This window comes from Canis lupus, chromosome 4, assembly GCF_003254725.2.
Source record: "Canis lupus dingo isolate Sandy chromosome 4, ASM325472v2, whole genome shotgun sequence".
In the NCBI taxonomy this organism is placed as follows: domain Eukaryota; kingdom Metazoa; phylum Chordata; class Mammalia; order Carnivora; family Canidae; genus Canis; species Canis lupus.
The window spans coordinates 20,124,977-20,367,690 of NC_064246.1; the positions used below are offsets into that span (position 1 = coordinate 20,124,977).

The window sequence follows — 242,714 nt, forward strand, 5'->3', positions numbered from 1 at the left end:
GGCAGGCGCCAAACCGCTGCGCCACCCAGGGATCCCCCTTGATCTATCTATAAACAAACATTGAATTTAGAAATCCTAAAATCTGCCTCGCAGCCCAAGAACCCTTCAGAAAAAAAAAAAAAAAAAAGACAATGACAAGAAAACCTTGACACTTCTTTTCCTGTCCGATATTCTTTGACCTTAAAAAAAAAAAAAAAAAGTGTTATGAGACAGGAGGGTGAACGGGAGGGGTAAGGGTCGAGAGGGGAGTCCAGCTCCAGTTTGGGTAAATCCAGCGCGCGTTTTGACTCTAGCTCAGTGGTGCAGGGTCCAGCAAAGGCAGAGAGAGTCCCTGCTTCACTCCCTGAGGTCTGTCCTGGGGAGACACTACTGCTCCGGGGGGCTGACCTGGCGGGGAGTGGCAGCGCGATCCGCGCCCGCACCGCTTTGTGCGCGCAGCCGCCGGGCCCTCCGCTCCCGGGTCTGCCCCCTGGGACAACCCCCTGCCCCGCCCCAGTCATGCAACTCTACCTGCCTCTCCTCTGCGGACCTTTGGGAAGCTGCCGCCCACCCCGGGGGCTCGGGCCCTGACCCTGCCAGGCCGCGGGTAGGTGTCCGCCCGGGGCCCACTCACGCTCCTCGCGCCCGCCGGGGCCCTGGGCTCCCGAGTTGTGGGGTCCCGCGCGAGGTGGAAAGTTTGCTCGAGGGCCGGTGCGGGCTTGGACCCGGGGCGCGCGCGCTGCCCTCCGCGCCGGAGCGGGCCAGCGGTGAGTTGGGGCCGGGGCAGAGGGCAGGGGTGCGGGGACCCTCACGCCGAGGCCGGAAGGGGGTGCGAGGGGCGGGCCTCGGCCGGGGCCGGGGTGAGGGCCGGAGCTGGGCGTCCGCGGGCCCTCGGGGGGCGCAGGGGTGGGCCCACTCCCCGCGGCGACCCCCTGCCCCTAGCCGCTCGGGGAGCTTTTGTTGCGGGTGGTAAACAATGCCCCCGGCGGGAGGACGCGGCCGCCTGCCCGGGAGGCCCAGTTCCAGCGCGGGATGGGGGGGCGGGGGCGGGGGCGGGGGTGCCGCGGGCTCGGACCCTGAGCGCCGCGGCAGCCCGGGCGGGGGGAGGGCGAGCGCGCCTTCGGGGTCCCTGGAGGTGCCGGCCGCCCGTGCGCCGCCCGGGAGAGTTGGAGGTCCGCTGCCTCAAGATGAGAAGCAGGGGTGAGGGCTGCGGGTGGGGAGCCCGTCCTGCCGCGGGAGCCAGCGCACCCCAAGGCGGGTTTTCTCCCTCCCCCGTGCTCGTGTAGGGGACGGATTCGTTGGGAAACGTTTGGCACTTCCCTCCCTGAGCACTTCGGGGAGGGGACTCCAAGGATGAAACTTTAGAATGGAGGTAGCGGGAGGGTCTGACCCGAGGTGACCTGGAGTTACACCGACCGGGGACGAAGGGAACAGGGAGTGGAACTCGTGTTCTGTCAAAATGGCTTTTTAAAACCTCTCGTGGGCGCCAGCAAGGTCGCCGAGAGCGCTGGCGTTGCGGTCGCGTCGGCTCGGCCCTACCCGCGGGCTCCAGGAGCCGGCCCGGGGCTGGGAGGTGCGCGCGCCGGGGGCTGCGGACCGCGCGGGGGCGGGAGTCCGGCCGGAGCCCGGGGCCGGGGCCGGGGCCGGGGCCGGGGCCGCAGGCGCTTCCCGCGCGGGGGGGTGGGGGGCAGGGGCCAGATCTCGGCCCCTCTCCTCGCCTCTCTCCTCCTTCCTCCCTCCCTCTCACCCGCACCCCCAACTGACCGAGCTTCTGGAAGGGCTCGTATACAGTCCATACAGTTGCACAAAGTGGTCGGGAAGTTGCCGGCCGGCCCCAGGAGTCTTTCCACTTCAACGGGGAACCCAAATGGCGCATTTCTGACCCGGTAAAAATGAATGCATTGCCAAGAGAACAAACTTTGCAGGAACTAGGAGACTTACCCCCGCCTCCAACTCGTCCTCTTCCCCAATTCACTGTTTTGCCCTGGTCACTCCTGTGCCACACTTCTCCTCCCCGGTTCCACTCTCCGGCACCAAATGGGCTGCACAACGCATGGTGATGGGCAGCTTATGAAGAAATAAAGTTTAAGCGCTTCGACACTCGAAGCGAGTTAAAGATAAGGTGCACAGTCCAGTGTCGGCGGGGTGCGCTGCGCGCCGCACCGGGCGGGTTGCAGGGCGGCGCTGTGGGGCAGCAGCCTCGGGTCGGCCCTGAACCGAAATGTGCTCACTTGCCCTTCTCCACCTCTGAACAGTATTTAGTAAAGTGGATTTAGTGAAATATAGACGACGGCTTCTTTAGGCCTCGGGATGCCAAACACCACACTCGTATGTATGTATGTATGTGTGTATGTACGTATTTGCTTGTTAACCAGTTAGGGCAAGAGTAATTTACTGCGTATCAGGAATCTATGACTACGGTTAAACTACAGTTACCGTAAACACAGGTAGGTACATAGATAAGGAGACATTTGGAGGTTAGTCCGCATAGTTTACAAGAACTAAAAGATTTCAGTACTGTGGCTTTGGGTGTGTTTCCTGATTTTCATAAGTTTTAGGTTACACTAGTTAAAACCTTCCCCCCCCCCCCCCCCCAATTAAGGGAACTTAAATAGAGGTTGCTGGTAAGCCTCAGCTAAACTTCAGAATCAAGATCTAGAGGAGTTATTAGCACATATTCTCCCTTTTTCTTTGCAAAGACTCCTAGCCCAGATTTACAACTCTTCAACCACCATTTACCATTTTAATGAGAGTTAACTATCACACTCAGCTCTGGTTTTCCAGAACTGATGGGTTGGAGGTTTGGATCACCACTGTTCCTGCTCTTTGTTTCTCTTGCCCCCTCCAATCTTCTTTATCTGGTTTGTTCATCCCCTCCCCCACTCTCTCTGCATCTATCTGTCCCTGCACACTTAACCCCTCCCTTTCTACCTTTAGTCTTAAGCATTTTGATCCCAGTTATCTTTCTTATATGCTACCTTTATTACTATAAATTTCTTCCCCTTACTCTGTCTTTTGCTCCCTTTCTCCCCTTTAGACATTTTCTTCCTTAGGCTTTTTATTATTCTCAACATATTTTATGTTTTTCTTGTTTTTGGAAGAGTCATTCTAGCTCCATTTTAACTTCTCCCTTCCTTTTTCTGTGGCCCTCTTAGGTCTTTTTTTTCCTTGCTCTCTGCAGGGCAGCAGGGGTGTTTTACATATGGAAGGAGCCTTTGACTAAATCTGCTGGCATTCTAGTGAGTTTCCCTGAACAGCCTTTCCTTGTGCAGAGGGCTCTCTCTCACACTTCCTGTGGTAGAAGACTATCTAGGAACTGCAAGCAGCCCACCCACCTCCTCTTCCTTTAGATGTAGAACTTACTAGTGGCTGGAGGAAACCAAGTCAGGTGGTGCCTTTTAAAAGAAAGGTTTTAAGTCTTGTATTTCTCAGCCAAGTGCAGTAGCCTTTAAATTCTAAAGAGCTGAATGGAGTGACCATGAAATCAGAGCTTCTTTTTCCTCTAGCCCTATGGATGAGAATATTCCCCACTTTTTTGGCCACTGCTTGTGGTGGGAAGGGTTGCAATATAATTTTATTTTATTTTTTTAAATTTTTATTTTTTTTTAATTTTTATTTATTTATGATAGTCACAGAGAGAGAGAGAGAGGCAGAGACACAGGCAGAGGGAGAAGCAGGCTCCATGCACCGGGAGCCCGACGTGGGACTCGATCCCGGGTCTCCAGGATCGCGCCCTGGGCCAAAGGCAGGCGCCAAACCGCTGCGCCACCCAGGGATCCCGCAATATAATTTTAAATTGACATGCGGGCTGTATGGTTACATCAGTTCATCCACTTCCTGCCCAGGGGACTTTGGGAGATCCAGAAGGAGGAGGGATGTAGGTGGGAGAGGATTTTCTGACGTGGTGCTGTCAACATTGTCCTTTACAGACAACTGATACAGTTTAGGAAGTCAGTTTTTATTTTCTAGGCAAGGGGGTGACTTCAATAATTATTTAAAAAGCCCGCTGGGAAAGATTGACTACCTAGTAGGCTTAAATAGTATTGACAAAGATACCGATCCTCTTTTGTTGACCAATTTGGTTAGGCAAGTTTAAATAACTTGTGAATAATTAGCAGATCCTTACAGAGGCAGTGCTTATCATATTCACCCTGGGGCCTGCTCCTCTGGGGTGGCCTGCTCCTGCCACTTCTGCCCTCCGTCTTTAGCTTTATATTCTTTACTTTAAGCTGGCATCATGTCTTTTTGTGTTTTGAATTATATGTTGGCCTCTTATCTCCTGGCCTATAATGTTTGGATCTCATGCTCTGTGTCGCAAGGACACTTTAGGACACATAATTTTATTTTCGATGTCCTCTGGTGAAAAGACTTGTTGACTAATGATTTTGCATCCCACAATGGTTGGGTTTTTGTTTGCTTGTTTCATTTTGTTTTTTCTTCCAGGAAAGTAACCCACAAAATAGTATCAATTAATTGCAGATAATTAGAGCCTGTGATATATGTGTAATAACAGGAACACTATTCTCTTATTTTCTGCTCTGAGCATGTTGTCCTATAGCTATCTCTATAGCACTCAGACTCTTGGATATATTCTAGGGTAGAATAAAACTGATTTTGAAAAACATTGAAATGGCAATATTCATCAGAAATGAAAATGGAAGTGGAATTAATTTTCAATTGTAAATATATCTTTTTGTATGACTTAAGTACTCTATAATAAATAACAGTAATAAAAAAAGAGGGAAATGGAGCATTTTATAATGTTTACAGATTAATGAGGAAAATAAATACCAGGAGATCTGTGAGGATAATTCCATATTTAAATATGGGCCTATTTAATAGAATGAACTACATTGTTTTTTTTTCCCACAAATTTCAAAAAAAGCTTGCTGCCTCTCTTCCCAGAGTTCAGCCCTGGGGATAACTTAGTTTATCACAAAAGAAGGTCACATTTCATCAGTGGAGCCAAGGGTGATAAAATTAGGATCTTGTGGGAGCCCTTATTTTGTTTCTGATTGTCTGTTTCTTTGGCTGGGTGGTACCCAGTGGTTTCTCCCCTGCAGTTGGGTTTTTCAGGGGTCATTGGCCTCTTTCACGATCTCATAAAAAGGCTGTTACCATTTAAAGAGGCCACATCTTCCCAATCCATGTTGCTCATACCTTTTCTATTTCCTTGGCAGGCTCTTTTTCAGGAGATAAGGTTTGAATGGTAAACATTATCTTAATTACAAGTCTGAATTTCTGAAGCACTTTAATTTAAAAATATAAAAGAATATATGAGACAGAGATCAACTTATAAACTACTTTCAAAGGCAGATCCCATGACACCTTCTGGCATATCCAGATTACTTGCCTACATATGTGAATTTTAATTTTCGTGGCTGATTGCAATACCTAGATTATATATGCTCCTAATAATTTTTTAGCAATGTAATCTTGATACAAGAGATAAAGCAAGCTTATACTGATATTGTTGAATTTCTAAACAATGGAAAGGATTGCTTTTTGCTATCTGAAAAAAAGAAACATCCTTATAAAGACTTTCTGGAGATTAGAATTGGAATGTCTTTTGTTTTCTAAAAATACTGGTACAAAGAGCAGTGGTCTTGGGAGAAAATATCCTAGAGTTTTTCACAGCCAAAAAGTTAGTGCAAGCCAGAAACTTTTTTTTTCTTTTTTTAAGAAAAGAGGGAAAGCAGTAAGCTTAGATGCCAAGAACTCAAATGATGTATTCTCTGGTCTAGTGTTTGTATTTAGCACAGATTTAGCAAACTTATTTTTCTTGCGGTTAATGTTATCACTAATGTCTGTTTAAAAAGTCTGTCTTAAAGGCACAATGCTTTGACTAAATGTTGTGTTCTGGGATTGTTTCTTATAGTGTGTGGCTTACAATGTGTTAGGTGATAACAGAAACAAAAGAACTAGATCTTATTTTGGAGGATATGGCAGACTGTGGGTTAAACTGGTTCTATAATAATGATACCCACCAACTAGCTTATTTTCTCTTATTATTCTTTGTATTTTGGAAGTATAAGTGGCCTTTATTTATTTATTTATTTAGGTTCCCATTTATTATTAAAAACCTATTCTATGCCAGCCCTCTGCTAAGTGTTTACACATGTCATTTCATTTTATTCTCATGGTAACCCAATGAGGTCAGTACTATTATGCTTCCTATTCTATTACACATAAGGAGACTGAAGTATAGAGAGACTGAGGAATTTATCAGAATCACATGGCTAGTAATGTTTCTGAGCTGGAAACTGAACCCGAGTCTGCCTACTTCCAAAGTCCTTCTTAATTTACCTTCCCCCACTCCCCCTCAACCTCAGATATCACTGGGAAGCCATTAGGCTTTCCCTGTAGGAGCTCAATGAAAGCTCAAAACAACCTCATTTCAGATGCAGAAACTTTGACTAGGTGAAATAGATTGTGGAAGGACATAGCTGGCGATCACAGATTCAAACTCCTAGCTTTCTGATGGGCACATCTCTAGCTACTAAACCAACCAGTATGTCCCAGGATTGCTTGGATCAGATCAGTACAACAAAAACAAATGCACAATTTGAGAATGATCAAGATCTGTCAAGTTTTTACTTTGCCAGGTAATAACATTATAAAATAAACCTATCCCTACCTTTTTACAAAAGAAAGGACTTTTACTACCTTTTTTTTAAGAAATGACATCTTTGGGCAGCCCTGGTGGCTCAGTGGTTTAGTGCCGCCTTCAGCCCAGGGTATGATCCTGGAGACCGGGGATCGAGTCCCACATCGGGCTTCCTTCATGGAGCCTGCTTCTCCCTCTGTCTGTGTCTCTGCCTCTCTCTCTCTCTCTGTGTCTCTCATGAATAAATAAATAAAATCTTTAAAAACAGAAATGACATCTTTTTAAAAAGGTTTTATTTATTATTTTTAAGATTTGTATTTATTTATTTGATAGAGAAAGCAAGAGAGCACAAGCAGGGGAAGAGGGAGAAGCAGGCTCCCCATTGAGCAGGGAGCTTGATGTGGGGCTCATCCCAGGGCCTCCCAGGGCTCTGGGATCATGACCCAAGCTGAAGGTAGATGCTTAACCGACTGAGCCACCCAGGCACCCCTATTTAATTATTACTTTAAAAAGATTTTATTTATTTGAGAGAGAGAGAGCATGAGTGGGGAATAGAGGGAGGGCTGAGGGAAAGGAAGAAGCAGACTCCCCGCTGACTATGGAGTCTGGATTTGGGGGAAGGGGAGCTTGATTCCAGGACCCTAGGACCCTGGAACCATGACCTGAACTGAGTTAACCAACTCAGCCTCCCAGGCACTCCTATTTATTTACTTAAGAGAGAAAGAGAGTGAGTGAGTGTAAGGAGGGGGGCAAGGGGGCAGAGGGAGAAGAGAGAGAATCCCAAGAAGATTCCCCCTGAACTCTGAGCCGGAAGTGGGGCCCTATCCCCTGAACTTGAGATCATGACTTAGCTGACTGGAGCGGAAATCAAGAGCTGGTTGTTCAACCTACTAAGCCACCCAGGCACCCCAAGGAAGGACATTTTAACGAGACAAAACTGGAAGGCATAATTTCAGAGTAATGAAGAGTTGTTTACATGAATAAATTCAACTTTATGAAAAACTTTTGATATGCTTATTTTTTCTGATTTTGCCACAGAATGCTGATCACTTGGTTGCGGATCAGTTTTCGGTAACTATTATACTACACCATGCTTTCTTACAAATCCAACAACCCGTCCACTGGTAAAGAATACTCACCCACTCAGTTGTACCGCTCTTGATTCCGTAATCTTTAGAGAATATATCGATATGTTGTGTATGGTGAGCTTTATTCTTGTTCATAGTTTGGTCTTATTCTGAGTTAGAGTAAGCAATCTGAGGAGACCAAAAGACCATTAATTATGGCTCTTCGTTCCCTTTCATTTTCTTTTTTCTTGCTTACTTTTCAAATAATAGTTGCTTGCCTAGTATGCTTTACTGTTCTAATTATCTCATTTTCTCTTTATTTCCAATTTCCTTGCCTAGGCATTCATCATGAGACTTTTGGGACCCTTGGTAGAAGGGATTTTAGAACCAGCAGTCTTTGGATTAAGTCGGGTGAAAGAGAAAAGAGGGACATCATTTCTGGGTGTGGGCAGTGCCCACCACAATGTCTTCCTTATACATAGTAGGTACTCAACAGATATTTGTTGGACCTGTGAGTCTTACTTGTAACCTAATCTATCAATACTAACTCCTCAGATTTATTGCTATTTTTGTGTGCGTGTGTAAAGCTCAGAATTTGTAGATTGTTAATTGAAATGTGGTATTAATATTATTGGATCTCCAAGTAGAGGTTCTTTTCTTATTTTTAAAGATTTAAAAAATTTATTTATTCACGAGAGACACAGAGAGAGAATCAGAGACCTAGGAGGAGAAAGGAAGGAGTCTCCTCACAGGGAGCCCAATGCGGGACTCAATCCCTGGACCTAGGATCATGCCCCTGAGCCAAAGATAGATGCTCAACCACTGAGCCACCCAGACATCCCCAAGTAGAGTTTCTTGAATTATATAAGCCTCCTCTTCCTCCAGTTTTACTAGCTTTACTGTCCAACACATGACCCCTCTATCTCTGTGGTGATGTGCTGAGGAAAGAGATTAGGAGATAATTTTTTAAGTATTCAAATTTGCAAAGATTGGGATTTGATCTTTAAACTACATGTTAACTACAACAGTTGTGGTTTCTAATATAGAATAACCCCCATGCTTATGCCATGAATAGAACTTCATCAACTAAATCCGTTGTCACAATAATTACAGCAGCTTAATTTGTGAATCCAGGGTTTAAAGGATACTTTATTATCTTTGTTTATCATATTTTTCTTTTGCAGTAAACATTCTCAGTGCTCTAATTGTGATTAATAATTGTTAGTAGATATTTCATTTCAAATGGGAGAATACACAGGAAAAAGACTCATTTTCCGATATTTTTTTGTTATTTCAGACCAGAATCCTGTGCCACTGAGTTCAACCATGGTGCATCCAGATTCTCCTCAGAATTGAGACTTTCCAAAGGCCCAATGACTCTGTTCCTTGTGCCCTTTCATTTTATCCTACTCCGTAGCTATGTCTCGATCCCGCCATGCAAGACCTTCCAGATTAGTCAGGAGGGAAGATCTAAACAGAAAGAAAAGCACCCAACTGAAGAAGACATGTAAGGCGGCCAACAAAAACGTGGCATCAGTCAAGACTGTGAGCCCTGGAAAATTAAAGCAATTAATTCATGAAAGAGATGTTAAGAAAAAAATTGAACCCAAACCACCTATGCCAGTCAGAAGCCTTCTAACAAGAGCTGGAGCAGCACGAATGAATTTGGATAGGACTGAGGTTCTTTTTCAGAACCCAGAATCCTTAACTTGCAATGGGTTTACAATGGCTCTCCGAAGCACCTCTCTTAGCAGGCGACTTTCCCAACCTCCAGTGATCATAGCCAAACCCAAGAAAGTTTCACCTCCTAAGAATTTAGAAAAGCAACATGAATGTGATTATAATGTGGTTACTGACATGGGAGTAAAACACGCAGAAAATGATTCAGTTCCAACGCAAGTTCCCCTAATCACTCCTGAAATAGAGAATCTAATTGGTGTACAAAATGCATCTTTAATTAAAGATGAGAGCCAAGAAATAGCCCAGTCTTGGTCCCAAAGGGTCGACGATTCCAAAATAAATATCTCCACTCACAGTGGTCCTGCAGGAGAGAGCCTTTCTGGGTCATCGGAAGGGACACGTGGTGGTGAAGGATTATTCTCTAAAGAGACATTGAATGATATCAGTGATTCCCCCAGAATGTTTGCTCAGGACACTCTGTGTGCTCCTTTGCTCCAAAGAGCAGCTCTCAAGGTTACTTATGAAGGAAATTCTAGCATTCAGTTAGAAGATTTGGGTTCACGAGTGGAATCTCTTAAGCTATCTGATTCTTACCCGGATCCTATCAAAAGTGAACGTGACTGCTACCCCACCTCCAGCTTTAATAAGATTATACCTGAATTGGACCTTAGAAACTGTTTGTCCATTGATGGGTCAATATATCCTACCTCATTAATAAAACTCCTCTTGGCAAGCTCAGAACAAGAAACCCTTGGTGCTAAACCAGATCATCGAGAGATACTCAAAGCTACTGCAGATCAGCAGGAAATTCCTGATACTACCCCTGTCATAGGACAGGCTTTTAGTGCTGTCCCACATCGATGGGAAATTCCTGGTGCTAACATAATTCATGGAGAGGCTCTGGATGAGACCCTAGACCCACCAGAGATGCCTGGTGCTGTTTCAGTCCAAGGAGAGGTCTTTGGTGCTATCCTAAATCAACAAATCCTTGGAATGGGTGGTGGTACTGCCTCAGACCCACCTATGTTTCTTCCTCCTCTAAACCCAATTGCTACCTATAATGTTCCCCCAGAATGGCCTGAGCCCCAGAGCACTGTTTCATATGGACTTGAGGTCCAGGGTGCTGTGCAGATTCTGCCTTTGGGCTCAGGTCACACACCTCAGCCACCATCAAACTCAGAGATAAGTTCGGTACCTCCAATAATGACTATTAGCAATATAGAAAATGAGAAGCAGGTTCATATAAGCTTTCTGCCAGCTAACATTCAGGGGATCACATTAGCCCCTGAGCGAGGACTCCTTCTCCATGCTTCACAGGGCATTACCCAACTCTCCCAGGCTGGTCCCAGCACACTGGAAGGAGAGAGCTCCCAGGTCAGCATGACCAGTGTGGTTGACATTAACACTAAAGTGGTGTCTAGGCCAGTGTCACTTGCCAGTACCCCCTCTTCTTCCTTTACAACTTTGCTACCTACTTTGGAAAAGAAGAAACGAAAGCGATGTGGGGTCTGTGAGCCCTGCCAGCAGAAGACCAATTGTGGTGAATGTACTTACTGCAAGAACAGAAAGAACAGCCATCAGATCTGTAAGAAGAGAAAATGTGAGGAGCTGAAAAAGAAACCATCAGTCATTGTGCCTTTGGAGGTGAGTAAACCCTCAAGGGTTTGGAGATGCCTGTGAAGCTCCATTGAGTGATCTGTGCGGAGACAAGTTGATTCAGAATTACATCCTTTTACTTTGGTAAAATTTTATATTATCTATAACAATTTGTGGATCTACCTGAAGCGTGTTGTGCAGTGATACATTAGCTTATTTTTAGAATTTGTCTCAGAAAACTAGAACATAAAGTTTTTCCATTATGGGATTTGATGGAGACAGGGAAATGGCATGAAATGTGGTTTTGCAAAGATTTCCACTCTGCCTTCTTTTGGCTAGTTGTGTGTCTTTTTTGAAAGTTACAGATTTAACTAAAATTTAAATTAAGAGGAACAAATTCATGAACTCCCTTGTAGCTTGAAGAACCAGTGAAATTAAACTTCTGTTCTTTTGAAAGGATAAAACTGGGACACCTGGGTGGCTCAGTGGTTGAGAGTCTGCCTTTGGCCCAGGGCATGATCTTGGGGTCCTGGGATCAAGTCCCACATCGGGCTTCCTGCATGAAGCCCGTATCTCTTCTCTGCCTGTATCTCTGCCTGTATCTCTGCCTCTCTCTCTCTCTGTCTCTCATGAATAAATAAGTAAAATCTTTACAAAAAAAAAAGGATAAAACGATATCCTTAATTTTGAAACTTTGCCTTGAAGCGATAAAGCTTTCTTCTCAACTTTTGGCAGGTGATTTTCACCTGCTCTACATATCTCATGTGGTTGTTAGGATCATCAGAAGTTCACAATCATTTGTAAACTCCAAAGTGATACATACATTAATTCTCATTATTACAGTTCTTTTTTTTTTTTTAAAGATTTTATTTATTTATTCATGAGAAACAGAGGGAAAGAGAGAGAGAGAGAGGCAGAGACATAAGCAGGCTCTATGCAGGGAGCCCGACGTGGGACTCGATCCTGGGACTCCAGGATCACGCCCCGGGCTGAAGGCAGGCGTTAAACCGCTGAGCCACCTGGGCTGCCCTCATTATTACAGTTCTTGAGCCTAGGTACTAGAAATATTAGTTGGCTTAGACTTTATTTAAAGGATTTTATGGAACTCGGTTAATACTTAAACTTATGTTTCAGACCTTTGAAACACATGCCAACTATGGTGTTCAGATTTTTAGGTCACTCATGCGAAGTTATGCTTATTTTGTGTCTGCTCTGAATACAGGTATAGTAGAATAGATTAATCTAAAAGTCTTGTGAACTTAAACTTAGTCATTCTTTTCTATTTCACTCTTAAATTATCTGTCCAAAAATGCTGATTTTCTATTTGACTGCCCCATTGCCAACGAGATCGAACCTTTGATCACCTTAATATTAATGGGCATTTGGGGTGTTTCTAAAATATTGTTATTACAAACCTTACTGCAATAAAAAATTTTTACTCCTCACTTCACACAAAGTGGCCACCAACTTAATGGTTTACAAACATACATCTAAAACACTAGCAGCAATATCTTGTAGCAGAGAGACCTCCCTTGTAAGTTCCTATTTGTAATATTGCCAAGCGGCATCATTGCTGAAAAGTACTCATGTTATCTAATAGGTAGAAACAAATTTGTTTTCTTTTTTCCTAAACCTGGTCCTTTTTTTGCATTACATATTTGGTTTAATTTACATCTACATGGTCACCCAAAATGGAAAATTCAGCCATCTTTCATGCCTTCCTCTCACTCTTCTTGATTTCTTATTCTGAAATCTGAGCACTCCTACCTCTCCATTTTCTTGGCCACTTCTATAGTTGAGGCCTTTATTCCTTATTGGGACACTTTCAGTGTTCTCTGTATTATCGGTAAGTATTTACTGTACTTCTATTCGGGGTTGTGCACTGGGGATGTAGTTGTAAGTATACCAGCTAGAAGAGAAGTCAGGATATTGAACAACCTCTTAAGCGCAGTTCAAGTTTTCTTTCTAAAGCCCTGATGATTCTCCTACTTAAATACATTTAGTGGGATCCCTGGGTGGCGCAGCGGTTTGGCGCCTGCCTTTGGCCCAGGGCGCGATCCTGGAGACCCGGGATCGAATCCCACGTCGGGCTCCCGGTGCATGGAGCCTGCTTCTCCCTCTGCCTATGTCTCTGCCTCTCTTTCTCTCTCTGTGACTATCATAAATAAATAAAAACTTAAAAAAAAAATACATTTAGTGCTCTTGTCTATGTGTGATATATCTCATTCAAAACAAAACAAAAATAGAGAAGAGGAGCACCTGGGTGGCTCAAGTGATTGAGCCTCTGCCTTTGGCTCAGGTCATGATCCCTGGATCCCAGAAGGAGTCCCGTATCAGGCTCCCTGCAGGGAGCCTGCTTCTCCCTCTGCCTATGTCTCTTCCTCTCTGTGTGTCTTTCATGAATAAATAAATAAAATTTTTAAAAAAATAGAGAAGAGCTTTTTGTGCCTTCCAAGTATATATAAAGCCTAGATTCTTTTTTTTTTTTTTTTTTTTGAGAGAGAGAGAGAGAGACCTAGAGAAAGGTGAGGGTAGTGGAGGAAGGGCAGAGAGAGAGAGAGAATCTCAAGCAAACCCCCTACTGAGCATGGAGCCTGACTTGGGGCTTGATCCCATGACTCTGAGATCATGATTGGAACCAAAATCAAGAGTCAGATGCTCAATAATCCACTGAGCCACCCAGGTGTCCCCCAAAAGATCACTTTTATCATTTACAAGGCTGATTCTGCAGAATATATTAGGTTGTCCTTATACTGAACTCTGGCATCAGATAGACCTACCCGTCCAAAAGTTCATGGAGAGGCAGAGGAGAACACAGGGAACACTACTCTGAAGGAAATTCATTCCAAGAGAGCAAAGAACAGTTTTATATTCTTGTTTCTGGTTTCTTTGCTTAATATTCATCAAAAATGTTGTTTATATAATCATTGTTAATACGTATATTGTTCCATTGTATGTTTATAACACAATACATTAGTCCATTCTACTGTTAATGTGCACATTATCATAAATGTCTTTTGGTGAATATATGTGTGCATTCTAGTGAGTAGATGCCTAGGAGTGGAATTGCTGGGTCATAGAATACGTATGTTTAGCTTTCAAGGGTATTACTCAGCAGCTGTGGTTGTTCCAATTAAGACTCTTCATCATTAGTATATGAGAGTTCTACCAGCCCCACGTCCTTCTGAAGTTATTTTCTGTTTTTTTTTTTTTTTTTTACTTGAATTGTTTTGTTGGATGTGTAGCAGCATGACTAGACTGGATTTTCTCAATGACTAATGGAATTGAGCTGCTTCTTATTTGCTTCTTAGTCATTTAGATATTATCTTTGTCTATTTTTAAATGGTTTTTACTGCCTTTTCATAGTTGGTTTATAAGAGTTCATAACATTTTATTGATTTTAATTCTTTGTTGAGGGCAGCCCCAGTGGCTCAGCGGTTTAGTGCCGCCTTCAGCCTGGGGTGTGATCCTGGAGACCTGGGGTCGAGTCCCGCCTCGGGCTCCCTGCATGGAGCCTGCTTCTCTCTCTGCCTCTCTTTCTCTCTCTCTCTCTCATTAATAAATAAATAAAATCTTTTTAAAAAAAGTTAATATATTTTTTCAATATTTTATTTATTTATTTGAGACACAGAAAGAGAGAGGGCACAAGCAGAGAGGAGGAGGGTCAGAAAGAGAAAAGGAGAAGCAGAGTTTCCACTGAGCAGGGAGTCAAATGAGGGACTCAATCCTAGGACCCCAAGGTCATGACCTGAGTCAAAGGCAGATGCTTAACCTACTGAGCCATCCAAGAGCCCCTAGAACATTGATATTTTCATTAATGTTTATGCTAAACAAATGTACATTTTCAAACAGAACTGTTAAAGTTTTTTTTTTCTAAAATATACTTAGCATATGCCATCTCTCAAGTTAACTACTGATGTCTGAGAGAAGTAAAAACAATTTTTTACTTGCCTTTTTAATCACAGATTACATTTTTGTCTCCCACAAAAACAGAATTTTAAAATTTGTTTGCCTAGGTGGTTAGATAGTCTTCCCAGAGAGATCTTTTGGCCAAGAGATAAAATGGTATTTTTCTGCCAAGTTTAGTTCAGCTTACTTTCTCTGTATTCAAAAATACAGATAATTAAAGCCACTAACTTTATGACTCATAGGCATCTAGGAATTTGCTCTTGGCTAGACATACCTCAAATATATTTGTAATTAAGCATTTTAAGATATATTTTATTTATTTTTTTTTAATTTTTATTTATTTTATGATAGTCACAGAGAGAGAGAGAGAGAGGCAGAGACACAGGCAGAGGGAGAAGCAGGCTCCATGCACCAGGAGCCCGGTGTGGGATTCGATCCCGGGTCTCCAGGATCGTGCCCTGGGCCAAAGGCAGGCGCCAAACCGCTGCGCCACCCAGGGATCCCTTAAGATATATTTTAAGTCATATAATATTATTTTCCTATTTATTGAGTAAGGTTAGAAGTGAAAATAAAGGAAGGGGTGCTTTTTAGAGATATATAGAGTAAGTTTAAAATCAGGCTACGCTTTTGCAAATAATTTGTAGTGTGTATAAAAAAAAAAACAAAACTGGGCAGCCCAGGTGGCTCAGCGGTTTAGCGCCACCCTCAGCCCAGGGCCTGATCCTGGAGACCTGGGATTGAGTCCCACGTCGGGCTCCCTGCATGGAGCCTGCTTTTCCCTCTGCCTGTGTTTCTGCCTCTCTCTCTCTCTCTCTGTGTGTCTCATGAATAAAATCTTAAAAAAAAAAGTAAACAAAATGCAGTTGTTTGTAGATATGTTTCTGAGGGCAACGTATTAAATTATATATCTGGAGATGCCTGGGTGGCTGCCCAGTGGTTGGGCAACTGCCTTGGGCTCAGGGTGTGATCCTGGAGTGCGGGATCGAGTCTTACATCGGGCTTGCTACATGAAATCTGCTTCTCCCTCTGCTTATGTCTCTGACTCTTTCTCTGTGTTTCTCATGAATAATTAAATAAAATCTTTTTTTTTTTAAAGAATTATGTATCTGTAGCTTAATGATTTGGGTATACTACATCACACATTTAATTAATCAAATGAGGACGGCCTGGGTGGCTCAGCGGTTTAGCACCGCCTTCAGCCCAGGGCATGATCCTGGAGACCTGGGATCGAGTCTCATGTCAGGCTCCCTGCATGGAGCCTGCTTCTCCCTCTGCCTGTGTCTCTGCCTCTCTCTCTTTTTCTGTGTCTCTTATTAATAAATAAATAAATAAATAAAATCTTTAAAAAAATTAATCAAATGGCTAAATGAGCAGTTGCTGAGTTGGTTGCCAAAGTGAAAACATCTATATTTACTCTAGTTAATGATTTTTTCCCAACATATTGAAGGTTATTTTTTATTATTATCACTATTAATTAATTAAAGATTTTATTTATTTGAGAAAGAGAGCACTAGCAGAGGAGAGAGGGAGAAGCAGGCTCCCTGCTGAGGAGGAAGCCCAACTTGGGGCTCTTTCCCAGGACCCCGGGATCATGACCCAAGCCAAAGGCACATGCTTAACTGACTGAGCCACCCAGGCACCCCTATTTTGTCTTTTTAAAAATTATTTATTTATTTTTGAGAGAGAGAGAGAGAACTCTCAAATGTGAGTGACAGAGGGGCTAAGGGAGCCAGGGAAAGAGTGAATCCCAGGCAGGCACCATGCCCATGCCCATGCCTATGCCCAGTGTGTGAGCCCAACATGGGGCTTTATCTCGTAACCCTGAGATCATGACCTGAGTTGAAACCAAGAGTCATATGCTTAATCGACTGAGCCACTCAGGCACCCCTCTTTTTTTTCAAGATTTTATTTTTTTGAATTTTAATTTTTTAATGATTTTATTTATTTATTCATGAGAGACACAGAGAGAGACAGGCAGAGACACAGGCAGAGGGAGAAGCAGGCTCCATGCAGGGAGCCTGATATGGGACTCGATTCCGTGTCTCCAGGATCATGCCCTGGACTGAAGGCAGCACTGAACTGCTCACCACCCGGGCTGCCCACAAGACTTTATTCTTAAGTAACTTCTATACCCAATGTGGGCTCAGGCTTACAACTCTGAGATCAAGAGTCACATACTCAAGGACGCCTGGGTGGCTCACCAGTTAAGTGTCTGCCTTGGGCTCAGCACGCCCTGGGGTCACAGGATCCAGTCCCATTTTGGGTCCCCTGCATGGAGCCTGCTTCTCCCTCTGCCTATGTCTCTGCCTCTCTCTGTGTGTCTCTCATGAAAATAAATAAAATCATTAAAAAAAAAAAATCACATGCTCTACTGACTGAGTCAGCCAGGCTCACCTGTTTGGTGAGATTAAATAACAGTGCACTAGAAAACACTGTTAAGTGTGCTATTGTTACCATGGTATCTTCTGAGCTATGCAAATTCTACCTGGAAAATAACAATATCTCCAAAGTCTGTGCTTGAAAAACTAAAAGTTCAGTAGTAGTGTACGATACTAATAGAACCACTGACTGTTCACTATTTTATGGATAGTGTGATAACAGTCTAGTTCCAGAGATATCATTTCAGAATTGGTTGACATACTTGTTTTTATTTTATTTTATCCATTTTAGTGGGAGTGGGGCAAGATAAGCCTCTCCTGGCCACTGCTTTATTTTAATTTTAATTTTAAAATTTATTTTAAAAGTATTATTTAGAGAAAGTGCATGTTCATGCACTTGCGTGTGCATAGATAGTGACAGAGAGAAAGGGATAGGGACAAGCAGATTCCACATTAAGCACGGAGCCAACTCGGTGCTCAATCCCATGACCCTGAAAGCATCACCTGAACAGAAATCAAGAATCAGACATTAACCAACTGAGCCACTCAGGCGCCCCTGGACACAGCTTTTTTAGTGTTTTTAAACAGTCAGATCTCATTTTGGTTTAGGTTGTGTATGTCATATGGAAGAAATTTTTGCTACCAACTCCTTCAATTGAGGGCAGATGTTATATGTCCTTAAATATGCCTTTAAGGAATCTCTTTGGATCACTACTGAGACTTCAGTAGCATGCCTCACCGCAGAGCTGACCATAGGGGGAAAAAGCCCTTTGGTGTCTAGGATCCTTGCATGTGTAAACTGCAAATATGTCAACAAAACCATGCTGACCTTGATTGATTCTGACCTATGATTGTTAATTTCTGGAATCTTGTCAATATGGTTCAGATCTTCCCTTGCCATTTTCTGTATATCATCTTATCCAAGAAGGAAAATGTGTGAAACTGGCTAACGCCTTTATCTAGTGTTAGCATGATCCAAATTATACTATTATATAATAATGAGAGCCACAGTATGATACATGTTTACATTGCCATAGAACTTAACTCCAGGGCAGCCCGGGGGCTCAGTGGTTTAGCGCCGCCTTCAACCCAGGGTGTGGTCTTGGAGACCCTGGATCAAGTCCCACGTCAGGCTCCCTGCATGGAGCCTGCTTCTCCCTCTGCCTATTTCTCTCAATGTCTCTAAATAAATAAATAATATCTAAACAACAACAACAAAAAGAACTCCATATCTCTTTTTGTTGGTCAACCTCTTGTTTGTTTTTGTTTGTTTTTAATTAGAGTAGTATTCAAGAGTTGATGGTTTCAAAGCTGCAACAGTCATTCTCCTTATAGTCAGTCATTGTTGCACTATGATGGATGTGGCACAGGTGTTACCAGGAAGGAAAGAAGACGAAATCTTATCTTTTTGCATTATTTTCATATTAAAATAAGATACAACTAGCAAATGAATCAAACTAATCAAAGCAATTCAGGTCATTACCTTGATTATGAGACTCAGTGCTTGAGTCATGAGTATCCAGAAAGTCTTGGCTAATTATCTTCATGTCTGCTATGAAAGAAACAAAAGAAAAGGGACGCCTAGGTGGCTCAGCGGTTGAGCGTCTGCCTTTGGCTCAGGGTGTGATCCTGGAGTCCTGGGATGGAGTCCCAGGTGAGGCTCCCTGCATGGAGCCTGCTTCTCCCTCTGCCTCTCTCTGTCTGTGTCTTGTGAATAAATAAATAAAATCTTAAAAAAAAAAAAAAAAGACAACAACAAGGAAATTTACCCTTTTCTGATTTAATTATTTCCTTTTTTTTTTTTTTTAAGATTATTTATTTATTTATTCATGAGAGAGAGGCAGAGGGAGGAGAAGCAGGCTCCATGCAGGGAGCCTGATGTGGGACTCGATTCCACGACTCCAGGATCACACCCTGAGCCAAAAGCAGACGCTCAACCGCTGAGCCAACTATGCATCCCCAGAGAGGGAATCTTATGCAGGCTGCATGCCCAGCATAGATCCTAACATAAAGTCCAATGTGGGGCTGGATCTCATGACCCTACCTAAAATCAAGTCAGACTTTTTTTTTTTTTTTAAGATTTTATTTATTTATTCATGAGAGACACAGAGAGAGGCAGAGGGAGGAGAAGCAAGCTCCATCCAGGGAGCCCCACCCCGGACTCCCAGGTCTCCAGGATCACGCCCTGGGCCTAAGGCGGCGCTAAACCGCTGAGCCACCCGGGCTGCCCTCAAGTCAGACTCTTAACGAGTTGAACTACCCAGGTGCCCCAGAGTCACAGTTTTTAAAAGAAAGTCACAGTGTTCTTCTACAGAAAGAAAAGTGATTAAAAGTGAGATTTGTTTATTTATTGTTATTTTTTAGAAGTGAGATGTTTAAATTACGTTAAAGCTCAAGCCTAGGATTTAGGCCGTACTAGCACATAATTAGTGCTCAATAAGTGTTTGGTGAATAAATGATTCAATGAATGAATGAAAAAATAAGAAATGTAAGGTTTCAGCATATTTCTCACATAGCAATGTATCTTTATTTTTTAAAGATTTTTTCTTTTTTTTTAAGATTTTATTTATTTATTCATGAGAGAGAGGGGGGCAGAGACACAGGCAGAGGGAGAAGCAGGCTCCATGCACCGGGAGCCCGACATGGGATTCGATCCCGGGTCTCCAGGATCGCGCCCTGGGCCAAAGGCAGGCGCCAAACCGCTGCACCACCCAGGGATCCCCCTTTTCCTTGTTTTTACATTTTCCCTTGTAATTAACATTTTGTAAAGATTTAAAAAGTATGCAAAAATACTTCTTTAGGGAAGCCTGGGTAGCTCAGTGGTTGAGCATCTGCCTTCCGCCCAGGGCGTGATCCTGGATTCCCCGGATGAGTCCCACATCAGGCTCTTGGCATGGAGCCTGCTTCTCCCTCTGCCTATGTCTCTGCCTCTCTCTCTGTGTGTCTCTCTCATGAATAAATAAATAAATTTTTTTAAAAAAATACTTTTTTAGGTAAATGAACATAACCTTACTAAATTATCTTTCAATTGTGGATGCTTCAGTTTCTTAATTTTTTGTATGGCAGTGAATGATTTTCAGGATAAATCTTGGTTTCCATTTCAGATTCTTTTCTTAAGATTTTATTTATTTATTCAGGAGAGACAGAGACAGAGAGAGAGAGAGGCAGAGACACAGGAAGAGGGAGAAGCAGGCTCCATGCAGGGAGCCTGATGTGGGACTCGATCCCAGTTCTCCAGGATCATGCCCTGGACTGAAGGCCACGCTAAACCGCTGAGCCACCCAGGGATCCCCAGATTACTTTCTTGACACAGAATCATTAGTCCTTTATTTCAAGCTAAAAGTTTTAGCATAACCAAAATATTTAGTATTTTTCTAATGAGTATGGCTTCTAAATCTTTTCCATTTTTAGAAACTTGAGGTCTGTATTTATAGTAAAGGTATTTTTTTTGGAAAATCATGTTTCTTTCCTTCTCTGAAAATTAGAAACTGAAGTTGGTGTTTTTGTAAAAAAAAAAAAAAAAAAAAAATTATCTGACAGAGAGAGAGAGAGAGAATGACCGACACCACAAGTAAGTAAAGTGGCAGGCAGAGGGAGAGGGAGATGCAGGCTCCCTGCTCAGCAGGGAGCCCAATGCAGGGCTCAATCCCAGGGCCTTGAGATTATGACCTCAGCCAAAGGCAGTTGCTTAACTGACTGAACCACCCAAGGCACCCTGAGAAACTGAAGTTTCTGTTACATTCTTTTTAGTTAACACATCTTAGTAGTCTTCTCAAAGATGGTGATTGAAGTAGCATTTCAGCATATCTCCTAACTAATGACTGACCAGATCAAATTAGGTAGTTGCTGAATCTTTTTTTAAAGATTTTATTTATTTATTCATGAGAGACACACAGAGATAGGCAGAGATAGGGGCAGAAGGAGAAGCAGGCTCCCTGTAGGGAGTCCAATGCTGGACTCAATCCCAGGACCCCAGGATCATGCCCTGAGCCAAAGGCAGGCACTCAACTGCTGAGCCACTTAGGAGTCCCTAAATAAATAAAATCTTAAAAAAAAAAAAAAAAAAAAGATTCCAACACTCATACAATATTTCAATGACCATAAAAATAGAACTTATATATTAGAGGGTTTTTTAAGATTTATTTATTTTAGAAAGGGTTCGAGGAAATGGAAAGAAACTGAAGTAGACTCCCTTCTCAGCGGATATCCCCATGGAGGGGGTTCTATCTCACAACCCTGAGATCTTGACTTGAGCTGAAATCAAGAGCCAGCCACTCAACTGAGTCACCCAGGCGCCCCTACATTAGAGATTTTTTTTTTCATTAGAGGTTTTTTTAATGTGGATGGTTTTTTTAATTTAATGTGGTTTTTTTTAATGTGGATGGATTCTGTGATCCCATTACCTCAAAATTTTATGTAACATGTATATATTTTTTATTCCAGTATAGTTAACATACTATAAGTGTTAACCTAAGTTTGCAACATACTGTTTTTATATGCATTTTTCTGGAGAGATGGTCTGTAGTTTTTATTAGATTTATTTATTTTTAAGATTTTATTTATTCATGAGAGAGACACACAGAGAGAGAAGCAGAGACACAGGCAGAGGGAGAAGCAGGCTCCATGTAGGGAGCCTGATGTGGGACTTGATCCTAGGTCTCCAGGATCACACCCTGGGCTGAAGGTGGCGCTAAACCGCTGAGTCACCTGGGCTGCCGTTTATTAGATTTAATAGAAATATAAGTCATGTCTCCAATTCCCCAAAAGAAAACCAAGTAAGAGAATCACACAACCCCCTTAAGATTTTGGAGGAATGAAACTGACAACTATTCCTATGGTTAAGGAAAAACCAGTTATACCGAGTTTTGATATTCCTTGATGTGGCCATCAGTGTGAGAATGGATCTATTTGTAACGTTGTGACAGACTTGGGGAATAGGGATGCCATGAGGAGCAGAAGTGATGTTGTTTATTATGGCCTGGCAGTGTGCCTGCTACATCCTAGATGCCTGCATGTGATGCTTGTTATACCTTTAAAGAGATTTGTTCATTCATTTCATTACTTCAGCCATTTCCCTCCTTCTACTTGATTCATGTTATTTAGAGAAATGTTATTGAAGTCCTCAGAAGTAGCAAGTACATACCATTTTGCAACATCTGCAAAAGCATTTTTCCTGCTGGAGGGTTAAGATGCCTTATGAATGAATTGGTTTCACTGTTCCCATGTGATAGAGAATTATAGTTGTGGTTTCCAGTGAGACGACAATTGTACAGTTATTTTCTTGCCTTTGTATAATGAGAGGGTTTTGGTGTTTCTGCTGTATTCTAGACATTTACACTGCACTGCTTGTTTTCATATCAGATTTCATATGCAACATCATTTTGTGGTGAGTTTTCTGTTAAAGAGCAAAACTAGGATCAAGGCAAGAGGAAATGGGAAGACAAGACAATGGAAGTCCACAGTTTATGCAAGGCATGAAATTTTGGAGAAGTCTATATAGTTTAGATTTAAAAGAAAATGTGTGTGTGTGTGTGTGTGTGTGTGTTCTATACTTGCAGTAGTAAATAACCTGTTTAGGAGTTAATACAAAATTGTAGAGAGATTGGTCTACTAGGCATCATAGAAATGAAAATATCTTCTTCATTCACCCACTTCCATTTTCTTTTTTTTTTTTAATTTATTTATTTATGATAGTCACAGAGCGAGAGAGAGGCAGAGACACAGGCAGAGGGAGAAGCAGGCTCCATGCACTGGGAGCCCGACGTGGGATTCGATCCCGGGTCTCCAGGATCGCACCCTGGGCCAAAGGCAGGCACCAAACTGCTGCGCCACCCAGGGATCCCACCCACTTCCATTTTCTAGTGTATTATGAGATGTTAAAACAAAAATCAATGAAACAAGGAAAATGAAATAATAGCGTTTCTTTATATCTTTTTTTTTTTTTAAGATTTTATTTATTTAGTCACAAGAGACACACACAGAGAGGCAGAGACACAGGCAGAGGGAGAAGCAGGCCTCCTGCAGGGAGCCCGATGTGGAACTCCACCCTGGGTCTCCAGGATCACGCCCTGGGCCGAAGGCAGGCTCTAAACCACGGAGCCACTCAGGGATCCCCAATTTTTATCTTTTTTTTGAAGAATTAATAGCTTAGGGAACTCTGTCTTCATTGCTCATTATTAGGTACATAAGATTTTGACAAAACTTAAACTTCTTTGATTTGAAACAGGAACTGGCAGAGGAAAGATATTAACATTTATTGAGGGTATACTATAGGCCAGACACTGTGCTAAAAAGCTTACTGTTACGGTATTCGATCCTGACAGTGATTGATGAAGTATAAGTGTTAGGTCACTAATTATGCAGATGGGGAAATAGAAACCCACTTTAAAAATTGTGTTTTAAAAATAAATAAATAAATAAATAAATAAATAAATAAATAAATAAAAATAAAAATAAAAAATAAAAATTGTGTTTAATTTCCCGTGGCTAGCAAGTAGTAGAGGCACTTTTTTTTTCACTGTATTAAAGGAGAATTAAATAATTCATTTTTTAAAACTGAGATAGACTTCACATAATAAAATTCACTCTTTTAAAAGTGCACAAGTTAGTAGTCTTTAATATGTTTACAAAGTTGTGCAACCATCACCACAGTCTAATTCTGGAACATTTTCATTATTCCAAAAGAAATCCTATGCCACTCAGCAGTCACTCCATTCTCCCCTCCCCCAGCTCCTGGCAACCACTAATCTGCTTTTTGTCTCTGGATTTGCCTATTCTGGACATTTCGTGTAAATGGAATGATACAGTATTTGGTCTTTTGTGTCTGGCTTCTGTCACTTAGCGTAATGCTTTCAAGGTTCACCCATGTTGTACCATATATCAGTACTTTGTTCTCTTTTATGGCTGAATAATATTTCACTGTAGGAATAAACCACATTTTGTATAAACATCCATCATTTGATGGACTTTTAGGTTGTTTCCAGTTTTTGCCTATTACTGGTAATGGCATTACGAACTTTGTGTACAGGTTTTTGTGTAGACATGTGTTTTCAGTTACTTTGTATATATTCCTAGATGCGGAATTGCTGGGTCAAATGGTAACTGTCTAAATTTAAGGAACTATCAAACGGGTTTCCAAAGTAGCCATACCATTTTGGACTCCAACCAATGATGCATGAGGGTTCTAATTTTTCCATATCCTCACCTCAACACTTGTTATTGTCTGACTTGTTGATTATTGCCATCCTTATGAGTGTAAAGTGGTATCTCATGATGATTTTCATTTGCCCTTTCTCTAGTGATTAAGGATGTCAAGCATCTTTTCATGTGCTTATTGACTATTTGTATATCTCCTATGAATACTTTGCAATTCTGTTTTAGTCCTTCTGGGCTGCTATACCAAAATACTACAGACTGGTTACTTATGAGTAACAGAAACCTATAGCTCAAAATTCTGGGGGCTGGGAAGTCCAAGGTCAAGGTACCAGCATGGTCAAATTCTGGTGAAGGGCCCTCTTCATGGTTCATAGTTGGTGCCTCCTCACGGTGTCCTCACATTGTGGAAGAGGCTAGGGATCTCTATGGAGCTTCTTTTATAAGGCACAGATCCTATTCATGACGGGTCCATTCTTATGATTTAAGCACTTCCCAAAGGTCCCATCTTCTATTACATTGGGCATTGGGATATCAACATAGATTTTGGGGGGACAGAAACCTTCAAACCATAGCAAAGTCCTTTGTCTATCTTTAAACTGGCTTATTTGTCTTCTGTCGAGTTGCAAGTGTTCTTTATCTGTTCTGCATGTTAGAGCCCAATCAGATAGATGATTTACACATGTTTCAGAGAGTTGTCTTTTCACTCTTGTGATAGGTCCTTTGAAACATAGAAATTTTTAATTTATTTTTTTTCTTTGCTGTGCTTAATCTCTTTATTTTGTCATTCACTTCTAAGTGAACTTTATTTTTTAAGATTTAAAAAAAGATTTTATTAAAAAAAAAAGATTTTATTTATTTATTCACGAGAGACACAGAAAGAGAGAGACAGAGAGAGACATAGGCAGAGGGAGACTCCATGCAGGGAGCCCTATGTGGGACTCAATCCTGGTACTCCAGGATCACGCCCTGAGCTGAAGACAAATGCGCTTAACTGCTGAGCCACCTGATGTCCCTATTTTTTAAGATTTTATTTATTTATTTGAGAGAGAGAGAGAGACCACAAGCAGGGGGAGCAGCAGGCAGAGGGAGAGGGAGAAGGAGGCTCCCAGCTGAGCAAGGAGCCCAATACAGGGCTCCATCCCAGAATCCTGAGATCATGACCTGAGCTAAAGGCAGTTGCTTAACTGACCAAGCCACCCAGGCACCCCTGAATTTTGTTTTGTAGAAATGGCACTGGCTTGACTGAAGAGGCTGGAGCTTTTTTCTTTTCCTTCATTTCTATGCAGTGCCTGGTATTTGGTAGCCGTCAAACAAATGGTGGTTTATTTTTATTTTTTAAAGATTTTATTTATTTATTCATAGAGACAGAGAGAGGCAGAGACACAACACAGGCAGAGGGAGAAGCAGGCTCCACGCAGGGAGCCCGACGTGGGACTCGATCCCAGGTCTCCAGGATCACACCCAGGGCTGCAGGCGGTGCCAAACTGCTGCGCCACTGGGGCTGCCCGCAAATGGTGGTTTAACTGAATGATACTAATCATAGATGTGGGACTGGTATGCAGTAAACATTGATATCTGAAGGGATTAATAACAACTATCATGTTTTGAGTACTTACTAAGTGCCCAATACTATTTTAAGCACTGACATAGTCATTCTCTGATTTAATCCTTACAACAATCCTATGAAATATGCATTCTTCCCTCAACATATAAAGGAAGACACTGAAACATAGAGAGGCCAAGTAACTTATCTAAGACCACATAGTTGATCTGGGATTAGAACACTTGGCTTAGATGGTATGTGCTCATTTTTACCACCATGTTCTTGAGCTAGGGCAACAATCAAAATGTGAAGAACCCAGAGGATGGAGAGGAGTGGGACCATGAGGTGGACTTGTGAATAGTCACCTTAAGGGAATATATGCTATCTTTCAGATTTTTGAAACTTTGAAGAAATGTTGTGTAAGAGTCTTACAGGTTCTTTTTGCAAAAGTAGAATTCCTTTTTGACCTGAATCAAATCTTAAAACTCTCTGAGTTTGCCAGTTCCACTGCTTCTATATTTTACTTTCAATGTTACATTTCTCTTTTACCATCTTTTTAGCTCTTATCCTCCATATATATATATATATATGGAGCTCTTATCCTCCATATGTATATATATATATATATAAAGATTTTATTTATTTATTCATGAGAGATACACAGAGAGAGAGAAAAGCAGAGACATAGTCAGAGGGAGAAGCAGGCTCCATGCATGGAGCCCGATGCGGGACTTGATCCCGGGACTTGATCCCGGGACTTAAGGATCACGATCTGCGCCAAAGGCAGGCACTAAACCACTGAACTACCCAGGGATCCCCTCCATTTCATATTTTTACTTAAAATATTTTTACTCTCCCTAGACCTCATTCCCCTCTGAGTCTTGGTATGGTAATTCTACACAATAATGGTAATTTTTTACTCTTCTCTACCTCCAAGCAGATGTTTTTATATTTTATGTAGCTTTTCTAGTTGTCTTTATCAGGATAGTAGATCCAAATTATCAATTCTATTATCAATGAACCGAAAGTTTCATATTCTTCTTAATAAATGTAAGATTATGATATGATGAAATTATGGCATTAGAACATCCCACTCTAGCAGAAATCTTATTAATACTAGATTTATCTGGGAGTAGTTCTAATTCTAATGCCTCAAAATAGTGTGCTTGAATATCTTGAGTCTTTAGATTAAATGAATTTTAATTGCTCATTACATTTTTTAAAAATTCCAATATAGTTAACATACAGTGCTAAATTATTTTCAGGTGTACAATATAGTGATTCAACAATTCTATATGTTACTCAGTGCTCATCATGATACATATACTCTTGATCTTCTTCACCTATTTACCTTCTCCCTACAACTTCCCCTCTGTGACCATCTATTTGTTCTTAATAGTTAGAGTCTGTTCTTTTGGCTTGTCTCTTTTTCTTTTACCTTTGTTTCTTAAATTCCACATATGAGTGAAATCGTATAGTATTTGTCTTTCTCTGACTGACTTATTTCACTTAGCATTATACTCTCTAGGTCCATCCATGTTGTTACAAATGGCAAGATTTTATTCCTTTCGATGGCTGAATAATATCTTTATTTATTCATCTATCAATGGATACTTGGGCTACTATCACAACTTGGCTATTAAATAATGCTGCAATAAACATTGGGATGCATATATCCTTTCAAATTAGTGTTTTCATATTCTCTGGGTAAATACACAGTAGTGGAATTACTGGATCATAGGGCAGTTCTAGTTTAAATTTTTTGAGGAATCTTCATACTGCGTTCTACCAGTGGCTGCACCAGTGTGCATTCCCACGAGCAGTCTGTGAGCATTCCTTTTTCTCTACATCCTTGCCAACAGTTGTTGTTTCTTTACCTTAAAGATTTAATTTAATTAATTTGAGGGAGAAGGGGAGAGGCGGGGATTAGGCAGGGGGCAGAGGGAGAGGGAGAAGCAGACGCCCTGATGAGCAGGGACCTCAATGTGGGGCTCAATCCCAGGACCTGAAAGCAGATGCTCAATGGACTGAGCCACACAGGCACCCCTATATCTTTTTTATTAGTGTTTTTTGTACACAGTTTTCTTACCTAGTGACAGCCATGGTTCTCTGTTGTTGCAGTGGATCCACCTGGAAGCCAAGTGCCATATGTCGTACTCTTCATAGTCATTTTAACATTTAACACTAATGTCAACATTTTCCTTCACTGAGTCTTTGGGAGGTTGACTTGCTCGAGGTTCCATATCTAATAGCATCATTGGGATTTGGACCCACCAGGGACATACTGATCTTGTTTAAAATAGTAATTTGATATTGTATAATATTTTAAAGTGGACAGGCCAAGAGGAAATAAAATTTTCTTCTCTCTCTCTTTTTTTAAGATTTTATTTTTAAGTAATCTCTACACTCAGTGTGGGGCTGGAACTCACAACACTGATATCAAGAGTCACATACTCCACCAACTGAACCAGCCAGGCACCCCAAAACTTTCTTTTCAAAACATCTAAAGTAATTGTTTTTTTATTACATGCATAGTTAGTGTTTAATGGAATTGTTGGGTATAGCAATCTTTCACCCCTCCCCACTGAAACTCACTAACACATCATTTATCATAATGAAATAGAAGTAGTTCTATAAAATACGGGTATATGTTCAGAAAGTTAGAGATTTAATTACAGCATCTGTGAATGCAGTTTGACTTATCTCAAATAATGTGATTTAAAGAACCAATGTTATGGGAAATTCACAGTTTATAAATGATAGTAAAACATTAAGAATCAGAGGTGCTTAGGTGGCTCAGTTAGTTGAGCATCAACTCTTGATTTTGGCTCAGGTCATGTTCTCAGGGTCCTGAGACTGAGCTCCTCATTGAGATGCTCCAGGCTCAGCATCTGCTTGAGATTCCTTCTCCCTCTCCCTCTGTTCTTTCCTATTTCTTGCATGCGTGCATGCTCTCTGAAATAAATAAATCTTTAAAAGAAAAGAAGAATCGTTTATTTTAAACAAGAGCTAATGTGCTTGTTGAATAAATATTTGGAAGTGAGGGAAATCAAACATTTTTGGGGGGCAAATTGCATTCTTCTAAAGAGCTTTTATTTATGAGAGACACAGAGAGAGAGGGAGAGACATAGGCAGAGGGAGAAGCAGGCTCCTTGCAGGGAGCCCGATGTGGGACTTGATCCCGGATCCCCGGATCACGACCTGAACCAAAGGCAGATGCTCAACCACTGAGCCACCTAGGTGTCCCCAAAATTGCATTTTCTTAACTAGGTATTAAGAGTGAATATCTGTGGGGGCTAGCCTGGCTAGCTCAGTCGTTAGAGCATTTCTAACGACTGAGCACTTCTTTCTTCTTTCTTCCTTCCTAGAGCATTTCTAACGACTGAGCATTTCTTTCTCCTTCCTTCCTTCCTTCCTTCCTTCCTTCCTTCCTTCCTTCCTTCCTTCCTTCCTTCCTTCCTTTCTTTCTTTTTCCTTTTTTTGGGTAAGATTTTATTTATTTATTTGACAGAAAGCAAGCAGCAGAGGGAGAAGGAGAAGCAGGCTTCCTGCTCAGCCCGATGTGAGACTTAATCCCAGGACCCTGGGATCACAACCTGAGCCAAAGGTAGATGCTTAACTGACTGAGCTATACAGGTGCCCCTAAAACATTCCACTCTTGATCTTGGGATTGTGAGTCTGAGTCCCACATTGACTGTAGAGATTACTTAAAATAAAGTCTTTACGGGTACCTGGGTGGCTCAGTTGGTTAAGTATCTGCCTTCAGCTCAGGGTTGGCTTGTGATTCCAGAGTCCTGGGATGGAGCCCCATGTCAGGCTTCCTGATCAGCAGGGAGTCTGCTTCTCCCTTTGCCCTCCTCCTTGCTTGTGTGCTCTTTCTCTCTCAATCTTAAATAAATAAATAAATGAAATCCTTAAGAAAATTCTTTAAAACTAACTAAATAAAATCCTTAAAGAGTGTATCTATGGAAACTCCATTATAATGTTTATGCTAAAACATTCCTAATAAAGATAGGCAAGTTTTTTACTTAAATCTGCAGTTAGCACAATTATAATCTTGAGCTCTATACCTGTTGATTTCTCTCTCTTTCTTTCTTTCTTTCTTTCTTTCTTTCTTTCTTTCCTTCTTTCTTTCTTTCTTTCTTCTTTCTTTTTCTTTCCTTTCTTTTCTTTCTTTTCTCTCTTTCTCTCTTTCTTTCTTTCTTTCTTCTTAAGATTTTATTTTTTCATGAGAGATACACAGAGAGAGGCAGAGACATAGGCAGAGGGAGAAGCAGCTTCCTGCAGGGAGCCTGATTCAAGACTCAATCCCAGGACCCTGGGATCACAACCTGAGCCAAAGACAGAGGCCCGACCACTGAGCTACCCAGGTGTCTCTCTCTCTCTCTCTCTTTTTTTTAAGATTTTTTTTATTTGAGAGAAAGAGAGTGCATGGGGAAGTGGAGGATGGGGAAGGGCAGAGGGAGAGGAACAGAATTTTAAGCAGACTCCCTGCTGAGCACAGAGCCAGGCAGGGGCCAATCTCAGTACCTGAAGATCATAACCTGAGCAAAATCAAGAGTTGGTCACTCAAGAGACTGAGCCACTCAGGTGCTCCTATACCTGTTAATTTCTAAGGTGAGCTGTGATGAAAATAATCTTTTTGTTTTTTGTTATGGCAAGTATATCCTTCTGACTTCACAAGGTATTTCTAAAGGGCTTTACAAAAGTTTTAAAAGATCCCCTTCAAACACAGAAATGGTAGCAAGGTAGAACTGTCTCTACTATGAAATTTGAGGACTATTTATTTTATTTTATTATTTATTTTTAAAGATTTTAGTTATTTATTCACGAGAGACACACACAGAGAGAGGCAGAGACACAGGCAGAGGGAGAAGCAGGCTCCATGCGGGGAGCCTGACATGGGACTCCATCCCGAGTCTCCAGGATCACACCCTGTGCTGAAGGCGGCGCTAAACCGCTGAGCCACCTGGGCTGCCCCTATTTTATTTTAAATAAGAGATACTGTGCCCTTTGAATAAGTATTTGGCTGTCAGGAAAATCAGACTTTGGAAGAAAATTTGACTTTAGGCATTCTATTATTAAAAATATTACAGACTCAATATTACAGGCAAGTTTTTTTTTTTTTTTTAATTCGTTCTGAAAAATATATTTCCTGTCTTCTCTCTAGCTGAGTTAGACTCCATGGAAAAAAGATCTCTTAAATCAGAGATCCAAAAGGTATTAAGAAGTGCCTCCAATATAGTGGGTATTCTCTATTCTATTCCTGGAATGAACAAAGGGTACCCCTTACTCCAAATATCAAAGGCATCTGTCTGGTACAGCTACTCAGCTGAAAGAATAACATTACCTGGCAACAAGTTTATGTCTCTATAGAATGTGTGAAACTGGCAAATGAGTTCAAATACTAAAGGAGTTAACCCTTCCTGGATAACTGATCTATCTTAACAAAAATTTTACATACATTCATTTCCAAAACATGCTTTTCTTTGATTAGGAGATTTAGTTATATCAAGGGTGTTTTCTACCTTAAAAACCAGGATTTTCAGATCTAAGATAAACCAATCGCCTCTCCTTAGTTTTTTCCTTGAGAAAGTTGCTAATATTTGTGATCTTCAATTTAACAAGAGCATCCTTGTTGGCTTTTGAAAGGACTAATTATGGAAACTTGAAGAATGGAACACAAAAAGCAGCATTTCAAACTGGAGTGGTAGGGAATTAAAAGCTGATTCCATCTCTTCATGTGCAAGCTCAGTGATCAGCCTTTTATATGAATTGTCCCCTTTGCCTCTTCATAACCATACTCTAGTGTGACTTTTCCTTAGCCAAAATACTACCTGTCCTTGCACATGCTCTTACCTTCATCTAGGACACATCCCTTTCTTCCCTTTCTCTAAATTTCACCAACTCCTGTTTATCCTCTGGGTTTCAGTGGACATGTCGCTTCCTCTGGGAAGCCTTCTCTGCCTTTCTTAGCATTCTGGGCTCATCTCCATTTTATACTGCATCATGATTGTCTGTGTCTCTCCTGAGTTGATAGGTTCAGGAGTGGCAGGCCCAGCACCATTTCTGCATATTGGAAGTCCCTAACATTTAAAAAAATATTTTATTTACTTATTTGAAAGAACTGAGCAAGCAAAAGAGAGCACTAGCAGGTGGAGAGGGAGAAGCAGACTCCCCATTGAGCAGGGAGCCCAATGTGGGTCTCAATCCCAAGACCCTGAGAATATGACCTGAGCCAAAGGCAGATCCTTAACTGACTGAGCCACCCAGGTGCCCTTGATGTCTCCAATATTTTTTAAGTTTTTGTATGCGTTTTTATTGTGATTTTTTTATTATTAAGTTGTTTAAAGGTTTAAGTGGGAACAGTGTTCTTGGATGTGAGGTCTTTTAAGGTTCAACAATTTTGATTTGGCTAAACGGGATAACTAGATCTAACTTTCTCAGAAATTAGTTGTGTGGGTGAAAAATGATTTGAGCTTCTCAGTGAAACAATAAATGCTTATAATTTTTTCTATTAGACTTAGTGAGACTATTAGGTTATCTAACAACTGAGGATACAGTGCTATCCAGTGTCAGTTCTGCAGCAGGAATGACAGGGAGAAGCCCAAAGACACAGAACTTCCTTTAAAAAAAAGGGGGGGGGGGAGGGATCCCTGGGTGGCGCAGCAATTTAGCGCCTGCCTTTGGCCCAGGGCGCGATCCTGGAGACCCGGGTTCGAATCCCACTCAGGCTCCCGGTGCATGGAGCCTGCTTCTCCCTCTGCCTATGTCTCTGCCTCTCTCTCTCTCTCTCTCTCTCACTGTGTGCCTATCATAAATATATAAAATTAAAAAAAATAAATAAAAAATAAAAAAAGGGGGGATATTATTGATTACAAAACACACAGGACAGAATGGCAAATAATAAGAAGCAAACTTCAATATATAATTCACAGAAGGGGACATTTTTCTAAATAGCAGCATTCTTTGTAATTTCTTTGTTTTGGCAAAAACCCATAGTTACTCTTACTGGATTTCTCTGTCCAAATTATGAATCTAGACTGTAATGCAGTAGGCTTGTTGATTTCAAGGTAGTACTGAGAACTGTTGAGAAATTGAGAGGTGATATTTCAGCCCCATTAGTCGCTGGCATTAACTCTGGTTCACTTCATTGTCAGCAGTTCTCACTCAGCAACTATTGGAGACCCATCGCTCACTTGTTCCTTAATTCTTGTTATTGAAGAGCAGTTATTTTTACCAGAAGCAAGCAGGATGGCTAGAGGGAATGGGGTAGTCATTAGGTAGACTTGGCCCCTTAGAAGGAAAAAGGGCTACTGCAGATAAGCCACAGGGAAGGAAGTGGGGGAGGGAAGCCAGGGAAAGGCTGCCTGAGGAGATCGGCCCCCTAGACCCAGACCATTATTGTTTACCCAATCACCCAGGAAGATCTCCTGTTAATTGAAAGTTTCTGTAGTCTCCTAAGAAATAAAACCAAACTAACTTTGAGATCTCCTTTAGAATTGTGAAAAAAATGAGCCATCTTTTTCTTAATGATTGAAAATTTATAAAATATGGTACTTGAAATATGTCTTTACCCAGGTGTCATAGGAAAAGCTATGACACCCCCCCCCCCCCCCCCAGCAATAGGGGAGAAGAGAAATATAGGAGGATTTCATGGGAGAAGAGAGTGTGACTAATACTGGAAGGATTTTGTTCTGGAGAAGTGTCAAGTTTGAGGAATCGTGATGACTTCTGAGATTACCTTAGAAGAAAACACCTGTTTTTGTAGGTCTAGTAAGCAGTGCTTGTAGGTCTAGTTTCTTGTGGATGCAGAGTGGCTTGTGCTTAGAAAGAGTAGAATGTGAAATTACTCATAAACTTATTTCTGAGGGCACAAAATTTATTTTTTAAAATCACACCTAACATAAGGTTCATTTAAATACCAGTCTTCTAGAAACCTGAGCCAATTCTCCTCTCTTCTAAAAATGAAGTGTGTGGTTTTGAAGACCTTTCAACCTTAAAGGTTATTAGGAGTTATAGCGAAAGCAGTGTAGATGGTTGGTTATACCTCTCCTCAAGTCCAGTTTTAACTTGCTGTATAAGGTAAATTAAGTAATTCTATCTCTTTAAGCCTTAGTTTACCTATGAAATAATGTAGTTAGGCTCAATTTTCTCTGATGTTCTTTTTTTAGTTCTATAATCATGCGATTTTCAAGAGAAAAGAGATCTCATTTTGTAATATTTGCAAGAACCTAATCTAGAACTATTACAAAATTAAATACATCTTATGCAACTTCATAATCATAATTCCTTGTGAGAAGAACAAATAGATCTAAGAGACAAAAACAAGTTCTGAATAAGTCGGACTATGGCACAGAGTTTCATAGTTTCTGATCTGCCATTCTTCCAACTGAATCTAGTTCTATGCACTTTGCCCTAAATAATAAGAGAATGGGAATGGCTCTCCAGCCCTCCAATTTCTCTGCTAGTAATGTCTGGTTATTTTCTCCATCAAAGCTCACCATCACCTAAGTCCTGAGCTGAGAGACCATCAAATCGCTAAGTATAGGATTTAGAGCAGATGGTCATAACAAATATAGGTTACCAATCTATTCTGTGTCCGAACAAGTGCAGATCTTCATGGTGTAGTATCAGTTGGATATTTTGAGCTAATGTTAGCTCTGGTCACTTGAATTAACCCTCATATTTAGCTGAGAAGAGCTGTGGCTTTATTTATTAATTCATTTTACAGAACAATGCACACAGACCTGCAATATTTGCTAGTTTGCCAAGTGCAGCGTTGTATGGCTTCATGAGTATCCCATGCAGTGAAAATGCCTATCAATGGGGCTTTTAAAAGTGGACTTCTCACTGACTTGGATACTCAGTACACCTAACAGTCTGAGCCTGATTTTATTTTATTTTATTTTGTTTTATTTTATTGAGACAAACATGGATCACACAGGTAATAGATGGATTTTAAATATATAATTATATATCCTGACCCACCTTACTAAATATTGAATGATCGAGCTGGGGAATATGTTGATGCCTTTTAAAAATTATATTCAGGTATTCAAGGGGGAGAAGTATAACATGTAATTGAAATGCAAGAAATGTAGGGCTACCCTTGCGTGCACTGCTGACGAGAGTGGAAAATGATATAGCCACTGTAGAAAGTTTAGTGATTCTTTAAATATTTAAACAGAATTATCATATGATACAGCAGTTCTTTTTCTAGATATATAGCAACAAGAATTGAAAGCAGGGACTCACATACTCGTACCCATGTTCACACCAGTATTACTCAAAATAGACAGAAGGTGGGAACAACCCAAATGTACTTCAACAGAAGAATAGATAAACAAATTTGTTGTTTATACACAGTGAAATACTATTGTTTTATTTTATTTATTTATTTATTTATTTAAAGATTTTATCTGTCCATTCATGAAAGACACAGAGGCAGAGACACAGGCAGAGGGAGAAGCAGGCTCCACGCAGGGAGACCAATGTGGGACTTGATCCTGGGACTCCAGGATCACGGCCTGAGCCAAAGGCAGACGCTCAACTGCTGAGCCACCCCCATGTGTCCCACTATTGAGTTTTAAAATGGAATGATATTCTGATACATCTTACATTGTTGATGAACCTTGAAAACATTATGCAAAGTGAAATAAGCCAGACACCGAAGGACACACATCATGCAATACTACTTATATGAGATATTAGAATAGGTGAATTTATAGACCCCAAAAGTAAAATAAAAAGTAGCAAGGACTGAGAGAAGGCAAATGAAAACTTATTGTTGAATGAATACAGAGTATCTGGGATAATGAAAAGGTGCTGAAAATGGAGAGTGAGAATCATTTCACCACATTGTGAACATACTTAATGCTATTAACCTATACACTTAAAAATGGTTAAAATAGGGGCACCTGGGTGGCTCAGTCCATTAAACATCTGCCTTGGGCTCACCTCCTGGGATCAGGCCCCACATGGGGAAAAAATCCCTGCTCAGCAGGGAGTCTACTTGTCCCTCTCTCTGCCCCTCCTGCTTGTACTCTCTCAAATAAACAAAATCTTTTTAAAAAATGGTTAAAGTGGCAGACTTTATGTTATCTTTATTTTATCTCACGCATGCACACACACATACACTTAAAAGAAAAAGAAGTACAGGGCCATTTTCAAGTCTCGCTGTATTATTAGGTCCTGTTTTTCCACCTCTTTCATGGTTTTACTTCATTCACCAGGGAGAGCTTCTCAGTGTGGGCTCAGTGTGCTTGAGGATGCCCTGATGGATGTGTTTAAGTCAGAATCCACTGATTTTGCTACAAGGAGGCTTGCTTTTTACATGTGTTAAAAATTTTGAGGGTGGGTAGGTGAGGGAGAGGTAGTTGAACGTGGGAAAACAGGGCATGTTGGACTTAACCATTCCAACAAGTAAGGCGTGCTTTTGTGGCCAACCGAAAGCCTAGGAATCCCGGGTGATGAAACACAGGCCTTCCGGCCCTCACTCTGTTCCTGATTTCTGGTTGTGGGAATCTGTTCTGAATCCAACTGCAAGTGGAAAACCCATCTTTGGCTGAGCAGCCAGGGAGGCCCTCCTGCCAATCCCCTAAATGTGTTGCTGAAACTTTGGCCCTGTGAGGATGGAGCTGAGGCTCTCTTCCCAAGATCTGTGCAGCTGTCAAGGTGGCTGTGATGGGACTGTGACCGGACTCTGCACTACATTTTGGCAGTGACCTTGAGACCTGCCAGCTCACAGCAGCTGTCCTGGTTCCTTCTCTACTGTCGCTGTTGCCAGGCCAGGGAGAGAGCTTAACTCTCTGGCTCTGGCATTCTCAGGGTCTGGCAAATCCCAACTGTGGTGCCCCGCTCTCCCAGTGCCTACCGCCCGCTGAGCGCGGTGGCAGCCCAGGTGCCTGAGTGTGGGTAGCTGCTTGTGCCACCTCTGGCTCAGCTCCCATTCCCGGGAAGTGGGTGGTTCCGTCTGACCATCAGCCGGGTAGGCAGACTGGCTCCGCCTGGGGACCTGTTTGGCAGCTCCACGGAAAGATGCTCTGAGACAGTTGATGATCTTGGGAGACAGAGAAGCCCATAAAGGTGCCCCTTTTTGTCTGAAAGGTGTGAACCCACCTTCTGGACCCGAGGGATTTCTTCAGGAAACGAAGGTCACCAGAAATGTCCAGAGCAAGAGAGAGAAATCTTTTCCTCTGCAGCCACTCAGAGTGGCAAGTGTATTTTGAAAACTCCTCCCCCTCTCCTTGTCCTCATCCTGTCCTTTTCCTTTTAAGTGGCTTCATTAGTGTTTTTTAATCCGCCTTTGTCATTGGACATTTATTGACAGAAATCAAATTGCTGTGTTTCTGGGCAAAGCGCCTGCTGCAAAGAGGTGTGGTTCCCGGGGAATGAGACACGCAGCCCAACAGCTGAGCCTACACTGTCCTCACATAACCTCCCTGCCTTAAATATCGCCAATATTTAGCCTTGCCTTATAAAGTAAAAATGCACAATACCTTCCAGAGTTTCAGCAAGCCCAAATGCCCCCCTCGGCTCGGTTATATCTCCTGTACGTTGGAGGCAGAGCCGCGCACCCCTCCCCCCGCGCAGACCTGCCCTCGGAGCCGCCAAGAGGTTACTAATCAGGGAGCCTCCGCCATCGATCCGATGGCGGAGACCTGGGGGATTTGTGTGCATTGTTTTTGCTGAAGCCTCCTGTGATTTCGGCGCGACCAGATCCTCTGCAGCGCACTCCATGTCGCAGCTTGTGGCTGCCTGTGTCCTGTGGTGAGAGCGGAGCCGCACAGGAGATCCTTTGTCTAGGAAGGCTAGCAGAGAAGATCACTTTGGAGTTGCTAAGCTCTGCATTGCCATTGGCTGCACTCTTTGTGGGGCTGTTTTTGCAAAAGGCATGCCCAGCACGTCTACAGTGCTGGCAGGCCAGGGCTGCCTTTAAACACCATGATAATAATACCAAAAAGCAGTTTGCAGAACTGTTCCACTGTAGAGGCTTCCTCTGCAGAAGCAAGCAAGATGGCTACCTCGTGGGCTTCGCTGTGAAGAATGCAGAGGCTAATTAAGACAGTCTTTAAGGGGAAAAAAGGGTATTTCCCTACTTCATCTTTATGCAAGGCTTTTTTTCAGTGACTTTTAAAGTATACATTTTACATGAGCTCTTTAGGTTCTGCCTAGCAAACATGTTGATAATTTTAAATGGTCTAAATAGTTTTATAGAGAAATAGCCAAAAAAAATTTTTTGGGGGGAGGTGGGAGCTAATTTTTTTTTTTCTTAAACGGAGGCTCATTTTGCAATTTGATTTTTTTTAGGTTATAAAAGAAAACAAGAGGCCCCAGAGGGAAAAGAAGCCCAAAGTTTTAAAGGTAATCAGCTATTGATTAAATCATATTTAATTTTTTTGCCATTTCATAGAGTATTTTTCTGTCACTTAGGAGTAAATTTGGAGTACAGTGGATGTGAATTCTCCCAGATTTTCAGTAGATAAATGAATTTTCACTCAACTGAAGTGTTTTTTTCTCTCTCTCCCTCTCTCTCTCTCTCTCTCTCTTTTTTTGATGTGCTGCATGATGTGCATATTAGCATCCTTTATTTTCAACTCTACACAAGTCTGCAGAAGGAAAAGTTTATATGCAAAGCGTTGTGAATAAAATTTGTTTTCTTGGTAGATCCCTTTGTAGCATCTGCCTTTGTGGTGTTGCACCAGTGTGTAAACTTATGCTCTTAAGGAGAGAGACACTATTTGAAGTTGACAGCTATGATCCATTGTGATTTTAATAGACCTTGCATTAGATACTATTTTAAAATGTGTGGTTTTGCTTTCCAAAGGAAAAGGTCCTTAGAGGTTTTAGTTCAATTTGAAATATGTAAGACATTGAGCTCAGCCAAATTATCATTGCTTAATCCCAAATTCTCATTGTATCATTTTTAATTTTGGCATTCAGAGAGCTGTAGGAATATGCATGTTTTCTTTATTTTCAGTAGTTTGCCTAATGAATATTTAGTAGTAACCTAATTTGGTTCTAAGCTAACAGTCTGGGTTATGAGCTTTGTACAGTATTTAGAAGGGTTAATTTAAAAGCATATGGCACCACTAAAAGTTCAAGGCTAGCTTTAGTTTAGCAAATGAGTGCTTATGTGTTAAACATTTCAAGTGGCCTATTGCTACTATAAATGTAAGCAACCTAGCAAGTAACCTTTTTAATTAAAAAAAGACATATTAAGCAATAAAATGTACTGGTCTTTAAAATTATATCATATATATATAATAATTAATATTATTTTAACCTAACCTTAGCTTTTCTTTTGCAAATAAAGTTTTAGCACTCAAAGAGGAACAACATGTTGAACTATGGATGTGGGAAATTTTTTTATCTCATTTGCTTCCCCAGTTGTGTACCTTGAAAATGTTATTGACATGGAGAACCAAACCTTGCATTGCTTTCAAATTTGTCTGACCACCTTGAGTTTCTGTTTCCTGTGTGTACACGGCGTTGCCATGTACACTTTAATCAACCAACAAGTATTTGTTTAATATTTACCACACAGTCATCAATGTTCTAGGCACTGTGAAATGAATGAAATTGCTTGGCACAAATTCTCATTGGGCCTGGACAAATAGAATACTGGTTGTTTTCAAGGTAAATTAACCCCTCCTATTTTGCTTCTGCAAAATAGTGACCCACCCACCCCCTTTTACTTCCTTCCCCTTCTCCAGCTATGGAATTGTATCATTAAAAAGCCCTGCTTTAATCATTCTTAACCTATTCTTAATACTTTCTGTGTTGGGTGTATCCATCTCAAGGTGTTTTGTCTTCAGATTTTCAAATAAGAAATCATTTTAGTGCTACTGTTAAAATGGCTCTCAAATTTGCCAGGGGTGGGGTGGGGGCATAGGAGAAAGAGGTCAATTGCATGGACACATTAATATAGAATAAATTTGGTAGCTAAATCATCATCTGCCTTTGCTAGGAAGTAGAATTGGGCTTTGGGAATACTATTTAATTCTATGTTTATTTTGTTAGTCTGTGGGTGTCCTGTCACCTGAAATAAATTTCAGAAGTAAATATACCGTGTGTTGCTTTTTTGAATTATGGCAATGGACTCTGACTTATTTTAAAATAAGTGCTTGTGGGTGGCTGAATTTCATGTGCCACAGCAAGCAGAATTGAATTGTTGCTCACCTTTCTCTATAGTTATCAATTGTACAAGAGTAGGGAAATGCCCTAAAAGGAAAAAATAATAATTTTCCCCCTGATGTTGGCATTTTAAAATATTTTCTTTAATTTTTTATTGGCTATAATGTATTTTGTTCTCCACAGTAGAAATGCTAAAATACTTTTCAGATTTAAGTTTGATATGTGTAAAATATATGGAATATTGTACAACCCTGAAGGAGATGTTAAGAAAACGAAATCCATTTTTGGGAAGGGAGGGCAGGGGGAAGAGTACAACTTTCGGTTTAAGGTTTTATGGATGAGGACTTAGTGGTCAGATGGCTGGTACCTGGGGGAGCAGAGATGGGAGTCTATAGGTTAAAATGTGGTCTCCTTTCATAATTCTCCCTTTGCATTTTGCATTATGCCAGAAATTTCGCTGCTTCCTTTGGCTCTGGCCTCCTAGATCTTCAGATCTCCTGGGTCCCTTGTTCTTTGTCAGGGTGGATGCTGAAGGTGTCCTGATTAAAGATTTTCATCTTCATCATCTGTGAAGAAGTAGTAGGACAGGTGAAGAGTCTGATTAGGGAAATTGGGTGCAGAATTGAATCTTGTGCCATCTTACTCTGAACCTGCTAACTAAATACTGAATCCAGTTGTGGGGCTGAAATTGCTTGGTATGTCTCATACCTCTCATTTTTAAGCAATGTATTATCTATACCAAGAACCTATATGTATTTTATTGTAGTTCAAAATTTAAAACTAAAAAAAAAAAAAAAAAAAAAAAAAAAAAAAAAAAAAAAACAAAATTTAAAACTGCAGATAGTGACCTCAAATCCCTGATAGGAGAGAGAATTCCCCTTCAGCTGAAATGACAGTTTTTGTCCAAAACACTCAAATGGCCAAATGGGAGTCAAATGATGGGGGCTGGGGAGTGGGCTCAGCATAAATTCCTGTCCCCACTGGTTCTGGAGGACCAGGTTCCTGTTCAAGTGCTATTGATTATTACTAGAGTTATTTTATATATACATGGCACCTTATTGGCTGTGCTGTAATTGTTTCCTTGACCCTTGAGTAAGGTAAAGGTGTGAAATAATTCCAGGCATTGATTCATAAAATTGGACTTGTGAATGGTATGATTTGGAACTCATTGTGGTAGAAACTTTTATGTAAATACTCTCTACTTGGTGTGTCAGGGTAAGAGGATATATTCCCTTAAGGGAATGTTGATTTTAAGGTAATACCACTTTGGGTAGGTCATCAATCATTGTCTTTGGAAAAAATCAGATTAACGGTCATTTGGGGACATTGAGGGGAATTTAATAAAGGAATTGTTTAAAAGCTATGGGCAGGGTTAAGGGAAAAACTAGGGATGGCAAAGCATCCCAGGACTAGTGACAGCAGAGATTTCTCACCACTCCTAGGCCTGAAGGGGCCAGGGAGTGGGAGCAGGAACCCAGAGAGAAAGAATAGTTGTAGTTGAAGAGACAGAGTAGGGGCTTTTGTTATGGCCTTTGGTAACAGGATGTTTCTGCAGAGACAAAGTTTTGGGGAACTGGGGATGGAAATAAATACCCTGCTCTCCAGTTTTCTGCTGCTTTCATTGGTGGATCCAATCAGAAGCCAAAAGGGGCCAGTCGGCCTCCTATGGGATGCAAGAGACCTAGAGGGCCAGATAGAACATATTCTCTCTCTCTTTTTTTAAAGATTTTATTTATTTATTCATGAGAGACACACAGAAAGAGGCAGAGACAAAGGCAGAGAGAGAAGCAGGCTCCCCATGGGGAGCCCGATGCGGGACTTGATCCTGGGACCCCAGGATCACCATCTGAGCCAAAGGCAGATGCTCAACCACTGAGCCACCGAGGCATCCCCAGATAGAACATATTCAGCATCACTAGTGACCACAGGGATGGGATGGTGGGGTTAAAAATAGTATCAGAATCATTATTATAAGAAGGTAACATCATGCAAGGCTGGGTGAAGTGTGTTTGAGAAACCCTATACTATATTTGGAACTTAGTTGTAAATCTAAAATCATGGGAACCCTGGGTGGCGCAGCAGTTTAGCGCCTGCCTTTGGCCCAGGGCGCGATCCTGGAGACCCGGGATCGAATCCCACATCGGGCTCCCCGTGCATGGAGCCTGTTTCTCCCTCTGCGTATGTCTCTGCCTCTCTCTCTCTCTGTGTGACTATCATAAATAAATAAAAATTTAAAAAATAAATCTAATATCATTTCAAAATAAAAAGTGTGGGTATCCCTGAGCAGGGATCATATTTATACATTCTGTAATTAGAGACACTCTTTCTAGGCCAGTAAAGGATATTTTCTAGCTATTTGGTTATAAAATATCATCAAAGTAGTGTTTGGAAGAACTGAATGAATAAATATAAAGAATGTCAGTGGATATTAAAGCAGGAAATGGTCTACAGATGATTTAGAAAAGAAAAAATGAAAGCTAAGTGATCTTCCTGCTAGCTTCTGCCCTGACAACCCTGCTCTTCACTGTTTCCTTCCTTCCTTGATGATGCTGATAAAGGAGAAGAACAAGTGGTACTGGGGCCTGATGGGGGGGACATAAGACATATATCTCACCAGGACAGAAGACACTTGCATACTTACATGGTTTTTTGAAATATGTTTTAAAAGGAGAATTAAATAATAAATAAATCATATTCATACATGATCTTGATTTGCATGACATAGGTGACATTCAGAATATTTAGTACCATCATTGCCTGGCACATAGTAAATGCTCAGTAAGCTCAGTTTCCTGAACAACAATCATTTACATTCAATAAATATATATTCTTTAGCATATACTAAATGTTCGAACTATATGGTATGCAAGACCAAAATGATTTCTGTCCTCATTGAGATTAACTTGCTTAGGAATGATAGGCAAAACAATTAAGAGACAAATGAATAAATTACAAATTGCTGTATATTGTTTGAAGGAAACAAAAAAGTGCCAAGCTGGGGAAATTTACTTCATATCTTTGAGAGCTGTTCCTTTGTATATGTTACAATTTAAAATTTTTAAAAATTGTTACATGTAATAGCTCTGACTTAAAACTACCAAATTAGATACAATTGAGTTACCTTGTTTATTTTTAAAACCCATTAAGCAAGAAGTGGAAGATTAAACAGTTACTAAACATTTTTCTCTGCACATTTTATCTACAACTTTGTTTCAGTTAAGAAAAGAAAGGGATCCCTGGGTGGCGCAGCGGTTTGGCGCCTGCCTTTGGCCCAGGGCGCGATCCTGGAGACCCGGGATCGAATCCCACATCGGGCTCCCGGTGCATGGAGCCTGCTTCTCCCTCTGCCTGTGTCTCTGCCTCTCTCTCTCTCTCTGTAACTATCATAAATAAATAAAAATTAAAAAAAAAACATTGGTAAAGTGATAAACTTTTAACTCTGGTTATAATGTAACATTCTATCATTCATAGTAACATGTTGCAAATTTCAGTGCTAGATCAAATACAGAGCTTGATCATTGTTCAGGAAAAGAAGCATACCATTTTTATAGTGTTTCATGGTCACATGCAGTGAATCCCAGACTTCTGAGTATAACCGACTAGTGGGGAAAAAATTCAGAGTGGGTAGTGAGAGTACCTAGAAAGCAATAACAACGCCTTCCCCGCCCCCCCCCCAAGAATTTATTTATTTATTTGAGAGGGAGAAAGACCATGTGAGAGAGCCAAGTGGTAGTGGAGAGGGAGAAGCAGGCTGCCTATCTAGCAGGGAGCCTGATGCGGGGCTCACCAGGACCCTGGGATCATGACCTGAGCCAAAGGCAACTGCTTAAGTGACTGAGCTCCCAGGTGCCCCACAATACCAACTTTATAAAACAGACAAACAAATAAATTCAAAGAAGATAATCTCAGAATACCAGAAGGTCATATAAATTTAATTATTTAGTTTTATGGTTCAACACATGGTCCTTATTTTCCTCATTATGTCATAAACTGGCAAAAATTGTCAAAGATCTGTGTTCATCCATCAGTGTTTATTCACATGATCAAAGGCACACATGGAGCTTCTGGTTTGCATACCCAGAAATTGTAATATCTCCTTTTGCCCAAAGATGATCAGACTGATTTCAGGGCTAGGTTCTCACTAAGCCAGCTCACACACAGTCAAAAATCATTCATTTATTATTGGAGCACGTACATTTCAGTGACTCAAGACCCATGTTCATTCTGCAATTTCTAGGAATGATCCCAGAGTATCAGTGAATAGAAGCCAAGTGGGGTGAATGGGCGTGAGGAAAATTTCATTCAAGCTACCCAAAAAAAAAAAAAAAAAAAAAAAAAAAGTGTTGAATTCTTCCTAGCTAAGAATATATACCTTTTGTCTTGAATACTTAATGATCATTTGATACTGTGTTTGTGTGTTCATAGTGTTGGACTAGAATGTATCCCTAAGAGCAGATAAAAAGAGCTAAATAAGAAATGTTAATAAATTTTTGTTGAAACCTTACTGGTATCTTAATTCATTTTCAAGTTTAATTAATTTAATAATGGAATGTCTTGTGCTGACTTCGGCAGCACATATAGTAAAATTGGAATAATAATGGAATGTCTTTCAGTGTCTAAAATATGTTATTAAAACAATTGTTTTAAAGATCTGATGACAAAATTTACCTGGCACAGTGGCCAATGAAATAGAATGAAGATTATAGAATTTTTAAAAAACTGTTCTGATGATTTCTTTTTTAAATACTGACTAACTCTTTGAATCTTTTTTGAACTAAAAGCAGGACTCTCTGCATGTGACAAATTTTAAGAGAAGAGATGCTATAGTTTTATCATCTATGATTAAAATTTACTGATGTCACATGAATTTGATTGAAGCACATGTTCTTTTCATGATTCTAAGGAACCAAATGTTAAACTAAACTTATAGGAACTTTTCAATTTTGTTTTAAATTTTTTAAGATTTTATTTATTTACTTGAGAGAGAGAGAGCACAAGCAGGGGCAGCGGCAGGGGCAGAGGGAGAGGGAGAAGCAGGCTGAGCAAGGAGCCTGACATAAGGTTCCATCCCAGGACCCTGAGATCATGACCTGAGCCAAAGGCAGACGCTTAACAGACTAAGCCAGCTAGGTGCCCAGAACTTTTTTATTTTAAATAACTAAATTATTTATTATATTGCACATGTGCTTAATTTTAAATATAGTACACAAACGCACCTACAGAAGATCACAGACTTGTTGTATAGTTAATTATTTAATACATGTAAAATGGTTAAGATAGCTTGGCATATAGTAATTTTTCAATCACTGTATTATTATATCTAAAGATGTATATGTTACTAAAAATATTAAGTGAACTTTTCAGAAAATGTGTATTTTCTTAGCAGTATATTCACTTAATTGCTCTATTTGAAAAATATAAACCTATATTCCAGAAACCCTTTTCTTTCCTTTTAAAAATTCCACTTCTGCTTTTTGTAATGAGGAATATCAGAAATAAGATTTTAAAGATTGAAAGTACTAAATTTTTCTCTTTTCCCTTTTATTTATAAATATCCTATAGGGGCACCTGGGTGACCTAGTTGGTTGGGCATCTGACTGTTCATTTTAGCCCAGGTCATGATCTCAGAGTCATGAGATTGGTCCCTACATCTGGCTTTGTGCTGGGCATGGATCCTACTTAAGTTTCTCTCCCATCTCCCTCTTAAATATATGTATATATTTATGTATGTGTATGTATGTATACACATATATAAAAAATAGAATCAACTATTCTATAATAAAGACTAGAATATGATGATATAATCTCACAATTAATGGTCAGTTTGAATTATAGAACTTTGTTACAAAGACAAAGGTAGATGGACATGAACATATCTGGAAGAGAATACAAGTTTTAGTATGTTTTCAGGTTATGTATATTAAATCTCATTTCTTCGAGATAAAAATCACATAATAAAGTTCTCACTAAATTATCAAAAAAAGGGGATGCCTGAGTGGCTCAGCAGTTGAGCGTCTGTCTTTGGCTCAGGGCATGATCCCGGGGTTCTGGGATCAAGTTCCGTATTGGGCTCCTTGTAAGGAGCCTGCTCTCCCTCTGTCTCTCATGAATGAGTAAATAAAATCTTAAAAAATAAATACATAAATTATCAAAAAAGTATCTTAAATATCTGAAGGCATTTTTTTTATCTTAGAAATATTTTCACTTAATATCCTATGTATTCATTTCACTTTAGAAAAAGAAAAAATTAACTATTTTTGAAATAAACAATGTTATTTTAGACAAAACTTCCTTCTGAAAAAATAGGAAAAATATATCTGAAATTTTCTAAGCATCTAAATTTTGATGTAAATATTTAATGTTTTTTTTATTATTTTTCATTTTTTATTTGAACCATGTCTCCTATGGTATCAGCAGTATCCAAAAGAAGATGCATGACCTTTAATGTCATAGTCCTGGGTTTAACCCTGTTTCTTCTATTTATTGTATGACCTAAAGAAGTTTAAGTGAACTCTGAGACCTATTTTCCTTATCTGTAAAACTGTAAAAGGGGAACAGTAACCAATCGATAGGGTTGTTTGGTAGCATGTATAATTTTTAATTTACTTAATTTATCTCATGTAGTATATATTCAATAAATGATAGCTTTTACCATCATCATTTTTGTTATGATTGTTAATATAAAATAAAATCCTTTGTAGAATATTGTGTTTAGATTTTGAGTTTTTAATATTCTTTAAACTAGATTGTAAACCTTTTATTTATTTAAAAAATATTTTATTTATTTATTTATTTATTTATTTATTTATTCAAGAGAGACACAGAAAGAGACAGAGACACAGGCAGAGGGAGGAGAAACAGGCTTCATGCAAGGAGCCCCATGTGGGACTTGATCCTGGGAATCTGGAATCACGCCCTGAGCCAAAGTCAGACGCTCAACCGCTGAGCCACCCAGGCAACCTAAACCTTTTATTTTAGAGCAGCAGTCAACTTTGTGTTCCGCATTGTGTCTTAATGTAATACCTACACCTACAATTCAATAAATGTTAGTTTAATGAATGATTGAATTGATACATGTGGCCTATTTGTCAGTTGGGTCAGAACTGTAGAAATTACTATACTGACATCTTGGTATGTAAGAGAAACTGTGTTTTCCCAAATCATCTGGCCAGACCTGAGTAGTCTGTGTAATGATGAATTGCTATGGAAATTAGGATACACGTGTAATAAATTTAATTTAATTTAATTTTTTCCTAATTTTTACTTGAAAAAAAAAAACTAAACCTACAGAAAAGTTGAAAGAATAATACATTAAACATCTATATTCTTTTATATGTGTGTATATATATATATTTATTTATTTATTTTTGCTGGACCATGTACCATTTTATCTGTAAATATTTCAGCATGCCTCTCATAAGAATATTCTATGTAACCACAATACAATTATTACACTAAAGAAGTTTAATATTAATTCAGTCTAATCTAAAATACTGTTCATTTAAACATTTTTTTCAATTGTCCTCCCTCTCCCCTAAAAATCCTTTCTAGTTGTTTTCCTCCTGATTTAGCATCCACTCTTAGATCACATCTTGCATTGCATAGTCTCTTTGATCTATTATCTGGTTTTCCTACCATTGTGTGCATGTGTATGTGTGTGTGTGTGTGTGTGTGTGTATCTTTCTTGACTGATGAGTTTGAACACTACTCGTCTTTTCTTACTTTTTTAATCTTCTTATTTGACAGTCAAGAAATCTGGGTAACTGGCAGTAAATTTCAGGTTTTGGGTAGATTGTCTAATCCACATTTAGCTGTTGGAGACTGTCCAGTGCTTCCTGGATTGGGTCCTAAATTTCTAATTAGGAGAGGTTAACAGATTGAAAAAAAAATGTAAGTGTAAACTCAGAGATTAAACTGATCTTCTGCATCTACATCTGGTGGTAATAGGGAATGGATGAGAAAGGGATACCTTGATTATTGGCTCACTGAAATAAATAAAAAATGAACTAGAGATATTTATAGTCATGGAGAAGGACTTAGAAAAGTAATATTGGTTGAAGTAAGGGTTTTGATGAACCGTACAAAAATCTGAAGTTTATTTGATTAAGGTAAATAGAAGCTATTTCAAAATGTTAATTTTATCACTCCACCCATGAAATCTAGTTTATGCCCTCACTTAATGGATGGTGTAAAATAACTGCACTGCTGGTTAGAACGTTTCATCAGAAATTTAATCCAGCTGTCCAGGGTTTATTTAAAGCCTCTGATATTTGATCTCTTCACTAAAACAAGTTAGGATCATCAGAAAGCTGAGTTACCTGGGCCACATTTTCTAAAGTCCTATGCATTATGACACACGATAGTTAATAGATGGCCTGAGAGGCTAACATTCTTCCATATAATTTCTAGTAAAAATTGACTGTGAAGATTAATTTAGTTTAATTTCTAACCATGGCCAGAAAGAAAAAAGACAACAATGTTTTCCAATTTGACTTTTCAGTCAGAATACTCAGTCAGATTCATAGGTCAAGCAGTGTAATGTGTTCAACTTTGAAATGAGAAAGCTTCTGGTCTTCCCCCTACTTTCTTGTGAATTTCATTAAAATTAAAAAAATTTTTAAAAATATTTCCAAACAACAGAAAAGCTATGAGTAGTACAAAATATTCCCAAACACCCCTCACTGAGTTTTCCCAAATGTTAATAATTTATCTTGTTTACTTTATCTTTCTTCATACACTAAAATGTGCATTTCTTACAAACAAAGGACCTCTTCTTGCATAATTATAGTACTAAGATCAGTCAGTAAATTAACATTGATATAATACTATCATTATTTAATCTATTGATCAGATCTCACCAATTGTCCTTAATAATGTAGTAATATCAAAAGATCATCTCAGATCATGCATTGCATTCAGTTGTTCTCTCTTCAATCTTTTTGTCATGTTAAAGGTAATATTTTATTATGCATAGTTTTATGACTACATATATCTCTTCCCTCAAAGTGAGACAAGCTGAAATTCAAAATTTTATATATCTATTAAAGAAATTGAAACTCTGAAAAACCCTTTCCTCAAAAAAATAGAGCTCATATAATTTTGTTATTTAATTTTTCTAAATAGTTAAGGTCAAAAACAAAATGTCATTTTTACAAGCATTTTTCTTGAGACAAAAAACAGAACACTAATACTTATTAGTATTAGGGGCCAGCATAATTTTTATATCAAATCATAAGAATATTACAGAAAGGAAAATTATAAGTTAATCTCTTTCTATATCTGAACACGCATGCATACGTGCGTATGGTCTAATGAAATATTTCAAATAAATTCCAGTAATATTTAAGGAAGATAATATATTATGATCAAGTGGGACCTATTACAGTAATGAAAGATTGGTCTAGTATTCAAATCAATAATTGCATCTTACCTCAGAAGAATAAAAGAACTCAAATGGTCATTTCAATAGATGCATGAGAGGCATCTGATAGATTCAGCCCATACTTAAAACTGTTTAAAAACATAGACAATTTTGAATAAAATGGAACAGTCTTAATTTGATATATTTTATTTAGAAAACACTTAAAGCAGGGATCCCTGGGTGGCGCAGCGGTTTGGCGCCTGCCTTTGGCCCAGGGCGCGATCCTGGAGACCCGGGATCGAATCCCACATCGGGCTCCCGGTGCATGGAGCCTGCTTCTCCCTCTGCCTGTGTCTCTGCCTCTCTCTCTCTCTCTGTGACTATCATGAATAAATAAATAAAATTAAAAAAAAAAAAAACACTTAAAGCAGCCATTTTTCTTAATGGTTATGTACTGAAAAATTATATCTTAAGACTGTGAAAGTTAAGAAGATATCTGCTAACACTAAGTATATTCAATACTATATTTGAGTTATAAGCCAGTACAATAAGCTAAGAGACAAAAGATACAGACATTATAAAAGGGTAAGTAAAACTGATGAATATGACATAACATACAGAAAATCCAAAAGAATCTACATATTATATTAAGAAGAAAAAAATCAATAAATTAACAACTTTTAAAAAATTAAACTTAAGCAGTTTATGTTTTTAAGCGCGCATATTTTATTTTTTTGAATTATTAAAAATTTAAATTCTATTAATTAACATATTATGTATTATTAATTTCAGAGGTAGAGGTCAGTAATTCATCAGTCTTGCATAATACCCATTGCTCATTAATTCACTTGCCCTCCCTAATGCCCATCCCCCAGTTACCCTATCCCCCAACCCCTTCCCCTCCAGGGACCCTCAATTTGTTTCCTATGATTAAGAGTCTCTATGGTTTTTCTCCCTGTCTGATGTTGTCTTGTTCTATTTTTTCCTCTTCCACTGTGATTTTCTGTTTTGTTTCTTAAATTCCACGTATGAGTGAGGTTGTATGATAAGTGTCTTTCTCTGATTGAGTTCTCTCTTTAATCTTGCCAATCCGATGTTTTCAAAGAATGCAGGTCAGTTATTTTTGTAGAATATCACTTGTTTTCATTTTATTCAATGTTTATTCTTGATTAGATTTAGATTATGCTTTTTTAACTCGAATGCCACGAAAGTGAGTTTGTGTTCTTCTCAGTGGATCATATTTGGAGGCACATCATACCAATTTGTTCCATTACTATGATCTTAACACTGACCACTTGATTACGGTAGTATCTGACAGGTAATAGTTTATTCTTACCTTTTGTAATTTATTATGTTGAGATACTCTAGGACTATGTCACTATTTTTTCTTCTCATTGATTTTTAGAATCCATTCATGATTCTTATCTGAATAAAATATTATTATGCCCTCCATTTTTAACCTAAACAATCTGTTTTATATTTTATTACCTTTAAGGCACCTTGACTTTTGGGAGTCATAGAAAAGTTGAACTTGGGATCCCTGGGTGGCGCAGAGGTTTGGCGCCTGCCTTTGGCCCAGGGCGTGATCCTGGAGACCCGGGATCGAATCCCACATCGGGCTCCCGGTGCATGGAGCCTGCTTCTCCCTCTGCCTGTGTCTCTGCGCCTCTCTCTCTCTCTGTGACTATCATAAATAAAAAAAAAAAAAAAAAAAAAAAGTTGAACTTAAAAATTTAAAGCACTAAAGATTGAATGAAAACAACTTTTACTAGTAACGAAAAATGCCTTTGGTTCTATTTAATGTCCTATTGTACATTGTAGGCAAATGGTTAATTTTGGTTGAGAATGTTGGATTCAGGCTACTATGTGGTAAAATGCAGGTATAGTATCTGGAATGTGGAGAAAAAGCAGATACCAGGATGATGAGACTAATAACTAGGCATAGAATTCCAAGGGAATGTGATGTAGACTTCATTCCTTCTTTATCTTGCCTTTTTTTATCTTGCTCTTTCCACCTCTTATCTTCCACACAACCCTATCTTACCAAGAAGTTAATACAAAAGAAAGAAGCCCAACTCAGAAATTCAATGGAGACAAAGTAAAGTAGACAATAATCAACCAGTGATAACCTACTCCCTCAATTGAGCACCAAGTAGCTTTAAAGAAAAGAAAAATGATTTGTTTATGAACCAGATCAGAAACAAATTACATTAAAGATTCTTCAGGATATAAAAAAAAAAAAAATAAAAAATAATAAAAAAAAAAGGGATCCCTGGGTGGCGCAGCGGTTTGGCGCCTGCCTTTGGCCCAGGGCGCGATCCTGGAGACCCGGGATCGAATCCCACATCGGGCTCCCGGTGCATGGAGCCTGCTTCTCCCTCGGCCTGTGTCTCTGCCTCTCTTTCTCTCTGTGACTATCATAAATAAATAAAAATTGAAAAAAAAAAATTCTTCAGGATATATACTAGAAACAAAACTCACAAAATTACCTCTGACTGAAGTTAGTAAGTTGTACTAATAGCAAAAGTATACTGCAATCCTATGTACAGTTAATGATCTGATGGAAACATCAAAGTGTAGTCAAAATTAATTATGTCAAATAAAAATGCAAAGGTCATTTATGATTTTAATCATATGTTGTATTTTCATATGTTGTAATCATGTGTTGTATTTTCAGATATAGTCTCTATACATACAACTCTATCTCCAGTTCCGTGTATGAATTATATTTATACATATGTATCAACTCATTTTTTAATAGTGATTATTATTATTTTTTATGGTGATTATTTTTTGAAATATATTTGATATGCTTTGAAATACTCAGGTCTTATATACACTATTCAACGAGTTTTGGGTTTTTTTTTAAAAGATGTTTTATTTATTTATTCACTAGAGACAGACACAGAGAGAGAGAGAGAGAGGCAGAGAGACACAGGCAGAGGGAAAAGCAGGCTCCATGCAGGAAGCCTGATGTGGAACTCGATCCTGGGACTCTGGGATTGCACCCTGAGTCCAAGGCAGACACTCAGCCATCAAGCCACCCAGGTGTCCCAACGAATTTTGATGAATACATAGAAAGACACCAATCATTTCTGTCAGCACAAGTTCTCTTGGGTCTCTTCCTAGCCAATATTACCCACCCCTCAGTCCAGCGAATACTGATCTGTTTTCTGTCCTCATAAGTTAGGTTTTGTTTTGTTTATTTATTTTTTTTTAATTTTTTTATTTATTTATGATAGTTACAGAGAGAAAGAGAGGCAGAGACACAGGCAGAGGGAGAAGCAGGCTCCATGCACCGGGAGCCCGATGTGGGATTCGATCCTGGGTCTCCAGGATCGTGCCCTGGGCCAAAGGCAGGCGCCAAACCGCTGCGCCACCCAGGGATCCCTGTTTTGTTTATTTACGTATGAAATTATAGAGAATAAATTGGCTTCTTTTTTTTTTAATTTTTATTTATTTATGATAGTCACAGAGAGAGAGAGGTGGAGACATAGGCAGAGGGAGAAGCAGGCTCCATGCACCAGGAGCCCGATATGGGATTCGATCCCGGGTCTCCAGGATCGCGCCCTGGGCCAAAGGCAGGCGCTAAACCGCTGCGCCACCCAGGGATCCCTAAATTGGCTTCTTTTACTCAGAATTAGGTAGGTAGATATGAACATCCTTAGTTTTGGGTTTTTGTTTTTGTTTTAAACAGCTTTTTTGAAAAAAAAAAAACAGCTTTATTGAGATATAATTCATATACCACACAATTCATTCATTTAAAGTGTATAATTCAGTGGCTTTTAGTATATTTACAGTTGTACATGGATTACCACAATCAATTTTAGAAGATTTTCATTATCCCAGAGAATTACCCTGTTCCCTTTAGCTGACACCTCCCAACCTCGTCATCCACTTCAGCTGTAGGCAACCAGTAATTTACTTTCTATCTCTATGGATTTGCCTGTTTAGACATTTCATATAATCATCGTGGCTGGTTTATTAGGTGTAATATTTTTTAAGGTTTATTATTATTGTAACATGTATCAATACTTAATTTCTTCCTTCATTCCTGAATAATATTACATTGTATGTATATAGCACATTTTATTTATCCAGTCACCGTTTTTTTTTTTTTTTAAGATTTTATTTATTTATTCATGAGAGACACACACACAGAGAGAGAGAGAGAGAGAGAGAGGCAGAGACACAGGCAGAGGGAAAAACAAGCTCCATGCAGGGAGCCCGACGTGGGACTCAATCCCGGGTCTCCAGGATCAGGTCCTGGACTGAAGGCTGAGCCACCCGGGCTGCCCATCCAGTCACCGTTTGATGGCCATTTGAGAAGTTTCCACTTTCTGGCTATTATGAATAATGCTGCTATGGTCATTCATATATAAGTTTTTGTGTGGGAGAAAAACTTTCATTTCTCTTGAGTACAGACCCATGGGTAGAATTGCTGAGCTATATGTTAACATAATGGTTAACTTTTAGAAAAATTGCCAAACTTCATGAAAGCAGCTGCACCATTTTACATTCTTACTAGAATTGTACGAAGAGATCCAATTTCTCAATATTTTGTCTGACATTCATTATTGTCTGTCCTTTTTTAATGTTAGCCCTCCTAGTGGGTAGGTGAAGTGGTGGTGTCTCACGTCGTTAATGATAGTAAGCATCTCTTTATATGCCTATTAGCCATTTGTGGGTCTTCTTTGGAGAACTATCTCTACATGTTCTTTTTTTTTTTTTTTTTTTTAATCTCTACATGTTCTAATGGGTTATTTGACTTTTATTGTTGACTTATAATCGAATATATGTATTCTACATTCAAGACCCTTATTAGCTGTATGATTGTAAATGTTTTCTCTCGATCTTAGGGTTCTTTTTTCTTTTTTCTTTTTTTAAGAATTTATTTATTTATTCATGAGAGACACACAGAGAGAGAGGCAGAAACATAGGCAGAGGGAGAGGCAGGCTCTCCGTGGGGAGACTCATCCCCTCGATCACTGACTCTGGGATCACACCCTGAGCTGAAGGCAGACATTCAACTGCTGAGCCACCCAGGCATCCTGGGTTATCTTTTTCTTGATGTGTCCTTTGAAGTACAATAGTTCTTAATTTTGATGATCAGTTTATCTATTTTTTTTTTTTTTTTTTTAAATTTTTTTTTTATTTATTTATGATAGGCACACAGTGAGAGAGAGAGAGGCAGAGACACAGGCAGAGGGAGAAGCAGGCTCCATACACCGGGAGCCTGACGTGGGATTTGATCCTGGGTCTCCAGGATCGCGCCCTGGGCCAAAGGCAGGCGCTAAACCGCTGCGCCACACAGGGATCCCAGTTTATCTATTTTTTATTGCTTGTTTGTTCTTTTGTTGTGATATCTAAGAAACCGTTGCCTAATCCAAGTTTACAAATATACATGTTTTCTTTGAAGAGATTTTGGTTTAGCTTTTACTTTAAAGTCTTTGATTCATTTTAATTCAATTTTTTTATATATATATGGTGTGATGCAGGGTCCCAACTTCATTCTTTTGCAACTGGATATCCAATTGTCCCAATACTATTTGTTGAAAAGATTGTTTCCCCATTGAATTGTCTCAGGACTCCTCATATTTTTGAATTTCATTCACGTTGTGTATATCAGTCCTTTGTTCCTTTTTTATCACTAAATAGTATTCCACTGTAAGAATATACCACACTTTGTTTATTCATCCTCTCACTGATGGACATTTTGATTATTTTCAGTTTGGGGCTTTTATGAAAAAAGCTGTTAATGGATATTCTTTTTTTTTTTTTAATGAACATTTTTATACAAGGGCTTTTTGATGGACATGTGTTTTCAGAGAGAGAGAAGCAGAGACACAGAAGGAGAAGCAGGCTCCATGTAGGAAGCCCGTTGTGGGACCGGATTCTGGGACCCCAGGATCACGCCCTGAGCTGAAGGCAGAAGCTCAACTGCTGAGCCACCCAGGTGCCCCTAAACACAGATTTTTAAAGGTGTATAATTCATTTGGGATGCCTCACCTAGGTGGCTCGGTGGTTGGACATCTGTCTTCGGCCTAGGGCGTGATCCTGGAGTCCCAGGATCCAGTCCCACACTGGGCTTCCTGCTTGGAGCCTGCTTTTCTCTCTGCCTGTGTCTCTGCCTTTCTCTGTATCTCTCATGAATAAATGAATAAAATCTTTTAAAAAATAAAGGTATATAATCCATCGTATAATACTGAATATGTAATAATAGTATGAAGAAAAAGAGTTAGCAGTGCAGTCCAGTGGGTTTTTAAAAATTATTAGTATTCTAAACATTGGTGGTGAATTTTGGTAACTACATAAAGGAAGCAGGACCTATCTTGTATTTTTGCCATTTGCTTTTAATCATTGTATTAAAATGTAGATAGAACATCCAAAAGAGGAATTGAAGTTCAGAATTTTTTTTTAAAGATTTTATGTATTTATTCATGCGAGACACACAGAGAGAGAGGCAGAAACAGAGGCACAGGGAGAAGTAGGCTCCATCCAGGGAGCCCGACATGGGACTCTATCCTGGGACTCCAGGATCACGCCCTGGGCCAAAGGCAGCCGCTAAATCACTGAGCCACCCAGGGATCCCCAAAGTTGAGAATTTCTGATGATAGTGTACAAAATTTTCCTCATAGTTGGCTTAAAAAGGATTCAAATTTCTGCTTGAGATATTATGGCAACCCATAATAATGATGGTACTTGGAAATAAGGGAACCCAAATCACATCAGTGATGTTTATGGTGTCATAGAGAATGAAAGAGTTGTCTGGAGGTTTAAAATAAATGAAAAACTTACTAAGTGGTCAACATCACAAAAGAAGGAATATAAACATTCAAGAAATAGTTTTTCAATGATCAACCTCTACAATACTTTGAAAATTTACATTAAGATTCTGTTTTTGTTTTTTACATGAATTTGGATAGGTAAAAGGACAAGATTAGTAAATAATGAAAAATTTGCATTAAAATAAGACACTTGGTAACTCTGAAAAAAGAAGTAAATTGGTACTATCTTTCTGGAGAGCAGTTTGGCTTAGAGTCTTAGAAGTAAGCATGTCTACTTTCAGTCTTAAGAGAAGGGAGATGTAACTGTATTTTTTCAGTGAAAAAAATAGGTTACAAAATGACATGCTATAGATCTCATTTTTCTTTTAAAAGTACAATCCAGGGATCCCTGGGTGGCGCAGCGGTTTGGCGCCTGCCTTTGGCCCAGGGCACGATCCTGGAGACCCAGGATCGAATCCCACGTCGGGCTCCCAGTGCATGGAGCCTGCTTCTGTCTCTGGCTCTCTCTCTCTCTGTGACTATCATAAATAAAAAAAAAAAAATTTAAAAATAAAAGTACAGTCCATCAAATATATTTATATACAGGAAAAGGGATCTCACAGACTACATATTAGTTTTCCCTGAGTAAATGATTTGGTGTCTTCTCATTTTCCCTATCTGCCAGTTTCTCCCTCCCCCGCCACAAAATGAAAATATAATAAAATCAAAGAAATTTTAATTAAAATAAAAAATGCAAACTTTTCCATTGTGATTAAAGAGCAGTGAGTAGCACTCAAAACATTGTAAAACTATTCCTTCTGTGTAAATTTCCAGTAAAGCCTTGAGGGTATTAAAAAACTCTTGGGGAGAAGAGAATGGGCTCTAAGCTATGACAAGTACATTTTTTTGACTTTTCATTTAAATGTCATTTCTAATTTGTAAGACTATTACAAAAATGGTACAAAGAGTTTATCAACATCCCCAAGTGTTTCATTTTTAAATTCCATTATAGTTAACATACAGTGTTCTATTAGATTCAGGTGTCTAATACAGTGATTCAGCAAATCTATACATGACCAAGTGCTAAATGTTATGGGTTCTTTTTAATCCCTATCACTTAACCCTCCCACCCCACTCACTTCCCCTCTGAAAACCAACAGTTTGTTCTCTATAGTTAAGAGGCTGTTCCATGGTTTGTCTCTCTCTCTTTTCCCCCCTTTGTTTATTTGTTTTCTTTCTTAAGTTCCACATGAGTGAAATAATATAGTGTTTGTCTTCCTCTGTTGATGTACTTCACACAGCATTATACTCTAGCTCCATCATGTTGCAAATGGAAAGATTTCATTCTTTTATAAGAGAAAATAGTATTCCATTGTATGTATGTATGTATTTATATAATATCCTCTGTATCCATTCATCATCAATCAATGGACACCTGTGCTGCTTCCATAATTTGGCTATTGTAAATAATGCTGCTACAAATTCAGGGGCACATGTATTCCCTGTGAATTGTGTTTTTGTGTTTTTTTTGGTAAATACCCAGTAGCACGATTGTTGGATTGTAGAATAGTTCTATTTTTTAATTTACTGTTTTCCGGTCTCTGTACCAGTTTGCATTCCTACCAATAGAACTACAGAGTTCCATTTTCTCCACATCCTCGCCAACACCTGTTGTATCATGTAGTCTTGGTTTTAGCCATTCTGACAGGTGTGAGATGGTATCTCGTTGAAATTTTGATTTGCATTTCTCTAATGATGAGTGATGTTGAGTAACATCACCAAATGATAATGTCTTACATACCCTGGATCAAAACAAAGGCATTAACATTTACAGAATATCATTTACTGTTCTGAAGACCTAATTCAAATTTGTCCAGGTTCCCCACTAATGTCCTTATTTGGGGGGCTTCAGGGTTCAATTTAAGATCTTTCATCATATTTAGTTGTCATATCTCCTTAGTCTCCAGAGTGTAATAGTGTTTCAGAGTCTTTTGTGGCATTGGGACTTTTGAAAAATCCCTTTCAGTTATTTTGTAGAATATTGCTTGTATTAGGTTGTGTGATGCTCCCTCGTGATTAAATTCAAGATATGCATTTTTGGCAAGAAGCCACAGAAGCTGTGTGCCTTTCTCAGTGTATCATATCAGGTCTCATGTCTGAATTAACTTTGATCTCTTGGCTTAAGTGTCTGTCAGGATTCTTCTCTGTAAAATTACTGTTTCCCTTTGTAGTTAAAAAGTATCTTATGGGGAGATACTTGGACACTATGTTTTATAGGGGAGTGAGTGGTGAAGGGAGAAGGAGAAAGAGAATCTTAAGCAGGCTCCACACCCAGTGGGAGCCAACACAGAGCTCGATCTCACAATCCTGAGATCATGACCTGAGCCAATATCAAGAGTTGGATGCTTAACTGACTGAGCCAGGCACCCAGGCACCTGTACCTACTAAATTTAGTATTCATACATAATTCTTGCTTTAAACAATTATTAGTATGGTACTTACAAAATGGCCATTTTCTACCATCCTTCTCCATCTATTAATGGAAATTGTACTTTAAGAAAGCACTGTCCCTCTTCCCCCTCTTATTTATTAATTCAATTATTTATTATATCAGTATGGATTCAGAGCTATTTATTTTATCCTATGGGTTACAATGCATTACTAATGGTTAACTGAAGGGTTAAGGAAGACTTGCCATGTCAGGTTCCAAGCATAAAAATAAGACTGATAAGTGTTGGATAGGAAGAGACAGCATATTGGACTGTCTAGTTTCTTGTCACTTTGAGTATGTAAGCAAAGGTTGATGAATCACTTAATAGAGGTAATGCAGAGATTGGTCCTGGAGTAAGGAAGTGGATTCCATGCCCTTGAAGATCTCTTCTAACCTTGAGATCCTCTCATCTGCTTAAGCAGAAAACACAGATGGTCATTTCATAGCTTACTTAACTACTAAGCTTGTATAGTAAGAGTTTTATATCAGAGCATGTTTAGCCTCTGGTGTATCTGTTGCATAATTTGTAAAACTCAGCCAGCATCCCAGGCAAAAGGGTAAGGTGTGTGGAACTTCAATGTATATAATCTAAAAATGCCAGACCTGTCAGTTCTTACTTTTTAGGACTAAACATAATGTGTAAGTTTATGTCAAGGTGACTTTTTCTTGGGATGTGTAAAGGAGATTATTGCATGTGCTGGTCGAGTAGCTGTATTGTTTTAAGATTTGCTGCCTGTTGCATTTCAAATCATTTCAACACTTCTTCCTAGAATTTTAGACTTTACTCTTCAGACATTCTTATTTTTCTCAAATGAATTTGATAGTTGTCTTTATTTCCATGGTTTCTGAAATATTTCCATGAAACAATAAAATAGTTTTAACAAACTCATTTTATGTTCTTATATTTATTTTAGTATACAAAAAATACTGAACTTCATTCAAAATTTTTCAAATTTATTTTTTCTCCACCTTTATTGAGATATACTTGTCTTGTAACACTGTGTGTTTAAGGTGTATAGCATGGTTATTTGATATATTGTAAAATTATTACCACATTGTTTTGTTCATTTAGAATGTCGAAATTTTCTTCCCTTGTAGTAACTTGTAACATTGTCATAAATTTATTACTGGCCCAAACTGTATTCTTTTCTGTGTTTTCCAGTTAATTGTTAGAGTTAGCAGGTCTTAGATGTTATTTCAGTTTTTACTGGCCAAGTACACTCACTCCTGCCAAGGATCCTTTGTTTACCATATTTAATCCAGCTTGTAGTTCCAGTGATTGCTCCTTCCCAAGCTGATTTGTTTGAATCAGTTTTGCAAGTATAATACCAAGGGGCCTTGTAGGAATTGCTTAATTATTAATGTCCAAATGTATAACAACATCTGCTGAGGCTTCGTCCTGCCTGGAGCCTCGTGTTTTCAAAAGTCCTGTTAGTTTCCATGACTGTCGTCTCATTTGCTGGTTAGCAAAGCATCAAAATGGCTTTAAGAACAGGCCACAAAAGTTTCCCTGGCAGCTTTCCAGCAAGGTACAGAAGAGCGGTATTTTAAGGTCAGGTTGTGACTTTGAAATTCATAAAAGAGAGGTGAGAAAAATTCAGCGGTAACAGATCTCAGTGTTCAGACTGGCAGACTTTTTTCTGGTGTTATTTTTGTTTAGTTTTATTAAAAGCCTTATACTTAGCTCTGTCAGTCTTTACAGCCATCCTCAGTTGTGTGTAGCAATTTTCTGTTTTATTGTATGACACCAGTTTTTTGGGAACTGTGTCCCTTTCTGATGATTTATATATATATATATATATTTTTTTTTTGATGATTTATATTTTTATTCCTGTGTTTCTTTTCTTTTAAAGATTTATATTTATTTATTTGATAAAGAGAGAGAGAGTGAGAGAGAGCATGAGTGCAAGGAGATGGAGAGGGAGAAACGGACTCCTTGCCCGTGCAGCCCAGGGGCACAGGGCTCCATCCCAGGACTCAGATCATGAACCTGAGCTGAAGGCAAAAACTTAACCAACTGAGCCACCCAGACACCACTATTCCTGTGTTTCTTTTTTAAGATTTTATTTATTTATTTGTGAAAAACACACACACACACAGAGGCAGAGACATAGGCAGAGAGAGAAGCAGGCTGCATGCTGGGAGCCCGATATGGGACTCGAGCCCAGGTCTCCAGGATCACGCCCTGGGCCGAAGGCAGGCGCTAAACTGCTGAGCCATCCAGGTGTCCCTATTCCTGTGTTTCTTAATTGGATTTGTATTCCATGACGTTTAAGGTGTTTATGAAGAATTAAAAGGTAATATAGTCCCAGATTTGAATTTGTGTGTGGTGACTGTCAAAGAGATACATAACAGAATGGAGGGAAATGAAGTGCCTTCTTCCTTAAGGTAGTAATGACTTATAACATCAATGAAGTTTTTTCTAATGCCTTCATTTTTTTTTTTTTTTAAGATTTTATTTATTTATTCATGAGAGACACACACACACAGAGGCAGAGACACAAGCAGGCTTCCCACAGGGAGCCCAATGCAGAGTCCCGGTATCTGGCCCTAAACTGAAGGCAGACACTCAACCATTGAGACATTTGAGCATTCTCCTTCGTTTTTTTCTGCAACATTTTGTTTCCACTATGAAATACATAAAACAATGATGATAACAGTCATGCTGGGGTTCTATTCCAAACAATGTGTCAAAGAAAATGACATTCTTTGTTTCTTTTAAGATTTATTTATTTATTTGAGAGAGAGAGAGCACGCATCCTTGCATACCAGGGAGGGGCAGAGGGAGAGAGAGAGAATCTCAAGCAGGCTTCTGGCTGAGTTAGGTGCCATACACCTGCTCCATCTCACAACCCTGAGATCATGACCTGAGCCAAAATCAAGAGTTAGACGCTTAACTAATTGAGCCACCCAGGTGCCCCCACATAGATCACTTTCTAGACACTTATTAAGATTAAGAGTATCTTTCTTGAGGTACCTCGCTGGCTTTAGTCAAAGGAGCATGCAAGTCTTGATCTCAGGACCATGAGTTCAAGCTCTAAATAAAATTGTCTTTTTCTTTAACTGTAAATTTAATTGTAGTGGACAATTTACTTCTCCCTAGCTCATCCACATAGATCTACTATTAACAACTGTCTTATATGGTAAGTGTCCTATGACTATAGTAAAATTTATTATTTTATAACAATTAGACTATTATGTTACTTCTTTTTAAAAATTTTTATTTATTTATTCATGAGAGATACAGAGAGAGAGAGAGAGAGAGAGAGAGAGGCAGAGACACAGGCAGAGGGAGAAGCAGGCTCCATGCAGGGAGCCCGACCTGGGATCACACCCTGGGCTGAAGGCTGTGCTAAACCATTGAGCCACCAGGGCCACCCTCTTATGTTGCTTCTTTGCAGCTTGGTTCTTTTCATATTAATATATCCTGTTTGGGTCAATTTATGTAAATCTCCATTGTGATTTTAATAAATTGAGAAATATAGATTTAAGAATAATATTTAAAGCCATGAAGGGACTCAGTAGTGTATTTAAGATAGAGTGTATGTCTTTTTCTTAAGATTGTATTTATTTATTTGAGAGAGAAATAGACCACAAGCAGGAGGAGAGGGAGAAGCGTGGGAGCCAGTGCAGGGGCTCAATCCCAGGACTCTGGAATCATAACCTGAGTCAAAAGCACTCACTTAACTGACTGAGCCACCTCAATAATATCTAGGTGTGATAAACTTGTTACTCTTGGTTCAATTTTTTAATTTATAGATGGAAATAATTATTAAAAAATTAAATTTAAAATAGAAGCATATCCATCCTATTTTTGTTTATATTTCTCTGGAATATTTTTGCCCATCCTTTGAGTTTCAAATCACTTTCCTTTAGGGGTGTCCCTTATGGACAGTAAATCATTTAATTTAGACTTTGTTTTATTTACATAATCTGTGGCATTTCTTTTAGGTAGTGACTATATTTTATTAGACACATTGTAATAAATGTTTGGTGCTGGCAGGCTAAATGGGTTATTTTTCTATTTTATTCTCTTTTCCTCTGTTAATTTAAAAGACATTAAAAAAAAATAAAAGACATAGATTTAGAGCACCCGGGCAGGAGCCTGATTCTCCCTCTTTCTTCCTGCTGCCCCCCCTGCTTATGCTCTCTATCCCTGTTAAATAAATAAATGAAATCTTAAACACACACATTAACACACACAACCAGATGTTATTATTATTGTCAACCTAATTTTAAAATTGATTATATTAATTTAATTTAAAAATCATCACTGAGGTTTGTTTTTCAGCCTTATTGAGGTAAAATTGACAGATTTGTATGATAAATATCTAAACACTATCTACACACTAAATAGTGTGTAGTTTAGTAATTTGGTATATGTACACATTATGGAAGGATTCCCCCTCATCATAGTAACACATCTATTACCTCACAAATTTACCTTTTTTTTTCTTTTTTAGTGAGAATATTTAAATTCTATTCCTTTAGCAAATTTAATTATACAATGCAGTGTTATCAATCATAGTCACCATGTTGTACATTGGATCCTCAAACTTTTTCATCTTATAACTGAAAGTTTCTACCCTTCTTACCAACCTCTCCCTATTTCCTCTACCCCCTAGTCCCTGACAATCACTTTTGTACTGTTTCTGTGAATTTGCCATTTTAAGATTTTAGATTCCAAATATAAGTGTTTCCATGCAATATTCGTCTTTCTCTGTCTTTCAAAATTCACTTAGCATAATACTCATAAGGGTCATCCATGTTGTTTTAAATGACAGGATTTCCTTTTATAAGACTGAATAATATCCCTGTGTGTGTGTGTGTGTGTGTGTGTGTGTGTGTACATCTATTCACATATACATACACATACACATTTACATCTGTCCAGAGACACTAAGGTTGTTCCCTTACCTTGGCTGTTGTGAATAATGCTGCTATCTCATGGAGGTGATATCTCATTTTGTTTTTTATTTGCATTTCTGTGATGGTTAATAATGATTAGCACTGGGGCACCTAGCTGGGTCAGCTGGTAGATCATCTGACTCTTAATCTCTCAGGGTCCTCAGGGTTGTGGAACCTACTTAAAAAAAGTAATAATAATAGGGGGGACACCTAGGTGGCTCAGTGGTTGAGAATCTGCCTTCCGCTCAGGGGATGATCCTGGATATCTGGGACCAAGTCCCACATCAGGATCCTGCAGGAAGCCTGCCTGCCTCTCCCTCTGCCTCTCTCTCAATGTCTCTCATGAATAAATAAATAAATCTTAAAAATAAATAAATAATATTAATGATTAGCACCTCTTCCAGTACTTGTTGTCCATCTGCATTGTAGTCATTGGGGAAAAAAATCAATTTAGGTCCTTAATTTTATTCATTAATAATGAAACGAAACATCTTTTTGTAGAAAATTAATACTGGACTTTGGCAGATGTAGTTTTCTGGATTTTATTTCAGCTTTGTATGCCTTTGTAATCTATTTGTTTAATTTATTTATTTGGGAGAGAGTTGAGAGGGAGTTGCAGGTATTTATTTATTTGAGAGGGAGTTTCAGAAGAGAGGGACAAGCAGACTGTGCTGAGCTCAGAGCCTAACATAGGGCTATTTACCCAGGACCCTGAGATCATGACTTGAGCCTAAATCAAGAGTCTGAGGCTCAATTGATTGAGCCACTCAGGTGCTCCATGCATTTATAATTAAAAATCTTTATTATAAAAAGAACAGATACTAGTTGAAAAAAATTAAAATATCAAAGTGCTAAAAGTTACAATTCCCATCTTCTTTCTCCCTTCTTCCCTCTTTTATTTCACAGCAATAACCTCAGGACTTCTTTTATTGGGTATTTCTTCAGATGTTTTATTTTATTATTTTATTTTATTTATTTATTTTTTGAAGATTTTATTTATTTATTCACAAGACACACACACACACACAGAGAGAGAGAGAGAGAGAGAGAGAGAGGCAGAGACACAGGCAGAGGGAGAAGCAGGCTCCATGCAGAGAGCATGATGTGGGACTCGATCCCAGGACTCCAGGATCATGCCCTGAGCCGAAGGCAGGTGCTAAACCGCTGAGCCACCCAGGCGTCCCTATTATTTTATTTTTAAATAATCTATACACCCAACATGGGGTTTGAACTCACAACCCTAAGATCAAGAATCACATGTTCTACTGACTTAGCCAGCCAAGTGCCCTTCTTCAGATGTTTTAAACCTACACTTAGAGATTTCTCCTCAACCGTCCCCACATACACACACACACAGAAAACTGTATCATATATTCCTCTTCAACTGGTCTTTTCATGAAGTGTTTTGGATCTTTTGCCGTTTCATGGCAAAACGTATGTATCATACCATACTTTATTCACCTAGTCTTGTATTGTTTTTGAAATATTTGCTGTTAAACAATACAAATTACACAATCTTCCCTAAACATTCTTGTATATGGTTTTTAAATTCCTTTTCTTTATTAAGGAAATATCTAAATCGGGAAATATTTTAAAATTGTTAACTTCTGGGACTCCTGGATGGCTCAGTCTGTTAGTCGGCCTTCTGCTCAGGTCATAATCCTGTGGTCCTGGGATCTAGATCTAGTCCCATGTCAGGCTCCCTGCTCAGTGGGGAGTCTGCTGCTCCCTCTCCCTACCCCTGCCCTTTCTTTTTCTCTCAAATGAATAAATAAAATCTTTTTTTTTAATTCTTACTTCTAAAAGAAGGAAAAAGGGCAAAATTTCCATCATTGTACTTATTTTATGGAAATACGACGAAAAAAGGAGTATGCTCATGATGGGAATTTGTATTGGTGTGTAGTACCTCTTAGCTTCATGATTTTGATTGTAAGTGCTTATCTGGGTTTCTCTTCTTGACTTGCCAAGGCTGAATCATGTATTAATAGAGGAGTAAGGGGGCACCTGTGTGGCTCAGTTGGTTAAATGTCTGCCTTTGGCTCAGGTCATGATAGGAGGGATCAAGCCCCATGTTGTGCTTCCTGTTCCTCTGGGAGCCTGCTTCTCTCTCTCCCTCTGCCTGCTGCTTCCCCTGTTTGTTCTCTGTCAATTAAATAAAAATAAAATCTTAAGAAAAATAAATTTAAATTAAAAAAGACATAAGGTAGTAGAATACCAGAGCTCTGGTTAAGGAGAAAGGTGTACATGAAGTCCTGGAGACTGTTTTGCAGGAAGCAAGGAAAAACTAGAACAAGTTTATCTAAATTAACTTTTCCTAACCAGTTCTGCCAGTTGAGGTATCTCTTTCTAGAAGAGCCACCTTCTGAAAACAAGCATTTGAAAATTTAGCATTTAGAAAGGAAGAACTATTCCTTTATTCTAAAATAATATTTACAAATCAATAAATCTAAATTGGTCAGTTAAATTCAGTTTAAACCACCCTGTAGTTTTTCTTCTCTTTTGGGTTTTTTTGTTTTTGTTTTTTTGGTTTTTCTTTAAATTCATTTGTATACTTATTTATTCTTATGATAATCATCCAGCTTTTTAAATAAATATTTTAAGCAGAAAACAGGTTGAGAAAATAATGCAATGAACACCACTATGTCCATTATCATAATCCAATATTTGACTTTTTGTTTGCACAAGAACCATTGGAAAGTTGCAGGTTATCATCTTTAAGGTTAATCCTACCATACAATCATACCATTATTAAGATTTCCTGATACTATCTAATATCTAGTGTATACTTAGATTTTCCCATTTGTTCCCAAAATAAAACACAACTGTGAGCCTAGAGAACAATCACCAAGATCTCTCCTCTGAGGACTAAAGTCCAGGATGAAGAGACAGTACTGCAAACAGATAAGTAGGTACAATCAATTGCTATGATCAATATCTGTGCCTAGATAGTAAAGGAAGGAGTGTTCAGTTTTATCTGATCCTGGTTAGGGGATAAGAAATACTTGAGTCTCCCAGCTGGGGAATTGTTAAAAATAGTTGATTTTTTCTTACAGATACCTTTCTTCTAGTTCTAGGTGTTTTTTGGGCAAAATCGATGTGGGGCAGGTTGTAGGGCGAAAGGGCATTCTACTTTCAAGCGGCTGCTCAAGAAAGGACTGGGCAGTTCAAAATAGCCTTGGGGGAAGCAAGGCTGGGGGTGGGGCTGGTCTGAGGATACTGCTGTTGCAAGATGCATTCTGTAAAATTTGGCCAAGGGTAGGATCTTGGACAGATTCCTTGTTGTACTGAAAAATGTGAATTTTGCTCTGGTGGTTAGTGGTTCCACTTCCCTTACCACACTGCTCTTTGATTCTTAATGGAGTTTCTACCTTCAGACTCAGGAAACCTTGCTGGGGCTATTTTAGAATTTCGTTTTCTAAAAACTCCTAAGGTGATGTTGATGTTTAGCCAGGTGCTTGTGGAATGCAGCCTAAAGCAATGAGATTTGCATTTAAAATGATCTCTGTAAATAACTGCATATCTGATACTTGAAATTTGGGTGGTAAGGCTAAGAAACTGATTTTATTTAATTTTAATGGATTTAAAATTTAAAACCGAATTAAAGTAAAATATTTTTTATCAAACACAGCTTTGCTTCAGTTACCACTGCATTTTTCTTTAACCAATGAAAATTTAACTATGAATTAATTTGCAATAAGTATAAAATATACATTGCGTTTCTCAGACTTAATATAGAAAAGGCAAAATATTAATTTTGATATCGCGTATTGAAATTATATTTTTATATTGTGGCCTAAAAAGAAACATATTAAAATTTATTCCACCTGTTTCTTTTTACTTTTAAGAAATATACCTCCTAAACACTTTTTGAAATTAATTCTGTAGCCCACAATTGTATTTCCATTAGACAGTGCTTCCTTAGAATTACAATACATGCCGGTTTCGGAATCCTACAGACTAGAAACCAGTCCCAATTCTGAGGTTAATCCCCAGGAGAAGTAGGTGAAAGATTACGTTCTGAAAATGCTTATTACCTAACATTTATTAGAATGTGATATCCAGGTGTGTCTGGGTAGCTCAGTCAGTTAAGTGGCTACCTTCAGCTCAGGTCATGATCTCAGGATCCTGGAAACTAGCTTCTAGTTGGCTGCGCCCGCCCCACCCCCCACCCCCAATTCAGCAGGGAGTCCACTTCTTCTCCCTCTGCCCCTCCCAATCTCTCTGCCTCACAAAAATTAATAAGATTTTTTAAAATGTACTGTTCATAAGAACTGGTACCTCTCATGTTAACTCTCCCATTAACCATGCCTACAGCATGTTATGGATATTCTTGTAAATAAATATTTGTAGAATGAACATTGAGGCAAAAGCAGTAGGAATGAAGAACACAGGATGAAAAGAAGAGGTTTCAAGTAAGACCGCTGAATTCATTGGCTGAATTTGGATGTTGAATGTAGGAAGCTAACAAGGAGATGCCTGAGTTATTATGTTAGGGGAGTTCTGGGGTTAAAGCAGGGTTGAGGTAGAGATAACTCATTAACTTTTAAATGTGGTTGAGTTTTAATTGTCTAATGAAGATGTCCAGTTGATGAATGACTTGCTGTGGGAATCATCAGCAAATAGGTGTAGACTGGAGGCCTACTTCTAGATTAGTGGGGAGCCTGGAGAGAAGGCAAACGAAAACATGGTATAAGTGGGCAGAAAAGCCAGCAAAGGAGACTGGAAATTATGTGTTGAGAATTGAAGGGACAAGCTTGAAGATGTGAGCAACAGTATTAGAACATATTCTGGCTGTCCATTGAATTTGACAATTGGGACTTCACTGGTGAGGCTTGGGCAGTTTCAATGAGGTGGTGGCAGCAGAAGCCTAATTATAGTGGGCTGAAGAGTGTGTGATAGGGATTGCAGACAATTATTTGAAGGTCATTTTTTGTAAAATGGTGCAGTGAGATAGAGGGTGAGAGCTAAATACTTATGGAGGGATGGAGGGTTTTGTTTTCTTTAGATAGAAAAGACAGGAGTTTGTTATAGCCTGTGGGGAGGCAGCTAGAAGGGAAAGATTTACAGATCTTGATACTTTGGCTGCAGAATGTTCACTGATTTTTCTGTTAGGAATGTGTAAATCTCTCTGTGCATAGCATCACCAGCTAAGTGCTAAATAAATACTCAGTATTCTTGGAGCTAATGTTCTTAGAAAGCCTAGACAGAAATAGACGCTTCTTTTTCTTTTTTTTTTTTTTTTAAAGATTTTATTTATTAATGAGAGACAGAGAGAGAGAGAGAGGCAGAGGGAGAAGCAGGCTTCATGCAGGGAGCCTGATGTGGGACTCGACCCCAGGTCTCCAGGATCATGCCCTGGGCTGCAGGCGGCGCTAAACCACTGAGCCACCCAGGCTGCCCTTCTTTTTTCTCCTTAAAGGGAAACATTGAGGAAGGGACTAGAGAGCCAAAGTCACATGAGCAATATTGGAAAGAATGAAAATTGAAATCTTTATTAGTACTTTGTAGAATCATGAATTAACTAGTTATCTGATGGACTCCTGGATGAAGTTGGGTAAGGCAAGGTCCTTGAATTTATCTTTGATCATGAGGGAGCATTCCAGGCAAAATGACTTGATAGAGGCTAAACCCTAGTGGAAAACAGGATTTGTCATAAGACCAGGCTCCTGAAATCCTGAGCATTTAAATGCCCTAAAAAAAAGGTATTTGGAGCCTATCTTCCATCATGAAACTTGACAGGTTGTGAGTGCATATAAATTGCATTTGTAAAATTAGTGCGATTGACTCTTGTCTGATTGAATTAGATAATTGGCAATTTTTTTTATTCTTTTCATTATTTTTTAAAAGAATGTGGAACTTCACTTTGGGGTATTATTTGATACCTATAAGTTTTTGGTCACTTGACTGGCTGAGTTACAGCATGCAACTCTTGATCGCAGGGTTGTGAGTTTAAGCCCCACACTGGGCATGGAGCCTACTTAAAATTAAAAAAAAAAAGTTTTCAATGAGCCTTCTAGTGATATGAAACTGAAATTTTTGAATAAAAAGTTAGGAAAAAGATAAATCTGATTTATCCAAAAGTAAGGAGGCTTATAGTCTAGGGAACATTTAGAGAGAAAATAGTGACCTCTGATCATATCCTCAAGAGCTGGATTGTAAATTGGATTCTAATTTCTCCTCTCCTTCATAACCTGGTATGAACCCTGTGTACACATACTGAATTTGCACAAAAGGTGGTAGTATTTTGCATAGCAATGCTATACTGTTACAACTTAAAAACAGGTGAATGAAAGTAGGCCACTGGGTTCAGAAAAACAATAATTCACATAGTCTAAGAAAAGAAACAATCATAGGAATTGAGTTGTTCTTTTATGTTTTAAGCACCTGTGGTAATCTTAGGTCAGTAAACATTACTAAAAATTAGTAACAAATGGAATTCATCATAAATGTTAATTATTAAAGAGCAGTGCCTTGGGGTTAAACACTAAGTTCTCGAAAGAGACACCTGGTTTGATTCTGGCTCTGAGAGTATTGATTTGACTTTGCCTAGTTACTTAACCTTTCTAAACCTTATCAGGAGAATGGAAATACTCCTACCCTTAGTGGGAGAAGCAAAGGAGAGCATTCTGATAAAATGTTAATGATAATGCCTCTTAAGTAGTCAATGCTCAATATATGAATAATAACTACTAATAAATATTCTTTTTTCTTAATTGTGAATTTGAGACTGCAATTAGTAGGTTTTGCTCTATGTTGAAGGACCTGTAGCAAAAAAGAACTACCTAATAGGTTTTTACCGCGTCAATAGTTCATTTCCACATGTAGTAAGGCCCAACAATGTGTATAAATACCTTATTTCATTTATTCTTCACAATAAACTTGCTTTCTAGTCCTGATTTATTTTAAGAGAACTGAGGTTCAAGGAGGCTTCATAGAGCAAGGACTTACTCTAGGCCACATGGTTGGTAAGTGATGGAACAGGGAAAGTAGCCAAGGTTTTTCTGATTCCAATAAAGCCCCATTCTGAGAAATATAGGAAACAAGGTACTCAAAAAGTATAAAGAAGAAATTACTCTGTTCACAAGAGTTGGTTATGAACTTCAAGCATGGGTAAGGTTGTTCACGGAAAAGGTGAAGAATGAATAGGCAGTGGGTTTGGCTTTGGAATCCTCTAAATTGGAGGCTCAGGGGGACACACCTACCACCTGGGGACAGACCCAGAAGAAGGGAGTACCAAGGAAGTCCCAGATTTTAGAGTTTCAGTTGAGACTCTCTTTGGAGGCCTACAAAAGAAAGAGCAGGTTAAGGAATGATTGGATTTGAGTTAGCCACTTAAGATGTTTGAATGAGGAGGGAATCTGATAGGATGATTGCTTGAGGCAAATTGGGGGTCTGAGAGGGTTTTTTTTAGCCTTTTTGACTCAGAAGGAATTGTACTGGCTCAAAGCTCCAGAGGAAGACGTTAGGAGCAAGGACCCCTGAGACTAGAGAGGTATGGTTCTTAGGTCAGTTTTGTATACATTCAGAACCAATCTACAATCAACGAGTTTTTGGATTAAATAGAAGTTGTCCCTCCCTCTAATAATATGTTTCCCTTCCTCTGCCCCACCCTCAAGTTAAAGGATTTAATTTGGATCCTGAGACCCTGTGGCCAAATGAGGGTGGAGTTTTTGTTGGGGAATAGGAGTTAAAAAATTAGAATAGAAAAGAAGGCTGGATCTGGTGGATCGAGCGGAAAGCAACTCTTAAGGACTCTTGGATGGCTTTTCTTCAGCCCAGGCAAGGAAGAGCCATGAGGTTTTATGGCGCCAAGGTAGGACAAGTGGGACAAGTGCAGACTCAGTCCCTTAGATCCCCCCACCCCCTGCCCTCCTTTTTTATGAACTTTGAACATCTTACAGGGCAGATATAGGCAAACTGGAGAGGCAGAACAGAGGCAAAGCTCAAATATTAGGGCTACAAACTTGGTAGGGTATGTGAGCTCTTTATGCCTAAAGGAAAAGAGCTAAACAATTTTACTTCTGTAGGAATATAAGGTAACTTGCAAATCCCCTTTGAGGGAGGATTTGTGTGTGTGTTAAAAGTTTATTTTAGCTTTGGTGAATGGCTGGTTTATCTTTTTTTTAAATTTCAATTTGGGTTTGTTCGAAAGCAGTTGTGCAGAGCAGGAGCTGACATGCATGCATCTGTGGGAATGTGGGAGGGCAAATACTGTATCTGGCATGATTGCATCATCAAAGTCAACATGAATGGAGCTACCAGTGGTTCTCCTGAATTTTTTCTCCAAACACTTAATTTTCAGGTTGAGAACATAAGGTCCTGTAGGTGTCACTTCTAATCAGGTATGATTTGCAGGCTGCTCCTTGTCTTTTACATGTTAGTTTTTTTTTTTTTAATTATTTATTTATTTGAGAGAGATCCAGAATGAGTGGGGGGAGGGACAGAGGGAAGAAGCAGACTTTATTGTCCACGAGGAGCCAGTGTTCCGGTCTCTCATAGGGCTCGATCTTAACAACTGTGAGATCATGATCTGAGCCGAAATCAAGAGTCAGACTTGCATACTCACTGAGCCACCCAGGCAGCCCTTCTACATGTTAGTTTTTCTAAATCCTCAAAGGTGATGAAGATTGGTCCTTGGTTGCGAGTAGAGGGTGAAAAAAAAATTTAGCTATTATGATGGTACCACATACTATATCTGTGGAATTAAAATTTCCTGGGGAGGGCTATTAGGGAAAAAGTGTTTTAAAAAAGATTACTGGGGTGGAGACGGTAAAAAAAAGAAAGGAAAAAAAAAAGTAAAGACAAGTTGAGAAACTGATCTGCCTGCAGTAAAGGTCTAGTCTCGTGTACCATATGTCTCTGTACATGCTTTGAAAGGCTTTTCCAAGGGATCTGAGCAGCTGTTTCTTGACACAGGAAATACAACATGTATGGAATGTGAGTGTTGGGAGAGGTGACAGTCAGATTCTGTCCAAAGGGCATACTCAGTGTTTCAGAATAAAAATACCACTTTGCTCAATACCATTTGAGCTCATTCAAGAGTGGGTGTGAGTATCACTACAATAAGAATGTGGAGAAATGAGAAAACAGGGTGCTTGTCAACTATTGGACCCAGATCTGATCTAAGGTGATCAACATTCCTGTTGGTTCAGAAGGAGTAAGAGAGGCCCAGAGCAACATAGAGCCTTGTGACTACTATAGAGTGCACACAGAGAACTGGGAGATGTTGAATTAGTGTCCTTTAAATGATACCCTTGGGCACTTTTGGGGTGGTAGAGGAGGAAGAGATGAGACACCAGTGGCGGGTGGCTTGATTTTGGGTCACTAGAATATGCTGGGTCACTATATATGCTGCTTGAGGGAGTGAAATAGCCACCATTCCAATATTTGTGAAACACTTCACTTCCTTCAGAGAGATGGCATCTCTTTAAGAAAGGTAGATGTTAACAAATATTTTGAGATTCAAAGTGGTTATTCGGGAATATGCCACATCTAAGCAGATTTTCCTTGATTAAAAGTCAAGGAAATCTTCAGTAAAAAATAAAAATTCATAATGTAGTTACTGGAGCCTGTTTCATGTAGTAGTTTGGGATGGTACACTCGGTGGTAGGATGGAGTCCCCTCCTTCCAGGTCAGTAATTAAGTGCATTTCTTCCTAACTCTGGCTCAGGTGTCATACTGATAATTTACAATCCACTATGGTGGAAGTATTTATACCACAAAAATTGGCCTACCCTGCAAAAGTGTTTCCTCTTCCTCAGTTCCCAATCTGGTGATTGTTGAACATTAACTAGTATTCTACTGAGTACAGTTTCTATACGACAAATGTTGACAATCTTGCATAGCCTTCCTGAATATTAGCAAATATTAACAAGTGTGTAGGTACTCCACACCCTTTCTTTATATTCTAATTTGTTTGGAATTTGGTACTACATAACCTTTTAGCTTTTTTCGCCTATGTACTAGAAATCTTTCCATAGACCGCTTTAATTTTGGCTTAAATATAAAGGAAATAAAAAATCAAAACAGTATTTAGTCAGGTCTGGGTTTAATAGTTCCCAAGCTCCTGTATCGTTCTTGACCTCCTTTTGCTCTTCACTCATATTAGTTTTTGTATTCTTCTAGAGTTTCTTTATGTAAATATGAATATATATATTAATTCCCCATACTTTTTATTAAAATAAAAAACATTGTATATGCAGGTTCTAGATCCTCTTTTTTTTAAATAAACATAATATATCCTGGACATCTGCATTTTAGTAACGGAATTCTTTTTTTATAGCTGCAAGGTATTATGTAGATATACCACAGTTGAATTAGTCTGTTACAGGTGGACATTCAGGTATTATGAATTACTTGTTAAAATATACAGAACTGGGGCTCCTGAGTGGCTCATTCAGTTGAGCATCTGCCTTCTGCTCTGGTCAGGATCCCAAGGTCCTGGGATTGAGCCCCACATCAGGCTCCCTGCTCAGAAGAGCCTGCTTCTGTCTCTCCCTCGGCTGCTCCCCCTGATTGTGCTGTCTCTGTGTCAAATAAATAAAATCTGTTAAAAAAAATAAAATATGCAAAGTTGTCAAAACATATAATTAAGGGCAAGTATAAATAGGATAAATTCTTAGCAGTGAAAATGCTGTGTCAAGGGAGAGGTTGAATTTGTAATTTTGATAATTATTGCCAAATTCCCCTCCATAGGATTGATACCATTTTGCACTATACCAGCATTAGATGGGGGTATATATCCTCCACAACCTACTCCAAGGGTCTGGGTGGTCAAACATTTTGATGTTTGCTAATCTGATAAGTGAAAAATGTTATCTTTGCTGTTTTGATTTGCATTTTTCTTAACCCTGATCCCCTTTTACAGGGTCCACAACTTAGGGTTGTGAAGATCAAATGAGTTCCTGCAGTAAAGAGTGTATTACAATATAGCCAACATTCTTTTAATTATAACTCTGATAATGAAATTGTTAGTGTTCTCTCTTACTGATACCTCATCCTTACTGTGCTAATAACTTTGGTCATAGAGTCTCATTGAACCCCCATCACAATATACATGACCTCTTAAAAAAGGACACTAAAGTTCAGGCTACATGGCATCTTTGGATCAGATGACCCCAACCCCCCCCCCCCCCCCCGCCAGCCCCCCAGCCCACCCCATAGTGGTAAATCAGTTTGTTCTGGCCACTTAGTTTCACTAACAGCATCAAGTGAAACTAAGAGTAACCATTTTCTCAGTGTGCATGCCTGTGCACATACACATACACATACACTTATAATCACATTTAACAGTACATAAGAGTTCAGCCAGGTTGATTCCTGAAAACAGAAAATGTTACCAGCCCTACTGAAATGTAATCTATTAAATTGTTTTCTTAAAGGTTAGGTTTAGTAGTTGGCAGTGTGTAGTGCATGTTCTCATGTACTTATAGACCCCATGTTTCAAACCCCTTGTTTTTAAAAAGCCCTATCAGATATAGGGGCACCTGGGTGGCTCAGTCAGTTGTCTGACTTTTTTAAAGATTTTATTTATTTATTCATGAGAGGCAGAGACATAGGCAGAAGGAGAAACAGATAGCCCTTGGGGAGCCTGATGTGGGACTTGATCCTAGGACTCCAGGATCATAACCTAAGCCACCAGGCACCCCGAGTGTCTGGTTCTTGATTTTGGCTCAGGTCATTATCTCAAGGTCGTGAGATCAAGCCCCACTTCAGGCTTCGTGCTGGGTTTGGAGCTTGATGAAGATTTCCTTTCTTCCTCTCCTTCTGCCCCTTCCTGCCTCCTAAAAAGAAAAGTTATAGGAGATACAATTAAATTATAAAGATCAGTTGTTTTTAATGAAGCTCATTAGTTAATGAGAACGTCCTATGTTGTGGCACATAAATCTTCTTATCTAGAGGAATGTGTACATTGAAGTTTCGGTGTCTTAGATATGCATATTTATAAAATCAAGTAAAATAAACAAACAAAAAAACCTCTTTTCCTCACATCTGTTTCCCAGCGGTAGTAGTAACTAATAGTAATGTTTTACCTACCAGCTTTCTGCAACTTGTTTATATGGGTTAATATATTTTGGATCTGTTGCCATGCAATCAGTAGATTGATATGTGTGAATGATAGCTGCACATTATTTCAAAATATGAATGCATTTATTTCTCTAGTATAAATATTATATTCCATGATAATTTGTTTGCACACATTTCTGCATTTTTAGTTTTGGTTGGTACTTGTGTAGATTAAAAGGTTGCATTTATTTTCATTTGCTTGTCTTCTAGGAAAGTCAAACAGCTTTTGAACCTGTGGATTTCCACTTAAGCAAAGAACACATTCCTGTCTTTTTCTCACTCTTCTACTGAGTCATTTACCTTTTCTTTTTTTTTTTTTTTTCATTTACCTTTCCTTGTTGATTGTGGAAGTTCTTTTACATTACGAAAAGTAGCTATCTACGTGTAGTATCGATTTTTTCCTAGACTATCCTTTGCCTTTACCTTTTTATGGTAATATTTCTCCTCCCTTCTTTTGACAAATATAGGTATGAAGAAGTCAATACATTTTACATCCTGATTCAGTGCACGGACACATACATACACTTACACTTTTTTTTTTTTTTACATACACATTATTATTATTATTATTTTACATACACATTATATAAAAGATTTGTTCTTTATTTATTTTAAAAGATTTTATTTATTTATTCATAGACACAGAGAGGGAGGCAGAGACACAGGCAGAGGGAGAGGGAGACGCAGGTTCCATGCAGGGAGCCCGATGTGGGACTTGATCCTGGGTCTCCAGGATCACACCCCAGGCTGCAGGCGGCGCCAAACCCCTGCGCCACCGGGGCTGCCCTATGAAAGATTTATATTAGAAGATTGCCTGGCTGGCTCAGTTGGAAGACCATGTGACTCTTGATCTTGGGGTCATGACGGCAAGCCCCACCCTGGGTGTAGGGATTACTTAAATGAATAAAACATTTTTTTTAAATGATTTACATTGTAATACTTATTTTTATTAAATGTAGTGTATTTGTATTTTTCCGTACAATTTTGTTAAGAAAAACCACTTGTTACAAAGCACTAAGTTGGTATTGGAACTTCTAGATTATGATCAACAGTTTGCAAAGAACTACATTATGGTGTCTTTGCTTTAAAAATTGTTCATATTATACTTAGTTAAAATATTTTTTTCCTTTATGGCTTCTCACCTTTTACTCTTGCTTGGGAATATTTTCCCTACTTTCTAAATTGTCTTATCTTTTTATATTTAAATTATTAATTTATCTGGAATTTTTGTTACATATTAAAAGATCATATTACCCTTGTCATTTTTAAGAAATTGACCCTTTCTCCACTGCTTTGAAATGCCATTTTAATAATAAAAGTTTATCTGTTAATTTATTAACCTGTATGTTAAAAAATTGACAATTGTTTCAGTTTAGTTTTTTTTTTAAGATTTTATTTATTTATTCATGAGAGCCACAGAGAGAGCCACAGACACAGTCAGAGGGAGAAGCAGGCTCCCTGCGACGGCGAGATCACCCCCTGAGCCTAAGGCAGACGTTCAACCACTGAGCCACCCAGGCATTCCAGTTTTTTAAGTTATTATTGAAATGTAATATATACAGAGAATGTATATATGAGAATTGTATATTTTGATGAATTTTGACAAACTGAACATAACCTATGTAACCTGTGTATCCTGATCGAGAAATTAGATAATAATTTATTTCTACTAAGATTGTTTAATGTGCAAGAAAAGATTATTTAATATTTAACTTTAGAATTGGGTAACGCTTACACATTTTATAGCTATTCTGTGCTTTGATTTAGTTTTTCCATCAATACTTCAGGTTTGCCTATGGACTCAGGTATATCATCTTCATTGAATAAGAAGTCTCCTAATCTTAATATTTTTTTCTCTTCCTGGGGTTTTAACTAGAATGTCCACAGCCATATTAAAGATTAGGAGGTGTAGGTTATCTTTACATTTGCTCCTGACAGGAGTTGGAAATGCCACTACTGTCTCAGTTCCTATGTTGTAATTTTGCATGAGGTGTTTCAGGGTTTTAAAAATAGGGATTAGGGATCCCTGGGTGGCGCAGCGGTTTGGCGCCTGCCTTTGGCCCAGGGCGCGATCCCGGAGACCCGGGGTCGAATCCCTCATCGGGCTCCCGGTGCATGGAGCCTGCTTCTCCCTCTGCCTGTGTTTCTGCCTCTCTCTCTCTCTGTAACTATCATAAATAAATAAAAATTAAAAAATAAATTAAAAAAATAAGGATTAGAAGGGAATATAGACAGTGATTGCTTAATGCATACAAGGTTTCTCTCAGGGCTGATGAAAATGTTCTGGAATTAGATAGAGGTGATTATTGCATAACATTGTAACTATGCTTAAAAACCACTGATGTATAGTTTTCAATGGTAAAATGGTTAATCTTATTTTATGGGTATTTCATCTAAAAATTTTTTTTAAAGGAATTACACTGTTCCACTAAACATAATGGCTAAAGTGAAAAGACAGAGCATACTAACTGATAATAAGAATGTGCAACAATTAGAACTGTCATAATTACTGGTGGGAGTGTATGTTGGTAACCATTTTAGAAGATTCATTGGCCTTTCTACTAAAGCTGAAGATAACATACACTTACACACTTGATGACCTAGTACTTCCACTCCACCCAATGTGTATATGTTCACCAAACGATAGCAATAGTATGTTATAGTAGTATACTTAGAATACTCAAAAACCAAGAATTAACTCAACTGTCCATCCACAGTAGAATCAATAAGCATGTTATAGTATATTCAATCAATGAATTACTATACAACAATAAGAATCAATGGACTGCAAATACACTTAACATGAATGAACCCCAAATATAGTTTTGAGTGTGAAAGGAAGTCAGTTACTTAAAGTTTGGAAATAAGCAAAAGAGATCTGTGGTAGATGTCAAAACAATGGCAACCCTTTGCCAGTGGACTGATGACTAGATGGGAGTTTCTTGGCTGGAACTTGGGCGCTTAGGGGTTCATTTGTGAAAAAAATCTATAAGCTATACACTTAGGATTTGTATGCTTTTCTGTGTGTATTATGTATTTCAGTACAGGTTGCATTAAGATAATAGATATTGCCTATTGAATGGTACCAACATAAAAATAGTTTAAAGATTTATTTGGAGGAGTGCCTGGGTGGCTCAGTCATCCAACTCTTGATTTCGGCTCAGGTCATGATCTCTGGGGTCGTGAGATTGAACCTGCATCAGTGTCTGCCCTGAGCATGGAGTCTGCTTAAGATTCTCTCTCTGGGGCACATGGGTGACTCAGTTGGTTAAGTGTCTGCCTTTGGCTAGAGTCCTGATCTTGGGGTCCTGGGATCAAGTCCCCCATTGGACTCCCTGCTTCTCCTGCTCCCTCTGCTCCTCACCCCACTTGTGCTCTCTGGCTCTCTCTCTGTCAAATAAATAAAAGCTTTAAAATTAAAAAAATAAATCTACCTATACTATTTATTAAGTTTTTCCATCTGCCTTTTACCCCCAACCCCCCCCTTACACTTGTTCTCTTTCCCTAAAAAAAAAAAAAGTATTTTGAAAAACAAATACGTATGCCAAAATATTACCAGGTATGAGTTAATGATAGTTTGTACTTCATTTTTTCCCCCCTACACACTCCTTTCGGTATTTTATTGAAAACAAAAAGCAAAAGTAGTATCTTTTTCAGGGGCATTACATTTAGTTCCTGTAAATTATTAAGTTCCTGTGGCTCTTACTCCAATATTTGCATAAATATTATGAGATATTTCTGTGTTTATTTTGTAGGCAGATTTTGACAACAAATCAGTAAATGGCCTCAAGTCAGAATCCATGGAATACAGGAGGAGTTATGGGGGGGAACAGAGATTGGAATTAAACCCACCTCCCCTCGAAAATGTAACCAAAAATGAAGAAAGTATGACAGGTATTGAAGTGGAGAAGTGGACGCAAAACAAGAAATCACATTTAACTGATCATGTCAAAGGCGAATTTAAGGCAATTGTGACAGAAGCTGAAAAATTTAAAAATTCTGAAGATGACAAGAAAAAAGTCCTCCTTACTGACTTAATTGAGCCTCAGAAATTGTTTGCACAAACTATAAGAAACGGCATTAAAAATGTACACTATTTACCAACTGAAACAAATGTGTCTTTTAAAAAATTCAATATTGAAGAATTTGGCAAGGCATTTGAAAACAACTCCTATAAATTCCTGAAAGACACTGCCAACCATAATGCCATGAGTTCCATTGCTACTAGTGCGAGCTGTGATCATCTCAAGGGGAGAAATAATGTTTCAGTCTTCCAGAAGCCTGGCTTTAACTGCAAGTCTTTACCAGATCCTACAACTTTCAACTTAAATAGTCATACTAGTACACACAATGAAAGTGATCAACCCAAATCTCTAGATAATATACCAAGTAAAGACCCAAAAGATGGATCTCCAGTTCAGCCAAGTCTTCTATCCCTGATGAAAGATAGGAGATTAACACTGGAGCAAGTGGTGGCCATAGAAGCTCTGACTCAACTGTCAGAAGCTCCATCAGAAAATTCCTCACCATCAAAGTCAGAGAAGGATGAAGAAACAGAACACAGAACAGAAAGTTTGCTTAATAGCTGTAAAGCTATCCTCTATTCTGTAAGAAAAGACCTCCAGGACCCAAACCTGCAAGGGGAGCCAGAAAGCCTTCATCACTATCCATCTTTGGAAAAGCAGACTTCATGCAACACGGTGGTGTTCAATGGCCAAAACATTTCCAAGTCACACCACAACTCAGCTGCTAACCAGGCACCTACCAAGTCACAGGAATGTTCAAAAGCCACAAATTCAATAACTCTTTTTATACCAAATTCAAATTCATCTAAAATTGACACCAATAAAAATGTTGCTCAAAGTAGAATTAATCTTGAGAGTTCTAAGAATTTGCATCCGTTGCCACCAGCAGGTGATAAATTGGGGTATTGTAACCAATCACTGGCCAGCAGTAAAAAGATAGACTTAAAAGACGATCCATCGGGTCTAAATACAATACACAGCAAAATAGAGGAAGATGTTGCAACACAGTTAACACAACTTGCGTCCATAATTAAATTCAATTATATAAAACAAGAAGACAAAAAGGTTGAGAGTACACCAACAAGCCTCGTTGCATATAATGTACAGCAAAAATGTAGTCAGGAGAAGGCCACAATACAACAGAAACCACCTTCCAGTGTACAAAACAATCATAGCTCATTATTGACAAAGCAAAAGAACACAACACAGAAAAAGACAAGAGCTACCCCATCAAGAGATCGGCGGAAAAAGAAGACTGTAGTCATAAGTTGTCAAGAAAATGACCAGAAAAATCAGGAACAGTTGTCATATGAGTATAGTAAATTACATGACATTTGGATAGCATCTAAATTTCAAAGATTTGGTCAATTTGGTCCACATGATTTTCCCATTCTGTTGGGAAAAATTCCTCCTTTAACCAAAGTATGGAAACCACTGACTCAAACGAGTTCAGTGTTAGAACACAAAAAATTGTTTCCTCCACTCACTCAGATAAAATTTGAGCGTTATTATCCTGAATTAGCACAGGAAAGAAACATGAAGGTTGAACCGTTGGATTCTCTCCCAATATGCCAGTTAAAAACAGAGTCCAATGGGCAGGCGTTTACAGAAAAAGTATATAGTTCTCAGGTACAGCCAACAGGGAATGTCAATCAGAAAGCTCATCCTTTACTCCAGCCCTCCTCTCCAACTAACCAGAGTGCTAATGTAATGACCGGCGATGACCAAACACAATTCCAGCGGGATGTTCAAGACCAACTCATGCATCAGAGACTGCCAACATTGCCTGGTATCTCTCATGAAACCCCCTTACCAGACCCAGCACACATTCTCAGGAATGTAAATGTGGTATGTTCAGGTGGAATTACAGTGGTTTCTACCAAGAATGAAGAGGACGTCTGTTCATCTAGTGTTGGAGCATCAGAATTTTCCCCAGTAGACAGTGCACAGAAAAGTTTTAATGATTATGCCATGAACTTCTTTACCAATCCTACAAAAAACCTGGTGTCCACAACAAAAGATTCTGATTTGCCAACCTGCAACTGTCTTGGTAAGTGTGTGCACATATAGCTGAGTGCATGTGCACCCGCATGTTTGTGTGTGTGTGTGCTATGTTTACCTCCATTAATTGCCTCGTTGTGACCAGGTCAATTTTGGGTTATCGTTTACATGTGGCAACTTTGCCCCATTCATATCCTAGCTAAAATGGAGTAGATTCTATACCCATTTTTCTGCGGTACCTTGATTACTTTTGCTCAAATAATTAGGAAGTTTAACTCATAATTTTGAAACTTCAACAAGTGGAAAATTTGCTAATTTCTCTCAGCTAAATGTCTCCTAAGTTATTTATTGTACATATCATAAGAATGAATTCCTTTATTATCTATCTTATATTTAAAAAAATTTCAACCTCTAAGCATTTTGTTTAAAAAAAAGTTTTATGTGAGATATAAAATACATGCAGAGAATATAAAATGTATGTGCAGCCTAACAAATAACTATAAAAATATCTATAATTGCCACCCTACGCAAAAACTGGAAATGGTTTCTTTCTTTTCAATGACAGTGCTTTTCTGCTATGTGATACAAAGGATGTCTAGATATGAAAAAAATCCCTAGTCCTGGCCATTGATGAATTTGTGAACCTTTTGAAATATTAAAATATGAAATTGTTGTATAATATCGATTGTCTATAAAAAATAAGCATATGCAACTAGCTGATTTATGGAACAATTCATAATTGATATTTATTTTGTACCTTAGGAGTTATTGCAAGTGAACATCCAGGAACTAATAATTAGAATTTTTATTGTGTTAAAAGTCCTGGGAAAATCTTAGGTTCTTTTTTTTTTCTAAGATTTTATTTATTTGTTCATGAGAGATACACAGAGATAGAGACAGAGACACAGGCAGAGGAAGAAGCAGGTTCCATGGAGGGAGCTGGATGTGGAACTCTTCCCAGGACTCCAGGATCATGCTCTGAGCCCAAGGCAGACGCTCACCCGCTGAGCCACCCAGGCATCCCCTAGACAGGCTTTATGAGAAATTTGCTCAGTATTTGAAACACAAGAAATGCTGAATTTCAACCTTGTACTGATTAGTCACTGTCTATGGTAAAATTTCATGTAAGTGCTCAAATAAAAGAATTATTTACTCTAATGTAGCTGTAATAGGGAAATTAAATAGATTGTGTCATTAAAGTTTGTTAGGCTGCTCATGCCCTCATTATTTCAGCTTTTATATGAGGATTTTTGAGGACAGAATTTGTGAAATAAACCTATTTGGGTTCAAAATAGGTTAATTATTAAAAGTCTTATTTTAAAAAAATTTTAAATATAACTCCAAATCACAAAGATTTAAGATTGCCTTGAACATTGGAAGCTTTTTTTCCTGAAGTAGGTGTTTCATAAGTACATTGCAAAATGGGCGAATGATTATTTGAAAGGATAAACTATATCATTTTTTCTTAAATCACAGGAGAAAAAATAGTGAAGTGTAGCAATGACCTTTTGCTCTCGATTATCTAAAGTACATATGATACTTTGAAATCAATCCTTCCATTTCTCCACTTATCATTCATCACAGTTATGACAGCCTACCACATGCCAGGCCCCAGGGATATGCTCTTTTTAGAAGGATCTCATAATATGAAAAGGGTGACAATGCTGACAAAGGGGTTCAACTGGGAGAATGAGAGTTTCCTGGAGCAAGGACAGAAGAGTGTAGCAAGGATGACTCCTCCTATTCCAGATCTTTAATGCAAGTCTGAAACTATACTATGACCTTGACTTGTCATATTCAAAACATGCCTACAAAGGGAAGATGTGTTATCTCCATTTTACAAGTGAAGAAACTAAGTCACAGGGGAAGTCACAGCTAGTAAATTATTAAACTGGAATTCAAAACAGTAGTTTCAACTTCAGAGCCTATGTTTGTACCCTTCTTGCTCTTGTTTCAAAAATCTGAATTAAGAAAGGGACAGTATTTTTCTAAATATCATTACAAATGGAAAAAAGATCTCTAATTTAAAATGCCATTAAAATGTATATACCTGAGCTAGTCTTATTTTACTGTGTGCATAATGTCAGAACAATTGTTTAGTTTCAAGACTTTTTCCTTATATATTACATAATAATGTACATAGTCACCATGTAGTAGTTGAGACACCCAGGCATTTAAAGTTTATTGAGCATCTGCAGTGGACCTGTGATTGTTTTATGCATTGTCACGTATTTTTCTGTAATCTTTGCATGTGAGGTTACTATGCTTTTTGTATAGATATAGGAACTTAAGAAAAACAAAAAAGCAGGGGTGCCTTGGTGGCTCAGTCAGTTAAGCATCCGACTCTTTTTTTCAGCTCAGGTCTTTATCTCCAGTTCTGAGTTCAAGCTGGGAATGGTGCCTACTTTAAAACAACAACAACAAAAAAGCAGACTCACTCAGAAATTATCCCAAGTGGAATGATCATATCTAAAAGATTTCCATGGAGAGACACCTGGGTGGTTCAGTCGGTTAAGCATGTGGCTCAGGTCTTGATCTCAGGGTCGTGTGATGGAGCCTCGCATCAGCTCCATGCTGAGTGTGGAGTCCACTTGAGATTCTCTCCATCCGTCTCTCCCCTTGCTCGTGCATGTGCTCTCTCTTTAATCTTTAATTAAAAACAAGATTTCCATGGATGTATTGTGTTCTTGCAAAATAAGAGTGATTAACCTCTGGATCATGGTTCCTCAATTTGAGCACTATTGGCATTTTAGATAAGGTAATGCTTTGATGTGTAGGTGGACTGTTGTCTGCATCCTAGCCTGTTTAAGTGGGATCCATGCCCTCTACCCATTGGGTACAAATAAATACACACACACACCTGCCCAGTTGTAACAACCAAAAATATTTGCCAAATGATCGCTCAGGAAAAATTGCCCCTGGTTAAGAACCACTGCTCTAGATCATCATTAATAAGTTAAAATCTGTTCAGTGTATCTTAGGAAGCCACAGAAGTAATCCTATGTTGTAGCTGATAACCAGTCAAAATGGTTAAATAATCACCTTTCGTTATAGGTGCACCATGGCAAGAAATGCATTTATCAGCGATTCTAGTTAGACGTGATTCTAAGAGGCCAAGTTAAAAATACTGTTTTTGAGAAACCCATAATTCATACAAAATTTAAAGTAGTACAGTGGTGCCTGGCCGGCTCAATCTGTAGAGCATGCGATCTAGAGTTGTAATCTCAGGGTGGTATTGAGTCCCGCATTGAGTGTAGAGTTTGCTTAAAATTAAAATCTTTAAATGATAACAATGTTAAAGATTTTATCTATTTACCAGAGAGAGAGAGAGAGAAAGGATGAGCAGGGTGGGTCGAGCAGGATGGGCCGAGCAGGGTGGGCCGAGCAGGGTGGGTCGGAGAGAACAGGCAGCCTGACCTGGGGCTCTATTTCAGGACCCAGAGATCATGACCTCAGCCAAAGGCAGACGCTTAACCAACTGAGCCACCTAGGTGCTCAATGTTTGTAAATATTGGTTTAACGGTTTTATTATTTTCCACTATATAAGCATCCCTTAATTTATTCAACCTATCATTTAGTGACAGATGCTTAGTGTGTTTCTTTTTTTGGTGTTACAAATAATTGTGACAAAGAACATTCCTATGTACATTTGCATTATAAATATATAATTATGTGACTGTATAGGAGAATAAATTCTTAGTGGTGCAGTTGCTGGGCTCAATTTTAATAGGATTCTGAGCCACGCTTCTAAAGATGTATTGCTCTTAGATAACTTTTAATTTTGCATTTCAATTATTAATAGATTTCTTTCAAAGCAGGAGATAGAATAAATATGACCCACATCTTAAATATTTCTTTTCCTCTTCTGATGCTTAGAGGAAGCATGAAATAGTGCCCGCAAGAAAGGAACAAGTTGAATTCTAGGGCCTATTGTCCTAGACTTTAATTATTAAAGTTTACCAAAACCTTGTCAAGATCAATTGTTCTGAGTTGATAAAAAAAAAAAAAAAGAATTAATAAAAATAACTCCTCCTTGCCCCTATGCAATTCTGTAAAGGTCTTTGGGTCTAATAATCTTATTCCTTCCACAGATCGAGTTATACAAAAAGACAAAGGCCCATATTATACACACCTTGGGGCAGGACCAAGTGTTGCTGCTGTCAGGGAAATCATGGAGAATAGGTGAGGAAATATCCTTCCCTGTTAAAATCATTCATTATTGTACACCTGACTCAATGGAGAGAGACCATCTCCGGGAACAAATGAGAAGTAAATGGCAAACTCAAGAGTATAAGTCGGATGTTTCTTAGGGCCCAGGAAAAGAATAGCATCCTGGTGTCCCTGCTGAGTCACTCATCACATAAGCCTTTGGGCACTCAACAAGACACTTAAAAAGCAAGGCTGTCTTTGTTAAATCCAGAAATACTTAATTTTTATATCATTGTATAATGGTAGAAATAGTTAAAATTACCTCCATCAACACTACATTCACACTCCTTATGCTTATCTTTGAGCCAGTCCATTTTTTTAAAGAAGTGATTTTTAAGGATAAGTAAACAGAACGGGATAACAAAAATATCTGCCACACAAAAGTAATTTTTTAACAAATGTAAATTTTAATGAACAGGGTATTTGATTTCTGTACTTACGTAAATTTATATCTTCTGTACCTTCAGATGTTAAAGGATGTATCGCATTTGCAATTATTTTCCCTTCACTGTGCTTTGTACTCAGGTATGGTCAAAAAGGAAACGCAATAAGGATAGAAATTGTAGTGTATACGGGGAAAGAAGGAAAAAGCTCTCATGGGTGTCCAATTGCTAAGTGGGTAAGTATTTTGTACTTACACGTTTTTCAAACATGAATTTATTCCACATATAAAATCAATCAATTTATTTTCCGTGAAAATGGTGACTAGAAAAGTATCCACTGTCATTGTTCCCTAGGAAATAATAAGGAAGCTATCTGTCTTGGCCTGGGCAATTTATGTTAAATGAACAAAAGTTTACAGTTATTACCAAGTGACCTTCATCTCCCCAAGGTCCCCATGTTTACCAGTTTATTGTGTACTTTTCGAGATCTTCTAATGCAGTTATAATTGGATAGCATAAGTAAATGGTATTAAACTATACAGTGTTTTATATCTTTTATCTGTTTTTGTATTTTGTAATTATTTCCAAGTTATTATCCATAGGACCACCTTAATGAGAGTCCTACTATTCTGAAAGCAAAATTAATTTTTTATGACATACCGCCAAAACTATTTCCATGACTTTGAGTTTTCTAAAGAATGCAGAACCATAAGAACTGGATTCAGTTTCTTTAGGAAGTTGTCAAGTGAAAAACAAGTTCATAGCCAAATGTGTATATTCAATAAAATATTCATATCCACAAGGATATTAATCAGTGGATTTGGAATTTTTGAACATAGAATCATTTGAGATCCCTGTTCTATCATTTGTTAATAATGATGGTGTAAAAAAATTTTTTTAAATGGTGATGGTGGTAAGAATAATAAAATGATAGCAATTACCTTTTGTTACACATCAGGCACTAGGTTAAGAATTTGACAAACATTTGCCTCATAAATCCTCACAGAGGGGCTCCATTATGATTTTGAATAAGGTAAAGGTCATTATTTGCATACCTCTTGGAGAAATTAAAAACATTAAAAGCAAAATAGCAATAGGATTTAAACCCGGGTATTCCTAAAGCAAGACAATTGCCACACCCATAGCTACTCTAGTGGTAGACTTTCTCTTGGTTACTTTTCAACCTTTGGGAGATGACTGGCAGTTAAAAGCACAAGAGCTGTATACTTACTCCACACTAACTACTTTAGAATGCTTTGTTTCCTCAATCTGTTTGGAGCACTTAGTCTTGTCAAAATACACATAGGCTCGGAGACCTGGAATTTACCTTGTTCGGTTATCCTACATATAGTAAAGTCCACAAATCGTAAGTGCACATATCAAGGTTATTCCTCATGTGTATAACACTACCTGGATAATGATAACACTTTCACCACCCAGAAGGCTCCCGCATGGCCTGTCCCAGCCAATGATTCCACATAAAGATAACTACTCTTGATATTTATCTTCATATCTTTTTTTTTTTTTCAATGAACTTCACATAACTGGAATCATAGAGTATATGCTCTCTTGTGTCTCTTTTCACTCAACATTCATAGAACAGGGATAATGGCTGGGGTTCCAACAGCCATCTGGAAGCTTAAATTGACTTGATAGGGGAAGATATGTGCTAAGTTAGTGGGAAGAAAGATAAGAGCCTGAGTCCCTGGTGATACCAGTAGAGTTGCCAAACCCCAACCTTAGCCCTTCCTAAATCTGAATTTCTTTAATATTAGAGGGAAAAATTTTTTTTGTGGCTTATTTAAAACCTGTGATTTGCGAGTTTTCTGTGATATGAAACAAAATCAAGTAAGTACCAATTAAGGTAAATTGTCTTCAATTTGTTAAGTGTGGATGAATTTTGGAAGAAAACAAACATTTCAGAATGCAAAAAATAAGTGAAGAAACTTGTGAACATGAAGTACTTTCTATTGATTGCCAGGCCCTAGGTTAGATATTGGGGGAGGCAAACATGAATAAGATCTACCAGGCATTTCATTTTGTAGATGGACAGAAGCTGGCCCAGTTTTATCAGCCAGGGTGAGACTAGACTTGCGGACTACAATTTATCCTCCAGGAACACATTTGTTTTCTAGGGTCACTTTGCCTCAAAAACTAAATAAAATTTCCTTAAAATGCTCCCCAACTAGTTTTAAATTACTATATCCTTATTTCGTGGATCAGTCTATTGTCCTGTCATGCACTGATTTTCACACTGTGTTAACTCAGTTATGAAGGTACAGCCTTTTCTCAGTCCCCCACAAAACATTCATATCTGTCTCTAGATGTAACAGTTTGGGTGAAGATGTATGTAAACAACAGCTAGAGTGATGAGGTTTATTTTTTTGTTTTATTCATTCTTTTGAAAAAGTAATACAGTTGATTCAAAACATTTTAAAGTAGGGAATAATGTATAGATTGCCCACTTTTCTATTGGATTATTAGTCTATTGATTTTAAAGGAGCCCCTTTAAAAAATGGATGTTTGTGATAAGAGTTGCAGATGGATTTCCACAATTTGTCATTGTTTTTAACATCTGGGTTTTTTTTTTTTTAACATCTGGGGTTTTTTTTTTTTTAACATCTGGGTTTTTTAAATGAAATTTTTACATTAAAGTTTTTTTAAAGATGAAAAACACTTTTCACCTATTCTTTTGTGATTTTAGTGTATTATGTCCTTTTAAATATTATTTATTTATTTGAGACTGAGATAGTGAGAGACAGCTCAAGCATGGGGGTTGGGAGAGGGAGAAGCAAGCTCCTCACTGAGCAGGGAGCCTGATGTGGGGCTCAATCCCAGGACCCTGGAATCATAACCTGAGCGGAAGGCAGCCACCTCACCAACTGAGCCACCCAGACACCCCAGTGTACTGTATCTTAGTTAGAAAAATCTACCACTTGTAGATTATTAAAAAAAACTTTCCATTTTCTTTTTATTGTATTTTAATGATTTCGTTTCTTTGCATTTAACTATTTTATTCATTTTTTTGTGTGTAGAATATTAGTAACAATATTTTTTCAGATGACTACCCAGCCAGCCAAAACCACTTACTTAATTGTTCATCTTTTCTCTTCTGATTTGTATTTGTTTGTGTTAGTAGATTGTCAGTTCTGTTCCCCTCATGTTATGGATCTCCGATATAAGCATCAAATTGCTCTAATTATTTAGGGTTTATGTTTTCATATCTGATAGAGCTAATTCCTCCTTTTAATTCTTCACAAATTTCTTGACAATTCTTGCTTTGTTGATTTTTCCATAAGTTGAAATAATCATCTTAATTAGTTGCAAGAATAAAGTCCTATTGGTATTATAATGGAACCATGTTGCACAGAAAACTTGGAGAATTTACTTTTTTTTTTTTAAGATTTTATTTATTTATTCATGAGAGACAGAGTAAGAGAGGCAGAGACACAGGCAGAGGGAGAAGCAGGCTCCATGCAGGGAGCCTGACATGGGACTCTATCCTGGTCTTCAGGATCAGGCCCGGGCTGAAGGCGGCGCCAAACCAACGAGCCACCCGGATAATTTACTTCTTGATGTTTAGTCTTTTTAAAAAATTTTTTTTTTAATTTTTATGATAGTCACACAGAGAGAGAGAGAGAGAGAGAGACAGGCAGAGGGAGAAGCAGGCTCCATGCACTGGGAGCCCGACGTGGGATTCGATCCCGGGTCTCCAGGATCCCACCCTGAGCCAAAGGCAGGCGCTAAACCGCTGCGACACCCAGGGATCCCTTGATGTTTAGTCTTAATGTGCTAGGCAGTAGACCTTTCCATTGGCTAATGCCCTCTTTTGTCCTTCAGAGGTGCTTGGATTTTTTTTTTTTTAAGATTTTATTTATTTATTCATGAGAGACACAGAGAGAGAGGCAGAGACACAACACAGGCAGAGGGAGAAGCAGGCTCCACGCAGGGAGCCTGATGTGGGACTTGATCCCGGGCCTTCAGGATCACAACCTGAGCCAAAGGCAGATGCTTAACCGCTGATCCACCCAGATGTCCCTGATTTTTTTTTTTTTTTTTTTTTAAGGAATCTGTACACTCAACATGTAGAAAACCCCAAGTCCTAAGGTCTAGAGTCATATGCGCTGCCAATTGAACCAGCCAGGTGCCCCCCTTTCAAAGGTGTTTTAAAATTTTGTTCCTAAATATGACATATTGCTTGTTTTTCACTTTATTTTTTTGTGTGTCTGAAGTACAATTGTGTAATCCATAATGACAAATTTATATTCTCCTTTTTAAATTTTATATTATTAATTTCTTTATTTCATTTAATATAGTTAGTCAAACAGACTGACTCTAGTTTTATATTGCTTTAAATAATGACCTCCTTATCTTGTTCCTCTCATTAGTGGGAACTTTCCAGGGCTTTCTCATGATTGGGTCATCAGGGAAGGCCTCTCTGAGGAGGGAACATAATCTCAGAGGAGTCCAATAATTTTGAGTTTGTGGAGAATGGAACTAGGTGAGGGTAAAAAGGTATAGGCAGAAACCAGGGCATGAATGGTTTCATATACCATAGTGTTCTGAGTTTGGGTTTTAGTACATGAATAACATGAAGCATTGAAGTATTTCGGTTAGGGTTGTGTTATCTATCTGGTTTGTGTTTCATAAAGAGCATTCTAAAGAATTAATTGACAGTCTATTAGTTATCTGTTGCTAATTAATAGGTACTCAAATTTAGTTGCTCTGAACAATAAACATTTATTATCTCATAGAGTTTTTATGGGTCAGGAATATGACAGGGCACCTGGCTGGCACAGTTAGTAGAATATGCAAGGGTTGTTTGTTTGTTTGTTTGTTTTTAGGATTTATTTATTTATTTGAGCATGTGAGAATGAGCGAGCTGGAAGAGGGGCAGAGGGAAAAAACTCAGACTTCTGAGTGCATACCCAAATCAAGGCTCAATCTCATAACCTGTGGCGAAATCAAGAGGCTGTGTTTTAGACACCCAGGCGCCCCTGGGCATATGACTCTTAATCTCTGTGTCGGTACTTCAAGCCCAAAAAAGTTAAGAATCTGAGAACAGTTTAGCAGAGTGCTTCTGGAAGAGGATCATGAGAAAAATGAGCCATCTGAAAAATTTGACTGGGGACTATGTAGTGGAGCTGGACGGGTCACTACCCAGGTCATTTGCAGGAGGGTTTTCCTTGATGTCTGTTTGCTAGAAACCTCAATTTCTTACCATAGTACTACTTTTTTTTTTTTTTTTTTTTTAAGATTTTATTTATTCATGAAAGACACAGAGGCAGAGGGAGAAGCATGCTCCATGCAGAAAGTTTGATGCAGGACTCTATCCCGGGACTCCAGGATCACGCCCTGAACCAAAGGAACATACTCAACCGTTGAGCCACCTAGGCATCCCTTACCATAGTACTAAAGTGTTTCCACATGTCATGGCAGCTTAGTTTTCCCCATAGTGAGTCAATGAAAAGATAACAAGCAAGAAACCACAATGTCTTTTATGACATTAGCCTTAGAAGTTCCTACACAAGTGAGCCCTATTCAGTGTAGATAGGTTCTCTGCAAGAGTCCCAATACAGGGCAGTCATTGGGGACACCCTGGAGATGGCTACCACAATATTCCATATCTCTTTTTCACTAAGAATATCAAAGTTAAAGACACTACATTAGCATCATAAAGTATATCTTAGCCTTGTCCAATCTCTAATATTTAATATATAGTACATCTGGGACGCCTGGGTGGCTCAGTGGTTAAGTGTCAGCCTTCAGCTCAGGGCATCATCCCGGGGTCTTGGGATTGAGTCCTGCATCAGGCTTCAAGTCCTTTGTGCATCTTTATTCACAAAATAATGCTGTAAAGTATTAACATTTTTCATTATGTAATATATCAACAAAAAAATTCACAAAACATAAATGAACAGTTTACCTTTAATTATAAATACTCATGAAGTAACTACCCAATGCACAAAAATAGAGCATTCTTAGATTCCCAGAAGCCCTAAGAAGTTCCCATCCTGACTTTTGTGTTAGTAATTTTCTTGCTTTCTGGGGTGCCTGGGTGGCTCAGTTAGTTAAGCTTCTAACTCTTGGTTTTGGCTTAGGTCATGATCTCGTGGGTCATGATTTTGTGCATGGGTTGTGGGATTCAGCCCCTTGTCAGGCTCCCTCTCTGCCCTTCCCCCTTCTCACACACTCGGGCTCTCTCTCTCTCTTTCTCTCTCAAATAAATAAATAAATAAATAAATAAATAAATAAATAAATCTTAAAAAAAATTCTTGCCTTTTTCTTCCACATACGTGTTTCCTAACAGTGTAGTATTGTTTTGTTTTGTTCATTTTATCTTGCCCTTCCATAGTACCTTACACATATGCTGAAATAGAGATTAGTTCCCAATATCTGGCATTGATAGTTGACATAGATTCATTAATCTATATCTGTTAAATAATTCTGAATCCTTTCCTTTCTTGCCCATTAAGTAGCAAAGGGTAAAAATATCCTTAGGATGTGGCAGCTGGCTCTCCCTAGAGTAAGTGATCCAAATGAGAACAATGTAATTAGGTTAAGTGGTGGGATTTTGGAAGATCCTTCCTCCTTGCCTTTCTTTTTCTTTTTTTTTTTTTTAATTTTTTTTCCTCCTTGCCTTTCAAACCTTCTCTTAGGTAATAATCATTATACTGATAGAATTTAGTATATACATCTTTTTTTCTAATGAAGGCAAATATGAAATTTATAGTTCAAAGATTTTGGTAGTAACTTCCTGTTGCCATTATTGATTTTAGTCTTCAAAGATTCTTAGGTAGAAAAAAGTATTTTCCATGAATCAGTGGTAGCAAAATTAGTTTTTATTTTCCCTATCCCTATTGCAATATTTCTTTCAGAATAAATAGAACATTTCAATACACAGTGATACATTTCTGGCACTTTTCGCAAATACAAAAACAACCCGGAGATGAGGAATGAAGTAAAGCACAGTTTCTAAGCAACTTAATGAAAATTTTGATATCTACTAGTGACAAGGCAAAAGTATAATCTTTTTTTTTTTTTTTTTTTTGCAAAAGTATAATCTTGATAACAAAACCAAGAACTGATTTTGTATATCTGTGAAAAAGAAAAGCTAGGACTTATAAATGATTAAATGTTAGAAAAATCAAAGTATTAATCCAACTTCGTTTTTTCCAAGCTTTGCAAGTTATCTTACTTAAAATATCCATATGTTCATTGCTAATGCCCAAAGTGCTACCCAGCAGTCAACACTGAATAAATTTTTCTTTAGTGATTGAATATAGAGCTTTAATAGGACTGATTTAGAATATGGTATATTTTGAATTTGAATTGGTATCTTAGAATAGTTTTGCTGTGGTATTCATTATTGGCTCTTTTCTGAAGCATGAGAACACTGAGTGTTAAAATTGATAAAGTTGCCTATCAAAAAATTGAACTTTGGATAGAGGTTAAATAAAAATTGAGTGAAAAGATTAGGTCTCCATAGTCTACATACTTTTTAGGACTTCATAGATTATTTTGAATAGCACTAGCAAAATTAAGTCTTATATGGATGTTTTATGCAGGAATGAAGTAAGAGGAAGATCATTTTATTTTTTTATTTTTATTTATTTATTCATGACAGAGAGAAAGGCAGAGACACAGGCAGAGGGAGAAGCAGGCTCCACGCAGGGAGCATGATGTGTGGGACTCGAAACCGGGGGATACAGGATCACATCCTGAGCCAAAGGCAGGCAGTCAACTCAGGCGTCCCATCAATCATTTTATTTTATTTATTTATTAGAGACACACAGAGAGATAAGCAGGCTCCATGCAGGGAGCCCAATGTGGGACTCGATCCCAGGTCTCCAGGATCAGGCCCTGGGCTGAAGGCGGTACTAAACCGCTAAGCCACTGGGGCTGCCCTCCATCAATCATTTTATAATAAGGAATCCAGTAAACAATTAGCTAATGGGTTACATTGTTCCAGATTTATTTTTCATTTTGGACAATGTACATTTGTTGTGTATTTGATATTAAGCATTAACCTAAATCAAACACTGATTTTGTGTAAATTTTTTTAACTCTACATGCAGACTTATTTGTTCATGGTGATTGAATTCTATAATATTTTTATTGTGCTACACTTGCCTCTTTTGCTTGAGGAGGTGTGGCTTATGGCTTCTTCTTTTTAATGGTCACACCCAAAAACCCTAACGGCAAGTTCTATCTGGGCAGCACAACTTTCTGAGCCATTCTGACATTGTTTTGCCTTTGCTCTTGACAGAATTTTCTGTGCCAGGCAGCCATTAAGCTCCCCCATAATTGTTAGCCTTCCTCAGACATTTCTGGCTCTCTGCTGTCACTATGGGTCTTGTCAGGGACTAGTTATCCTGTTTCTCAGTAGATTTTAGTGGAAAGGATGTCGTTTTTTGAAGGAAAGGATGCAGTTTATTAGATCCACTAGGTTCTTTTTATTTTTTTTATGATAGTCATAGAGAGAGAGAGAGAGAGAGAGGCAGAGACACAGGCAGAGGGAGAAGCAGGCTCCATGCACCGGGAGCCTGATGTGGGACTCAATCCCGGGTCTCCAGGATCGCGCCCTGGGCCAAAGGCAGGCGCCAAACCGGTTCACCACCCAGGGATCCCAGATCCACTAGATTCTATTAACTCCCTATACTACTAATTCCCACTTCTCTCTTACACACACGCACACACACACACATGCACCCCACAGTTGAGCCTCTGGGGTGGTGGCAGGAGTAGGGAGAAGTTGTGTTTTTGTGTTTTTTTTAAGGTTTTATTTATTTAAAAAAAAGATTTTATTTATTCATGAGAGACACACACGGGGGTGGGGGGTGCATAGGGAGAGGCTATGTCTGCAGGCTCCCTGCAGGGATCCCAATGTGGGACTTGATCCCGCGACTCCAGGGTCATGCCCTGAGCCCAAGGCAGGCGCCACACTGCTGAGCCACCCAGGGATCCCTAGAGAGAAGATTCAAACAGTAGTCTCCCCAGATGGCTTCAATGCCTGATAAATTCACACCAGGAATCAGTTCATGGATTCTCCTCTGTAGGATTGTTTATTGATCAGTAGGACAGGTGTGGCAATGAATATATAAAATATATATAAGTGAATGTTTTGTTTCTTACTCTGGTCTGAGATGTGCAGAGTTTTGGGAAAGGGGTAAACCAAGTATCCAATAGTTTTCAAATGATCTTTCCTGGATATATACATGTACATCCAGGCGTCCCTCCAGAGTTCTTTTTTTTTTTTTTTTTTTTATGATAGTCACAGAGAGAGAGAGGCAGAGACATAGGCAGAGGGAGAAGCAGGCCCCATGCACCGGGAGCCTGACATGGGATATGATCCTGGGTCTCCAGCATCGCCCCCTGGGCCAAAGGCAGGCGCTAAACTGCTGCGCCCCCAGGGATCCCCAGGGTTCATTTTTTAAGGCAACTTATTGAGGTATAATATTCACAAAGGAAAGTACACAAGTCTTAAGTGTAAAGCCCAGTGAAGTTTTACAAAGTAAACACACCGATGTAACCAACACTCAAATCAAGAAATAAATTATTGCTACCACCTCAAGATGAACCCAGTCATTATCCCCCAAAGGTCAAAGTTTATTTTATCATATACATATAGGCTATGTGATATATTATACATATATATATATATATATATATATATATATAATTTCATCACATATATGTATGTAGATTTAAATGATCTTAATCAACGGGATTTTTGGGTGGCCACCATCGTTTTATGTTGAAAATTGGGCTCTACTTTGTCTCCCACATGATTATTGATAAACTTAAAAATGATCTCTCCTTAGTAATATATCCCATACTTGAAGTGAATATTACTGCTAGCTGTGATACTAAGCCAGTCCTTCTGTTAGTCCCAGATGTTTTGTGGAGCTGATGTAGATCCCTACTCACCTGGCATCTTTACAACCTAGACTGTATTAGAAGGACTTTTATTTGCTTTGCTTTGTTTTGTTTTTTGTTTTGTTTTGTTAGAGAGTTAAGGTAGTTCTATGTATTTATGCAATTATTAAATTAAATTTTTTAAATTTAAAACTTTAAAATTAAATCCAGGGACACCTGGGTGGCTCAGCGGTTGAGTGTCTGCCTTTGTCTCAAGGAGTGATCCTGGAATCACGGGATTGAGTCCCACATTGGGTTCCCTGGATGGAGCCTGCTTCTCCTGCCTATGTCTCTGCCTCTATCTCTCTGTGTCTCGAATGAATGAATAAATAAATAAATAAATAAATAAATAAATAAATAAATAAATAATTTTTAAAGATAAAATCAAGACGTGAAGTATCCAAGCAGAATAAAAAGTAAAGCTCGGGACTCCTAGGTGGCTCAGTCTGTTGGGTATCTACCTTCTTCCGCTTAGGTTGAGTTCTTGGGGTCCTGGGATTGAGCCCTGCATCTGGATCCCTGATCAGCAGGGAGCCTGCTGCTCCCTCTACTCTGCCCCTGCTGGTGCTCTCATGCTCTCTCTCCAATAAATAAATAAGTAAAATCTTTAGACAAGAAAAGGAAAGCTCTATATTAAAATTAAGATTTAAAACTATTTTTGGGATCCCTGGGTGGCTCAGCGGTTTAGCGCCTGCCTTTAGCCCCGGGCGTGATCCTGGAGTCCCGGGATCGAGTCCCACGTTGGGCTCCCGGCATGGAGCCTGCTTCTCCCTCCTCCTGTGTCTCTCCCTCTCTGTCTCTATGTCTATCATGAATAAATAAATAAATAAATAAATAAATAAATCTTTAAAAAATAAAACTATTTTTAAAAGTTAAATTCCAATATAGATAACAGTGTTATATTAGTTTCAGGTATACAATACAGTGATTCAAAAATTCCATATATTATAGCACTCTTCGAAACAAGTGTACTCCTAATCCCCTTCACCTGTTTCACCCATACACCCCACCTACTTACCCTGTGGTAACTATCAATTTGTTCTCTATAGTTAAGAGTCTGTCTTTTGATTTGTCTCTCTTTTTTCTTTTGTTCATTTGTTTTATTTCCTAAATTCCACATATAAATGAAATCATATGGCATTTGTCTCTCTCTGACTTATTTCACTTAGCATTACACTCTCTAGCTTACTGCATACTGTTGCAAATGGCAAGATTTTCTTCATTTTATAGCTGAATAATATTTCAGTGTGTGTATGCCCCACATCTTTATTCATTTATCTATCAATAGGCACTTGGGCTGCTTCCATAATTTGGCTTTGTAAATAATGGCATCAACATGGGGGGGCATATATCTTTTTGAATTAGTGTTTTCATATTCTTTGGGTAAATACCCAATAGTGGAATTACTGGATCATACGGAATTTCTATTTTTAATATTTTGAGGAACCTCCATACTATTTCCCACACTTGCTGCAGCAGTTTGCATTCCCACCAACAATACGTGAGGGTTCCTTTTTCTCCATATCCTTATGAATATTTTTTTTTAATTTTTATTTATTTATGATAGTCACAGAGAGAGAGAGAGAGAGAGAGGCAGAGACACAGGCAGATGGAGAAGCAGGCTCCATGCACTGGGAGCCCGACGTGGGATTCGATCCCGGGTCTCCAGGATCGCGCCCTGGGCCAAAGACAGGCGCCAAACTGCTGCGCCACCCAGGGATCCCTGAATATTTGTTTCTTGTATTTTCTTATTTTAGCCATGTTGACAGGTGTGAGGTGATAGCTCATTTGTGGTTTTGATTTGCATTTCCCTGATGATGAGTGATGTTGAGCATCTTTTCATATGTCTGTTGACCATCTATATGTATTTGGAGAAATGTCTGTTCATGTCTTTTGCCTATTTTTTAATTGGATTACTTGGGTTTTGAGTATTGAGTTGTATCACTTTATATATTTTGGGTACTTAACCCTTTATCTGATGTAATTTGCAAGTATCTTCTTTCATTCAGTAGATGGTCTTTTAATTTTGTTGATTGTTTCCTTTGCTTAAAAGTCTATTACTTTCAGAGGTGTGGGGTGTGTCAATCAGTTAAGTGTCCAACTTTTGTTTTGGGCTCAGGTCTTGATCCTCAAGGTTGTGAGATTAAGCCCCGCCTCATGTCAAGCATGGAGTCAGTTTAAGATTCCTCTCCCTCCATCTGGCTTCTTGGGAGGAAACTGCTTATCCCTCAGCCTTTGTCTCTGCCTCTCTCTGTGGGTCTTTTATGAATAAATAAAGTCTTTAAAAAAAACAACAACATTATTCTACAACTTTCTAAATTTCAGGAAACGTTTACTTGATTAAATAAGCATGGGATTATTTTAGAGCAGAATTTAGTCAAGAGTATTTGTTCCTCCTTACATATTGAAATGGGAATCTTTGTGTGTAGTTTTGAAGCAGTATTAGAAATTATAAAGAAGGGCACCCTGGGTGGCTCAGCGGTTTAGCAACCCATTTGGCCCAGGGCGTGATCCCTGCATGGAGCCTGCTTCTCCCTCTGCCTGTCTCTACCTCTCTGTTTCTCATGAATAAAATCTTTAAAAAATAAAAAGAAACTATAAAGAAGGCATCTGAAAACTCACTTATTTAAAAAAAAAGCTAAACAATAGTGGACTCAATTATTTGCTTAGGGGCGCCTGGGTAGATCAGTCAAGTAAGCGGCTGCCTTTGGCTCTGCTCACGTTCCCAGGGTTCTGGGATCAAGCCCCATTGGGCTCCCTGCTCAAGGAGAAGGTGCTTTTCCCTTTCACTTCTTCTTGTGCCAATAAATACATCTAATTGTTAATCTATTTCCTCTTAGTTAACCTAGTGAGTAAAAATTGATGTTGTGAATGAACTTGCATTTTGACTAGTAAGGTTTAGTTACCTTTAAATCTTTATTAATCATTTGTATTTCTTCCATGAAGTCACTCTTCATAACCATTTTGTTTTGTTTAGGTTATCTTTTTCTTAAATAAAGTTCTATTATATAGTTTGCCATTGTTTAATCCTAGGGTTTTTTGTTTTGTTTTGTTTTGTTTTAGTTTTAGTGCTTGACTTAAGTTTGTACAAAAGCTTGACATTCGTAGCAGGCCAAATCTATGTCACTATATATTTTGCATTTTTCATGTTGCTATGGAAGCCTTTCCTTACCCTACTATTATAAAAATAGTGTCTCCTATATTTTCATAATTTTATATATAGGGCAGCCCCAGTGGCTCAGTGGTTTGGTGCTGCCTTCGGCCCGGGGCGTGATCCTGGAGAACTGGGATCGAGTCCCGCGTCGGGGTCCCTGCATGGAGCCTGCTTCTCCCTCCTCCTGTGTCTGTCTGTCTCTCATGAATAAATAAATAACATCTCTAAAAAATAATAATAATTTTATATATAGATCCAGTAGTTAATTTGACATTTTTTTCATTGATTTAAAGTTCCACTTCATTTTCTACATGTCCATTTTTGTTGACATTGCTCATTAACCCATTAGAGCAGAACTTTGCTAGGCATATACTACTTTGCTTTGACTTTAAAGAAAATTTCTAAATTTAGAAGGCCAATGCATTAAAAAAGAAACTTAAACACTTAACAGTCTGTTTTTTGGAAATAGGGAAGGGAGATTAGACAGCTGTATTTAAACAGCTTCAACAGATTGTTTTTCTGTTGCCTATATAAATATGACTAGAGGCTAAATTTGCCTGTCCTAGTAGAAATGTTTCTTAGTCATTTAGTTTCTTTCTGTGCCCTAAGGATATGAAAATAGTATTACCTTACATTTGCCTCTTTAGAAATTGTAGTAATAATTTAGTTTTTTCAGAACAGTCCTCTCTCTGCACCAGGTTTTTTTTTTTTTTTTTTTTTAAGATTTTATGTATTTATTTGAGAGAGTGAGAGAGCACAAGTGCGGTGCACAGAGGGACAAGCAGACTCCTTATTGAGCCGGGAACTTGATACAAGGCTTAGTCCAGGGCCCTGGGATCATGACCTGAGCCCAAGTCAGATGCTTAACCCACTGAGCCACCCAGGCACCCCTCTCTCTCAACCAGTTTTTATACACATAGTAATGACTTGTCCTAAACCATCCTAGACCAGAGATTATTTAGAATATCCTAGGTTATTGCTCTTGATCCTGGCCTAACCTGCCTTAAAGCTTCTCATGGGGAATTTCAATAAGTTGTCCCATCTGGATCAAGTATTCAGACAATAAATTTACTATGTGCTTTTCAGAGCTATTTATAAATACTCTTTTAAGGCAGCATAATTTATAACCTGGGATAAGGGAATTATGTCTTAGATTTGCTAGGAAATCTTTTCCTAATGAGTATCATAGTGATCTATTATTCTCTACCTCTTCTCTGAAAGTGCTATCCCAATGATCAACCAATTCCTTAACTCCCAAAGATAATTCTAGGTCCTCATATCTTTCTTCAGCAGCTCAAACTATTGGTTACACTTCCTCCTCTGAGAAGTTCATGTGTTGCTTGGCTTCTATAACACAGCTTCCCCCATCACTCCTCAGCTCTTTAATCACCCTGTCTATATGATAAGTCTTCTTGGGTGAGCTTATTTATGACCATGCCTTAAGCAGTCACCAGCATTCTAGTGACTGTGAAATCCTACCACTTTCCTGCTTCTGACTAGCATATAGAGAGAGCAGGGAGGAGACCTAAGGGTGATGTTTGGAGGTGAGGGTCCAGGAAAGACTTTGGGGGGATATTGACCCTTGAGCTAAATCTTATATACAGAGCATTCATCATCTTAATGTCAGAGATCCCAGAAATAAAACCAACTATGTATAATAATTTAATAAAGGAGGTTTTATAAATCACAGGAACCATACAGTTGGCACCAATATTTTTAATAGTTTGAATTACAATAGTAGAATGCAATCTTTAAATATAGGAAAAATACAGAAATATGAAGAGTGATAACAGTAGAATTGACTTATAAATAGAGATTTTAATATGAAAAGTTATATCTAATACGTTAGTTAATAAGAAGGACTTACTTTTTTTGTAGTTGAAATCCTGCCTCTTTCTCTCTGTATGTTGAAATGTAGCAAACAGGGACACCTGGGTAGTTCAGCGGTTAAGCGTCTGCCTTCAGGTCAGAGCATGCTCCTTGAGTCCTGGGATCGAGTTCCAAGTTGGGTTCCCTGCATGGAGCCTGCTTCTGCCTCTGCCTCTGTCTCTGTCTCTCTCTCTCTCTCTCTCGCTCATAAATCAATAAATAAAATGTTTTAAAAAAAAAAAGGAAATGTTGCAAAGAAATAATTAGGTATGGGGATAAGTATTCAGAGCATATGACTGTCCAGTCACTGGCAGTGTTTGCTTTATGATGCTTTTATTTTCTTTTTACAGTATGTTGAATACCCAAAATAATCTTGAGATAGAAGAGCAAAGTTGGAGGACTCAAAACTTCTCTATTTTAAAATGTATACAAAGCTAAAGTAACCAATAAGGTGTGTTACTGGCATAAAGATAGACATATCGATTAGTGGAATATCCAGAAATAAGCAATTTCGAGGTATCTGAGTGGCTCAGTCTGTCTGTTAAGCATCCAACTCTGATCTCAGTGCAAAGTTTTGATCTCAGGTTTGTGAGTTCAAGCCCACATTGGGCTCTACGCTGGGTATGGAGCATAATTAAAAAGTAATTACAAATTACTTTTTAACAATTAAAAATAATTAAATATAAATAATTATATATTATAATTATAAATATAAATAAATATAAATAATTAAAAAGTAATAACAAGGGGTACCCGGGTGGCTCAGTCAGTTAAGTATCTGCCTTCACCGTGGGTCATGATCTCAGGTCTTGGGATCGAGCCCCACATCAGGATCTCTGCTAAGCAGGGATCCTTCTTCTCTGTTCCCTGTTCCCCCTGCTTGTGCTCTCTCTCTCTTTCAAAAAATAATAATGAGCCATTTATGGTGAATTGTTCTCAATAAAATAGCAGGACTATTCCTGTAGAAAAGAGGTCTTTCAACAAAAGATGATAGGATGACTAGATATCAATATACAGGAGAATGAATTTGAGCTCTTATCAAATACCACATCAAAAATTAACTCAAAATGGATCATAGATTCTAATGTCAGAGCTCAAAATATGAAATCATTAGCCAAAAGATGAAAATGTAGCTGTAGATCTTTGTGAGCTTGGATTATGCAACTTTTTTAAGATTGAACACTGAAAGCACAGGTGACAATTTAAGTTGGACTTCAAAATTTAAACTTTTGTGTTTCAAAGGCTCTTATCATAAAAGGTCTGAGAAAACTAAGAATGACAGAAAATATGCACTAATCAAATGTCTAATAAAGAGCTTGTATGGCCCCCTTGGCTGGCTGTCAGCAGAGCATATGACTCTTGATCTCAGGGTTGTGAGTTTGAGTCCCCTGTTGGGTTTGGAGATCACCTTAAAAATGGGGGAAATTTTATTTATTTATTTATTATTTATTTATTTATTTATTTATTTATTATTTATTTATTTAGGATTTTATGTATTTGTTTATGAGAACAGAAAAGCAGAGACAGGCAGAGGGAGAAGCAGGCTCCCTTGGGAGCCTGATATAGGACTCAATCCCAAGACCCTGGGATCCCGACCTGAGCCAAAGGCAGGCGATGAACAATTGAGCCCACCAAAAATATAAAATCTTTATGGGGCGCCTGGGTGGCTATCAGTTAGGTATTTGCCTTCAGCTCAGGTAATGATCCCAGGGTCCTAGGATGAAGCTCCATGTCGACCCCTGACCAAGGAGTCTGCTTCTCCCTCAGTCTACGTCTCTGCTTCTCTTGTGTGTATCTCATGACAAAATAAATAAAATCTCTTTTAAAAAATATACATTCTAAACTAAAAATAAACACTGTATTTGAATAATCCTTTTCAGAAGAGATATCATCTGTATATGTGCTAATAGGCACATGAAAATATGCTCAACATTGATCAAATCAAACTCCAAATGGGATGCCTCTTTACACTAGAATGGCTAAAACTAAAGGACAGACCATAACAAGTGTTGTGGAAGATCTAAAGAAATTGGAACCTTTTGTACATACCTAATGTGGTTGTTCCACTTTGGAGAATGGTCTGATGGTTCCTTAAAAGTATAAACATAATTACTATATAACCAAGCAATTCGACTCCTTGGTTTATACCCAAGAGAAATGAAAGCATGGGTCTATAGAAAAACTTGTTGCATGAATGTTCTTAACAGAATAAATTACAATTGAAAGAGTGGAAGCAATCTAAGTGACAATCAACCAATGAATGGATAAATTTAAATGGCCTGTCCATGCAATGGAATTTTATTTGTCAGTAAAACAGAATGAAGTACTGATAAGTGCAACAAATATGAATCAACATACATTAAGTAAAAGAAGTCTGAAATAAACGGTCAAATCTAGTAGAAGAAGCCTAAAATAAAAGGCCACAATTTAGAGGATTCCATATATATAAAATAGTTCAAATTAGTAAAATGCATAAATAGAGAAAATTGATGAAGTCAGAAAAGGGAGAAATGTGACATAATTTCTAAGGGCTGGGGAGGGGGTTGGAAATGTTCTAAAATTGTATAGAGGTAGTGGTTGACCAATTCTGAGTAAACTAATAACCACTGAATTCCTTTCCTTTCCTTTCCTTTTCTTTCTTTCTTTCTTTCTTTCTTTCTTTCTTTCTTTCTTTCTTTTCTTTCTTTCTTTCTTTTCTTTCTTTCGAGTGAGCACATGAGGTGGGGGTAGTGGGGAGACGAAGAGAATCTTATCTTAGGCTGGCTCCATATCTGGTGTGGAGCCCAATAAGGAGCCCAAGGCAGGCTCAATCTCAGTATTCGGAGATCATGACCTAAGCCAAAATCAAGTTGGATGCTTAAACCAATTGAGTTAACCAGGTACCCCTAAATTCCCTACTTTAAAAGGATGGGCTTTATGATTTTGAAATTATATTTCAGTTGAGCTGATATCAAAGACAAGTGGACTATACTTATAAAAACTATTTAAAACATTTTTTGTTCCAACGTGTTCAATTTTCTGTATGTTTTTAGTTAACACGATTAACAAAAGAATGCTTCATGATGTTGCATTAGGATATAATTTCATAATATGAAATAGAAATGATACTAATATATATTTTTAAATAATAGAAAAGTAGCCACAGACATTACTCAGAATTTTATATGCATCATTTACCATCTAATGTGATTGCCATTGCCATGTGGCCATAAATTCAACAGTTTACAAATTAATACACCCTCCAGCTACAAAATAATGTGTTGTTGTTTTTAAGATTCATTCATTCATTCATTCATTCATTCATTTGAAACACACAGAGAGAGGCAGAGAGGGAGAAGTAGGGCTCCCCATGGGGGACTGGATCCTGGAATCCCAGGATCACGCCCTGACCTGAAAGCAGATGCTCAACTGCTGAGCTACGCAGGCATCCCTAAAATCTTTTTTTTTTTTTTGAAATGAGTTTTCAACTTAATAATGTAACTTACATTTTTGAAATTTTCATGAAATGCAACCATATTAGGTTTTTGTGCTTTTTACCCATCCATTCAACAAATATTTATTTGATGAGCTGAATTCTGTACTCCGAAGCCATGTGTGCAGTAATAAAACCAAAAGACATAAAATAGTGGCTAATGTTTATTAAGAACCTAGCTCTGTGCTATTATAGAAAAGTTAAGACACTTGCTAAATCCTGATGCAGTAAATTGACTAAATGATTTCAGGTTTGTGTTTTTCAATTTAGGGTTAGGTACACTTTTTAATTAACTATAGCATACATACAGAACACTGTAGAAATCCAAAGGTCACAGAATTTTTCTAAAGTGAACACCTTAAAAATAAATAAATAAATAAATTAAATAAATAAATAAATAAATAAATAAATAAATAAATAAATAAAGTGAACACCTTTGTGTGACTGGCATCTGAAACTACTGAAACTACTAGCACTTCATTCAGAAGCACTCTTCCACCCCATTCCTGTTACTCCTTAAAAGTACTCTCTTTCCTGTCTTCTAACATTATGGACTAATCATGTCTGATTTGAATGTTCTATACATAGAGTCTTAAAGTCATTATTCTTTTGTCTTGTCTTTTATGCAGCATTAGAATTGTAAGATTAATTTATGTTTTCTGTAATTGTATATCATTCTAATTCTCATTGTTTTGTAGTGTTCCATTATCATAAATAGGTAAAATTTATTGAGTTACTCTTCTGATGATTGACATTTGAGTTGTTTTCAGTTTGGGATAAATATGACTATGGATGCTGTCTTTGGGAATTATACATTTTTGTGTGATATATACCTAGAAATGGAATTGCCTGGAAATGGGACAGGCAGTGAGGAACAGCGTGTGCATATGTGCAGCTTTGGTTGATAGTAACACGTAGTTTTCCAAAGTGTTTATCCTTTTTTATATTCACATAAGTAATGTACACGTGTTCCAGTTCTCCAAATCCTTACTAATGCTGGTTGTTTTCTTTTGTCATTTTAGACATTCTACTTAGTATTAGTACCTCTTTAAGAACTCTTTCCTCTTTTTTTGATATTAAGTATAAGATACATTGTCAGCTGGAACTCTAGAACTACTTCATCTTTCAAATCTGAAACGTTATACCCATTAAATAACTCCCAATTTCCCCACGATCACAGCCAGTATTAACCACCATTCCACTTTTATGTTTTATAAATCTGACTACTTTAGGTAGTAGTCATATAACTGGAATTATACAGCTTCGCTTTTTTGTGACTGGCTTACTTCACTTAACATTATATCCTAAGGTTGCTCCATATTGTTGCAATTAACAGGACTTCCTTTTTACATCTGAATAATATTCCATTATATGTATATGCCACATTTTGTTTATCCATTTATCTGTCAATGGACATTTGAGTTGCTTCCACCTCTTGGCTATTTTGAATAGTGCTGCTATGAACATGCATATGCAGATAACTATTTTAGTCCTTGCTTTCAGTTCTTTTGGATGTATACTCAGAAGTTAAATTCTTGGATCACATGGGGATTCTATTTTTGATTTCTTGAGGAACTTCCAGACTGTTTTCTATAGCAGTTGTACCATTTTATAATCCACCAACATATGTGGTGCTTTAAAAATTTTTTTACTTGCTGCATGACTAGTAATATGGAGCATATTTTCATATGTTCATCATCTGTTTGATATTCTCTTGTATTGAGCCTATCTGATTTTTTTGGCCAGTTTTCTATTGTGTTTTTATTGCTCACTTGGAGAAATTTTTAAAGATATTTTGGGTAAAAATATTTTGTCAATTATATGTACTGCAAATATTTCTCCCACTGTATTGCTTGACTTTATAGCTTTTTTTTTAGATTTTATTTATTCATTTGAGACACACACAGAGAGGCAGAGACACAGGCAGAGGTAGAAGCAGGCACCATGTGGGGAACCTGATGTGGGACTCTATCCTGGGTCTCCAGGATCATGCCCTGAGCTACAGGTGGCACTAGACCACTGAGCCACCTGGGCTGCCCAACCTTCATAGCTTCTTGATCCTTTGCTACTTAATGTTTTTGATGAACAGAGGTTCTTAGTTATAATCATAATATAATCCAGATTTTAAGATTTTATTTGTATGTAATCTCTACCGCTAGCATTGGGCTTGAACTTCCAACCCGAGATCAAGACTCATGTTCTCCCAACTGAGCCAGCCAGGCACCCCTATTATCCAACTTCTTTAACTTTTTCCTTTATAATGATTAAATATGACAACTTATTCTAAAATTGTTTTACCTACTTCAAGATCATTAAGATATTTTCTTCCAAAAACTTACTGTTTTAACTTTCATATTTATATCAACAATATAACCAAGCTACTTATGTGAAGTAGGAGTCAAGATTCATATTTTTCCCATAGGGATATCTACATAGTACCATTTTTTTGAAAAGACTACTTTATATTACAATGTCAACTGTGTCATAAATCTAATGGCCATATGTATATGCATCTCCTGTACTCTTTATTCTATTAATCTATTTATCTGTCATTGCACCAAAACTAGACTATAATTACAATAGCTTTACAATAAATACTGATAATCTGGTAAACTACTTTGCCTTTGTTCATTTCCTTGTTCTTTAATGGTCTTTTGCATTTCCATATAAATTTTGGCATAACTTTGTTAATTTCCGCCCAAAACAAAATAAACTCTGATAGGATTTTGTTTGAGATTATGTCAAATCTAGATATCCATTTTGGGAAAATTAACAGCATTATATAGTGTCTATTCCATTAGAGTGGTACTTCTTTCTATTTATTTAGGTCATCTTTAATTTCTTTTAATGTCTTTATAGTTTTCATAGGTCTTATACAGGTTTATTACTTGTCTTCCTCCATTTATATTGCTATAAAAAAATACCAGACTGGGTGGCTTTAATACAACAAATTTATTTCTCTCAGTTCTGGAGTTTGGAAGTCTTAGATCAGGGAGCCAGCATGGTTGGGTGAGGGCCCTCTTCTCTTTGTGTTTGCACATGTTTGAAGGCGTTGAACACTAATCTCACTGATGAGAGCTTCCCCCTTATAATTTACTTATCTCACAAATGCCCTACTTCCTAATACCCTTACAATTGGGATTCAGGATTTAATATATGGATTTTAAGTGGTCACAAATATCCATACCAAGGCAATACTAAAGGTGTTTATTGAACCTAAATCTGAATTATGCTCTATTTTCTGATGTTCCCTAATGGATATTGAAAAATCTGGGGAAAACATAGATACCTAAGAAATAGCATTTTAGCATTTCCCATGCAAAGACTGGATCAATGTAACTTTGTTCTTTGTTTGATAACTTAAAAAGTATCTGGTATAATTTTGTTTGATACAATATATATCATTTTGTATTTGACCTTATTTGAAAGCAAATGTATTCTTATTTGGCTGTAAAAGGACATATAAATATAGAAAAAAATTTTAATATAAATAATTGTGTTTAGGGGGAAGGTCCTAAAGCCAACTCTACTCAAGGGATGCCTTGGTAGCAATGATTGTTAACCATCTGGAGTGACAGAAGAAAGTGATATTGGGTAACTAACATCTTAAGAAGTTTCATCTCAAGTTTATGTAATATTATTATAGCAACAAAATTGAAATCTTAAGTATGCTGTTGGTTGCTCCATTTTGGTCACAGGGGTGGGCACCTTTATCATTTACTGATTATATACTGATTAATGTGGTCAGTGTCTTTGCTCTGTTAATTTGTGATAAACGGAGAGAGTTTTAACCAGAATTGGTTGGTTTTATGTCTTGTCAAGATTTTTATGTAATTCCTTTCGTATGCAATGAGTCCACTAGGCAATATTTTTAAGTATTTTGAGACCTTTTTAGCACCCTATGGGTATGATGCACTGTAAGATAAATCAATCACTATTCAAAATTAATTGTTGTATTTTACATTTACCATGTCAACTGAACCACCTTAATCTTATGATAATGTGGGTACAATAAATAATAAATATGGGTATGTGATAGCATGGAAAAATCACAGAAATTGCAGAACATTGCTTTGTATATTAATTATTCTGTATAATAAAACCATTCACCCAAGGAACAGATCTGTAACTTTCCACAGATGCTAAATTTCAGTGCTGAAGTTCAGTTTTCATATTGGGAGTCCTTGGTAATTTGCATGTAGCTAGATTTGTCCTATTATGGCATTTGTGGAAGAGCAGAATAGTTAGGCGCTTTTCCAGGAGATCCTGTGTTGTCTCTTTTGCAATACTGTATCAACAGTGAAATAAAACAAACTGCTTTGGTCTACTTTTATAAATAACAACCACATACCACAGACTTCTATTCTGCCTATTGTTGGTTAGTCAAGTAACCTGGGATACTCTGAGGAGTTGTGTGGATGCAGCTAGTCAGAAAACTGAATGTCTTATAAGCTTCAACCCTTTGAGAAATACACATGTTTTTAAAAACCTAAAATGCAATGACACAGACCTTTAAACAATATCCATTGCACTCAACTCTAGGTTTCTTGTTTTCTGTAAATAAATGCATTCCACTTTTCCAGGTGTTAAGAAGAGGCAGTGATGAAGAGAAAGTCCTTTGTTTGGTTCGGCAGCGTACAGGCCACCACTGTCCAACTGCTGTGATGGTGGTGCTCATCATGGTATGGGACGGCATTCCTCTTCCCATGGCTGACAGATTGTACACGGAGCTTACTGAAAACCTAAAGTCATACAATGGTCATCCCACAGACCGAAGATGCACGCTCAATGAAAAGTAATCAAATCTGTTTTGTACTGCTTTCCCATTCATTCAGACCTCTATTATTTTAACATTAAATTGTTAACTATCAGTTATACATATTAGATAATTTTAGGTATTCTGAAACTAAAGAATGACCTTTTTTTAAAAAAAGAAATTCAGTTTCATAGCAAGTTGAAACTTTTTAGGGTATTCTTATTTGTTTGTTTTTAATCTCTACATGCAACCTGGGCCTCAAGCTTTCACTATCTCCAGATCAGACCCTGGGGGTTACTTGGGTGGCTCAGTGGGTGAACATCTGCCTTTGGCTCAGGTCATGATCCCAGGGTCCTGGGATCGAGTCCCACATTGGGTTCCCCACAGGGAGCCTGCTTCTCCCTCTGCCTATGTCTCTACCTCTCTCTGTGTGTTTATCATTAATAAAGGAATAAAATCTTTTAAAAAAATAAAATAAGAGTCAGACCCTGAGATCATGCTCTTCTGACTGAGTCAGCCAGACCATCTTAGAGAGTATTCTTTATACTCTGCAGGAAGTCTACTTATCTCTTTTCCCTCTATTCTCCCTGCTTATGCTCTCTCTGTCAAATAAATAAATAAAATCTTGAAAAAAGAAGATTTTTTTTTAAACAGGAAAAAACGATGTCATTATACAAAATATAAACAAAACATATGTATTGTCCCCTCTCTGATCCCTACACAAGACTTTAAGAGTATTCCTTTATGTTTATGTCATCGTTTTATGGGTGTGGTTTTTTTTTCTTCTGTCATCATTTTATTACATTATTATCTCTCCAATGCCAATAATATGCAAACTATTTTTAATGTCTGCTAATTCTTTTGTATGTGGATGCACAGTATCATAACTTTTGTATGAAGGCACTGCTTTTAAAGATATATATATTATTTTTATCTTCCCAAGAATCCAGTAGCATTAGTTTTATTCTATTTCACTCAGTGTCTATCCTAGCATATATATAGATATTTTTTAAGATTTTATTTTTAAGTAATCTCTATGTGGGGCTCAAACTCAGGATCCCAAGAACAAGTCTTATGGTCTACTGACCGAGCCAGGCAGTAATGCCTCCAGCAGATGTTCTTTTAAAAAATAAAGTAGGGCGGCCCAGGTGGCTCAGTGGTTTAGCACCGCCTTCAGCCCAGGGTGTGATCCCGAAGACCTGGGATCAAGTCCCACGCTGGGCTCCCTGCAAGGAGCCTGCTTCTCCCTCTGCCTGTGTCGCTGCCTCTCTTTCTCATAAATAAATAAATAAATAAATAAATAAATAAATAAATAAATAAATATTTAAAGGACTAATTAAATTGAATTGAGGAATTACTGGTATACTACACTTTTTCCATAATATTAGGACTTATTTTTGATTCATTTGTCCTATTTATCCGTGATGTTGATTTCAGATATTCTGCTAAAACTTCTAGGTCTCAGAATCCTCTACATTTCCTATGTATTCCATTGTTTAAATAACTGTCAGCTGTTAGTTAAACTATGTTTTTCTTTCCTTACCATGTATCATTTCAATTATATAAATGTATTTATTTTTTCATATTCAGTGTTACCTTAATATCACGTATTTTTTTATTTTAACAATTAAAAACTACTAGTTTTGATATCACAATTTCTATGTATTTTTCATTTACAGATTTTTTTAAAATTATGGGAGTTTTTGTGTTTTATAATAATTATGTAAATACCACATTCATAATATTAGAAATTTCAAGTATTATGGGATTGGAAACCACAGAGTGTATGTTACTCCCTTGGTTTCTTATCTTTATTATGGATATTCTAACCATTGTCATCCTTACTATCGTGTATGTTGGGGCCTCAGAAATGTCCCCAATGTGCAAAAATAACCAAGTTCCTTAATGAAACAAACTTTCAGTTCAGTTTTTCCATTTATAACCTTAATAAAGGCTTTCTTTAAAATTAAAGCAATTTCACATTAAATATGTATTATCCATTATTAATCTTAAAAGGATTATATCAATATCAGTTTATAAATGATAGAATTAAAGTCCAGAGAGGTAATGAGATACTCTCATTTTCATTTATGATAGGGAACAGATCCAGGATTTAAAATGCAGATTCTGGGATCCCTGGGTGGCGCAGCGGTTTGGCGCCTGCCTTTGGCCCAGGGCGCGATCCTGGAGACCCGGGATCGAATCCCACATCGGGCTCCCGGTGCATGGAGCCTGCTTCTCCCTCTGCCTGTGTCTCTGCCTCTCTCTCTCTCACTGTGTGCCTATCATAAATAAATAAAAAAAAAAAAATTTAAAAAAAAATAAAATAAAATAAAATGCAGATTCTTTGGGGTGACTTGGTTGCTCAATCAGTTAAGCACCCAACTCTTAGTTTCAGCCCAGATCATGATCTCAGAGTCGCGAGATTAAGCCCTAGGTCAGGCACCTAGCTGAGTGTGGAGCCTGTTTAAGAGCCTCTCTCTCTCTCTTTCTCTTTCTCTCTCAATAAAATAAGTAAAATGCAGACCATTTCTTTCTTCTCAGGCATATCCAAATCAAATTATGGGTACTTCTGTATAGTTTATTACTGTTTATTTGGATTTACAATCTTGAACAATTTAGTGAAAAACTTGCTTATATTCAAGGACAAGTAGCTTTGGGTTATTAATACTACTTAAAATAAGTAATAAAATAATGTTAAAATCAGTTCATTAGCCATCTATTCTTCTAAAGTTACAGGAATCTGAAATGTTCTGTCTAAGGCATTGGCCTGCTTTATCAGTTCATTCCATTGCAATCTTACAGTCGTACCTGTACATGTCAAGGAATTGATCCAGAGACTTGTGGAGCTTCGTTCTCTTTTGGCTGTTCATGGAGTATGTATTTCAATGGATGTAAATTTGGTAGAAGCCCAAGCCCCAGAAGATTTAGAATTGATCCAAGCTCTCCCTTACATGTAAGTGTTCTTTTTTACTTTTCAATTACACAATAAATTTATAAGTACATTCCTTAAAATATTTTCTAAATAGTAAAACAGTGAAATATTTAAAAAGTAGTAAAAAAAAACAATAAGAATATATATATATTTATATATATAAGTAAATAGTTTAAAATTCTCAATAAATTAGGTAAAGTCTTCAATTACCAACCCAAATTCCAACTATCCCTGGTTCCCTCCTCCTTCTCCCTTAACCCCAGAGATAATCATTGTTAAAAGAACCTAGAATTTTATATCCAGCCAAAGTAGGAGGAATAAATAAAGCCATTTGCCAACATTTCAAAGACTCAGAAAGTTTACTACCCACAGAACTACTATGAAAGAATTACTAAAGGACGTAATCCAGAAAGAAGATATATGAAACCGGAACCAATCTGTCCGGGACACGAGGCCATGGTGAGCAAAGAAATTAGTCAACCTTACTGTTAAGTTTAAATAAGTTGAGTACTTACATTTTTTTAAATTAAAATAACAACCAATAACTATAATTCCATACTCTTATCAACTCAAGGGTGGGTAGGCACTGGGAGGGGGTGGGGCACCCAGAGGAAATAAGTGTGGTATGTTTTATGGTTTGTTTGGAGTGGGGAGGATTTAGATACTAAGATCAGTGTTTTTCAAACTTTGAGCTATGACCAAGTATAAAAAGCATTTTATATTTACAAACTGCTATATAATAGGTATATGTAAGTGAATAATTAAAACCATCAGAAAATAATACTTCAACCTCTATAAGAGAACATATTAAAATATTAAAAAATTAATATCCAGTCTAGCTATTGCTAACGATTACTATGATTCACTAATATTTTATATAAAATTTCATTTTCTTTCATTAAATGTTACTTGTTACCTACTAAACTGATTTCATGGCCCACAAATGAGTCATGACCCACAGCTTGGAAAACACTGCTCTAGATGTTATTAGAAAAACATATATTTGAGAGAGAAAGTGTATGCTTTAAGGTTTTTTTAAATGAACAAAAATAGTTTTTATATTTGAAATAGTGGGAAAAAATATAAAAGATGACAATCTGAAAGAGTTTTTAAAAATCATAAAAATGCAAGATAAATAGGAAGCACAAAATAAAATAGGAATAAATCCAACTATATAATAAAATAAATATAACATCTTTCGAGAAACTCAGAATTAATATTAATCCCTGCAAAGAGATAATCAGAATTATTTAACATTTTCTAGAGTTGCCATCTACTGCAATTAAACAAGGAAATGATTCCAGAGAGCGAACTATCATTTGCAGATCATGGACTGTAGAAGAATTCTAATAAGTATGTTAGGGGTGCCTGACTGGCTCAGTCGGTAGAATGTACAACTCTTGGTCTCAGTCATGAGTTCAAGCCCCATGTTGGGTGTAGAGCTTACATTTTTAAAAGAGGGTGTGTAGTAGACCTTTAGGGAGAAAACTAAAAATTGAGTAAAGTACATATAAAACACCTGATAATGGAAAAGGTGCTATGTTCAAGCATAAGAACACTTGATAACGTGATATCCGTTCTCCCTTAAAATAATCAGTTAAATGTTCTTTCCAAATATAATATAAAACTAACAATATATAAATTTACTAGTAATATTTATATGACCATTACATTTTTATTCTACAACAGAATAATATATAATTAATGAGTATGAAATCAGATTTTGTTTCTAGTCATTTTAAATATTGAGTAGCATCTATGTAGTGCTTATAATACAGAAAGAAGCATTTCTCATTACAGAAACTGACAGAAGGCCAGTTTGAAACTCAGCAGACAAGGGAGAGTAAGGTGAATGCAGTGGCCTTCTAAGTGATGTCAAACATTATGGAAGATCATTGAAGGATTTTGATGAGAGTAATACAGTTATACTTGTCTTTGAAAGAGATCTCTCTGATTTCTCTTTGAATAATGGATTGGAGTTCGTAAGAATGTGTTTCCCAAGATGAGCTAGCCTTAAGAATAGTCCAGACAAAGGATAATTGTGACTTAAATTATGGCTGTGAGGGAGGAAATGGTGGGCAGTGGTTCGTCTGGAAAGATTTTAATTATTAGATGACAGTGCTATGGCTTGATATATAGAGTACGTGGAAATAGAACTGAGTTTCAAAAGGGCAGATAATAAATTCATTTTGGAACCACTAGATGAGAGATTTCTATAAAATCCTTTGCAGTAGGTGCCTGGGTGGCTCAATCTGTTAAACATCTAACTTCAGCTCAGGTCACGATCCCAGAGACCTGGGATCTGGCCCACATTGGGATCCCTGCTCAGCAGGGAGCCTGCTTCTCCTTCTTCCTCTGCTGTTCCCCCTGCTTGTGTTTCCTTGCTCTGTCAAATAATCTTTTTTAAAAAATCCACATGGGTTTATCAGGTTAATCATAAGAATCTGAGGGCACCTGGGTGACTCAGTCAGTTGAGGATTAGACTCTTGGTTTCAGCTTCAATCATGATCTCATGGGTCTTGAGAACAAGCCCCACATCAGGCTCCACATTCAGTGAGGAGTCTGCTTAAAGATTCTCTCCCTCAGCTCCTTCCCCACTTTGTGTCCTTTTTCTCTCTCTGATAAATAAATCAATCTTAAATAATAAGAAAAAGAAGAAGCTCAAGTATGATTTGTGATCTAGGTAGTAACTATAGCTGTGATTTTTGGTTTGTTTGTTTTTTTTAAGATTTTTTTTTTTTTTTCCTTTCATGAGAGTGAGAGGCAGAGACATAGACAAGGGAGAAGCAGGCTTTTCACAGGAGCTGGATGCGGGACTCAATCCTGGACCGTGGAATCACGACCTGAGCTGAAATCAGCTACCCAACTGCTGAGCCACCCAGGCGTCCCTATAGCTATGATTTGTGGTCTAGGTAGTGGATATATGCCACTCCTAGGGATCAGGTATAGGATGAGAAAAGCATGGGAATGTAGGCCTGAGCCCTAATAGGTAAAGATCTGATAAGAAACTTTTATATCTAACATGCACATTCATTCTAATGAAACAATTAGAAAGTCAATATATTTACATTATGTTTAATGAGACTTAAATTTGTAAGATGATACCAATGGTCAGCTCTCAAACTTTATTTGTTTCTATGTACCTACTTTATTTCAACATTTCTACACTAAAAGAGATATTCCATGATGCCTCATTACTCGGGCTGACCAGATGGTTCATAATCTTGTCGTCGTAAGACGACTCCTAATATCTACTCCACCTAATATTTCAAGTGTTAGGAACCATAATCATAATATTTTCAGTAGGTACTTAAATCACAAATGTTAAGTTTTCCCCAAATAAATAATTAATGGGTGAGTATAGTTAGGAAGTGTTTTTAAAGTATGGTCTGACTTTCTTTGCTGTATTTATGAAACTATATTAAGTACCAGATACATATGTAAGACAGATAAAAGGAACAGAGTAATCTAGATATAGACCTAATGTGCATAAATTTCTTCTTCAATGAGCGCATGAACCTAAATCTGTGGGACACCACAAGGGTTATCACTGATGCTTTACAGTTGCCCAAATGGGTTTTTTAAAATGTGCTCAAGAAATAACTTCCCGGGATGCCTGGGTGGCTTAGCAGTTGAGTGTCTGCCTTTGGCTCAGGGCATGATCCTGGAGTCCTGGAAGGGAGCCTGCTTATATCTCTGCCTCTCTCTCTGTGTCTTTCATGAATAAATAAAATTTTTAAAAGAAAGAAAGAACTTCCTATGTCTACATTGCATGTGGCTTTGGTTTTATAATAATTTACTGCAAACCAGAGTGAACTAATCCACATGAAGGTCTTGTTTCAGTGTTCTTGGCATCCACCAAATCTCAAATGAAGCAGAAGCATCAAGCCTTCATAAGTGTCTCATCCTTGCTCTCAGTTCCCCTTCTTTAGTCTCCCTTGGGTGTGACTGATCATTTATCGAGTCTTTGATTTTATTTAGGATACAATCCTCTCAAAAATTATCACAGTGGTCTTTCCACTATCGTTTCCAAAATCTACCCTATCTGCTGCATACCTTATACTGTCTTTAGTGGGGTTTTTTTTGTTTGTTTGTTTTGTTTTGTGTTGTTTTTGTTTTAAGATTTTATATATTTATTTGAGAGAGAGAGCTTGAGGCCAGGTGGGGAGACTCTCAAGCTGAGTTGGCTCTGAGTTTGGATCCCAACTCCAGGCTCAATCTCACATCCTTGAGATCATGACCTGAGCTGAAACTTCAGTGATATTTGTAATAGAGACATTTGTCATAACTGTTCTCCTTGAAAAGGACTCTTAAAATGTTTCTCCTATAAGTAGCAATCCAGATTCTTGATAATGGTGTCAAGGCTCATTACTATCCCACTAAGTCTTCCTCAATTTGTGGCCATTATAATGTGACAAAGAAAACCCTAGTTTTAGACAACTGTTGACCACTTCGCTATATTTGAAGCTATTAGCACAGGATCTGATTTTTAGTATACATATTATGTTTGTTCTCCCATTTTTGTTATAGAAACTTGCTTCACTGTGTCAGAGTTCTTTACTTCAACAACTCTTTTTGCCAATAGGAACCCTGTCTTGATTTATTTCAAGTGCCCAGTACTATTGAATAAATATAAAATAGGGTTCTTGTATTTAGCAACATGACGCATTTCACACCTTACTTTTAACAACCTTTAGATTTCTAGTTAGCTTATAACATAGAACTTGAATTTCAAAAGACTAAATTAAAGCATAACAATGACCAATAGTTTAGATTTTTTTAAAAAATCTGTTATTTTCTATGGTAGCCTATTATTAGGGTAAGTATGCTTTGTGCATCAACCATGTATCAGCAATGATTTATGATTCATTTTCATACCTAAAACTCATGTCATTATGAAACAACTTTTATGGACTGTCTTTTCCTGTAGGAAAAAAACCTTGAAGATAATTTACAGAGTTTGGCTACACGATTAGCTCCAATTTATAAGCAGTATGCTCCAGTTGCTTACCAAAACCAGGTACGTTTTGGGACCATATACAGTGCTCTTAAACATGGTTGAAATTTCTATGTAAGCATCATTGTTGATAGAAAACCTTCAAATTTCAACTTGAGTATATATCTACTTTTAGACCAGCTTAAATTATCCAGCCTGGGTTTACCTGACTTATTGTTTTTAGCTTTTCTTTTTTCCCCGCCCCCCCCCCCCTTTTTTTCCCCCGGCCCTCCCTTTTAGCTTGTTTTTAAAAGACTTCTTATTACGACAATTAAACTAAAACTCCAGAATGATAGAATTATGATTAATTCTAAAAATGTAATTTATGCATTTTTAGAATTTATGCATTTTAATTTAAGCATGATTGGTTCAACACAAGAAAATTAATCAATGTAGTATACTACCTGCATTGATAAAACATTACAAAAACCATAAAAACAAAAATCCTTATAGATAGAAGATATTTGACAAAATTCAACACGTTCATGATTAAAACAGTTAAGAAAATGGCAATAGAAGGGAATTGCCTCAGCCTGATAAAGGACATCTATAAAAACCCATGGATAATATCATAATTACAATTAAAGACCAAAAAATTTTTTGCTTAATATTTGGAACAAGACAGTATGTACTCTCACCATTTCTACTAAACATTTTGCTGGAGGTTCTATTAAGAACAAGTTGAAGAAATTCAGACTACAAAAGGAGATAAAATAATTTCTACTAGCGACTGGTATGATCCTTTATGTGGAAACTACTGAGGAACACACATACATACACACCCACTATTCAAGCTAATAAATGAGTTTAGCAAGCTTTCGTGATACAAGATCAATATGTAGAGGCCCTATGTTTCTATATATTATCAATAGACAACCCAAAAATAAAAATAAGGATAAAATAAGTTGCAAGAGTTTTAAATTCTGTACTTCAAAGGACATCACCAAGAAAATAAATGAGGTATGGGGGAATGAGAGGTTGATCGGTGTATGAGCTCCCAGGTATAAGATAAATAAAATTTTATCTGTTTGCTGCACAGCATGGGGACTACAATTGACAATACTTAAAAGTGTTTAAGGATCTAAAATGTTACCACCCACACACAAAATCATCCTTATGATGTGAGGAATTGAGATTTCTTAAATCTTTATTTGTATTATCATGAATAGCATGCTCTGTTAATTGCTAAATTTTCATTTTTAAAGAGTTAAAATTCACTTTCTATATTAGCTGATGAACATAGGTATTTATGTATGCGTACTTTTTATAGACATTGAAAACTCTTTACATGTGATTAATGCACTGTAGTAGTCTCCCTTCCTAATGGGATAATTTAAGCTTATTCTGCTTGTTTATTCACACCAGCCGGTATTGTTGTCACCCTACCATTAGTCACAGCCAGTCATTGTCATTTTACTTCATGTCTCAATCTTCAAGACTCTTCCTCCTGAATGTTTCTGAACTACGCATCCACTATTTACCACCCTGTAGGCAGAAGTTATTGAAATTACAAAGTGTAATTAGGTCAAGAACTTTGTCAGGAAGTAATTTTTCCTCTTTGCTAAAGGTGATTCTTCCTGCCTTTTAAAACTGTGTGTTACCCATTTCTCATTTAGGTAGAATATGAACATGTTGCCCGAGAATGTCGGCTTGGCAGCAAAGAAGGGCGTCCTTTCTCTGGGGTCACTGCTTGCCTAGACTTCTGTGCCCATCCCCACAGGGACATCCACAACATGAATAATGGAAGCACTGTGGTATGTACCTGGGTGCCTTTTGATTCTAAAAGATCCATGGCTTTCTTAGGCTGAGGTCCTGAAACATGATTATTGTTCAAAGTCCTATTTTATTTTCTGTCCCTCATAGTATATATCAATACAATTTAAGTTTACTATCGAAGTTACAGGACTGGCCTTGAATATTTTGTTGCAAGTCTTGAATCATTGTGGTTACCTTTGCTAGGAGATAGGAGTACAGTTCTATGTTATCAAACTGGTAGTTGGGAAGTTAAACAACTTACTGGTTTTCTTGTTTGGTTTGGTTTCGTTTTTGCCTTCTGTGTACCTCAGGGTTTTTGTGAAGGTACTATGCCAAATTTATCATGTTTTTTGTGCATGTTTGTTCTTAATGCCAGTATATATGTATGTTACATTACTATTCCAGAATCATCAGAAATAATTGCATTTAGAAATGCATGCTTAGGTTTACAGCCATGAAAAGAATTACATGCCCCTAGCATGAAATCAGTGAAGATATTTTAAATTAGGTAAAAGAGCCTGGGGAAAATCGTGCAATTAAACCTTTTGTAAGTGAAATGGGTTTGCTTCAATAGAAAGAAAGAAAGAAAGAAAGAAAGAAAGAAAGAAAGAAAGAAAGAAAGAAAGAAAGAAAGAAAGAAATGGGTTTGCTTCAAGTAATCGTCTTCTTATTTAGTAAAACATACCGCTCTATTTTTTGCACTACACCAGTCTGTTTGGTTGGCCCCATATAAAAAAAAGATAGCTATGGGATCTTGAAAGTACACAGTCTAAGCCATCAAAAGGCAGCCTTCCTTCCTCATTTGGCCAATAAAGTTTGTGATAGATTAAGGAGCCTTTCTTTTTCTTTTTCTTTTTGTTGATATCATTCTTCTACACTGCTGTATACTGTAGTCTTTGAGACCAATGTAATTTTCAAATGTTGAAATATTATAAATCTGTTCGGGTGAATCTTAGCCAATGTGTCGTCATTGCATAGTACGTTTGACCTTATTTGCTTCATTACAGTTCATCAGGCTGAATTAGGTTTAGTATCAAACCAAATTCTGGTTCCTCTTTTCTTGTGTATTATTCAGTGATGCCTCTTCTCCACTACTCTTGCTCATGCCATGAGGCTCATACTTAGAACTTGACATAACTCCAAATTTCCCCATCTCTGAAAACCCTGAATTCTTAAAATTCAGCTGCCAACTCTTTTCTGCTGCCTCAGTATTTCTAATTATGCTCCTCATATCAGGTCCTGGTCCTTTTCTTATTCTCCCTGTGAACAAATAAACTGATTAAAGTAAATATTTATTGGTGGAAGAGTCTAGTTTTTAACATGATTGCTTTTAAATTATTGACAAATTACAACCCAGAGAATTCTTTTTTTTTTCAACCCAGAGAATTCAATATTTAAAGTATTCCTGGTAAATGTGACTGTAAATATGTGAAAATAGTGTGATTTTTAAAACTTTATGCTTATCTTACATTATCAACTTACATTATCAACTCTCACATTATCTTACATTATCAACTTTATCAACCTTATAATCAGGCAGTTTTATTTCTTTCCAGCCTACTGGCTTAGAAAGAGCCCCTCAGTTCTAGATGAAATGTTTTTAATAAAAATAATGAAACCATTGGATATATCTTTGGTGGATCTTTAATGATAACTTGCAAATTAATTACCATTAAGATCCTATTCTATGAAGATAAATACTAATATTAGGTATTAAAGTCAGGAATTTCTTGTATTTAGTAGTTCTGTTTTTTCTTTCTATAATGAATAAAAATAAAAACTTTTAAAGTAAGGAGAAGGGAAAAAAATAAAGAATAAGGACTGAGATAAAGTTATATTCAAGAGAGAATTTTCTTTAAATGTCTTATTTCACATTCAAAAGAAAGGTAGGGGGCAGCCCGAGTGGCTTAGCAGTTTAGCGCCGCCTTCAGCCCAGGGTATGATCCTGGAGACCCGGGATCGAGTCCCATGTCAGGTTCCCTGCATGGAGCCTTCTTCTCCCTCTGCCTGTGTCTCTGCCTCTCTCTCCCTCCCTCTCTCTCTCTCTCTCTGCGTGTGTCTCACATTAATAAATAAATAAAATCTTCTTAAAAAAAAAAAAAAAAGAAAGAACGAAAGGTAGGTAGAGCTTACTGGTATATTCCTAACCAAAGTAGAAGCAACAGGGCAGCCCCGGTGGTGCAGTGGTTTGGCGCCGCCTGCAGCGGGGGGTGTGATCCTGGAGACCCAGGATCAAGTCCCACATCGGGCTCCCTGCATGGAGCCTGCTTCTCCCTCTGTCTGTGTCTCTGCCCCTCTCTCTGTATCCATGAATAAATAAATAAAATCTTAAAAAAAAAAAACAAAAACAAAGTAGAAGCAACATGAAGCAGAAAGAGAAAATTTATCAAAATGAAATGTTTAACTTTTAAAAACTATTAGAATTTTTTTGAATAAATTATTTTTAAAATAATAAAATATCAATTAAAAACTATTAGAATATGAGTCCTGCAAGAAAAAGAAATCTCTTGTGCCTCTTCTTTAACTTCATTAATACCTATTCAGTTCATTTAATGAGGAAAGAAAAATCACTCTTAACAGGCAGAGAAAGGGATTGAAGGGAAAAAAAATATCTATAGATCTATCAATAAATTCCACTTATAAGTAGAAGTGGAAAAACCCTTAATGAAAATACAGCAAATAGAAAATTCTTAATAATCAATCCCCCTCTACCCAAAGAATGTGACATAATAGGGTAATAGGGCACCTGGGTGATTAAGTCAGTTAAGCATCTGCCTTTGGATCTGGTAATGATCCCAGGGTCTGGGGTGGAGCCCCACATTGGGCTCTGTGCTCAGCAGGGAGTCTGCTCCTCTCTCTGTCCTTTCCCCTGCTCACGATCTGTCTCTCACTCTCCCTCTCTCTCAAATAAATAAAATCTTTTTTAAGAATAGGGTAATATATAGGCTAAAATAATGTCTTCTTAATAGTTAATATTTAATATGAAGGCTTTGGACTATCCTGCAGACATTCCTTAACTTAGACAATGAAGTACAAAGGAATGTAACAAAAAGGTTTAATGTTTAAAATATTATATGGGTTTGAATTGCCTAGCTGGAACAGCATGTGACTCTTGACCTTGGGGTATTGTGAGTTTGAGCCCCACATTAGGGATACAGTTTACTTTTAAAAAATATTATAAAATACATAAACATGTATAATATCATTTACTTATCATTTCAAACTCAAAATTATACTGATCTGCTTATAAATAACTGATAAATTACCAGAATTGAAGAGTGTTGAGTGGCTTATTATATGGTAATTTATCCAGAATTACTATACCATCAGTAACCATTGGAAAATAGAATAGGAACACAGATCCTTTTGACAATGGCAACAGTTAGAAGGTAGAAATAAACTATGATAAATGTGTAGGACCTATTTCGTGTTTTCTTTCTGTCAGGTTTGTACTTTAACACGAGAAGATAACCGCTCCTTGGGGGTTATCCCTCAAGATGAGCAGCTGCATGTGCTACCACTCTACAAACTCTCAGACACAGATGAGTTTGGCTCTAGAGAAGGAATGGAAGCCAAGATCAAGTCTGGGGCCATTGAGGTGCTCACACCCCGTCGTAAAAAAAGAAAACGTTTTACTCAGCCCGTACCTCGTTCTGGAAAGAAGAGGGCAGCAATGATGACAGAAGTTCTCGCACATAAGATAAGAGCTGTGGAGAAAAAATTCGTCCCTCGGGTGAAACGGAAGAACAACTCGACAAGCAATGGCAAGACTTCGTCGCTGCCGCTTTTAGGTGAGGCCTGTGGATACTGCTGAATTTTTGTGCATAACTTCCAGTGGCTAAAGGGTTAGGACTTGAGTTTGCACCTTATTTCCCCTTTCCTTTCTCTTTGCTGCTCTCTTAGGAATGTGGCATTATTCAGGGCAGGGGGGAAGAGGGGCACCTTGGTGGCTCAGTCAGTTGAGCATCTGCCTTCATCTCAGGTCATGACCCCAAGGTCCTGGGATTGGGTCCCTCATGGGGACTCCCTGCTCTGTGGGGAATCTGATTCTCCCTCTCCCTCTGCCCCTGCTTGTGCTCTTCTCTCTTTTTCTTTCTGCCATATAAATAAATTTTTTAAAAAAGACAACACAACTTTAGATAGATATCAGTTAAGTTAGATAATTGTTCTTAAACTGCGTTTATTTTTAATACAGATTGGTTTAGAGTTCACAGTAAGACACTGGGGGCACCTGAGTGGCTCAGTGTTTGAGCATCTACCTTCATCCAGGTCTTGATCCCAGAGTCCTGAAATCAAGTCCCACATCAGGCTCCCCATAGGGAGCCTGTTTCTCCCTCTGCCTATGTCTCTACCTCTCTCTGTGTGTCTCTCATGAATAAATAAATAAAATCTTAAAAAATAAAAAAATAAAAAGACACTGACTACATACATGGAAACAATTTCTACATACTTGCCAAAACCTAAAGTCAACAAGAAAGTGACCCATCAATGTTTCTTGGTATTTCTTCCACTTATGCTCTCTCTCTTTTTTTTAAATATGTTTTTATTGTTTGTTTCCCTTCTGTTTTGAAGTCCTACTCCTCCTCCTTGGCATACATGAAATAACATCACTTCCTTGAAGTCTTCCTCGGTCAACTTTAGCATCAGTTTAAGTAATGCAGTCAACAGGTATTACTAAGCACCACTTTGTGCTGTTGTGGGTGTTGGAAATGTAGCGGTGAAAGAGGAGAGGGAACCCTGTGCAAGAATACCATCACATATGGCTATCAGAGAATGATTTGCTGAGAATGTGGCATTTCAGTCAAGTCCTCAAGCCAATGAGAATCATCAGTGTCTTTATTTGGAGAAACAGTATTCCAGGCAGTGGAAATGGCAAATATAAAGGTCAGGAGGCAAGAACCTGGAATCCTTGAGTCATGCAAGGGGGCCAGTGTGGCTGAAGCAGAGCATGAAATGGGAAGAGTAGGTGATAGATCAGAGAAGGAAAAGGGATGTTTGAAAAGTTAACCCCAGGCTTTGTAAAAGAAGAGAGGACTATAACCTAATTCAAACCTAACGTTCTGTTTACTAGTTTGAAACTGAGAAACAGGGCAGCCCCGGTGGCGCAGTGATTTAGCGCCGCCTGCAGCCCGGGGTGTGATCCTGGTGACCCGGGATCGAGTCCCACATCGGGCTTCCTGCGTGGCGCCTGCTTCTCTCTCTGCCTGTGTCTCTGCCTCTCTCTCGCTCTCTCTGAATGAATGAATAAATAAATAAATCTTAAAAAAAAAAAAAAAAGAAAAGAAAAGAAACTGAGAAACAGGGCAGCCCCGGTGGCTCAGCGGTTTAGCGCCGCCTTCAGCCCAGGGTGTGATCCTGGAGACCTGGGATCGAGTCCCACCTCGGGCTCCCTGCACAGTCTGCTTCTCCTTCTGCCTGTGTCTCTGTCTCTAATAAATAAATAAAATCTTAAAAAAAAAAAAAAAAAAAAAGAACTGGGAAACCTTAGGCAGAGTAAAGAAAAATAGGGTGATTGTAAAGAAGCCATCTTAACCACTCAGGAGAGGGATGATGGATGGAGGAGCATATGAGAAATGTCCCGTCCTGGATGTTTATAAGGCAAAGACAACAAGATTTCTCATAAATCTGGAGTGTGGACAAAACGAAGTGTCGGTGTTTATCCTGATGTTATTGGTCCGAAGGAACTGGAAAACTGGAGGAATCACCGAAATAAGAAAATGGGGAGAAAAGAATAGATTTGGAAAGATACAGAGGGAGATCAGAAGCTTGATTTGGGGCATGTCAAATTCAGGAGACCTGTCAGACAACTGTTAGGAAAAGAATTGTTTAAGAATATATAGTTCAGAGAAGAGATGTAGGCTAGAGGTAATGATTTTTTTTTTTTAATTTTCTGTATTTATTTTTAAAGCAGGCTCCACATCCAGTGTGAAGCAATGGGGCTTGAATTCACCACCCTGAGATCAAGAGTGTACGTTTATTTTTTTTATTTTTTATTTATGATAGTCACACACACACACACACACACACACACACAGAGGCAGAGACACAGGCAGAGGGAGGAGCAGGCTCCATGCACCGGGAGCCCGACATGGGATTCGATCCTGGGTCTCCAGGATCACGCCCTGGCCCAAAGGCAGGCGCTAAACCGCTGCGCCACCCAGGGATCCCAAGAGTGTACGTTTAACTGAGCCCCCCCAGACTGCCCCTCAAACATTTTTTTTTTATGAAAGTCACAGAGAGAGGGAGAGAGAGAGAGAGGCAGAGACACAGGCAGAGGGAGAAGCAGGCTCCATGCACCGGGAGCCCGACGTGGGATTCGATCCTGGGTCTCCAGGATCGCGCCCTGGGCCAAAGGCAGGCGCCAAACCGCTGCGCCACCCAGGGATCCCCTTTTTTTTTTTTTTAAGATTTTATTTTATTTATTTATTCGTGAGAGACACACAGAGAGAGGCAGAGACCAAGGCATAGGGAGAAGTAGGCTCCTCGTGGGAAGACCAGTGAGGGACTTGATCTCAGGACCTAAGCCAAAGGCAGATGCTCAACCCTGGTGCCCCTAAAAGATTTTAATACATAATAATTCTTATTTCATCTATGTCTTGATCCTGGCCCCACCTCTTCAAAATTTTTTATGACAAATTGCAGAAGTCATATCATGTAATCAATTACTTCATCAGTATTTGTCAATAAAGGATAAGGAATGTTTAGAACCACAATACGCAAAACAAATAATGTCTTACTACCAACCCAGTGCTCAAATTACTCCATTTATCTCCTAAATGATTTTTCTTTTTTGACATTTGGTTTACTTAATCAGTATCCAAACAAGGTCACACATTATAGTTAGTTGATTTGTCTCCTAAACCTTTTCTTATTTAAATCTTGCTTTTTTCCTATTTTTCTTCCTTTTTTCTTTTTTACATATAGTAGAAACCATTATCCTATAGAGATAAATTCAGCTTCAACTTTGAAAACACTTAACTATGGGGGCATCTGGCTGGCTCAGAAGGTAGAGCATATGACTCTTAATCTTGTTTGAAGTGGTGAGTTCAAGTCCCTCATTGAGTGTAGAGTTCACCAAAACGACAACAGCTGTAACAAACCAGAAAACAAAAAATCACTTGATATGGCAAGGCCACTGTCTGAATTCTACATTCTTGTTTCTTCACATGAGGAAGCACAGTGTTTGATGGTATCTCTTTGTGATCTTAAGGTTGATCCATGGTACCTGTGTTGTCAGCATGAGTCTTTTATCTCCTGGTTTTAAAAATATGTACTATCATGTTCTGTATTCATTGTTCCATTAGAAGTAACAAAGTCTACCATTCTTCTCATTCTTTTTTCCATTTGTTAGTTGATTTGCTTTTCAAAAGAAATATTGTCCTGATCAATAACATGTTAATTCTGAGGTATGGTTCATACGGAGAAATTAGAATAAATGCTTCGCAATTTGATTCTATTGATAGTATTTATTATTTTAAAAGATTTTAATTATTTGAGAGAAAGTGTGATCATGAGAGAGAGAGAGCCCACAAGCAGGGGCAGAAGGAGAGGTGGAAGCAAACTCTCTGTTGAGCAGGGAGCCCAATCCCAGGACCCCAGGATCATGACCTGAGGCAAAGGCAGATGCTTAATCGATTGAGCCACCCAGACACCCCTATATATATTTTTTATTTATTTAAATTCAATTTGCCAACATCTAGTATAACACCCAGTGCTCATCCTATCAAGTCAGACACCCTTGTATTTATTACTACTTAGAGTTTATATTTCAGCCCACATTAATTGGGCTTCTTTCCCCAAATTATATATGAAAATGCTTTAAAAATCCTTTAAATTGTGCCATCTTTAATCGGTAGAAACCCATCATGCTGGCTTCTGAACTTAATTTTGTCATGACCCCAATTGTCTCTGATAGTTTCTTCCTTAGCTGCTGTTCCGACAAGATGTTCTAGGTTCATCTTATATAATCCTGCCCCATATATAAATTCAGCCATCTCTCCACGGAGTCCAAAGAAAAAAATACACCTTGGATTTATACTGATATTCAACTTTAAAATTACAGGGTATTCCTTAACTTTCTTTCCTTTTTTCCTTTTTTCTTTTCTTTTCTTTTCTTTCTTTTCTTTTCTTTTTTTTTTTCTTTATATATTTGCCAGGAGATTTGCCTTATTTGTTTTTTGTAAAATGAGGGAAATGACTGGGCGACATTTATGTAATGCTAGGAAAGATTCAACAAAGAGATAGTGGAGAGGCAAGGCAGGGAGAATTAGCATTTTTTTTTTTTTTTTTTTTGCTTGCAGCTCCATTTTACACTTAATTTAGTATGTTTAAGATTCACTTACCTGATTCTATGCTGCCTCTAAAAATTCCTATCATATTCAATCTTTGTGTCATTCCATAATAGCATCTTTATAAGCTATGTTTTTAATAATATATATCCTTTTAGTAGCCCTCTGCACAATACTTGTCTTACAACTCCTTGTCCTTTTGTAATCTGACCCATAATTTTTTAAATAGATTTATCCATTTCAGTGAAATACTCCTTTTTTATTTATTTATGATAGTCACAGAGAGAGAGAGAGAGAGAGAGGTGCAGAGACACAGGCAGAGGGAGAAGCAGGCTCCATGCACCAGGAGCCCGACATGAGATTCGATCCCGGGTCTCCAGGATCGCGCCCTGGGCCAAAGGCAGGCGCCAAACCGCTGCGCCACCCAGGGATCCCTCAGTGAAATACTCCTTAACTATTTAAAAGTGAGACCAGGCAGTGTGCTTGGGTGGCTTAGTTGGTTAAGCCTTGGACTCTTGCTTTTAGCTCAGGTCATGATCTCAGCGTTGTGAGTTCAAACGCTAAGTTGGGCTCTGCTCTGGGACTAGAACCTACTTAAGATTCTCTCTCCCTCTCCCTTTGCCCCTCTCTCCACTCCCCTAAAAAAGAAAGAGAACTGGGGCACCTAGTTGGCTCAGTCAATGGAGCATGAGACTCTTGATCTCAGGGTTGTAAATTTTGGTCCCTCATTGGGTGTAGAGATTACTCTAAAAAGGTAAAAGTAAAATAAAAATAAGAACGGTCTCATTTATACTGGCTTCGGCAGCATATATACTGAAATTGGAATGATACAGAAAAGATTAGCATGCCCACTGCACAAGGGCAACCTATAAATTTGTGACGTGCTCCAAGTTATTTATTTTTTTAAGCTTTCCATGTTTGTTTTTTATTAAAAAAAAATTTTTTTTTTTTATAAAAAAATTTTTATTTACTTATTCATCAGAGACACAGAGAGGCAGAGAAATAGGCAGAGGGATTAGCAGGTTCCATGCAGGAAGCAGGATGTGGGACTCTGTCCCGGAACCCCAGGATCAAGCCCTGGGCCAAAGGCAGATACTCAACCTCTGAGTCACCCAGGTGCCCTACGCTTTCCACGTTTAAAAAAAGGAAGAGAAGGAATTATCTTGTCTCCAGGTTGTATTGTTTGAGGGTGAAATTGCCTTTTTTTTTTTTTACATTTTATTTATTGATAATTTTTTTATTGGATTAGGTCAATGTTTGCTGTTATATTCTTAATTATTTTAAAACATGGCCATTTTACTTTTTCTATTACTTGACCTAAAATCAGCTGCTTTCACACTTCCAAAAATTTTTTTAGAACTTCAAAACATGGAGAATATCCTGAAAGAAAATGTTTCCATTTGATATGTGGTTTGTGTGGTTATGTCAGAATAGATTGCCTACAAGAGCCAATGTGATAATAGAGATCTACCTAATTAGTGAGAAAGAAACAAAGCTTAAATGAACTTGCTCTTGATGGTCACAAATGACTTATTTCAACTAAAAATTTTTAGATGATTTCCCTTTGCCTAATAATTGAGTTTGCTGGTCATGATGTTTTCATGACCCAGAAATATTCATAAACTATTACTTATTTTTACTTTTTTGAAAATGAGACTATGCAGTACCTAAAATGTATCTAAACATCTTTGGGTAGAAATACTGCTCTAGATTGTGTTATCACCTGCATCGTATTCTACTGTATGATTTTAATATTTATTTCATAGCCAATTAGGTCATTTCTAATCTCTTACTATTTTAAGCGATGGACATCCTTCTCGCTAAATCTGTGTGCTTATTTATGATTATTTGCAAAGAGAAGAGTTCTTTAAGGAAAATAATTGGATGAAAAAGCATACTAAACTACATGCAATTTTTAATGCCTGCTTGTGTGTTTGATTTAAAGTCAATAGAACAAAACTGACCAAGTTCACCATCATCGATGTTTTGTTATATTATCCTTTGTATTTCTGTGTTAAGATACTCAGAAACAACTACCCAAAGCAGTATTGTACTTATCTTTGCATTTGGTGTCCTTTTCTCTGTTTAGGGAATAAAACAGAAGCCTTGCAACTTGAAATAAAAAGTGAAACTGAACCCCATTTTATCTTCAAAGGTTCGGACAACACTAAAACCTACTCACTGACCCCATCCATTCCTCACACATTGAAAGAGGCAAACATATCTCCAGGTTTCTCCTGGTCCCCTAAGACCACATCAGCCACAACAGCTCCCTTTAAGAATGATGTGTCAGTTTCTTACGGGTTTTCAGAAAGAAGTAGCAATCCCCACTGCACAATGCCTTCTGCAAGACACAGTGGTGCTAATGCAGCTGCTGGGGAATGCACTGGAATTGCACAGCCTGGTGAAGTAGTTGCTCTTTCCACCTTGTCTACTCCTGTGACAGAGTCCCTGGTTTATTCTGAGCCTTCCACTGGTCCATCTGAACAGCTACCTTCTAATCATCCAAACCAGCAAGCCCCATTCACCACCTCTCCTCATGACCTTACATCCTCTCTGGTGGAAGAAGATGAGCAGCATTCTGATGCAGATGAGCCTCTATCAGATGACCCCCTATCAGATGACCCCCTGTCACCTACTGAGGAGAAATTGCCCCACATCGATGAGTATTGGTCAGACAGTGAGCACATCTTCTTAGATGCCAACATTGGTGGGGTGGCAATAGCACCTGCCCACGGCTCCGTTTTGATTGAGTGCGCCCGGCGAGAACTTCATGCGACCACTCCTGTTGAACACCCAAACCGGAATCATCCCACACGCCTTTCCCTTGTTTTCTACCAGCACAAAAACCTGAATAAGCCCCAACATGGTTTTGAACTAAACAAAATTAAGTTCGAGGCTAAAGAAGCTAAGAATAAGAAAATTAAGGCCTCAGAGCAGAAAGACCAGGCAGCTAATGAGGTTCCTGACCTGTCCCCTGAAGTTAATGAATTGAACCAAATTCCTTCTCATAAAGCGTTAACATTAACCCATGACAATATTGTCACCGTGTCCCCTTATGCTCTCACACATGTTGCAGGGCCCTATAACCATTGGGTCTGAAGGCTTTTCTCCCCTTAATGCCTTTGCTAGTGCAGTGTATTTTTTCAAGGTGCTGTTAAAAGAAAGTCATGTTGTCGTTTACTTATCTTCATCTCACCCATTTGAAGGCTGAGGTTAAAAAAACAAAAACAAAAACAAAAATGGGGTGGGTGTTTCTTAACTGTGACTATATTTTGACAATTGGTAGAAGGTGCACATTTTAAGCAAAAATAAAAGTTTTATAGTTTTAAATACATAAAGAAATGTTTTGGTTAGGTGTTAACCTTGATAGAATCACTCAGTTTGGTGCTTTAAATTAAGTCTGTTTACTATGAAACAAGAGTCATTTTTAGAGGATTTTAACAGGTTCATGTGCTATGATATAAAATCAAGATACAGTGTTAACTCTACACAGCTCCTGGTGCTTACCCACATCAACAGTTAAAAATAAGCTGCATTATTATGTCATGGTGCCATCGTTCCAACATCTTCCAATCATTGCTAGAAAATCGGCATATTCCTTTGAAATAAACCAATGAAATGTTTTCTCTCAAAATATCTCCTATATAAAATAATTCAATATTGTTAATGGTTGGAGGCTGTTCATAAATTGTAAATATATATTTTAAAAGCACTTTCTATTTTTAAAAGTAACTTGAAATAGTATAGCATAAGAATCTTATTGTTTATTGTTTGTGCATATTTGCATACAAGAGAAATCATTTATTCTTGCTGTGTAGAGTTCCATCTTGTTAACTGCAATATGTATTCTAATCATGTATATGGTTTGTTGTTGTTTTTTTTTTAATGTTGTCCTTTCTCATGCAAATATTAGCTACTTCTATAAAATAGTTAGAACATGCAAAAATTGTTAATTTTCTCTAAAATTGGAATTAGGAAGCATATCACCAATATCTGTTAACATTTTATTTGGAACTAAGTAAGCGTGGTCTCTTCTGATTTATCAAGCAACAGTGGCCCCAATTTACTTTAACTCCAGCTTTCTGAATATAATCATGAAAGGTTTTTCCAAAAGGAGATGGGACATAGTAGTATTCAGAAGAGTCAAATGCTTCTAAAGTTTCAAGGTGATAAAATTTAAAAATTAAGTAGCCAGAACCCTACCCATCCCAAATTGCCTTATTTGTTCTGAAACTCAATCTGGTAGAGTAAGAATAAAATTCCTATAGAAATCTTTTGAAAAGAAATCCCCTAATGTCATCCTATATCCACACATCCCAAACAGTAGAAGTGGTGTTCAAAGTATGGTATTGTCCATTAAGAGCTAATCCAAAGTAGTTTATCTAAGCATATTAGTTTTAGGGAAAAAACTCATCTTCTCTGATAATTGCCTATGTTCTAGGTAACAGGAAAATAGGCATTCCGTTTATGTTAGCCTTCCCATTATTTTTTCCCATTACTTATTGACTCATTTTATAACAAAACAAAAGGGATTGCCCAAACAAAATGTTTAGAACAAGAAATTTCAATGAAATACTTGATTCTATTAAAATGCAGAGGTGCTATAACATTCAAAGTGTCAGATACCTTGGGAGTGTGGAAAACCTAAATAATGGTGCTTCTCCCTTGGAAATGCCATAGGAAGCCCACAACTGCTAATACTCAACAATTTTGGTGCAAAAGCAAACAGTTCCAGCAAGCTCTAAAGAAAAACTCATTGTAACTTATATTAAAATAATATATGGTGCAAAGTATCAGTTTCAAGCTTTTGACTAATCCAAGTGAAGGAATATGAAGGGATTGTATATAACAAATATCCATTGGTAGTCCATCATCTTGTACAAGTAGATTTCTGCTTTTTGAATATGTAAAGTAGGGTGATTCATTGACTTTAGTATTTTGTGTGCCTTAGATTTCCGTTTTAAAACATGTATATTTTTGTGAGCCTAAGGTTTCTTATACATATAAGTATATAAATAAGTGATTGTTTATTATTTCAGCTGCTTCCTTAAGATATTTACTAGTATTAGACTATCAGGAATACACCCTTGTGATATTTCGTTTTAGATATTAGGCCTTAGCTCCCACTAGAAATTATCTCCTCACCAGATTTAATGAATCAAGTTTTAAGACCCTTTAACCATCCACCCATCTTTCTTCCCTTCAGTTACTGAACGGCTGCAGAATTTAAATAATAGCTTTTGTTTTTCTTTGAATTGCCACCCATGACACAGTAAGCATGAAGAATTAAAATCTTAAAAAGATGCTTTTATCCTTTTTTTTTTTTTTCCAAAGAAACAGTAAATTTCCTTCAAAAGAATCCATTGTAGGGGCGCCTGGCTGGCTCAGCCAGTAGAACATGCGACTCTTAATCTCAGGTCTTGAGTTCGAGCCCCATCTTGGGCATAGAGTCTATTTAAAATTGTAAAAACAAAAAGAACGAAGGAATCCATTGTAATATATCTGCAGCAGTTCAAATCAGTGTCACTACCGTTGAGTAAGTTTCTTAAGAAACTTGAACCACCAGTGTTATTTAGGAGAATACTGGGATTTGTGAAGTTGGTTGCAGTTGCCCAAAGCAAGTACATGAAAATATCCCTTCTCAACTGAAATGTTATAAAATGTTCCATTATTATAATTAACACCATCAATGTCCTGTCTCAATTGATAACACCATGGTGGGAACCACTTGTGATTCCTACTTTGTTGGACTCTCATAAGTTAAACAGTTTACCATCCCATTATCTGCCCTGTGATTTTTTTTAAGCTTATGCTTATTCAATGTTCTCCAGCATTTGTGATTGTATGCTAGTGACACTGCTTTTAGAATGCTTTTATGAAGCAAGGAAATAAATTTGTTTGAAATGACATTTTCACTCAGAAAACTGGTCATCTAACATTATTTCTGCACCTTTTATTATGTTTTACTAGAACGATCACCTTTGGCTTTACCCATCTTACAGTACTCAAAATTAGTTTTTCAATCTTCTGCCCTTGTTCATGGTATAATTTAATTAATTGATACATGACCCCCAGTTAACCCGACCTGTCCATACTATGTTACAAACTTACTAACTACAATGAGCTGTCTATTTTAGAATCCTACAAAAATATCACACTGCCTTTCAAAATCCCATTTCTAATGGCTCTCGGCCGTGGTTGAAAAAAATTTCTGCTTATCGGCCTTACCTACAGCTTTCCAATTCATCCACAAAGTACCAACTACATCATGTCATAGACTTAGCTGAAATATATTAACTGAAAGTGAGGCTTGCTGAAAATGTATAGCTGTAGGTAAATTTTTACATGTTAGCAAAATGTTTGCAGCCTTAACCTTCCAACATCTTTGTTATGCAATCTGCATGTGGATGAAATAATTTAATTTGTTAAATATAGAATTTCAACTAGATGAGATCCATAAGCAATTTACTTAAGACATAACCCCAATACATAATTAATTGAATGCATACCCTTGTGTAAATGAGATAATAATTCATGCAAAGTAACCTACTTCCTAATGTTATTACTTAAGTGGACTCAAACTGATTATCATTTATTCCACAACAGCATGTATGAAAATAACTCAAACTACTTAAGTTTATTCCTTAAAACAAATCCTATTGAGATTTCTTTTTTATCTGCGACAAAGTTTTGACATTGCATGACAACTTCCACCAATAGTGGGCACAGGATTTCCTTTGAATGTGCCGAGTAAATCAGTAGCTGTATATGACTTTTAATAATATATAGCTATCTTCTATTTCACAACTTCTTGATGCATGGAAATTTTCTTTTTGTCTACATTTAGTATAACTGTGAATTTTGACCTTTTGTAAAGATTTATGATGAGAATTGTGAAATAATATGGTAGTGGCCTCTCACAGCTCTAGAAGACACCTCAGAAGTCATATAGTTCAATCACTGGGGCCCAGAGAGCAGATGTTAATGTCAATGTGTACTTATGTTTATAATTAGAATTGAAACAATCAAAGGAAGGCCACTTTATGCTTAGGAGGACTCGAGGAAACAAACTCTATTTGCTCACCCAGAGAGTATCTTACCACTGGGAAATAACCTTATTGTGGTACAAGTAAAGATTAAAAAGGCTTTTTTTTTTTCTGTTGGGTTTTCTTGCTTTTTGTTTTTCTGAGAAATTCTGGAAAGCCAGTCAAATGAAGTTGGATCAAGATTCCCCTGCCTGCAGAGTTTTGTGGGCCTTGTGTGGGAAATCTAGCTTTTACCTATGAAGCTATCCTGTTAACTCATCCAACAAAATGTGGCAGTAGCCTGAATTAGCTATTTCAAATATATATATACACACACACACCAGGTACTTACATAGTACAGGCTTTTATTTCTCCTGGAAATATGCATATACAAGGAGGTAGAAAAAATTGAATGAAAGGGTTCGGGAAAGTATACCCATTGTATATACTACCTAGCCATGGTTGTACAGTCTATTCACACCTCTTGCCAATTGGCTTCACAATTAAGTCCTAGCATAGTTAATTTTGATGTGATTGTCTACATATATTAGAATACTGTTTTATTGTGCACAGCTCTGAAACTTTCCTGTAAGTGTATTGAACTTGTAACTTCAACATCAACAGTTGAGGCACACTTCAACTAGGTGATACAGTGTCCTGATTCCTGAAGAGTCTGGATTTACCCAAATCAAATTGTGCTCCACATGTGCTTTCTTCTAATAGATTTAGGAAATGAGGCCATTCATGGTTCTGGAATGCAAGTCAAAAAATCAGCGTGTCAGAAGCTAAATTTGTGTATTTTCTTGGAATGTGCTGAAATTTATTGGCTTTCTTTCCTCTCTTGTGTAAAATAAGAGTCCTCTGTTAATTTTAGAGATGGTAAAACTGGCTTTTATGTAAGACCTCACTTTTTGTCCACATTGAACTCTACAAACTTGAATTCTCTGCTTTCCAGTATATCTGGATGACTTTCATTCAATTCCTGTTCCTTCTGGGCACCCAATCAAATACTATTGTTCACTTCGAAAAGCATATATTTTAATCCTTCAGGTAATGCAAAGATGTAATATAACTTGCTATAATTAAAGCAAAACTTTGTCTAAGGTAGGGATGTTATTATCAGATGTTAAACATATGACCTGACTTAACTGATTTATGTTTGAGTGCAACTTGGGAAACTTTTGTTTAGCGGTATAAACCTAGTTTTCCTAAAAATAGAAATTCTGTCCCTAGCAGCTGTGATGAAAGGCATTCTCTCTTGTCTTGTTCATCAGGAAAAAATCTTGCAGCTGTCAGAAACATGTTCGCTTTTGGAGAAACAGTGTTGAAAAGTAATTTCATTTGTTCTTCATTTGGCTAGGTATAAACTTAACCATCTTTGACCAGAAACTCTGCTTGTTATTATTTTTCTTTTTTCATTTTACTGAAGCCATGGTGTCACTAAATGTACTTTCTTTTTCTAGTTTTGATTCTTTCCTCTGATTTTCTTTAAATTAAAACTATGTCGCTTCCCCTCTCTATTCTGCGTCCACTCCCCATGTCCCTACACAAATACACATGGTTCTTGTTAAGAATAGCAGTCATCTTGGTCAAGTTGTCTTTTCCTGCTTTCTAAAATCCTGATTCATAAGTATTTTGTGGAATAATACCAAAAGGGATCACAATCTTTTATTCAGTCATTTTCTGTCGGAGGCAAATTCAGTTTTTAGGGTTATAGTGGTCATGAGACCACAGGTGAGCATCCACTTTTTAACAATCCCAACAATGTTTGACTCTCAACATGTTTCTTGGTGTTTGAGTGTTTTGCAAGAACTTGTATCAGAAGTTAAATATTCTAGCACTATTCCTATATAGCTTTGCTATTTCTCTATAATGCATCATACTAATTATTAGTGGTTTGACCAGTGGCTTTGAATTAATAATGGGTCTGATTTATACAGTAGACAATTTTTTTTCACATGTTTTATCCCCCAGCCCAGTTTTGCGGATGGTCTTTACTCTCCAATGTAAATTTACCCCTTCGAAATTTGGGTTTTTGTGATAATAGGAACTATTCTATAATCTGGGTGAGAAAGATTTAAAAAATGAGCTGAAAGTAGTTTGAGAATTCTTAAAGATGAGATAGATCAGGTATTTGGAGTTGTGAATGTACTAGGGGGAAGTTAAGGTGCAGGAAGAAGGGAGAATTGTGTTCCCATCAGCAATCTGCAGGTTCACTCCACCATCTCAACACCAAAACATACTGTAATAGCTTTTCCCACCTTGTAGCAGTTTATCTGAAAAAAATGAGGAACCATTGTGAATGTAAATATGGTAGTAAGAAAACTTATAACCCCTAGACTTTATAATGTTTTAGGTTATCAAACTGCTTTCACTGTGTACTCTCTTTGTCTCCCCAACACGGAAGGTTGGACAGATGTCCAAATACTCCTCTTACTGGTGAAGAACCTGCAGGTTGGCAAGAATAGCAAATGCCTTGCTCCAGTCACAGAGCAAGTCCACCCATCTGAGATCAAACCATTTCAATCCTGCAGACTGACTGCTAAATGCATTTCTGCACCATAAACTATGACTTACAGAGTGTTATTGAGCAGAAATTGTCAGACCTGATCTAAGAATAATACAAAACCTACTTATTGTGTGCAAAACATGCTTCTCAACTTTGTTTCCATTATTTATTTAGCCAGTGATTTTTGTATGCATACTTTGGAAGGTCTCCCCAAATTCCCAGGACTTCTGCATTAGGGCTTAGATTAATGAAGCTGTAGTTTTCCCCCTGTAAGTAAGCTTTTTAATGAAGAATGTCCCTGTATTACTAAAACAAAAGGAAACCTCAGTAATATTTGTCTAAAAATATTATTTTTTTAAAAACTGAGATCAGCAACTCATAATCAAAGTTTAACGTATTTGTTATATTGAAATGCAGGTTTCTAGAAGGGAATGTGCTGGGTAAACTGACTTAGTTCCCAGGCCCCTGTGGTAAAAATGTAAAGTTGTTGGCATCTCTTAAGAGTTAGTAAGTACTGTCTCCCACTTATTTAAGTATTTTGTTTTGTTTTTTGTTCTGCTTTGTTTCCAGCCACGTAAAGTGTCCAAAGTTTAAACATATCTTTGCCCAGAGAGTTAAGAAAAATAATGAGATGTATTTGTAAAGTTTTGGGTAAGCTCTTTATAATTATAAAGAGGTGGGATATTTTGGCATTTCCATCAGTACATTTTGGGTTACTAATGAAAAACCCAAACTTACCTAAATAATCAAATAAATTCCACTTTTGATGATTTGGTTCAATAACTGCCTATCCTCACTAATGCCTGTTTGTGATATTATAAAATGGCTGACAACATAGGACTTTACAAAAACAGCTCTTAGAAAAAAAAACAGAAACAAAACAAAGACTAAATATTTTATTAATATGTATGGTCATTTTTTTTAAACTTCTATAACAGATAACATTGTGATAGGTGCTTTAAGAGAAATATTTTTCCAGAAATGGTTTTATAGTAAATGGGGGGGCAGCTTTTGCATTGTGATGTATGGGTGGATAGTCATCTTTGAGTTACTAAGAAATCATGAAGTGTTCCCTGAAGAGAAACTCATAAAACTATTTGGCAGAAAGAAAAGCATTAATTTCTAGTTTCTTTATTTTCTCTTGTGTTATATGGTGGCCTATATCACGTGTAGATTCACGTGTATATCAATACTTTGGCTCAAAGGAGAAGACAGTGCTTATCAATAGTGGGTGTAAAATATTCAGATTCTTCATTATGGGGAAATAGAGTAGCATTGACTTTTCAATAGAGAAATACCAATTTCACAAGTTAATATTCCTGTCTCTACGTGACTTTTTCTCTCCTTTGAGTATATTTACTATTTATTTTGTACCTTTGATTTTTTTGCTTTGGGGGATTTATTTTTACCTATTGCAGTCCTACTGTATTAAATATCCCATATAATGAAATAAGTTAGTAAGGGAAAGATTTTAAAACTCCATAAAATCTGGTTTGGGTTCTTAATATATGGGAGAAACAGTTTCAAGAAAAAGCACTTCACCATGCAGAAGGGAAAGAGTAGTCTTAATTATGATGACTTCAATTCAGGATCAAGATGTAGTGCTCTGCATACAAGGGAACACTTACTAGCAGTACTTGAAGACTTGTGAGTTGGAATTGCATGTTACTTGAAAGACCTAATTAAGCTAAATTTTGGTGCACAGCAGTTGTACATGATTTCATGTTTATGTAGCAAAATGCATTGAAATGTACTAGTATTGAAACATACATGTAAAGATAGTTGTGGAAATTGTCTATTATATTTTCCTTGTGTGTCTCATTTATTTAGAGCACAAAGTTTTTTTTTTAAGTGTTCTAACTGAATAAGGCTAAATGAATACTGTAATTGAAATTATATTTTAAATCTTTGTCATGAGTTTTTAAAAAAACTATTGCAAATTGTATCATTCCTGATTACACAGAACTTTGTGGGTGGTTTTAAATAAATTTTATACTTCTATTTTGCACCTGGTAGTCTAATTTTTCTTTCCTCTTCAAAATAATATTTTAAAATTTTAATATCCAATAAAAATCACACATTTTTAACTTTAAAGGACTTTGAGATTTAACATTTGGAGATGTCCAATTGTGTGCATTATGCCCAACATAAAATCAAGATGGAATCCTTACTTACTTTTTTTTTTTTTTTTACACTTTGGAGGGTCTTTTTTTATTTTTTAAGTAGGCTCCATGTCCAATGTGGGGCTTGAATTCATGACCCTGAGATTAAGAATCACATGCTCTACTGACTGAGCCAAGCAGACACCCCTTTGACACCCTTATTTTGGGATCTCTGGGTGGCTCAGCAATTTAGCGCCTGCCTTCCGCCCGGGGCGTGATCCTGGAGTCCCCAGATAGTCCAACGTCAGGCTTCCTGCATGGAGCCTGCTTCTCCCTCCACCTGTGTCTCTGCCTCTCTCTCTCTGTCTCTCTCTCTGTCTCTCTCTCTGTCTCTCGTGAATAAATAAGTCAAATCTTTAAAAAAAACAAAACCCTAATTTTGTACCAAAACCCTTGAATTTTATATAAATTATTTAACTCCCACAGTAATGCTATTAAGTAAGGACTTTTACCAACCTCACTTTACAGATTAATTCTGAAGTTTAACCTAGTAATTGTCAAAGCTAGTGTCTGGCTCCGTGGCTTAGCTGGTTAAAGCGCCTGTCTAGTAATTGTCAAAGCTTTAAATCAACTTGGATCAAGACTAACTCATGCCCTCCCATACATTTTTTGTTATTTTAATAAACAATTCTGAACACAGTATGCTAACAGTATTTTAAAGTTCACATCCTAATGTATTTAATAAAACCTGAAGTGAAAAAAAATTAATAGGCTTTTAGTGATATTATAGCAAATATCACAATGTAATAAATTACTTTAAATTCATGTAATCTGAAAAAAAAAATAAAAAAATAAATTCATGTAATCTGGTCCGGTTGCTAGATCATGTGACTCCTAATCTCAGGGTTGTGAGTTCAAGTCCCATGTTGGGTGTAGAGTTTAAAATTAATTGATTAGAAATCCCTGGGTGGCTCAGTGGTTTAGCGCCTGCCTTCCTCCAGGAGTGTGATACTGGAGACCCCGGATCGAGTCCCACATCGGGCTCCCTGCATGGGGCCTGCTTCTCCCTCTGCCTGTGTCTCTGCCTCTCTCTCTCTCTCTCTCTCTGTGTCTCTCATGAATAAATAAATAAAATCTTTTAAAAAAATTTATTGATTGATTGATCTGAAACCCAACTCCCCTGATGTAGCATCTGGTATTTCTCTTCCTTCTAGTAATGGGAACAACTCCCTCCCCGACCAGAACTCCTCCTCAGGTTTACCTGGGCACCTAGAGACTACATTTTCCACCTTATTCCTGGCTGGTTGAAAGGCAGATATGGGGCAGCCCGGGTGGCACAGCGGCTTAGCACCGCCTTCAACCCAGGGTGAGTTCTTGGAGACCCGGGATCAAGTCCCATGTCAGGCTCCCTGCGTGGAGCCTGCTTCTTCCTCTGCCTCTCTCTCTCTCTCTCTCTCTCTCTCTCTCTCTCTCTGTCCCTCATGAGTAAATAAATAAATAAAATCTTTTTAAAAAGGCAGATATGGGAGTTAGGCTGACCATACAAACATGGGCATCACACTAAGTAATGTCAGAACAGCAAAACACAAGAAACTCCACTTAGGATGACCTACTCTCCTGACCCACCTATCAACTTTGTCTTTATACAAAAGTAAGTATTCTTTTCTATTATTTTGCTCCTGCTAAACAGTTCAATGAATGTTGTAACTAAAAATCCACCTCACAAGACAAGTATCATGTTTTTTTAATCTTCAGGCCAAATATACTGTTTCTTTCCTCTAGTGACAGTTTCTAGATTCTGTATCTTAATACTCTCTAGACAACAGCCTATTTATTTATTTATTTATTTATTTGGCTCCGTAGGATGCTTAACCAACTAAGCCATCCAAGATCTTTTAAAAGATTTGTGTAATTTTTTTTAAAGATTTTATTTATTTATTAAAGAGAGAGAGAGGCAGAGGGAGAAGAAGGCTCCGTGCAGGGAGCTGGATGTGGGACTCGAACCTGGGTCTCAATCCCGACACTCCAGGATCATGCATGCCCCAGGCTGAAGGCGGCACTAAACCACTGAGCCACCCAGGCTTCCCAAGATTTGTGTAATCTTTTAAAAGCCGATCTCAGGAGTGCTGGGGTGGCTCAGTTGGTTGACAGACCAATCTTTTTTTTTTTAAATTCATTTTAAAGAGACAGCTATAGACAGCTATCGAGAGCTTATGCAGGGGAAGGGTAAGAGAGAGGGAGAAGCAGACTCCTCACTGAGCAGGGTGCCCTAATTGGAGCTCCATCCCAGGACCCTGGATCATGATCTGAACCAAAGGCAGATCCTGGGATCCCTGGGTGGCGCAGCGGTTTGGCGCCTGCCTTTGGCCCAGGGTGAGATCCTGGAGACCCGGGATCGAATCCCACATCAGGCTCCCGGCATGGAGCCTGCTTCTCCCTCTGTCTGTCTCTCTTTCTCTCCCTCTCTCTGTGATTATCATAAATAAATAAAAAATTAAAACGGGGATCACTGGGTGGCGCAGCGGTTTGGCGCCTGCCTTTGGCCCAGGGCATGATCCTGGAGACCCGGGATCGAATCCCACGTCGGGCTCCCAGTGCATGGAGCCTGCTTCTCCCTCTGCCTATGTCTCTGCCTCTCTCTCTCTCTGTGACGATCATAAATAATAAATAAAAATTTATTTTAAAAAAAGTGTTAAAAAAAATTAAAACAAAAAACAAAAACAAAGGCAGATCCTCAGTTGACTGAGCCACCCAGGCACCCTGAGAGACCAACTCTTAATTTCAGATCAGGTCTTGATCTCAGGGTTGTGAGTTGGAGCTCCACCAAGGCACTGCCCTTGGTACAGTCTCCTCGAGTTTCCCTCTCCTTCTCTCCCGCCTTGGGTGTGCTCTCTCTCTCTCTCTTTTTTTTAAATCAACTTTTAAATTTTTTATTTTTTTTTTTTTTTTTTTTTTTTTTTTTTTAAATTTTCATTTATTTATGATAGTCACAGAGAGAGAGAGAGAGGCAGAGACACAGGCAGAGGGAGAAGCAGGCTCCATGCACCGGGAGCCTGATGTGGGATTCGATCCCGGGTCTCCAGGATCGCGCCCTGGGCCAAAGGCAGGCGCCAAACCGCTGCGCCACCCAGGGATCCCTACTTTTAAATTTTTTAAAAAGATTATTTATTTATTTATTTATTTATTTATTCATGAGAGAGAGAGAGGAGACAGAGGAGAAGCGGGCTCCCTGAGGAGACCCCAATGGGTGACTAGATCCCAGGTCTCCAGGATCAGGCTCTGGGCTGAAGGCGGTGCTAAACCGCTGAGCCACCCAGGCATCCCTCTCTCTCTCTCTTTCTCAAATAAATCAATAAATCTTTTTAAAAATGATAAAAAATAGGGGTGCCTGGGTGGCTCATCAGTTAAGTGTATGCCTTAGGCTCAGATCATGATCTCCCAGGACCCTGCATCGGCCTCCCTGCTCAGAGGAGAACCTGCTTCTCCCTGTGCTGCTCCCTCTGCTTGTGCTCTCTCACTCTCTCTGTCAAATAACTAAAAATCTCTTTAAAAAATAAAAATTGGGATCCATGGGTGGCGCAGCGGTTTGGCGCCTGCCTTTGGCCCAGGGCGCGATCCTGGAGACCCGGGATCGAATCCCATGTCGGGCTCCCGGTGCATGGAGCCTGCTTCTCCCTCTGCCTGTGTCTCTGCCTCTCTCTCTCTCTCTCTCTCTCTCTGTGACTATCATAAATAAATAATAAAAAAATAAATTAAAAAAAAATAAAAAAATAAAAATTAATGGGATGCCTAGGTGGCTCAGCAGTTGAGCATCTGCCTTTGGCTCAGGGTGTGATCCCGGAGTTCTGGGATCGAGTCCCACATCAGGCCCCCTACATGGAGCCTGCTTCTCCCTCTGCATGCGTCTCTACCTCTCTATGTCTGTCATGAATAAATAAAATCTTTTCTTAAAAAAATTTTAAATTAAATTAAAAATAAAAACAGATCTCAGATCATGGTATTTCTCTACTTAAAAGACCTCTATGGCTTTCCACTGCATTTAATATAAAACCAAACTCCCTACTTAGTCTGTAAAGCTCTGGGAATCCAGCTCCTGCCAACCTGTCTGCTCTCATTTATCAGGCTCCAGCCACGGTGAGCTATATAGTTCCTTGAAGAGGCCAAACTCTTAACTCAAACCCTTTGTACCTTTGCTTCATCCCTACCTTCAGATTCTCACATGGCTAGATCCTTCCTGTAGTTCTCATATCAGCTCAAATGTCTTATTTTTTTTTCTACACTCAGAGATACCAATATTTATTTATTTAGTTAGTTAGTTTCCAAATGTTTATTTAAATTCTAGTTGGTGGGGCTCCTGGGTAGAATAGTTGGTTAAGTACCCAATTCTTGGTTTCTGCTCAGATCGTGATCTCAGGGTTGTGAGATCGAGCCCCACATGGGGCTCTGTGCTCACACGCAGTCTGCTTCGGTTTCTCTCTCCCTCTCCCTCTCCCTCTTCCCCCTCCCCTGTTCTCTATCTCAAAATAATATTAATTAATTAATTAATTAAATTCTGGTTAGTTAATATGTAGTGCTCAGTTCCTTGATCTTATCTGGGCACCTTCTCTCTCCTTCACTTGAACCTCCTTTTTCCAGTCACAGAATGGAATATAGCATCCCTTCCAAAATCATTAGCTCAAATATCTCACATCATGACCTCAACCTCCTATCTGCTCTGTTTGGGAGCTGTTTCCACAGCACTTTTTCTACCTCACTAGAGTCTCCGTTGATCCTTCCTCATATACAATCTTTCCTTCTCTGGCTTATTTCCTGATTTCAATAATTCTCTTGCCAACACTTTACATTCTCTTTCTAATCAGCCCTTTCTGGCAGTTTAAAGAAAAATAAGTGGCCAAAGATCAAGGAAAATCCCCTCTCCTTGCCAGGTACCAAATTTGTTACCAGGCTATTTCATAAGACGTGAATGAAAAGAATTTTAAGAAACAGGTATTCAAAAGCATTTTTCAAACAAGATTTTTATTTTCTTTCAAACATTTTTTTAAATTTTATTTATGAGAGAGAGAGAGAGAGAGAGGCAGAGACACAGGCGGAGGGAGAAGCAGGCTCCATGCAGGGAGCCTGATGTGGGACCCGATCCAGGGTCTCCAGGATCAAGGCGGCGCAAAACCGCTAAGCCACTCAGGCTGCCCTTTTCAAACATTTTTTAAAGATTTATTTATTTAAGGGCACCTGGGTGGCTCAGTGATGAGGTCTGCCTTTGGCTCAGGGTGTGATCCCAGGGTCCTAGAATCAAGTTCGGCATCAGGCTCCCCACAAGGAGCCTGCTTCTCCCTCTGCCTATGTCTCTGCCTCTCTCTCTCTGTCTCTCATGAATAAATAAAATCTTTTTAAAAAGTAACATATTTATTTATTGGGGTGCCTGGGTGGCTGAGTCAGTTAAGTATCTGCCTTCAGCTCAGGTCATGATCTCAGGGTCCTGGGATTAAGCCCCACATCAGGCTCCCTGCTCATGGGGGAGTCTGCTTCTGCCTCTGCCCCTCTCCCCTGCTCCTTCTGTCTCTCTCTCTCTCTCTCTCTCACTCTTTCTCTCTGAAATAAATAAAATCTTTAAAAAATGTATTTATTTATTTTAGTAATCTCTATCCCCAACATTAGACTAGAATTTTTCTTTTAAAGATTTTATTTATTTATTCATGAGAGACACACAGAGAGAGGCAAAGACACAGGCAGAGGAAGAAACAGGCTCCATGCAGAAAGCATGTGGGACTCGATCCCCAGATCCGAGATCACGCCCTGAGCCAAAGGCAGAAGCTCAACCACTGGCCACCCAGGCGTCCGGGGACTAGAATTTTGACCTCAAGATTGAATGTCACATCTCTACTGACTGAGATCGCCAGGCAACCGTTAAAACTTATGTTTATTGAGGCATAATTTACATACAGCAGAATTTTACCTTTACATGTGTTCTCTGAGTTTTGACAAATGTATATAGTTCTGTAACAATAATCAAGATATAGAATAGCACTGTCCAATAAAAAACTAATTGAGGGGGGCACCAGGATGGCTCAGATGGTTAAGTGTCTGCCTTCAACTCAGGTCATGATCTCAGGGTCCTGGGATGGAGCCCCATGTCAAGCTCCCCGCTCAGTGGGGAGTCTGTTTCTTCTCCCTCTTCATTTCCGCAAGCTCATGCTGTCTCAAATGAATAAATAAAATCTATTAAAAAAAAAAAAAAGAAAACTATGAGAGTTCTATTTGTAATTAAAACTTTATATAGGATAGTACATTAAAAAGGTAAGAAAGAGGGACATCTGGGTGGCTCAGCAGTTGGGCGTCTGACTTTGGCTCAGGAGGTGATCCCGGGGACCCAGGATCGAGTCCCATATGGGGCTACCGGCATGGAGCCTCCTTCCCTCTCTGCCTGTGTCTCTGCCTCTCTCTCTCTGTCTTTCATGAATAAATAAAATCTTTAAAAAAAATTTTTTTATTAAAAAAGTGTATGTAAATAGAAGAAAAAGTTAAATTAGAAAGTAAAATTAGGGCAGCCCTGGTGGCGCAGTGGTTTAGCGCCGCCTGCAGCCCAGGGTGTGATCCTGAGGACCTGGGATCGAGTCCCACATCGGGCTCCCTGCATGGAGCCTGCTTCTCCCTCTGCCTGTGTCTCTGCCTCTCTGTGTGTGTCTCTCATGAATAAATAAAATCTTTAAGAAAAATTTTTATTTTTAAAAGTTAAAATAAATAAAATTATTTCTAATTGTGTATTTTATTTAACTTAATATGTCCAAAATAGTATTATTGGTTTTTAAATTTTTATTTATTTATTTGAGTGAGAGTGCATATGCAGGAACAAGAGGGGTAGAGGGAGAGGGAATCCTCAAGCAAACTCCTGACTGAGTGTTGAATCAACATGGGGCTTGATCCCAGAACCTTGAGAACATGACCTGAGCTGCAATCAGGAGTTGGCCACTTAAAAAGACTCAGCTACCCAGGTGCCCCCCAAAATAATATCATTTTAATAGTAATGATGAGGAGGTACCTGGGTGTCTCAGTCGGTTGAGCATCTGCCTTTGATTTGGGTCATGACCTCAGAGTCCTGGGATACAGTCCCACATTGGGCTCCCTGCTTAGTTGCTCAGTGAGGAGACTGCTTCTCCCTCTCCCTCTGCCTGTTGCTCCCTTCTTGTGTGTGGCTCTCTCTCTGTCAAATAAATAAATAAAATCTTAAAAAAAAAAAAAAATAGAGGCCAGCCTGGGTGGCTCAGCGGTTTAGCGCTACCTTTTTATGGCCCAGGGCCTGATCCTGGAGACCTGGGATTGAGTCCCAGAAGCATGGAGCCTGCTTCGCCCTCTGTGTCTCCGCCTCTCTCGCTCTGTGTGTGTCTCTCATGAATAAATAAATAAAATATTTTTTAAAAATTAATAGTAATGAAGAGGTATTTTTCATTAAGTCTTTAAAATTTTTTTTTTAATTTTTATTTATTTATGATAGTCACACAGAGAGAGAGAGAGGCAGAGACACAGGCAGAAGGAGAGGCAGAGACACAGGCAGAGGGAGAAGCAGGCTCCATGCACCGGGCGCCTGACGTGGGATTCGATCCCGGGTCTCCAGGATCGCGCCCTGGGCCAAAGGCAGGCGCTAAACCGCTGCGCCACCCAGGGATCCCTAAAATTTTTTTTTTTTTTTTTTTTTTTTTTTTTTTTTTACTTGAAAAGGTAGATGCATACCAAAGTAATTCCAAACATACTTAAAATTTTCCTTTAAAACTTTCCAATAATTGGGATCCCTGGGTGGCTCAGCGGTTGCGAATCTGCTTTTTGCCCAGGGCATGATCCTGGAGTCTCGGGATCGAGTCTCCCATCAGGCTCTCTGCATGGAGCCTGCTTCTCCCTCTGCCTGTGTCTCTGCCTCTCTCTGTGTGTGTGTCTTCCATGAATGAATAAATAAAATTAAAAAAAAAAAAAAAAAAAAGAAAGCACAGAAAATGTAACTGGCATGCCCAGCATTACCACAGCTGTTAAGAGCAGGAGCCAAGTTTGAACCAAGGCATTCTGGTTCCTCAGCCTATACTCCTAACTTCTGCTTTCTTCCAACCACCCCTACCTGCTCCATCTTGAGTGATTCAGAGTAAGGGAGCTACTCTGTCAGATGATTTGGTCACTCTCTCTCCACTTTGTGATGGCCTTTGTCTTTTATGCTCAGGACGGGTGATCATATGCAACCTTCCTTTATTATTGGGCCACAGAAAGATGGGGTTTCTCTATTCTTTTTTCTTTGAAGATTTTATTTATTTACTCATGAGAGACAGAGACACACAGAGAGAGAGATGAGAGATGAGAGAGAGAGAGAGAGAGAGAGAAAGAGAGGCAACAAGGCAGAGGGAGAAGCAGGCTCCCTGCAGGAAGCCCCATGCAGGACTCCAGGATCACGCCCTGAGACGAAGGCAGAAGCTCAACTGCTGAGCCACCCAGGTGTCCCGAGTTTCTCTATTCTTTAACAGATAATGCAAGGCACCCCAAAACTGTCACAACCTAGCGCATAGTATAAAGTTCCAAGGAAAATGTTATGTTCTTGTGCTCTTTCTTTGGTTATTACGTGTAAATTATTGCACAAAAATAGAACAACCTAGGCCTTGCTTGCCTACTGCAGGTTATTAATTCCATATGTTCCTAGGTAAAGAAAGCACAGTCACATGGCATATGGCCAAGAAGCCTTTTTACTTCCCGAGGCTGTGTGATGCAAAGGTCCCCTGGCATGCTATAGAATCCCCACTTCATCACAGAGTCACAATTGCCAGTGTCGATGAGGCCTACAATATTGTTTTTCTAAACCATCCAATCTGTGTACACCTTTGAACCCCATTTGTTCTCAATCATTGACTGCCTTTTTCCTCAGAGTAGTTGAAGCCACAGACCAAAAATCCTCTCCTTTTCCCATCTATAGCTTATGAATCTTTTTTTTTTTTTATAGCTTATGAATCTTCTATCTCCACCTGAACCCACCTTCTGCTTCCCATTCCAATGACGGAAATGTCCTTCTTCCAATCAAAGATTAATCCCTCTACGTGAACTCTCGCCTCTGTCCCATCTAGCTTTCTCAGGGACTTCAATTCTTCAGGAGGGAGCTATTTCTTCTTTGCCTGTAACTTCAATCTCAATAACAGATCCTCCTTAGTAATATTTAAATAGATTCTAGTCCCTAGGGGATCCCTGGATGGCTCAGCAGTTTAGTGCCTGCCTTCAGCCCAGGGTGTGATCCTGGGGTCCCAGGAACGAGTCCCACATCAGGCTCCCTGCATGGAGCCTGCTTCTCCCTCTGCCTGTGTCTCTGCCCCTCTCTGTGTGTATGTATCTCATGAATAAATAAAATATTTTTTAAAAAAGGGAGACATTTCTCTCTCTCTCTCTCTCTCTCTCTCTCTAATAAATAAAATCTTAAAAGATTCTAGGTCTCTGGCATCATAAAACAGATAAGAAACTGCTCTTCAGCCTTTACATCTCTCTCCTAGCACCACCATTTCTTCTTTCGTCACAATCACTTTCAAAAAATGATTATTTACACACATCTAAGCAACTAGAATTTACGATCATTCCGAAGATCTGTATAATCTTGTTTTATTTATTTATTTTTTAAATATTTATTCATGAAAGACACAGAGAGAGAGGCAGAGACACAAGCAGGCTCCATGCAGGGAGCCTGACGCAGGACCCGATCCCAGGTCTCCATGATCACGCCCTGGGCCGAAGGCAGCACTAAACCGCTGAGCCACCAGGGCTGCCTTATAATCTTGTTTTAAAAAGTTTTAGCTAGGGAAGCCTGGGTGGCTCAGCTGTTGAGCCTCTGCCTTTGACTCAGGGTGTGATCCTGGAGTACTGGGATTGAGTATTGGGATTGAGTCCTGCATCAGGCTTCCTGCATGGAGCCTGCTTCTCCCTCTCCCTCTCCCTCTGCCTCTGTGTGTGTGTGTGTGTGTGTGTGTGTGTGTGTGAATAAATAAAAATCTTTAAAAAATAAAAAGAAGTGTTCAGATGCCTCGGTGGCTCAGCAGTTGGGCGGCTGCCTTTGGTTTAGGTCATGATCCCAGAGTCTCGGATCGAGTCCCATATCAGGCTCCTGCTTCTCCTGTCTCTGCCTGTCTCTCACGAGTAAGTAAATAAAATCTTTTTTAAAAAATTATATTTCAAGGGTGCCTGAGTAGCTTAGTTGATTGAGCAGCCCACTCTTCCTTTTGGCTCAGATCATGATCTCATGGGTAGAGAGGATGGAGCACTCAGTGGGGAGTCTGCTTGAAAGATTCTCTCTCTTTATCCTCCCCCCACTCTTGTGCTCTCTTGCATGTGTGCAAAGGACGCCTGGGTAGCTCAGAGCATCATCCTTTGGCTCAGGGCATGATGCCGGAGTCCTGGGATAGAGTCTTGCATCCGGCTCCCTGCATGGAGCCTGCTTCTCCCTCTGCCTGTGTCTCTGCCTCTCTCTCTCTGTGTCTCTCATGAATAAATAAAATCTTAAAAAAAATAAAAAACCAAAACAAATAAACAAAAAACCTTGGAATAATGGGAGGCCTGGCTGGCTCACTTGGAAGAGCATAAGACTCTTGATCTCAGAGTAGTGAATTCGAGTCTACAGCCATACCACCCTGATCGCACCTGATCTCCTCTGATCTCGGAAGCTAAGCAGGGTTGGGTCTGGTTAGTACTTGGACAGGAGAGTAGTGAATTGGAGGCCCGCTTGGGGATAGAGATTACTTAAAAATAAATAAAGTTTTTAAAAAAAGTTGGAGTATAAAGGAGATAATATCACTGGTGGTTGGATTCAAGGCTGGCTGATAATGAATTATCACTAATTTAGGTTATTCATTTACAGAAATCCTGATAAAGATACCACCTTCAGGATATTTTGGAGGGAACTGGACAAACTTAACTTTAAAGTTCATATGAGGGTCACCTGGGTGGCTCAGTTGGTTAAGCATCTGCCTTCAGCTCAGGTCATGATCTTGGGGTCCTGGGAATGAGCCCTGCATCTGACTCCCTGCTCAGCAGGGAATCTGCTTCTCCTCCTCCTCCCACCTATGCTTTCTCTCTCTCAAATAAATAAATAAATAAATAAATAAATAAATAAATAAAATCTTTAAAAAAATGTTCATATGGAATAGATAAATATAGCCCAAAATATCCAGGGGTCAGGGGAAAAGGGAGAGTAGTTCTACTCAATATTACAAATATAAAATATTTTATAAAGCTACAGTGATTGTAGAATATGGTACTAGTGTGATGAATAACAGATCGGTAGAACAGAACAGAATTCCAAAACAAACTGATCTGAAAATGTTGAGGTTTGGAGCAAAAGTCAAGAAAGAATTCTTTTTTTTTTTTTTTTAAGTTTTATTTATTTAAGCAATCTCCACAACCAACATGAGGCTTGAACTCATGGCCCCGAGACCAAGAGTCGCATGCTCCTCCAACTGAGCCAGCCAGGCACCCCAAGAAAGAATTCTTGAGACATCTTCGGTGCAAAAAGGATGGTTTTATTAAAGCATAGACACAGGACCTATGGGCCGAAAGAGCTGTACTGAGGTCATGAGGAGTGGCTGATTACATACTTTCAAGTTGAGAGGAAGTTAGGGATAGTGTAAGTCTCTAAGGAATTTGAGAGGCAAGCAAGGTTTCTAGGACCTTGAGGGGCTAGCTGTTGTTAGGAAAGTTCATTTAGTTCTGTTTAGTAGAATCTTAGTCATGAGACCCTTCAGATGTATATCAAGGGGCCATAAGCTTGGAGGATGATTGCTAATTTGTATCTTTGGGGGGTAGGAGGTGAAGATAAAGGAAGTTTCCAAAGAGATTTTTACAGGATCTTGGAGGTCGGGCTAATGTGAAGCCGTTACCTTTTGCCTCTAACATCAAGACAGTTAAGATCCTCAAGGAAGGGACGCCTCGGTGGTTCTGTGGTCAAGTCTCTGCCTTTGGCTCAGGTCGTGATCCAGGGTCCTGGGATTGAGTCCCATATCAGGTTCCCTGTGGGGAGCCTGTTTCTCCTTCTGCCTATGTCTCTGTTTCTCTGTGTGTCTCATGAATAAATAAATAAAAATCATTAAAAAAAATTAAAACTATGCTCAAGGAAAGGGCACCTGGGTGGCTTAGTCGGTTAAGCATCTGCCTTAGGCTTGGATTATGATCCCGTCCTGGGATGGAGCCCCACTTGGGGCTCCCTGCTCAGCAGGGAATCTGCTTCTCCCTCTCTCCACTGCTCATTCTCTCCCTCTCTCTCTCAAATAAATAAAATATTTTTTGAAAAAAAGAAAAGATAGCCTCACTCATATTGAAAGAAATGCTAACCAAAACTACATTAGGATGCCAAAGAAGGCCATCATCCCCTTTCCCCCCTCTTTGTGCATTGAAAGCTGACATCTCTTCTTCCACCTCATTCAAACTGAGCTGACATTATCCCCTTCATTACTTTCGGGGCCTGAGCTCTTATGAAAGAAGGCCAGGCTGCTGTGCTAGAGAGGCTTAGAGTACAGGAGCACTTTAGTGCCAGATGTGTGAACCAAGAAATCACCTTGGACAGGCCAGGATCAGATGACTCCAGTTCAGCTACCATCCGACTGCAAGCAAATTAGAGACCTTAAGCCATCACCATCTAGCTGAGCTCCATCATCCCACAGAGCCAACAGATATTAAGAAGCTGTTATTTGGGCAGCCCCGGTGGCTCAGAGGTTTAGCACCACCTTCAGCCCAGGGTGTGATCCTGGAGACTTGGGATGGAGTCCCATGTCAGGCTCCAGGCTCTCTGCCTCTCTCTCTCTCTGTGTCTCTCTTGAATAAATTAAAAAAAAAAACAAACAAACTGTTATTTTAAGCTACTACATTTTGTGACAGTTTGTTACACAGAAAGAGATAACAGAAGCAGTGTTATTCACCGGTGAGCAGGCTTAAAAGTTTGAAAATATACTATTGGCAAGTGTAGGGGAAAACAGACGCTCTCATACATTGCTAGTAGGTGTGTAAAGATGTATAAATTTATGGAAGTCAAGTTGGCAATATGCATTAAAAAATTGTAAATTCACACGATCTGTTGACCAAGCAATCCTACTTATAGGAATATATTCTTTTTTTTTTTTTTTAGGAATATATTCTACTGACATAATTTTATGAGAGAAATGACCTAAGTATGAAGTTGTTTATTGCAGCATTGCTTGAGTGAAAAAGATAAAAAATCCCCTACACAAAGGGTGCTTAGTTGGGAGAACATGTGACTCTTAATCTACAGGTCATGAGTTCAAGCCCCCTTTGGGGGTAGAGCCTACTTTATTATTTTTTCTAAATTTTTATTTATTTATGATAGTCACACAGAGAGAGAGAGAGGCAGAGACACAGGCAGAGGGAGAAGTAGGCTCCATGCACCGGGAGCCCGAGGTAGCATTCGATCCCGGGTCTCCAGGATCGCGCCCTGGGCCAAAGGCAGGCGCTAAACCGCTGTGCCACCCAGTGATCCCGGTAGAGCCTACTTTAAATAAGTAAATCCTTCTTTCCATTGAAAAAAAGATATTTTAAGATTTTATTTTTTTTTTAAGATTTTAGTTATTGATTTGAGAGACAGAGAGAGAGAGCATGCACAAGCAGAGGGAGAAGGAGAAGCAGACTCCCTACTCAGCAGGGAAGCACTGGGTTCTATCCCAGGACTCCGGGGATCCTGACCTAAACTGAAGGCAGACCTTCAACCAACCAAGTGACCCAGGCACTCCTTTTAAGATTTTATTTTTAAGTATTTTCTACATCAAACGTGGAGTTCAAACCAAAAACCCCAAGATCAAGAGTTGTACACTCTACTGACTAAGCCAGCCAGGCACCTTGTTAAAAAGAAAAAAAAAAAAGTTTTTTTAAAAGATTTATTTATTTATTTTAGAGAGAGAGAGAGAGAGAGAGCACATGAGTCAAAGCCAGTGGAGATAAATAAAATAAATAAATAATAAAAAAAAGCCAGTGGAGGGAGGAACAAATGGAAAGAATCTTCAAATAGGCTCCCTGCCAACTGCAGAGCCCAAAGTGGGGCTCGATTCCAAGACCCATGAGGTCATGAACTGAGCCGAAATCAAGAGTTGGATGCTAAATCAACTGAGCCATCCAAGCACTGCCCCCAAAAAGATTTTTTTAAAATGGCCTACATAGGGACGCCTGAGTGGCTCAGTGGTGGAGCATCTGCCTTCGGCTCAGGGCATGATCCGGGACCGTGTGCCACATTAGGTTTCCTTCGAGGAGCCTGCTTCTCCCTCCGTCTATGTCTCTGTCTCTCTCTGTGTCTTTCATGAATAAATAAATAAATCTTAAAAAAAAAAATAATGGGCAGCCCGGGTGGCTCAGCGGTTTAGTGCTGCCTTCGGCCCAGGGCCTGATCCTGGAGACCCGGGATCGAGTCCCACATCGGGCTTCCTACATGGAGCCTGCTTTTCTCCCTCAGCCTCTCTCTCTGTCTCTCATGAATAAATAAAATCTTTTTAAAATAATAAAAAAATAATTAAAATTTGAGGAATAAAAAAACAATGATGAATGGACTACCTGGTCCGCCCAGTTAGTTAAACATATGACTAGGTCTCAGGTCATGATATTGGGGTCCTGGGATAGAACCCCACGTCAGGCTCCATGCTCAGCAGGAAGTCTGCTTCTCCCTCTTGCTCTCCCTCAGCACCACCCACTACTTGTATGCTCTGTCAAATAAATAGGTAAAATAGGGACACCTGGGTGGTTCAGCAGTTGAGCATCTGCTTTCAGCTCAGGGCCTGATCCCAGGATCCAGGATCCAGGATCGAGTCCCACATCGGGCTCCCCATAGGGAGCCTGCTTCTCCCTCTGCCTATGTCTCTGCCTTTCTCTCTGTGTCTCTCATTAATAAACAAATCTTTAAAAAAATAATAAAATAAGTAAAATATATTAAAACATAAAAATTAAAAAATTTAAATTTATTTAATTGTATAATTAAATTTAATTAATTTTGTAATTAAATAATTTATAATTAAATAATTAAAGAGAAAAGATCCTCTAATCATGAAATGGATAATATTGTTAAGATGACAATACTCCCTAAATTGGTCTACAAATTCAATGAAATCCCTATCAAAATTCCAACTACTGGGGAACCTAGCTGTCTTAGTTGGAAGAGCATGCAACTCTTGGTCTCAGGGTTGTGAGTTGAGCCTCATGTTGGGTGTTTTTTTTTTTTTTAACATTTTATTTATTTATTTGAGAGAGAGAGAGAGAGAATGAGCACAGGGAGGGGCAGAAGGAGAGGGAGAAACAGCTTCCCTACTAAGCAAGGAGCCCAACATAGGGCTTGATCTCAGGAGGCTGGGATCATGACCTGAGCTGAAGGCAGAGCCCAACCCACTGAGCCACCCAAGTGCCCTTAGGGAGGAAATTAGCAAGACTTTTTTATCTCTTTGCCCCATTGTTTCTGGATGGCCCAGCAAACATTTTTTAAAATTTTGTTTTTTTAAGATTTTATTTATTTATTTTTATTTATTTATTTTTTTAAAGATTTTATTTATTTATTCATGAGATATACAGAGAGAGAGGCAGAGGGAGAAGCAGGCTCCATACAGGGAGCCCGACATGGGACTGGATCCTGGGACTCCAGGATCACACATGGCGCTGAAGGCGGTGCTAAACTGCTGAGCCACCGGGGCTGCCCAATATTTTATTTATTTATTCATGACAGACACACAGAGAGAGAGAGGCAGAGACACAGGCAGAGAGAGAAGCAGGCTCCATGCAGGGAACCTGACGTGGGACTCCATCCCGGATCTCCAGGATCACACCCTGAGTGGAAGGTGGCGCTAAACCACTGAGCCATCGGGGCTGCCCTGGCCCAGCAAACATTTACCAAATATTTACTCTTTCTATTCTTCCTATGAATTACCTTCCTTTCCTTTCAAGCCCCTGACCCCTACCTCCTTCTCCTTAATCCAGAATGACACATATACCTCATTTTGCTGGACTATCTTTGGAATCTCTAATGTTTATGTGGATGTCCCACATCTATGTAATTAACTTGACTTTTCTTGTTTTTTAATCTAATCTGTTAATCTATCTCATCTTCGTTTAATTCTTAGATCAGTGAGAATAATCTCCAAGTGTAGCAGAAAATTTGTCCTCCCAAACAGAAATAACAAAAATAGAGATTAAGTTCAACTTCAACAAAAATCAGTGTTTTGTGCATGAAATGATACTACTAATAAAGTGAAAAGATAATCCACAGAATGGGAGAAAATATCTGCAAAACATATCTCTGATAAAGATTTAGTATGCAGAACTAGAACTCTAGACTAAGTCAAAAAGACAACCAAATTTAAAATTGCGCAAAGGTAATGGTTGTACCACACTGTAAATGTACTTAATGCCATCGTATTATTATACACTTCTAGAAATGTTTAAAATGTCAAATTTTATGTTCATATATATATCTTTTTTTACTGCACACACACAAAAATCACCAAGGTTCGGGAGGGGGAGCCAAAGGACATGAATAAACATTTTTGTAAAGAAGATAGACAAATGGTCAATAAGATAACTTTGCTAGTCTTTAGGGAGATTAGTCAAATCCATTTCACACACAAGGATACTATAAGAACAACTTTGTTTTGTTTTAAAAGATTTATTTTAGGGGTGCCTGGGTGACTCTGTGGTTAAACATCTGCATTCAGCTTGGGTCATGATCCCAGGGTTCTGGGATAGAGACCTACACCTGGCTCCCTGCTCAGTGAGGAGCCTGCTTTTCCCTCTTTCTCTACTGGCTCCCCCTGCATGTGCACTCTCATTCTCTTTGTGTCAAATAAATAAATAAAATCTTAAAAAAAATACTTTATTTGAGAGAGAGAGAGCACATGCACACATGCAAGAGTAAAAGGAGGGGCAGAGGGAGAGGATCTTCAAGCAGACTCCCTGCTAAGCATGGAGCCTTCATGGGACTTGATCTTTCCACTCAGGTGATTGTGACATGAGCCAAAACTACTTAACTGACTGAGCCACCCATGCACACCTATAACGATAACTTTTTTTTTTTTTTTTTTTAGATTTTATTTATGGGACACCTGGGTGGCTCAGTGGTTGAGCGTCCTGGGTCCTGGGATGGAGACCTGCATGGGGCTCCCTGGAGGGAGTCTACTTTTCTCTCTGTGTCTCAAGATTTTTTTTTTTTTTAAGATTTTATTTATTTACTCGTGAGAGAGAGAGAGAGGCAGAGACACAGGCATAGGGAGAAGCAGGCTCTGTGTGGGAAGCCCGATGTGGGACTTGATCCCGGGATCATGACCTGAGCCAAAGACAGACGCTCAACCACTGAGCCACCCAGGCGTCCCTGGGTATGGTAATTAAATTAGTGTAGCCACTGTGAGAACAAGTTGACAATTTCTCAAAACTGAAGTATGGAACTGCCACGTGACTCGGAATCCCACTCTAGTGCATATACTTAAGAGAACTGAAAACAAGAGTTCAAAACACACAGACACACACACACACAAACCTGTATGTGAATATTCACAGCCACATTATTCATAACAGCAAAAAGTGAAGACAACCTAAGCGATCGTCTTAGGACAAATGGATAAACAAATGTGATGATAGCCATTTGAAGGATTCGTTTTAGCCATGAAATGGAATTAAGTACTGAGGCTTGCTTCATGAAACTTAGAAACAGTAAGTCAAAGAGGCTGTAGACGCCACTTTTAGGCAAACGGGCCAGAGCAGTGGAATTCAGAAAGGCCCACCAGGCGACCTGAATACAGATGGGCTGGGCTACAGGGGAACCTACCTTCAACTATGCACCCATAGGCCCTAACTGGCCAACGGGCTACTTACACCTAGTCACAGATACCAGACACGGGAGAATTCTGCAGGTGGCCATAATCCTCATCTGACCCCCTTTAAAAACAGTCCCCACCCACTGCATCTTTGCAGAGACTCTCTCCTTCGGGGTCCTGCTGGTCGCTCCCTTGAGGTGACGGTAATAAACTTCCATTTCCTTTGTTCCGCCTCGGTCGAGTCTTTCACCACCTGCGCCACCGGCTTCCACCGGAAGGGGTCGCTCCATGTTTGGGGGGTGGGGTGGGGGTGCAATCCGATCCAGAGACGCTCCGTGTAGACACCACAGAAGCCAGACACGAAAGACCCTGTATGAACACGGAGTACCTAGGAAATACACATCAGGAGACAAAGCCGCCTAGTGCCTGTGAGGGCATGGCAGTAGCAGGGAATAAAGAGCGACTGCTTACTGGGTAAGGTGCTTCTTTTAAGCGTTGAGGTGGCGATGGCCTACAGAACCTTAGGACTGTATAAAGGCCACTGGAAAAAATTTAAAAATTGGTCCCTGGACTGTACAAAATATTTAAGTCAGTGAATTACACGGTAAGTGAATTTTATCTCAATTAAAAGAAAAAAAAAAAACCCAGGAAGACAGTACAGGCTATGTCCACTCTTTTAAGTACCTGATCTAAAAGAAAAAAAGAAAAAAAAACACACACAAAAAAGGCGAAAAAGTACAAAATGGCGGCGGGCTGACCGGGTCACGTGACCGCCGGTTCTTCCCCGCCCACCCTCCGAAAAGGCGTCTCTTCGGAGCTGGCGCGGAGACACGGCCCGCTCATTGTTGTGGGAAGCTCAGGTAACTCTCCTCAGGCGCGCTCCAGTGCTGGCTGCGTAGCGCAGGCGGCGGGCGCATTGAAGGCGGGCGGGGGAGCGCGCTCGTACGACGTCAGCCCGTAAGCGCCGTTCCTCGCGGAGATGGGGGGGAAGGCGTGGAGGAAGAGGGGGAAGTTGGCGCATGCGCCTGGCGCTGACGGGTTTGAAATGGCCTCGGTGTTAGCCGGGACCCGACTCAGGTGAAGGTCTGGTCCTCGCGGTTGGAGCAGCGGGCGGCGGAGCCGGGGGCCTGACGTCCTGTCGGATCCGCGGAAGGGCCGGGAGCGGCTGTTTCGGTAGCACGGCGTCCGTAGGCCGGCGACGGTGGGGCTCTCGTGGGACTGGGGCGGGAGGGACGCGGTCCCTTTTGTGCGGGTCGGAGCAGGCCCCGCGCGGCAGGCCCCTCCCCCACCGCGTTGTGTTGTCGTCTCCCCTTCCCCTCCGCGGCTCCTCAGGTGCCTCCGGCGCTCCTCCGCCGCGCGGGCCTGCGGTCCCTCCTCACTCCGCAGCCGCCGAGCTTCTGCGTCCCCGCCGCCGGCCCGGGGCGTCGGGCGGCTGGCGGCGGCGCGGGGCTGGGGGGACAGAGGCTCTCGGCCCGGCCGGGCGGGCCGAGGGGACCGGGGCTTTCAGTAGTCCTCTCTTGGCGCTTCGCCCAGTCTCGTGAGACGGAGATTCCGCCTTCTCTGGTCTGCGTCCCGGGAGGAGCTGGGGCTGGAGGAAGATGGATGGCTGAGCTCCGGCCCCTGCGAGTCGCCGGGGGAAGGAGGGGGTGCGCGGGCTGAGATCTTCGCCTTTTCTGACTTGTTTTTTTTAGGGGGGGAGGGGTCTTAGCGATGGTTCTTCAGGGGGCATCCGTTATTTCAACTGTCTTTTCCCTCGAGGGAGGGGAGAGAAAAGGAGCCCCTCGGCCCTCCCCAGCCCAAGAAAGTAAGGAGATGTACGTTATTTAAATGGTGGCCTTAAATACCTTTATTCAGTGTTTTCATCCCCAGTTTCCGTTACTGGTTTCGCCACTTTCAGCCCCCAACATCGCCGAAAGATAGACGCAGGCTCTGTTTTCTTTGAACCTGGAGCTGTGTACTTATTAAGAATTGGGTAGATAACAGCACATGGTCTTCCGTTTAAATATGACAGTTTGTAGTCTTCGGAAAGAAGTGCCCTTCCTGTAAGTCGACTCCTCGTTTCATATGTTGAAATTGGGTGCTTTTGGCGAGCCACTTGATGTAGAATGTTTTTTGCTGCATATCAGGACGTTCGTATATATACCTTGTTATTTATGCAACAACGATCTACGGAGATGTCCTTGACAATCACTTCTTTAACAGTACTTTTCACGATATTCATCAGTTTGAGCTTTAAAATGTGGATTCTTTTTCTTAATAGGTCGCTGCTATAGAAGACAAACAAGTGAAGATTTTTACCCCCCTTTCATCATGGCTCAGTTTGGAGGACAGAAGAATCCGCCATGGGCTACTCAGTTTACAGCCACTGCGGTATCTCAGCCAGGTCAGGCTCCTGAACACATGTACTGTAAACTTGGGGGATGGGGGGAGGACATGTTACAACTATATGAATCAGGCTCTGTGTGATATTGTAGAATGTTAGCAAATGATGTATCTTCTATTTGTGAAGCTTTTAAAAATTCTGGGATCAACCAGCAAAACGTCTGTTTCACACAGTTTTGATAGTTTTGTATAGTTTTTCAAACATTAAGTTGATTAACTTTTATTTGATTTAATTAGGTTAGCAGCCACTCATTGATTAGAGGTTATCTCATTTGGCACGTTAGTGTGTCAGTAGTCACAAGTTACATTTAAAAAGTAATATATTAAAAGTTTAAGTTTTATGAAAAATTATATATGACTAGCTTTCAGTTGTTTGAATTTAAAGTGAAAAGCCCAATTCTAAAGAATTTATCAAGCAAAGGAAAAAGATGAATAGATGTAAAAGGAGCAAAGGAATGTTGACATTTTCAAAAGGTCAACAAAAATGTGCCATTGAAAGTGTTCCCTTTGCTTCTTAAGAAGATATTTATTTATTGACTTTTTAAAGATTTATTTATTCAGAGAGAGAGACAGACGTAGGCAGAAAGAGAAGCGGGCTCTCCACAGGGAGCAATATGTGGGACTTGATCTGGGACCCCGGGATCACACCCTTGAGCTGAGACAGACGCTCATCAACCGCAGAGCCACCCAGGTGTTCCGGAGGAGATTTTTTTTTTTAATTAAGGGGAAAATTTTTTTTCCCATTTCTTGACTTACAGTTTGAATCTTACATAATTTTCCCAAAGATTCTACAGAATGAACTTCAGTTTAAGTACCCAGTAAAATTAGTTTATTCTGTTAATTTGAGTATATTTTTTTATTTATGACATCTCTAATACTGGTTCTTTACTGCCTTTTACTTAAAATGTCAATTTTAGTAATTCAGGGGTATAGAGACGCAATGATCTTCTGGCTTGGGTGTTCTAAAATTGATGGACATGATTAACTTAAGTAGGTGACCTTTCTCCTTAAAGAAATGGATGCTTCTGAGTTTTTATCTTAGTTACTCTTCATTTGGGGAGTTAAATGATTGATTCTGTAAGCAACTGAAGATATTATGAAATAATTATAATGGATTGTATTTAATTCAGATCTAGGTACTATTTTATGTTAAGTAATGGGGACTCTGGTATTGATTTAGTTTTGATGAAATGTGAATTATTAGCAGTTACTCTGTGTCCAGAAACAAGTGCTATATAGTTTTTTTTTCCCCCAAAGATTTTATCTATTCATAAGAGACCTAGAGGCAGAGAGACATTGGCAGAGTGAGAAGCAGGCTCCCTGCAAGGAGCCTGATGGAAGAGTCTCGATTCCAGGACCCCAGAATCACACCCTGAGCCAAAGGCAGATGCTCAACCACTGAGCCACCCTAGGCGTCCCAAGTGCTATGTACTTGTATTTTGGTAAACTAAACATGGTTTACCTGGCTTTTTCTGCATAATAATTTGTTTTATTTTTTATTATTATTTTTTAAAATTTGTTTTAAATTTATATTTGTGTTATTCAGTAAAATAGCTCTTAATGGCAGAAGCCTGTTATCTGTAGTTATTAACATTTGTATTATAATTAAATTCATATTACACTTTTTTCTTTTTTTTTTTAAATACTGAGGGGATCCCTGGGTGGCTCGGTGGTTTGGCGACTGCCTTCGGCCCAGGGCGTGATCCTGGAGTCCCAGGATCCAGTCCCACATCGGGCTCCCTGCATGGAGCCTGCTCCTCCTCTGCCTGTGTCACTGCCCCTCTCTCTCTCTCTGTCTCTCTCATGAATAAATAAATAAAATCTTAAAAAAAATTTAAAAATAGTGAAGACACCAGATGTTTGTAAAATTATTAAACCCAAAGTCAATAGTAAATATAGGTCTCCCTTGCCATATTTTCCAGAGTCCAAATATAAATAATGGGGTTTGTGTAAACAGAGCTTCTATTTGTGCTATAGGAAATTATTTGTGGGTTTTCTTAGACCTTGTTAATCAGAGTTTTTCAAAATCAAATTTTATTGACGTATCATCACTTTAAGTAGTCCAGGTGTTTTGTTAGCATCTGTCTGCCTTTAGCTTTTCTGTAACAATCCTGGAGTAGGTTCTAAATGGAACTCTAGTGATACTGTTTTTAGTAAAATGTTTCATTTCCAGGTGCTATATTTTAGGCTGCTTCCTGAAAGCTTACTGTTTTCTTACCTTCATCTTAAAACCCTTTTTTGCGATTAATCCTCTCTTCTTAATAGAGCTGATTTTCAGAGCCACACAAATTTTTGTAAAAGCTAAATTTTCAATCCTGAGGCATTTAAAATGTGTTTTATTTACATCTCCTTTAATTGGAGAACTTTTTTTAAACTTTGTTATTTTTTTATTTATTTTTTTTAATAAATTAATTTTTTATTGGTGTTCAATTTACCAACATACAGAATAACACCCAGTGCTCATCCCGTCAAGTGCCCCCCTCAGTGCCCGTCACCCATTCATCCCCACCCCCCGCCCTCCTCCCCTTCCACCACCCCTAGTTTTTTTTTTTTTTTTTTTTAATTTTTATTTATTTATGATCGTTAGAGAGAGAGAGAGAGAGAGGCGCAGAGACATAGGCAGAGGGAGGAGCAGGCTCCATGCACCGGGAGCCCGACGTGGGATTCGATCCTGGGTCTCCAGGATCACGCCCTGAGCCAAAGGCAGGCGCCAAACCGCTGCGCCACCCAGGGATCCCTTTTTTTTTTTTTTTAACTTTAAATAATTTCCACACCCAACATGGGGCTTGAACTCACAACTCTGAGATCAGGAGTCACATGCTCCACTGGTAGAGCCAGCCACACAACCCTAAATGGAGAACATTCTAACCTAATTTTATTGTCTCAGGTTTTCTCCTGGCAGCTTCAAGTTCAATTCGATAAATTTCAACAAAGGACATATAAGGACTTAATTGGGATAATAGTGTAGGTGCCAGTTTTTTACTCTGTTAAAAAAAAAAAAATGCACCCTTTGAAAATATGCCTGACAGTATCAGAGGCCAGTCATCAATCAAATGATCGTGGAACAGTAAAAGGTTAACTGAATAATTCAGCTTGAATTAAATATTTTGATTTCTGTGCCTATATTTCTGATTCATTTTGTCTTGAGAGCAGTATGAAAATTACTACTTTTGTATATAACTTAACATGGTTTTATTCAGTTAAAGTGTTTGCTGTTCTATTTTCTAGCAAAGATATTTTGCATTTGTACTAACCTTGAAAATTCTCAACTAACAGTGATAGAAAATTTAACTGCATTCACACAGCTGACTTATTTAAAATATATAAAGGGGGGATCCCTGGGTGGCGCAGCGGTTTAGCGCCTGCTTTTGGCCCAGGGCACGATCCTGGAGACCCGGGATCGAATCCCACGTCGGGCTCCCGGTGCATGGAGCCTGCTTCTCCCTCTGCCTGTCTCTGCCTCTCTCTCTCTCTCTGTGTGACTATCATAAAAAAAATATAAATAAATATATATATATATATATATAAAAAGGGGGAAAAATAAAAAATAAAACAAAACATATAAAGGGGGCACTTGGCTGGCTCACTTAGAAGAGCATGCGACTTTTGATCTCAGTCATGATTTTGAGCCCCACGTTAGGTGTGTAGAGAGTACTTAAATAACCCTAAAAATTAGATAATATTAAAAACTTTAGTAAAAGCATGCATGCTAGCAATATATTGCTGAAATCTGTTGTAAAATTTAAGATTGATATTTGAATTGTTTCGGGTTAATTTTGAATTCTTAGAGGTGTCCTCATCTGTCATCTTTGATTTTCTTTTCCTTTAACCCCCATATTCAGTCATATATCAAATCTTGACTTTTTTCCCCTTTGAAAATGCCTCAGGTATGCTCCATTTTGCATTTACGCCCTGGGCACTTCTTATTTGAATAACTGTCAGTAGCAGCTTTCTCTTGCTTAAAACTCACGTTCCAAAATCTCTCACCTAACTTTCAGGGTCTTCCTTGCCTTTCCCAAACCTAATCCATAGTGCTTACCGTGGATCCTTAAGTCAGGAAGCTCTTTTTCCCATCTCTCGCTTGGTGGATGGTATTACTCTTTTATTTTGTTCTTTTTTTTTTTTAAGATGAGAGAGCATGAGCAGGGGAGGGCCAGAGGGAGAAGCAGACTCCCTGCTGAGTTGGGAGCCCAATGTGTGGCTTGATCCCAGTACCCTGGAATTGTGACCTGAGCTCATAGCAGACACTTAAACTGACTGAGTCCACCTAGGCACCCTGACTAAATCGCAAACTTTTTCAAAGCTGGATGGTACCTGACCTAGTTTTTGTCTCAACAACTTTCTGTAACAGATAAGGAATTTGAGGTCCAGAAAGGTGACCTAAACAAATTTTAGGTTTTACAGATGGTTACAAAAGAGTTAATGTTAGGACATCGGAATTGTGGTTCTTTATCTTCCATTATTCTGAGTCATCTGCTAACATATCTTTGAGGATTTTAAGAATTCATTTCAAACTCCTTGGGATGGTATTCAGGTTGTTCTGCCTTTCTAGCCCTGTATCTCATTTCTCCTACCTTAAAATAATTGTTCTTAATATTTCTCCCTTTTTTCTCTCTTCTAGCTGAAGTCTTATGGTATATATTGAGTGACAGTTATATTTTGTTTTAGAACTTTTAGGTCTGAAAATTTAACAATTTAACAAGTAAAGAGACATTAAGAATGAGATAGCCAGTGAATCTTTAGATTTTGTTTTTTAAGATTTTATTTATGGGGCACCTCATATGCCTCATTTATGGGGCAGCTCAGTGGATTACGAGTCAGCCTTTGGTTCAGGTCATGGTGCTGGGAGCAGGCCTTACGTCAGGCTCCCTGTTCCGGGGAGTCTGCTTCTGCCTCTTCCCCTGCTTGTACTTTCTCGCTCACTCTCAAATACATAAATAAAATCTTTTTTAAAAATTTAAAAAGAGATTTTATTTATTAAAAATGTGTACGTGGGATCCCTGGGTGGCGCAGCGGTTTGGCGCCTGCCTTTGGCCCAGGGCGCGATCCTGGAGACCCGGGATCGAGTCCCACATCGGGCCCCCGGTGCATGGAGCCTGCTTCTCCCTCTGCCTGTGTCTCTGCCTCTCTCTCTCTCTGTGACTATCATGAATAAATAAATAAAAAAATTAAAAAAAAAAAATGTGTACGTGAGAGTGGTGGAGGAGCAGAGGGAGAGGGACAAGTAGACTCTGCTGAGCACAGAGTCCAACCTATAGCCCGATCCCATGACCCTGAGATCATGATCTAAGCTGAAATCATGCGTCGGCACTTTTTTTTTTTTTAATTTTTTATTTATTTATGATAGTCACAGAGAGAGAGAGAGAGAGAGAGAGGCAGAGACATAGGCAGAGGGAGAAGCAGGCTCCATGCACCAGGAGCCTGATGTGGGATTCGATCCCAGGTCTCCAGGATCGCGCCCTGGGCCAAAGGCAGGCGCCAAACTGCTGCGCCACCCAGGGATCCCCATGCGTCGGCACTTAAAGTGACTGACCCACCCAGGCAGACCATGACTTTTTTTAAAATTTATTTTTATTTTTTAAATACTAATTAAAACTCAAACTCATAACCCCAAGATCAATAGTTCAATGCGCCACTCCTGAGCCAGCCAGATGCCTGACTGACTGAATCTTTTACCTTAAGATTAATTATATTGACTAGATATAATTTAGTCAAATTTAGATTTGATTAAAAAATCTTTGCATTTATATCTGTATATAATCATAATACTGAAGTATGAAAAATGATTTAGCATATTCTGACCTATTTTCTCATCTATTTCTTTTGACCATTTGTAAAACGACTGCATTCTGGCCATAAAGATTAACATGAACTAGTTTAGGAGTTAAGACTATAGTGATGATGTGCTTTCCAACAGGCGACTGAAGCTAATACCAATCCAGTTGTTTTAAATATGACTTCATTTTTCCTACCTCTATTTTGGCCCAGGTGGCCCTTAAGGCTCATTGTTAATACATACTTTTTTCCCCTCATTCTCTTAGTATTCCTTATTTTTGCTCTGATCCAGTGAGGGCTGTATTAACATCAAACTACAGGCGTCCCTGTTCCTGGGTGGGTCAGTCCTCTAAGTATCTGCCTTTGGCTCAGGTCATGATCTCTATCAAGGTCCTGGGATTGAGCCCCGCATTGGACTCCCTGCTCAGCAGGGAGCCTGTTTCTCCCTCTGCCACTTCCCCTGCTTGTGCTCTTTTCTCTCTCTCAAATAAATAAATAAAATCTTAAAAAATCCTACTGCAAGGCAATGAGTTCACATCTCTCTATCCTAACTTGAGCATGCAACTCATGTTTATATAATTGTGGCTTTTCTTGCACTATGTGTTTTATGATCTGGGAAATAATTTTGATCTGTTATAGCCGAAAGTGTATTGGAAGTGACATTGAAAGTTTGAATATTGGGATACCTGGGTGGCTCAGGGGTTTGGCGCCTGCCTTTGGCCCAGGGCATGGTCCTGGAGGCCTGGGATCGAGTCCCACATTGGGCTCCCTGCATGGAGCCTGCTTCTCCCTCTGCCTGTGTCTCTGCCTCTCTCTCTCTCTCTCTGTGTCTCTCATGAATAAATAAATAAAATCTTTTTTTTTTTTTTTTAAAGAAAGTTTGAATATTAACTTTGGGTGGTACAAGACTCTGAAAGAAATGGGGCCGAAAATTGGATGAATAATAGAGGCAATTAGGATAGAAGAAATCCTAGAACATTACAAATAGTGTCTTCATTTGCCTGAAAGGGAGAGTTGATCAATTATTTGAATAATAGCTAGAAGAGACTATAGCCAGGTCCATTAGTTATCACATCCATGGGACTTTAAGAGAGTGGAAGAGCTATCTTATGTAAGGATGTGTTTTGTTTTTTGTGTCTTTTTTTTGGCAAAGATTTTATTTATTTATTCATGAGAGAGACAGGGACAGAGAGAGGCAGAGGGAGAACCTGGGCCTAAGGCAGGAGGTAAACTGCTAAGCCACCCAGGGATCCCCTTCTGTAAGGATGTTCATCTTTATAGAGGTTGTAAGAACTCCATATAACACAGATAATTAATAATTAGTTAAGGCTTTGCCTCTTTGTTACAGAATAGTACTGTCCACTGAGAAGTATTTGCTGCAATGATGGATGTATTTTATGTCTTCATTGTCTAATTTGCTACCCGCTAGCAACATGGGGCTATTGAGCACTTGAAATGTGGTTATTGTGACTGAGGAATTTCTAGTTTTATTTAATTTTCACTCCTTTAAATTGAAATGGCCACATATGTCTGGTGGCTAGTATGTCAAACAAGACAATTATAGAAGGATACAATACTTGGAATATGTTATATTTAAAATATACTGAGCCTTAATTTCTTTTTTTTTTTTTTATGGGCTTACAATAGAACCTTGCAAATGAGCAGTACATTGACCAATGAGTTATCTGATTGTAAGAAAGTTATCTGTGCATGGGAGCATCAAAGGTTTTGTAGTTGTGTAAAATCTGATCTTTATTTATTTATTTTTATTTTTAAAATTTTTATTTATTTATGATAGTCACACACAGAGAGAGAGGCAGAGACATAGGCAGAGGGAGAAGCAGGCCCCATGCACCAGGAGCCCGACATGGGATTTGATCCCGGGTCTCCAGGATCGCGCCCTGGGCCAAAGGCAGGCGCCAAACCACTGCGCCACCCAGGGATCCCGAAATCTGATCTTCAAAGGATATTGAGACGATGACATTTAGAGGACACTCATTTGATTTAAAACATGGATTTAGGGATACCTGGGTGGCTCAGCAGTTGAGCGTCTGTCTTTGACTCAGGGCGTGATCCTGTGTCCTGGGATCAAGTCCTGCATCAGGCTCCTTGCGGGGAGCCTGCTTCTCCCTCTGCCTGTATCTCTGCCTCTCTCTGTGTATCTCTCGTGAATAAATAAATAAAATCTTTAAAAAAAAAAAAACCCACATGGGTTTGTAAGTACTTAGGTAAAATCACAAATTATGAAGAAAATCCCTCACATCTTGTTTTCCTCTCCAAACAGTGTGAGATTGCCTTTTTTTTTTTTTTTTTTAAGATTTTATTTATTTATTCATGAGAGACACAGAGTGAGAGAGGCAGAGACACAGGCCAAGGGAGAAGCAGGCTCCCCGCAAGGAGCCCAGTGGCCCAATGTGAGACTCAGTCCTGGATCCCGGGATCATGCCCTGAGCCCAAGGCAGACGGTCAACTGCTGAGCCACCCATACGTCCCTGAGATTACTTTTGGAGTATGTGTTGGTAGTAGAAATTTCAAATGAGAAAGTATTATTTGATCAATGCTTTAACTACTTTTGCAGAAGGTGAAAAAATGAAGTTTCTGTCATCAGTTTGAGGATTTGAATTTTATTTCAGGATGACTTCTCTTATAAAGATAGAGCACCAAGGTTTAAAGGTAATGAGTTTTACATTTAACAGTGAAAAAAAAAATAAGTTTAACAGTGAGTTTGATAAGCTCAAGGGACAACAGAAAAGGGAGAGGTTTCTCTTTTGTGTTTTTTTTTTTTTTTTTAGATTTTGTTTATTATTTATTCATGAGAGACACAGAAAGAGAAAGAGGCAGAGACACAGGTAGAGGGAGAAGCAGGCTCCATGCAGGGAGCCTGACATGGGACATGATCCTGGGTCTCCAGGATCAGGCCCTGGGCTGAAGGCGGCACTAAACCGCTGAGCCACCGGGGCTGCCCTCTCTTTTGTGTTTTAATGGTGGGTTTCTTGGTATTCAGTAAAAACTATTACTGTATCATAGCACGGGTGTGTTTCGGTCATATGAAGGTGATTTTACTTTTTCTTTTTAAAGATCATTCATTCATTCATTCATTCATTCATTCATGAGATACACAGAGGCAGAGACAGGCAGAGGGAGAAGCAGGCTCCTCCCAGGAAGCCCGATGCCAGCCTTGATCCCCAGACCCAGGATCATGCTCTGAGCCTATGGCAGACACTCAACCGCTGAGCCACCCCCAGCATCCCAGTTTTTTTACATTTTAGAAAATGATATAATTTACGTCCTTAAAGGTTTAAAAAATGGTAGCCCTTGAGTTTACTTGTTTACTGGTAGCCTGTGGTCATTTAGGGCTCATTTCATAGGCTTGTCTGTGGAAGTATTGATACACAGTGATAAATCTGTTTCAGAAGGGTCAGAAGACCTTCAGCAATCATTGAATTAGATAAATGAGACTCTTGTACTTTGCATAGTTGGAAAAACATCTCTAGCTGACAAATGTTTGGCCACTTGGGTGGAAAGATTTAGTCAGGGATTGATACCTTTGTACTTTGTAAATTATAGAATTATCTTGCAGAAAGAATATTGATTATAATTCACAAGAGTGGAGAATGCTACTTAGAAAAATTCAAGTATAGTTTCTCAGATAACCACACAAAAAAAGGATATTAATAATGAAATAAACTTTGAGAGTAAAAGTCTCAAATATGAATGATTTTTACAAGAGCTATATTGCAGATATATAGAAGCCACAACCACATGCACAGTGATTTCACAAAATTTGAATTAACTAGCTAGTGGTTTGACACAACTAGTAGAATGTAAATTTCTTTCTTGTGAATTTCACCTAGCAGTTGAACCCTTTATCAACACGCATTGACCCTTGAACACATGGGTTTGAACTGTGTGAGTCCACTTTTATTGAGATTTTTTGGGGGGGGGGGTGATAAGTACTGTCCTGTAAATGTATTTTCCTTATGATTTTCTCTTCTCTAGCTTACTTTATTGTAAATAACAGGATATAGGACTCCTCAGTGGCTCAGTTGGTTAAGCATGGACTCTTGATCTCAGCTCAGTTATGATCTCAGGGTCATGAGTTCAAGTCCTCTGTTGTGCCCCATACCGGGCATGGAGCATACTTTAAAAAAGGGGGTGGGGGCAGCCTGGGTGGCTCAGTGGTTTAGTGCCACCTTCGGCCCAGGGCGTGATTCTGGAGATCCGGGATCGAGTCCCACGTTGGGCTTCCTGCATGGAGCCTGCTTCTCCCTCTGCCTGTGTCTCTTCCTCTCCCTCTCTCCCTGTGTCTCACATGAATAAGTAAAAATCTTAAAAAAAAAAAAAAAAAAGACTATATAATGCATATAACATACAAAATATATTAACTATTCATATTTCCAGTAAGGCTTCCAGTCAACAGTTGGCTGTTAGTGGTTTTTTGTTTGTTTGTTTGTAAAGATTTTTTTTTTTTAAATTTTATTTATTTATGATAGTCACAGAGAGAGAGAGAGAGAGAGAGAGAGGCAGAGACACAGGCAGAGGGAGAAGCAGGCTCCATGCACCGAGAGCCTGACGTGGGATTCGATCCCGGGTCTCCAGGATCGCGCCCTGGGTCAAAGGCAGGCGCCAAACCGCTGTGCCACCCAGGGATCCCCTGTTTGTAAAGATTTTAATTATGAAAGAGAAAGTGTGGGTGCATGCCCAAGCGCAGAGAAAGAGAAGGACAAGCAGAGTCCGTATTGAGGGCAGAGCCCGATGCCGGCTCTGTCTTTCAACACTGAGATCATGACGTGAGCCGAAACCAAGAGTTGGGCACTTAACTGACTGAGCTATGCAAGTGTCCTAGAGATATTTTATTTTCCCTTCTAAATCCAAGGGCAAGGTATAGTGGAGTTGTAAAAATGGAAAGCCACTTAGTCTGATTCACATAAATATTGCTGTTTATTTTCAAAGTCCAAGAATGAAAACTTGCAATTGAATACTGAGCAAGCCACATGTTTAGGTAATATTTCTTATAAAGTTTTTCTCTTAAAAAGTCTTAAATATGATGCAGGATCTAAATTTTCAATGGCCTATATATGCCATTAAAGTAAATGTTCTAAAATCTGGTAAGTTATGTCAATCCTGAGGGGTTTGTTTATTTATTTCTGGGATGCCTGAGTGGCTCAGTGGTTAAAGCATCTGCCTTCAGCCCAGGGCATGAACCCAGGGTCCTGGGATCAAGTCCCACATTGGAGTCCTCGCAGGGAGCCTGCTTCTCTTTCTGCCTCTGTCTCTGCCTCTCTATCTCTATGTGTGTCTCTCATGAATAAATAAATAAAATCTTAAAAAAAAAAAAGTTTATTTCTTTCAGTAACCTCTGCAGACCCAATGTGGGGCTTGAAGTAATGTTGGCAAGATCAAGAGTAGCATAATTCTCTGAGCCAGTCAGCCCCTCCACCCCCGAATTAACTTTAATTTAAAAAACAAAACAAAACAGGGTGCCTAAATGACTCCGATCGCTAAGCGTCTGCCTTTGGCTCCAGTCATGATCTCAGAGTCCTGGGATCTAGCCCCATTGGGCTCCCTACTCAGTGGGAAGTCGGTTTCTCCTTGTTTTTCTGCCCCTTCCCTCGCTTGCGTATGCTTGCTCTTTCTCAAATAAATAACATATTTTGTTTTAAAAGATTTTCTTTATTTATTCATGAGAGAGGCAGAGACATAGAGGAAGAAGCAGGCTCCATGCAGGGCACCCGACGTGGGACTTGATCCCAGGACTCCAGGATCATGCCCTGGGCCCAAGGCAGGTGCTCAAACACTAAGCCACCCAGGCATCCCTCAAATAAATAAAATCTATTTTTTTTAATGAGCTTTATGTTTTTTCTTTGCTACTGTAGTTCTCTTTTTACTCAGTGTTTCACTTTATACTATTTTCAGTTTTCTTTCAAAAATCTTTGAACAATAATAATTACAGTGCAAAATTTGGGGAGAAATGATAGAAAACATATAAATGAAAAACTCTTATGACTAAATTCAGTCATTAACTGCTAATACATGTGAATGGAAATTTTTTTTTTTTTAAAGTAAATCCTACACTTAATGGGCTTGAATTCATGACCCTGAGATCAAGAGTTGCATGCTCTACAGACTAAAAGCCTGTTAGGTACCCCTGTGGTGGTTTTTTTTTTTTTTTTTTTTTTTTTTTTAAGATTTTATTTATTTCAGAGAGTGAGTGAGAGCACAGGGAGGACAGGAGAAGGCAGAGGGAAAGAAAATCTTGAGTAGAGTCAGCACTGAGTAGTGGGGCTCAATCCTTTGACCCAAGCTGAAGTCAAGATTTGGATGCTTAGCTGAGTGAGCCACCTCAGTGCCCTTGCCCTGTATTCTTTTTAGTCATCAAGACATCAGTATGGTCTTAAAGCTTGTATATGCTTGCCTGTATGTGAATGGTTTACATAGATATAGTACTATATTGTCCTAGAAAAACAATGTCATCTACAAATCAACTAATTGGTACATTCTTTTTTTTTTTTTTTAATGATAGTCACAGAGAGAGAGAGAGAGGCAGAAACACAGGCAGAGGGAGAAGCAGGCTCCATGCACCGGGAGCCTGACGTGGGATTCGATCCCGGGTCTCCAGGATCGCGCCCTGGGCCAAAGGCAGGCGCTAAACCGCTGCGCCACCCAGGGATCCCGGTACATTCTTTAATTAGGAATATTTTATCTAAGGCATTAGACTATTGGTAGTTAATTTGGGGGGATTTATTTATTTATAAAAGGTTTTATATATTCATGAGAGAGAGAGAGAGGCAGAGACACAGAAGGAGAAGCAGGGTCCATGCAGGGAGCCCGATTCAGGACTTGATCCTGGGACCACAGAATCACGCCCAGAACGGAAGACAAACGCTCAACTGCTGAGCCACCCAGGCATCCCAATTTAGGGGGATTTATTTATTTATTATTATTTATTTATTTATTTATTTATTTATTTATTTTTAAATTTTTCTTTTTAAAATTTTTTTTTAATTTAGGGGGATTTAAAAGTTATATTTAAACTTTCAACTGTGTAGGGAGGTCAAGCACCTTTAACTTCCACATTGTTCTGGGGTCACCTGTAATTTTTTTTATAGTTTCTAATTCATAACACTGACTAAATAGTAGAGAAATGTGTCTGGCATCCTATCTACTTAATGTGAGGCTGCTGTGTGATGCCAGGATTCAGAACATCTAAAAATGTAATAAGAAAAAAGATAGACTTTCTGGGATATTGGCTCTGAGTTCTTCTGCTGTGGCAACTTCCAGGATTCTGAAGATTGGTACTAACAGAATGAAACAGCAGATCTGAGGTCAGAGCTCAGGTGGATGAAGGTTGTGGGTATGATATTTGATTCATGGATGCTACTTCTGTCAAATGTATAATCTGCCAATCTTAATTTAAAACACTAATAATTTTTTCTACGATCTTGTGTTTGATGAATATTTTGCTTCTGTTTTCCTGGAATAGTGGTTCTTAACTTTTTTGGGTTCATAATTCTCTTAAAAACTAATAAAAGCTTTAGACTATCTCATCTGCAATTTTGCATACCATTTTAAAAGGATAACAGGATCCACTGATTAGACCCTGTGTCCTAGATTTCAGTACCTTTTTCTTTACTCTCATTGCAGTTAACATCATTTTGAACTTATGCTGGTATTAAGAGATTCTCCACTTTTTCTGTTTAAATTCATTTAGTTAGTCCTGGTTTCTTCTTTCTGCCCATCTGTGGTATCTGACTTACTGTAAAAGCAAGAAAAGATTAATGTGGTAAGGACTTAGGAGATATAGAAATTTTTTGCCCACCTTAGACTTTTCCTTTTCTCCCTCTCTCCTTTTTTAACTTTTAAAAATTAGTACTTAGGAAAAAAATCAGTATTTTTGCAGGGAGTAATTTGTAATTTTTTTTAAAGATTTTATTTATTTATTCATGAGAGACAGAGAGAGAGAGAGAGAGGCAGAGACACAGGCAGAGGGAGAAGCAGGCCCATGCAGGGAGCCTGACGTGGGACTTGATCCCGGGACTCCAGGATCACGCCCTGGGCCGAAGGCAGGCGCCAAACCGCTGAACCACCCAGGGATCCCCCTGTAATTTTTTTTTTAAAGATTTTATTTATTCACGACAGAGGCAGAGAGAGAAGCAGGCTCCATGCAAGGAGCCCAACTTCGGACTTGATCCTGGGACTCTGGGATTATGCTCTGTGTCAAAGGCAGATGATCAACCACTGAGCAACCCAGGCGTCCCAGTAATTTGTAATTTACAAGAACTGAACTGTTTGTTGGTTTGTTTTGTCTTTAAGCAAAATTAGTTTGAACTTTTTATTTTATTTCATTTTTTTAGTTTGAACTTTTAAACAACTGATGATGAACCTCACACTTCTTTTTTTTTTTTAAGATTTTATTTATTCATGAGAGACCGAGAGAGAGGCAGAGACCTAGGCAGAGGGAGAAGCAGACTCTCTGCAGGGAACCCAATGTGGGACTCCGTCCCAGGACTCCAGGATCACGCCCTGAGCTACCCAGTCGTCCCAGACCTCACACTTGTAAAGATTTTCTGGGATATTCTAGACTAGGTGCTTTGATTAGTTCATTACATTCTGTGTTCTGTTCTTGTAAAACAAAATATTCTTTCTATAAGGTTGTTAACTAGTAATTATAGAGCCGCATTTTTTCAGGTTATTTTTAGATAGAAGCAGGTGTTTTGGAAAAGGGAGTGTTCATGTGTAAATACTGCTTTATGGCAATCTTTTAAGATTTAGAATGCTTAGTTGGCGTATTAAAAATTCTGAGAAATACTGCAGTAAAAATATGTACTTAATTAGCTATTTCCTAAACTTTTAAAGTAAGCTGTATGCCCATAGGTCTTTTTTTTTTTTGTTGTTGTTGTTGTTGTTGTATGCCCATAGGTCTTAAACTCATGACCTTGAGGTCAGGAATTGCATGGTCTACCAGCAAAGGCAGCCAGGCGCCCCTCTCTCCTTAGCTTTAAACTTTGGACCTTTTTTTGTTTTGTTTTCCTATTTTAACGTCTTGGGAAGCTAGTCATAATTCTAAGAGATCCAGTTTTGGGAAAGGTAGTGCTACACACAGTTTTTAGTTGATTGCTTTTTTGCATTTGGTCGAATTGTATAAAAACATCAAGCAAAATCTTTCTCATGTTCTCTTAAGCTTTTCAATTCTGTTTAAGCATACATTAAGCATTAAATACCTAAATCTGTCATTCTGAATCCTTTCCCAATTTGGCTTAATGAAATTATAATTTAAAGTCACTGGTTAATTTTGTCTCATTGCCCCATATAGTAGTACATTAAAATTCAAAACTTTTTGAAATTTGGTCTGTTTCCAAGTTTAAAAAAAATTTTTTTTTTTAAAGATCTTATTTATTTATTCATGAGATACTGAGAGAGAGGCAGAGACACAGAGGGAGAAGTAGGCTCCATGCAGGAAGCCTGATGCGGGACTCAATCCCTGGACCTAGGATCATGTCCTAATCCAAAGGCAGATGCTCAACCGCTGAGCCACCCAGGAGTCCCCCCCATTTTTTTTTTTTATTAAGATTTTATTTATTTGAGAGGGGGAGAAAGAGAGAGAGAGAGGAAAAGTGCTCCAAGGGAGTGAGAAGCAGACTCCCCACTGAGCAGAAAGCCTGATGTGGGGCTCTATCCTAGGACCCTGAGATCCTGACCTGAGCCGAAGGCAGACACTTAACCAAGTGAGTCACCCAGGCTACCCCTAAAGTTTTAAAAATTTTTATTCATATTTATATTTTTTCTTTTTTTTTTTTTTTTAAGATTTTATTTATTTATTTGTGAGAAACACACAGAGAGAGGCAGAGACACAGGCAGAGGGAGAAAGAAGCAGGCTCCATGCAGGAAGCCCGATGTGGGACTTGATCCCGGGTCTCCAGGATCACGCCCTGGGCGGAAGGCAGACACTCAACTGCTAAGCCACCCAGGCGTCCCTATATATATTTTTCAAGATTTTATTTATTTATTCATGAGAGACACAGAGAGGCAGAAACACAGGCAGAGAGAGAAGCAGGCTCCATGAAGGGAGCCTGACATGGGACTTGATCCCAGGTCTCCAGGATCAGGCCCTGGGCCAGAGGCGGCACTAACCCGCTGAGCCACCTGGGCTGCCCTGAAATTTTTTTTTTATTGTAAGATTATTTGTTTATTTATTCATGAGAGACACAGAGAGAGAGAGAGAGGCAGAAACACAGGCAGAAGGAGAAGCAGGCTCCTCCTAGGGAGTTCAGTGCGGAACTCGATCCCTGTACCCAGGATCATGCCCTAAACTGAAGGCAGATGCTCAACTGCTGAGCCACCCAGGTGTGGCTCAGCCACCGAGGCATCTCAGTTTTGAAATTTTTAATGCAGAGTAGAAGTATATGAAAATTCCGTCCAATGGAAGATTTTAGGGTAGATCACTTTCAGCAACACTGTCTTCAATATAGGATTCTCATCTACTTGAAGATAAAACAGTAAATTCTAGATTTTTTTTTTTTTAATTTTTATTGATTCATGATAGTCACAGAGAGAGAGAGAGAGGCAGAGACACAGGCAGAGGGAGAAGCAGGCTCCATGCACTGGGAGCCCAACGTGGGACCTGATCCCTGGTCTCCAGGATTGCGCCCTGGGCCAAAGGCAGGCGCCAAACCGCTGCTCTACCCAGGGATCCCAGATTATTAAAATAAGACCATTTATTTTCTGCTTTTTCCTAAAAATACTTTTTTTTTTTTAAGATTTTATTTATTCATTCATGAGAGACACACAGAGAGAGGCAGAGACACAGGCAGAGGGAGAAGCAGGCTCCATGCAGGGAGCCTGATGTGGGGCTTGATCCCGGGACTCCAGAATTGTGCCCTGGGCCACAGGCGGGCGCTAAACCGCTGAGCCACCCAGGGATCCTGCTAAAAATACTTCTTGAGAGAAATTTAGGCTCTTGGTCTAGGTAAGGTTGGTTATGGTCATTATGTAGTTTAATTTTATAAAATAGTGTTTTTCTGTATCTGTTATGACATTTAGTATAAAGCCACTGGGATCGGGATACCTGGGTGGCTTAACGGTTGAGCATTTGCATTTGGCTCAGACCTGGGATCGAGTCCTGAATCAGGCTCCCTGCATGGAGCCTGCTTCTTCCTTTGCCTATGTCTCTCTGCCTCTCCCTCTCTCTGTGTCTCTCATGAATAAATAAATAAAATCTTTAAAAAATAAAGCCACTGGGATCTAGGGAGGTACATGAATCAGTTAAATTTAATAAGCATTACTGGAATTTTGCTTTAGGTTTTTACTAAACAATGGCAGGACATAATTTATAGCTAAGCACTTATGGAAAATTCCTAGACTGGATCCAAATAATGCTTTTTTTCTCTTTAATCTCATTTTAGCTGCATTGGGTGTCCAACAGCCATCACTCCTTGGAGCATCTCCTACCATTTATACACAGCAAACCGCATTAGCAGCAGCAGGCCTGACCACACAAACTCCAGCAAACTATCAGTTAACTCAGACTGCAGCCTTGCAGCAACAGGCTGCAGCTGCTGCAGCTGCATTGCAACAGGTGAGTCTTTATTGTGTTTCAAGATGTGTATATTAAACTGTCCTATCTGAGTAGCTAGATAATAATTTTTAAGAATTAATAATTTTAGGGTTTCTTTTTAAGATTTCTTTATTAGAGGGAGGGAGAGTGCACGTGCTTTCGCATGAGCAGAATGAGAGGCAGAGGGAGGGAGAATCAACCTGAAGTATACTGCGTGCTGAGCACAATGCCTGAGGTGGGGCTGGATTCCAGGACCCCGAGATCATGACCTTAGCTGAAACCAAGAGTCAGACGCTTAACTGACTGTACCATCCAGGTGCCACAATAATTTTGTATTTTTATTATGCTTATTGTTTTATAGGTAATAGGAACTATATATGCCTAAGACATATAGAACAGTGCAATTGCATGGTCAAAATTCTTAAATTCTTAAAACAGGCAGTTCTTACACCTTAAATTATTTGAACAAAATTCAGTTCTTCATGAATCCCAGAGTGTAAGAAATCACTCTTTTGCTTATTTTTGGTGAAGTTTAGTTCCAGAAAAGTTCTTTGTTAAGTGTGACTTTTATGTTTTTGTATGTATATATATCACTTCTTGAAAATGAATAAAACTGACATCCATACTTTTCTTTGAAAAATCTTTTTTTTCCAGCAATATTCACAACCTCAGCAGGCCTTGTATAGTGTGCAACAACAGGTTAGTTTATATATTCTATATTTAAAAAGTGATTTAAAGAAAATCATTTGTCCCAGATTCAATATATATAGATTTCATCTCCTGTCAGGTATAGTAATGTATGATTTGAATTATTTGGAGGTGGGCTAAATGAGGTAGGCAAAAAGGAAGGTCTCCAAGTAAAAGGAAGGTAGAAGAGAGGTCCTAAAACCCCAAATCATCAAGTAGCAGTCAGTCTTTGTCACATGTTTGTTTGTTTCTGTTTTTAAAGATTCATTCATTTATTTGAGAGAGAGTAAGAGAGATGTGCACTTGCTCAAGCATAAGCAGAGAGGAGGAACAGAGAGAAGGAGAAGCAGATGTGCACTTGCTCAAGCATAAGCGGAGAGGAGGAACAGAGAGAAGGAGAAGCAGACTTCCCTCCTGATTCCCCGCTGAGCAGGGAGCCACATGTGAGGCTCGATTCTAGGCCCCCGGTATCACAACCGGAGCCAAAAGCAGACTTTTTTTTTTTTTAATATTTTATTTATTTATTCATGAGAGACACAGACAGAGAGAGAGAGAGAGAGAGGCAGAGACACAGGCAGAGGGAGAAGCAGGCTCCATGCATGGAGCCTGATGTGGGTCTTGATCCCGGGACTCCAGGATCACACCCTGGTCCAAAGGCAGGCGCCAAACCGCTGAGCCACCCAGGGATCCCCCAAAAGCAGACTCTTAACATACTGAGCTGCCTAGGTGCCCCGTTACATGTTTCTAAGAAAGCATGCAGAGGATAACCTAGAAAGAATTTCTGTATTACTGAATACAGTGAATACAGCCCAGTTCTGTCTGGAACATATAGCTCTACTATGCTGTACTAGATCACCTGTGAAAATTATAAGATCCTTTTTCCCATTTGAAGCTTTAACTCTAGTTAGGTCATTGGCTTTGAGCCTTTATTTTATTTTATTTTTTAGAAAGACAGTGTGCAGGGGTGGGGAGAGGGAGAGAGAGAGACTCTTAAGCAGGCTTCACATCTGGCTTGGAGCCTGAGGCCCCGAGGCGGGGCTCATTCTCAGGACCCTGAGATCATAACCTGAGCCAAAATCAAGAATCGACTCTTGACTGAGTCACCTCAAGCACCCTATTTTTATTTTAAGTTTTTTAAATGTAAGTTCTCCGTCCAGTGTGGGGCTTAAACTCCCAACACTGACAAGAGTCACATGCTCTACTGACTGACCCAGCTTTGCACAGTGGCAGTATCGTAGCCAATGAGGTTTTTCCAAGGTGCGCTTATTGCTAATTGAAAACTTTTCTACTGACTGACCCAGCCAGGTGCTCTGTGAATCTTTATTTTTTACTGTGTGTGTGTGTGTGTGTGTGTGTGTGTGTGTTTAAGATTTTATTTATTTATTTATTGGGGATTCAGAGAAAGAGGATTATGCAGATTCCCTGCTGAGTGGGGAGTCTGACTCAGGGCTGGATCCTAGGACCCCAAGATCTGATGTGAGCCAAAGGCCAATGCTCAACCAACCGAGCCACCTAGGCATCCATTTTGTTTCTCTTAAGATTCTACTTATGAGTGGAATCATATGGCATTTGTCTTTCTCAGTCTTATTTCACTTAGCATAATACCTTCTAGGTCCATCTCTATTGTCTCAAATAGCACAATCTGATCCTTTTTATAGCTGTGTAATATTGTAATCTCCCAGAGTGTGTGTGTGTATGTGTGTGTGTATGCACTAGGTTTTCCTTATCTACTTGTCTACTGATGGACAGTTAGGTTGCTTCCATGTTTTGGCTATTGTAAATAATGCTGCAGTAAACATAGGGGTCCATATATTCCAATGGTGGTGGTATTAATTGGGTTATATGGTATTTCTATTTTTGATTCTATGAGGAACCTCCATACTATTTTCCACAGTGGCTGTACCAATTTACATTCCACCAAAAGTACATGAAGTTTCCTTTTTCTCCACATTCGTACCAACACTTGTTACTTGTGTTTTTGATTTTAGCTATTCTGACAGGTGTGAGATGATGCTTCATTGTGGTTTTGATTTGCATTTTGTTGGTGATGCATGATGTTGAGCATCTTTTCATGTTTCTCTTTTCCCATCTGTATGTCTTTTTAGGAACAGTGTCTATTCAGTTCCTCTGGCCTTTTTTTTGTTTTTGTTTTTTAAGATTTTTATTTATTCATGAGAGATACACAGAGAGAGGCTTTTGATGTAAGATTTTATATATTTTCTTTATAATTTGGGTTTTAACCTTTTATTGAGTATCATTTATAGAGCCAATGATTTTTTTTACTTTTATTTTTATTTTTATTATTTTTGTATTTATTTGAGAGAGAGTACATAAGTGAGTGAAGAGGCACAGGGAGAGAGAAGCACGGAGCCTGATGTGGAGCTCGATCCCAGAATCCTGGGATCATGACCTGAGCCAAAGACAGCCGCTCAACCACTGAGCCACCCAGGTCCCCGCCCCCTGGCCCGTTTTTAAGTTTTTAATTTTTAATTTTTAAAAAATATTTATTTATTCATGAGAGGCAGAGAGAAAAAGAAGCAGAGACACAAGCAGAGGTAGAAGCAGGCTCCATGCAGGGAGCCCAATGCGGAACTCTATCCCAGTACTCTAAGTTAACACCCTGGGCCAAAGGTGGCACTAAACTGCTGAGCCACCCAGGCTGCCCCCGGCCCATTTTTTAATTGGTTTGTTTTTTGATATAAGATTTTGTGTGTTCTTTATATATTTTGGTGCTAACCACATAATTGGATATATCATTTATAGAGCCAATGATTTTTTTTTTTTTTTTTTTTAAGATTTTATTTATTGGGATGCCTGGATGGCTCAGCAGTTGGGTGTCTGCCTTCAGCTCAGGGCGTGATCCCAAAGTTCTGGGATCGAGACCCACATTGAGCTCCCTGCAAGGAGCTCACTTCTCCCTCTGCCTATGTCTCTGCCTCTGTCTGTGTGCCTCTCATGAATAAATAAATAAAATCTGTAAAAAAAAAAAAAAAAAAAAAAAAGATTTTATTTACTTATTTGAGAGAGCATGAGTGAGAGTGAGTAAGAGAGCATATAACTGAGTGAATAGGCCAGGAGAGGGTGAAGCCGACTCCCAACTGAGCAGGGAGCCTGATGCGCAGCTCGATCCCAGAACCTGGGATCATGACCTGAGCAGAAGGCAAACACTTCAACAGACTGAGCTACCCAGGAGCCCCTCCCCAATGATATTTTTGATGCAAATAGCATACTGATGATAATCATTTGCAGCATGGTGACTAATATGTCAGTACTGGAAATTTTCCCATCTAGGGACTTGGTTGATTGTGTGTGTGTGTGTGTGTGTGTGTGTGTGTGTGTGTGTGTGTGTTATCCCTATGAAATAAGATAAAACATCAATTTTTTTATTGGATGAGTTTGGTTTTTTTGGTTTTTAAAAAATATTTTATATTTAATAATCTCTATGCCCAAACTCACAGCACAGAGAATAGTAGTCACATGCTCTACTGACTTGAGCCAGCCAGGTGCCCCATTGAACAAGTTAGTTATATATCAGGTCTGCAATCAGAAATACTTCTAGGAAATGGCTATAATTATTTCTGTTACTTTTTTTTTTAATCATTTCTTTTAAAAGTTTATTTATTCATGAGAGACACAGAGAGGCAGAAACATAGGTAGAAGGAGAAGCGGACTCCCTATGGGGAGCCTGATGTGGGACTCAATCCTAGGATCACGACCTGTACCAAAGGCAGACGCTCAACCACTGGGCCATCCAGGCACCCCACTTCTGTTACTTTTACCATAGATATATATATTTTTTTTTGTTTAAGATTTTTTGTTGTTGTTGTTAGAAAGGATCAGCGGGGGTGTGGGGTAGAGGGAGAAGGAGAGGAAGACTCCCCATTGAGCAGGGAACCTGACTCGGGGCTGGGTTGCAGGACCCCGGGATCATGACATGACCCAAAGGCAGATGCTTAACTGCCTGAGGCATCCAGGAATCCTCCACCATATTTCTTAATTAGAAATGAAGTACCCATTTAATAGGAATTTTTTTAAATGAGAGCATCTATGAAACAATTTTGATTGACCTTTTTCTTTTTCTTCCCTGTTTTTGTTTGTTTATTCTATTTTCAGTTACAGCAACCTCAGCAGACTCTTTTAACACAGGTTAGTTTGGCATTACATTATTCCTTTTGGATATCTGAATGAAGAATAGACCAAAAAATTTTATTCCTGTTAAGTATTTCTTTCAGGGTTTGAAGATGAATATTGGTTTGGTTCACATATTAGTTTAACAATACATGGAATTAAAGATGGAATGCATGTTGTTTTTTTGTATTTAATGTTTTTGATTGCAGATCCAGTTGTGATCTAGTTTGAATACATATGAGGTCTTATTTTAAACTTAATTCTGATTTTGGCATTTATACTTTCATTATTGGTGATATTTTTAGGAAAGTTTTTTTTAGGTGTTATATCTTTTAAGCTTGACCTTAGTTGGTGAAGCTATTGTATTACATTATTAGCTTAGTTTTTCCAGCATTAGCAGCATTAAAATGTTTTTGAACTTTTAAAAAAATATATTTATTTGAGAGAGAGCATGTGGGGGGGAAGAGTAGAGAGAAAGGGACAAACAGATTCTTCCACTAAGTGTAGAGCCTGATATGGGGCTCGATCCCTGACCCTGAGACCATGACCTGAGACAAAATCAAATCAGGCTTAACCGATTCAGCCACCCAGGTGCCCCTGTGTAGTGCTCCTTTAGGTTGTGGACTACTTAGAGTCTCTGTTGCAAGTTTTATTATTTATAACAATTATTTTAAAGTATAAAACAGGTCACTTAGATGACTTCAGTCAGGTATGAGTCTTACTATCCACTTACGTCATGATCTCAGGGTCCTGGGATTGAGCCCCGTGTCACGCTCCCTGCTCAGAAAGGAGTCTGCTTATCCCTCTTCCCCTGCCAGTCTCCTGCTTGTACTCTCTCAAATAAACTAATATAATCTTTAAAAATAAATAAATAGAGTTTGAAAAACCATCACTAATTTCACACTATACAAAAATCACAAAATTGTAAGCTATGGGCTGGATTTGACCAAAGAGCCATGGTTTACTGACTTAAATTGAAATATTATGAAAATGATAAAAAAGGAAGCAGAACCTGTAATAATAACTGGTGATTGTCCCATGGGTAGAGAATTTAGGTAGCTGAGGAACACAAGTTTTGTAGTCTATAGCCTTTCATACCATTTTAGTCTTTAATGTGTTAATTTTTGTAAAATTTCACTTGAGAGGTCAGCTTCACTTTGGTTTTGTTAAGGAATCAAAATCAGCTGACACTGATCTTGTAATCTTAATCTCCCAATAGTAGGATTTCCAAACTAAGTAAAACTATAAAAATTAGTCTTTTCAAAAAAAAAATTAGTCTTTTCTTAGAATAACATTTCCTAGTATGTGCTCATAAGTCATTATTGTCAGGATGTTAAAGAAATTTTATGAGTAAATAATTGTGTGGTCCTAGTTTGAGAAATGTTGAGTCCTTTCACTATATTTAGGATTTGGCTTTTTTTTTTTTTTAATTGTAGAAATTAAGAGACTTGATTTATTGGGCAAGCATAAAACATCATGTTTTGTCTTGAAGAGTCAGATGATTGGTTTTATTACTATTTACGTATAGAAGTTTTCATCAGTAATATGCTATGTTTGTGCCAGAAAATAAATGAAAGTAACATTTTTCTCATTTGTTTAGTTTTATAGAAAGTAATTGATACATAAGACTATATTAATATAAGATGTACAACATAATTCGATTTATATATATATGATGTGAAATGAATTACCATAATAAGTTTAGTTAACATGAGTCATCTTGCATAGTTATAGATTTTTTTCCTGATGAGAACTTTTAAGAGCTACTTTGTCAGTGCTTTCAAATATACAACACAGAGATGCCTGGGTGATTCAGTGTGGTTGAGCGCCTGCCTCTGGCCTAGGGCATGATCCTGGAGTCCTGGGTTTGAGTCCCATATTGGGCTCCCTGCATGGAGCCTGCTTCTCTCTCTCTGCCTATGACTCTGCCTCTCTCTGTGTGTCTCTCATGAATACATAAAATCTAAAAAAAAAAAAAAAACCACAATACAGTATTATTATAGTCATCATGCTGTATATAACATCCATAGAACTTACTTATCTAGAAATTTGTGCTTTTTGACAAACTTCACCCATTTTTTTCTCCCTCCATGCCTCTGGCAGTCACCAAATCTGTTTTCTGTTTCTGTGAATTTTTTGTCTTTTAGATTTCACATGTAAGTGAGATCATACATATTTGTCTTTCTCTGACTTACTTCACATATACAGAACTTTCCTGAGTATTATGCCACTATTGTTTTGAATTTCTAAGAGGGGACTAAAATTAAAATTCACTTGCTTTTCCTTTTTTCTAAGTAATCTCTACTCCCATCTTGGGCTCAAACCCACAACCCCAAGACCAAGAGTGAGCCAGCCAGGCACCTCTAATATATGCAGTATTTTGGGGGGGCAGCACAGGAGGAAGGAGAGAGAATAGTTTTTTGTTTTTGTTCTTGTTTTTAATATTTTATTTATTTATTCATGAGAGAGAGAGAGGCAGAGACACAGGCAGAGGGAGAAGCAGGCTCCATTTAGGGAGCCCGGCATGGGACTCGATCCCGGGTCCCCAGGATCACACCCCAGGCTGCAGGTGGTGCTAAACTGCTGTGCCACCAGGCTGCCCAAGGAGAGAGAATCGTAAGCAGACTCCATGCGCAGCACATGAGTCTGATGACGGTCTCGATCTCACAACCCTGAGAAATGAAGTTCGGATGCTTAACTGCCTGAGCCACCCAGGCCACCCAATATGCACTTTTATTTTATTTTTAAGTTTTTTAAAGATTTTATTTATTCATTCAGTCATGAGAGACACAGAGAGAGGGGCAGGGACATTAGCAGAGAAAGAAGCAGGCTCCCTGCAGGCACCTTGATATGAGAATTAGTCCCAGGATTTGGGATCATGACCTGAGTCAAAGGCAAATGTTCAACCACTGAACCACCCAGGTGCCCCTGCATTATTTATTTTAGAGAGAGGATGTGTATTTGTGCTTAAGTGCGGAAGGGCAAAGGGAGAGGGAATAAAGAATCCCAAATAAACTCCTTGTTGAGCACAGAGCCAAATTGGGGCTTGATCTCATGACTCTGAGATCATGACCTTATCCGAAGAGTTGGACACTCAACCGATGAAGGCACTCAGATGCTCCCTGCAGTATTTTTAAAACTCATTTCACTATGGTATATATTCTTTTCCTAGAATAATATGTGAAAACATTTGAAGGAACTTAATGTTGAGGTAGATTTAAAGGAAAGAAAAGCTTTTTTGAGACTTGATTTTCATCTTCAAGGTGTACGTGTGTGTTTCCTAACTTCAAATAAGTTATTTTTAGTATTTTGGGGATCCCTGGTTTAGAGCTTGCCTTTGGCCCAGGGCGCGATCCTGGAGACCCAGGATCGAGTCCCACGTCGGGCTCACTGCATGGAGCCTGCTTCTCCCTCTGCCTGTGTCTCTGCCCCTCTCTCTCTCTCTCTCTCTCTGTGACTATCATGAATAAATAAATAAAATCTTTTAAAAAAAGTTATTTTTAGCATTTTGAGTTAGAGCAGTCATTTTTTAATTTCTAGAGTCTATCAAATCACTAGCTTAAGTTGATCTTGATTTTGTTTTGTAGCCAGCGGTTGCACTGCCTACAAGCCTTAGCCTGTCTACTCCTCAGCCTGCAGCACAGATAACTGTATCATATCCCACACCAAGATCCAGTCAGCAACAAACCCAACCTCAGAAACAGCGTGTTTTTACAGGCGTAGTTACAAAACTACATGATACGTTTGGATTTGTGGATGAAGATGTGTTCTTTCAGCTTAGGTAACTTAATTAGGTGTTGGCAAATGCTGCCTGTATTTAGCATGAAATGTATTGATGAGGCCTAATTGTGGCATAGGATTGTGTTTTTGGTATAATTTTTTGTTTTAATCATCTAGTATTAATTTCTATCTAACCTTTTTTGATGGAGAATATGAGTGAAGATATCTTCTGGTTACTGAATAAAGTAATTATGGTGAATTCTTTATACATGTTTCATAGGAGTGAGTTAATTTTTCCAACTCTTTATGGGCAGACAGATTAGAGATTGAAATAGTTCTGTGCCTTTTAAAATTTAATCTTCTGTTTGACATATCTAACGACACTATATACTAAAAAAGCATTTTTATTTGAAAAAATAATGAGTAGGATTGAATGATTAATGACAAACATTCAGAATAGTATTTTGTTACTGTAATGGTGGTTGCATAAAAAGATTTTCCTTGGATGTTTCAACTATATTCCTAATGAACTGCCTTAGAAGTACTTCATTTTGGGAAATTTAATTATTATGAGATTTTTCTAAAAATGGGTCTCCTGTTTTCCATCTTCATTTCTCCTATCACTCCACAGCCCAAAGGAAATCAATCTTACACTTGGATTATTAAAGTTAGAAAGTACTGAAGAAGGACGGACACAATATTGGTAGAATATGGGGTGCAAAGTTATTTCTTCCACTTCAAACCCTGTACTTTTTAGAGAGGGTGAAACGTGAGTTTTAAAGAAGTCTAGGAGGTATATCTACTTTTTAAAGGGGCTTTTTAGATTTCCTTTTCAGATAGTTTACATTAGATAAAATACAAATATAAGTGGGGTTTTTTTTTTTTTTTGAGTAATCTCTTAATTATATGTATATTTAACTTAACTTTTTTTCCAGTGCTGTCAAAGGGAAAACCCCTCAAGTGGGTGACAGAGTATTGGTTGAAGCTACATATAATCCCAATATGCCTTTTAAATGGAATGCACAAAGAATTCAAACGCTACCAAATCAGGTATATAAAATACTGAGTTAGGTGTTATAGAAATGTGGTGATTCAGTCCTCTAATTTTCAAAGTGTTTTCTTCCTATTTAATTTTATTTTTGTTTGGTTGGTTTTTGTTTTTGTTAAGAATCAATCCCAAACTCAACCCTTACTGAAGACTCCTCCTGCTGTACTTCAGCCAATTGCTCCACAGACAACATTTGGTGTTCAAGCTCAGCCCCAGCCCCAGTCCCTGCTGCAGGCCCAGATCTCAGCAGCTTCTATTACACCATTATTGCAGACTCAGCCGCAGCCTTTATTACAGCAGCCACAGCAAAAAGGTATTACTTACAATGTGTCTTTCCTGTTCCAGATTAACACATAACTTTTACAGCTGTGTAGTTATTAAAAATAAGGAGAATATGCTTTTAATTATAAAGGGCAGGGATTTCCAGAATACTTGAAAGGAAGTTTAACTATCTTGTGTATACCACTTTTACTTCTGTAGCTATTTGGAAGTATTTTTATATTATTGCTCTTCTATAAAGACATGCTCTTTGTGAACTTAAAAATCAGAACTGTTAATCCCAAGTCCTTTTAGGTATCTTACCTGTAATGGAAGAAAATGTCATATAAATATAACATTTTATTCATTTATTTATTTTTTAATTTGAGGGTGGGGGGAGTGGCAGAGAGGGGGAGAGAGTATCTTCAACAGACATCCCACTGAGCAGTGAGCCCAATTTGGCTGGGGCTTGATTTCAGGATCCTGAGATCATGACCTGAGCAAAAGTCTATAATAGAGTTGCTCACATAACCGACTGGGCCACCTCAGGTATTTCACATATATATTGTCTGGTAATAGAACTTTAAATTATTTGTGGAATTATAGTGCACGACATAAATGAACTGTATTTTACATTTTCCTTTGCAAATTATTTGAAACTATGGACACTTTTATTGAAATAACATTAACAGGATAGCCTTGGCTTAACAGCAGCATTCTTAATTAGTTGTTTCTAGTTTTTGTTTTAAAATTTATCTATCTTAGCACAGGAATAGGGAGAAGGGTAGAGGGAAAGGGAGAGGAGAGGAAGAACCTCAAGCAGACTCCACTGAATGTGTAGCCCTATGGAGGGGGTCATGACTATGAGATCTTGACCTGAGCTGAGATCAAGCGTCAGATGTTTAACTGGCTGAGCCACCCAGGCACCCCTAATTAGTACTTTTAAAAATGTTAACTTGTGGCATTTTCTCTTATATTAAAATAATTGCATACTTAAAACAAAATTATTAAAAAGATTACAGTGTAATGAGTTACTAAACACCTATCTAATCAATACTTGGGTAAAAAAATACAGTTTTGCTAGTTTACTTTTATAATAGCTTTACTCTCTAAATATGCATCCTCATAATACAGTTTAGATTTGTCTCTCTTTGAATTTTACATAGTGTGATTCCATTTATATAAACAGTTGTGTAGGACTTAATTTTTTCAACATTATGTTCTAAAAGTTTTTCATACTATTTTTTCTATCTGGCTCATTCTTCATTTTCATTATTAGATAATATTATATGTATGAATATTGTACAGTTTATTTACAATTCTGTTCTCTGGTAAACATTAGGATTGTTTCTAGTTTTTTGGTTTCAGAAGATGCAGCAATAAATGTCCTTGCGTATTTGTTTAGGGGCAATGTGCCTGGATTTCTCTGGGGCATGTATCTTCAGGAACCTGCTTAAGATTTTCTTCTCCTCACCTTCTGTCCCTACCCATAACTCACTTGTGCACTCTCTCTTTAAAAAAAAAAAAAAAAAAAAAAAAAAAGGCTTTGGGTAGAACACATTATAGGTGATGTTTTGTAATTTTATTGCATGATACTAGGAGGTATATGTCAACTTCTTCCATTAATTGATGCTAAATGTGATTACTAGGTCAGAGTAGAGATCTCTCCATTATAAGGAATTCTTTATGTATAGGTAATCTTTGGATGATAGTTTGGCAGCCTGTGAATACCTCATTGTACAGCAATCTTTGGTTTATTGTTTATGGATCAAGGATTTCAAACTATAGCCCTTTGATTTGGTCCATGGCTGGTTTACATGACGCCTGAGCTCCAAATGGCTTTTGCATTTTTCAATGATTGTAAAAAATAAATACAAATATACAAGTGATGTCTGCTACCTGGCCACAAAGCTTAAGATACTAGCTAGTTTTCTAGTTGTAAAACTCAACTAGGTAATGTTTTTAGTTGAGCTAAAATATTTTTTTCTCTGTCTTTTAAAGCTGGTTTATTGCAGCCTCCTGTCCGTATAGTTTCACAGCCACAACCAGCACGAAGATTAGATCCACCATCCAGATTTTCAGGAAGGAATGATAGAGGGGATCAGGTGCCTAACAGAAAAGATGACCGAAGGTATTTTTAAAGTATACTTTTGATGGTGGTGATGGTTGCACATTGTGAATGCACTTAATGCCACGAATTGTATGTTTCAAAATGGTTATGGGGGGAGTTTGTGTATCACATATTGTACTATTTTTAGAAGTTGTTAAACTATATTAGAGAATCTTGCTTATATTATCTATTATATTTATTTTATCAAATAACTCTTCAGTAATGCTGGCAATATTAGTAATTTTAGAAAATTTTGTTTTAAGTCGTGAAAGGGAGAGAGAAAGACGTAGATCCAGAGAAAGATCTCCTCAAAGAAAGCGTTCCCGGGAGAGATCTCCTCGAAGAGAGAGAGAACGATCACCTCGGAGAGTTCGACGTGTTGTTCCACGTTACACAGTTCAGTTTTCAAAATTTTCCTTAGATTGGTAAGTTCTTTTCCCTCATTGTTTTTATTGAGTTTCCAACTCTGTAATTTTGTCTAATTTAGTAGGATATATGGAGATATTTTTCTTAGAACTTTCATTCGTGATCTTTAGTTTACATAGGGCAGAAATGCAGTTTGAAGTAGGAATTGAGTCTTTTGCAAGGGTGTATTATTTTCATATATTCATTAAAGATAACAGCTATTAAAAAAGACAGCTGCTCTGTAATGAACTTGTTTTAATTTGTTTCTTAAAGTTAGTCATTTAAGGTCCAGATTTATTGATAACTTTATTAAATCCATGGGTAGTCCATTGTGTATGATGAAATGGACCAATTATTTAAAGTTAGTTGTGACACTGTACCATGATAGCAACATAGACCTACATATGCTGTCACAGACATAGAACATAAATACATGTGCGTAAATACATTTTTCAGCCTTTGGAGTCAGAGGTAATGGACAAGTTATTAAGAGTTTCTTACTTTAACCTGTAAAATCGGAATTTTATCAACTAGGTGAATTATTAAGGTTAAATTGAATTCATATATAGAGAGCACTTTATCCAATCTTAGCAGTTGTAGATACTCCATAATTAACGGTGGTGGTGAGATGTCATGGCCAGGTAATAACTTGAAAGTTGTAATTCATAAAATGGCAAATTGATAAAATGACTAATTTAGTCTTAAGGGAAAGGAAGAATTATTTAAAGGCCCTGGGAGTGGCAGTTGTGAAGAGATAAATTAATAGAGAAAACAAATAGTAAAATAAAAATGAATCATTAAAAAAAAAAAAAGAATCATTAAAAGCAGTGTTTAAAGGTCTTTAGCATGGGAACAAATAACTATATGCACTTCAGTCTCCTGAGGAAATATTAGTGTGTTTCAACAAAGAATAGTGTAATTAATACTCAAAATACCTATCAAAAATTTAAATTTCTGTGTATTCATTTGTAAGTTGGGTAAAACACTGTAATTTACTTAAGCTACTCAGTGCCAAAAAAAAATCTTGCTTAGTAACTTTGCTTAATTGTTACAGTTAATGGTCATTTAGTCGTGTGGTCAAATTTATATTTTTCTTGTTATTCCTGTTTACTTGTATTTTTAAAATATTTAGGCTACATATATCAGAGTAACTTATTAGAGCCAAAAACACTTCTCTAGTCCCAAACATATTGAATAGAGAGAGCATCTTTGCTCTAGACTGTTCCAGTATGGAATGCTACTTTTGGGGAGAATTGTCATGGATAGGATATAAATTCAATAGTTATCTATCTTCTTCCAAATTAGACCTTCAGTTTCATTTCATCACTTCAAAATAAATTCCTAGAATATCAAATCAACCCATTACAAAAAAAATCATTTTAAAATATCAATACCTTTTCTCATTGATAGTTGTGGAAATCAAGATTGTTTTATCGTAATGTGGTTAAAAAAGACTGTATGCCAAGAAATGACTCATTTGTACATTGTTTTATTGTAGTTTTAATACTGGTAAAACACAACTAATGATGGAAATACTGGTAAAACACAACTAGTGATGGAAAACTAAGAAACTGTTACACTTTGTTTGCAACACTTAAAAAACACAAACCTCTAATACCTACTTTACACATTTTCTTTTTTTTAACAGCAGAATCTTACCTTATTACAAATGTACCTAACAAGTTTATTGTTATACATTTGTTATTTTTAGGCTTCAAATAAAAAGATACCCCTACAAATATATTAAGTCATATTTTATACCCTTGTCTTTAAAAAAACACAATTGAAGAAAGAAGGTAATAAAAAAGATAATGTATTTATCTTTTCATCTTACAAATTGTTTTCCCCTTTTTGTTATACTTTTAATAGAAATCCTTTGTTCTTTTACCAGATTGATTTACCTTTGAGTTCCTTTCCTTTAAAAGCCCTGCTTCTTAGCAAAAAGGAAATCATCCTTTAAAAAAAAATCAGGGATCCCTAGGTAGCGCAGCGGTTTGGCGCCTGCCTTTGGCCTAGGGCACGATCCTGGAGACCCAGGATCGAATCCCACATCGGGCTCCTGGTGCATGGAACCTGCTTCTCCCTCTGCCTGTGTCTCTGCCTCTCTCTCTCTCTCTCTCTCTGTGACTATCATAAATAAATAAAAATTATTAAAAAAAAAATCAGTATGCCAGATTTAAAAGGCATGAAACTTACCCTCTTTACATAATAAACAATCAGGTCTGGATCTTCTTCATTAACAGAGAGATAGAAGTAGAGGGGTGCTAGATAATCCAAAATACATTTGGATTTAGCTTTCATGTGGATTTTTGCACTTAATTTTGAATATATTTGATCTAGGATATTACTATAAAGTTTTTTTTTTCCACATTGTATTAACCTGATTGAGGATACTCATCATTTGGTACCATTCTTGTCCCTTATTTTTATCCATTCTGTATGAATTATAATTTTCTAAAAAAAATGCATAGTTTCAACTGAGGTAGAACTGCTTTTTGTTCCTATCTTCTCTGGAGCTGGTATTGAAGTTATTTCAGCAGGTCTCTAATGAATTTTAAGCTACACACAAAGAGGAAAGAAATGAAGGTAACACTTAGGTACCAGTTATTTATTTAAAGCTGTAACTAGACAATTTGTGAAAATAAGGTTTCCTATGGCTCTTTGCAAATCTGTAGCTCATTAATAATTGACTCTGACCATTTTCAGCTGGCTTTTAACCATGTCAGATTATATATTTCGATGCAGAATGGAGTGAATGTTTGTATAATCTTTGATATTAAGGCTATTTATTCACTACTTATGTCTGTTTTTCAGTCCTAGTTGTGACATGATGGAACTAAGGCGCCGTTATCAGAATTTATATATACCTAGTGACTTTTTTGATGCTCAGTTTACATGGGTGGATGCTTTCCCTTTGTCAAGACCATTTCAGCTGGGAAATTACTGCAATTTCTATGTAATGCACAGAGAAGTAGAGTCCTTAGAAAAAAATATGGCCATTCTTGATCCACCAGATGCTGACCATTTATACAGTGCAAAGGTTTGTATTCTGTGATAATACAGCTAAAATTTCTGAGCAGTTACTCATAGAGCGTGTCTTGCCTCTTAAGCTGTAAAATTTATGGTTATTGCTTTAACATTTTGAAACTCAAAACATGAAGATGAAGTTGATTTTACTGAGCTTTTTGGACTGTTCTGTGACTTCTGGTACCTTCAGATAAAATGTGATGTTGGTGAATACCTTATATATGTTAGTCTTCAGGGTAACATTCAGTATATTGCTTATGGTTGGATCGTTTTTGGCTATTATAGAGCATTGATCAAGAAACATTTCTTGACAAAACTTTTATCATTAATATGAAGTATCTAATACCATTTCTGCTGTAGCGTTTTACTTTCCATTTTTATAAAAAAATTTTGGATATCTAATATGTAAGGATAATTAGTAGTGCTTCTCATTTTTTTACATTACTTTAGACTTTTGACAGGATTGAATTATTTGACTATAATAGGTAATGCTGATGGCTAGTCCTAGTATGGAAGATTTGTATCATAAGTCATGTGCTCTTGCTGAAGACCCACAAGAACTTCGAGATGGATTTCAACATCCTGCTAGACTTGTTAAGGTAAAGTGAAACGTTTATTTTAACTTCAGGCGTATATTTGCTTTGCTTAGTTGTGTGTGTGTGTGTGTAAAATTAAAAATACATTTTAACTTACTAATTAATAACTAATTTTTCTACTGTTAAGGCACTCAGAATTTAATAATGTAGATTCTTTTTCATTGCAGATCGTGGGTATATCTTATTTGTATTTCACTAGTGTTCAGCTGTCATTTTGGTGTTCTATTTGTAGCACAGTAAAATCTTAGTGGTAATGGATTTATTAGTGTATCTTTGGATTCTCTTAAAGTGTGAATTATAGCTTGTTTCTTTAAAGAATTCTTTATCTGAAGAAATATTTTAGAAGGATGAGTTATGATGTATAAATCCTATTCCATTGCTGAAATGCAGTGTGGAACACGATGAACTGAACTCTTCCTTGACTCACAGATACCAGAGGTAGTAAAAATGATATTGGAAAGGTTTGTACCTTTCCTTTTCAAGTATCTTATTTGTAATTTGACAAGTTGCGTTATATATGTAAATGATTTTTTGTTTTGAATTAGTTTTTAGTGGGCATGAAAGGCAAGGATGAAGCCATGGCCATTGGAGGCCACTGGTCTCCTTCGTTGGATGGACCAGACCCAGAAAAAGATCCCTCTGTGTTGATTAAGACTGCTATTCGTTGTTGTAAGGCTCTGACAGGCATTGATCTAAGTGTATGCACACAATGGTAAGTACTAATTCATTTCCTGATTAGAAACGTTTTTTTCTTAGTTTATATAGATGTTCTTATCTGTCAGCCTCCCCTTTCCCCTTATTTTAGCAACCTTGATCATGCAGGTAATCTCAAAGGAAAATCCCCATTTGTAGCAAAAGTTTATTTGGTGCCAAAAATGTTTGGGGGGTAAAAGAATTAAGAACTAATCAAAATAAACTGAAAATTATTTAAATGTTTTGTTATGCTTTACTTCGGAAGTTGGATGTATGTTGAAAATATTTTTCATTTCATGCATAGCTGGAGAAGATCGTCAAGAGAGAGAACTTCATTTCATTATAATTCTTTTGTTATAAAATGATGTAGTTGCTGATTATTTTTGTTCAGCCATATTTTCTCTTGAGGCTTATTTGTCTTTTGTATTTTAGTATATTTCTTGTGACTTAATTGAGAATATTCTTTTTTTAGCTCATGAAATCTGAACAGCTATCCAGCTTCTTCAGGTATTCTCTAAAATATGGGTAGCTCTATAATCAAACTTAAAATGCTTTGGGAAACATATTCTTTTAACCATAAAATATTGTACAAATGTACCAAAAGAGGAACTATGGCTTCTATAATTTTTTTTTCTTTAGACCAACCTCAAGTTCTTGCAGCAAAATTTCTTTACTTGATGTGCTACAAGTGAACTAGGGTCTTTAAAATGTATTTTAGAATTTTTTTTCCAACATGCTTCTTCCCTTGCAACAGGTACCGTTTTGCAGAGATTCGCTACCATCGCCCTGAGGAGACCCACAAGGGGCGTACAGTTCCAGCTCATGTGGAGACAGTGGTTTTATTTTTCCCGGATGTTTGGCATTGCCTTCCCACCCGCTCAGAGTGGGAAACCCTCTCCCGAGGATACAAGCAGCAGCTGGTCGAGAAGCTTCAGGGTGAACGCAAGGAGGCTGATGGAGAACAGGCACTGAACGCTAATCCCTTTTTCTATTTCCGCTTCTCACAGGCACAGGAACACAGGCACAAATGCACACCACACACTACATAACAAACACACATGGAGGAACATAACTGGTAACAGCGACTGGTAATCCAGCTTTCAGCAGTATAGTTGTATTTTCTTTTCCTTTAAAAAAAAAATCTGTCTAGTTTGTTAACTTTAAGAGTGCTGAGACCTCAAAGGAAAATAAGTTGTGCTTAAATTGCACAGAATTTTGTTTTTATCATAGGTCTAGTTGCTGGAATCTGGGACCAGTTGTTGAGCAAGATTCAGTATTAAGCCATTTTAAACATTTTGCCATTTTCTAAAATTTTAAAAATTTTCTCTTTCACGGTCATCAGTTCTAGTCATGGATATTTGAAATTGGACAACCACAAGTCTGAGAGATTTGACATTTCAGGCTATGTGGCATCGTCTTTGGTACATTTGAAAGGTCTGACTAAATCAGTCTTAACTTTGGGTGGCTTGAAAATTGGGGCAAGATCACACACTGTGTGGTTAGTGGAGACCGGCAGTGTTTGTGCATCCCTGATATCCTTTGTGTTGTAATTTATCACCCTTTTGTGTTTCACAGATCTGGCTTTGATTGGCTGATGAGTGTCTTTGTGATCAGTTAAAAGTGGTAGAATGTATGTACGTGGACTTGCCTAAATAATAACTTTAGGAGAAGACAATCTGAAACATTTGTGACCTTGCACAGATCAGCAACAGACTTTTAAAAATAAATTAACTTTATATTAAGGTTTCAGAATAGTAATTATGTTCTTAACTTTGTATATCAGGATGAAGAAGAGAAAGATGATGGTGAAGCTAAAGAAATTTCCACTCCTACCCATTGGTCTAAACTTGATCCAAAGACAATGAAGGTAACTTTGAAATTGATGGTATTTAATTTGAAATCTCTGATAAGAATAGAGAATGAGATCAGTGTTTTATCACAGAAAACCATTAAAAATAAAGTTTACAGGTTTTATATAAATATTCTATATTGTATTTGTGTGTGTGTAATGATTAAATAAAAGGTGACTTCATAAGTCGCTGCAGCCAGGATCTGTCAAATGTAATATACAAGTGCCTATAGTGTGAGCAGCATCACTTTTTGATTTGGGAACTGACCAAGAAGGCAGAATTTCTGCATTTAAGTAATTTATATTCAAGGAAAAGGGAGGAAACAGGAAAAAGATTACCAAGATTATTCTAGTTTTTAAAATAAAATTTAAAAAGTAGACCGATACACATCTGAACTGGGAAGGAAATAATTTAAAAACCTCTTTTGAAATTCTTTGGTTAACCTGTACTAGTTTTTCTTTGTTCCCCAATGTCTTTGGACCTATTATCATTCTACACTTCTTCATCTCTGAGTTTATAATGTGAATGTAGATCCATACATTCTGCATATGTACATTCTACATATATCAGAAGATCAGAAGCTGGTTGCTCATGCTTTTACAGCCTATTTTAACACATTCTGTTATCAGCAAAAAAGTTATCTGTTAACAGCAAAAAAGCATTTTCTTCTTTTGTATGAAACTAGTTTAAACCACGTTGCTAAGTAGAGAATGTATTATCATAAAAATGTTATTTTTGTATTACCTCAAGTTGTCATCAACGTCAGGTTTCATATAGAGAACTGTGGATTCAGAACATACAAGGTAATTAGATTAAACCTGCATCCCAGGACTTTTTATCAAACTGATGGCTTTACCAGTCAGTTTCTAATGTTAAAACTTGTATTTCTTTTGATTATAATGTGTGCTTTTTTTTTTTTTAATTCATGAGAGGCAGAGAGAGAGAGAGAGAGGCAAAGACACAGGCAAAAGGAGAAAGAAGCAGGCTCCACGCAGGGAGCCTGACATGGGACTCGATCCCAGGTCTCCAGGATCATGTCCTGGACTGAAGGCGGCACTAAACTGCTGAGCCATCTGGGCTGCCTGCATGCTTATTTTAAAAACTAGTATATATGTAAAAAATAGAAGATAAAAGTTACTCAGGCCTATAAACTCAAACACAACCACTATTATATTTTTGATATTTTTTTCCATTTTTTGGGGGGGGTACAAGTTTTACGGTTTGTTGGCTGGTTTCTGATTATGTATAAAACAGTTGCAGTTTCATCCTTTTGAATTAATGTTGGTGTTTCCCGTGTAATTTTTATTTTTATTTTAAAGATTTTATTCATTAGCGAGAGAGAGCATCTGTGGGTTCACACGTGGGAGGTGGGGGACGGGGTAGGTGCCAGAAGCAGATTCCCTGCTGAACAGGGAGTCTGAAACAGGGCTTCACAAAGAAACCTGAGATCACAGCCTGAGCCAAAGGCAGATCCCCACTGACTAAGCCACCCAGGTGCCCCCCATTAATTAATTTTAATTGTTCTGTATTCCTCCCATCTAGTTGATGTGGTATTATTCTTTTATTGGATATTTAGAATCGTCATGTTTTTGAGGAAGGGACTGTTAACAAAGGAATACAAAAAGGTTTTTTGTGGGTTTTTTTTTCCCCCCTCTGTGTTTGGAATATTTCTTTAGGGTAAATTCCCAGAAATTAGAAGTACTGTGTCAGAGAGCATTACCTTTTCTTTAAGCATCTTAAAACATGTTACAAATTATTTCCCAAAAATATTCTGACAGTTTGCATTTTCACAAACATGTTCTGAGCTATACAAGTATATTTTTCACCAACATTTTAAAGATCAGGTAAAAGATAATTGCATAGTTTGTTACCTATTTCAATATCTCATTTTCTTTTTCTCTGTTTTTATGCTCTTTATATTTAGGTAAATGATCTCCGGAAAGAATTAGAAAGTCGAGCTCTTAGTTCTAAAGGATTAAAATCCCAGTTAATAGCCCGATTGACAAAACAGCTTAAAGTAGAGGAGCAAAAAGAAGAACAAAAGGAATTAGAGAAATCAGAAAAAGAAGAGGAAGAAGAGGATGATAGGAAATCTGAAGATGATAAAGAGGTATATACTAAACATGATTTTAGTTTATAGAGAATTCTTGAAATATGTGTGTGTATACTTTTATTAAGGTTTAAGGGCAGCCCCGGTGGCGCAGTGGTTTAGTGCCGCCTGCAGCCTGGGTTGTGATCCTGGAGACCCAGAATCAAGTCTCGCGTCAGGCTCCCTGCGTGGAGCCTGCTTCTCTCTCTGTCTGTCTTTGCCTGCCTCTCCCTCTCTCTCTCTCTATGTATGTACGTATGAATGAATGAATAAATGTATCTATCTTTTTTTAAATTTTTATTTATTTATGATAGTCACACAGAGAGAGAGAGAGAGAGGCAGAGACACAGGCAGAGGGAGAAGCAGGCTCCATGCACCGGGAGCCCGATGTGGGATTCGATCCTGGGTCTCCAGGATCGCGCCCTGGGCCAAAGGCAGGCGCCAAACCGCTGCGCCACCCAGGAATCCCCCCCCCCCTTTTTTTTAGATTCGACCTTTATAGTGAATAGTTTTGCAGGTTTGACAAATTCATATAGTTACATAACCACCACCACAATTAAGATATAAAACAGGTCAACCACTCTAAAAATCCTCTGCATTCACTTGTAAGCATTTTCTTGTCTCCATGTGCACCTTCTGTCCCCGAGGCCAGCCTCTGGGAGCCACTGACCTGTTTGCTATATTTTTGTCTATTCAGTATATCATGTAAATGGAACCGTGTAACCTATTGAGTCACATTAATAATACATTAGAGATTCACCCATTTTGTACATATCACTAATTTTTTCCTTTTTTTTTAAGGTTTTATTTATTCATGAGAGATTCAGAGAGAGAGGCAGGCTCCCTGTTGGGAGCCTGATTTGGGACTTGATCCCGGGACCCCAGGATCAGTACCTGAGCTAAAGGCGGACACTCAATCACTGAGCCGCCCAGGCACCCCTGATTTTTTCCTTTTTTAAGAAACTTTCATTTATTTTAGAGAGGGAACATGTGGGTGGGGCCAAAGGGAAAGGGAGAGAGTCCCAGGCTGACTCTATGCTGAGTGTAGAGTCTGTCTTAGGAACCTATTCCACAACTCCAAGACAAAATTCAAGAGTTCGATGCCCAACCAACTGAGCCAGCAAGGCGCCCCACTAATTTGTTTTCTTTTTATTGCTTAATAACGTTCCGTAGTATCAACGTATCACAGTTTATTAGTTATCCATTTGAGATACATTTGAGTTATTTCCAAGTCATGTATTTTTAATCTTCCTTTTTAAGAATGAATAGTAAATTATTCATGTTTGCAGTGCCTGATTGCTCAGATAGAGCATGCAACTCTTGATCTTGGGGTCATGGGTTCAAGGCCCACATTGGGCATAGAGTTTACTTTAAAAAATTACTCCTTATATCTTAGATACAGAAAATGAGAGAAAATTTGATTGACAGAGCCATTAAGTTCAGAGATTGAATTTTAGTGAAGTGCTTGTCCCAGAATTTTGCTGCTTCTATAGCTATGTATTTGATTGCATTTCAGTCCTTAAGACTCTGAGACTATAGATTCAAGCCATCTTATGCCCTTAGAATAACTCTTGGATGTATAAGCCTGTCATTTGTTTTCTGAAATTTTTAAAAAAATTTTTTTAAAGATTTTATTTATTCATGATAGACATGGGGGGGCGGGGTGCGAGACACAGGCAGAGGGAGAAGCAGGCTCCATGCCCGGAGCCCGACGTGTGGGACTCGATCCCAGGACTCCAAGATTGCACCCTGGGCCGAAGGCAGGCGTCAAACCGCTGAGCCACCCAGGGATCCCCCGTTTTCTGAATTTTAAATACAGGAATATAGGAAGCATGTTAGAACACTAGTAATTGGACAGACCAACATTATCTGTTTCCTAGTGCATTGTGGAGTACACATCATCATTTATGAAGTATTGTGAGAGAATAATAAGTTTTTTTTTTTTTATTTATTCATGAGAGAGAGGCAGAGACACAGGCAGAGGGAGAAGCAGGCTCCATGCAGGGAGCCTGACGTCGGACTCTATCCCAGGTCTCCAGGATTACGCCCTGGGTTGAAGGCGGTGCTAAACCACTGAGCCTCCGGGGCTGCCCCTGGTTTTTAATTTTTGATGATAGCACCCATTGGGGTTGAAAAATAGTCATAATTCTTATCATTTTGTTGTCCCAAATTTTCCTCATCTGTTCTCTGGTTACTTGGTGGTATAGTTTTACTTATTGGTAAACTCATACAGAAAGCAGTATCAATGTTTGATTCTTTTTTTTTTTTTTTTTTAATATAGAACACTTCTTCAAAATGAACCTTCATGCAGGACCCTTCCTAATCTTTATATTGTTATCATGTTATTATATGTGTTCCTAAAGTAAGCAGTGTTGTCCTTTATCTGGTTTTCAAGATACTGAATTGCTTCCCTGTCATCTTCTGATGGTTACCTGTTTGTTCTTAAACATCATTATGGGGTGCCTGGGTGGCTCAGCTGGTTGAGCATCCTCCTTTAGCTCAGGTCATCCCAGGACCTAGCCCCACATCGGGCTCCCTCCTCAGCAGGGAGCCTGCTTCTCTGCCCCTCCCCTGCTTGTACTCTCTCTCAAATAAAAAATTAAATCTTTAAAAAGTAAACATCATTATGAATTTATAGATTTATGTATTTTTAAGGATTTTTTATTAGAGCACAAGTGGGGGAAAGGGGCAGGAGAGCGAGAAGCAGATTCCCCACATCAGGGAGCCCGATGTGGCACTCAATTCCAGGATCGAGCCAAAGGCAGACATTTAGCCAACTGAGCCATCCAGGTGCCCCGAATTTATAGATTTAAACACATTTGATGGGTTTCAATTCTTATCCTTATTAAAGCTCAAATTGTCTTTTTTTGTCCAGTGGGTAGGAAAATATAGAGAGACACAACACTAATGTGGGACTAATAGTATACCACCAAGATTATTGCTGAAATTTTTAAAAAATTATTTTTGCATTTCCTATTCTTATTTTCTCCTCATTGTTTTTATGTTGTCTATAAGTATATCATCCTAGCATGTAGGATGCATGATGCATGTAGCATCATTACATATTGTATTCTTTTAATTCTCATTCAGTCTTGGTTCTACAATTACTTATTTAATGCTCGCCACTAGTCCTTTTGTCATTGTCTCTGAAGCTCATCTCTAGGAGGTTTCTCAGAGCTCATGGTAGCGATATGTAAGTTCTTGTATGTTGGTAACAATTTGACTATACTGTACTTAAAAGTCAGTTTTGCTGAATATAAAATCTTTGATTCCCATTTATATTTCTTTGACTATTTTAAATATGTTATTACCCATTTTTCTTTTTTTTTTTTTAAGACTTAATATATTTATTTGAGAGAACTTGAACGGGGATGGAGGGGTATAGGAAGAGAGGAATCACGCGTCCCATTGTGGAGGGAGCCTGATGTGGGGCTTGATCCCAGGACCCTGGAATCATGAACTGAGCCTAAGGCAGACACTTAGTGGCTAAACCACCCAGATAACCCCCTGTTGCTCTTCTGTCATTGTTCATTGGGACCTTTTCCTCCCAAGTCTCTGTTTTTGCTGTACTGCCCACGACTGATTCTGCTTTCAGAAATTTCTCCTCAGTATGAGGCCCTGTGCTGGAAAGATGCATTGGTAATTCAACTTTGCAAGTTCATAGGACTAGAATGTTCTTGGTCCTTTCAGATGTTAAGATGGGCTCCTTGTACTCACTATTGTTGGTAGTAAAATGTTGCCTAGTTTTAGCTGCTGTTATGAAATTGACCACACTTTCCAGTGAATGTCTATTGACTGCTTTTGGTTTTCCTGTTCTTAGATCCATCAAACAACGCTATTTGTTTCCTTCTACTTTTCCCTCTACACAGATGCCAGTAACATGTAGGTCTTTTGGTTCTTGTGGTTTTTTCATATTCAATTGTGTATTGGGGTTTATGGGGATACCTTTTCACCTTGTTTTGTTGTAAATGTACATGGATTGGTGTCTAGATTATTCCCTTTTTGTGTAGGGATTCAGGAAGATCTAGAAACTACACTCTATTTTCCAGAATCTCTGATTTATATGTTAACACAGATATTTTTTTTTTCCTCTTTAGAAGGCAGTTTCTTGTACTGGGACTCCCAAAAGAGAAAAGCAGAAGCCATAAAAACTGCTATCTTCATTAGTAAATTTGAACTTTCTTTCCAGCCCTTCTGGTTGGCATAATCACTAAAAGGAGTCATGGGAATTTTGCCCTTTTTCGTCACAAAGTGTACACTTGATATATACATATTTTGCATGGCAGTTTAACATTACTTAAAATTTCAAATATGTAGGAAGAAGAAAGAAAACGTCAAGAGGAAATGGAACGCCAGCGGCGGGAAAGAAGATACATTTTGCCTGATGAACCAGCCATCATTGTACATCCAAACTGGGCTGCAAAAAGTGGAAAGTTTGACTGTAGCATTATGTCTTTGAGTGTACTTTTGGACTACAGATTAGAGGATAATAAAGAACATTCATTTGAGGTAATATTTTAAGTTCGGGATCTAAATATAAGGTACACACATTTTGATGGTTAATATAGCTCTTAAATCTCTTTGGCTTTTTCATGGATTCTGTGTTTTTCTTTTTGTTTTCTTCCTGCAATTTATTTTTTTAAATTATTTTTAAAGATTTTAATTACTTATTCATGAGAGACACAGAGAGAGAAGAGAGAGGCAGAGACACAGGCAGAGGAAGAAGCAGGCTCCATGTAGGGAGCCTGATCTGGGACTCGATCCTGGGTCTCCAGGATCACACCCTGGGCTGATGGCAGTGCTAAACCGCTGAGCCACCCGGGCTGCCCCTGCAATTTATTTTTGAATAAAAAATAAATTTGCTTTTTTTTCCTGCGATTTATTTTTGAAGGTGGGGGGTACACCAGCTGATTTTTCCTAGAAGATTCATTTTTTGTGATTGCATTTTATAGTATCATTTAAATGTTACTCTGGCCTCTGTATTTCCTGTAAATTGATAGTTGGATTTAAAGATTTTAATCAGGTTCTGATTTAATTATTATTTAAAAGAAATAATTCATAAGTAGTGGTGTGGTTTTTTTTATCAGAATATCAGGAGACACATGATACATAATGTGTAATTGCCTGTTTGGGGAATGAGGTAATGCTTTATTATTTACTCTAGAATTAAAATACCATTCAGTGGGATTTAAAATTATACTTGGTGATTGATTGGGGTGGAAGATAAAATAATTGATGTTTATTTTTCAACTTGAATCTCTTTCTTTGTTACCATTATCATAGAACAGATTTACAACATGTAGTTTATTTTTCAAAATAATTGAATATTTTTATCCCTAAAGAAGTGATTGGTTCATTCTTTAAAAAAAGTTGTAAATTATTCCAAAATAATAATTTCATAAAGATTTTATTTATTCATGAGAGAAACAGAGATGCAGAGACATAGGCAGAGGGAGAAGCAGGCTCCATGCAGGGAGCCCAGTTTGGGACTCAGTCCAGGGCTCTGGGATCACGCCCTGAGCCAAAGGCATCCCACAACTGCTGAACCACCCAGGCGTCCCACAAATTCAATTTTAATACGTTACATTATCCTTTGTGATAAGGAAAATAGTCTGATTAAAATTTATTGAGTACTCTGAATACACTGCCAAAGATTATGTATTTTATTCTATTTTTTAAGATTTTATTTATTCATGAGAGACAGAAAGGCATAGACCTAGGCAGAGGGATAAGCAGGCTCCCTGTAATGAGCTTGATGAGGACTCGATCCCAGGACCCTGGGATCACGACTTGAACTAAAGGCAGATGTTCAACCACTGAGCTACCCAGGTGCCCCAAAGGTTATGTATTTTAGAGCTGTGGTCAACCATTTCAAGTTCCGGACCCTTTGAATCTGTTGGAAATAGCCTTAGAAATAAAATTTTAAGATTTTTTTTTTTAAGTTTTCTTTTTAAATTTTTATTTATTTGAGAGCGAGAGTAGGAGTTGGCAGAGGGAGAAGGAAAATCTCAAGCAGACTTCCCACTGATAGAAGAGCCTGGGGAGCAAAGAGCCCAACACTGGGCTCAGTCTCATGATTCTCAGATCATGACCTGAGCTGAAATCAAGAGTCAGCTACTTTACCAAGCCACCCACCTGCCCTAAGATTTTTTTTTTTTTTTTTTTTTTAAGATTTTATTTAGGGCAGCCCCGGTGGCCCAGTGGTTTAGTGCCACCAGGGTGTGATCCTGGAGACCCGGGATCAAGTCCCACGTCCAGCTCCCTGCATGGAGCCTGCTTCTCCCTCTGCCCCTCTCTCTCTCTCTTTCTCTCTCTCTGTCATAAATAAATAAATAAAATCTTTAGAAAAAAATTTTATTTATTCATGAGACAGGCAGAGACATACACAGAGAGAGAAGCAGGCTCCTCACAAGGAGCTTGATGTGGGACTCAATTCCCAGACCTGGGATCCTGTCCTGAGCCAAAGGCAGGTGCTCAACTGCTGAACTACCCAGGCATCCCTAAGATTTTATTTTTAAGTAACCTCTATACCTGATTTGGGGCTCAAATTCACCACCCTGAGATCAAGTTGCATGTTCTGACTGAGCCAGCCAGGCACCCCGTACTTAGAAATATTTATATAGAAAATTCAGTGTATAATTTTAGGTTCATGAGTATGTCATTGTCTGTGGATGCTTGCATAGTAATAATGCATGCTCCCTTCTCAGAATTCTCAGTTCATATCCCCTGCCTGAAATGCTTTTCTAGGTATCAATATGTCCCATTTCTTTGCCACTTTCAGGTCACTTTTCTTTTTCTTTTCCTTTCTTTTTTTTTTTTTGCAATCTTTTTCTTTTCTTTAAAGATTTTATTTATTTATTCATGAGAGACACAGAGAGAGGCAGAGACACAGGCAGAGGGAGAAGCAGGCCCCATGGAAGGAGCCCGACGTAGGACTTGATCCCTGGTCCCCAGGATCACACCCTGGGCTGAAGGCAGCGCTAAACCACTGAACCACCTGGCCTACCCATGGGTCACTTTTCTGATGTCACCTAATCAGAGAGATCTTCTTTGACTACACTGCACTTTATTGTTATTCTGAGTTTATCCCCCCCTTTTTTTTTTTTAACATTTTATTTATTCATGAGAGACAGGTGGGGGGGGGGGCAGAGACACAGACAGAGGGAGAAGCAGGCTCCATGCACGGAGCCCGATGTGGGATTCAATCCCGGGACTCCAGGATCACGTCCTGGCTGAAGGCAGGCACTAAACTGCTGAGCCACCAGGAATTCCCCCCTCCCCTTTTTTTTCTTCTTAAAATTTGCTGGTGCTTTGGTTATCTTTTACTCTTCCCATTAGATCATTAGCACTTAGAGTCAGTATTTTTTTTTTTTTTTTTTAAGATTTTACTTATTTGAGAGAGAGAACCTGAGTGGGGTTGGAGAGGAGCAGGCTCCTCACTGAGCAGGGAGCCTATTCCAGGACAGGATCCCAGGACCCTGATAGGGTGACCTGAGCTGAATGCAGCTGCTTAACTGACTGAGCCATCCATGCGCCCCTAGAATTGATTTTTATCATCTGCACTGCTGTATTCCCAATGCCTAGAACAATTGGTAGCATAGGAGGCATTTCAGAAAAACTCGTTGAGTAAATAAAAAAATTTATCATGAAGATTAAATGCTGTGTAAAATAGAAATCCTTTTTTATACTGATTTCAAATTTTTTGTGGTGCAGTTTTGTTATTCTTTCTAAAATTTGGCCAAAAGTATGCTAAACATAGTATTTATATCTTCAAGAGAGTTTTTTGAGTCTTTTGAAGATCTACACATCATTGACATCAATTATTATCACTCTGTTGTTAGCGCATATTGTTAGATGTGGCGAGTCATTTGATAAATTATTATGCTGGATTTATTCAATTTTCTATTTAAGTTAGCTGAGTTACTGTTGGTATCTTTTTATAGGTTTCATTATTTGCAGAACTTTTCAACGAAATGCTTCAAAGAGATTTTGGTGTCAGAATATACAAATCATTATTATCTCTTCCTGAGAAAGAGGACAAAAAAGAAAAGGAAAAGAAAAGCAAAAAAGATGAGAGAAAAGATAAAAAAGAAGACAGAGATGATGAAACTGATGAGCCAAAACCCAAACGGAGAAAATCAGGCGATGATAAAGATAAAAAGGAAGATAGAGATGAAAGGAAGGTCTGTAATTATTTCCATTACATCAGCAACCTTATTTAGAAGTTTTCCTTTAGTCTTTAGAGTAACAAATGATGATGGATTCCATTGGATAGCAAAATATAAAGGCCAAACTAAAAGATTTTTGTGTATTATTAGAAATTTAATTTTTCAAATTAAGGCTATATAAATATCTAGAACCATTTTCTGGTAATTTGTTCCTTTTTTATTTTAAGGTGTACAGCATAATGGTTTATTTACATATATTGTGGGTTGTAGTTTAATTTTAAAATGTATTGGGTTTGGTTTTTTTTTTTTTTAAGATTTTATTCTTGAGAGAGGCAGAGATATAGGCAGAGGAGACGAAGCAGGCCTTCTATGGGGAGCCCAACGTAGGGCTTGATCCCAGTAACCTGGGATCATGCTGTGAGCCCAAGGCAGACACTCAACTGCTGAGCCACCCAGGCATCCCCTAAAGTATATTGTTAAGAGAATTTTATAATATGATTCTATTTCAAGTAAATTTAATAAATTTATGGTTTTTTGTTTTGTTTTAATCGTTTGACGTTTGGTCAGATATTTTGCTTATTTTAAGGCATCTTAAATTACAGAAAGAAGATAAAAGAAAGGAGGATTCTAAAGATGATGATGAAACTGAAGAAGATAATAATCAAGATGAATATGATCCAATGGAAGCAGAAGAAGCTGAAGATGAAGAAGATGGTAAGATTCAAATTTACTTATTTCTCCTTAGGATGAAAAAATACATTTTTTGTTTGGTGACTTTGTATAATTGCAGTCTATAATTCTAATGTTCTTTCTTTTTTAGAATAGAAATGGTAAAATACGGTTTAGTAAAAATTTGTTTATATTGTTTTAATAGATGAGAGGATTTTTTTAAGGTAGAACATAGCATTTTATTTAGATCTTCACTAAACTGTTGGAATTGAGAACTAGACATATGTAATAAACCTCCAAAAATAGATCCTGAATGGCACTTTGTGCTTAAGGCGAGCAGTCCTAGAATGAGCATGTAAACAAGCTGGCTTCTCTTTACCAGCTTTACCAGCCAGGTCAGCTTTCTCCATGGTCATCTGTACCAGTTCTGCCCTCTCTTCTGTTAACACTACCCAGAACCCCATATGTCTAACCCAGAGTTTTTTTGTAGGACACTGTGGGCTACCTGGGAATATTGGAAACATGTTAAAGGAACCATGATGTTGAGGAAAAAAATTTTTAAGCTCCCATCTGAGGTGATAGCTTATCTGTACTTACACCCTACTGCAGAATACAATAGATAAGCAATTAAAAAATGTGCAAACGTGAAGGGATTTTGTCCTTTCCACCCAAAGTACTGCTCTCTGAAGGAAGCTGTTTTCTCTATAGCTACAACAGCTGTTCAGAAAGCTCATTGGACCTGGTTTTGAAAATAAAACCATTAAAACTCTAGGAGGAATTACTCTGCGGTGTGGAGTACTCAATCCTTATAAAAACAAACAAACAAACTTCTATCAATATAAGTACAACCTATAGACCTTTAAATACTGCCTTGTGACGTCTGTGTATGATACAGGAGAGGATTGATTGATTGATTGATTGATTTTAAATAATCTCTACATACAACATCAGGGCATGGCCCTGGGATCCGGGAGCCTGCTTCTCCCTCCGCCTATGTCTCTGCCACACCCCCCCCATATAAATAAATAAATCTTTAAAAAGACATAAAAACCTCCTACTAGCTGATTTCCTTGCTTTTACTCCCTTCTCTAAAGTCTCTTCTCAACACAATTACCAGAATAACATTTGGAAAATTTAAGTCATTTATTTGTTTCTTTCATTTGTTCTTAGATTCCTTCAGTGGCTCTCCATTCCACTCTATGTAAAAAGTCAGTGTTTCCAGTGACCTCTAATACTTTATCACATCAAGTCTCTAATTTTATCTCTTACCACTCTTTCTACTTGGCTTTCGCACCTAAGGCTTTGTGACTTTCTTGAACCCATTATGTATGCCCCTATATTAGGGCCATTCCTTCTGCATGCAAACTCCAAGAGATCTACCTTCCTGATGGTTTCTAATTTGAAGTTTTGTTCAGCGGTCACTTTCTCAGTGAGACCTGCTCTGCCCCCACTCTTATTTAAAATTGCAATCTTCCCCACCAATACACATTCAGAATCCCTTCTTAATCTGCTCTACTCACAGAACTCAGAAGCTATTTTACTATACTACTTATTTTATTTTCTGTCTTTTCCCACTTGAATATATATAAGCTCTTAATAAGGAAAAGAGTACTTTGGGGATCACCTAGCTGACTCAGTAGAGCATGTGACTCTTGATCTTGGAGTTATAAGTGTGAGCCCCACGCTAGGTATAGAGATTACTTAAAAATTAAAAAACAAACAAACATTTTTTTTGTATTTTTTGGAAGATTTTATTTACTCATGAGAGACAGAGACACAGGCAGAGGGAGAAGCAGGCTCCACGCAGGGAACCTGATGACGAACTTGATCCCAGGACTCCAGGATCATGCCCCAAGCCAAAGGCAAACAAACACAACCGCTGAGCCACCCAAGCATCCCCCAAATTAAATTAAAAAAAAAATTTTTAAATAAAATCTTGAGAAAGAGGGGTTTTTATTTCCTTTTTGCTGATATATATGCAAGTTCCTGGAGCTGTCTAAATATCCAAATAGGCTTTAAATAGAAACTTGAACAAATATCATAAACAACAAAGCCAAATAGGGTGATCGATTATAGTTCTCATTTGGTTTCCCTGGTATTTCCAGTTGCTGCTTGCTTCAATATTTTCATAGTTTTCCTTTATTTCCCCCACCATACTTTATATTTCATTATCCTCTCAAGTTACTTGAAGATCACTCTTTTTCAAATAAAGTAGAATGGTGATTTTTTAAAAAATGAAAACATAATGCCATTTCATGTCTAAAATCATGTTGTATCTTCTTAGTAATCAGGGGAGCATATTGCAATGAGTATTTTTTACCAATCAATTTGATAAAAAAGTTGTTTTAAGATTTGTTTATTTGAGAGAGCGGGGCAGGGCAGGATAAGAGAGAGTCTTAAGGGATGCCTGGGTGGCTCAGCAGTTGAACATCTGTCTTTGGCTCAGGGTGTGATCCCTGTCTTTGGCTCAGGGTGTGATCCCGGGGTACTGGATCGAGTCTTGCATTGCATCGGGCTCCCTATGGGGAGCCCACCTCTCTCTCTACCTATGTCTGTGCCTCTCTCTCCATCTCTCTCATGAATAAATAAGTAAAATCTTTAAAATAAATAGAGTCTTAAGCAGGCTCCCATAAGCGTGGACACTGATGCGGCGCTTGAGATGATAATCTAAGCTGAAACCACAAGTCACATGCTCAACTGACTGCCACCCAGCTGCCTCTTAACAAAAAGTTTTTAATAAAAGATGCAGTTTAACAATTGACAAGGTTAAAGAGAAGAGTTATTTCTTATAGTCAGTTTAATTGGGGCACCTGGGTGGCTCAGTTGGTTAAGCATCTGTCTTTGGCTCAGGTCATGATTCCAGGACCTGTTGGGAAATCTGCTTCTCCCTCTCCCTTTCCCTCTGCTCATGCACACTCTCTCTCTTTCTCTCTCTCTTTCTCAAATAAAATCTTAAAAAAAAATGTTACACTTTTTCTGAACAGAAATTTGACAATGTTAATGAACTGTATCCTTTAAAATACCAACACAGGGCAGCCCAGGTGGCTCAGCGGTTTAGTGCCACCTTCAGCCCAGGGCCTGATCCTGGAGACCCGGGATCGAGTCCCATGTCAGGCTCCCTGCATGGAGCCTGCTTCTCCTTCTGCCTGTGTCTCTGCCTCTCTTTCTCTGTGTGTGTGTCATGAATAAATAAATAAAGTATTTTTAAAAATAAAATAAATAAAATAAAATACCAACACAGATGTTCATTCCATATTGTCTATACAAGCAAAAATCAGAATTGGTCTTAACATTTATTTATTTATTTATTTATTTATTTATTTATTTATTTTTAAGATCTGTCTATTTTAGAGAGCAGGTTGGGGGGTCGCAGAGAGGGGAACCTGATTTGGGGCTTTATCCTACAACCCCCACCAAGATCATGAGGGAGCCAAAATGAGAGTTGGATGCTTAACTGAGCCACCCAGGTGCTCCTGTCTTAATGTTTAATAATAGAGAATTATTTAAATATATTTTGCTGTAGACATGCAATTAAATTCTGTGCAGCCCTTGAAGAAACTATTGGAGGATTAATGACATGGAAAAAGATTACAAAGTAGTTTTTTATAGATAGCATGTTCCTTTATTTTTTTTTTAAAGATTTTATTTATCTTAGCATGAGTCAGGGTAGTGGCAGAGGAAGAAGAGACTCCTCAGTGAGCGGAGAACCTGATATGGGACTCAATCCAGGACCCCGGGATCATGACCTGAGCCAAAGGCTTAACCAACTGAGCCACCCAGGAGCCCCAGGAGCCTGTTCCTTTAAATGTGTTTCATGTGGATAGTTGTGTTGGGGAAAAAAAAAATCTACGTTCCAAGAGAGAGAAAGTTTTGAAAATAACAGCTTTCAAGTTGAACTCACATAAGGTGGATCATGTCTATAAAATGTTAATAAAGGAAAGGAATTTAACCTTTGTTTAGTATATGGTATACTCAATAAAAATAACTTGTAATTATAATTCTACTCAGAGGCTGTTGTTTTCTCTATTTTTGTAATGGAAGAAACAGACTCTTAGCATTAATTAATGCATTAATTTATGCTAAATTAATTAATTTATCCACAATAATAAATCTATAGTGCAGCTGAACTATTCTATACTATAGTATATATGAGAAAAATCCATTCCAAGGACACAATTTTTTTAACCGTTTAAGTGCCGATACATACTACAAAATTCACTGCTTTTATTTTATTTTATTTATTCATGAGAGATGCAGAAGTAGATACATAGGCAGAGGGAGAAGCAGGGTCCCTGCAGAAAACTGGATGTGGAGCTTGATCCCAGGACCCCGAGATCACGCCCTGAGTTGAAGGCAGACACTCAACCACTGAGACACCCAGGCGTCCCAAAATTCACTACTTTTAAATGTACAACTTACTCATTCTTAATAACTTTATAGATTTATTAAACCATCACCACAGTCCAGCTTTAGACCACTTGCCTATTTCCCTTTTACAAAAATGGCTTTATTGAGACACAGTTCCATACTATATAACTTACTCATTTAGAAGTGTACAATTCTGGGAACCTGGCTGGCTTAGTCAGAAGATCATGCAACTCTTGATCTTTGGGTTGTGGATTTGAGCCCTATGTTGGGTGTAGAGATCATTTAAAGTCTATAAATGAAAAACATTAAAAAGAAAATGATTGGATCCCTGGGTGGTGCAGCGGTTTGGCGCCTGCCTTTGGCCCAGGGCGCGATCCCGGAGACCCGGGATCGAATCCCACATCGGGCTCCCGGTGCATGGAGCCTGCTTCTCCCTCTGCCGGTGTCTCTGTCTCTCTGTCTCTCTCTCTCTGTGACTATCATAAATAAATAAATAAAAATTAAAAAAAAAAAAAGAAAATGATTTATCCAGGTTCCCATCTTTAAACATGGAATAGATACATTAATAAAGTAAGATTTTTTCCTTCTTCTAGTGTCTCTATACATTTCTTCCTTTTCTTCTTTATAATTCATTTCTGGGGTGTCTGAGGGGCTCAGTCAGTTATGCAGCCAACTCATAGTTTCAGCTCAGGTCATGATTCTCAGATTTGTGAGATTAAGCCCCACATTGGGCTCCATGCTTAGTTGGGAGTCTGCTTGAGATTCTCTGAATCCCTTTTCCTCTGCTTCTCCTCCCATCTTCTCGTTCTCCCTTTCCTCTCCCCCTCCTCTCTAAAAACAAAACCAAACAAAACAAAACAAAACTATAATTCTTTTTTTTTTTTAAGATTTTATTTTATTCATGAGAGACACAGAGCAAGAGAGGCAGAGACATAGGCAGAGGAAAAGCAGGCTCCATGCGGGGATCCCAACGTGGGACTTGATCCCTGATCTCCATGATCACGCCCTGGGCTGCAGGTGGTGCTAAACCGCTTTTTTTTTTTTTTAATGATAGTCACACAGAGAGAGAGAGAGAGAGAGAGGCAGAGACACAGGCAGAGGGAGAAGCAGGCTCCATGCACTGGGAGCCCAACGTGGAATTCGATCCCGGGTCTCCAGGATCGCGCCCTGGGCCAAAGGCAGGCGCCAAACCGCTGCACCACCCAGGGATCCCCCCCCCTTTTTTTTTTACTATTTTATTTTTCAGTAATCTCTACACGTAATGTGGGGCTAAAATTTACAATCCTAAAATCAAGAGTCACATGCTCTACTGACTGAGCCAGCCAGCACTCCATTAAAGTCCAAACCATTTTTATTCATATGCTATTTCTTTCTATTCTGTCTTTTGAAAACTGATCAGTAATAGAAAACTATTTTTTATGTCTACAGTAATAGAAAATATCTATATTAATGAGTATTTTGTTGCTGTTGTGTTGCTTTTATAGATCGAGATGAGGAAGAAATAAACAAACGAGATGACAAAAGAGATATCAACAGGTACTGCAAGGAGAGGCCCTCTAAAGATAAGGTATCTATTGAGTACTCTATTCTTTATAATATAATAATTTCCATTTCTCATACAATCCAGGCTTCTAGGCATAACATAGTTATGAAGTTTAAGTTCTTGTATATTTATATATTACCACTCAGTGCAAAATTCAGCCAATTATTTTTTGATATTTGTGCTTACATTAGATAAGCAATATGTCTTATTCCTTTCTCTGATATATATAAACCAGATCAACTCATTTTAACTTGTAAGATAAAGCAAAGGTCATTCCATGTTTTTGTTGTCATTTCTCACATTTCAGGGGTAAAGATTATGTACTATTATCTTCCACATTTTCTTTAGGAAAAAGAAAAGACTCAAATGATCACAATTAACAGGGATCTGTTAATGGCATTTGTTTATTTTGATCAAAGCCATTGTGGTTATCTTCTTGAAAAGGATTTGGAAGAAATACTTTATACTCTTGGACTACATCTTTCTCGGGCTCAGGTAATCTGTCTTATGAATGTTTAAAATGAAAATTAACTATCTTTTCAATCTTTTTGAAATGTAAGAATAATACGAGCTAATAGTGATATAGTCAAGAAATACTGAAATGTGTAAAATTTAAAAAAATAGAAGTCCCCTCCAAAGTTATATTTTCCTGGCCTCATGTAATCTTCTAGATCTTTTTAAAGTAACTCATATGTGTGCATATGTGACATTTTGTATAAGGATGTATAATATATGTGTATAAATATATACATAGAATCATTTTATACATTACAGATAGATAACATTTCTTTTTTCTTTTTATTTATTTATTTATTTATTTATTCATGAGAGGCAGAGACACAGAGGGAGAAGCAGGCTCCATGCAGGGACCCTGATATGGGACTTGATCCCAGAACTCCAGGATCACCCCTGGGCGGAAGGCAGGTGCTCAACTGCTGAGCCACCCAGGCATCCCTCTTTTTATTTATTTAAAGATTTTATTTCTAAGTAATCTCTACACCCGGTGTGGGGCTCAAACATAAATCCCCGGGATCCCTGGGTGGCGCAGTGGTTTAGCGCCTGCCTTTGGCCCAGGGCGTGATCCTGGAGACCTGGGATCGAATCCCACATCGGGCTCCTGGTGCATGGAGCCTGCTTCTCCCTCTGCCTATGTCTCTGCCTCTCTCTCTGTGTGACTATCATAAATAAATAAAAATTTAAAAAAAAAAAAAAAAACATAAATCCCCAGGGTCCCATGCTGTACCAACTGAACTGGCTGGTGCCTTTGGACAATTTTTTTCATTTAACAATATATAATCATTCTACCACGAAAATAGAAACCCACTTTGTTCTTTTTATGACTGTAAAGCATTCTGTAATATAGATGTACCATAATTGCCTTGAATAGTCTCAGTTGCCAGGCAGTTTCTTTTTTTTTCTTTTTTTCTTTTTTTCAGTTTTTTGGTTTTTGAAAAAAAATTTTATTTATTCATGAGAGACACAGAGAGAGGGGGTCTGGCTTCCTGCAGGGAGCCTGATGCAGGACTCTCTTCCAGAACGTGAGGATCATGACCTGACTGGTCAACAACTGAGCTACCCAGGTGCCTCTAAGGCAGTTTTCATTTTTTAGAATTATAGATTATGCTGTAATAAATATCTTTGTACATACCCCGTTTTTATAAAGATTTATTTATTTGAGAGAGCGAGTGTGCACACAAAGGGATGTGGAAAGGGTCAGAATGGAAGAATCTTTTAAGCAGACTCCTTAACTGAATGTGGAGCCCTGTGTGGGGTTTGATCTCCAGACCCTGAGATTACAGCCTGAGCTGAAAGCAGAAATTGGAGGTTTAGGGATGCCGGGGTGGCTCAGCAATTGAGCATCTGCCTTTGGCTCAGGGCGTGATCCTGGAGTTCTGGGATCGAGTTCCACATCGGCTCCCTTTATAGATCCTGCTTCTCCCTTTGCCTATGTGTCTGCCTCTCTCTGTCTTTCATGAATGAATAAATAAAATCTTTTTTTTTCTTTTTTTTTGAATAAATAAAATCTTTAAAAAAAAAAAAATTGGATGTTTAACCGACTTTGCCATCCAGGGTCCCCCTCCCCACCTCTCTTTTCAAAGTAGGTTCCAAGCCCAGTGTGGGGCTTGAATTCACAACCCTGAGATTTAGAATCACATGCTCTTCCAACTAAGCCAAGCAGTACATATACCTTAATCTATGCATTAATATTTCTATCAGCGTTACGTGGTTTTTACTAACAAAAATTTTTTCAAGTGATAATTTGGATTTTAGGTTTTATTTATTTATTTATTTATTTATTTATTTATTTATTTTAAAGATTTTATTTATTCATGAGAGATACACATAGAGAGAGAGGCAGAGACACAGGCAGATGGAGAAGCAGGCTCCTTGCAGGGAGCCTGATGTGGGACTCTATCCTGGGGTCTCCAGGATCAGGCCCTGGGCTGAAGGCGGCGCTAAACTGCTGAGCCACCCAGGCTGCCCAGAGAAGACAGTTTAAAAAAAAAAAAAAAATCACAAGGAGGGCACCTGGGTGGCTAGTCAGTTAAACCTCTGCCTTTGGCTCAGTTCATGACCCTCAGTGCCCTAGGATTCAGCCCTGAGTTGGGCTCCCTGCTCAGCAAGGAGTCTGTTTCTCTCTGCTCATGCTCTTTCTCTCCCTTAAAGAAATAAATGAAAAAAATGAAAAAAAAAAGAAAATATGAAAAATATTTAAAAAAAAAAAATTTGCCACCTGGGTGGCTCAGTGATTAAAGCGTTCAGCTCTTGATTTCAGCTCAGAGCATGATTTTAGTATTAGGAGATTAAACACAGGCTCCGTGCTTAATGGGGAGTTGATTGAAATTCTTTCCTTCCTATACCTCTCCTCCCATCTGTGTGTGCACGCACACTTGCTCTCTTTCAAATAAAATAAAATAAAATATTGTATTTATTTATACATGAGAGACACAGAGAGAGAAATAGGCAGAGCATGAAGTAGGCTCTATGCAGGGAGCCCGATGCGGGACTCAATCCCAGGACCCTAGGACCCTGGGATCACAATCTGAGCCAAAGGTAGACATTTAACCACTGAGCCACCAGGCACCCCAAATAAAATCCTTTAAAACAAACAACCCACAAGTGTTCTTGAGTGGGAAAGTATACCTGAGAATATAGATGCCATTGTTCATCACATGTGAAAATTAGAACACAGTTAAGGAGAATCAAAAATGTATTCTCATTTTATACTTGTTTATTTGCTTGCATAACAGGTAAAGAAACTTCTTAATAAAGTAGTACTCCGTGAATCTTGCTTTTACCGGAAATTAACAGACACCTCAAAAGATGAAGAAAACCATGAAGAATCTGAAGCATTGCAGGAAGATATGCTAGGTTTGAGTATATTATTCTTAGGTTGTGTTATTTTTATTATAATTATTAAAAAAGAAAAATAATAAAATAGTGATCTTTTCTTTTATAGGGAACAGGCTGTTACTTCCAACACCAACAGTAAAACAAGAATCAAAGGATGTGGAAGAAAATGTTGGTCTTATCGTGTACAATGGTGCCATGGTAGATGTAGGAAGCCTCTTGCAAAAATTGGAAAAGAGTGAAAAAGTAAGGGCTGAAGTAGAACAAAAGCTGCAGTTGCTAGAAGAAAAAACGGGTAAGGAACAGCATTGGGTATTTTGGTACTTTGAAAAGCCTGTTGGAATATATAATTGTACACACTTATACATACCTGTATATACATACCTGTGTACACATATCCGTACTTTGCATTTTAGTCTAGGCACATAATACAACTTACTTTTGACCATTAAAACCTATAAAATTGCTTAGCTTTATAAGAATTAATCTTAGATTTTCATGTGAATTCTTAGATTCCTCACTTGTTCTTTTGCACTTTTTAAATCCTCCCTAGTTCTACTTAGTTGTCAGTTTCTGCTTTCTCTAATCCATATACTCATCTAAAAATGGAACCTGGGTTTAGAAGTAATACTTGGGTAAAACTTAATTTAAATGAAGTGAGTATTGCATCATACTTTTTAACTGTGACATTTGTGGCTATTTGAAGGAATAACTTTTTTATTTTCCTTAAAATTTCTTTTTAAGATTTACTTATTTTAGAGAGCGCACACAAGTGGGGGGAGGGAGAGAAAAAAAGAATGATAGAGCAGACTTCTGCTGAGCACAGACCCCAGCGCAGGGTTCAGTCCCAGGACCCTGAGATCATGACCTGAGCCAAAATAAAGAGCCAGCCACTTAACCTACTAAGCCACCCAGGCACTGCTTCCTTAAATATTTGTAATCTCAAAGTTAAATTAGAGATTTTAAAGGGGTAAAATGGTGAATTTCATTTTTTTTTTAAACAGATGAAGATGAGAAAACCATATTAAATTTGGAAAATTCCAACAAGAGCCTCTCAGGTGAACTCAGAGAAGTTAAAAAGGACTTTAGTCAGTTGCAAGAAAACTTAAAGATTTCAGAAAACATGAATTTGCAGTTTGAAAACCAACTCAATAAGACAATCAGAAACTTATCTACAGTAATGGATGAAATCCACACTGTTCTGAAGAAGGTTAGCGATTTTGTAGTTTCATTTTTCAGTTTATTTTAACTTTGAAATCTGTTTGGAAATTTTAATGTCTTTAATCTCTTAGTTGTTTTTCTCAGAGCAAATAGTAATATTCTGTCCTTTGTCAGATTAATCAAAAGAGATTTCCAAAAGATTATATTTTTCGAGAATTTAGTTGGAATGTCAACATGGTTTATGTATTGTAGACTTAAAGCAAATTTTGTTTGCATTTTTTTAGAACTATAGAGTGAATTGAATTTGAGGGAAATAAAAGCATTTTTTTTTTAAGATTTTATTTATTTATTTATTTTTAATTTTTTATTTATTTATGATAGTCACACACACACACACACACACACACACACACACAGAGGCAGAGACATAGGCAGAGGGAGAAGCAGGCTCCATGCACTGGGAGCCCGACGTGGGATTTGATCCTGGGTCTCCAGGATCGCGCCCTGGGCCAAAGGCAGGCGCTAAACCGCTGTGCCACCCAGGGATCCCAGATTTTATTTATTTATTCATGAGAGAGAGAAGCAGATACACAGGCAGAGGGAGAAGCAGGCTCCATGCCAGGAGCCCGATACAAGACTCTATCCTGGGGCCCCCGGATCACGCCCTGGGCCAAAGGCAGGCACTAAACCGCTGAGCCACCAGGGATGCCTGCATTTACTTCTTTTATTTTTTTTTATTTATTATTATTTTTTTAATTTTTATTTATTTATTTTTTATTTACTTCTTTTAAACCTATTTATTGTTGGGCAGATTTAAGAAACTCTTTGGCACTATCAAAATCAATTTATTAGTTTTTTAAAAGATAGTATTTATTTGAGAGAGAAGAAAAAGAGGATAAGCAGGAGAAGGAGTAGGCTTTCTGTGATCAGGTAGCCCAATGTGGGGCCTCATCCCAGGACCCTGAGATTAGGGCCTCAGATGAAGGCAGACACTTAACATATGGAGCCACCCAGGCGCCTCACCATTTTTTGTCACTAAAAAAAAAAATCTGTAACTCCATGCCATTATAAACTAACTCAAATAATTGAGACCTACATCCTCAGTCTACTCAGAACAAGGGGTGAAAAATTTTACTACTGTGCAGGGAACTATTGTTCCTAGGGACCTCTCATTTCTCAGGACTTAAATAGCTTTCTCAAATACTAGAAACTGTTCTGCATAGAATTGAGAGGTTCTTTTCTAGTTTCCCAGTGTCAGTTTTTTATAGATGGCAAAATGAGCTATCTGGAGAGTCTGTTGACTGTCTATTTTTAAACTTATATTTAAGAGAATCTAATACAATACACTTTTCCCTTGTCTATTGTGTTACAGGATAATGTCAAGAATGAAGATAAAGATCAGAAATCCAAGGAGAATGGTGCAAGTGTATGATAAAATACGTGTAGTGATGAGGAATGGTGTTAAATAATGTAATATATAAAATCATGATACAAGAATGTTTGAAAGTGATGCATGTTTGATTTTAGTAGTATAAATATGTTAGTTCAAATGATGTATAAAGTTTTATGAATGTGAAGAGTCTGCTTTTGAAAATTGCTTGTAATTCCTGGCATTCAAATTATTAAACACTCCTTGAGTGAAATAATTTTGCATTGCAAAATGTTTTAGGATGAACTTTGTTATAGTTTTAACCCCAATAAAGTTCATCAGTTTAATTGATAGTAGTATTTAATTACCAAATGTCTTTTATTAAAATGCTTAGAAAATTGCAGTTTTATTTATAGAATTATCATTATTAGGTTTTTATAAAAATTTTTTAGTCTTTTAAAATTTCAGTATAAATCATAAAATAGCATGCTGCTTAATTTTTTGCAAGTTTTTTGAATCAGACTTTTTTACTTGTCTTAAAAAAAATCCCCTCTAATTATCAGTCTCTAAACTATTCATTAAAAATTCAAGTCATCCAAAAGATAGTACACCAAAAACTAAGAAAGTAAGACAATTACCATTGTTATTATATATGTTAGACTTTGCAAAAAACAAATAGTACTAATGTTAATGTTACTGCTTTCATTTAATTGTTCTACTTTCCCAAAATAGCACCTATATTACAATTTTGAGGGTTTTTAAAAATGCAGTATATGTCAAATGTACAGTTTAGCACCAAGCCAGTAGATGTCAGTATGATGTCTTAAGTTAAGCCTTCTTTAATTAAAAATAATTTTTTTATTAGTGTGTGTACTTCCTTCAGAATTTTAGTGAATACTTGAGAGTTGATTAACTGTTGAGTAAAAAGGGTAGAAAACATGATATACTCTAAAAGCCAGTGATTCTCAACAGGGGGTGAACTTGCCCCAGAGGACATTTAGCAATGTCTGGAGACACTTCTCACAACTGGGTGAGTGAATGCTATGGCATCTAGTTTTCAGAGGCCAAGGATGTTGCTAAACATTTTACGGTGCATAGGACAGCCCCGCAACAAGAAAGAATTACCCAGGGGCACCCGGGTGGCTCAGTCAGTTAAGTGTCTGCCTTCAGTTCGGGTCATGATCCCAGGGTCCTGGGATCAGACTCACATTGGACTTCCTGCTCATCAGGGAGTCTCCTCCCTCTGCCCCTTCTCGCACTTATACTCTCTCTCAATAAATAAAAGCTTACAATAAGAATTATCCACCCCAAAATGTCAGTAGTGTTTGAGCTGAGAAACTCTGGTCTAAAGAACTATAGGAGGGTCACCTGGCTGGCTCAATTGGTAGCATGTGACTCCTTGATCTTGAGGTTATTAGTTCAAGCTCCACATTGGGTGTAGTGATTACTTAAAAATAAAATCCTAAGGCAGCCCCAGTGGCTCAGCGGTTTAGCGCCGCCTTCAGTCCAAGGTGTGATCCTGGAGACCCCCTGGAGACCCTCTGTGTGTGTGTCTTCCATGAATAAATAAAATCTTTTTTAAAAAAAAATTAAGAATGGAACACTCAACTGACTGAGCCACCCAGGCACCCCAAGAATATATGAATTGATCTTGGGATTTGAGTTCAAGCCCCACATTGGATGCCAAGCCTCCCTAAACAAACAAAAATAATCTTTTCCTTTAAGGATTAAATGACATATCTTTTTTTTTTTTTTTAAGATTTCTTTATTTAAGAAATCATGTGCATGTTGGGGACAGAAGATGGGCAGAGAGAGAGGGAGACAAGGACATTCCCTGCCGAGTGGGGCTTGATCCCAGGACCCCGAGATCATGACCTGAGCTTGAAACCCAAGAGTTGGGTGCTCAACCAACTGAGCCACCTAGGCACTCCTAAATGACATGTCTTTGAAATAACACTAGTGGGGATCCCTGGGTGGCGCAGCGGTTTGGCGCCTGCCTTTGGCCCAGGGCGCGATCCTGGAGACCCGGGATCGAATCCCACATCAGGCTTCCTGGATGGAGCCTGCTTCTCCCTCTGCCTGTGTCTCTGCCCCTCTCTCTCTCTCTCTCTCTCTGCGTGTGTGTGTGTGACTATCATAAATAAATAAAAATTAAAAAAAAAAAATAACACTAGTGAAAACTGACTCACATCTTTAGCAGATGATTAAAGTTTTTTTGTATTTAAGTAACCGTTACTGGACTATTTCTCTGTCATAGAAATACATGCCATACTAGGATTTATTTTATTTCATTTTGCTTTATTTGCTAGAATAATAGGTAGGTGTTCCAAATACATTAATATGAAAGTATAAGTGCCATGTTACACATGCCGTAAGCCAAATTGAATCCACATGGCTCTTACTAAGAAATAGATTAAAATACCTGAAATTTTTTAAAACCAGTTTTTGTTCTAAATTCCTCTTTGGGGGCATCTGGGTATCTCAGTTGGTTAAGTGTCTGCTTTTAGCTTCGGCTGCCTTCGGTGGCTGCCTGAAGATTCCTTCCCTCTGCCCCTTCTCCCCACCTACTCATACACAAGCCCATACACCTGCTCTTTCACTCTCAATTTTTTTTAAGATTTTTATTTACTTATTCGAGAGCGAGAGAGAGCATGAGCAGGTGAAGAGGGAGAAGCAGACATCCATGGAGCAGGTAACCTGCCACAGGGCTTGATCCCAGGATCCTGGCATCATGATCTGAGCCAAAGGCAGACACTTAACCCGACTGAGCCATGCAAGTGCCCCATAAATAAATCTTTATAAAGTCATAATTAACTGCTCACTGACATTTAAATCACTTGATAGACTTGAAGAATCTCAGAGGTGATTGTGGCATTCATCTCATATCAGATTTGGGATGACATCAAATTTTATAGGTTTAAAATATTTTTATATAATTGACTTCAGCTTATATAAATAGTTGGAATTCCAGAATTCATCGTGGCAGAGTTAGGAAGAGCTAACATAGGACTCTTCCACCGTACCTTTCGTATGTTTTAGCAGAGTGAAACCTAAATAATTTAGTCCTCAATTGTAATTACTTGGAAAATACTGTTTTAGTATAAGAAAACAAACATGTAAAGACCCTGTACTTACTGAGCAGGATTGAGGGGAGTAGATTTAGCTGATGTCCTTTTCATCTGCCCTCTTGTGCATCCTGAGCACTTAGAGTAGCACTGCATATCTTAACTGTATAACTGCACCTCAACCTCTGCACACATGCATGACTTGCAGAGAATATTCAATTCAATATTCCATCAATTGTGCAGCCCTGGGCCATTCTCTCTGAACCCTTAGAGTGGAGAGGATATGGAGTGTACCTTTGTTGAGGGGTCAAGCTTTGGAGACTGCCAAAGGTAGACTTAGGAAGACTTGATGCTTTTACAGTTTTGGTAAATCTTAATTAGCACTAGCGGGAAAAAAAAAATTAGCACTAGTGGAGACGTATGAACTTGGACACAGGACCAAAGACCATGGCAGTCCCACAAGTCTCAACTTCAGTTTAGAAGTAGAAAAATTTCAAGTGCCTTAGTTTCTGGGCCACAACTCAGAGTCTTACCTGAGATAAGGAGGACAAAACCAGGATTTCTGCCATAGTGACAGTGTAATTGTGTTGAAAAAAAATTTTTTAAAGATTTTATTTATTCATGAGAGACACAGAGAGGCAGAGACATAGGCAGAGGGAGAAGCCCCACAGGGAGCCTGTTGTCAGACTCAATCCCAGGACCCCAGGATCATGACCTGAGCCAAAGGCAGATGCTCAACCACCTAGCCACCCAGGAGTCTCTGTGTTGAACCTTAATACAGACGTGGTCACTTCTTTCTGGTAATATTTACGTAGGAAAACAAATTCTCATTTTCTGCTAAAGAAAGAAATTTGGAATATGTTAAATATGGAGGAGTAGATAGAATTATTGACCTTTCAGCAGGAAAGGAATCATATCTTCTGTGGTTGGCTGGATCCAGGCCAGTCTTTGTGAATTGTCCCTGATCCAGATAATACTTGACCCTTGAAAGGCTGCTCAGAGGGGATCCCTGGGTGGCGCAGTGGTTTGGCGCCTGCCTTTGGCCCAGGGTGCGATCCTGGAGACCCGGGATCGAATCCCACGTCGGGCTCCCGGTGCATGGAGCCTGCTTCTCCCTCTGCCTGTGTCTCTGCCTCTCTCTCTCTCTCTCTCTCTCTCTCTCTCTCTGTGACTATCATAAATAAAGAAAGAAAGGCTGCTCAGAGCCTGAATTCTCTTGGCTCCTTAGATCTCTTAAATACTGACTAGAATTTATCAAAATTACTAGAGTGGGGACTATACATATGGTTTGACATACTACTGTAACAGGCTTTCAGAGCACTCTGACAGTGCACAAGGGCACTCCTTCCCTACTTCCTTCCACGTGACCTTTCTAACCCAGCAGACTCCTCTCATGAGACCTTTGCAAGTCTGCAAGTTAACTCTGAGATGGCACTGAATATTTATTTGGGTCTGAGATAACCTGAGGTTTCCATTGTCAGAAGTCCTGTAGGTTTGCTCCTAGTGAGTGTAAAGTCAAAATAAGTACAGAAAAATGTATTGGTGGGGTGCCTGGGTGGCACAGTCACTTAAGCATCTGACTCTTGGTTTTGGTCCAGGTCATAATGTCAGCAGGGCCATGAGATCACGTCCCAAGTTGAGCTACACTCTTGCAGAGCCTGCTTAAGATTCTCACTCTCTGGGACGCCTGGGTGGCTCAGTGGCTGAGTGTCTTTGGCTCAGGGTGTGATCCTGGGGTCCTGCAATCCAAGTCCCCAATTGGGCTCCCCGCAAGGAGTCTGCATCTCCCTCTGCTTTTGTCTCTGCCTCTTTCTGGGTCTCTCATGAATAAATAAAAAAATCTAAAAAGAAAAAAGAAATTCTCATTCTCCTTCCACCCCTCTCCTTTCCACATGCTTGCACGTGTTCTCCCTCTCAAGAACATGTTGTGTTTTATTTTTTAATTTTTTTATTTATTTATGATAGTCACAGAGAGGCAGAGACACAGGCAGAGGAAGAAGCAGGCTCCATGCACCGGGAGCCCGATGTGGGATTCGATCCCAGGTCTCCAGGATCGCGCCCCGGGCCAAAGGCAGGCGCTAAACCACTGCGCCACCCAGGGATCCCAAACATGTTGGTTTTAATCGAAGTGATCACAGTAATTAGAGGCACCATAAAAGCTTCTATTGGACATGTAATGTGCAGCACATTTCTTGCTTTAACTGCAAAACTAGTTGCCATGTTTGTGGGTTCCATGAAAAAAATGTTTCCTTCCTACTCTAATTTTGTATTCTGATTATTTTGAAAATTAAAATTAACATCTAAGAATATCGTCACAAACTGTTTTTGTTAGAGCTTTTAATGGAATGATGAGAATGTTTCAAGAATCAGACACTTTTCACTGCCTTATTTTAGGATTTATTAATAGAGGTGGGTGATATTTAGACCATAAGTTTTATTGTCTAAACTAGGAACTTCTTTGAAAAGAGGGGGCCAAGGATAATTAAGCCAAGATATTGGGTATAAACCAAGACTAAGTCAAGCTGATTATTGCCTACTTAGTATTCATTTTGAGGGTAATATTGACCTGCTCTTGGTGTTTACCAATTTAAAAACAAGCCTCGGGTTTATACATGAATGAAGATTTCGCCCCAACTACTTTTGACCTTAAAAGTTTTTCTTGTGTATATGGAGGACAGGTATCAGATAGTGAAAATAGGGTACTACTTAAGTACTGAGTCAGCTCCTTCTTTGAGCCCCGTTAATGATGGAGTTTGAATGTGATCATTATGCCTAAACTAAGGCAGTGGTTCTTCAAACTGGTATGCAGCAATATCACTTCTCGGCCTTTTGGCTAAGATCAAGTGCAAACTGTTATGCAGCAGAATCACTTGATAAGCTTGTTAAAACACAGATTGCCTGGCCTACTTTCCAGAATTTCTGATTGAGAAGGTCTGGGGGAGGGGGGCCCGAGTTTGCATTTCTAACAAGTCATCAGGTACCTGCTGCTCTCCTAGGTTAACAAGCTTAAACATCCTCTTGACTAAGGTATGTATAACAGATTTCCCTCCTTAATATGTGATTTTAAAAACTCCAGGAGGGGTGCCTGGCTGGCTCAGTCAGTGGAGCATGCAACTCGTTAGGGTCCTGAGTTTGATCCCCATGTTGGAGGTAGAGATTACTTAAAATATATTATTTGCTTTGAGAGAGAGAGAAAGACTGTGTGCTAGTAGAAGTAGAGAATAATGGGAGAGGGAGAGAGAGCATCTTAAGTAGGCTCCAGGCCCAGCATGGAGACTGTCATGGGGTTAGATGTCACTACCCTGAGATCACGACTTGAACCAAAACCAAGACCCGACTGAGCCACACAGGCAACCCAAAAAAAATCTTTTAAAAACAAAACAATTCCAAGAAAAGTAGCAGTTGTCTTAGATATTATCTGAGCAATTTGGGCTTTTTTCTGTAGGGGTAGATTTTTAAGATTTTATTTACTTATTCATAGAGACAGAGGCACAGGGAGAAGCAGGCATCATACAGAGAGCCTGATGTGGGACTCGATCCAGGGTCTCCAGGATCATGCCCTGGGCTGCAGGCGGCGCTAAACCGTTGCGCCACCGGAGCCGCCCAGGGGTAGATATTTCTTCATTGGATAAGCAAGTCTAGGAACCTGCAGGGTATATACTTTGAAAAGCTATTTTAGGGGATGCCTGGGTGGCTCAGCGGTTGAGCATCTCTGCCTTTGTCTCAGGACGTGATCCTGGAGTCCCAGGATCGAGATCCACATTCGGCTTCCTGCATGGAACCTGCTTCTCCCTCTGCCTGTGTCTCTGCCTCTGTGTGTGTGTGTGTGTCTCTCTCTCTCATGAATAAATAAATTCTTAAAAAAAAAAAAAAAAAAAAAACCTGGGATCCCTGGGTGGCACAGCGGTTTGGCACCTGCCTTTGGCCCAGGACGCGATCCTGGAGATCCGGGATCGAATCCCACGTCGGGCTCCCGGTGCATGGAGCCTGTTTCTCCCTCTGCCTGTGTCTCTGCCTCTCTCTCTCTCTCTCTGTGACTATCGTAAATAAATAAAAAAATAAATAAAAAACTACTTTGAGATCGTTTCTTTACAGGAAAGGTCACAACTACTTAAGCAACAAATATGCTGGGAAAAATCCATTTTCTTCATAGTTTCTTGTTTCACTTCTCACCCTCAAGCTGACATGACTATATAATTTTCTTGTGAGATATCGTATAATGAACATAATCTATTAAGGTAGAGTGTCTTTGTGGTTGATGTGGTCCCCACCATCCGCTTGGGGTCAGACAAGCAGAATGCCCAAACATAATAGTTTATGAAGGGTAGTTAAGACCTTGATTGGGCGAGCAGGTAGGTGGTGAGGGGGCCTATCAGCTGCTGGCTTGGGCAAGAACACTAGGTTGCTGGGCTGAGAGGGGAAAAAAAGAATTGATACGGTCAGCAGAGGGAGGGGTAAACAGTAAACATATTTTTGACAATGGAGAGGTCAAGAAAATGGCAAGGCAAGACTTAGGCAGATAGATAACAAGCAATGAGGGAGGATCTTGTGATGTGGGTTGTGTGCAGACAGGTTTCAGCTGTGTGGCTCTAGCCAGGGGTTAGTTGTCTGCCTGAATTTAAAGGGACTATTCTTCAACACACTGACTTCATCTTCTGAAGCCTTAACTGGAAAGGCTGTATTCTCTCGAGGCAGAAAGGGAGCTTCCATGACTAGTTAGGGCCCCAGTTGAATTGGCAAAGCAAAAATGGTGAGAGAAACTTTATTTGGCTAAATTAGATAAATCCTAAAACGTTGCTCCATCAAGCTTTTAAGGATGTAGAGTATTTCGGTAATCAATGATACCAGTGATGTGTGGTGGGCATCCTAACTGTGCTGCTCCCCCATGTCCTACCGAAGGGTGGCTGAGAGTTCAGATTCCCGTGTACAGGCTGATTTAACTGCCCAAAGGTATAATCTGGTGAGTGGAGAGAGTATGGGGTGTTGAGGAAGTAATAGCCCTCTAGGCTGTGTACTGAAAGTCAGATAGATTATAATCTTAGGTCCAGGGAAATTGATCAGTTTGAATTAGACCACAGCCAGTGGCAGAACCATGAAGACACAGTCTGTAAAGAAGAGAGGATTTTGCAGACTTGTCGGGACCCCAACCACAGAAGCAGGATTGAGAGCTGGAGTCCCAACTTCATTTCAAACAATTTATGCAGAGGCCAGGAACCAAAGTAGAGGCTCATCTATACAGATGTTGAAGACAAGAGCTTGATGTGGCTGGTGCCATTTGGGTGCACACCACATTTAAGGCAATGAAAACAATTTTTTAAATATTTATTCATGAGACAGAGAGAGGCAGAGACAGGGAGAAGCAGGCTCCACACAGGGAGCCCAACATGGGACTCGATCCTGGGTCTCCAAGGACCACACCCTGGGCTGAAGGCGGCGTTAAACCACTGAGCCACCCGGGCTGCCCTGAAAAAAATTTTTTTAAGATTTTTTACTTATTCATGGGAGACAGAGAGAGAGGCAGAGATACAGGCAGAGGGAGGAAAAGCAGGCTCTCCCTGCAAGGAGGCTGATGCAGGACTCCATCCCGGAAATCCAGATCATGCCCTGAGCCAAAGGCAGACAGACACTCAACACCTGAGCCTCTAGGCGTCCCAAGGCAATGAAAGTTTTAATTTCTATCCACTGGGATGACGAACTCCTCCTTACATGTCAGCTCAGAGACCTGGTGAACCTAAATCTACAGTTTAAAGGTATCTGATACTTAGAGCTAGGTAGGGCTGAAATGAAGGCTTAACCTTGAGTGGTTTTACAAACATTTATTAATCAAAAATAAGCATTTTAATATATTTAATATGTTTTGTTAGTGTGAGTCAACCACATTTCAAATTGGGTGAAATGAAATCTAGAGTAAATCTAGATTTGGAATAAAATAGGAACCCTGCCATTCTAAAGATAAGACTTCAGTTCCAGTTAATTTTTTTTTAATTAAGATTCTATTTATTTATTCATGAGAGACACAGAGAGAGAGAGGCAGAGACACAGCAGAGGGACAAGCAGGCTCCCCGCAGGGAGTTCGATACAGGACTCTATCCCAGGATCCCGGAATCACTACCCGAGCCCAAGGCAGATGCTGAACCGCTGAGCCACCCAGGCGTCCCTAATTTTTTTTTAGACTTTGCAGTAGGGTGCTTGAGTGGCTCATTCAGTTAAGTTTCTGCCTTTGGCTCAGGTCATGATCTCAGAGTCCTGGGATCAAGCCCTGAGGCAGACTCCATGCTCAGCTGGGAATCTGCTTCTCCTGCTCCCCACCCCTCTCCCTGCCCTTGCCCCATGCATGCTCGCACTCAAATAAAAATCTTAAAAAAAAAAACCTTGTAGTACTCTAGTTCATAAGCAAATTCTAGACCAATGGGTAAAAACTTGTGTTTGCTATAGGAAATCCTAAACTATTGTGAATCTGTGTGTTAAAGAGATTTTATTTATATATAGTGCATGGATATATTGGGAGAACTTCTAATGGTAACAAAAATTTTACGGTGGACATTGCTGGAGTAACTGTAGATTCTGGATTACTCTCTCTGGATTATTTATTTACTCATTTTCTAAGTGGACATTTTATTTTATTTTTTATTTATTTATGATAGTCACAGAGAGAGAAAGAGAGGCAGAGACACAGGCAGAGGGAGAAGCAGGCTCCATGCACCGGGAGCCCGACGTGGGAATCGATCCTGGGTCTCCAGGATCGCGCCCTAGGCCAAAGGCAGGCGCCAAACCGCTGCGCCACCCAGGGATCCCGGACATTTTATTTTTTAAAAGATTTTATTTATTTATTCATGACAGACACACAGAGAGAGAGAGAGGCAGAGACACAGGCAGAGGGAGAAGCAGTCTCCATGCAGGGAGCCTGACGTGGGACTCCAGCCCGGGTCTCCAGGATCATGTCCCAGGCTGAAGGCGGTACTAAACCGCTGGGCCACCAGGGCTACCCATAAGTGGACATTTTAAAACATCTATTCTTTACTAAGGTGTTTAAAAGAATATTTTAAGTCTAGTTTAGATATATCTATCACCTTTTAAATATTTGGCTCTTGGGGGGATCCCTGGGTGGCTCAGCGGTTTAGCACCTGCCTTTGGTCCAGGGCATGATCCTGGAGTCCCAGGATCAAGTCCCATGTCAGGCTCCCCGCAGGGAGCCTGTGTCTCTGCCTCTCTGCCTCTGTCTCTCTCTGTCTGTCTCTCATGAATAAATAAAATCTTTAAAAATAAAAATAAATAAATAAATATTTGGCTCTTGGCATTGCTTTACAGTGTCTTGAGAGCAGATGGCTTTCTAATTCATCAGTTTTAGAACACATGTGCCTTGGACCTAACATCAAAGAATGTCATATAATTAATTTCTATCCTTTATTGCACTACTGAGTTTCATTTTTGTTAATGTGGCTAAGGGGGTCCCTTGTTGTATACAGTTTGTTCTAAGTCATCAAATTTGGGGAATTAATTGAACTTTTCCAAACATTTTTTATAATTGTATTTTCATGACCTTTGCCCTACAAACTCTAAGCTACTAAATCAGGTGGAAATGTCCATGTACAGGTGGAACATTTGGTTGCATATACATGTGGTCCAACAAAAATTGATATTGTACCATTATAGTTCAGGCAAATGAAACTTTATAAAGTGCCGGGAATAGCTTTTTTTAAAAGATATTTTTGTTTTTAAGTAATTTCCCCACTCAATGTGGGGCTCAAACTTACAACCCCAAGATTAAGAGTCACATGCTTCTCTGACTGAGCCGCCAGGCAACTCTATGGGCAGGGAATAACTTGAAGTGTAATACATAGAAAGCCATTTAATAGAGGTTATTGTAATATTGATCTTGGAGTTTAAAACTTTTTCAAAACTCACATCTAAAGAGACAAAATATTCTAAATTTTCTGACTTAAGATAAACAAAAACCAAATTAGTCTTGAGATTAGTTTGCTATGACAAATTCTCCTTTGCAACAGTCATATAAGAGTTTGGAGAATTGATATAGCAGTTAGCAGTGTTAAAAAACAAATTTCAGGGTGCCTGGGTGGCTCAGTAGGTTAAGTGTCTGCCTTCCGGTAATGTCATGATTCCAGGGTCTTGGGGCTGAGCCCCACGTCGGGGCTCCCTGCTCAGTGGGGAGTCTGCTCCTTCTTCTCCCCTCCCCCCCACTCATGCTCTCTCTCTCTCAGTCTCTCCCAAATAAAACTTTTTTAAAAATCAAGTAAATTTAAAATATTCTACTAGCTTTATTCAGGGATTTATAAATTGGCCAGCATTCCATCTAGCGAATAAAAAGGACTCTAAAGAGCTGCGGGCAGGACAAAGAAGCTCCTTTTAGCAGAGTGGATTTTTTGTGGCAAGGTGACCTTCCTTTAGGGGATGGCAAGGTTCTAGCAAGCTGATTACCTCCGTAGAGTTGTCCAGGTAATCCCAGCTTGAATAGTTTTAAGATTCTACTCCTGGGAGAGGTTAAAACTCTAATTGAAGTTAGGCATTATGTCTTGGTTTGGTTAATGTGGGCTTAGCACAAATGACTCCATTTTGGGCCTATTGTCTCTTTTTTTAAAGATTTATTTATTTAGGGCACCTGGTGGTTCAGTTGGTGGTCGGAGGGTCATGATCCCAGGGTCCTGGGATCAAGCCCCCTGTCAGGCTCCCTGCTCAGCAGGAAACCTGCTTCTCCCTCTCCCTCTGCTGCTCCCTCTGCTTATGCGCTCTTTCTCTCTCTGCCAAAGAAAATCTTAAAAAAAAAAAAATTATATGAGTGGGGAGGGGCAGATGGAAAGAATCTTCAAGCACACTGCCTGCTGAGCGTGGTGCCCAGTGTGGGGCTCAAGGAGGGTGCTCAACACAGGGCTTGATCTCCCGTGTCTGAGATCCTGACCCAAGCTGAATTCTAGTCGAGGGGGATCCCTGGGTGGCTCAGTGGTTTAGCGCCTGCCTTTGGCCCAGGGTGTGATCCTGGAGTCCCGGGATCAGGTCCCGCGTCAGGCTCCTGGCATGGAGCCTGCTTCTCCCTCCTCCTGTGTATCTGCCTCTCTCTCTCTCTCTATCATAAATAAATAAATCTTAAAAAGAAAAGAAATCTAGTCAGGCACTCAATCAACTGAGCTACTCAGGTGCCCCCTGTTGTCTTTTTTTTTTTTTTAACAATTATTGATTGCTGCAGGAAAACAAAATCATGTTGTTTTCCCCATCCTAAAGGTGAGAAAACACAACCAAAAAATTAAAAGTTATTCCTTTATGGTCCTCAAGAAAATGATAAAAGGTTTAATATTTTACATCATGTCACCTTAGTAAAATCTCACATCTCCTTCCTACTTGAACCTGGCCTCCCAGGCTTTTTATAAGATTGTATTTCCTGGGATCCCTGGGTGGCACAGCGGTTTAGCACCTGCCTTTGGCCCAGGGAATGATCCTGGAGACCCGGGATCGAATCCCACGTCGGGCTCCCGGTGCATGGAGCCTGCTTCTCCCTCTGCCTATGTCTCTGCCCCCCCCCCTCTCTCTCTCTGTGACTATCATAAATAAATAAAAATTAAAAAAAAAGATTATATTTCCTTTTGGGACGCCTGGGTGGCTCAGTGGTTGAGCATCTGTCTTTGACCCAGGGCATGATCCCAGAGTCCCAGGATCAAGACCCACATGGGGCTCTTTGCATGGAGCCTGCTTCTTCCTCTGCCTGTGTCTCTGCCTCTCTGTGTGTGTGTGTGTCTCTCATGAATGAATAAATAAAAATTTTATAAAAGATTACATTTCCTTTTATTTATTTTAAAGATTTTATTCATTTATTCATGAGAGACACACACATAGAGAGAGGGAGAGACCCAGGCAGAGGGAGGAGTAGGCTCCTGTGGGACTCGATCTCAGATCCCAGGATCACACATGGAGCTGAAGGCAGGCGCCCAACTGCTAAGCCACCCAGGCGTCCCTTCCTTTTATTTTATTTTTTTAAGATTTTTATTTATTTATTTATTCATGAGAGACACAGAGAGAGAGAGAGAGGCAGAGAGAGAAGCAGACTCCATGCAGGGAGCCCGACGTGGGACTCGATCCCGGGTCTCCAGGATCAGGCCCTGGACCGAAGGCAGCGCTAAACCGCTGAGCCACCCGGGCTGCCCCCCCCCCCCTTTTTAAGATTTTTATTTATTTATTCATGAGAGACAGAGAGAGAGAGAGAGAGAGGCAGAGACACAGAGTGAAAAGTACCTTCCTTTTATTTTTAAAATAAGGTTGTACTTCCAAATGCAGCTCACTGGTTATCTCTAGCCTTTTTATCTTCCTTCAGGCAGGGAAAGAGCAGAGTACATTTAACATGTATAGAATAAATATTTTATGTCCATCTCCTTGCTGAGATAGACCTGTTGAAATCCTGGCCCTGGCCACACAAAGACCGCTTGCTGTTTCTGGCTATAACATAAATATTTAATTAAAACGTACTTTGAGCCATTCTTCTTAAGGTATAAAATACGCTAGCCTTGGGGTACACTTAGGCCATTTCCAAAATCTATGTATTATTTATTCCAGGGTTTTTATCAGCTTTGCAAACTCAGAAGGCAGTCACTTACTTGGCTGTTGGAAACGCTTCCAAGAGATGAATGTTTAACCTTTGAGCTACTGTTTCCAAAAGAGTATCAGGCAACCAACCATCCGTATAAGAATTGGAATTTGGAATAAAATGAAAATTCTACCATTCTTTTTTTTTTTTTTTTTTTTAAGATTCTATTTATTTATTCATGAGAGACAGAGGCAGAGGGAGAAGCAAGCAGGCTCCATGCAGGGAGCTCCATGTGGGACTGGATCCTAGGACTTCAGGGTCAATGCCCTGGGCCAAAGGCAGGCGCTAAAACACTGAGCCATCCAGGGATCCCAGAATGCTACCATTCTAAAGTTGATCCTTTAGCTCCACAGTTAATTTGGTTCTGTTTTTTTTTTTTTTTTATAAATTTTTTTTTATTTATTATTTATGATAGTCACAGAGAGAGAGAGAGAGAGGCAGAGACATAGGCAGAGGGAGAAGCAGGCTCCATGCACCGGGAGCCCGACGTGGGATTCGATCCTGGGTCTCCAGGATCGCACCCTGGGCCAAAGGCAGGCGCCAAACCGCTGCGCCACCCAGGGATCCCTTTTTTTTTTTTTTTTATAAATTTTTTTTTATTTAATTTGGTTCTGTTTTAAGGCTGGATCATGGTTAACTCTTGGTTGCCTGGGACCTCCAGCAGTCTGCACATTCACCTGAGGACATTGCAGCATAGATGCAATGATCCACAAGCTTCTTGCTTTCCTCTGTATTCAGCATTGCTCCAGCAGGACTTTTGCTTTAAATTATTAAGGATTTGTTATAAATAGGGCAGCCTGGGTGGCTCAGCGCTTTAGCGCCGCCTTCAGCCAGGGGGTGTGATTCTGGAGACCCGGGATAGAGTCCCACATGGAGCTCCCTGCATGGAGCCTGCTTCTCCCTCTGCCTGTGTCTCTGCCTTTCTGTGTGTCTGTCATGAATAAATAAATCTTAAAAAAAAAAAAAGGATTTGTTATAAATAAAGATTCTTCTTTAATAAATAACAGATCAGTTCCTGTTTCTTCAGAAGCTAGTCTTTGCTTGGATAGACAAAGGTTTTGAGAAAGTCATTTTTTTTTTTTTAAGATTTGATTTATTTGAGAGGGGGCACCAGCAGGGGGAGGGCCAAAGGGAGAGGGAGAAGCAGGCTCCCCTCGGACTGGGAGCCCTATATGGGGCTTGATCCTAGGAACCAGAGATCATGACCTGAGTCGAAATCAGACACTTAGGATGCCTGGATGGCTCAGCAGTTGAGCGTCTGCCTTCCACCCAGGGCATGGTCCCCAGAGTCCCACATTGGGCTCTCTGCATGGGGCCTGCTTCTCTCTCTGCCTCTGTCTCTGCCTCTCTCTCTCATTCTGTGTCTCATGAATGAATGAATGAATGAATGAATGAATGAATAAATAAATAAATAAATAAATAAATAAATAAATCAGACATTTAACCCACTGGGCCTGCAGGTGCCCCAATCATTACTTCTTTTGGCTCCATTGCCCAAGATTATGAAGTCACACATTACACTTCTGTTATAATTATTGGGAGGATTGGCAGTTACTCTGTTAATATACCTATAACCAAAATGACAGAAAAAAGTTGAAGTGTCACAGCATAAGCATAAGGAAAATGAACCTAACTAATAAAGGTATGATGTATGGGGTTTAGTCAATGTAGATACTAAGGATTGATTTGACCAGGCATGGCAAAATGGATTTTTATTACAAGAAAAAAAAAAATTCAGGAATCCAAACTTCAACTCCATTCCACACTTAAAAAAAAAAAAAAAAAAAAAAAAAAAAAAAAAAAAAAAAACCTGATTCAAGCCAGCGATGATATTTAATGGTACTTACATTGACAGTAAAACTCTTTATTTAAAAAAAAAAAAAAAAAAAAAACCCTTTATTAAGCAAAAGCAGAGTTGAAAGTCTAAGCTGCAGGCTCAGAGCCACTCCTGTCTTGTACTATGTCTTCCAGTAGTTACTGAAGTGCCATCTTGCCCAGTTGCCCAGTTTAAAATGCTTCCCAGGTGGGGCCTGGGTGGCTTAGTCAGTTGGGCATCTGCCTTGGGCTCAGCTCATGATCTCAGAGGGACGAGCCCTGCATTGGGCTCCTTGCTCAGCGGGGAGTGTGCTTCTCCCTCTCCCTCTGCCTCCTCCCCCTGCTCTTGCTCTCTCTCATTCCCCCAGCTTGTGCTCTCTATTGGGAGTGACAGGCAGAGGGAGGCAGGCAGTGGCCGACCCCAGGACCCCGGGATCATGACCTGAGCCAAAGGCAGATGCTTAATCAACGGAGCCAACCAAGAGCCCCAATAAATAAAATCTTTTAAAAAAAAATAACTTTGAGCAAATATATATTATCCCTAAATGATGTAACCCTATGGATAACCACATTATTACAGGTCACTGGAACTTTACTAAATACTTCCAAAACAACTCTCAAATGAAAAAAAAAATTTTTTTAAGATTTTATTTATTCATGAAAGAGAGAGAGAGAGGCAGAGACACAGGCAGAGGGAGAAGCAGGCTCCATGCAGGGAGCTTCATGTGGGACTCGATCCCAAGACTCCAGGATCATACCCTGGGCTAAAGGCAGGCACCAAACCACTGAGCCACCCAGGGATCCCCTGAAAATGTTTATATTCAAATTTTGAGAGGACGATATAGGAAATATAAATCATAACAAATAAGGGTAGGATAAGAAAAAATATGACATAATTCTGAAATTTGGGGTAAATTAGAGATATTTATAGTTGCAAGATAGATGTGAGAAATATTTTGTAAAATCTATTTCAAAGTGTAATATTTTTTTGAAGATTTGTTTGCTTATTTGAGAGTGTGTGGGCATGAGCAGAGGGAGAAGTAGGAGCCTGATGACATGGGACTCAATCCTGTACCCTGGGATCATGACCTGAGCCAAAGGTAGATATTTAACTGAGTCACCCAAGGGCCCCCTTATTTCCGAGTTGTTTTGTACCTCCTCTTGTGTAATCAGATGCTCCTTGTTTACACCTCTTCTTATCTGCCCCTTGTTTACATCCCAATTCTTATGCTAAATCATCCTTTACTCAATCACCTTTTAAGATTATGAGATAGAGCTTTCCCCCCATTCTCCCACTTTGCAGATGAGAACACCCAGAGGGAGAAGCAGGCTCCATGCAGGGACCCCGATGTGTGGGACTTGATCCCGGGACTCCGCGCTAAACCGCTGAGCCACCCAGGGATCCCCCCTCTCCCCAGTCTCTTAAAGAAGTGAAAACATTTGGATTGCTTTTCTTAGTTCTCAGGATACAAACCAAATAAAAACAAGATGTCTTGGATTCTTTTCATTATGAACTGGAATTCAGGGAAATTTACTAAAAATTCTTCTTTGAGAGCCTAGACTATTTTTAGAAAAACACTTTATGATAGATGTAGGTTTTTTGTTTTTTGCTTTAAGATTTTATTTATTGGGCAGCCCCGGTGGCGCAGCGGTTTAGCGCCGCCTGCAGCCCGGGGTGTGATCCTGGAGATCCTGGAGATCCGAGATCGAGTCCCACATCGGGCTTCCTGCGTGGAGCCTGCTTCTCCCTCTGCCTGTGTCTCTGCCTCTCTCTCGCTCTCTCTGAATGAATAAATAAATAAATCTTAAAAAAAAAAAGAATGATGTAACCAATAAACTGATCAGAAACCTTATATGTTGCTGCCTCAGCAATAGTTTCACACATTTGTCCTCTTTTCCTGCTCAGTTTTCCTTGGTACCTAACATAGTTCCTATCATAATTTTTTTTTTTTTTAAGTAAGCTCTATGCCCAGTGCGGGGCTTAAATTCACGATCCCAGGATCAAGAATTGCATTTACCAATTGAGTCAGGCAGGTACCCTCCTATCATACAAGTCTATACTGCTGTTTCCACAACCAATGAGTTGGGTACTTTGATACACAGAAATCCTTTGTGGTTTCCCCTTTTCCTTTGCAAATGTTGAGCTTAGGGGTTGAAGAATGGAGACATTATCAGCCATAATGGAAAAATCAAATGTATATAAAATGTTTGAGGGCAGCCCAGGTGGCTCAGCGGTTTAGTGCCGCCTTCAGCCCAGGGTGTGATCCTGGAGACCTGGGATCGAGTCCCACATCAGGCTCCCTGCATGGAGTCTGCTCCTCCCTCTGCCTGTGTCTCTGCCTCTCTCTCTCTGTGTGTCCCTAATGAATAAAGAAATAAAATCTTAAAAAAAATAAAATGTTTGAAAGTGAAAAGTGGTTGAATGAAAGCTAAGAGGGCAGACATCTTCATTCTATTTTTTTTTTAATGTTTATTTATTTATGATAGTCACAGAGAGAGAAAGAGAGAGAGGCAGAGGGAGATGCAGGCTCCATGCACCGGGAGCCTGACGTGGGATTCGATCCCGGGTCTCCAGGATCGCGCCTTGGGCCAAAGGCAGGTGCCAAACCCCCTGCGCCACCCAGGGATCCCAGACATCTTCATTCTAGATGCCTAACAAGGGGCTGTCCCAAACATTTGGGTTGGCGAATGGCATATTGAATTTGAAATGGTGAAATAAAGTCATATTTGCTCATTATTCTCTATTAAAACCCACTAAAAATACAAAAATAATTAAATAGAGGGAAACCTCCCTTCTCCAGTGAAAGAACAGTCACAACTATTGTGAGAGTGCGGGTTGAAAGTTGACACTTCACTTCTTTGACCTTGAACAATTTGTATCTTTTCCACAAGTGCCAGTCTTTTTTTTTTTTTTTTTTTAAGATTTCATTTATTCATGAGAGACACAGAGAGAAAGAGGCAGAGACACAGTCAGAGAGAAGAGAAGCAAGCTCCATGCAGGGAGCCCGATGAGGGACTCAATCCCAGGACCCCAGGATCACCCCCTGGGCCAAAGGCAGGAACTCAACCACTGAACCACCCAGGTGTTTCAGTGCCAGAGTCTTTAAAGGAATATTCTTGGTTAGAGCAATCAAATAAAATATTAAGGATGGGTCACTGGAGACGTAGAGAATATTCTTGTGGAGACCCAGTTTCTGTCCAGGAAGCAGAGCTGGGAATAAGGCAAGCCATCCTTACCATTCGTATGATCTTTGGTTTAGCTGCTTACTTAAGGAGGAGGCCTAGGGGTGAAATGGGTGGAAGAGGTACTGTGGGGGTCATAGGTAGAGGGCCTGACACAAATTGTTTGCACCAATCCTCTTGATTTCTGAGAGCTGAAAGAAGATGTATTCATAGAGAAAGCAAATAGCAGATTTGGTGAAAGGGCATTTGAGATAACAAAGGGAGGCTCCCCAGGTATCAAAGCAGCTAAGTAGAAAAAAAGTCCCCTCTTCAGTATGCCTGGGTTGCTCAGTGGTTGAGCACCTCCCTTCAGCCCAGGGCGTCATCCTGGAATCCCGGGATCCTGGAGTTCTGGGAGTCCCACATGGGGCTCCCTGCATGGAGCCTGCATCTCCTTCTGTGTCTCTGCCTCTCTCTCTCTCTCTGTGTCCCATTAATAAATAAGTAAAATCTTTAAAAAATAAAAATAAATAAAAAAATTTTTAAATTTATTTATTTTTAGATATTTTATTTATTCATGAGAGACACACAGAGAGAGGCAGAGACACAGGCAGAGGGAGAAGCAGGCCCCATGCAGGGAGCATGACATGGGACTCGATCCCCGGTCTCCAGGATCACACCTTGGGCTGCAGGTGGCGCTCAACTGCTGCACCACCGGGGCTGCCCAACATTTTTAAATTAAATGTAGAATTCAGTAGTTTTTAGTATACTCAGAGTTGCACAACCAACATCACTATCAAATTCCAGAACAGTTTTATCATCCTAAAGAGAAACCCATTAGCAGTCACTCCCCATCCCTCTCCTTCCCAAGCCCCTGCGACCACTAATCTATTTTCTCTATGGATTTGCCTCTTGTGAACATTTCATATAAATGAAATAATAATTTATGGCCTTTTATGTATGGCTTCTTTAACACTTAGTGTAATGTTATCAAGTTTCCTCCATGTTGTAGCATGTATTAGGACTTCATTTCTTTTGATGAATAATACTTCAGTATATAGATACACATTATTTTGATAATCCATTCATTCAGTTGAGGGACATTTGGATTGTGTCTACTTTTTGGTTGTTATGAATAATGCTGCCTGCAAATTCATGTAACAAGTTTTTGTGTGAACTGATGTTTTGATTTATTTGGGTTATATACCTGGGAGTGGAATTGCTGGGTCATCCACTGAGCTTTTTATTTATGTTAATATATTTTTTAATCTGTAAACTTTTTAGTTTTATTTATTTTTTAAAGATTTTATTTATTTGTTCATGAGAGATACAGAGAGAGAGAGAGAGAGAGAAGCAGAGACATAGGCAGAGAGAGAAGCAGGCTCCATGCAGGAAGCCTGATGTGGGACTCAGTCTTGGGACCCCAAGATCACGCCCTAGCCAAAGGCAGACATTCAACCACTGAGCCACCCTGGCGTCCCTTTTTTTTTTAGTTTTATTGAAATGTAATTGACATACAGCACTATATAATCTTAAAGTGTAGAGCACAATAACTTGACTTACATACATTGTGAAAAATCACCACAATAAATTTACTTGACATCCTTCCTGTCAGGGTGCCTGGGTGGCTCAGTTGGTTAAGTGTCCAACTCTTGATCTTAGCTCAGGTCCTGATTTCAGGGTTGTGAGTTCAAGCCTCATGTTGGGCTCTACAAGTGTGGAGCCTACTTATTTTTTTTTTTTAAGATTTTATTTATTTATTTATAAGAGACAGAGAGAGAGAGGCAGAGACACAGGCAAAGGGAGAAGCAGGCTCCACACAGGGAGCATGATGTGGGTGGGATTCGATCCTGGGACCTCAGGATCACACCCTGAGCCGAAGGCAGACACTCAACTGCTGGGCCACCCAGCCGTCTCTGTGGAGCCTACTTAAGGCTTACTTAAAAAAAAAAATCCTTCAATTCATGTAGATACCCTAACCACCACCCACCCCCTGCCCAAAATGAATGCTTTTTAAATTGTAATGAGAGGGCAGCCCGGGTGGTTCAGCGGTTTAGCGCTGCCTTTGGCCCAGGGTGTGATCCTGGAGACTCGAGGTCAAGTCCCACATCGGGCTCCCTGTATAGAACCTGCTTCTCCCTCTGCCTGTGTCTCTGCTTTTCTGTGTCTCTCATGAATAAATAAATAAAATCTTTAAAAAATTTTTTTTGCGCTTTAGCAGACAACACGCAGACCTCTGACCTCTGACACCACTCCAGTGGGTGACGAGGAGTGCCACCTTGTTATTGCCAGATGGAGTGGAAGTCCTGGATTTTTACTCTTGCTCCTTTGACAGTGGAGGGACAAGGGAGGAGGAGTCGTTACTTCTAGGTGGGGATGTGGGGCAGGGTTCAGGCTGTCCATTAGGCCTGAAAGTGGTGGAGCATCTTGTTAGTGCTTTCCATGTGGCTTCCACGGATGCCAAGAAGGGGGTGGCCTTGTTACTGCTGAGCTATGGTGGAAGTCCTCATGTCCACCTGGCCTCCTCTGACACCATGGTGGGTGCGGGTGGAAGTCCGAGCTCCTCTTGCAATCTTCACTGACCCTGCAAGGGGTTGGGGTGAGGAGTGAGCTGGGACACATCACTACAGCCTGGCAAGCATGGAAGTCTAGGCTCTCTAATTGGCCTTTGCTGGGGAGATGGCATTGCCATCACAGTTTTCCCATGACGTTTGGCCTGAGTTGAATGACTATTGTGTTAAAATATCTGTCTTGCTAGGCTGACCCTTTCTATTCCTTTAGGTAGAGAAAGCCAGCTTTTCTTAAGTGTTAGTTCTGTCTCTGCCCATTGGCATTCCTAGATTGCTGGCTTCTTTAGTATTCAGTTTGGGATATAAGAGGCAAAGAGAAAACCCAGGGAACCAACCAGAGGGGACTCAATCTTGAGTCCCTAGATTCCTAGCCAGTGGATCTACCAGTCTGCCTCTCTCCACCTTTCTTTTTTTTTTTTAATTTTATTTATTTATTCATAGAGACCGAGAGAGAGGCAGAGACACAGGCAGAGGGAGAAGCAGGCACCACGCAGAGAGCCTGACGGGGAACTTGACCCGGGGTCTCCAGGATCACGCCCTGGGCTGCAGGCGGCGCTAAACCGCTGCGCCACCAGGGCTGCCCTCTCTCCACCTTTCAGATATGTAAGTATATCTATCTATCCCAAGGCTTTTAGTTATACTAAATGGGAAGAATAGGGGAAAGTGTGTCTTTTACATCTTCCTGAAACTAAGTCTAATATTTTTCATTTGATATATAATATGATTCTATTTTCCTAAAATTATTTCTTTCTGCCTATATATCTACCTAGAAAAATGTTCACCTGGCCAAAGATGATCATTTCTGGGTGGTAAAATTTCAAGTGAATTTTTTTTAGCTTTTATTTTTAATATTGAGATATGCTGTTTTTCAAAAAGAATAGAGGTATTAAAAAAAAACAAACCAGTATGTGGTTTGGGGAAGGTTGGTTGGGAGATATTAATATCTGCAATGAAATGTTTACATCCTAGAAAACCCAGCTAATTTTCTTTCTGAGTGATTGTAATCAGTTAAGAAGAATTATTTTCCTGTTGTCTCCTAGTGTGGTTTACCTCTCATCATCATTTGGCAATTTGAATATCCAAGAGGGACTATTTATTGACTTAAAAAACAAATCTTGTCTTCAAATTCATTTGAGGGGGCAGCCCGGGTGGCTCAGCGGTTTAGTGCCGCCTTCAGCCCAGGGCCTGATCCTGGAGACCTGGGATCTAGTCCCACATTGGGCTCTCTGCCTGGAGCCTGCTTCTCCCCCTGCCTGTGTCTCTGTCTCTCTCTCCCTGTGTGTGTCTCTCATGAGTAAATAAAATCTTTATTTTTTTTTAATTTTTATTTATTTATGATAGTCACAGAGAGAGAGAGGGGCAGAGACACAGGCAGAGGGAGAAGCAGGCTCCATGCACCGGGAGCCTGATGTGGGATTCGATTCCGGGTCTCCAGGATCGCGCCCTGGGCCAAAGGCAGGCGCCAAACCGCTGCGCCACCCAGGGATCCCAAATAAAATCTTAAAAAAAAAAAATTCATTTGAGGAACAGAGACACTAGGCGTGTATGTACTGTTACTATTCAAAATATAAGTGAAATTTTAGGCAAATGAGAAAAGGCTACATAGGCATAAAAAAATCATTCCATTGTGAATGCCATGGAGTCGTTCACTTTGGAATGAACAATTATATGAATGGCATTTCAATTTGAAAAGAGCGTGAGATTCTTTTGAATAATAAACTATGAGTTCTCAAAAAAGAAAAAAAGAGATATTCTTTATGAAACGATCCACCAAAGGTTTTGCTCTGCCCATCTTATTAAAACATTCTGGGACGCCTGGGTGGCTCCGCAGTTTAGTGCCTACCTTCCACCCAGGGCGTGATCCTGGAGTCCCGAGATCCAGTCCCACATCACGCTCCCTGCAGGGGGTCTGCTTCACCCTCTGACCGTGTCTCTGCCTCTTTTTTTGTGTCTCATGATTGGATGAATAAAATCTTTAAAAAAATAAAATAAAATATTCTAACATATACATACAAATTTATGTACAGTAAAATTGTAGACAATCTAGCATAAAACAAGTTTGCCTTTAAATGCATCTTTCCCCTCATGCACTTGTAAGAAATGTGCTTTGAGAACACACTGGCCCTCAGAGGTGGGTTTCTGATTTCTTAAAGAATTCAGAACTCTAAAGTGAAAGCCCGGCTATCTGGTGCTCTTGAATTCCAAGGAAATGGATTGCTACATATGGCTCTAATAAAATTTTAACATAAACGTCTGCGGAAAATCTGAGGGTAGAGGGATATTAAATTTGCGGGGTCTGTTGGCTGTTTACCCCTGAAGTGTTAGGTCCCCATCTGGTAAATGAGGTGAATTCGTTGACACCTTTTTCCTAAGGAGTCTGGAGAGCTCTAAGGATTGGTAAGAGGGGCTGCCTTTCCCTTTTTAGGCCCTGGTTTAAATCTAACCCGGGTTAACCTTGTGACCCTGAATTGTTGGTGTGAAATGAGGTGGTGATCTCAGTCTTGCCTTAAGGAAACGCCTTTCACATAGAAATTGGCACTAATTGGTCTCCCTGTTGACAGGCTTAGCCGAGAGGCCATGATCGAGTAGGCAGTGAGAACAGAAACTAAATGACCCCACCACGGCGCAGCGTGTAGGCAGGCGGACACCGAGGCCAGCCTCCAGGTCTGCCCTCCTCCAGCAGCATGGGACACGGACAGCACGGGAGCTGGCCCCAGGAGGCCCAAGGTGTGCCCTAAGAACGCTTTCCATATGTCTGGCCCTGTTCTGCAAAGCAGCCTGTGTGCTCAGAGGGCTCTAGACCAGGATTTTGCAAACTTTTTCTGTAAGGGGCCAGAGAGGAAATAGTTTTGGCTTCCCAGACCACCCAGACTTTGTTGCAGCCGCTCAACTCTACCAACAAAAGCAGCCACACCTAATACCTACATGACTGAGTGTGCCGATCTGCCAACATAGCTAGGTAGACATGGAAAATTGAGTTTTATGTAATTTTCACATGTCGAGAAATATTCTTCTGGGGGGTGCCTCGGTGGCTCAGTTGGTTAAGCGTCTGCCTTCAGCTCAGGTCATGATCTCAGGGTCCAGGGATGGAGCCTCGCATGGGGCTCCCTCCTCAGTGGGGAGTCTGCTTCTCCCTCTCCCTCTGCCCCTCACCCCTGTTTGTGCTCACTCAGTTGCTCTCTCTCTCTTCTCTTTCAAATCTTAAAAAGAAAGAAAAAGAAAAAAAAAAACTTTTTTCTCCAAGCATTTAAAAATGTAAAAATTGGGACATCTGGTTGGCTCAGCAGTTGAGTATCTGCTTTCAGCTCAGGGCATGATCCTGGAGTCCTGGGATCGAGTCCCACATTAGTCTCCCTGCAGAAGCCTGCTTCTCCCTCTGCCTGTGTCTCTGCCTCTCTCTCTCTCTCTCTCTCATGAATAAATAAATAAAATCTTTTTAAAAATAAAAATAAATAAAAATGTAAAAATTATCCTTAGCTTAGAGGCCGTACAAAAACATTTTGGCTCACCATCTGTAGTTTGTGACTTCTGCTTTATTTATTTTATTTTATTCTATTTTTTAATTTATTTACTTTTCTGCCGTAATTCTTTTTTAAATTCAAGTATAGTCAACATCCAGTGTTATATTAGTTTAATTATATTAGAATCAATATAATGGTTCAACAATTCTTTTTTTTTTTTTAAAGATTTTATTTATTTACTCATGAGAGACACAGAGAGAGAGAGAGGCA

General features: G+C 38.9%; 2 protein-coding genes, 2 non-coding genes and 1 pseudogene across 15 annotated transcripts; all 5 read left to right on the forward strand.

Annotated features, from left to right (window-relative positions):
• The first annotated feature begins 352 nt into the window (after positions 1-352).
• Positions 353-138,952, forward strand: TET1 (tet methylcytosine dioxygenase 1). Of its 5 annotated transcripts, XM_049109010.1 has the most exons (14): positions 353-586; positions 7,993-8,134; positions 8,951-10,977; positions 38,227-38,280; positions 79,402-81,721; positions 85,764-85,854; positions 86,407-86,500; positions 109,261-109,472; positions 112,239-112,389; positions 112,741-112,827; positions 117,299-117,388; positions 118,981-119,118; positions 122,565-122,910; positions 129,497-138,952. In XM_049109010.1, the coding sequence occupies exons 3-14, from the start codon at positions 9,073-9,075 to the stop codon at positions 130,507-130,509; spliced, it is 6,501 nt and encodes a 2,166-aa protein (XP_048964967.1). In that variant the 5' UTR covers positions 353-586; positions 7,993-8,134; positions 8,951-9,072; the 3' UTR covers positions 130,510-138,952. The 5 variants fall into 5 exon arrangements, with proteins under 5 accessions (XP_048964967.1, XP_035571367.1, XP_048964966.1 ...); XM_049109009.1 differs by lacking the exon at positions 7,993-8,134 and having other exon boundaries at positions 371-586; XM_035715474.2 differs by lacking the exons at positions 7,993-8,134; positions 112,741-112,827 and having other exon boundaries at positions 370-586.
• Positions 128,197-128,303, forward strand: LOC112652090 (U6 spliceosomal RNA). Its single transcript, XR_003131242.1, has one exon. It is a non-coding gene; the product is annotated as a U6 spliceosomal RNA (small nuclear RNA).
• Positions 138,953-157,155: 18,203 nt separating the features above from the next.
• Positions 157,156-218,647, forward strand: CCAR1 (cell division cycle and apoptosis regulator 1). 8 transcript variants are annotated; one of them, XM_049109017.1, is made up of 25 exons: positions 157,156-157,306; positions 159,093-159,215; positions 176,392-176,564; positions 177,198-177,242; positions 181,344-181,376; positions 184,946-185,139; positions 186,014-186,128; positions 186,247-186,439; positions 188,386-188,515; positions 188,758-188,919; positions 191,714-191,939; positions 192,412-192,525; positions 193,068-193,234; positions 193,970-194,180; positions 194,999-195,082; positions 196,990-197,175; positions 201,472-201,663; positions 205,098-205,337; positions 205,925-206,036; positions 211,844-211,926; positions 212,251-212,397; positions 215,154-215,274; positions 215,363-215,548; positions 216,258-216,463; positions 217,787-218,647. In XM_049109017.1, exons 2-25 carry the CDS (start codon positions 159,143-159,145, stop codon positions 217,844-217,846), a joined length of 3,453 nt encoding a protein of 1,150 aa, XP_048964974.1. In that variant the 5' UTR covers positions 157,156-157,306; positions 159,093-159,142; the 3' UTR covers positions 217,847-218,647. The 8 variants fall into 8 exon arrangements, with proteins under 8 accessions (XP_048964974.1, XP_048964971.1, XP_048964977.1 ...); XM_049109014.1 differs by lacking the exon at positions 157,156-157,306 and adding an exon at positions 157,646-157,692; XM_049109015.1 differs by lacking the exon at positions 157,156-157,306 and adding an exon at positions 157,809-157,909.
• LOC112652062 (U4 spliceosomal RNA) lies at positions 178,443-178,568 on the forward strand (annotated as a pseudogene).
• On the forward strand, positions 192,872-192,936 carry LOC112652048 (small nucleolar RNA SNORD98). Its single transcript, XR_003131215.1, has one exon. It is a non-coding gene; the product is annotated as a small nucleolar RNA SNORD98 (small nucleolar RNA).
• Positions 218,648-242,714: the final 24,067 nt, after the last annotated feature.

Bases quoted from the DNA above. Each gene is read 5' to 3' on its own strand.
- CCAR1 (XM_049109017.1), top strand. From the start codon at position 159,143: ATGGCTCAGTTTGGAGGACAGAAGAATCCGCCATGGGCTACTCAGTTT. The intron at 185,140-186,013 runs GTAACTTAATTA...CTTTTTTTCCAG, and splicing joins GATGTGTTCTTTCAGCTTAG to TGCTGTCAAAGGGAAAACCC. The intron at 193,235-193,969 runs GTAAGTACTAAT...CCCTTGCAACAG, and splicing joins CTAAGTGTATGCACACAATG to GTACCGTTTTGCAGAGATTC.
- TET1 (XM_049109010.1), top strand. From the start codon at position 9,073: ATGTCTCGATCCCGCCATGCAAGACCTTCCAGATTAGTCAGGAGGGAA. The intron at 81,722-85,763 runs GTAAGTGTGTGC...TTCCTTCCACAG, and splicing joins GCCAACCTGCAACTGTCTTG to ATCGAGTTATACAAAAAGAC. The intron at 85,855-86,406 runs GTGAGGAAATAT...CTTTGTACTCAG, and splicing joins AGGGAAATCATGGAGAATAG to GTATGGTCAAAAAGGAAACG.